We start from the raw sequence: 252487 nt of genomic DNA, 5'->3' as shown, positions 1-252487 counted from the left end.
AATAAAAGGTGCCTCGAGGTCACACAGACCTCTACTCCCACAATCCTCTGCTGCAAACAAAGGGAGGAAGAGCCGACCACCCCCCCCCCCCCCCCCCACTTCTATGACGTGTGCGACGAGGGCAACGTGACGAACAGGTGCAGCCCACGTTAGCATGACGGAGAGTAAGTGAATCTGTGAACAACTGTAGTGTCTCACCTCACGATGTCCATGGCTTGATAGATGATTTCTGATTGGTCGACTGCGATAACCTTCTTGGCCCCGGCTCTGGCAGCGAACATGGACAGTATGCCAGTCCCACAGCCCACGTCTAGCACCACCTGCAGGACGGGAGGGGGTGGGACAGTTAAGTACATGTGGTTTGTCTGTGATTGGACAGTGATGTGCTGGATGAGAGGATGGAACCAATTATGTCCAATGAAACTACAAAACTACAGAGAAGGAGCCGTCTGGAGGAAACTACTTCACTGGATTTGATTATTTACTGAATAACTTCATGGCAGGTTGTAAAGAAAGTTTGTCACTGTCTTTTCAAGTCTTTTTCATTTCTGACCACCTCTGGTTGGATGTAATCACAGGATCTTGAGTACGTCTGTACATCGCTGCACTGGTGGATTTAGATTAAAGATTAAAGGGTTGCTGGTCATATTCTTCACACGTCTTCCATATTTAGTTTTTACAAACAGGAGGGAAAGCAGATTGTCTCCTGACAGTGTGCTACCAGCAGCTTGTGCTAGAAAATGATGGGAAATTGGCTTTTGACTGAAAAGTTATTCAGATTAAACACATTAACTTTACCTTTACTACTTAAACATTAGGCTGCATTCATGCAATGTTTGGAAAGTTGTCATATGATGAAAGACTCTGACATCGGAAAATCAGTTACCTTCTGAAAATTAAAGGAACAGTGTGAGAAGAATGAAGGAGTTGATGTGCTGTCTCTTTTGAAGGATGGCACTTATACTTCAATTAACACGCAACGTCTCGCCGCTTTGGTTTCCACAAGGTCAAGACATCCACATTAATGGTGCAGTAAGTTCGCTATGCTGAGCTTCAACAAATCAAATTTCTTTGGTTCCACAGGAAACTTTTCTACTCCTGCCACTGTTGTTGACTAACTTCTGAACCACCTCTATTTCAGGTTCCCATAGGTCACAGTCAATTTGTTCATATTTGCCAGGGACTGGTGTTAAATGGCCGCTGCGCAGCTGCAGTGACTGTATTTTTATATGTTTATCTGTGTCTCTATTTAAGGAAACTTTAACTCCCCTGTAAACTTCCCGCTGCCTTTATGGGTTCACGGAGGTTTACCAACACACTGCTGACAAAACACAACACTCAACTCCTCCCTCCTCTCTCCATCCTTCCGTTCTGCTCAGACACATTTAGAACCCTCCCTCCCTCCATCCCAACAGCACCGAAACACGAATATCCCATTTTGTTCTTCATCTACCGCTTCCTGTAGGTGACACTTCCCTTCCCGCTCTGACAGGGATAATGTACGTTCCCATCAACGCAGCCTGCCTCCCTCCTCTACAGCCTCATCCCCGCACTAACCAGCAGCCGCCCATATAATGGATGGCCATGATACAGGCCACTGCTTCCTGCAACTAACGCCAATGGATAAGAGGAGGGTGGAGGATGGGTGGGTGGGGGGTGTTATGGGTTTGCTGGTGTATTGCATGCGTCCGTTATCAGTTCTCTGCAGCTGACGTTCGAGGTGCTAATAAAGTCGCACAGTGTTTTAAATCAGACACCATCACCCTCCTTATTAATGTCTTTCCTGCAAAATGCACACGGTTATTCCCGTTCGTGAGCTTTGCTGTGCGTCCCACCAGCTAACATGCAACACACACACTCACACACGTCTGTTTGCATTTGTTTAGGCATGCTCACCTTGTCTCGGAACACATCGGGGTTGCGGTACATGAAGTCTCGGTAACTCTCTGTGCGCACTGTATCCTGAGGAGGGAAAATTCAAAAATAAGAAAAGACGTTAAAAACTCCACACGACAGAAAGATCATTTGCTTTTTACAAGTGGTACAAGTGTTTATGTTGAGATATAAGCCCCCCCCCCTCAGAGAGAAGCATGCTATGTAAGGCTCTCATATGAAACGGTTCAGATAAGTGCAGATCATAACAGACTCTGTGGGGTTCTTGGACATTTAAGAGAAAATGTATCTGATAAATGCAACTGGAAGAGATTGTCCCAGAGCAGGTCAGGTCAACCCCCTGCTAATTAACCTGCCAATCAAATCTGCCCAGGAACCACGACACCGCCTCTCTGGTGGAAACGCTACATCGTCAGTCGAAATGACAGGAACATGCCTTAGTGCAGGATACAGTGGGATTGAGCAAACTATTCAATACAACAAATCTGGGCTCAGTTCATCATTTTGGTTTAGGTGCTTGTACTGACTGTGGTCGCTAGGGGACTCTCAGTAAAACAAACAAAACATCCTTCTAATAAAATTGGGGATTTCTCAGGGTTGGAAACATTTCGAATAATGTCACTACAGTGGAAACTGGATATAGTGCTCAGCTGTTTATATGGATCAAAAAGCTTGGGACAGAATCATTCCTATAGTAATACAGTACAATAATAGAATAGTGATCAGGGAGGCGGCTTACAGACTTTTCATACATGTTGGGACTGTAAAAAAATACATTTTTACAGTTTTTAACTATCGCTGTCAGTACTTCGCATACATTGTCTACATTCACAAATTCTGTTGTTTTTACCCGTGATACTGTTTGCGTGTGTGTTTGCGTGAGAGAGGAACCGAGCGAGCAGCACGGGCTGATGAATGCGTGTGCTCTAAGTGTTTCCACTGTACACACGCCAACAAAAACTAGTTGTTTTAATGAAGAATTGTTTCATATTAAATCCTTATGGACAGGGTGAGTTCTTTAAATCCTCAAATCACCCATATGTGCATTTAAAGCAGGGGTGGAGAACGTTTTCTTGACATCCTCATGGCGCCTTCATTCATACTCTCTCTCTTTCTCTCTCACTGCCTCTCAGAGTGCGTCATAGGTGATGCACTTCACGCCAAACTGTCGAGAAGTTGACCACATGTTCCTGCAGAGCCCTCCCATCACGTGTCTCTGACCCCTCCTGAGGTTATGCTGGAGACTGACGCACACACACGACGCAAAACTTAACAGCGCTTAGCACCAATCAGGATGGCCAGAGGGAATATATCTAAGCACTGCAGTAAGTAGACACACACACACACACAGACACACATCTAACACCCTGAGCTTGCTGACACTTTCAGATTTCAGGTCTTAAGCAGTGCACACATTCACTCCCACATTTGGAGAATTCCTGAGCAGCGGCGGCGGCGACGCCAGTGTCTCACATGAGAGCGCAGCACTTATTGCTGATGTGTCACTTTTGACAAAATGTCCCGTCCTCAGTATCAATGTTTGCATAAATGATGATCATTTCCCATTTAAGTGCTACATGGAAATCTTTCAGCCAAGACGACTGCTGATGAGCCCACTTTCTCTCTGCAAATCCTGCTGCGCGACAGTTAAAAGACCTGCAGGCCTGGTCGTTTGGTTTGTTTTATGTGTGTGTGTGTGTGTGTTTGCAGAACTCAGACCTTCAGCATCTCCTCGTGGATGCCGTAATGGCCGTAGGAGCTGAAGTAGGCCTCGTCCTCATCTTGTCGGAGCTCGGCCACGGTGCCCAGGTTACCAGATCTGCCCGTTTCTGCATTCAGCACCAGACCCTGAGCGAGCAGCCTGAAAGAGCCCGGCGCAGATCTGCATTCAACTTCTCGTATTGGAACGCGGCACAAAAGCACACACAACCTTCATGCAGGACGTAGCAGTAAATGGAGGAGATGGGAGGCATTCATCTTTCTAACTGCCCTCCAAACCTCCCCCCTCCCCCCCAACCTCACTCTTTCTGTAATTTTCCCTTATTGCCCCCCCTCCCTACCTCCCCTCTTCACTTTCACCTCTATGCTGCAGTGGAATTTTCCCTTCCCCCCTTTTTTCTTTTTTATCTTTCCCCTTCCTCCAAACTTCTTCCACAAGGTATTCAAGATGAGGCTTCTGCAATACTGGGTTCACTGTGGCCCCCTGCTGGTGCTCGGAGGGTGGTGCATATAGGAAGCAAGATGATAAACTAAAAGCAGAAACAGACGCAGAAACGTCCACTTACTTGAGTTTGTGTAGGTCGTCCATGGCCCGGGACAGCGCCTCCTCGGACTGACGGGCTCTCTCCTCAGCAGCCTGTGCCTTCCGCAGCAGTGCATCGTGGGAGCCAGCCCCTGACGACGGGCACGTTGACACACTTGAGCCCTGAATGCCACAGAGCTCCTCAGGATCTGGCAGAAATACAGAAAGGGGCAGACAAACAGAGATGGAAGAGTGAGCACAGACTCAGCACAATATGATTTCACAATTAACTTCCAATGATCTGTTTTCGGTTCTATTTTGAAATCGCTGCTGCACAGAAACTTTTCTTTTAAGTACCTTAAAAACTAAATGAATGATGCAAAATAAATGATTTTGTTTGGTGTCTTTGTTCTTAAAATGAAATGATGTGAGAGGTCATTGATGTCAATAGGATTAATGCTCTGGGAGCATGAATAACTCAGTCTTAGTGGAGTCACTGTACCTGTCTGCAGCAGGGGGTCGTCCTGGAGGACAGGCCGCAGGAAGTCTTCACTCTCCCAGGGTAAGGGGGCGTCTGACAGCCCCGTCAAACAGGATGCATCACATTTCTATAAATGCAGATTTTTTTTTACTTCACCATCTTTATGCTGTGATTTTCTGATCTGATAAGATGTGAAGGGTATAAATTCAAACTCTGGACTGTAGCGTTGAATGATCAGAGATCATCACTTACTTTTGATCGTATGAAGTTGATCATTTTTATGTATCCGTAGTCGTCTAAACCTAATAAGGAGAAAAAGCGTTTTAATTAAACCAAACAGTCATCTGATTCCAGAGTGAGGCTCAGAACATCAGTGTGTACTTACTGTGTTTTCTTATCACGTCCACAAGGTTGATCTGATGCTCCGCTGTGCAGTGCTGCAAGGTGGCAGGTACAGAGCTCAGAGACCTGAACGACAAAGACACAGGAGGGAAAGTGTCTGTAAAACAACGGGTCTAAAGCATTATACTCTTATTACACATTTAAAAACCAGCACATTGTATTAATAATAAAGAAGTTCCGTTATAAAAGTAGTTGAGTGATAAAAGACATAACATAAATATGCAGTAATACATTTAAATTTGTTGTTACAAGATATTCATGTAGTAATAAAATCAGAATACTCAGAATGAAGACACGGCAATAACAATTGAATATGTAAAGACATATTTAATTATAACACACTCTTCTCTTCTGCAGTTTTTAATATCGGATTTCTGTCACAGTGCAGTTTCGATTGGTTTTGCCCTGGTGATTAAATAAAAATAATATTCTCTGGAATGATTTCAAGTTTTTAAATACAAACTAAAAGAGAAACAGAAAACACTGAGTCTTTTTTTATTCGACTCGATACTTTTCTCATTTCATTTCAGAATCAATAATTCATCTTGGACGGATTGAAGTGGGATTTATAAATCTCTCTACAGGAGTTCAAACAAAGGTTGAACACAGTCGGATCCATTGAGGAGAGACTGACGAATGCAGGTGAAACAGTCTGTCACTGTGTATTCTGCAAGATACGCAACAAGCTTGAAAAACGCTTTGTGTGGATTTCTTCAGTTCAGTTTCACCTCAGGAGAGAGAATCGCTGCAGCAGGCCTGAAATTACACATTCCGTTGATTTATGAAGCCCCCCCGCCCTCTTTGCCAGCTGTTAAGCACAGGGGTGGAGATGTTAGTCTTTGGGCAGCGGGACGGGAAACGCTGCACGGACTGAGGCAGGAACAGACTCGACTTAATACCAGCAGAGTCCAAATGTCAAGAAAGGGACAAACTGGTACAGCAGGTGAAGAACTTAGAGCTTGTATGAAAGCTGCTGAACGAATACAAGTTTATAATTCTTCTTATTTTATTATTTGGGATCAGGACCACGCAGAGGATAAATCTGTTTAAGTGATGTCCTGATATTTAACTGTTTCTTCAATCTTGTTTCATCTGGACAATCTTGAGAGACACTGATCAATGAAAGAGGAATTATTATTATTATTATTATTATTTATAATGTCCGGTTAAAAACGTTTGAATACAACTGTAGCTTCTTTCTTATCGTCAGTGTGTCTCCAGATGTGCAGCATCACCTCACCTGTCACAGAACAGACAGCTGACCGCCTCCTCCTCCTCCTCCTCTTCCTCCATCCACTGTTCTTCATCCTCCTCTTCGTCACAGTCAGAGAGCTCGGGCATCTCGTCGGCGGCTCCATCACCGTCTGTGGGAATAAATCACCCGAGTCACTGCACTGGAAACTCATCTCAGGCTCTGCTGCCGCGGTTTCCTCGAGGTTATTTACATCCGAGCGAAAAGCTGCGAACGCGTCGTGCGACGCGACAAACCGCAAACACGCGTGAAGCCCTCACGCAGAAGAAACGCGTCGCTGCGCAGAAACAAACTCATTCCAAACGCGTTTTTATCTCATATTCACAACACTCACGTGCGTCTGTGGACTCCGCCATGTTGCCTCCTTGAGTTCAGTGCACTTCCTGGTGACGTCGGGTGACGTAGGGGAGTGACACGAGAAGTGGGAGTGGCTTCGTCAAAGAATCACTTCCTCATACAAACCACGAGATGTCGCCAGATTATTTTTTAAATTTTATTTATTTATTACTTATTTATTGTACTTTATTTAGTTTGAAACAAAAAATAAAGAATATAATATATATGAAATACAACGAATTAATAAAATTGAATACAAATATACACCTAAAATCTTAATTATAAACTAAAATATAATATAGCACTGAGTAGAATGAATGAGAATGTAAGTAATAATAACTTTAATGATGGTCTTTATTTTTTATAATTCTAAACATGTTTTCATGTCTTTTAGAGAGAACTATCATGTTTTAAATGACCTCAGACACAATATCACCGACCAACACAAGTGCTTTATTCTCCATTTCTATAGACTTTATTTGCAGAATTATATTTTATTTTCCATCTTGCAGCAACTCAAGTACATAGAAAATAATATTTTATTACATTCCCTAGTTTCATGCGAACTTGATTGAGAAAGAATCAATGCACAACGTGTTTTGCCACATCTAGCCACAAGGGGGGGCTGCTAGAACAAGACAATAGTTTGAATATAATTTGTCACACAAAAGCAACGTGAAGTGTTTTGAAAGGAGGAGTAGGATGCAGCAAAACACAGTAATGGGGAAATTAAATGAAATTGGAGGAATACATTCATTCAAATCTTTATTTATACTTGAGTTTAAAACTATGTTAAGTGGGAAATCAGTCTAAAATAATCCCATTTAAAAGAAATAAAAAGCAAAATGAAATATATGAAATAAAAACATTTTGAATAAAGGGAAAAAGAAAAGCTTTCTAAATTCCAAGATGATTTTATTTTAAAACAGACGAAAAAGAAAAACAGCAAAGTTTAAGGAATCCTACGTTCACAATAATTGTTGTTAACGCCATCAAAATAAAACTGGCTTCACAAACATGGAGACACAATTTAATACAAGCAAAGTTTATTCAAAATTGTTCCATTGGTGGTATCACAGAAACTCAGTGGATGGCATTTGTGTGGTAAAGATACAAAATGAACGAATATATTATCTTTAATGAAGCGTTGCAAATATATTGTTTATATACTTTACATATAATATCCACCTGCACAGTTATGATATATGTAGTCATCAGATACTAATTAAATGATATGCTGAAGCTTTTATGAAAACATTTCCCTGATGTTAATGTCTCAAATTGACTCTAGTAGTAATCTACTCTTGAAGAAACATGACGTTTATGTTAAGGCAGTGATTCAAGCTGATGTTCCAGAGCGTGAATGGAGAACATCAAGATGAAAACATTCCAGTGTTCACACAGATAAAAGCATAGAAACCCATATTTACAATCTGTCACGATGAAGTAATTTACAGGTTGTTTCCTCCATAAAGAATCTAGCACATAAATAGATAAACATCAAAATGCATTGGCAGTTTTTGTTTTTCTGAGAGCTGCAAAGCTCAAAGAGAAATCAATTAAAAACCCAATTTAACAAAAACTCCTGATGATGATTTCTGAGGATTTGTCGTCCCTCATCAACATCTGCTGCAGTTATCTGTAAAGAGAAAGTAACATTAACAGACAGAAAAAACTTTCTCTCTGAATCATTACCACAGGCTGGTGCCCAAACCTCAATGTGGCTAAAATAATAAATGAATGAATGTACTCAATGGTTACACAACAATACTTTTCCTGTTTGTGTGAAATACAAGCGGGTGTAGACGACGGCCACGTTTGCGTGATTGCACCACCTCACCGGTGTCGTGAGTCGAATGTAAACAGCTTAACAAGGATACAGAAGTCTTAAACACAGTAGAAATAAATAGTTATGAAATGTTTCTCGCCTCTGTGGTTTCCCGGCTCCTCTCCTATTTCCCTGTGCTCTTTCCCAGATCGCCGATGGCTTTGTTCTCCAGGATCTCCGTCTTCTGCTCAGGTTGACGCAGAGTGTTGGACACCATCGCTTTTGCCACCACTTGGATCGGGATGGACATGGGCGTAGAGCACACCGCAGAGACGGCACCGAAGAACTTCCTGGCCAGCCACTCGCCTGGCCGACTCTCCCGCCTGTCGACCAGCAAAACCCTTTTTGGAGGCAAAAACACAAAGGTATTGATGATTTCGAGATTCGTAGCGGGTGGTTTAACTGTAAACAACCCGTTCATAGACCAGATGTTATGTTGGAACAGGCGACTTGAGAAGAGGAGTACAATCAAGCACAATCAACACTTTGTATGATATAAAAGGGTGAGATCACATGTTTTGTATGGTCAGCACCACACTGAAAAAGTTGACTCTTGTTATCATTTTGAATTTGGTACATTAAAAATTTCATACCACACTATAATGGTCCATCAAAGATTTTAAACAAAAGTCACATGGTGTCACAAGAGGCCTGTCGACTCGTCAAAGTGCAGCAGGGGAGACGTCAAACAAACCTGATCACGGTCTCTGAGATGTGTGATCATTAACCCTGGATTTTATCTTCATGTCTTCCACTCCTCTGTGCGTTGAACGTACGCTTCCTGTCGCTGGTCGGGATTATGTTTATAAGCTTAAAAAAGAAGGGGCTGCATATATCTGCGCAAATATTTGGTATTGGTGCACAATACTTCTGTTGTGTATATTATTTAATTTTCACACGATGACAGTGAAAGTCTGTCTAATGAAAGCGATCACTCACCCTGGTCTGTAAATGGAATATCTCTCAAAATCCAGCGCCTCAATATCTGCTTCCACTTGGCCCTGAAAGAAAAATCCATTCATGTTCGTGTCTCACGCAACTGTTCATACATTCTACGAAAGACTGGCAGTGTGTTCAACGCAGGAGAGAAAAGCAATAACCTTGACTTTGAGGTAGAGGAAGTTGCTGTTTTTATCCGCTCCTCTAGAGGACTCCAGGTGGAACTGTGAGCAGCCGCCCGCCTTGGCGAGCTCGGCTGATTTTAGAACATAGTCGTGATCAACACGGAAGAATCCATCCTGAGAGAAAAGAAATAGAAAATCGTACTTTGACAGCATTTTGAAAACAGCTCACCTAGAAATTAAATCATGTTTGAGTAGGAAATGTGTTTTAATTATGGCTGGACAGTAATTCAGAATTATGATGTGTTATCTTTTTAACAAAATGATCATATAATAAACATAAGTTCAACATTTTTTCTTTGGGATTTATGAGAAAAATGAAATAACATCAGAGTAAAAACAATACTGTGATTACTGCGTCCACTGAGGAGGTTATCATTTTGTGTCCATTGGTTCATTCGCTGGTTGGTTAGTTTGTTTACCCGCAAAATTACTTAAAATCATTTCCATGAAACTTGCAAAGATGAGACAAAAATAAATCTTCACTTTCAATAATATTGTGTTTTCAAAAACTTTCCCCAGGAATAATTAATGGGTCCTGAGGGGGAAAAAATAAGGAACATTTCTGGTCAGCTTGGGTCTGACAGCTGCATACGCTTTACTGAGGATACTGAGTAAACTATGACTGGATTTCTCTGCAAAAGCAAAGTGGACAGCCAAACACTGGTACTTTTGTTTTGATTCCTGGATTGAGAATAAAATTTGCTGCTGTGGTAATTGCTGGTTCATTGCATGAAACATGAGACAATGTGCATGACTCAAAGTGAGTCATGTAAGATGCAGATTACAGCCTGACCAGTGGATTTTGGAGGGTAAAACCAATATTGATATTTAAAGGATCAGAATTTTATTTATTTTTTACATAAACACACAAGATAGATGAACTTTTCTTTTCTTTGTTTTTAAGGATTCTGAACAGAGCAGGACATTTTATAGTTGTTATTGCAAGAATCCTGTCCAGCAATTTCTTGTTACTTCCTCTACACTAATACACTTTATTGACATTTACATCGCTTGATCAATTTTTGTGCTTTTGTGGAAATATTAGTTCCTTGGAAATTTTCTTTATCATTGCTACAGATGGAATTGCTGAGTCATTCCTACTGACGGATAAATCCATCAAATTCCAAGTAATATTAAAGGTCTACTGTAAAATCTTGATGAATTCACGTGTGAAGTACTCACATTGGATTTAATGAGTTTCAATCGTCTTGACGAGAGATTAGCCTCTGGAGCAAATATTTACTGTTTACTGTCCACAACCAGTTTCTTTTTAACACGAGTCAAATGTTTCTCCACACGAGACATAAACAGTGATGCTGAAGTGGCTTCTGTCCACAAACTGTCCCTCTCCACAGATTATGTTGAATCTGTTTTTAGAGATTAGTACGGGTGTAACGATTCATCTGCTACATCGATGTATCGATTTATACTCCTATGATCCAACTACACCGATCTGTGCTCGGCAAGTTGGCCTTCCGGACGACATATATCGATCTAACATCGTTTTAAAAAGTAATCAATCGATCGTATCGATACTAGGAAATAGCGCACTGGATTTAAGCACATCAGACGTGTTTTTTTAGCACTTTTAATGATAAAGGCTTTAATCGTTACTCGATTCAGTCTGCCTGTCTGTGACCTCATCGCCACGTGCCGGCAGCAGCGCAAATATCAAAACATAGCATGATGGCGGATGGCAGAGGAGAAGTCGGCGAGCGAGAATTTATCAAGCCACCATTGCCGTCCAGTGTGTGGAAACACTTTGGCTTTTGCAAAGACGGAGATGTTCTGAATAAGTCGCTCGCTGTTTGTGGGATATGTAAAGGTCAAGTAAAGTACCACGGCAACACGTCAAGCGCCGTGGGATTTCATCACACAACAACGACGGTCCAGGCACCTCTTGCAGCATTCCCAAGGTGAAGTCAGCTCTGCAGAAGCCTCAGGCCTCGCCAGCATGTTTAGTCAGAGACTAAATATATAAATATAATGGATATAAACATGTTTATATCCATAATTTATACCTGATTCTCTTACAAGAAACTACAGGAATCTAGGAAACGTCCCCTGCACTGTCTGCACTGCACTATCCAGGTATTTATTTCAGTCACACTGGTTGAATTTTTGGCTAAAAAGTTACTGAATCGATTTCAAGTCACTGAATCGTTTCAGATCGTATCGTTCTAAATGAACCAATATCGTCCTTGAATCGTATTGATAACCATGAATCGTGATACGAATTGTTACGCCCCTAGAGATTAGTACGTTTAACTCACAGCCCCTGCTTTTGCCCGGGTTGTTCCCAGACAGCAGTAGCCGACATCATGGCCCTGGAAGGCAGCGGCGTAATCATCGAGCTTCTCAAAGTCCACCACCTCTTGTACCTGGAGACAAAGAAGCAAAATGTAACCGTCAACATGATGGATCTCAAATGATGGGGGTCTCCTAATTCAAAAGACGGGGTCAGCTGACCAGAGGAGAAGCTGACCGACCAGGTTTTCATACGCTTTGCCCTCAAAGGTGAGCCGCCTCCTGCCAATGATTGTGATCTTGGAGAAGATGTTTCGCTCCAGCAGCTCTTGAAGCAGCAAACTGCCGGTTTCCCCAGACGCACCGAGGAGGAAACAGCTTCTGTTCCGCTGCCTGAAGTTTTCCTCCAGGGTCTTCATGTCCTCGGCCATACTGTGCACGACAACAAACACGCTCCTCTGTTAGCACTATATGTAAAACTAAAATTACAGTTTATTTCCATGTAATTCATCAACATGACAAAAGACAACAATCAAGAGCAATAACAAACACAAACAAATATATAATAATACGTATTGTGTTACTTCTCTATACATTTTCACGTCTCGACCATAATATTTGATGATTTGGTGTTTAACTGAACTGAATACCTTTTGATTTAGTGCATCTGTTTTTATCCATGGACTTTGTGAAGCACTTATAAATAAATACATGTATTAATAAATGTTTTCTTATATATTTCATAAAATGTAGTTAGTTAGTGGGTATTTATGTATACTTCTTTCTAATATTTAAAATATTTTTCATGAAAAAAAAAAAAAAGCCAGTGAGAAAAAGGTTTGCAGTTTGAGACGAATTCATTAGAGGATGCAGACAAATATGAAATCGCACTTTGTTGTATTCTAAATGGCGGATCTGTTTGGCAATAAGAGAGGACGATTTCAATTGACGGAATTCTTAACGGAGTCTGGTTTGACGGAGCCACGGGGATGAAGGTTCCTTCGTAAAATCGCGTGTTCTCGTCTCGGTGGTGTTTACAGTGTCGATCGGCAGCTCTGACATCTCTCATGGCTTCACCACCTCAACTAGCAGCTTTGTTAAAGTCACATTTACCTTCCGCGTCAACCTTTCACTCGAGGGGCGCTGCCTTCGTTTACCTGGAGACCCGAACCGGATCCGGGTCGTCGAGGTAACTGAGAACCGCTGCGATGACCAGGACCGAGACAGAGACGAGGCCGGTGGCTTTCCCCAGGCCGCAGACCAGATGTTTCACAACACCCATCCCCGAGAGGAAACCGCTGGATCACTTCCTGGTTCCCTCACGTGTCTCCCTGACTCGTTGACAGACTGAAGGGAACAGAGGTCCTTCCTCGTCGCTGTCGCACGTGGGGCTCCACACACACACAACGGTGTAAACGTGTTTATGGTTCCTTTGATGTGTTTGATGTCACGTGTGTTCGGTGCCGAACCCTGAAACTCACAGAAGACCAGGAGGAAGAGACGCTTCCTCATCCTCACTTCCTGAAACTGATCGTTATCTGTGGACTGCGCATGCGCGTTTGAATGAAACCCACACTATCCTGTTGGTTTTAATTGATTTATTTATGGTTTGACTTTATTTCTTTGTTGGATCTCTGACATGTTCTTTTTTTTTTTATCTTACTTTTACTGCAACAATATTTTATGTAGTTATGGTTTTTAATTTAAAAAGGACCTAGAGTAGAGCAGTGATGTCTGATCTACTGAGCGGCCACGTCTTTCACAGTTCTTCCATACAAGCCAGTAGAATCAGATTTTCCTATCGCCTCGGCGTACCCTCAGGTTGGGCTTTCTACGTTATTGCGATTAAAAGGCGGAAACAACTGGTGACTTTTGATTAATTGATTAATTTTTTGCCAAAGCTTTTTTAAAGCCCTTTGTACACTTTTTTAGATAAGTGCCAAGCAAATAAAGTTGTCATTACTTTCCATGAAGTAATCAATTTTGACTGTTACTATGTGGTACTATGTACTATGTTTCGAGTACTTAATATGTTGTGTACTTACATGATCTGTCTACATGATATGTTTACACCGGGGATCAGAGGAAAACAGCATTTCAATTTCCTGTACATAGCAGAATTGACAATAATGTTGAATTTGAAACGTCAGTTATCACTGATAACATGATTGACTCATTCTAAATTCATAACTTTAGAACTAATATAAATGTAGAACCTCTAACCTGACTCGTTACAGAGTATGAAACCCAAAGTTCTTATAATTTTCATCGATAGCAATATGACAAAAGTCAAATATACAGCTGGAGATCTGGAGGGACCACAACAGATTAGTCTTAAATCTACGTGTATGGCCACCAATTCATTCCATTGTCTGTTGAATTTGGGAGAAATGTCAGTGGTTTAGAGGATAGAGCAGATCATTGTAAATATTAAAACCAGAGAAGCTCATAATCGTGCAGTAGTTTGTTAATCGTTTGTAGAGCTATATCAACGTATTTCTTGTGCATTGTGTCAGCAGTGAGGAGCTTCAACACATTACTCATCCACCGCAGGTTTACAAAACTGTTTTTCATTCTTTGCTCTTAAAATTTTTTAAACCAAGCCTCTGCTCAGGGGCTAGAGTCAGACTTTAATCTTTAATGGAAATAATAATGGGACATTTAGACATTTACTACTTCAATCACTTACATATTAGAGCAATTCTAAAACACTGAGTCAGATTCACCATCTGAACCCTTTCTCTATAGTTTTCATATCTCAGAGGTGACGCCTTTCACAAGGGCTCAATATTTTCTTTGTTTGGAAAATCTTCAATCAGTAGCTTCAGTCGTTTTCTGGTATATTCACACCAAAAATAATTTCTGGAGGCAGCGTCGACTCCATGCTCTTTCTTTCCAAGTAACTTTTCTGAACATTAAGAACCTCATCCTAATTAAAGAGTATGAAACCCAAAGGTCGTATTTATTTTTTGTCTTAACCAACATTTCAAGCTGCATTAACAGTCACGCTAGTGATAAAACATTTCATTTGAACAGGTTACACTGATTCAAGAGTCTTTATTTATTAAAACTACAAAATGGGAGCTTTCTTACCTTCAAAGATTGAATCAAAATGTCTTGTTCCAGCGTGTCACACTTACTGTATTTGTCTCAGTACACGTGTACCATGTAAAGTTTTGTACACATATCAACACGTAGTCAAACTCTATGTATGAGTCGATAAAAGATGATACCACAATAAGTCTACAGTTGTAAATGTTAATAAGCGCTCGGTTGTTGAGCCAGGTGCCCTGCAGCTCTTCTCTCGATGATACATGATCAGATCAAACAGTCTATTAGAAGAAATTGCCTGTTAATAATAACCCTAATAAATTGAAGCACTAAATTAAGAGATTAAAAGACTCGCAAAGCCTCATGATAGAGCTTCTTCAACCTGGCAAACCAGTTGTCATTGGTGTTAGAACGGATCCATTAAGTGTGTTATAGAAAATATATACATGTTTATAATAAAATATTATTGTCATGTGGAAAAACATTTTATTACAACATATTTTAAAAATTATAATGTGATACTTTTTTTTCCTGGTGCATCAGTAATATGCTTCTACAATAAAGTATTAATATGTGATTTAGTAATCATTAATAAAACCATACATTTGAGTTTATAACCTCAAATACTTCCTCATTAGTGTCAAGTGAACATAATTCTAATTGTGATGTACAATTTGTGAGTTTTATACCCACCATAATTATCTCATAATCTTTTAAATAGTAATTCCATTTATCTGTCACATTTAGATTAAATGTTCAATATTGTAGTTCAGCAATGTATGTATAACTTCATGCATCATTTAATACTCCTTTAAAATGTGTTTCAGATTAGAAAGACAGATTATAATAATAATAATTATTATAATAATAACTTCTTTATTTGTACGGCACTTATGTCAACAAGTTTGCAAAGTGCTTCACAGAAATCCATGGCAAAAAATGAATGAATTAAAATAAAAGGTATTCAGTTCAATTTAAAAAAAACCATAATAAGGTCGAGACCTCTACAATCATACAGTTCAATGAGAAACATTTTGGCAACCAAGAAAAACCTCATTATGTGAAATCAAAAAGTCAAAAAAGATCGTATATATCTCCATAACCATTTTTATGACCTTACAACACAGTTTTGAAGTCGCACCATTTGTATCAGCCGCATCAGACCGAGCCAAACCCAACAGACCTGTGTTTGATCCGACTTGTTTAAAATACAAACTGAGCTGTAGACTACCTGCTGTTTAGTCAGTGTAGTTACGAGCCAACAGAACAAGCCGTGCTCTACATAATAAGAAATACTAGGTCCTGTAAGAAGAGCGATATACTTTCAAAAATGTGTGTATAAAAGAAATAAAGAAGCTGAAAAGATGACGAAGAATAGAATATCGTGCTAAAGATGGCAAAGTGAAGAGCTGCACAGAAAACAGGGTGTTACAGTCATGAAGGGTAAAGAAAGGTTCTTCACATAACGTTCTTACAACCATGAAAAGTATTTGCACATCAGGCACTTTGTAAAAAACAACAATGAAAAGCTTTTAAAGTCATTTGGAAACACATAGGATCTTTTCTTTCCAAATAAGTCAAAGTTGTGCCAGCACTCGTGTGCAGTGTCGTCAAGAAATCCAGCCTGGACCTGCGCGAGCAAACCCTGAAAAATGTCATTCTCTTTTGTCAGCCCTTCAGGGGTTTTCATTAGGCAAACCCTGCACACAAAGACAGCAAGTCCAGTCACATGCAATGAATTCATCAACACCCCATGTTTTTAACACCCCTGCCACTTCCAACACAAGGCATCGACCCAATCTAATAGAATATGATGGAGCCATGGATGATCCTTTAAAGATGTCAGCAGTAAAAGACAGAAAGAAAAGAGGCTGAGGTGGAGAGAAGAGGCCTTAAACTGGCACTCTGCTGAAATGAAATGTCGCCTCTTTGTTCTGTAGCCACGGGTGCTAATTGGGCCTAGCGGCGGGGAGGAAAGCTGCTGCTGGGCTCCTGTCTGTCGCACCTGTTGAGTCATTGTCTCTCGCATTGATCAGGCAGGAAGTCGGAGTAAGAAGGCTTATGCCTCGGTGGGTGCGTGGCAGAAACGTGGTTCAATTTCCTTTTAGAGCGCCGCTGCTGGAGGTGGAAATACCAATGGTGGTCAGTGGTCAATTACGGTTGACCATTGATTACCTTGCACTAAAGGACAAATGGATCCTTAAGAGTTGGTTGGCGTGTTGGGATTCTGTATAGTTCAGTCACAGTCCTTCCTGCATTTACTCAACATTGCACAATTTGTTCGATGTCCCCGTCGCTATATTTGGACCAAACCTTACCCTGAAGTCCAGTTCTGACAAGATTAGCTGCGGATGGGAAATAATTACTCACACAGGACGAACTGGCGCGATGTAATCACCTCCACTAAGGAGGTTATATTTTCATTGCTGTTTGAAAGATTACACAAAAACTATTCAATTGATTTTCCTGAAACTTGTGGGGTACGTGTCAAGATGGAACTCATTACTTTACAAAACTGAAACTGCAATTAAACGTTGGTACTGGCTAATGACATCTCCCAGTTTGTGTATTGTGTGTTAATGGAGACACTGTCGCTGTTTGCAGATCTTCTAAATATCACAACTGTTTCATTGTGTCAAACATGTCACACGCATCTGCTGCAGTTGAGGATATTAGTATTTACACTGAATACTAAGAGGAGTCACAGCTGAACCAAGGGCGGGGTGTGTTTAAATCATTATTTGTCACAAAGGTACCAAAACGACCAAATACAAAGGTGTAAATGTTTTTGTAAAAGAAACTGATATAAGCAGCTTTTACATGAACTGAACTAAAAAACTAAAAGCTGAAGAGCAAATAACAGAACTTGGTCAAACTCATTTAATCATTTTAAACTAGATTTACTGTGCACAAAGAACATTTCACTGATCACATGGTATTTGTAATGAGTATTTATAATCTCTGATCTCTATGCTATACATTTTCATGTTGTTTGTAATTATATATCAAACCTTTTTGATAATTCTGCAAAAAACACATTATATGAATAGAATGGAAAAAAAAAAGACCTATGAATGGAAGCATATTCCATGAATGAAATACAAGCGTGTACATATATGCTTACACACATACACACATATAGGCTACACCCACACACACGAGATCTACACAAACACAGCTTAAGGTTTAGGACCCCGGTCCCACAGACCATTGAGTGTGATGCTAATGATGGTAATTAATGGAGCCTGACAGCACAATCTGCTGCCCATTGTCTCCCAATAAACAGCTTTACAGTCCACATGAGCCACAGAGGGGACGGGAGGTTTAAGCTGAGACGTTGAGAGCAGGAGACAGGCCGGGTGGAGGGTCGGACCTCGGGGGACAGCACTGATCCTGAAGTGGGGATTAGCTCAATTAGGGAGGCACTGTCTGATCAAGATGCAGGGTTCAATGGTACCTATGATGTATGTGTATTCGTGTGTGTGGTGTGTGTGTGTGTGTGTGTGTGTGTGTGTGTGTGTGTGTGTGTTATGGGAGAAGCCTTCATTAGAGTCGACTGTTGCCAGTATTTGTTGCTGTGTCTGCTGATGCAGCTGGTGTGAACAATACGTCAATGATGATGCCTTTTGCTTCTCCCTGACCTTCTGCTCAAATATCCATTTGTTGTCATACATTTCAATGGTAATTAAACTCAGATGTGTTTTATAGCTCAGATGATAACAGATCCATGAATTTTTCAGGATGTCTGAAGTCAAGATTTAATGGTAATTCATATGAGCGTGATCTCTTGATTTATTTTGCACGGCACAATACACATTTTGACCTTTTTTAGAAAGATAGTTTTCAGTATGTAGAAGACATGCATGCTTTTAGGGTTTGAGTTAAAATTCTGTGGAGGCTTGAACTTGCTTTTCAAATTCATTTTCACTCATTGAAAATGCAAAAAGACACAAATTCCTATTGAATGAATTTGGGTAAAAATATTTGCTGTTATTAGAAAATAAATAAAACAAATTCCTTTTTCTGTCTTCATATATTCAGACAATATTTCTGTTATTTAATTTTGAGCAGTTTTTTAATTGTTATCTATTTAAACACACTCTTTGTTATACAGTTGTATATAATAAAATATATTAAAGTAGTAGACTAAAGAGTACAAAATAGAAATAAAATGCATAAAATAAAATATAAAAATGTAGATATGGACACAATGTACACATTTCACTAGAGACAGATTAAATGAGTTAGAATGTACATAAATAAAGTGCAGTGGCTAAACAGCTGCCATATATATAGTATACAGTATATATACAGTATATTGCATAAAGTGGGGGTGCAGTTTTTCCCCAATTTAAATGAACCATAGAAATTCAAAGAGGAAATCAAAAGTTTTAAAGGGTTCAAAAGAACATAGCAGCTGCCAGATCCTCTTATGAGCTGTGAAAAAGCAGCAGAATAAAGTTACTCCACAGTAGGACGGAGGTTCAGAGGTTCTTCCTTGGACTCGGCTTTGTTACAGGCTCAGACTTGAGGCTCAGACTTTAAACAATATGTTGGCAGCAGAGTATCATCTGTGCTCACAGGAGCTTTCGCGCTCAAAGAGCAGCAGCTAAGCAGCTATGAGACCTGCTTCTCCTCCTCTGAGGAACAATGTGCTCATTAAAGGAGCAAACAGATTATCACTGTTTTTCAATAGAGGCTCCCAAAGAGAGTCTGGGAGACCTGGCAGCTCCCAGCAGGTACACATAAGACTGCACTTGCACATCTGGCCAACCTGCTTCTAACTATTCCTAATTTACTTTGTGCACAATTTAGTTATGTTTAATTTGTGCATTAAATAATAAACATCATAACATTTATCCCAACTTAGAAAACTCTGCAATATAGAAATAAAAAGTTTTTCAATATATAAGAAATGCCACAGATAAGAAGTGACCGAAGCTTGTGAGGTGACATGTTTTTGAAACATTATTCTCATAGTCACATCACAGATTTGTTTCACGTGATGGTTTTTCAGAAGGTACAACACTTTTTATTTTATTTTATAGGAATCAAAGCCTTCATATATGTGATGCATCTGCAGTGGCTGTGAAGAAACGAGGGAGTGTTGAATGCTGCGCTGCCTGTGGCTCAACATGTGTGCACCGTGCCAAGGCTGGAGGAGGCTTGTAAAAACAGGCTAAATGTAATTATTCTGAGGTTCTGGGGATCTTTTGATTTCTTAACCAATTAGGATGTTAAGTAACACTTTCTCCATCTGTGTTAACAAATGTATGAACGCTGCACTGTGACACCCAGCATTGATAAATCATGTGTAGATCTGTTGTCTATGCTTATATCAGTCGAAGAACATCTGACCCATAACACCCTGCTCTGAGAGATCAGCTGCACTTACGTGGTTGATTACTTTGCCAGAACCAATTAGTTAAAGTATATTAAGAATCAGTTTTTACAATACTGCAAACATTTTAATCATTCTTTGACTGTATATATATCACATTCTGGCTCCAGCTATCTGAACATAAAGAGGTTTGTAGGATTGAGTTCTCTATATTTATCACTACCTGGTTTCCGACCACCCGTTATTTCTCTTACATTTACTTTTCGTGCTTTGCACTTTGTAAACTCTTATTATTATTATTTTTACTATTATTACTGATAGTTGTGAGAGATACGGAGAGCAGAAAAGAGGGAGACACAAGAACCAGAGAAAACAACAGTTGTTTGTCCGAAGATTCCTGTAACATTATGAAAACTGACAAATGCGGCATTCACACCAACTTCACGCGTGAATGTTATCTCAGAGACACTATTAAAAGAATTGCTGCCATTGTCCCTCTATTATAAACAACACTGTCTCCCCCCCTCACTCTGACAGCCAGGTTTTCACTCCAGCAGCTATTTCCACTCCTGATTTCTACAACTGGAAGCAAAACTGTTGCCACGTTGTCAGACTACTGGTTTTTGCGTACTTACATTCTGACGTAACCTACAGAAGGAAAAACGTGAAGAAAGTAGAAATACAAACATTTTAGTGAAAAAGTTACCACCATACTTGAAACTTTGTCGTGGTAGCAACAATATTAAAACATCGGAGTAAATTCTCCTTAACGTCCAAACTACCTGAACAGGGTAAATCTCCTTTTTGCTTTCACGCACTACTTGATTGGACTTTCCCAACATTTTAAAAATATTTCAGTTTTCATAGAACAATAATCACTTTTAAAATATGCTTTTTGTTATCTATAATTGTTTTTTTGCCATTTAATCCCCATGTGTGTCTTGGGGTTAAATCTATTTATATGTTTTTTCTTATGGTGTCTGTTCCCGTTTGAATTTGTATAAGAACATTTTTGAATTTAATTTGCAACCCATCCTCGACTGGGACTCCCTGATATAAGATGTATTATATCTCAATGGGACCTTGCTGGGTAAATAAAAGATGAGTAAAGATAGAGAGTCGCTTAAAAAGTCGGAGAAAGACGGGCAAAAAAATCTGAGGTTGTGTAAGCAGTGTGTTTGATGTTGGTTCACGTAAAGGGAAAAAAACCCAACATCAAACAAGGTTGGCAAACTGAGCTTCTACACCATTCACATGTCATGAGAGTGGATTCCTGTATGGCTGCATGGAGGAGACAAAGCTCTGCATCGGCTGAAAAATATGAAACAAATTTGCGACCATCACTTCATCAGGTACTTTGACCAGCTCGTCTAGACTGAAACTAATCTCAGGCTTAATTTATTGACAAATATGTTGTTGTATCTGTTTGTCAGTGCGTCTGTATGCATCTGCTGACTCTTATTACAGACTACGCCATCATGTACTTTGATCAGCAACTCTGAAACCAAAGTCACGCTTTTTTTCTCACAAATATGTCCTTGTGTCACATCTGCTGAAAGTTGTTTTCCCGAACCAAGTGAGCCTTTGTCCCGCTGCAAGCCCGTGTCCAAACGAATGCATGTTGGCCTGTGTGTCCTTATCAACACGGCTTTGTTGTAGTCAATCAGCGAAGTGACAGGAGATTCTTTATTCTCCGAGGCTGGAAGTTATAGTTGCTAATATTATCCCGGGTTTCCAAGGCCTTTCCTCGGTTCTTAAATACATTTCACAAGTTTATTTAGTTGCTATGATCTTTGATTCCACGTAATCATCGTTATTCTGCAGAATTTAAGATATTTGTTGTTGAAGAAATACATGTGCTGTGCGCTAGTTTTTATTCTGTATGATTGTTTTTTACGCATCAACTTCTCAGCCTGAAAAGACCAAATGATCAGTGATGAGGAGATTTTCCCAGGAGAAAAAAATAAACTTGAGACAGTTAAATCTGTTTGGTCTTATACGTGGTATAATACACCAAAGCCTCTTAGTAGATATTTGTGTTTGGCTTTGAGTTTTTCTCTATCAGATCTATTTGCTGTCTTAAATCTCCTCTTTGTGGTCGGGTGGTAGAAGCTTAATGACTCCTTTGAACCGTTGTCAGAATGGCTTCGGGAATGTCAACCAACTAACCTTTAGTCTCTTTCCCACATCCAACAACGGTTAAGGGCGAGTAATACACATCTATCAATTCCTGCCCCACTTCCATTATCCATCAATCATTTCGTCCATCGCACATGCAAACAGGGAGCAGTGATCATCCCGAGCAGCAGCAGCTCCAGATGACAAATAGAGAATTTCATAATACCTACAGTTATTTCACTTTTCATGTAAGTTAAACTGATCAGTTTTCGATTTTTGTTAAAAACACCTTCAAAATGACTAAAATGCACAGTGATCGTGTTTCAAACACACTTTTGATTTTTTTTTTAAGAAAATAGTGCAGATTGCCACATCCTCCAGAAAATATGATTTTCTTGCATACAATTATATTTTCATTATTTTCTTTTTACTACTGTCATTTTCATTTGCCAGGATAACAGAAAAATTGCTTAAAAATTATCTTTATTGTCTTAGAACGACCAAAGTGTTCTTAAAGGCAAGAGTTGGGTTTAACACCTTTGCAGTACTAATAATAGAACTTAACAAGAAAATCTGAATTTTAACTGATGTAACATGAGACTTGGAAACATCATATTTATTTTCCCCAAATTGTAATTTTCCATATCTGAACACATCTATATTGAATGTTTCACTTTGCTTTGTTTTATCTTTATCTAAAACAGTGTATTCTGGTGACGTCCTCCAGGAAAAGAAATGTGTCTCAAAGAATAATTATGTTCATTACATCTTTGATTTATATAATGCATTTATGAAATTCATGTTCATTCATGTTAATCACTGAAATCTGTGAATGTGTCTGTAGCAACATGTGGAGTGAGACAGATTTTTAAAAAACCTCAAGATTAGATTAACGCATTTGGCGAAAGCAAAACAAACAGAGAAATAATCAACTAAACCTTCCACTGTAAACAAATCTCATTCCCATATTATATAAATATATACATATTACCAGCAATCAAATATTCTTGTGTAGGATTTGCTGAATATTTATTTTCATACAGTAGTTTACGTAATCTGTTGGTTGTTTTCAACGTGTTTGCTTGTCTGACTGATTGTGGTTCTTTCCCTGCTGGACGTTGCGTGGTGATGTCTACAGTTACTAACGTGTGGTCATAGGAATAATCTCCGAAACCGCAAAAATAAGATCCATATTGTAATAAACCAGAGTCGTCCTTTATCGACAACAACGGTTTTTCTGTGATCGTCTGTAATGACACACAAAATTGATCATCCCAGAGGTAGTCTGCGAGTGAAAGTTGCCTTTTGAAAGTTTTATCACATGATAATCAGATGCACGACTGTTTTATAAGTCTTGGCTTAGTGTGAGTGGAATAAACTGATAAGACTAAAGATGCATTGTCATGTACTTTATCACGCACACTCCCAGTGGAAACTGGCTGCCCTCTGTTCCTCCATCTCGGCTGTTGAGTCTCTCGGATGAGCCCTGCTGTCCAGAGCCCGACAAGGAGAGTGAAAGAAGGAGAAGGGAGATCATGTCGGATCATGACGGACCCACCACAGCACAGAGACCTCCCTGCCGATAAGCAAACACCGCTACAAATGGCAGAGCTGGCCGGACAATCACCGGGTGAATGGAAGCTAATTAGCTGGAGTCTAATGCCAGTTTACTAACACCTGTATTAGCGTGCTCGCTCTGCAGGGAATCAGGGTTGGCCAACAAGTGCTAATCCCTCATAAGCTCAAAGTACTCCTCACAAGAACTGGCATTAGCATATTCTGCTTTATCCAGCTGTTGCCTGCCTAAAACCAGAGGATACAGGATTCCACAGTGATGATGAGGAAGATTTTATTGCTCTTGTTTTGGGTCACCTGCACGTTCCTGCGTGTCTGCAAACTCCACAAAAGCTTGGGAGTTATTTCTTTAAAAGGTATTCCTCGTGTCCTTACAGAAAGACTGCAGAGAACAGGTGTGATGAAAAGACGACTGAAACCGTGCAGGGTTTGAAACCTTCCTCACAAACTGACAACACTTGTTTGACAAAATGTTTGACAACGTCCTGGAACCTTTTCGTCCTTTTCATTTTCTCACATTTTGCAAAAACCTGCATCGTCTCTCCGGGCCGTTGGGAAACCCGGTCATGTGCATGTGCTCACTTTCAGTCTCATTCCTTTGCTCTCCCATCCTCTCCCACTGCCTGGGTGGTGCAGTGATTACCCAGCAGCCGTGTGTGTATCAAGGCAAGTGCGAGGCCAGTGTGTGTGTACAAGGGATTAGCGAGCTTTAGCATTAACATTATGACTGGACTGGCTACATTCCCTCGCTCTGCTTATAATTTGAGGGGAGGAGACAGCGGCTGGTCCATTAGCTCAGTCTGTTTGCTCAGGATGGCCGACTCTGATCCCCTAATTTCTCTCACCGCTTCCAAGAGGATCTCTGGCTTTTGTGACGGAGGGATGAGAAGATAAAGGATGGGACTGAGGGGCACATTGATTCAGAGATCACCGTCCTTGGGACATTCTGTACACTTACCAAACTAATCAGCGTGTGTAAACACCGTAAGACACGTCGAGGGCTGACGGCTAAAAGGCCGGGGTCCCCGGGGTTGATTAGGAAGAGCTGCTGATGGACCACACTCGGTGTCTGCGCTCTCTGATCTGCGGACCACATGCAGACAAACTGGCAGCAGCTTGGCTCATTCGTCGCTGTGTTCCGGCTGATTGTGGGTGGTTAGAGAGGCTTTGACTGGATCTTTTGTGGTCTCTGGTGGATATAAAATGTTTTTAACAAGCGAAATCAGGTGTCTCTCTCTGTCTCAAAGGTGCCGGTTATAACATAGCAGTTATTATGAGTTGGCGTAGTAAAAAAATGCAGGAATAGAAAGAAAAACACCAGAAAATGACATTTGATCGCACTATTTTCTGCCATCAAAAACTTTAAATTCCAAATCTCTTCTGGGATAAAACTAAAAGAGATATTGAGATCTAATTGTCACTTAACAAAAGTAGTGAGCAGCTTGTCTCTTGTGTATTTCTGTTTGTGTAAAAAGAACATCACCTTTATGCTTTTTGTACAAATGACCAAGAAGTCAGCATCCTTGTTTACATCATGTCTAAAAAGTTAAGTTAATTAAGCCAATTAAGTTCCTATGATCACACACGTTTGTGCAGCAGAGTTACTGCCACATGATAGAAGCATCAACATTATGTTCTCTATTATTGTCTTTAGAGCTGATTTCAGACATGCACTGTTCTCCGGAGATCCTCCATAGTGTCTCTGGATACTGGATACTAAGTCAAATCAGAAAGTCAGATTCTCAGACCGCCGTTAAGACGAGGTGAGATGCCCCCTGGGTATTTACGCTGAGCAAAACATATCACAATTACCAGAGAAGGTGCACAACCACACAAAGATATTAAAGGTGGATGTCAGCGAACTGTTGAACAGTGTTGAGTGAAAGTAAAAAAACTGCGTCAACAGTACTTCCTTGCTGAAATGTGGTGGCTCTGCAGATCAACATCAGCAGAAACAGAACCTGACAGTGTGAGTGGGATTGTTGTATTTTTACATTTCCACCACAGGGCTTTTGTTCTGAACGTTCTGACACTGATTCGAACCAGGAACCAGATTTTTAGGTGTGAACTCGCCCTTAAAGAGATTCTTGAAGATGGAGAGCGACGCCCTTGCTCTTGTAGCATTTGGGAGCTCGACAGCCTCGACACAGTGGGCGCAATGAAGAACATGCCCGTACGATTGAGTTCAAGTAGATGGGCGAAGACTCAGAAGTCGCTGCGGAGGCAGGCGTTTGATTGAATTGATTTGATTTGATTCAGGAACCATTGTGTAGCCCTTGGAGGTCGATGAGCGCTGGAGTGACATGTGCCCTTTTAGACTGATCGAAGACGACACATGTCACCATATTCTGGACCATCTGTTGAAACTGTACGAGAGAGTTCCACTGTGCATGATGGGAGGCCTGTCAGAAGCTGTAGACAAGAGATATCATGGGATGTGTCAAGAATTAGCAGTCTGCTTTTAAAGCAAGTAACAGTGACACACATATACTGTAAAAGTATCACCTGACTGTGTTGTCTCTTCCTTTGATTTATTTGACCAGGGAAGAACAAGGCAAAAAATAAATCTGCACTAAATTGCTTAAAACTTTAGTTTACACACCTTCCTGAGGAAACTTTGATTCAGCTCCAGCAACAACGGGAGCTAGAGCAATATTTAATGAGTGCATATGGAGTAATACAAGTTTATTATACAATTTAACAGTAAAATTAGAATGTTTTTTGAAATCAGAGAAATATTCCGTTCAGTTTTTCTTATATTCACAATATTTGGAGCATGCACACTTTTATTGCAGTTCAGACTAACGCTCATTTTTTAACCCATAATTCTTCTAGATGAGCTGCAGTCAAATTTGTTGTCTCTATTGTGACAGATTACCAGAAATGCTGTCATTTTGAATCCGTCCAGATTTATTACAGTTCCCTGGCTCACTTTGAATAAGTCAGAACCAACATAAAATGTGAAAATTTCAACTTGTGCACCACAGGAAATGGGTCAAAAGTAAAATTGGTCTTGACAGAGGGATCTTGTATTATAATAACCCATCAATCATCAGATCTTAAGCCGTGTCCCAGGGGAATTCTCCTCTGTCAGCACACTATGACTCAACATCGTCTTCATCTTAAGTGGACATCAGATCAGATGTCACTACCAATTCCCTGAACAACCACCACCTCTCCTAACGCCCCTCACAGCCAATTAAGGGAAGCAATGGTCGCAAACCTTCAATGGCGGGGCACACTAGCTGCTGAGAGCTACACATGCTACCCTGCTAGCCGGTGTCAGTAGGGACGGGAGCTAATGGGCAATCACAGGGCGACTTATGCTTCAAATCAGCCTGATCCGCGGGACTCTACTGGGGATTCCTGTCCAGTGTGGACTGATTCTGCAGCTTATGATCCAGTAATAGGTGCTTTGGTGGAGATCTGAGAGGGCCCTGAGGGAATATGGTGTCAAACTGGCCCAGGCTTCCTCAGGCTAAAAGGGGCTTTGATAGGCAAAGCAGCTCTGCACAGAGAACACGGAGGAACAGGTCCTGGCTAATAGGATGTGTCACTACTAACTTGTACAGTGTTTGACCCCTTTCTTATAGAGTCTGAAAAGGCAGATCTGTACGTCAGTAAATATTTTTTTTTTATATTCATTTATCAAATACGTTGCATGAGAAGTGAATTAAATGTGCGTAACATCTACATTCACATCAGCAATGTATTGAAGCCTGTAACACTGCTGCTCAGTAGGAAACGGACACAACTCTGGGAAAAAACACAAAAATGGAATGATTAGATTTAGCTGAAATATGATGGACAGATCGTCTTTAAGTTAATTATCAGCTGATTCGATTTCGCCACAGATCTGAAATTCAGATTTCTAGCATTTTATTTAAAGATTTTTGATCTTTAGTCCAAAATCTGTGACGACCAAATCCGCTGCTAAACAGCGTTGCATCCATTATTTTCATGCACATGCAAAACAAATGAGTGATAAAAAGCACAGATGGTGCAAAATGATCAATTGTTTTTACTTTATTTATCCATTCATGAAGACTTTGCTAAAGAAATTCATTCAAGATGAAAGATTGCAAAAGTCACCTGAGCACTAATCACAGTCATCATATGGCAAATTAAAAACCATCACAAACTGGAAAGACACTCAGTAGAACACAAACCACGGCCCAATAGTCAAATTCAATCAAGCAGCACAAAATTGCACACACTCAGATATCAGTCTGATGTCTGATCTTTAAATCAAGATCAGAGACATTCTCTTGCAAATAGAAAAGAACTTCATCTGCCCCTTCGTCTAAAAGTTTCAGACCCTTCCAGCAAGTTTCACAGAAATAATTTCGAAATAGTTTGTGTCTAATTGTATCTGTGTTTAACTCCAGTTTGTACCAAGGACGTGCAGGTAACCCAAAAAAATACAAGTGTCTTATCCATCTCGATGTGGTGTCGTCGTGGTTATTAGCTTCTGTTCATATATACAGTTCATTCGACTTCAATTCATTTCAAAAAACTTTTTTCATCTGCCATGGGTCAATTCAAGGAAAGTGGGAGAGCAAACAAAAATGCACAGACAATTCATCCGCATGCATAAAAGTCACAAGTTTAGAAAATAAATGGAATGAAGTTACATGATCTTTGTTTCCCGTGATATTAAAAACACTGTGCAGCCAGCAAATAAATGATAAGGTTAAAATGCTCTCAGTTAATTAGCAGTTAGTTCTTAGAAATGAAAACTTGTACATGTGAGTTCAGTGCTCACACTTAGAATTAAAGATTATGACAAATTGTACCCTTCACTGTCTCTGTGAACCTGTTCACCACCGTCACATGTGTCTCCATCACCACTGAGCAGAGTATTGACACGAAGGAGAAATTGACCATGAAGATCTCTCATTGCTCATTATTGATCACTATAATCCCATGAAGGGAACACTGGCCCTGTCAGTGTGTAGCCTGCGTGTGTGTTTATGTGCGAGGGGCGTTTAGGCTGCGTTACAGGGGTTTATGCCGTCTGTTCGTCCTGTCAGCGGATGGGTGGGTGTGTGGTGAAGAATGGTGAAGGCAGGTGGTGTGACTAAAGCGAGGACTGGACCGAATTGGGCGGATGCAGGCTTTTGCCGAGGGAGGAGGAGATGGGACAGGGGTGTCACCAGTCGACGGGGCCTGTCCAAAACAGTGCCGCACACCACACCCACCCAACTGTTCCTTTTTCAGCACCCTTCTGCCCGTTTCTCCCTCTCTTCTCCTCTCACTCTCTCTGTCTCGCTCTATCTCTCTCCTCCTCTTTTCTTTTCTCTCCGAAATGCATTGTTAACAAAACGGTTTACAAACCCTGGCTGGTACATTATCCACGACCGCCTCCTGCGAGATTGATTTAAGCAAATGGATTCAGAAAGAGGGAGGGAGGGATGGAGAGGGGAGAGGGGGGGGGGTTGCATGGAGAGGATGGAAAAGGAGAAAGTGAAAAGGGGTGTGTTCCTGGGTGCAGCAGCTTTACAAAACAACCACATGGGCCACGTTGAATATTCCCCTTTCTCTTGCATTTTGAGAAAGCCATACATTAAACGCTAATTATACAGCCTTTATGTGCGAGAGGAGGCTCCGTCTCTGTGAGGCCACAGCGGCTGAGGACGGACTATGATCTTTCTGCATATGCATGCATGGAGCATCTTTTAGAAGCTTTCTGACATGTATAATATCATCATGACCGAAAGATCTGACTTTCATCAGGCCTGACCCAGGAGAGGGAGTGTGTGCCTGTTGCAAGGCAGATTCTCCACGGTGTGGATCAGATTGCCCTCTAACGTTTGATAAAGTGGACTTTATCGCTGCCGCTGGCGTTTCTCACATAGAAGATTTGAGAATTCTTCAAGTCTTAAATGCTAAGCTGTTAAAACTGTTACGAGAGAGAAATAATGAAAGCACGGCAGCAACTGTGACGAAAACCTTGTAAGAGAAGCTGTACCAGTTTCTATTTTTATACGTTTCACTATAAAAAACAACTGAAAAGCTGCAGATGTTGAAGTGTCTTGGTCCTCGTTGGCCTTTATCCTCACACACACTCAGAAAAGACACACTTCTCTTCAGCTACGCGTGATTTTCTTTCACTTCTACTTTTTCATTTGACTTTTTAACTATATCGTTTCACTTTCAAACCATTTTCAAAGTCTGCACGACTTTTTCCAACAATAGGTTCCTTTTCTAGAGGTGTGTGTGTATGTGTGTGTGTGTGTGTGTGTATATATGTGTGTGTGTGTGTGTATATGTGTGTGTGTATGTACGTGCTCGGAGAAGGGGGAGCAAAGGTTGAACTGGGCATCCCATCATGATAAATCACTGGTTAATGAGGAGTCCATTGTGTCCTCACACATTGTGTCCCCCCTCCTCTCCTCTTCCTCCCCCTCCTCCTCCTCCTCCTCCTTGTGTCCCTTAGACCGCTACCTTTGGGTTGTTAAGCTGACACAGATAATGAACTGGCCGCTTTGAACTGTCCCCACAATATTGACTGGTTGCACACAGCAGATGTCTCCCTGGCAGAAAGCAACTGGTAAAAGCACATTAGGTTAACAAAGAGAGCTTTGCTTTGCAGGGGTGGGGACGGGAGAGGAGGTGGCAGAGGGGTCCATGTGGGTGTGTTGTGAGGTGGGGTATTGGGGGGGCTGAGGGCCGGGACAGGAGGGGGTGCAGAGGGCAAACTTCAGAGTTGACAGATCTGGGGGATTATATCAAAACAACCCATTTGTCCATTTTTTATAAATGATGAAGAGAAGAAGTGACAAAGAGACGGCACGTTTCCAAAGAGAATATCTTCACAGGCTTGTGATGTGTTGAGAAAGTGCTGCGGAGGATAATCGCTTTTAATTTATCAATTCAATCTTGAGCATAGAAAGTAACAAAAATTACTTATTAAGCCATAAAAGCTAAAAAAAAAATCTAGCATTTGTTGCATTTGAAGGATGAGTGGAAAAACCGGTGTGTGATGTTAACTTCTGTCTGTTTTGTTTTAAATAGATGTGAAACCACTTAATATTTTTAGATTTAAATATTGACAACAATTCTAGGATGCCATTTTTATTTGTATTTGTATTAAAAACATATTAGGCAACTCTTGAAACTTGTGAAATCACTGATTGTTAAAAGAGCAAAGTGCAAATTGGTTAAAAAAGTCTGGACTGTAACGATACCTAGATTTTTATTTTAGATTGTCGCATGCTTCGTGTTCACAATGACGGTTCACATCTTGATGAATGAATAAAAGGATTTCTGCCAGGGTTAAAAAAACCCACAACCATTTAAAAATGTTTTTCAAGTGGTCGGTAACGATATATAAAATATGTAAAACCACTGGTGTGACCCTTTTAAATAATAACAAAGTGAATCCCAAATTGGCAGCAGCGAGCTGATTCATTTTCGTCTATAGATAACAAAATGATTAACTTCATTTTCAGTCTCCCCCTCGTTATTGTTGTCGAGTGAATGCAGCGTGGCCTGTGAGCCGACTGGTTTCTTTCTGGCAGTGGGACGGGTGTCTAATGGGTCAATAATAAGCCGTGACTAACCGTCTCCCTGAGGAGCAGCTTGGCCAGACACACACTCACAGAAAGCAGCAGAAAGGTATGAGCCACCAACACTGATTACCATATAATTGCAGCCATTGTATTTGACATGGAGAATTAGTAGCCCGCTAGGTGGCTAACTGGCCTTTTATTCAGCTTCGGACTGGTCAAAAAAAAAAACAACAAAAAAAACACAGGCAGACATACACAACTACCACTGGATGAAATATGCATTTATGTGCCCACAATATAAAAACAGGAGAAATCCCTGAATTGAAACTTAAAATATTTCAACTTTATACGTACAAAGACGTTAGAGTTTATCTTTTTTCCCCAGAAAATGAAGATGAGGAAACACTGAATTCCCTGATTTTCACATGACAATTGTATAACTCGAGGAAACAGTGGTTGAAAATCAACATGAAAGCGAGCGCCTCATTTAAATAAGGAAATCTGATCAATGAAATGAATACATCTCGGCTTCTTTAGAGATTAACCTCCAGCCTTTGTCGCCTCTCTCACACCTGTTTCTGCTGAGCCACCGCATGAAATCTATCTACAAACGCAGAGAAACATCCTTTCCTGTTTCGGCGGCAGCGTTTTAACCATCTGAGTTCAAGGATCAGTGTTCATACACGCTGGATAATCTGCTATGGCCCATTCAGATTCCTCCTTTCCACTTTGAAAATTACACACGCCGCCAGTTGTGAAGTCGTGAGCTTTTCCCACAAGGAACCACGTCCTCAGACTCTGAGGCACGGAACAATTTGATTTGGTTTCTGGCGTACAAGTCAAGCGGGCTAACAAGACCCACCGCCATGGAGTCCCTTCACCCCACGTGTGGCTAAACGATCACTTCCCATGCGCGGCTCACATCGCAACAAATCTCCTTTCATGATCACTTTTCACTCTTTTCTCTTTCCTGCCTGACTGGGTCTTTTTAAAACCCAGAGGGAAAGGAGAGAGAGAGAGAGAGAGAGAGAGTCATGGAGTGAATCTTTCTCCCTCTTAAAAGTTTTGTGTGGAGACGGCTGAGTGAGCGTCCATTATAGAAAAGGCCCAGACCACCACTGGATGATGACCCTGCTAGGAGCGACAAAACCCAATTGGTCACGGCCGCCAGCAGCTAATGGGCCAGAGAGGAATAGCCCTGGGTGGGTAATGACTGTATTCTCTGCCTTTCTCTGTTCACCCTTCTAGTGCCCTCGTACCCCCCACCAGCCCTGTGCCCTCCTCATACCCCTCAACCCAGCCCTGTGCACCCCGCTGCACGACTTTCCTCGTCTGGAGTCACTTACACTAACACACACACATCTGCACAATGCTGTTGGTCACAGAATCTGTCTGTGTTGTGCACTTGGCAACAGATGCTGCAGACAGATCAGGGAATCAAGGACCATATGTCTGGATGAGTCATGGTCCTCATGTCTTTCCCACACAGCGGAGCTCGATGGAGCTTTTCTGTCCGACTGAAGTCAGGACGTTCGAGCCTATATGAGCTAAATGGGGGCATTAAATGCAAAGAGAACCCAAGAATTTTTAGGGTTCATTGAATGCAACCCTCTCATTCAACGAGACGCTGTATTGACGACAGCAAGTGTCCGTACCTAAAGGATGAAATAAATTGTTCTGTCAGTGCTTTAAAGAATGATTCATTTAACTCATTTGTTAAAGTCGGATTTATTTCAGCCAACTAAAGCTGCATGAAAAATATCAGCAACATGTGTTGACAAGAAATAAAATAAGTGAAGATCTGTGGACACTAACCTGATCTCCGTGTCAGGACCTTTCCACCTCACTTACATACAGTAAACACTACTTCCTGCATTTCTCCCTGAACATCGGCAGTGAATAAAAATCTGCAGACTTGTACAACATGAATGTATTTCTTAGGAAACTAGGACTGGTGGTGCAGATGTGCCGCTACAGATATGGGAAGCAGCAAAACCCTAAACCTAAGAAATATGATATTGCACTCTGGAAGGTTTTTACAGTAATAAAAAAACAAATTTAATTTATTTCCCATAGCCACTATTTCCCAATAATGTAGAAAATATTCTCAAAATGTTAGCATTGAATATAAAAAGTTAATTTTACGATAATTGTATGAATGCTCTCACTTGTTTAAAGTTGATCCAGAAAAACACAGTTTACACTTAATCTAGGATCCTTCACTGCACACCTCAGATGGGACCTCTGAAAAAATTGGAGCCTAAAATCTGTTTATCCTTCCATGTTTTCAACTTTGATGTCTTTGAATGTGGTTGGTTCAAAATCTCAGTTTGATTTTTGGGGACGAAAAGAGCCTTGAAATGTCGAGACTGTTATTAAGTATGTGAAGTTTTTAAAATCTGTTTTATTATGGGTGTCTGTTTTTCAGAGACAGGTATTTCAGCTGTGTGATGCCTAAGTGTATTTTCAATCATCTCAATGTGCAGAACTATCTGCATTTTATATAAGTGGGGATCAAAAATCAAACCAGTTGTGATTTTAAAAAAGGGCCATTCTACTTAATTTTTCCTTGTGCAAACTATTTTTATTTTATTTCCCAGGATCGATTAAATGTTGATGTACACAAAGCTGTAAAATTAATTGGACAACATAATTATGATTAAATGATACTCCACTTATAAAACTGAGATTATTTAATTCAAATAGAAATGAACCGTAAGGGCAGCAGCTCCAGTGATGTCTTGGGAAACAAAGATATCAACAATTAGTCATTTTTTTAATGGTCCTGCTAATCGTGATTGATTTTAAAATGGCTCCAGTTTTCCAAAGTCACATTTTGATTTCTCTTTCTCAGCACACGGCTTCACTTCCTGTTTATTCTATACTGTGGTTCTTACATTTGTATATTATTGCTTTGTTGTGCACTTTTGTATATAATGCAATTGTGATTTTATTTCTAACACAAGCTGACCATAAATCTATATTATAGGTTATTATACTATCAATTTTGGCATGAAAGCATAACTCACTACAGGCGAAATACAGCTGTGATGAAAAGAGTCGGGATTTGTTTTAATGGCGTAAAAAATGAGTTTTGCGGCTGAAGCAGACGGTTGCTTGTTTGAAAGTTGAGTTGACGATGGCTCACTTTTTGGCAGGAGAGTCGGGGAGGCCGGGTGGTGGTTGGCAGCAGATAGGAGGAGTAGATGGAGGAGCGAGGAGGAGGGGGATGTGGTGGTGGTGGGCAGGTCACACTGGCTCTATTCAGGCCCTAAGACAACACCACACAGAATGATAGACTCCTCAGGATTGTTTGTCCCTCAGGGGCCATTCTCTCTCCTGTCTCCCTCAATGGCACCCTTAGTCGCACATGAGAGGCTCTCACAGGTACCAGAGAGAGGGAGAGAGAGAGTGTGCATGTGTGTGTGTGTGTGTGTGTGTATGTGTGTGTGCGTTTGAAGGGTGGAGCGGGGTGGTGGAGCCGGGGTTGTATTTTAGAGATAAAGCCTCCTAGTCCTATGGTTGATTGCCCCGCTATAGACGGTCACTCAGGGGCTCTGAAAGGCTCCCTCAGACGCCAGTGAATAAACTCTTACTCTTACGCTTCCATACATCACCCTCCACCTCCCACCCACCCACCCACCTCCTCCTCCTCCTCCTCTGGCAGATCCACCCCCTCCACTCTCTCACTTTGAATTTTCCGGGGATCTGAGCACCACCCCTCCAGCCCTCCTCCCACCTAAAATAAAAAGTGTCTCCACACTTCTCTCCCCCCCAAAAAAATTACCTCAACTCTTCCGTGCTTCCACACACTGAACAGTCATTTTGACCATTTCAGGGACGGAGCTGCTGTTATTCACAACTTAATGAGGGTTAAATGAAGGACGTCAGTATCAATAATCTCAAATTAGATCTATGGATATTGGTGTTTTCTCTGTTCATGCAATAGTAACTGATAATGCGCTTCTTAAAACCCCTGGTAAAGTCTGACGGATGAACCAAGAGCAGGAAGCAGAAGTGCTGTACTCTGTCAGTCGTCTTCCTTCCTGTTGACACTTGAAAGAGACAGATGCTGAAATGCAGATGTTAACTTGGCTAGCTAACCATTAGCCTGCATCTCTAAAGGCTGTAGTTAGCACTGTTGTGGCTCCTGTCAGCAGTTTCCCGGCTGCAGGAAGAATCCACCCGACACAACAGGATGAGCCGTCTGATCCATCCTGAGGGATCACAGGTGGGAAGTTACTAAACGGATGTACTGATACTAGCTGACAGGAGTACTGAATGAACACAGTGTTCATGTTAAGGTACTTTACTTTACATTTCAGGGGGTATTACATTTTTCTCTACTGCAAATTCAGCAAAATGATATTAAGCTTTTTACATTTTGACTTTAGCTCCTTGTCACTTTGCAGATTCAGACTTTCTAGTTAACATGATATAAACTCAAAAAACTCTTAACATTAAATAAATGACTGTCTTCACCCTTTTATCTGGTGGAAATGAGTTATAGCTGACAAATAAACCCACAAACAAACCAACAGGATGACATTCATCAGAGTGCACATTTCTTAAATTCAGTCCAGATGCCAAAATACAAACCCTCATACAAGTTGTTCTCCTAAATATTCTTTTTTTTCATCAAAATTAATGAATAATTTATTGAGAAAATCACAAAAATGTCGAAAAACTTCCTTTCAAGCAACGTTAAAGAAAGTTAGAAGAAGAAATAAAAAAGATCTGCCACCTTAAATGAATCAATTTGTAAATCGTAAATGTAACGTGTTATTTCATGGCCCATACTGCACCTTTCAGCCAAGTTTCAATAACATCGATTCAGGAGTTTTTTTTTGCTGACAGACAACAAAAAGTAAATTTACACAACCTCTGTGGTGGTAACATACAAATCCCTGTTAGAAAAATAAATCTGATTTAAGATGCAACGATACTATGGTTATGGTTTGGTTAGGTTTACGCACAGACAGGGAAACATCATTGTTTGGGTTAAAATGGCTGCTTTATTAAAGTTATGGGACCTTCGTCATCATGGTTACAGTAATAACCACAGTATTATGGTTATGGACGTTGTCGTCACAGTTTTGATTGTTCTTTTTAGGGAACATGAAGTGAATAATGATCTTCTATGTTTAAGTTGGTTGTTTTGTTGAATAACTCATCCACCCGAACCTTTCGGGTTCAGACATATATGTGTCTAGACATTCTCCAGACGGGCCTATGTGGGTGAACGTAAATGTCCGAGTGAGAGCTTCCAGACTTTCTCCGGAGTTTTTGTGGTCAGCCCACCCAGTAAGAAGTCCACAGAAAGTTCGGAGGATGTGAGAACACAGCAGGAGATCCTCCGCTGGATTCACTGCGAGCGAGCGGGTGTGGTGACATTTCTAAAGAGTGACGACACAAAACTGAAAAAGACGAAGAGAAAACCAACGTCTCAGGATGAAAAAGCGGTGCAGCACATGAAGAGGACACGGAAAGAGGACAGGAATGAATGAGTTGCTTCCCTCCTCCACTTGTTGCTCCACCCCTCACCTGAACGCTTTGAAGGTTTCTGTGGTGTGAACGCGTCTGAGCGGAGAATCTCCTGCTGCCTTGTTCAGATGTGAAAGACAAACTCAGGGGAATGGTCGTGTCTGATTGGAATCTGATACCTCCTGCTTTGACCACAGCCTCTGAGGTTTTGTTTTTTTTTACAGTATTTTTACACCAAAGGTTTTATCTCCTTCTGTAAAACAGTTAAATATGCAGAATCAATCCGTTTCACAGGGTCAAACTTTTGGGATTTGGAAAAACAACCGGTGCTGTGGATTTTGTGGAAGGACAGTCTTGAATGTACTCAACCGAACACGGGCATCGAACCCTCCACGTGTTCTGAAAATGTAATAATACTCTTAGTAGTAACATTCCTCACACTTTCCACTTTAACTTTGTTCACTCTTATTTTTCGAATTTTACTTTGCCACTGACCATCAAGGAAAAAGTCTGCAGGAATAAAACTGAGCAATAGAAAGTTTTTATTATGTTAGTCGCTGTTTTCTGCAGATTAAAACAAGAGGAAAAAGCTGAATGTATATTTTGAATGCAGCTCCGCTTCCCCTCAGACCTGTGCAGTGAAGATGAACAGAGTCTTTCTGCCCTCAAAGACCTGGGCGGTGAGGCTTTCCACACAGCGGTTTGATTGACACTGTCCATCACAGGCAATGAACTCAACTCTCTCTTCTCTCCGTTACATCGCTGGTTCCATGTGAGGGAAACTTAAGTTCCACAGTTATTCATTCATTTTCATTTGCTTAACTGTTAATTAGTCTTTTCCTTTCTCAGCAGTTACACAATCGCACATTAGCATGTTTAAACCGCTGACTTCCCAGTCACTGTCATACATTTACATTTTCTAACCTTTCTATGTAAAGCCCAGTGGCTGGAGGAGCTGAATGTTGCCTCCTTATGGTGCAGCCTGGTTTAAGCCATTCAAATTCAGCCTTGGTGTAGAGGTGCGGGGCTTTGCATATTCCTCTGTCCTCTGGGACCGCAGCGCAGGCAGGCCCACCTTTGTCTGCACCTCAGCCTGCGGACCTCTGGGAGTTCTTTGCTCTGATCAGGCCTCCGTTTTAACAAGTGAAACAAAAACAGCATTTAAACCAACCAGGTTCCCTCCATCAGAGATTTATTTCCAAGCTGTTGCCCTTCTGCTCCTGCTGCGATTGTAAATGCTAATTCCTCCGGTCTTTACATTATTTCCAAATCTGTTCTTTCGCCACACACAGAAATCCTTTTTACCTGCTTCTCAGAATTTTCTGTAAATCGGCATGTGGAGTTTTTCTGAATTTTCTAAATAGAAGGTGAAGATTTCACAAGGGAAAGAACGACGACTGATTACTTGTCTGTTATTTTCTTTCTAATGACACATTCAGACACTTCAAAATCATCCCCGACAATGGATCTAATATAGTCTGCCCTCTCCCTCACCTCTGTTTCAATCGTCTCATGCACTTGTGAGGAACTATGGCCAAATTAGTCTGCTTAGAAATGGAGAAGTGCCTTAATTAAAACTTCATCCTCTCTCTCTCCAAATCCCCCCTTCTCTTCTTTATTCTTCTCTTCTCATCCTCTTTCCTCCTCCACGGCCTCATCTCATCCAGCAGACAGAAGTGAGGGGCGGGAGGGGGGGGGGGGCATCGTTGACTTGCACTCGTATGCTTTCACTTGTTCGCCGGCCTCAATAGAGACTCGCCGTAAGATACAATGACCTTGCAAATTAAAGGAATGACTGTCCAAATTAAACCAAGCAAAGCAGCCCCATGAGGGTGGCCGGCCTCTCTCAGTCCGAGCTTAGCCTGCTCTCCGCTCGCTCCCCCCCCCGCCTCCCTCCCTCCCTCCAGCCCTTCGCCCTTTCTCATAAGCAAGAGGTAAGGGGAGAGGGTGAATGGAGGTTTTCTTCGCCTTCCTCCTCGAGATGCTACTTCTTGCTAATTAACTGGTGCTCTTTGTCATCTCCTCTGTGAGCATGAAGGACCTCGGAGGAGAGGAGGGGGTGTGCGGACTGAATAGAGCTTTCTCAACTGGCAACCCTTGCCAACTGTCTCCTGCTCTCATGCACTCTTCATTCTGATCTCTTTGTCACATGTTGCAATAGCGAATGAATTGATAGTGCTTTTATCAATTCGGTTTTTTCGGGTTACTGTTGGCGCTAACTCGTGAGTTTTAGGAGGGAAATGGCCGCTTGTGATCGACGGTTTCATCTTTAAAAATGAATTTTCACATGAAAGTGGAGAAAAAACATTAAAGACGGAGTGTTAGCATGTGTGTGTTTTCTCTTTGCATGTGAATGTAGCCATGATCCCTGGACTCAGGAGACGGTCGACCACGGCCTGTCATCTCTAATCCTTGAAATATTGTCCCAGTTCAATGAATGGTGTAGAATTGGAACATATGTGTCATTATTCCGTTAATCTTTCATTATACGGTGATGGCCTTTTTTTCTCGTTGTATCCCAGCCTCCTTTTTCTTTTTCTCGCCGTTCCTCACAAGCTGCATCCATCTCCCATATAACAATAATTATCTGTGAATAATGTCGTATTTTCCAGCAAACACACATGACACAAATGACATTTCTCAGATTGCATGAATCATCGCCGTGGATTTACTTCAAGGAGATGCAAGAGTGAAACTATGCATCTCCCCGGAACAGTGAATGGAAGTTGTAATTTCCCATCCATCTGCTGGACTCTCAGAGATTGTTGGCAGTCTGGCGAGGCCGCCCCGCTCGGACACACGTCGTAAAGCTAACATGGTTGGACTCCCCGACTGTGACACTGAGATTTGCTTCTCCCTTGATCAATTACTCTCCGCTTGTCCCACTGTATCAGTCTCAGAGGAAAGACTGCAAAGATCCATCAAACTTTAGACTCAAAGGCAAGACGATGGGAAAATATTGACATAAGAGCTGGAATCGCACACAGTCCCATGAAAAGTCAAACAACTGGAACCAAATAAATCTGTCTGTGTGTGGCAGGCAAAATATATGTCAGTCCAAGATTTTACATTCTCCCTAACACAAGACGAGGTGTAAGAGGTCGTCAGACTCCTTCCATCTTTGAACAGGCTCAGATTTGACCAAATGAAAGCATGACAAAGTTTCACCTCAAGTGATTTTTAAAGAAGGCAAGTGAAAGTTTCAAATTCCTGCTCTGCAGCTCGTTGTCTTTGGAGTGGACTCTGTCTCAGGCCTTTGTGCTCCCCTTGACCTTAAGTGTCTTATCATTTGGCCCCGCAGAGCAGAGGTCACGCTGCAATAGGCGACCTTTACCCTCTGCCCGCTCCATTACGCTTTTGTACAAGTACGAGGGGTCTCTACGAAGACTCTCCAGCCCAAGATAATATACAAAGTGCTCTGAGATGCAGCTCTGAATACACAGAGATCGAAGAGGAATAAAAAAGTGGGAGAAGATTCAGACACTTCTCAACATGATTTACAGACGTCAGCAGTTTTCTGTAAAGTGTCTGAATGCTTGTAGAAAGGAGTCTTCTCTTCTACGTTGTTTCTGGTGGACTGGCTTAACCCCACATCCTGGTCATGAGTTCCTCATAAGAGGCCAATTGCGATCCTGGTGTCTCTTTGTTCACTCAGCTGATAGCTGGGAGAAAAAAAGACATGAAAGTGCTCCTGCGTCTTACTGTGTCTCTGATCTGGATAAACTGTGTCATTTCTCGCTCATTAAGCTGAAATGCTCTCAGCTCAACATGGCTGCTAAACCTGATGAGAGAGGTGGCATGAAGAAGAAGAGGATGAAGAAAGGGGGAGACGGACAGCAGGAGCTGGTGAAAGGGAAAAGACCTGTGATGGTTTGGAGAACTGACAAGCAGAAGGGGGAGTTAAAGACCCAGTGGGGCAGAGGTCACCTCACCTAGGGCCTATTGGATCCCCCATAATGCCATGATGGGATCAGTTACAGGCCTCACTGGGACAGAGAACCAGCACAGGCCAGTGACTCCAAATGGTTGCATGTGACTTTGAGATGCTGGACTTTGACTGCCCCAGGAATCAGACCTGTGGGGTCTGCATGTGTGCAAAGTCAGACCACATTACTGCTGCCTGTATGAGTAAAGACCCTGACCGCCATCATGCCTCACAGAGTTTCAACGGGGTAAATGGACCGACTGATGGTCCACATCCGGGTTGGAGGGAACGGCCGTGGCTTTATTGGCCACTGCCGCTGGCCACCGGCAAACTGGGACCAAAGTCATGGCTCTATCATGTTTGATTTATCATTTCCAAACCAAGTATTTCATAAATTATGACTGGAAAACAGCATCAAATGAAATGCACTTTTTGAGTCTTGATGACAGAACAGGAGCTGGCAATTTGGAATTTAGTTGCCCCCGAATTACTGTTTAATTAATGAAATACAGTGTAGTCAAAGATTAGAAGTGCTACACACCTTTACTGGAGTACAGGATATAAAATGAAATGATGCCCGATGGATCCATAATTAATATTTAGCCTGTGATGCTAATTATTAATTACTCAGGCTTTTTCTGTTGATCGTCACGTTTTTGCTTTAAGTTTATTTTTAACTAAATGCCACAAATAGTACTTGGACAGCAAACAGCCCGTTAAGCTATCTATTGATGATTCTCATGATTTTGTTTTTGTTTAATCTGTTCTAGCCGTTACCATCTCCCAGCAGCTCATGGAACATTTTCAAAAGGCTTTTTTGTCCAAACAAATCCAAACTTTAAAAGTTACATCAATATGGGTCATTTTGTTGTGTTTTGCTCAACAAATAAAAATAAATTACCCACACATTTCATAAATCTCCTAAAGTTTGAGCACTCTGTTAATTGTCCTAGATTTGAGTGATCTTAAATTGAATTAAAACTAAAAGTCAGAATTGTATCCAAACTCTGTTTTAATTTCATTCCAGATTAAATGAAATGGGGAACAGGGACAAAATGAACATGTCTAAATTCAACAGTAGACCATTGCTTATTCTCTTTTTAAATTAAATCTACAGGTCAGCACAGTTTTCCGTGGTCATTTTAATTCACATCAACATAACAACAACAAACACGGAACTCTTGCTCCTCGCTTTGTTTGTTTTTCTTCTTCTTCTTTTTTTACTTCTCAACGTGAACGTAGATGAGTGGAAAGAGTCTAAGTGTTCATGTTTTGTTGTTCTTCGATTAATCATGAGAGGCCAAGTGCAAGAACCGTGTCAAGCCTTGTTTATGTGGGGCTCAGGCTACACACACACACACACGCACACACACACACACACAAACACAACCACGCGCACACACACACACACGCACACACAGTGGCACATGCAAACACACAGTTGTGCAGCAGGAGCAGCAGCAGCACTGAAAAGATCACTGGTTTCCTCCTGTTATGCAAATGCATCAAAACGCTTGAGTGAGAATTATATATGAATCCAATGAGGCTTTTTCTCTCTTTTAGAAATGCTTAGCCACAAGTACTGAGAGCCCTCAATGGCAAGCGTCCGCTTCACTCCCTGGCCATGCGTATTATTCAGCTTGACGAGACGCAAACTGACATAAGCACCCAGGCTCACTTTCACCCACTGGCAATCCGATTATATGGCCAACACGGCATCAATGCTGCAGGGCCAACAGGCAGTGAAGTCCGTCAAGCGTCCCCTCCTCCACCCAAGCCCCTTCTCTCCCCATTCATACCTTCTTCTCTCTTCTTCTTCTTCTGCCACCCCCTCCCACACACCCTCACACACACTTCTGCAAGCCTCCACTCCCAGTAAACAACAAACCTCCACTCCACAGTCCACAAACAGAAAGTTGTGGCCTGTGCAAAAACTTTTATCGAAAAGAGGGGAAGCTAATGAGTTCAACTCTGAATTGCTCTTTTTAAGGGACTTGTTTTTCACTGCACATGAATGAAACAAGCAGCAGTTGCTAGTTTCGTAATCATCAAATCCTGAAAACATGCATTATATTACATTTTTTTTATCCAAATCCATCTCCAGCTTGTCCGCGGCAGCTGTACGACTCTGCAGAGCACAAAGACGGCATTAGGCAGCTGCATGTGGTGGCCCTCTGAACTCTGTCCACAGCCTGTTCATTCCTCAATAAGCAGATACTAGCAGCTATATCTATATCAAACAAGTGCTGCAGGTCGGCCCGGACCAGGAGAGTCACCGCTAACGTCATGGGACTCCTAAGCTAAACTGGTGTTGACAACCACACAGCCCGGCCTTCTTTTCCGTGCTGCGCAGTGACGCTTGGGTCCTCAGACGGGGCACCCGTTGGAGCAGTGGGTGTTTACATGACGCTACCCGATAAGACTGCCAGGTGCTTGGGGGGGAGGTTAGAGTGAGGGCTCTGCTTGCAAATCGCCCCGCATCCGTGAAACTAATGTAGAGATGAGATTAAATTTGCAGAGAGATACATTTGCAATTGATTAACGCTGAGCCACTGTGACAAATTACACTTTTGAGGGAGTGTGTGCAAGTCTTTGTGTGTGTGTGTGTGTGTGTGTGTGTGTGTGTGTGTGTGTGTGTGTGTGTGTGTGTGCCAGATTATTGTTTAAACTAGAGAGGTTGGTTAAACAACAGTAATTTACACATGACACCTGATTCCGTGTATTTTAGGCACCAGATGTTTTTGGTTAAAAACAGAAGTATAACATTCAGATTTAAATAAATACTGATATCTTCAGGTGACGTTTAATGAGCCAGTGCAGCGTGTTCCACCTGCCTGCCTCTCCCTTCGAATACAAGGATTATAGAGGACTACTGAGCTTCCTCTGCACCCCTCTGTTTTGTCTGGTATTAATGAGCAATTAACTTTGCATACAAGGTCACGGACAATGGTATTGGTTGTCAGATTATGCTAATGCTCGTGGCTGTGGCTGCACTGAAAGAGGACAGGGAATCCCTGTGAAAAGGGAGGGTTGTGGCCTTTCTCTAAGATGAGAAAATGATATGCAAACTGTACCAACATGCGCTTTAAGAGGATTAGGACACCACTCGACATCCATACTGACAACTGCTAATAAATGAACAGCAAAAAGGGAGCGATAAGTGTCCTGCTCTGGACAAGAAAGAGCAATTCTGCTCCCAAACTTTTCATAGGTTGAAAGTGGAACTTGCACGCTACAGTTACGGACAGTTAAATGGAAATGTGAAATGCGTGATCTTAATGATGGGATTTGATGAGTTGAACGTGGGGGGTGAAGACGAGATCAAAAAACGATGACAAAAGCCCAACTGAAAGGATCCAGTGTGGGGTGAAGCAGATGAAAAAAGAGCCTGGGGTGAAACTAAGAAGTTGAACTCCCATGACCAAGTGAGGGGGAACAGGTGCAGCCAGAGTTCATATAGAGCGCTTTGTGCACTGATATGGCTTCAGTCCATTTGGGGAAGAGGGAGGGGCCCATGTTTAATACAAAGTTAATATCAATTTAATGCTTGTCACCGCTCCTCTGAATCTTGTGGCATTGCTAATTCGCTCAGTGTTGAGCAGGGCCTTGTTGCGGCGCCATGCGACAGATGCCGCAGGGACCTTTTCGGTGCCGCCGGTGAGTTGAGGTGAAGCCGCGGCCAAAACACCCCAAGTGGGAGCCACTGCTGAGGTGACGCCATGGTCACAAACGGAATCAGCTGAAATAGATGTTTGGTTAACTTCATATGGCAGGAGTGAGGATTCACTCAACAGTCACATCTAAAGGCTCAAAGAAGTTTTCAGAAAGTTTACTCAAGTACAAAACTACAGTGTTTTGCTTTTGGTCAATACTATAACCTAGATATTAGTATTTATGATTTTGTTTCATATAATCAGTCTGTTAGAAATGATGCATTAATGTACAAGCAGCATTTTAATGTAGCTTGATGAAGTGAATCCAATTTTAACAATATGTGCTAATAATAAAGTTTATGACCAGTGCTTAATAGATTTTGTTTGCAAAATCTAAATCTGTAATTCAGTAATTAAATAAGGAAAGTGAAATATTATATCATGAAATTGAAATATTCAGTCTGAAGAATCCATATAATCTTAATGTACTTTTAAACGTCTCTTCCAGCCGCTCTAATAACAATATTCACAAATGTATAAAAGTCATGCTGTTGGTTTTGTATCTGTAATATTATTGAGTTGCACTTATGAATACTCACACACGACATATTTTCACCTCATCTGAAAATGCACTGCCTGTTTATGGTGACGCCTGTGCCGCAGCAGGAGTCTGCTAAACGGTCAGGATGGATGGTGTCAGCTGAAATAAAGGCTCTCATTTACCAAACCCATGATTGGGGCTGGATGCGCGGGGCTGAAAAGGCTACGGGGCCTGAGATGGATGGACTGGTGACCGGTGTCATACACGAGGCTGCAACCAGTCAGCACAATCTGTTCATCCCGGGCCCAGTGAAAGGATGGGGAGTTCCCTGCTCCTCGGTGCGTCCACGTCACCGATAAATAATGAGGGAATAATAAACAGTTAACCACCTGTCGGACCCGCGGCACAATGGCACGGCCAATAGAGGGGCTCTCATGCATGGGTAACATATTTACTCAGCCCCTTTCACTTAACGAAGCAGAAAGAGAACCGAGACAATGGTTAAGTTCATCTATTTGGTAAAATGGCCCTGCCGGAAAAAAAACAACTTCGATCATACTCGCCTGTAATGTCCAAACTGGAAATGATAACCCTATAATCTAGTGATTAATGAGTAATCCCATTCCAGAAGCGATAAACATCAGTAGATAATCCCTGTGGGGGTATTAACCTATAAGTGAGCATACACACTATAAAAAAAGTATGAATATTATATGATAAATACTCAATTGAATATTGGAATGACAAATGCGTAAAATTGCGCATTGGAAGCAAGTGGAAAGTGGAATTGTCTATAATTTGCAGCCTGGTGGAGCTGGTGATATGAGTATAAACTATAAATGATCCTATAATGTCATGTACATTTAAACTTGAGATGTTGAATCCCTGCAGGATCCTGCAGTGATGGCACCTCAGTGGGGGGAGGATGGGAGGAGCTGGTGCTAATATTTCAGAGATGTGCTTTTAATGGCTTTAATTCAGCCGCAGCCAGCTGTTTTTACTCGGCGTGCTAAAGGAGCGGGGACGTGGCAAGCTTGCAAAGCTCGTAGAAATTAGTCTCGGTCAGCCCGAGCAGCCCATGCTTCCTGCAAACCATCTGCTTACCGCGCACAAAGGGAGGATTTCGGGCAGCCAAGTAAAGGAATACGGGCTCATAAAAACGCATTGAAGGTCTCGTTACTTATTGGAGGTGTAGCTGTGGTGCCAGGGCGCTGCGTTAACGCCTGTTTGTGCGTCCTGCGTGCGCCAATAAAGCAGACGCACCTCTGATAAGCCCCGACTGTCTCCAAAAGGATCATTTCACGGAGGCGTTCCCTTTTAATTATCGGATTGTGGCTGGTGTTGATGTTGAACCACTTCTCATTATAGAGCTGATCACTAATGATGATTACATCCTGAAAACCATATTTTAAACTGGACTTAAAATTCTATTAAAGTTTGTTTATTATTAACACTAAACATTTCTTCTTTAAATCACCGAGTCGTTTAAATTATTGGCTGGTGTGAGAGCCCTAAAAATATCATCAAATATGTCTAATCATTTAATTATGATTTGATTAAGTCTGTGCGCAAATAAAACATAATTGCGCGCAGATTCATCACATTTCTTCACTAAGGGATGTTGAAAAAAACGATAAACATGTTTCAGCTAAAGTTTGTAGGCCGCAATAAATAAATAAAAAAGTCGAGGGCAGAAAAGCTTGAATTAAAAAAAGCAACCATAAAAAATAGACTAATAAAATCAAATTATTAATAAACATTTCTGTTTTTGCGTTTCTTGTATGCTTTTAAATCTAATTCAAACTTTTCCAATTTGTTTTATTGGATTTATTTTAATTGGGTTTCAAACTGGCAACAATTAGGCCTTTTCATTTTTCCTTTTTCTTTTTTCTTTAACTCTTTGGGTCTGCGATGCATTTTTCGCCTGATCGCTTTGCTTTAACTGGTTTTCAGGGGCAAAGCTGACAGAACACGACGATCAGGCTCCAAGTCGCTTTAATAAGAGTTTTATATGGGGTCTCAGTGTCCGCTCATATGAATGCGTTTTAAATCAAATCACAGATGCACTTTTATTCAGCCGGTTAAAATAGCAGAACAAAACCGTCTTTAGAAATAAAGCTTTTTTTTATTCCACAGGGCTTTTTTCTGAAGCCGGGAGAGGGAAAGAGAGAAAGGCCGAGGGGCGCCTCCTCCGCAGCTGAGGGTGACAGTTAGTTCATGGTTAACAGGATCAGGAGCGCACGGCTCAGGCCGCACACTTCTCCTGTGCGCTCTGCGCCGCGGCTCCGCGCCCTGAATGAAGCCTGCGCAAAAAGAAAGTGATATTTAACACATCTGTTAAAGCGTTTTGATAGCAGAAATCCGTTTAAGACATTATTCCATGACGAGGGCCAGATTGAGTGTTGAGAATCCTATGAAACCCTAAAACTAATTTACATTTCAGATGCTGGCGTCTGCGGCGAATGTAGATGATGTGGATTTAACAATAAATATAATCACTTGTTCCATTAATGCTATCAGATGGTCCCAAGCCCAGTTGTGTTCACCTGTATTCACTGTTTATTTTTTCAACTCTCAAAACAGAATAAAAGAATAATTTAGCATTTTTAACGACTATATTTTGTCTCCTCTAACAGAGGCAGACTGTGAATGGAAGAGAATAAAGTATCTTTGTCAAAGTGCTGATTAAAAGTCCCCTGCAATGACTGAATCTGCAAAGATTGCTCTTTAATTAGGCCGCTTGCTTCTGCCAAACAAAACAAACTGAAAGGAAAGTGGTCAACATGCAAAATTGATGACTGAGCCTCTTTTGTGGTCCCTACATTGTGTGTTGCTTGCTTATGAAGTCTAATGCAATCATAAATTGCGTCCTCTGGCCAATCGGCGGGCCGGGGGATAGTTCATGAAAGCGACCCATGTGGAGAACTTTGTTGAGCCCCATTGTGAGGCTGTCAGTCCTGAGAGGAGGGCCGAGGGGGGGCAGGCTGCTATAAAACTCCTCTGCACACAGTGAGGGAACCAGAGGAACTACAGACATTCACACGAGTGATTCTCTCCCAGCTGACACGAGGAGTATTTCAGATTTCACACTTTTTCAAAGCCGGGACCATGATGATCCCCAGCGTCCTCGCGCCTCCTGCTTTCTACCCGGGGCTGTACCGTCCCACCGCGGCTCTGCCGCTCCACCAGACCCTGCCGTCCGCCTTCCAGACCCACTCCAGCTTCCTAGTGGAGGACCTGCTGCGTATAAGCCGACCCACCACCTTCTTTAACCGGACTGTTCCTTCAGCGAGTGCCTCCCTGCCCACTGCCACCACCACCGTGTCCTTCAGCTGCGCGCCCGCGGAACGCGCCTTGGCCACGACCGCGGTGACGCGTGAATCTTGCTCACCGAAAACGTCGCTGCCGAACAGCAAGGACCCAACTTTTCTCAAGTTTGGAGTGAGCGCCATCCTCGCACCTTCACCAAAGAGCGGTGAGTAGACGCAGTGTTTCCACCTCCACACTGAGTCTGTGTGTTCATGTTTGTTGTCTAACGCATGGAGGGTTTCTAACATGTGTGATGTTCCTCCACAGCCTCCTCACCCCCTACAATCCACAGCCTGCACTCCAAGACCTTCCCCTTCCCCTGCTTTGACGGGACCTTTCACCCCATATTCAGGACGCCTTATTTACCAGGTAGGCGCAACTGTTTCTCCTTCAGGCTGCCTTTAGAATTCTGTCTGAGCTAATTGCATTTAGATGTAAAACACTTTCAGCCCCTGTCATATATTTTACCCGAGATAGAGGCAGAGAGGGGGACAAGCAGCCAGAAAAGAAGAAATCACTGTCTTATTAAGAGGGAGCGCTGGCTCTGGCCCCGGGCCGGACCCACCCATCCACCCCCTAATTAACCAATTATCCCAAATCGTCACGGTCTAAATTTGAGGCGGGGTGGCGAGTTATAGTCCCCCCTGTTTCCCATTGGGGGCGTTTTGGCATTTTCCCGACCCACGTTTTCCCACAGCGCCCGGGGGGCCACCGGGCCGCTGTGGCGGGCAACAAAGCCCCCAGCACCGTGACCAATTTGGTCAGCTCCCACCGGGCGAACCACCCACACACCCCGGAGAGTGACTTTTACCAGGCGGGCCAAAGGCGTGAACCAGTCATGCACTAATTTCCCTATTAGGCGCTATTGAGAGTTTTCAATATTCTCACAAGACCACATAGCGCGTCGTTGTTCCTGATTCTGCTGCGGCCACAGGGCAGCTACAGTCAGGAGGGACTCCAGGCACCATTACGCACAGAGGGGACATGTCCTGCGCGGTGGGACTTTGCAGTAAAACGAGTTTTTTTAAAAGCCCAACTCCAAACCAACTCGCCCCAGCTGGGGGAAGTTTCTCTGTGCGTCCTGCAGCGCTCATAGGATAAGTTACCACTGACCCCCATTCCTCTCTCTCCCTGTGCCCTAAACGTTCCTCTATTCTCCTGCAGGGCCAATCAACGAGTTGAGATAAAGAATAATCTCTTAGAAAAGTCTATAAAGTCGCTAGTCCGTGCTTTCATTCAGACAAATCATAATAGAGATGGAGTCTTTTCATGGGCTCAGCTGAAAGCCTCAACAAAACAACTCCAGCGGCCTGAATAGCTTTTCGTGTTCATTTAATGAAAATGATTTGAGGGCATGAAGAAAAAAAAATGCGCCATTCCCCCTCCACTCTCCACTCCCCCCTCCAGGCATCAGTATTCTGGTATGCAGTTGTGTTTAGTTTGAAAGTGTAAATCTCCTTTTGTTGAGATAATATATGGCCTTCGCCGCCTGTCCAGAGTCTTTTCTGCGTTAGTTCATTACTACACAATTACCGTTCACGGTTTATTAACTCCTCTATCCGCCCTCACAGGGTTCCTTAAAGGATATGCTACCTCTTTACCATACCAATGCGGTTGGGGACCGGCCAATGTGCTAATTAGTCACCTCGTGCCATTTCACTCAAAACGGAGACGTATTGCACAGTTGCAAAGAGGGAAAACTTCCACTAAACGTTGAAAAGTGCGGCAGTATAGAGGAATCATTAGAAACAGAACATCTGAAGAAGTTTAAAGTTTAGGTTAAAAAAAAAAAAGTAAAATATCTCCCATCACCCAGTTGGTTCTTTTCTGGCTGCAGGTTCCTCCCCATGAGCAGAGCTGAGGTTTTCTGTGATGTGACAAAGTTTAAAGAAACTTACAAGTTCTAACTTCTCCTCTTGATTTTCTTTTGCAGCATCTTCATCCGTTGTTCCCATCCCCGGGACTTTTTCATGGCCCCTCGCCGCCAGAGGAAAACCCCGGAGAGGAATGCTGAGGAGGGCGGTGTTCTCCGACGTGCAGCGCAAGGCCCTGGAGAAAATGTTCCAGAAACAGAAATATATCAGCAAACCAGACAGGAAGAAGCTGGCTTCCAAATTGGGCCTAAAAGACTCACAGGTAAAAAAAAAAAAAAAAATCCTTAAAAAAAGTTCATTAGAAACGCACACGTGAATATGTCGTGCGTAATTTACGCGTTCCATCCTGAACTTTTCCACTCACCGTTTCCTCCTTGTTCACAGGTGAAAATCTGGTTCCAGAACCGGCGGATGAAGTGGAGGAACTCTAAAGAACGAGAGCTGCTGTCCTCCGGTGGCTGCCGCGAGCAGACGCTGCCCACCAAAGCCAACCCTCACCCGGACCTGAGCGACGTGGGCAAGAAATCCTCCGCCGAGGAAGAGGAGGAGATGGAGGAGGAAGAGGAGTTTGTAAGAGAGAGAGTGAGGTCGGCGGGGTCCAGCATCTCCTCTCCTTCTCTGTCCAGTAAGCACTCAGACTTCTCAGAGTCAGACGAAGAAGAAATAACAGTATCTTAATTTATTTTAAAAAAAAAGAAAAAGAAAAAGCAAATATAGAGATATAACCCGTGTTTTTGTTTTTCTATGAGACTGTGATCAGATTGGTAAAAAACAAACAAACCCATAAATGTCATTGTTCAAAACTTTCACTCGAGCTTGTTGCTTCATCAGGATTCGCTTCTGAGATACAATTTGCTGTTTTGCACAGCTTTGTTCAATTGTACAGTATTTTGTACAATTTTGTATGGAAATTTTATGCCAAGAATATTGTGTTACTTTTGCCTTGACCTTGAATAGAGTTGTTTATTGAAAAAAAATGTAGCTATTTCGTTAATAATTTATATGAATCTGTTTAATAAGTATGTTGTATTATGTGCTGTATATATGTTTATTTCACAATTTTTTGTACAAACACCAAATAAAATTGTAAAGTTGCAGGCGAAGTGTGTGTGTGTTGTGTTTATAAAAGACAGTTTCACAAAGTTAAATCATAAATAATCATTAATTTTATTGAATCACAATAACTTAAGACTAGTACAGTGATATCAGATTCAATTCTCCGAGCCCTGGCCAGACCAGTGATGACAAACGGCATCGATCTGCTCTGATGTAAAGAGACTGTACACAAAATACTTCCTTTTTCAAGTACCGTAACAAATCGTCTAGAAAAAGTCATCAAAATGCTGCGGGATAAACAACTATTTACAGAGTTATGTTACATATAAAAAAATGTACATAGCAAAGAAGGCTAAACATTCATCAGGTTTGTGAGTAATAAACAGACAGACTGGTCTGATGCTTCGGCGACGTCCGCACCTCTGGCTGAAGAGCAGACAAACAGAGTCAGTCTCTTTGTGCTTACAGGGACTGCAGCAGGAGATTCTCTATGGGTCACACACACACACACACACATGCGCACACACAAACACACAAACACACACATGGACAAAGAACATTTGCCACGAATTCCCCGAAAACAAACGTGTTTCCATGCTGTACTTCTCGGCAGTGCTGAAATCTGCTCGGGGGGGACAAATGCACGTTTTGGCTTCCATTTGGAGATAAGAATGAACTTTGCATAGCATCGGTGACAAAAACACTGAAAGTGATGGAAGCTGCCCCCGCCCCCCCCTCCCCGGCCTTAAGCGTCTGCCTGCCTGCCCGTCCCAGAAGGCAGGCTGGGAGGTTCAAAAACAAAGAAAGAGTAGGATGACTTTATTGTCTCTAAGCCGTAGAAATGATGTCAAACCGTTTTTACATACAAGTACCTTTATATCTTAAACCTCCGATTAGTTATATCACTATAAACAAAGCAGCATATACACTAGTTTTCACTTAATTAGTTTTGTTCATCACAAATCACATTAACAGACGATGAGCGTGGAGAAAGCAAAGTTAAAGGATGGGGATGAGGTATAAAATCAAGACATCTTAAACTTCCCTCATCCAATCAACCTGCTGCAACTTCTCATGTCGAGCACCAAAATCAACCCCCCCACCCCACATTTATATGTTTTTCTTTCTGCTAGTGGTCCAAGTATTTACACCAGCTTCTCAGCACCAGGTCCTACAAGCATACGACTGGACCCCGCAACCCAAAGTGCTGCTTCTCATTCACGTCTTCTCCGATCCCACGACATTGGTGTTTGATATGAAGAGAGGTCAACGCCGCTCAAGGGCAGAGTCGCCTCGGAGCCCTGTTAGTTAAAGTTTACAGCCATTCAGACGTATAAAGACTAATGCACATAGTCTGATACAAACAAAAAAAAAAGGAGTAAGGCATTGTTTGTTATAGGATTCAGTCCAGCACCAAAAAAGAGATTTGTGCTACAACAGCCTGTTTGGGCCACAAAATGTGCGCGGAGATCAGAAAGATTAAAGCAAGAAGTGGTGGAGGCGTCGTTTGTTGAAATTGCACAGAAACGAGAAGAAAATGACATTATTCCAAATACTGTTATAATTAAAAGGATAAATGAAGCCATAGTGAGTTCACAAGTCTTTGCTCTTTTGTGAGAACTAAAATGGATTTTGTAAATTAGATTCTGTTCTCGCCTCGCTCTGTAAAATTAGCCACAGATGTTGCACTGGACAAGAAAAGCCTTTTTTTAATTTCCAGTAGGTCTGAGTTGTGTTTTGGGCGAATAAAACTTATGAACTCGCCACGTTATTTTGCTCCATTTCAAAGGAACGACTTTCTGCTGGAACAATGGATTCTGAGCTACGAGGCAGGATGTGACCACTGGGGACCTTGATGGAATGCACCGTATGATGTGTGGGCAGCAGAAGAAAAAGCGTCAGCACGATTGCGGTGAGAATTTCTGGTTAAACTGACCGAGCTTGTCTCCCTAGTTCGGAGAGATTTTTTTTTCCTCCTCCACAGATTTTGACATTGTTCGGATGAAGCAATGTTGCTGCAGAGTTTGTCTTTGTCGCCGTGTTTTCATCTCAACCTTTTCTCTACTGGTCTTGAATATAACTCAAAAACACTCATTTTCTATTTGTGCTTTCTTAAAAGTTCAGTGTTTAGAATTTACCGGTGAAGTTGTTGCAGCTGTACGGTAAAGTTTGCCATACACCCATTCACACACACATTCACACAGTGCGTCTATTGGCAGAACGTTTTTCTATGAGGGGCAATCCGGGGCTCAGCATCTTGCCCAAGGACACTTCGGCATGCAGATGGGGAAGACTCGGATCGAACCGCCGACTTTCTGGTTGGAGGACAACCGCTCTACCCCTCAGCCGCAAAAAAATAACAAATCATACAATTTAGATGAAACACACTAGTGAAAACATCACTAGGATTATTTTATATTCAATTTCTGCCAATAGATCCCTTTCACCTAAATCTTACACACTGAACCTTTAATTCTTTTTTAGGGACACATGTTTATTGACCATTTCTACATTAGTTGTTTAAAATGAATGAATATTTCCAGGAGCTTTTGGAAGTGAGAGTTCCAGGACTTAACGTTCACTTTGGCTTAATTCATCCTCCAGTAGAAAGGGGCTGTTCTTCCATCCATAATTAGCAGCATCCTCATCTGTGCTTTCTGATGCAGACGAGGGCCTGTATCGCCCTCTGCAGGCAGCGCGGACACACTGCGGCTGAGCAGGACCAGTCCTCTCTCAGCCTGATGAGCTGATGCTGCGTCTCAGTGGAGGACGGAGGAGTCCTGGCTGGTGTTGACGTTTGCTGATGGCTGCATGATGAGGGTCATGATGATGCCCGTGTGCTTTTATTCTGTCTGTCTGATGTGAGGCTCCTGACGGGAGCCATGGGCCACAGCGGTGAAAAAAAAACAAAAAAACAAACAAAACAGTGCAGTGCAGTAGAAACTTTTGTTGTCCTTTTTCTGAAATGTAATCTTAACTTTATTCTTCTTTTAAATATTTGGGTTACCCGCACCCAAATTAAGGTGGCTGGATTTTGCGGCATGAAATCATGCTCTCAGCAAGACGTTCCCACAGTGAGAACATTTCCTATAAAAAAAAGTCTCTCCTGAAAACATGGTACCAGCGTTTTGATGACATCACAAGGTCGACTCCAGCGACGAGTCCAGGATGTCGTCCTGATGGCTGTTGCTGTTGGAGTCGCTGTCGTAGCTCTGCGGGCTAGACGACGTTGCCGCCTCCTTCAGACGCATCAGCATGTTCATCTGTCGGAGCAAATATAAAAATATGAACTGTGACTGCGTCCACTCCCACTTCCTCCCCACGTCAGGAAGCTAAGGAACGACCTCAAGGCCTTTATTTATTCAAACTCACTTCATTTTCACACAAACTATATATAATATAAATATATTTGTGCACGGCTGAACTGCACAATAGTTTTAAATGCTCAGTAACAGTTGTTCTTCTTCGTGTGTTTTATTGTTGCTCACCAGTGGGTCTGCGTCGCTGTCGCTCTGTGGGGGCTCCTTCCTAACTCCCTCTCTCGGGGCAGAGTAGCCATCGAACCCCACGTCCTCCGGGCGGAGCTGCAGCAGCGGAGGCCATTCCGCTGGAGTAGGCGTGGCCGACCACGGGTAGGTGTCAATCACCCAGGCGGCCGGGTCCTCCCACGCAGCCCTGCGGCCGTACAGCTACGGAGAGACGGAATGTGACACTGAAAAATACTGCTCCTCCAAACCACTCGTGCGGTGGTTGCAGCAATAGTGGTTTTGTCTGAAGTCAGAGGTTTTGTGTCGTGAGGCATCACGGACTGACAGATTTCAAAGTACTGTTCTGTCTGTATGAAAGAAAGGAGGCTCTAGGGAACAGTAACGTAAATATAAATCTCAATGGCAGCAGGCAAAACTGAAAGCTGCTTAAAATTAGAACAAACTAAAACGTAATAAATAAAAAACCATCAGTCACTTGAGCTCAGATTCAGCATCAGTGTAGACTGGACTCACTTGAGGGGACATTTATATTGTGGGTTGTATCATGTTCTCTGGAATGTTTTTATGTGAATCCAGCTGCTGAGGTTTGATTTTACTCTGTTCTCTTTTGTTGGTTTATTTGTTTGTCAGCAGGATTACACAAAATGGAACCTGGGCCAAGAATTAAACAACTTTGATTTGGATCCAAACTTTCTTTTAAATTGTGAAATGGGATGTTTTTTTGGACATTTTCAGCAATTTCCCAGAGAATAACTCATGGACCTTGATGAAAATAATGATTGTGAGTAACTTAAGTAACTTATTTAGATCATTATTCTACATTTTAAAGAACCAGATGCCAAGTGAAAAACATGTTTTCCATTTTTACATCTCTACATTTTCTCCTCAGCTGATGAGAAACAAATTCCTCTTATCACATCTCTCTTTGTGTCTCCGCTCCTCTCCCTCTCTGAGGTTCCACTCTGGTAATTAGCTGCTGCCTAATTAAATCAGATGGTAATTACACGCAGATTAAGAGTACAAATTGAATCCATTTCACTTTGATGAACATAACCCTGGTTCTCCGAGAGGGCATATCTGACTTAATACAGACTGATCCTTTAAACATGCCCTCAGGCATCAAATCAAGTCCCTCTTATTCATTACTTTTAATGTGAAAATCCCAAATGAACCACCACCAAAAAGTGAAGCAGTGGTTGTACATGTGTGTGATTGTGTTACCTGCAGTCCCTCCCGTACAGCCTCCAGCATGTAGGGGATGATGGAGTAGTTCCACAGGTCCGTGAACCAAACCCTGGACCCCTCCACGTCCATGGGACACGACAGGAAGAGACGAGGTCCTGAACGCCACAGAGCAACGAGGTGAGACATCGGTTGTTTCTGGGTCGACTGATTGATTTTCATCAATTGTGTATCGTTGCCTTACCGATGGTGACGTCAGAGGAGCTGTGCATCTCCAGGAAGCGGTTCAGGTGGTGCCAAACCCGTGGGATCCAGTCGATGATCTTCACCAGCTCCATGTTGCGCGTTCGGCTGCCGATCTCCGTCTCGATCAGCTTCCTCCTCAGGTGGCGTCCGAGGAAGCCTTTCACCGGCTCCATGTGGTTGGCACACAGCACCCACCTGTTCAGAGAGAACGTGCAGGTAAATCAGAACGATCGCACAAACAGCGAGAAGATTATAAAACCCTGTAGGTCTTTCGACATCCAGCTGCAGCAACAGTTTACCTGAAGTTGTGGTGAAGCTGCAGGTTGGGGGCGGATGATGTGGCTTGGCTCATGGTGCCGATGATGTACGGACTGAGAGGAGAGAAGAACAAGAATAAAACTTAATTCTTAATAATACGAAACCCTAATACATCTCTGGACACGTGTTCAATTATTGAGAGGGTTTTATTCTGCTTCCTGTCAGTTACTTTGAATTTACATCTATTTATATTCAAATTTAATTTGTGAACTGACCAGTGTTGGGAGTTGCAGTTGAAGAGGCCGTTGAAAATCTCTCCCAGGGAGCTGACGTGGTGCAGGTTGTCCAGAATGACCACCAGTGGGCTCTCCACCCCCGGTACTCCACTGCACTGCTCGGCCAAACCTGAGAGGTACTGACGCAGCTCCTACAGAGAGAGAGAGAGAGAGAGAGAGAGAGAGAGAGAGAGAGAGAGAGAGAGAGAGAGAGAGAGAACATTTAAAACTAGAACATTTAACCTACATGAGACAGAAAGTTCATTCAAGTGCTGTTTTTATATTTGTTCATTAATTTGTACCAAATATATTTTTGAAAACTTGCTGCACATTTCTGGTAAGTCGCTGTTGGCTAATCAACATGGAAATTAATTAATAGCTCATGATTCTTATAACATTTGACAGCCTTTAATTTAATAAACAGAGAGTCAGCAGATTTTTTATTTTAAGGGATATGACATAGAGCAAAGATCCACAGCTGGAATCGAACCGTGAAAAGTTTTTCAAGGGTAGATTAACTTTCAAATGTTATGGCATAGTATAAAAATTTGATTTCTAAGAAGGTGAAACATGAGCCCTTTAGACCCATGCACACAGAATTCTGAATGTGTGCGTTTACCTTGCTGGACTTGTGGTCAACGTTAAAAGTGACGACAGCGCGAGGGGTCAGAGGTCGTCCCTCCAGCAGCAGAAGGTGTCGAGACAGCTGATTGGCCAGGTAGGTCTTTCCTGTGCCGCTGGGGCCCGACAGGATGACTCGTCTGTGCTCCTTCAGCAGAGACACGTAGCGCTGCAGCATCGGCTTCGGGATCAGGGTGTTGAACACCAGAGAGTCCACGTTCCTACTGGTCACACCTGCACACACACGTCAGGGGATTAATGTCAATGGAGGCCGCTGCTGAGGAGAGATGATGTCCGGCATCCTCGCACCGTTAACTTTACGAGCACGAGGAGTCGGTACCTTTGAGCTGGATGCTGATGGTGTTGCTGTCTCCCACCAGGTATCCGCAGGGCAGCAGCTCGGGCGTGTGGGCGGCGCTGAGGCTGCTGGGCCGGTGGATTTCACCGATGTTGTATCCCTCCACGCTGTCCGAGCTCAGGCCCAGCTGGCTCACAGGGTCCACGTGGGTGATGTACTCCTGTCAGACACGTTTCTACATTTAGCAGCTTTTCAAAGGATTTTCTGCTGAACAGAATTAAATTTGTGTGTGTGAAAGAAGTATTAAGAACTGTGTTGTTTCTGTTTTTTCCTTTTGTAAACTTGAAACTGCACCGTGCTGAGGTACATTGTCTTTTTCTCTGATTCTGTAATGTCGTCGACCTCTGTTTACCTTGAAGAGGCGTCGGACCACTCCGTCCAGAACGTCCCACTTGGTTTTACCGCTCACGCCAATGCATCCGATCAGAAAATGGCAAGACCGACCCTCCTGCGATGAGAAAACAATAACTAGCTTTAGAACCTACAAAGATACAGAGATACAAAGATACACAGATACACAGATACACAAATCTTAGCCAATAAACAACAGTTTCAGTTCTCACCTCTCCCCACTTGCTGTCCTCATCCAGGTTGACGACGATCTTGACGTGTCTCCCCTCCTTCCTCATCCCTCCTTCTCCGCCGGTGTCGTCCAGCAGCATGTCTGACAGGAGGGAGGTACTTTAGTGCATGTGCATTCAATGGCTGACACAATCTATGTCATCAGTTTATTGTAATGTGCTCTCTCCGCTCTATCTTACCCAGGCTGGTGGACTCGCTGGTGGTGAGGTTGAGGCTGTGCTGAGACAGTCCGGGTCCTGCGGCGTGGCTGTTGGTGTGAGGGGGAGGAGAAGAGGAGATGGAGGCCTGAGAGCCCGTCCTGCTGCCCTGATTCTCCACCTTCAGACGGTCGTTCTCTGACTTCAGTTTCTCAATCTCCAGCTACACACAAAAGGAAAATTGAGGGAAAACATGTAGATCCCGTCAGCCTCTTCGAAGCAGATGTATGAATCATCGCTCAAAGTGTCACCAGTTGCGGCCTTTGTCTGAATTTGTGTGTCTCTACAGACCTGCATGCGGTTCATGGCCTCCCGGAGCTGGTCCAGCTGATGGGCGGAGCTGAGAGCTTCCAGGCGGATATCGGTCAGCTTCATCTCCTTCTCTCTGAGCTCGCTCCGCAGCTGCATCACCATCTCCGCCTCGCTGTCCAAGCACTCTGACAATCTGCGCAGGACACCACAGTTTAGTGACATGAAATACTATGTAGAGATCATTAGTTTTTCCATCCACACAGTTCAGATCTATAGGATAAACTAAGACGCTGAGCACTTACAGTGAGTTGGAGTGTGTGCTCCTGAGCATGTGTCCGGCGGCAGAGGTGCCGTTGTGGGGCAGCTTAGGGGAGGACGGTAGAGACGAGTCCGTCATCTCCTCAATGTCCGAGTGAGACGAGGCCGACTTGGGAGATTTCTTCTTGCTGAACGCTTGTTTGAAAGAACTTCGCAGCTGCACAGAAAAAACAGAAAGAAGGAGGGAGAGAGAGAGAGAGAGAGAGAGAGACGGTGAGCAGACGTGGGACACACTCAAATACACTTGGCTGAGAGGAAGAGGAGGAGTGTGCTGGGGAGAGAGGAGGACAACAGCTGTGAGAAAGTGCAAGTGAGTCAAAGGGAGAAAAGGGAAGTATGGGCGGGGCGTCTTATGACTCGAGCCACAGTTCTAAACTAGGACACAAATGATTCTGCTACGGCCGGGACATTAAAAAAAGGACTTGAGACTGAAAGGTTCAAATCACTGGGTGCAGCAACGTAGCTGCATGATAGGTTGTGTCTAAAGGCGAAATCCACCGTTAATACTTTCCATATACAAAACTTCATTATTAAGAAGTCACAGTAGTATTTTCTAAACATTGTTATTAACAGAAAGAAGCCTCGCTTGTGTGGGACATGCAGCAAAGTCCGATATCATTATTAAATGATATGATAATGTTTTGGCCAATTGGACCCACACATCGATGTTATGACACAGTTGAAGTATTTCCAGGTGGATTTTCCTTTCAAGAACTGGCTCAAGTGACATAAGGGCAGATTTCAGGAAGAAGCAGAGTAGAAGAGGAGGAGGAGGAGGAGGAGGAGGAGAGGCACTAAGGTGGCAGCAGACGAGAGGAGGAAGAGGTTAGTAAACTAGAAAAGGCTGCAGGGGTTAGGCAGCTCCTCTCCTGTCATTTGTACCATTCTTACCTCGTAGACCTGCCACATGAAGCGAAGCGGAGGAAGACAGGGAGACAAAACAGCACATGTTCATATGGGTCTGGGTGTGTTAATGTGTTATGGAGGGACAGGGATTAAACTAGAGGCCCCTACGACACCAGAGCTGGTTGTATGTGACTCTGCGGCAGCTGCAAACTAATTCTACATCACAACCACCATGAAATGTCTTTCATGATCCATTATATACACGACACACACACACACACAGCCCCTATACACTGCATATCACAGTGTGTGAGGGGCACCTGCATCCAGGAGCCCTTTGTGGGGTCTCAGCTACACAAACACTGACAGCTGGAACCACACACACACACACACACACCTAGGAGGGTCATTTATTATCACTGTGACCTAAAGCAGGAAACTCCCAGGAAACACTGCTTCTCCTAAACATTCATCTGGATCAGATAGAAACAACCAGCTAACACCTCAGTCTACAGGCTGACGGAGAGGAAACGTACGTCATCATCTCTCACTTGTCCTCCGGTGCACAAAAAAGTCTTTCAACGACAAAAAGGGAAAAGTTCACATGTTTGAAAGTTGTAAGTGTTGAAGATGTTTAGTTGTAGAGTCAAAAAAGATGACATGAGGACTACACACTTTCCAATTAACACTGATTTGGTCATTTGCAGGTTAAAAGAAGACAAAACAAACAATTCAAATCCACTTTTAACCAAAATGTAAATTTATTTTTTACCTGCAAATCACCAAATCAGTCTAAACTTGATATTCTATGGAAATCCTAAATGTATTCACCTTTTCTCCAGTGAAAGACGTCTGAAGGGAAAGAAAACCCAAACATGAAAATACACAGAGACAATAAACCAACACGAGTCCAAGCTGCGTCTTACAAACTCATCACATCTCACAGGTCGTCATTGTTCTGACGTCTTACCCAGTTCTTCTTGTTCTTCTTCTTGTTCTTTGCGTCAGCGTCCATGTTGGAGCCCACACTGGAATGACTGGTTGCGCTAGCGATGCTGCTGACGCTGTCAGACGAGTGCTGCCTCCTGATGCGCAGGTCTGGCTGCTGCTGCTGCTGCTGCTGCTGCTGCTGCTGCTGTGGACTGCCGTTGCTGCTGCCTGAGGAGAGGAAATGTGTTTGTCTATGAATTGAACTATGTCTTTAATTTAATATCAGACACTCTGGAGACACGTCGTCCATCTTTATTTACAGTCTATGGTTCATTAAAGTATACATTTTTTATGTGGGCATAAAAGTCAAATTAAAAACATCAGCTTTGACCTCACATATCTGTGCTTTGTGTGTCTGTACCTGTTCTGTCCCCTCGAGGCGTGAGTTCAGGTGTGTTGATGACTCCGTTGATGGCCGCCTGAGCAACGGCGTTCTGCTTCTTCAGCAGCTCAATGGTCTTCCTCAGCTCATTCAGCTCAGAGTCCTGCACAGCGACGAGGACAAAGAGGGTCACGTCTCAACTGCAGCGAGTTTGATTAACGTCACAGTCAGTTTATAAAACCGCAGGAGCTTTGTCTCACCTTCTGCTCTGCCGTCAAGGTGAGACTCTTCAGTCTGATGGTCATGTTGCCCAGACTCTGTTCAAACGCTGCCACCAGGTGAGCCTGCAGAAACACACAGAAGGTCAGGATGCGCAACGTAGCATAGAGCCGGGAGAACCAGATCAAATTCGGTTTTATTTGTACAGCACCATTTAACATTAACATTATCTCAAGGCACTTCACATTGTCAGGTCTTAAACTCATTTCCAACTGCACCATGAACACAAAAAATTTAATTTCTCCTAAATAAATGTAAAGATGTATTTTAGATAATAATCTTCTCCATTGCACAATAATCATCCAAATATCAAATAAACTGCATTTAGGCTCCTACAGTCGCACACGCGAGAGAAACACATCAACCTTCTGACAAAGTGAGGAACACAACATGATTTACTTCTGGTCAGGTTGATTGGATCAATAAAAATGAGCAGGTTTAAAATAAACATATCACATGTCAGAGGAATGTGTATGTGTGTGTGTGTGTGTGTGTGTGTGTATGTGTGTGTGTGTGTGTGTGTGTGTGTGTGTGTGTGTGTGTGTGTATGTGTGTGTGTGTGTGTGTGTGTGTGTATGTGTGTGTGTGTGTGTGTGTGTGTGTGTGTGTGTGTGTGTGTGCGATACACGAGGTGGTGACTGAAGTGTGTTTCAACTCGTCGAACATGTTCTTAGGTTCTCGGCCTGCGGGGCCTCGGAGGTGCGTTCAGGTAATTCATCATCTTTTCTGCGGCTTGTAATCAAATATTTAAACAAAGCCCCTCCCCCACCCACCACATCCCATCCCCTGACCTCCCACCGTCACCGCCACTGTTCTCGAAGTGCGTTTTTCTGTCAACACGAACACCGCGCCTTTCTTGTAAATCCTCAGTCCACATCTGGGACGCTGTAATCCAACACCTTCCTTCCGTATCTTTAATCCTCAGTTAAATTGACTCAGGTGGCAGATTACAAGCGGAGCGGGGAGAGACTCCAGACAAGAATCATGTCTGGAGACACTGAGAGAGATTTTCTGATGGTTCTGCCAGATGTGAAATTACACCTTCTGTGGGTGGAGTGCTCTTCCAGAGATCAGTTCAGTATCTGATGGATATTTGGGAATTTTGTTTATGTGTCTGTGAGAGACGTCAAACATCACAATGTTTTTACATCAGGTAAAAAAACTCCAACGCTTATGAAATGTTGACGTTCTCGGATTATTTTAAGGCTATCTATATTTATATATTTATAACAGCTGTACTGTTCACTTCCAGCAGAACAACATATTCTACCATTACTGTCAATAACTCCTCAGTTCATTTGTCATTGCTGCTCCCTTCATCTCCATCAGACATTTTCTTACGTATAAATACATTAAACATTCTTCTCAGTTATGTTACAAACAGTTTTTTCTAATCATTGTAGAGAATATTGTTATTTCGTTGATGTATTACACTTCTGTCCGTCCTGGGACGGGGATTCTCACGTGTGGCTCTCTGAGGTTTTTTTCCTGTTGATAAGGTTTTTTGGTAGTTTTACTGTTGTTGAGGGTTAAGAACTATGATTTGTGAATATGGGCTATACAAATAACACTTCATTGAGTGATTGGTTGAAAAAGAAAATACATTTAAGTTCCAGACAAATGTTCCTATCACAAATTGCTCACACATCATTGTGTATCACGCTGATAAAATGTCATTCAAAGTCAAATTTGTTGTTGTTAAAAACATGAAATAAGTTTTTTATTGGCTATGTAAGTGATTAAACTCGATGAACCCTGGAAGGAGACAGTATAGGCATTATAGAAGTTGAATAAGATAGCTTAGGGGTGTGTGTTTATGTGTGTTTGTGTACTTGTTCACTTACGTTGGCGCTCAGCTGTGTCGTCAGGGCGGAAACCTTCTCCTGGGAGGCATCCAGCTCTCGGCGCAGCTTGCGGATCTAAAGACGTAAAAGCAAAAAGGCATGACATCAAAAAGCACCGAGACAAAAGCAAAAAATAACTGCTCTATAAAAGCAGCCAATACCACACACACACACACAGACACACACAATGACAAAAATAGTGTAGCAACAAGCGAGGGAGGCTCCCAGATTCGAGCTGCGATACGTTCAGGGGAAGAGATGAAACACAGCAGACGCATAAAAGAGGAGGTTCAGGTGCACACAGGTGTTCAGACAGGAACCAGAGCCCGTCACAGGGTCAGTCACACAGTTACAAGTGAAACTAGATACAAGCGTGACAACAACCCGTGTTCCAACAAGCAGCCTCTGCACACAGAAAGTGAAAGAGGTGTTGACTCTTACCTCCGACTGAGACTTCTCCTCGTTCTGTAAAAACAAACGAGAGAGGGAGAGAAAATCATTAGTGACGTGTGACACGCTGCGCTGAACGTGAAGAGCAGGTCAAGCTGCTGGAGGTCAGGCCGCACATGCCCCGACTCCCGTTTGATTTATTAGCTGCAAGGAGACGAGCTTTTATAAACTGTGGAGGAGATCGTCTGGTGTAATAAGTCTGGAAAGCAGATATGTCCTCCTGAAGGCATTTCGCCGAGTGTGTGAGTCGCCATTGTCCTCGCCAACTGTGCTCGGGACAATAGCTAAAAACGACGGGCAGGACAAATACACAGAGAGAGAGAGGACGCAAAACAAACGCTCGCACGAACCCAACACGCCCTGCTGCCGCTGACCAACAAAACACAGGAACATGCAACACCCACATTTATATGTAAACAGCTTGAACAGCTTGTTTGTCTTTAGTGAGACGTCAGTCGATGATTATTAACAACAAGGCTTTTCATATCCACTTTCAAACCAAAGAGGTTATGTTTTCTGTCCTTATTTGCAGGACATCTGGAACTTGAAACAAACAAATGGGACATAAATAAATTGTGAGATAACACAATTTTTGAATATTTTAACTCTGAACATCTGCATTGTCCAGTTTCTGCAGGATTGTTGACGAGGAGGAAGTGAATTCCCGTCTGTCAATGATCAGTGGACGCGTGCACGCAGCACTTATGTTGTGACAGAAGCAACGAGGCGTGTTAATTAATGATTTTTCCTGTGGTTCCACCCGACAACCGTTAATCAAAACAAGTTTCAACACATGTAATGTTTCCGAGCGTTACAGCACATGTGCTGATGTGTCATCTGTACACACATGGTCCACTACACACCCAAACACAGCAACTGATCCAACACAAACAGAGCAGCCGGTCTGACACGCAGACAAAACACAGAGATCTGATGCAAGCGGTCCTGGAAGATTTCTAGCAGCACGTTTAGTTTTCATTGTGTTGATGTGGAATTTCCCAACATTAAGATTAAGAGGAAGTCCTTTATTAGTCCCACAATCGGAAAATGTGCAGTGTTAGAGCAGCAAGTATACAAGTAACATAGAATGATTAAGAGTAAGGAAGATAAAAAAGATACATGAAATATAGAAACATATGAAAGATGTCACCTTTCCCTCATACAAAAAGAAACGGAGACATACAAAAGTATTACACCTTTGACTTCCAGCTGAATTTCCTCAAACACAGCACAAAAGACAGAATGAGGTATTTCAGCCTCCAGTCCTCTTCTCCCCCCTCCCCACCCCCACCCCTACCGTTTGTTGCCAGGACGTGATGGTGCCTGTCAGGGATAAAGTCGCCATCATTTTGCCTCCGCTCTCTTCACCGCTCTGATTTCAAACCTCTCTGACTCTGTGCCTGAGCGGGGATCCGGTGTCTGAGAGTTTCTCAGCTTCACCTGCACAGGTGAGTGATCCAGCTCTCAGAGGGAGGAGCTACGCTGTGAGATGCGGCGCTCTGACTGGCTGCAGCTGCACGCTTGTGAGCTGCAGTCCCACCTTTTTTCTCACAAGGTGTTTGAGTCAGATCCCAGGATGGATTAGGAAGTAAATGTGCAACGCAGCGTATTTGCCAACTCAGTTACTCGATATTTCATGATTCCACAGGCTGGAGCAGAAACCGGCTCCTCTGGTGTTTACACGGATTCTGCAGCTACATGTAGGTGACCTGAACTTCTCATTCCTCAGCTAAGATGGTTTAAAATGATTTAAAAAGTGTTGCTACAGGCTGTTTCCTACACAACTTATTCTTGTGTTATTCCTCTGTTGTTTTTCACGGCCCCTTGTTGTGTTTTATATCTATTTCCTGGTTGTATATTTCTCCTGTCTCAGACAGGAAACAATGGGAGAGAAAGAAACAGCTGGAATCGAACACTGGACGCTGCGGTTCTGTTGTGGACAAACTATATAGAAACAAGGAAAACAACTTAAATTCAAAGTAAATGAACTCACCGTGGAGTAAATGGAGGAGGTGCTGGAGACCAGAGACAGAGATGATCCATGAACTGAGGAGACAAACATCACAGAGACAAGATTAGTAAGGTCATCTCCAAGTAAAACAGCCCCCCCCACGACACACACACACACACACACACACAAACCTCCCACCTCCTCCAGAACAATGGCTGCAGCTCTGCGCTCATAGAAGATAAAACTCCTACACGTTACAGTCGGATTGTGGCGCAACGACTGGCAGCCTGAGAATTACCCCCGCTAATGACTCAGCCGCTAATCACACATCAGAGGCCGGGACACAACGGCAGCTCTGTGCTCCAGCCTGGGAGCAGATCAGAGCGGATCAGGGGCGTGAAGTCATCGACCGCACCGAGGGGGCCGGGCTGATCTCAGCACATTCATTCATTCACCTCAGAGAAAACTGACCGAGCGCTGGGAGCCACATGAAAAGGAGAATTCACTGGATCTCATAAATCAGCGTGTGCAGGTCACATGTGATGCAATGACCAGACCCGGAACAATCACTCCCTTAACTGACTGAAAACCAACAGGCAACTTTCTTATCAAGCAAAAAATGACAAAGATTCTCTGGTTCCTGCTTGTTTCTGCAGCTTTTCTCTGTTATATGAACCAGTAAAGGGAATTTATTGGTTTGGAAAAAACTATTGAATCTGTAATCAAAACACTCGTTAGGAATATGATTCTGAAAGGGAGGGAATTTCTTTCTAGAGTGAATTTTAAGCTCTATAATATTTACCCCCACCCAGGAGTTTATGTTTTTATATAAATTGTTGTTAGTTAATTAGCAGCAGTTAGTTTTTTCCAGTTGTTTTAATTGATGCAACATGTGCGTTTGTGTTTCAATCCAGAATCTGTTCTTTCCTACGCTTTGTTTAACGTTTTGAAAAACAAGTTCAACACTGACAAGTTCTGCATGACAAGAACAGATTTAGATTTTTGAAAAAAAACACGTCAAAGAGATTTGGAACAAAGATGGTTTCTGTCATTTTAGTTTGTTTTTATCACACTGATGTTTGTTCAAGTCTTAACGTTTCTGATAACTTTGGTTTGAATTAGTTATTTGATGATATAAAAACAAAGTCAAACCTCATGATTGACAGCTGAGACTGATTTAGGATTGGTTAACTACTTGTGTGGGTGTGACTTCTGACCCCAAATGACGTCAGCACCAGTATCTAGGATATTTTGGCAACATTTTGTCTGCCCTCCGTCTTTAATCACCGTCTTTGTGCAGGACAAAGATCTCTGCAGACTTCCACCCTGCTGACCGTGCAGAGAACGGGAACAAGACAGTGATAGCAAATCTAAACACTGCTCATTTTGAGGTGGAGTGAATCTGTCTTTCACTTTTATTTGTCTAAATAAATCAGGAGACAGAGATTCTACAAGAGGAGGGTCTGTGGGGAGGGTATGAAGTGACAGTGTGAGGTGGTGTAGCTCTCCATCGGGACAGGTCTGACAAAGTGTCGGGTGGATGATGTGACTTTTGTCCTGTCAATCTCACAACGACCCAGTAACCCTACACTCACACACACACAGACAGAGAGAAAGTCATGTTCGGAGGTTTCTTGTGTGTCCTCCCCTCTCTCACGCCTCTCAGTGTGAGTCCTGTAATTATCTCTTCAACTGAAAGGGAAGGGGGGGCGGATATAACTGCTACTGTGGAGGGGAGAGATAGTGGAGGGGGGGGGGTGATAATGATAAGTCGGAGTCTGTTTTATTGTGCGTGTTCTGCCTGTACATCTGTTAAAACAGCTTCAAAGCTCTACAGACAAAAAGTATTTTTCCAAAATAAATATTTCAGTCATTAGTATATTTGATGGTTTTCAGAATATGAAAGTTGTTTTTAAGCCGTGACTTTAAAACACAAACCTCAAACAGTGATGTTTAGAATCACGTTCACATCTGTTCAGACTGAAGGTTGAAGAAAACGCAGATGTTCCAGGTTTCTTTCAGAACAGACCCACAGCTGATTCCCCTCAGGCTCCTTCACAGAACCAGTGTCAGTGTCACTGGATTTCATTCATTCACATTTGTTTGTCTTCAGCTCTGCAGGACAAAAACTAACTGGATCCATTTACGCTGTCCACAGCGTCTGAATTACTTTGACAATCTTGAAAGAAAACTTTTTGCATTCGTCTGTAGACTACACAGGATGAGACGTTGTGGCTGCATTATGATGTGGTTTCATGTTGATATGTTGGTTTGCTGAAATTAAACTTCACTGCCAACTTTTATATTGTTTTCATCACAAATCTTTGATGAATATTTGATATATGTCATGTTTTATTTTTCTGTGTAACTTTTCATCTGTTTTATGAACACTGCTGTTCCTGCTGTTCCTCCACCGCTAACGTTATGTTTTCATCTACACTTGTCTGTTGCAGAATTACACAAAAACTGCTTGATTACCATGAAACTTGGTGGAACGATGTGTCAGAGAAGAACGTATTAAATGTTGGTGTGGAGCCACATCAGGGACGTGTCCAGGATTTTTTTTTGCATGATGTTTTTCAACATTATCGATGATTTCTCAGATAATTATTTGTGAATCTTGAAGCATTTGTAATTTGCAATTGTAGTTTATCTCTGTTAAGAACTTTCTAACAAAGAAAAATGCTATACAGCCCCCCCACCCCCCTCTGTCTTTTAGTCGTATAAATCAAACGTTGTGTTTCTGTGACTCTGAGGATTGAGCGGTGGAGGCGATGAACTGAGCCGGGCGTCTTCCTGCTGGTGGGAAAAGCACTCCTGGGTATTTTTCCCAATAAATGAGCTTATTGAAAAAAAAAAAGCCACAGCCAAAGCTGATTATGGATTTCTAAAGGAATACGGGGCTTTTCCTAGAGGAGCAGTTGTAATCCGTCTTAATGTTCTCTAAACAAATGGAATCATAATTCCTTTAGCGTGGGGATGTGGAATAAAGGAAGGGGAGGCTTCAGAGTCAGAGAGAGAGAGACGGGGGCAGAGCAGGTCTCGGAGAAGGATTAAACCTAATTACAGATTTCACCTCATGGCTGAAGTTAACATGGATTCACAAAGAGTCACTGGATACAACTCTGAGTGTTGTGTCTCCTCTTACCTTCCTCGAAGCCGTCCCTGAAGGAGCCCGAGCGGCTCATGGTGCGAGTCTTCTCATCCAGAGACATGCAGGAGTTTCTCAGACGGTTGTCTGCGCAGGGGTCGAAGGCGACGTCCTGATTGGTCAGGCTGTTGTTGCGCAGACCGGCGATGTTGATCTGAGCTGCTGAGGTCGGGCTGGATGCTGTGATAAAGTGAAACAGGAAATTGTATTAAGGGTTATATACTAGTAGATCATGTATAAATGTGAGAAAAGAAGACATCACAAGTCTGAGGGAAAATCTTCTAAAATATCTAATGATATAAAACAGAAACAAACATCAAGTGACACAACAGCTAAAATACACTAATCGCCCCCTGGTGGCAGGGTACAGTATCAGTTATAAATCCTGCATCCTCCAGGGACATGGAACCTCAAATGTTAAATTCAATGAGTATGGTAATTGTTCATTTCAGAACCTGCCTCCTCCTCAGCTTTATGGAACTAAAACCAACAATCAGATTGATAATAATGTATTTGATTCAGTGACGTTTTGTAGAAGAAATGAATCCTGGGTAAATGATTGTGCAGTACATACCGAGCTGTCCGAAGTTGAAGCGAGTGCCGGAGGGGGAGGTGATGCTGGAGCCGGGGGAGAACGGGGAGTTACCGACTGAGTCCTGCAGCCCGCTGGTGGAGTGGGAGCGCAGCCAATCACGGGCCTCCTCGTGGCTTCGCAGCTGCGGGGTGGGGCCGTACCTGGAAGTGGTCAAAGAAGAGGTCAGAGTGGAGGCGAGGATACAAAACCAAACAGGTGCATTGTGGATTATGTGGTTTTACACAAAGCAAATTGATTCAGAATTCAGATTATTTCTCTTTTTTGACTTTTCACAATGATTGAGGTGATTTCTTTTCTGTCAAGCAGCCAGATTAGTGCCAGGATCAGATGAATCAGACGCTGGAAACAGAAACAACAACACAGACTGATTCTCAGCTGAGAGCGACAGAAACTGAGGGAAGAAGCACAAGGAAGAAGCCAAAGAATATTTGACCCCCGACATCAGGCTACAGCGTTACACAGTGACAACGTGACGTCTCCTCACAGAAGCACAACACAACACCGCAACAAAGGAAGCATGTTTAAAAAGCGTGTGACAAGAATGTAGATGCAGAAAAAGAAAAGAAAGACGACAATTTGAACCAGTGAGCAAGAGCGCAACATGTTCCAGCAGGAAGTGGAGTTTGTACCTGAGTCCCTTCTTAGGCAGAGTGTTTCTACCACAGTGTGTCCCGCTGTGGGAGAGAAACACTTCAGAGGAGGACAGAGAAGGTGGCAAGGAAACATGTGGCTGTATCTGCCAATCTTAGACTAATCATATTTCTAACCTTCGACAGTATTTTTCTTATCGACTCTAGTACATTGCAACGTATATACACTGCAAAAAAATAAAACTTTTACTTTACATTCTTTATTTAGAAAGAAGGAAAAACTGTGGAAAATAATCTTTACAATTTTTAAATTCAGAATAAATGAAAATCACGTAAAGGTCCAGTGTGTAAGATTGAGGTGAAAGGGAACTATTGTCAGAAATTTAATGTAGAATAATCCTCATGATGTTTTCACTAGTTCATTTCATCTAAATTGTATGAATTGTAGTTTTCTTTACCCCAGAAAAGGTCCTTTATACTCAAATACTTTATATTCACATCGAGGGGACCCTCTCTACGGAGGCCGCCATGTTTTTGACATTAGTCCAGACTGAACAAACTAAACATCTTTTGAGTTTTTATGACAATTAAAGACTACCACAGTTTCTTTTTCATGTTTGGAAGGAGAGGGTGAGGTGAGGGGTGTTCAGCTGCAACATGAAATTTCAACACTAGATATCACAAAATTCTACACACTGTACCTTTAACTTGAATGGAGACTTTTTTTTTTTTTTATCTCATCTTTTGATTTGCTTTACTGAAAATTGCTCAGATATGAAAACACATTCCTTAGGGTTGAGATTTTTGCAGTGTAAAGCCCTTAAATAAAAAGACATCCAACTCTCATGCTATTAGGTAAATCTGCACATATGCACTCTACCATGAGGTGGCAGTATGTCACAGTCCAAACAGACGACAGTGGAGCACCGAACAAAAGCACTGACAACAACCTCACACTTGCACCAACTCACAAAATGTCCATTCACACAGGAGCAAGAGGTCCTAAAAAATAACCACAAACTACCACACAGAGCACGGACTCACACACACAAAGACACAACGACAGCTTCTCTGTGTGGGTCTGCGTGATGCTTGTGTGTGGCAGCCGGTGGTGGTTTGGTAGGAACCTCCACAGGGAGCCTGACACTGCACACAGGTACATTTACCTGTCCTGCTTCCGAGGGAGCGTGTTTCGGCTGAATATAGGGCTAGCGGAGGGGGAGGAGAGGGGACTGATGGAGGACAGGAAGGAAAACGCACAACAGACACACAAAGAGAGAAAGTTTTAGAGAAGAGAAATCAAGTGCGAGATTCTTCACCGATGAAGTTAATAAGAAAACTTGGCGAGGAGGGTGATGTCATAACCACCGGCTATTAAGTTTCCTCAGAGACATTCCTGTCACGGTGCAGAGTCGACCTGTCACGATGGAATCTGCTGCAATGACCACAATTACTAAAACGACAAGACTGAGGACGCCAATGGATTGTGTGTCTGTGCTGGAGCGCAGACAGAACGGCGAGCAGGAAGCGATGCCTCACCCTGACGAACACTTAGTGCATCCTCTCTGTTTGGGATTCTTAAAACTAAAGTAACGTCAGCACCGAGCAGGATGGAAGGAGGATTTATAATATTAATATCAAAAAGTTAAGTTAAGTTAGATTCAGGCATTGAAATGGTTGAAATGTGCTTCAGAATAAAAAGTCTTTATGTAGAATGAGAACTTTCAAAGATTCACATTATGTTTGTTCTACTTCTGGATTATTAATGCTGAGACATGAACTCAGATGAGGTCTTATTTTTGGAAAAGGAAACATAAAAAAAAAGAGCATTTTGAGTCCTCACCTCTCAGACATGCCCGTCTTGACGCTGCCGGTGCGTCCCAGCGCGGACAGGGTGTCCTCCCTGTGGGTCCCGTGGCCGGCACCTCCTCCGGCGCTGCCCAGACTCATGTCAATGGACTCGCTGCTGGTGTGCATGCTGCTGACGGAGGGGTAGCCCATGCTGCCCGTCCCGCCGTGTCCGCCCAGCGTGCTCTCTCTGCTCTGGGCGGAGGAGCTGCTGAAGGTGGTGCCCCACGTCAGGCTGTTGGAGGGGCCGGTGGAGGAGTAGACTGAGCCGGGGCTGGAGGCCTGCGGGTGGAGAGGATGTTGATAGATATAAAATTATTTTTTTTAACCAGGTAAAGTCTCACTGAGATTAAAATCTCTTTCATGGGAGAGATGTGTATGTGTACACCTTACAATAACAAACACACAGACAGATACAGCAGCGCATACACAACACACGAACAATCTTCTAAGTGGATCTTATCCACAGTGACCGTAAGAGCTATTGTCTCGTTAAAATTCGCTGGGAAAGTCCGAGACACACAGAGACGTAACATTTGCAGCATCAAGCAACTTTGTTGTTCTCAAAATCTGGCAAAACCGACAATAGTCCTCAAAAAATGGTAAATGGTCTGAATTTATTTGGTGTTTTTCCATTCTTGAATAAATATAGTTCTGTGAAATTATAAACGGCCCTTCCGCTATTTTCTGGCTTGAAAAAAGAACCGGTGACTAATCAAAAAAACATCGAGTGATTCCTCCATAAATTTATAAAAGTTTGATTTGCTTTCAAAAACTGATTTTTCACACTTTTAAACTCGTGCGTAAAGTTTGCAAAGACACAACGGCTGCTTTAAAAAAGTCACTTCATGATTCACAACTGGTCCTTGGGAATCATGTGAGAACTTGACGGAGAGTTCATGACTGAGCATGCTCACACTCCTCTGCTCTGCTGATCTGTGTCACATTCACTTAGTCTCTACTCTGTCTACTTCCACTAAACTAAACTATCCAGTGCATTAGTATTAGTCAGGTAAGAAGACAATCATCCTCGTGTCCCTGCTAATACTCGACAGACATTCTGAACACATTGGAACTGTTCTGACTCATCGCTGAGCTCAAAGGCACAAAGACATTTTTAATCCTCAAACCAAACATCACCTGATGGTTTTACAGCTGCGGTGAGAGACAGTTGACCACAAACTGTAGAAGTGACGAGTGAAACGACAGTGGCTCTAAAGAGCAGAGGTCTGTTGTAGTAAATGTGATGTGATGACTTCAGTTATTTAGATTTAAATGAACGTCTGTGCCGAATTTCCCAGCATTCCTTTTTAATATGTGTTTAGATTTCACACACTGAACCACAAATGTTAACATCACGGTTAAATGAAATAACCAAAGTCAGCAGGGTTCATCCTCTGGGGACGACAAATGTCCGTTAAAAATAACTCAAATGTGACTCCAAAATAAATAATGGGTGGTGGGTCGCTGGAGAACATGCATAGCGAAAATAAATACGCTTCTGCTCCAGTGACACATTTGTAAAAATAAACGTAAATGCAACTTCAGTGATTGGAGAATAAATCAAATCCCGCTCACCTGCTCGCTGCCCAGGGTCCCCATCCCCGATCCCAACGCCCTGCCTCCGAACAGGGGGCTGCTGGTCTCGCTGTCGACGCCTCCCAACCCTCCATCGGGGGACTCCAGCACCGTGGCCACGTGGTTCATGGTAGCGTGGGGGTTGGAGATAACGGTGGAGTTCTTCATGTTCTCGGCCGTCGTGACCGGAGCCTGTTTACCGGGCTTCCCACCAAACAACCTGTTAAAAATGAAAGAAGAGCAGGTTTAAATTTGTCATCTCCCGTTGGTGACCAATAGAACTAATTAACAACGTCAATTAAGTCAATTAAATCAATTATTGTCAATAAACCAGGAGAAGAGGCAGAATTTTTATAGCTCGTTATTTCTGTTTTTACATTTCGTTTGAAGATTGTTTTATTGCGAGTAGGTTTTTTAAACCAAAACTAATTTTAAAAAAGGTTGGGGGGGGGTTATTAGGTCTCATCCTCCAGGGATGAAGAAAATGGTTGTTCTGCATCAAAGAACTGGATGATTGAAACAGTTTAAATTTTTTACTGTGGAACAAGAAAGACGCAGAAAAGGTAGAGTCTCACGCACACGCGCACAGACACACACACACACACACAAAGAAAACTCTCTCTTGGCTCTCTGCTAATCCTGACTTAAGAGGTAAATGACAGGCTGTGATGACTGTGGTGGGCGATAATGGCAGCACAAGGCCTCTTTGAAGAGTTATCACTCCCTCACATTAATGAGGGCAGAGCGCTGAGGTAAGACTCAGCTCCCGTTACCCTGCACCACACCCCCACCCACCCTCCCCCCCACACCGCCAACGCTCAGGCTTGGCAGCTGATCAGCCCAGCTCAAGGCCTGAATTCACAATGGCCCCATTTAACCTCACCGAGTGTGTGTGTGTGTGTGTTTAACAAGCCCACACGTGTGATCCTTACTCATCGCTACTTATTATTTACAGTGACTGCATGATTACTGTCTTTTAAAATGGTCTTCGTTGTGTGCGTGTGTGTTGCATGTGGGTAGAGTCAAGCCCGTACAGGAGAGCCCCCACTTAGTGTGGCTCATCAGTTGGCCGTCACTGTGTCTGCAGGATTACTGACGACATAAACAATGTTCTGTAAGAGTGTGTGTGTGTGCGTGTGTGTGTGTGTGTGCCCACCTGCGAAGCGTGGGTGAAGAAACCTGCTGTCTTCCAGTCAGAGGAACAGTCGCTGCTCCCCCGCTCTGCATCGCGACTCCGCTCCTCAGGTTGTCGATCTCCGAGACTCCCTTCTCCCGATCCGTCTGATTGGGCAGGAGGCCTCCCGAGCCGTTGGCCTTGGCGAGGCTGATGGAGTTTTTACCGTGTGACGTCACGGAGAGCACGGCGGCCTCGATGCTGCTGGTGGACGAGCGATTTCCGTTGCGGGCAGCGGCTCCTGAGCGGCTGGGCCTCGGCAGGCTGCGGTACTGCAGAGTGGAGCGGGCGCTCATGGAAAGGAAGCCATCGTCGTGGTGGCCCAGGGCCGAACCACCGTCCTGCCCACTGGCTTTGAGGCCTCCTGCCAGAGAGCGCGCCCCAGATTTGGGCATCTTCCCCAGGGTGGCTGAACCACTGGTGATGGTGGCCCCACTGGCTGTAACCATGGTTACCATCCCATGGCCCTGCTTCTTGAAGCCGAAGGTGCTGGTCGGGGTGCGCGAGGCAAGTGTGTGTGTCTGTGAGTGTGGCTCTGAGACGGTGTGGGTGAGGGCATTCGTTGTTGACGTGCGGCTGCTGGAGATGGAATGCTTCTTCGCCTCATCGCCGCTGCTGCGTCCTGCGTCCGAGGGCGAGCGGTGGAGGCCGTTAGGACGAGGGGCGACGCCTCCTTTCTCCGACACCTTGACGTCATCCGTCTTACCTGGGGGACACAGAAGGACATCAGCAGAGTGTGTGGGATTATTTCATACTTTTTGTTTTAAGCACCAATCATTTTAGAGTAAAGCCTCAGCTCATTAAAAATCCAGATCTCTCAGACTCTCCAACCACTCCGCCTTCAGCCGCCCCAAAGCAACAGTTCACCATTTACAATCAAAGTTGTTTTTATTCCCATTTTAGCCTTAATATTTTTTATTTAATATTATAATAATAAACTTATCTCATCAACTGGAAGTTGATTTAAGAATAAGAAAACAAAACTGTATCAGCAACAGTAAAGAAAAGCTTCTTCTCTTGACATCTGTGTTACCTGAGCTGTGGCTCTTGAGGCTGATGGAGCCCGTTGAGCCTGTGCTGCTGGTGCTCTTAGTCCGAGGGGACGTCACCCCGACCTGAGTGCTCATGCCTCTCCTCCAGGAGCCAGTGTGGGACACAGAGGGGGTCTTCCTCCCCGAGCCACCCTTGTCGGACTCGTCGGAAATGTCGGAGGGGTTCCTGCGGCTCCACTTGGAGCCCGGCTCCATCCTGACCCCACTGTCTGACCCTCCGTCTGGCCTCTTCACCTCGTCTCCTGACCAGGCCTGGTGCAGCACTGTGGAGGCCGAGTGCTTCTCTGCATCCGTCACAGGCTGGGAACACACACACACACAGTATGTCAGATTTATTACTGCTGATGAAAGCGTCTTTTATGAGACTTTGCCAAGTGGCTCTAAAAACCACTCCATTTTATGACCACAGCCATCACGCTGGGTAATCCTACCAGAAATCCTCGCCACCGTCACCTAAGCAATTTGTCGGAAAGCTGTTTGACCACATTAGTGCCTGAGCAGTGAGAGCGCTCATGGTTGCGTCTGAGAAGAATTTTCGCTGCCTCTGCGTTTGCTGAGCAGCTGAAGACTTTAACTTCATGCAAACAACAGGATTTAAGTTTTTCCTCCCAAACTTGTGTTGATCGTGTTTCTTTTACATTTCAATCTGGAAACCCTTTGAAAGCAACATGAATAATATTAAAGCATATTAAAGCGATCAATTACGTTTCAGCCCTCAGGTCTTGAAGTAGCGTCGTCTCAAATCATCTCACCTGATGCCGTCTTCTTTATTTTATATTTTCTTCTCCAGGATTTATATGCCACTTAAATATTTTCCTTTTGAGACAAGTTAATAGTCGTTCTCTCTGCAGCTGATGTGCCTCAGTTTTCAAATTCAGATCATATGTCTGTGTGTGCTGGAGCTGCAGTTTCTTTTAACTTCTTTGTGAGAATAATATATCTCATTCATGGCCTTTATTTAACTAACACAGTAAATTACAGCTGTTTAAAGGCTGACAGCGCTTTCAAGTCCATTCTGCAGTTGTCAGAGCGACGCTAAAAAAATGCATCATGGTCCAGACAGTTTGTTATTACCATAGGACAGATGAGGCAGACTTTATTAACTTGAGCCGTGTCAGAGCTGCTGTACTGAGAGAAAGACTCCTTTGTTTTCTCCATCAGCACCTTGACCTCTGCAGCAGTAATGGACACACGTCACTTGACGACTGGCTCCACATCCGCCACAATATACAGTGTGTGTGTCTGTCTGTGTGCCGTGCCTAAGTGAGTCAGCTGACAATATTATCGTCCCACCGATCACCTTCCTGAACCGCAGTGGCTCCTAATCAGTGTTTAATGGTTTGAGGCCAGAGTCAACATCAGCTTTAGCCCTGCAAGTTCACAGCTGTGCCACCCAGACGTGGTCTCACATTCTTCTCTGGACGCAGAGGAATGCTGGGACACACTGGGTTTGAGGAAAAATTAGGTCAAGTCAAGAAACGACCATGTAGATGTGTGAGAGAAGTTTAGATTTTGTTATGTGTATTTGTTCTTCTTTTATTTTAAAGTTTTATACATTAAATGTGAAACTAGAATCCATGCCTCTGCCAAGAGTCCCTTTAAATTTCATTAATCTGGATTAAATTGCACAAACTCATAGAAATCAGCCCAATTTCTCAATGTTAAATAAAGTAAAAAATGATTCTTAGATCTGCCCCTTTGTCGAGATCTGTCCAAACGTTCAACGGGTTCTTTCTTTCTCTTCCCACAGCCGGTCCTTCCAACAAGTTTTTCCGAAATCTGTTCGGCAGTTTTTGCAGAATCATGCTGACAAACAAACAAACCAACAAACAGGGGTGTAATTACAACCTCCCTGGTTTAGGTGATTAACTGTCGCTGACTCATGGTGCTTTAAAATGAAACTCATGATTATATTTTGGTTGTGTTAAGTTGTATATATCATTGATGTGAGCAGTGTCAACATGACAATGGAAAAAAAAAACAGATAAATGTGGAATACAGCGTTTTTAAAAACCTCATTGTGCATCACAACTGCTGACAACACAAGTTGCTCAAATCAAAATCATTGGTGTTTAAATGAAATAAAACCAAAGTCCCACTTGAAGGGACCGAAGTCTCGTGAGTGTCTAATAACTGACAGCAGATTGTAATTCGGTGCTGATTCACTGTTTGCAAACAGAGGGACCTGAACCCTTGGCACAGCGGTTCTGATGGAATTTCATCAAATCTGAACGCAGAATCAAATCCGCTTATTGAATCCAAATCCTTTTCAATCTTTAATTTAATCTATTAAGACTCAGCTTCCCAAACACCAATATTAGAAGAACTGAAACTCAGGTAAATTACATTGGTCTTTTATAATATAAAAGGGAAATGATCGGATTATATTTTCCATCGGATTTGAATGAATCCAGATATTTTAGCAACGTGAAGCCAAAACTTCGATATTTGCTCCTGTGTGTGTGATGGTGCGTTAAGTCATACCTGTGCGTTGAGGCCCTTGCGCTGTGCCGCTGGCGTGTTGGCGTAGGAGGAGATGGAGGAGCTGGTGTTGATGTCATCTGTGTCGATGTTGTCACTGATGCCGCTGCTCACTGAACTGCTGTCATCCCAGCTACACACACACGCAAAGAGGACAGAGAGAGACACACATTAGTTCTCGTTAAAAAAAGAATCTTCCAAAGCGAAGAAGATGAAAGACCGTATTTCCTGCAGAGACAGACGTGATATACTGAGACAGCCGTGAACTGAGAAGCTTCTTGTATCATAAAAACCCAACACTGCTCTGCATCAGTCACATGAACTCTTCACAGACACTGGTTCCTTTTTCAGTTCAACACAGAGGATATCAAATGTAAAATGATTCCTTGCAGTGTGAGAAATAAAAGACGGAAAAATGGAAATAATAGAAAACAAACACAGATCTGACTGCCTGGTGATTCTCTTCCTTTATTCCTCTGTCTCTTACACACACTCACACACTCACACACACACACACACACACAGGCTGAATGGGGTTGTCTATCACATGAACAAAGGCTCGATGGAGGGGTGACATCATGGCGTGTTTGTGTGTCTGTGAGTTGTTCAAACAGATCCAGCTGAACACAGCAAACACCCTGGGAGTTGATGCGGGACACTTGTAAATATGCGTGATTGTGTGTGTGTGCGCGCGCGTGTGTGTGTGTGTGTGTGTGTGTGTGTGCATGTGTGTATATCCGCTGGGAGTCGAGGGGGGGACAGGAAGCCAGTTGGCAAACAAAACTTTGAAAGAGGCAGAGGGAGGCTGATGGTGATGGCCAGTGTAGGGTTGGCTGCACCAGACGAGAGACACACACACACAGAGACACACACACACACAGAGACACACACACACACACAGAGACACACACACACACACACACACACACACACACACACACACACACATTTATTAAGTGGATTACATATTTTGTATTTTCTTTGCCAACAAATCACAGTTTTACACAAATATCTGAAGACAAATGTGTAAAACCAGGTGATATTCAGAGATAGAATTTCATAAAAAAGAGAAGAAGACAACATCCTCACAGATCCTCACATGTGAGCAGGGGAGAATGTGGAAAATGACATTTGGCACAAGCAGTTAATTAATTAATTGTCAAAATGATAGTGGATTAATTAAGCAATTATCTCCTCATCAACAAACACTGCAATCCATAGTGGAAATCTTTTGTCTCTCGTGCCAAGATGTGAATTAATTTATTTGATATGAATGCCAAACAAGATTAGTAGTAGTAGTGTAGATTCAGCAATGTGCAAATCTTTCTATACAAAATTTTCTAGAAATACTGAATATCATGGTAACACGAGTACAAACCCAGAAAAGACTTTGTCAACTAAAATGGTTTTAAAAAGGTCAAAGTTTCCGAATTTTTAGTTTAAGAATCCGAACAAAGATTCAACAATCAGTTCTTGACCCTTTTTGACGATTCAGAAACCGAAAAGCTCTGAAGTTCAGCTCCCATTCATCATTCATCTGTCACACAAAAGAACAAGTCAGTGCCGCTCAGTGGCCAACTTGGAAGTCCTGAATGTTTCCTACAGCAAACAAACACAACATCATAATTATGGCTTCAAAAAAACTGAACACAAAAACAAAGAATGTTCCGTGGCTGAAATCCCAGATTCAGATTACCACCAAAATCGAATCAGCTGCTGTTCGGCAGGTTTCGAGCCGCACATGTTTACAACCTGACGAACGGAGACGGAGAGGAAACGTGTTTAAAGCCTGTGAGGAGCAGACGAGCTGAGAGGTGCTGAGAGATTTAAGAGTGGCCGCAACCATCTCAACTCATCCATACACACACACAGGGGAAAGTCCAACACACACACACACACATACACATACACACACACACACACACACACACACACACACACACACACACACACACACACACACAGAAGGGAAATAAAGATATGTGGACAGCCTGGAGGAAACAGACACATACAAACCCACAAAGATCTCAACACTTCCTGATCCTTGGGCTAAATCTAAGTCATCATTACCAAGACAACGTTTCCTCTACACACTTGTTCACACACACATACACACACACACACACACACACACACATGCATGTACCTGGTCAGGGTGCCTGGGTTGCCGTGGGAACCAGGGCGCTGCGGGAAAACGCTGAGCTGTACAGAGAGCTTCATGACTCCATGCCGCTGAGAGAGTTCACTGGGCCAACTATCTCTCCCACTCCCTATCTGTCTGCCTCTCTTTCTCTATCTCTCTGAGCGTACTCAGAGTCTCTCACCCTCCCTCTCTCTCTCTCTCTCTCTCTCTCTCTCTCTCCCTCGCCCTGGCAGTCTTCCTAGTTCGAGCTCCTTTGTCACCGGTTGCACTTACGCTTCATCCCTGGGGCCCTGTTGGTCTCTCACTGGACTAACAGAGACTGAGGTGAGGGGGGGGTGAGGAGAAGGAAGGACCTGCCCTGGTGCTGGTAACATGAGCCTCCCCCGGGACTGTTAACCACTTCACTGCTGCAGCCTCGCCACTAATGGAGCACACACTGAAACGCACACTGAGACGCACACAATCACACCCTGAGCCCCAAATAAGCCACTTCAGCCTCGGAAGAATCAAACGGCAACGCAAGTCAGAGCCGCACGATCGCAGACGAAACCGATGGACGATCCTCACGCCACTGCTGCTTCACTGTGTGTTTCCCAGCTATGGTTTGTGTCTGTGTGCAGGACTACAATTTCCCAGACAGATCCACCCTGACTAGCTGACAAGCCAGTGCTAATTAGAGATCAGGCCCAGCAGCGTGGCCCAGCCCACGGCCTCCCGCTGGCAAAGCAACCCGCCGGTTCACAACCACGGAGCCCTTTATGGCCAAATCACAGGAGACGGAGACATGAACCGCGGGCTGCCCCCGGGAGGAAGCGGTGCCAAAGGCAGGCCGACGCAGACTAGTGGATCATGACACTGAGGAAAAGAGGTAGAGCTCCTTGTGCTTCCTCTTAAAGGGTCAGTCCACCCAAATCACAAAAACACATTTCCTCACTCACCTCCAACCATTATCTGGCCACAAAAGATTTGGGATGTTGAGACCTCCACCATAATGCAATGGAGCTGAAGGAGATTTTACAGATTTTAAAGTCAGTTATTCACCGTGAACTGAGCCTTTAAATCATCAGGAGTGTGGGGTACCTCACGCTCTGCAAAGAGGACGGTCGTAGAGGAGAAGTGACCCAAATCAAGACATTCCAGAGAGGAACCTCTTGCCGAGTTGCTTTTCCCAGAGGGGTCAGAGATCAGAGGCCAAACCTCCAAACTTTCCTTAAAGAGAGGAGCACTGTGGGGGGAGGCGAGGGGACCAGTGGAAGAAAAAGAGCTGCAGCCAATAAGAGTGTGTGGTAGTGTCCTGAGAAAGAGGCCGTGGTTGTGTTTGTTTAACTTCTCTTGTGTGCGTCCCCGAGGACTGTGGTCGCTCGGTCTCTCTCTCTCTCTCTCCATGCAGTACTGTAACACCCCTCCTGAAAAAACCCGTCTGTCTCTGGCACATGCTCGCAGGCACTGCGCCGCAGAATTATACACACAGACATGCGGCCATAACAGAACCATAGAGCAGAAGTAAGGGGATTTCCTGTGTTCGGGGGGCGACTACTGGTCCTCGCACCACGTCTGGATCATATAACCCTGAGTCTCTATCCACACAGACAGACAGACAGACAGACAGCCAGACGGGACCACTTACAGTCCTCAGGGCAGACGTGGGTGTGGGAGCAACATGGATAAGTTGACAGGTGAGGTCTGCGTATATTCTACACAGCATCAGAACAGAGGAACCAGTGTTGTGTCCTAATCCCAAACAGACACTTACAAAACCCTCTCTTCCTATCAGGAAACATGGTTTGCATGAAGGCACAACATGAGAAACAAGTTTCCCCTCATGCAGCTCGGACCAATAAAACACGATGGTGTATCCGTTTTCACTGGAATCATATCTGATGATTAACGCTTTATAAATGTTTGTGATAAAAGTGCGACACATTAGCTGAATGATTTTCCTTTTTTTTTTAAATTTTAAATAAGCCCAACATCTTCAATTCGAATCTTCTCTAAACACAAACAGCTGCACGAGAACTTTTCCCCTGAATGAAATCAAGTCGGAAAATTAAGTTTTGAATTAAATCATGAAACTATTTGATCAAACAATATTAAACAAGAATCTGACCAGACATGTGATGATGATATGTGACTGTTCTGATGCTCGGTGCTGCACACACACGTTAGTTTGAAGTATTGAGGTTCAATATCCAGTCAAAGTGATGATATAATGAAATGGTTTTATTATTTCATAGAACTGTTAATTTAAAAAAAAGTTTGTTTTGGTTAACATAGACTGACTCATACAGATTTTCACTGTGCCATTACATTCAAGATAAAAATGACCTCCTCATATTCTATTGTTTAACTTTCAATATATTAAATCAAATGCACTTCACAACCCTGCAAATAACCGAACCAGACAGAAATGCTGTTTAGTGTCTAAAAATGAAATGTTGAGTTTTCAGGTTGGCACAAAATTCAGAAGTGAAGAAACGCAAACTCAGTTTTAAACAAAGTTTTCTCACATCAGCGTCTTTTCGTGCAGCTGCTCTTTGCCTCAGGTTTCAGTTATTAGTTTCAGTATAGAGATGAAGCTCTTGACTGCTCACATCTGAAGTATGACACCATTACCTGCAGTGGAACATGTAAAGTTTTTTATATTAAAGAAATAAGAAAAAGTTGCACTACAGAAGCTGTTATTTCTTTCTTTTTTTTTTTTTTTTTTAAATATAGCTATAGTCTGGACAAAATGGGCACAGGGCGCATGAGGGTGACGGAGGCACAGACGGGGCCGTTGGGACGGGGCCCGGCACATTCCGGGACGGAGCACGGGAGCCCTGTGGTACAAAAATGACACAGCTGTCCCTGCTGTGACAAGAAGAGACCGAACTGAACTGGAAACACACATTGAGGAATGTCTCTCTCTCTGTCTCCCTCTTTCATTCCCTCTTTCTTTCTCCCTGTGTCTCTTTCCCGTGTCTGCTCTCATTGTCTCCTGTCTGGGGGAAAACACTTGCTATCTGCACTCTGTGAATTTATCAAAGCATTTCGATCCCTCTGGCTCTTTTCTCTCTCTCTCTCTTTCTGTCTGTGTGTGTTTGATGTGTAAACACACGCTCCCTCAGACTCGACCGACTGACCCGGATATGTGGTGAAAACATACACACTCCTCCGCACACATGACGCACATCACAGAGCACGGGCGCACATCTCCTCCGTGCTGCATCCAAAGCGAAATTTAAATCACTGCCGAGACAAATGTGGAATTTATCATGTGAGTGCAGACACGCTACTTAAACACACACTACATTCAGGCTGAGGTATTGTCACCTCGGTGCTAGAATGAAACCGAGGTGGTAACTGCCTCTAAACCTGCGGGTTCACGGGGACAAATAGAGAAAAATAAAACATGTTTTGACCAGAGTCTGTTGCTTTTCATGCTCATCTGTTTTGAAACCTTCTTTAAAAGTGTCTCCAGATGACAAACGATGATCCACTTAAAGGAAATCAAATATTTGATTCGAGCCGCTCTTCCTCCACTTTGATGTGTTTTTTTCTAAAGATGCTCTCAATTGCTTTCCCACATGAAGTTAATATTTTGTCTCACAGTGCAAGCAATGTGTTCAAATAAAAGTTTGAAACTACTGATGTAAAAAAAAAGCCTGTGATTAAAAATATGGAAATATTTAAAATATCAAGCAACAATGACAAGCTGGAATATGCTGATCCAAAATATGTTTATGATACTGTAAGTGTGGAAAATTCAGATTAAAGCTAAATAAAAAAGGAAAACAGTATATTAATGGGTTACATGAATAATAATTTAACAAAACTTCATGTGAATGATACCATGGCATGCTAATAGGATGCAATCTTAAAGCAGGATGTTGTTCTGCAGCCTGTTTCAAGTGTAATGAAACGTCTGGCATTCAGACTTCTGTCCTCGAGCTTTTCCTGCAGCTCACATGGTGAAACGTGGATAATCAGCATTATCCAGTTACTTTAAAAGCTGCAACCTGCACGAACCTGCTGAATCGCTGACGTCCCACCCGCCCCAGAACCTCAAGTCAGGGGAGGTACGGAGGATTCAAACTTACCCTGTGCTGAGAGCGTCTTAAAATCACTCACAGTGGATGAGTTAAAGTCCGAAACACGTCCTGCTCCTCTGCTCTATACCTTCCTCAGAGACACCGGACAGAACCTCTGATCTCTGATTCCCTTCAAAAGCTGCTGACTCGCTGGCTAATCCTTGTTCTCCATGTCCTTTTTCCTCTCTTTGGCATATTGCTACGTCTCACTGCTTCAAGAGGAGAAGAAGATCACAGGAGGACAACTGCGGATGCCGGAGCTGCAATGTTTGAGAACGTGTGGGACAAAAAACCCTTTTCTACCTGTGAAAGTCCCACCCTCTTTAGTGTGTGTGTGAGAGGCAGGTGTGCTTGTTAGACGCCCTGAGGGGGGGGGGGGGGTAAATGGTCTAATACGGTATCCTTGGCAACGGTAACATCAGTTCTCTCAGGACTCTTTCTCATAGTCTCCGTCTCTTCTCTCTCTCTCTCCGTAAAACAAACCTCTTATTAATTTTACCGTCTCCTTTCCTCTCCATGTAAATCAAGACCCTCCTCCCACATGCATGTGGGCAGCAGGTTTGCTCTGTGTGTGGTACACTGCAAAAAAAAAACACACATCTCCATCTTACCCACACATTTTTGCCTCTGAGCTCTGAAACAGTTGAAACCACATCTGTCTGTGCAGTAAACGATTATCCCCGAGTTGTTCATATGCAAATCAATGTTTGTTTTAAATGGAGTTAAATGGTCAGTATATCCTGGAACAAAACAGAAAAAAGGTCAGTGCCTAATTTATATGAGTAAATAGATATTGGGAGAAAGGGAAGCTTGCTAACTGTCAGTTGAGCTGTTTTCAGACGTGAACTGTGGGTAAAATCTGGAGAACTGGTGACACCTTTCACACATGCACAACACATATTGTTGATTTGTATTGGAAACAGGTTTAAATGATCCACCTTTTTAAAAAGGAAATATGAATGAAATGAGTAAGATGGAGATTTTTGCAGTGTAGGTGGAGGAGCATTGTGCAGCAGCTGGAGTATGTGGGTGTGTAGGAGCATCATTAACTAACATATTTGGCCTTTCAGCCTACAAGGAATAGCTACAGATTGTGGGTCAGACTGACTCACACACTAACACACACTCACAATAACACACACTCACACTCACACACTCACACACACGCACGCACACACACATACATACACAGAGATAGAACTTGGCTGGGAGGCATTTGCAGGGTTAAAAAAGCATTTGTTCGAATTGTGTGTGTGTGTGTGTGTCTGTGTGTGTGTCTGTGTGTGTGTGTGTGTGTGTGTAGACGTTAAGCAGAGGAGTATATCCAAATGTTCCTCTTGGTGAATATGAAGAGACATATATTTACAAAGTATTTCCCTTTCTTCTCTTTGTTAACAAGAAAAAATCTTTCAGCAGACTTCGTCAGGCATGGACTGTGCTGGGGCAGGAGAGCAGGTGGAGGTGGGGTTACAGAGGACAGACAGATGGACAGACAGACAGACAGACAGACAGACAGAGAGACAGACAGACAGGGAGACAGGTGGAGTGCCAGGTGTTGCTGGTAGCTGAGGAGTTGATGAAGGAGGGGGAACCTCTCTCTTTCTCCCTCAGGCCAATAGGGAGTCTGCTCAAGTCCTGACACAAGAGATAACATGTTGGAGCCTGGGGCTATATATATATATAAATATATATATATATATATGTGTGTGTGTGTGTGTGTGTGTGAAAGAGAGGGAGGATAGTATATTATGTTGTAAACACTATTTTTCTATTTTACAGGTGGGATTAAAAACTTCCAGAGAGGAGATGCTTGTAAACCATGCACACGCACACGCACACACACAATCACTCCACACTATGAGGGCAGACATAATAATCTTCATCATAATAATATAAACATTTAAAAGTAATTTCAAAGTCTCACTTGTCACTGTCTGTATGAGTTAAACAAACTTAGTGCAGGTGATGCACTTGTGCCTGTGCTGCTGTTTAACGGTTGTTCGGGCAGAAAACTCGCGTGTTGTTACTCGCACACGTGCACGAGAGGCGTAAGATAAAATACGATCAGTTGGGGCAAGTTTGAGAAACAGATCCATGAATCAGTCAGATTCTATACGACTGCACAATAGTTTATGATATAAGAGATTTCACAGCCCTGGTAAATTACACAATTCCCACAGCAGAGTGACCTATCAGGAATGTGGACCTGACTGTGTTTGATTGGTCGATGCAGTGAGTCACAAGATGACTTCAAGTAAAAATCACATTGCGTATGTTCTTTTACTTTCCAGTGTTTTTTTTTTGTTTTTTTTTTACCAAAGTTGAAATAAAGCAGATGACTGGGTCTTAACAACCAAACACACGATAACAGAAACTTAAAAAACAATTCCACATACTTGGTAGAACATGATTTTAGTGGAGGAAGCATCACCTTGTCCACTATCTCTCCCGTGATCAAAACATTTAAATTGTCAGTGTGCTTATTTGAATCTGGACAGACAGAAACTGAAACTTTTGAAAACTATGACCCACATTTTCTTCTTCTATCAGATGTGATTGCAAAGAGTTCCACGTCCTCGTTTGTCCCAGCGTATAGACATCCCTCGTCTTACTTTCTGCCGTCGCTGTCCCGTTTCGGTAACTAAGACACTGGAATTCAGAGTAGAAGGTTTTCACCAGCTCATGAATGATCAGTTAACCTGTGGGGTCGTGTTATTCACATGTGTTTTAAGGATGGAGATCATTTTCTGATACATCCCTTTAGTTTTTTTAAAATGCCATCTTAAACTGAAAATAACATGTAGTAGTTCTCAAGCGTTTAGAGTGGTTAGGTCTTCACTTCAGCTCAGAGGGAGCAAGTGATTCAGTCTCGTCAGCTCCACCCGTTAATCGAGAAAAATTAAAACTTTTAAATGTTTTCTTTGAAAGATTAACTTTCACTAACAAATACTTCATGTGTTTGTTCAAACACCAGCTACAACATCCATCACAGGATCCATCGCAGAAAAGTCTAAAACGGCAGAATCCTTTAACCGGCCTGTTACCTCATTATACTGATTTATATCCTTTTTCTTCTCATGTGACAGAATCAGTCATCAGGCTCGAACTGAGAGATTTATGTGGCTCTCTCTCTCTCTCTCTCTCTCTCTTTCTTTGTGTCACGTTCTCATTTGGAAAAGAGAAATGATATCTCTAACGCCTGAGCGAGGAGGGGAGGGGCTTCGGTTCCTCCGACACTCACAGCTACAGCGGTTTCACGCCACAAAGACGTTTTCTTTGTCTGCTCGAACAAAGAGAATTCAAATCAGAGACAAACCATTATAGATTGCTTCCTCTTTCTCCTGCCACGGAGATAAATGACAGGGATAAGCGTGCTCTCACACACACACACACACACACACACACACACACACACACACACACACACACACACACACACACACACACACACACACACACACACACACACACATAGTTTCTAGCCCTGCAGGTCCTGCTCTTTTGCTGCTTTACATACATTTGACAGTTAATTTGTAAAGCTACTTTTTGCATTTCCAGCAGTCGATGTAATACGATATAAACTTTCAGTGGCTTCCTGTTTCCCGAACAAGCTGCTCAGCTACACTGTTATATCCCAGCTACGTCTTTTATCCTCCTTCATTAGTGCAGAGCTGAACTGATCTGAAAGCTTTTAGCGCGAAGACTTAAAGGTGGTCGGAAAGCTCCCGGACCTTTTGAAGCTTGCGACCTCCTCGTCCAGGGGTCACAAGGGTTTTGCCCCATTGCCACGGTGACACCCAACACCTTTCCCCCACCCCCGCTTCCTCACCGGCTGTATCTTAAAAGCAGAGGACATAAAAGAAGCATTTAAACTTTAGCAGGTTTGTAGATGGGTCACACACCCAGAGAGCAAACACAGACTGCACACACCTCTGAGGAAAAAGATCTTTAGCTCCTACGCTCAAGATGAAAATATTGGAAGCGCAGGGAGAGGTGTTCACCCTCCACCACCTGCACAAATTGCACCATTAAACCGTCTGGTCGTGTATAAAATTAGCCTCATCTTTTACAACAGAGAACCTCTCACCCCTTTTTACCCTCCAGCTCCTCTACTTTGGGTTTATTATGCTAATGCATTTCATCTGCTGCTTCCCCTGCTCTCCTAATTAATCCCAAATCTAAGAGCAGTAGAAGCACGTTTACCAGGCAGGCTTCAGGAGGTGTGTTTGGGAGGAGGGGGGAGTCACCTCATCCCCTCTTCTTTTTGAAACCCCCCTCTCTCTCTCTCTAATCTTGTGAAAACGATAACAAAGCAGTCTGAAGATCAAGAAGGGAGAAATGAGAAGTTTGTGGAGAACCTGCCTGGTCGCACGATGAAACCTCACAGAGGAACATGAAAGCGCTAAAATCAAACAAGAAGAAGAAATCCCCTCAACTTTTATCAGTTAATGTGCTTCCAGTTTGTTCCACTCTCTAATCAAAACAAGGGGAATCTAAGAGGAGAGAGTCCTGCACAGGGAGGAGAGACAGAAAGGTGAGGGCAAGGACAGTTTGTGTTTAGCTGAGGGCCAGAGGGGTTTATTATGAAGGACTGAGAGTGAGTGTGTGTGTGTTAGTGCACATGCAGCGTAAAAGCCAGCAAGAGAGCAAAGGTCAAAAGTCTGAAAGGACAGGAAATTAGCCACACCTGAGGATTTAGGGAAAAACTGCTGCTCGAAGCACTTGAAACTTCCAACAGCGAAAATCTGTCCATGTAACACATTTCTTTAAAAACCTCTAAAAACGTGTGCAGAGGTAAATGTGTTTTTTCATACGGCTCAGTATTCATTCATCTCTCCACCTATATCCTCCCCCAGCCAGGAACCAAATCCATCTCCTTCTCTGTGACAGGACAAAGACTAGAGACTAAAGTCACTCACGCTGACAGAGGACGCGGCAGAAAATGTCCCACAGATACAGAAACACTCACATTACATGTTGCAGGCACATATCACCAACAGACACACACACATGCACTGTGCAATATCATTTTATATCATAAAAACAGAGGACGAGCACCAGTTTCAGGTCTCAAAAGAATCAGTATTGCAGCAAGTTGTTTTGAATGTTGATTTTTATGACAATGTTGAGCAATGCACAGGATATGAATGTGTTTCTCCTGCTGTTTTCCATGTGATCATGAATCTGAAGGAGCAGAAAACCATCGCTCTCTACACCAGCTGCTGAGCGAGCTTGCGTTTTAACTCTACATGGATAATTTCTTTCACAGTTAATTCAACCAAAGCCCACAACATTCAAAAGATACCTTCAAGTATGATGAAACTAGGAAACACAAAACCCATTGGCTAACTCTGTGTACACACAAACTCACACAACCGGCTGTGCCACAAACTAACAAACACATAAAGTTCAGCGTGTTCAATAGGAGGCTCATAAATGCAAAAGCTGGTACAAGTAGTCTAGTACATCAAAATGTAGTATATTGGATTCCCCTTGTTTACCTTGTGCTTTTAAAATGAAAAAACTTCCTTTAATATTTAAATTTTTAAACCTACCTGTCAGCATCTCCCTGCCCTGTCGACGTTTTCCGATGGAGCGTCTCTCGGACGGCGGCCATGCTGTCGGGCAGGCGGTTCAGGCGCCGTGTGTACAGACCCAAACCTCCGTCAGTCATGTAGCTGCAAAACACAACAAAACACATCACACACTGGCACCGTAAAACATGTCTCAGAGGCAGAATTAAAGGTTCTCGGACAGGATGATTTGAAGTTGGGCAGCACCACACTTTGTTTTAGGAGTTTGGCCGCAGAGTTGACACACTCTGTTCCTCAGAGCCGCCTTTTGTTGGACGCAGAACAGGAGGAGCAAGCATCCGTCTCGTTTTCAGGCAGAGCTCTCATCAATCAGGCCGGAACGTTTGGCAAAAAGCAGCCACACAAACACTGACGAAAGCAAACTGTCTGGGTGAAGACACATTTCTGTCATGTGGCCTCACAGTGGTGTTTAAGAGGAGTGGCAGGACAGAGGACAGAGGACAGAGGACGAGTCTGTTCTTTCTTCTGATATCGTCATTCATCACCGACACAGCTCATCAACCAGGCTGTGAACATCCAGAGAAGCTAAAAATACACCGTATATGAAAGTGTAGGTTAAATTGGTCTTTCCCTTAATTTCTTGCTGTAGAAGGAAATTTGCCAGGACTTGATTGACTGGTTGTTGGAGTTTGACTAATAGCAGCAGCTACAGTCTGAAGCTGAGGCCCTGAACACAAACATTCCCATTCAAACTAAAACAACCTTAACTAACTCCACAAATATTTACCCACGGAGGAGATTCCTAATGAAACTAAATATTGACTCATTTAGCTCAGGTGTAACTTAATGAAATGTTTGCTGATTCAATGTTGAGGTTTTAAACCGTGAATGCTTCCTGTGTGGGTCTGTGACGATTCCGTCTCTGCCGTTAAGTGAGTGGATGAAAAAAGTTTCACTCAAACACTGTTTTTTTAATCTCAGAGTGGATCTCAGCAAAACGGACTCCAGCGCACAAACACACATTTATACCTACATGTATATACAGTACACACACAGTACAGAGTTTATATGGACAGAGCCTCTTTGTGTGAGCTGCAGTCAAACAGAATCGACATCTGAACTGTGGCACGGAAGCTTAACAGCAACCAGACGTCAGCAGAGAGCAAACCTGTACAGCCTTTACAGCTGCATCTATGATTAGAAATGAATCGTCCTCAAACTTGCAATCGTTTTCTTTTATCGCATATTCAAACGTATAGATCCAGCAGGTCAAGAGCAACATAAGCATCAATTTGGAGTCTTTTTAGCCCTGGTTTGGTCTCCACCATCTGTCCAAGAATAAGCTGAGTTTGGTTACTTTAGGTTTAGGTTTAAAAACAAGGAGCTATATGACAATCAATGAGCTAAAGGATGCTGAAAACAACCACAGTGATGATTTGTTAAACAGAAAGAAAGCAGATCCTCACATTTGACAAACTGGAGCCAGCAACCATTTGGCATTTTTACTAGATAGATTAGCATTAGCATTAACAACTGTTTTCCTTTTACTGTTTATATTTTGACTTGTATCCTTTAGAGCAGCAAACCAGATGTATTTTCCCACCGGAACGTGAATGAATGGCTAATCTCTCAGGTCATCTGGTAGCGCTCAGCTAATCTTCCCCGAGAGTCCAAACCAAACAACGAGATTCAGCATTTCTGTTTCTTTTACCGTGCACCAAAAGAGCCAGAACAAACTTGGGGATAAAAGACGATTTGCTTTATTTTTCAATTCCAGATTAAAAAAACCTTCAAATCAAGCATTCATCAGTAATTACTACAATGGTTTGGATCATTTTAATTGTTGTTTTTACAACTGCGTTATTGTTGGTTTTCAAAGTAGTATTTCAATCATTCAGAATTGCTTTCTGGAATTCAGTGGTTATGGGAAATATAAACAAACGTTTCTTATGCTAAAACAGGAGAGACAATGGGGACAGGTGAAAATACTGGGGTCCTCTGACAGATCCACTCTGGGAGGGGGTTCGCTGTCCTCTATGGGGACCATCCATCATCCCAAAGTCACCTTGAAGATAACCGGGCAGTTTCTCCCTCTCTTTATTTATGATGACACTTGACATAATGCATTTCCTATAACCCCCTTAACATAACCTCAACCATCACAGATCAACGTCTTTCCCTGACCTGAACCCTAAAACCCTCGAACAGCCCGTCAAAGTTGTGAGGATCAGACAACATATCCTCACAATGATGGTGTCAAAACTAAATATGTCCACTCAACCACATAAAGAACCTGTACACACACATCTCTCCTTCACACTAATGACTAACTGAGCCTCCTTGTTAACCTGTAACCTTCTGCGGCAAGAGAGACGTGTCCAAACAGGAAAAGTTTACGAGCTAAAACTGAGCAGCAACGCAGAGTTTACTCAGCCAAGCAACTGACAGAGTCAGAAGTTCCACAGTGAATGAAACCGCAGAGATGTCTGACGCGCACTGTGACACATGTCAGGAGGAAGTTCACAGACGGGCACTCTCTGGAAGAGCCGCAAATAAACAATCACACTGACGTACCTTTCTGCTTTAAACATGGAAACACAGATAATCCAAAGCAAAATAAACTCGTCCAGGTGAAGGTTGATCCCTGTTGATAAAAATCTCCAAAGCTGAGGTTTTCAACCGTCTGGCTACTGTCTGTTATCACGTCTGAGCCTGTGAGTCACATCTGCTGTTGGGTGGATGGTATCAGCAGGTGAGAGCGCGCTGGAGCATGGTGATATCAGAAGGTGAGCACAGGCTGTCAGTGAACTCAGAGAGTGAGCGTCCACGTGCAGACTGAATGTGTATGTGTCGCTCTGTAGGAGCTCAGTGTTGGAATGCAGCCGCTCTCTCTATGCTCCACATGATTTGTCTGTCTGAGAGAGGTGGAGGTGGAGGAGGAGGAGGGATGGGAGGAAAGGAGAGAGAGAGAGAGGGAGGGAAGGAGGAAACATAGCCACAAGCTAAGGAGGTGAGGGAGGGGTGGTGGGGGGGGATTCCTAGTCTCTGTGGGCCAGAGAACCCAAAAGGAAAAACAGAGGAGGGGGTTGGAAACAGAATAAAACCGCTGCAGATGAATATGGTGTGAGCCCTCTCGTCTCAGTGGTGAGCTAATCAATACATTCCATGTTTAGGGGACTGACATGTATGAGTGTGTATGTGATGAGGTGCAGATCCAAATAAAAACCTGCATCTGGTGAATTTAAATCTGGTTTCATAAGGGGACTGTTGGGCCTTGGTGGCGGTATGAACTCTACTGAGCGACACTCTAGTTGGAAATATAATTTCCCAGAGGAGTAGGTGATGTCTTTAAATTGCTTCAAACCAGGAAATATTAACTTTATGGTGACATAAAACTAAGAAAAGCAGCAAACACTTACATTTAAGGCGATAAAAACATTGAATAAATAATTAATCATTCTATAGATTGTTACGGACACAGCGTATTAATCCTCATGTAACGCTGGTGGCACACAGCAGACTGGTGTTGGTGGTGCTCTTAGCATTGAAAACTATTTCACGAAGGACTATTTTTATTTACCTCTGCCAATGTTTTCATATGTCTGTTTGTTAGTTAAGAGAATTTCCAATAAATGAGGGGTGGGGCATGACCCAAGGAAATGAAACCCATTATATGTTGCAGCACATCTGGATAAATGATTGAATCCAGGACTTTTTTTCAGAGATAGATTCTGTCGCAGGGTTAGACACCAGCAGAGGGGAGGGAGATAATGTATTTTTTAATATGTCGGACTCCGAAAGAGAAACATCTGAACAGAAACAGTTAACGCCAGCGCCTCCTCTCATGGTAAACATCCCACTTCAGTGTGGAAGAACCAGTTAGTTGATGCTAACACGCCTGTGACAGAGCCGACTGCTAAATGGCCTGAGGACGTAGGGAAGAGGGGGAGGTTATCAGTCTGTGTCGGTTTTAAATGGTTAACCCACGGGGCGGCTCCACCCACCATGCACACACCCACATGCCTGTACGCACGCACACACACACACACACACACACACACACACACACATAAACACAAATACACTTCTGCAGTTTCCACCCCCTCAAACACACCAGCTTCCACTGGAATAAAAGCTCATTTCACCAGACATCCATCACTTCGTCCCCTGGGTTCATGTAGCTGAAGGCATCGAATACACACACCAAGCATGTGTCACACACACACACACACACACACACACACACACACACACACACACACACACACACACACACACACACACACACACACACACACACACATGCACAACAGATGACAATGCAGTTTCCATCTCTAGGTGTCATCCATCCTCAATTTAAACCACTCACATCCAGTGCAAAATACCAGTATCTCTTCACTCTGTGTCAGATTTGACAAAAAATACGATAGAGCGGGCAGTAGTGCCCAACAGAAAAAAATTGGTGTTCTCTAAAAACTAAGGATGATTAACGTTATGGAGGTTTGAGCTTCTCAGATTTCAGGATTTGCTCATTTTCTTTGCATCGTACCAGTGGAAAGTAAATATCCTTTGAGTTTGAAGAATTTAAAGATGTTACCTTGAGCTCTGGTAAACTGGGATTGGCATTTTCACAACTTCTTGTAAAATCTAAACTTAAAGTTGACCTTTAACAGCTGATATCTGCTGATCTGATATCAAATCATCTTGACTTCCTCCTCCTACCCAGCCTGGATATCAAGTTTTCATCTGTTCCCATCACTCACCTGTCCAGGTGTGTCTGTGGCTCTGCCTTAGAGTCAGACCCTTTGAGTGCTTCAAGAACACTTAGCTCCCCTGACTCGTACAGCCGCCTCAGGGCTGCTGAATCAGTGCGAGTGCTTCAGGGTCAGAGGAAGTAATTCTCACTCCAGAGAGAGCGAGATGTGTTTTGCTGACAACACAGAACCTTTTCTACATTTACTCGCATCTATCACCAGATCCGTGTGTCTCTGGATGTTCTATGCCATCTTAAGGCTTCATCTGATAATAACAATGACAGCAGGAGTTTAAATTGCACAGTGCTCCAGCCAAGGTATGCAGGAGGCCTGTTACAACACGGACAGTGGCTCTGAGAGCAAATACACTGGTTACCATCTGCATCTGCAAGTAAAGTATCAGGATACTTGTGGGACCTGAGCTTTACAGAGTAAAAAGTTGCCAATGCTGTTGATGCTAAACTGAGGGAGATCATCTGACACCTGATGGGAGGCCTGCGAGCAAGGCACTACTGCCCTCTTCTGGCAAGATGGCACTGATTTATTTTGCAGATTATGCATGGATATAGAATCCTGTGTGAATCATGCTGTGTGACCCTGCTAACCTAACTTTTTATTTGAATATGTTCTATAAAATAAGAAAATTGTGTAAAATGCCTGTCACATTTTCCCAACACCTCTAGCTGCCAAATGACTTTTTGATTTATTGGTTATTGTTTCAGTAGCAATTTCCTCCTAACATTAAAAATGACCATCAGTGTGATCCACTCACCCGCTGGTGACATCATCGGTGCGTGCAGCGTTCTTGCTCAGCACGTCTCCATCGCTCATGTACCCGGTGACCTCCATGGAGATGCCGTCCAGGTCCATGTCCTCCCCGGCTCTGTCTCCGAGCTCCACGCTGCAAATGGCTCCTCCTCTGCCGGCCAGCTGCCGCCGGAGGTGCCCGGGGTACAGGTAACGTCCTCCCTGGCTGCTGCTGCTGCTACTAGCCACCCGCCCACCATAGCCATTCCCCAGAGAGGGGGCATCGCCCGCCTGCAGACGAGGGCTGGACTGGCCCAGTCGCCATGACGACAGGGAGGGGCGGGTAGAGGTGAGGCTGAGGATGCTGCGACCACCGGCGCTGTTGTTGCTGCCACCGCAGCTTCCGCCGCCGCTGCTGATGTCTGTGGTGACGCTGCCATCAAAGGTGGTTTCCAAGGTGCTGAGCAGAGAGAGAGATGGACACACAGAGAGAGAGAGAGAGTCAGGATCTGTGTTTCTGTTACCACACATCAAAAGAAAAGACAGGAACCAGCTACCGTCACCGTGATTTAATCTAAAACCTCTTCAGTTGTAGTTTGAGATGAGACAAATAGATCTTCAATATATGGAGGGTTAGAGCCATCAAATCCAGATCAACTGTTTATTCTACTTTTCACAATATTGAATAAATATAGAAAAGAATATAAATAGTTCAAGCAAACAAAATACAGAGAAGGAGTATGAAATCACGGATAAGAGATTCCTTGTTCTAACATAAAACAGGATATTAGACTTTTCCACAGAGCCTCAAATGAACCCCAGCAGCTGGGTCGGCCCAGAGACGTGAGGCCAAAGCCGAGGTCAAGCGTCTGCAGGAGGGAACGTGATTGGAGCTAATACCCGAATCAAAGACGACATGAAAAGACATGCCCTGCGATCAAAGTAACAAAAGAAGGATGAGATGACATCGAGGGGTAATACCTGTAAATCTAGACGGACACAGTCTGCTGACCATGAGGCAGTTCAGTCACCGACTCAAATCCTGTCAGTTATCCTGATTTAACCTGTTTACCGCTCAGCCGTGGCAGCTATTGTGAGGCGCTGCACTTTGATGATCCCCAAACAGTAGAGGTTTGTTTTCCACAGTTTTATACAAGTCTTTATGAGAAGTGCTGACGAGGCAAAGAGAAAATACCAGTATTTTTTTAAAGCTTATTTTTACTTCACTTTATAAATGAGCAATAAGATAATATCCCTTTATTCAGTGTGTAAAAAAACATTCAATGAGAAAAATTATTCTATTTTTGGCTTCACGAGTTCAGTACAAGTTAAAACTATGATAGTATTTGTACCTGTGTGTGACCTGAGTTCCTCGCAGGCTGGACATGGTCTCCTCCAGGTTTTGCCGCAGGTCTGCAATGTTTTTGACCGTTCTCAGCCGCCTCGTCTCCGGATCTTCACCTGAGTGAGACGTTAAAAAAATCAGTCTCAGACAGTTTCACTGAAATGATAGGAATAATTGACCATTCAGATGGAGAGAGTCTATATTGCGAGCGATCACCCACCTGAAAGGTCCTCGATGGAGGGCTGGCTGGTCTTTGTGAAGGAAACGTCTCCACCTCTCCCTCCTGAGCCGCCCTCGGTGTTGGCGGTTCCCTCGTCGTCTGTTTGGGATCTGGTCGAAAGAAAATGTGCGAGGGGATCAAAGTGGTGAAATCATCGATTCTGAATTATTGTGCATTTAGCAGGAAACTAATATCCAGAAAATTGTCACGAAAGAGGGATAAACCTGATTAAGAATTAAATCTGCTGTGCTTCAGGTCTTGTGACCGTGGGCCCAAAATGAACGGCTGCTAAGCCCCAAATGCCAGTAAAGTTTATCTTTGAAGGATAAAATCAATACAGTTCGGCCGTTGCCCCGGCAGCGCTGGAAGCTTTTTGAGAGGATGACGTTTAAACGCCGAGGAAACGCAGCCTTTGGTCTTTGCCTGATCCCAGACTTTGTCCTTGCTGACGACTGAACACACAAACCACAGCCTCCTGCACCGCTACGCAATTATAAAACTAATTCTAACTTTTTTTTGAAACTGCTGGTTAACTGACATAATACTGCTTGACACTTTGAAGGTTATTTAATGTACCAACAATCCTTTTGACTTAAAATCATTATTTCTGGCACAGATTCAGACCCTTCCAGTTCTCTGGCTTTTCTAGTTCATCAGTGTTTAGAAGTTGAGAGAAAATCATTGATCACACATTCCTAATTTTACTTTCTGACAGGTGGAGGTGGTATAATCCTGCTGGTAATGGTATGTGACAGGTATACAGTTTCTGAGGCCTGACGATGGGCGGGGGTTCTGGGGGAGGGGTGGTGGTTAGCGTACGGAGGGAGAAAGGGCAGCGGTGCAGGAAGTGTCAGGAGGCTAATGAGGGGTTGTTAGAAAGGAGAGGCAGAGGAACCTCCTTCCTTATCACACTGGGACCAGGACAGAGGTCGGAGGCATCTATGTATGTTTGTCCAGATACTGTGCGCACACACAGACAATACACTACACAAACACACACACGAACAAACACAGATGTGACATTCCTGGTTAACAGTCCACAGGTGGCTACATCCAGATGTTGTACTCTCGGATGCTGTGTCAAGTTTGTAACGACAAATGCTTCCATGTACAGGTTTATACACACATTTGTATTTATTAAAAGCTTCGATGTGCTCTATGCCACAAGTGATGGTTAATTCTGTTCCATGTCCGTGCGACGAAGTGGCTTTTATGTAGAGAAAAAATAAAGTCTATTGTGTTTGACTGAACTGAAACGCTGAATGCTGGATATTACCCATGATCCCCAGCTTCCAGAACTAGAAGAGCTGCTGTAAGAAATCCACCAAACTCTATTTAGAAATCTTCTAAAGTTCTAAAAGTTTCCTGCTGAATATTGGAGATAAACTCTGGTTTTTAATGACTTCTAAGTCTTTTTAACTTTACAATTCCGTCAGTGAAACATCAAACTAACTTCTTTAAGTGAAAAAGTTTCAGTGTTGCGTGAAACTTTAAGGAGAATAGAAATGCTCAGTTAGCGTGATCTCACCTGTACATGAAAGGTGCGACGGTGGCCATGTTGGGGTGGCTGTGGTGCTGTTGAGTCTGAGGTAGCTGCACGCTGACCGTGTTGCTGGCTGTGCTCTGTGTCGTGCCTCCTCCTGCCACAGGGGCAGCGCTGCTCTTGCCCTCGGTTGAGGCCAGGCTGGAGGTAGAGCTGGAGTGTCTGCTGTCCCTGTCCCTGTCCCTTTCCAGGGGGCCCCGGTGCATGGCCAGACCCCCTCCTAACCGCATGCTCCGAGGCCTCTCTCCTGCCTCCTTTACTGAAGAGGCCTTCCCCCCGACTCCTGGGGCTTTGCCTCCTGGCTTTGGTATTCCGCTGTGTGCAGGGGTGGAACTCTCCTTTTTTGACAATTTACCCCCTTTGGGAATGAAGCTGGCAATCTTAGAGGTCCTTTTATTCGAGCTGTCTGTGTCTGCAGTGACGGGCGATACTTCCTCCTTCGTCTCCTCTCCCCTGAGCTCTGTCCTGTCGGGGACAGAGACGCGTTTCCCCACCTCCTTCCCTCTGTCCTTCTCCTTCTCTTTCTCCTTCCCCCTCTCCTTGTCCTTTTCTTTCTCTGGGCCTTTGGCAGAGCTCTTCTTGGCAGTCAAAGCTCTGCTAAAAGTGCGCTGGGCAATACCCCTCAGGGCGATTTTGGGGCTGCTGGCAGTTGTGGAGACAGTTGTTCCTGTTCCAGGAGCTGTACCATTGCTGGTTCCGTTCATTCCCGGTCTGACGTTACCGTCATCTTCTCCCAGGACGTCGGTGTTGGAGCCAGTCTCCACTCTCTCCACCTGCCCCACTCCGAGCTGTCTGGCTGGGGCAGAATTATCAGTCTGTGCCCCTACTCCATTGGAGGAGGTGGAAGATTTGGAGCCTCCTTTACTGTTGAAGAGCTTGAGCTTCTCCAGCATTGACTTCTGAGCGACGACCTTTGGAGGAGCTTCAATTGCTGCAGCAGTTTTGCAGGAGGTGTCTTTCTCCTGCTTGACGGACTGCATGGCAGATGTAGGGGCACTGGTGGACGACAGAGAGGAGGAGGACGAGTGCTTGGAGCTCATTGACTTGCTCCTCCACGGCTTGCTGTTGCTGTTCGGCTGGGGAATGGCTGTGGACGAGGAGGATGAGGACGTCGAAGATGAGGGAGGAATCAGGGTGGAGGTAGCAGCGGGGATGCTGGTGGAGGAGCTGACAGTCACCGCAGATGACGGAGCATGCTCAGTCATCACCGAAGGCTGTGAGGTCACACCCTCTGAGGAATCTGCATTGAAAAAGAAAAAGTTTATCAAACAATGAGTTGCAGAAATGCAGATTAGGAGAAACAAGTGGACGAAGAATCCAGGCGAGAGAAGAGAAGCCAGATGCTGAGGGTGAGTCTTCTTTGACCCCACACAAAGTCGCCTTATAAGGACCTGGAGGTGGCCTCTGTTGATACAGCCAAACATTACTTTGCTGCGGGCGAGCCACCAAAACTGTTAAAAACCCCTTAGCACTAACAATAAGAGGGGACCCATCACAAGCTGTTTATAAAAACAACGAGGAGCAGGCTCAAGTGCTTTAAAGTCTCGCCAAGCAGGTCAAGTCAAGAAGCAGTGCTGCTGCACTTATAAGGCCTGGACTTATATGGGCTGCTTTTGGTCAGCAGCCCTCTGCCTCACAAAGAAACACTGTCTGCTTACATCTGGTCACAAGTGCTCAGTGCCTCGTAAATCAGATGAATAAACAGGATCAAACTACAGAGTTTAACCTGGAGATGACGGAACATAAAGATGCTCAGCAGCATCTCAACGAGCAAACTTACCGAGGATGGAAGGAGCAGGACAGCAGCAGCTGAAAGTCTCGGAGTGAGTCACTGCTCCTACTATGAAAACTAAGAGCTGCTGGAAGTCGTGCTCGAGCTTCAGACCAGTAACATTTGAATATTTAAACACCAACGGCCAGTGAGAGAGGAGAGGGCCTGTGCAGGGAGCACTGGGTGGAATGAATCACAACAGTTCTGCTGCAACTCACCACTCTTAGTGAAAACACACACACACACACACGTGCACACGCACACACACACACACACTTATTCTAAGTCACTGCGGCTGCTCTGTTACAACCGTTGTAAGCTTATAAGTTCCTCAAGACGTCACTTGTGTTAACCGGTGAGTCCTTCAAGTTATTTTTTTCTCAAAACAAGTTACAAAACAGCTGTTTTTCTAACATGTCAGTAACATGTCAGTAACATGACTATGACCAAAGTGTTGTTCGTCTCCTACTTCGTTAAGTTTTACCGGATGAGGGTCAAGTGCTCAACAGTGTGCATGGGATATTTTTATTTTCTTCGTCTTTTGAACACGAGGGTGCAACAGATATAAATATATATATATTTATATTTACAAGTACAATTATTCAGCTTGTATATCGTATTGTCTTATGAGTTTTTAAATGTTTCTTTGACAAATTTACACAAAAAAGTGTACTCTTTTAATTAGTATCAGCTACTAATTTCCTTATACTCTATCCATCCATCCATAAATTTGGCTGGAATAAGAATTCATTATCTCAGCCCATTCTGACCCCATTCTCTGTGATTTATCCAATGGTTCTTTATTTGATGCCAGCTCCATTTAATCCATATTTATATATAAAATCCCTATTTAATTAAGCCAAAATTTAAATGGGATATTAAACCCTCAACCCGCCTGTTTACCACTTTCTCCACTAACCCTCAATTTTATTTTATTCTTATAGCGCCTTTCATGCTCTAATTGGAAATAGGCACCCGCTCACCGCCTCTTTTCCCCCTCTCTGGTTAGCATTTAGTGAGAGCAGCCTGAAACAATGCAGCCATTAGGAAGTGATTAGGGCCCAATTAGCCGTGCTAGCAGTTAGCAATCGGAAAAGTGGGTCAGGTTGCTAATAACCGGCTTCCTATTGGATGCGGCTGAATGAGAGAGGGACCTGCTGTGATTATGGAGCAGGCAGAGAGAGAATAAGGCCCCGCAGGTTGGGGATGATTGAAGCTTTGATGTTGGCCAGCAGAGGACGGGCTGTGCTGACCGTGAATGGGGTCAGCTCGGATCTCTGGTCAGAAAGGAACAGAGGAAGAAAGGCAGGGACACGGAGAGGCCCCGGACACTCAGACAGCTGGACACTGGACCCAGTGACTGGTCCTGACACGCTCCAGTTAAGTTGAGGGAAGGTGGTCAATCTTCAACATGTCGGGTCAGAAGTGCTTGAACCTCAGCATTCAAACAGACAAGGGTCAATCCTTTACAACAAATGATGTAAAATCAAAAGTGTGTGCATGGTTGACAACAACAACAATAAATGGACAAGAAACTTAATATTCGTCTGGCAGCACTTTGAGAAACCAGATTAGATTAGCAGCACAACGAGCCCTCGCCGACGCACTTCTCCTTCGAAAATAAACAAATAATTGTCTGAACATGTCCTGACAACGGGTCACTGACCTAATGACCCCCGTGCAGCCTTGGGCCAAAAATCCTGGCATTAAACTGCTCACTGCTGCTCGTTCACTGCGCTGGTTCCTCAATCTGCTTGAGGAAACATGTTGAAAGAATTTCCGTATTTACAACTAAACTACTTAATTGCTTCAGTCATTAGAGGTTAAGATAAAGAGCAGAAAATGACAGTGGAGGAAAAACCCAAGTCCTTCACGTCTGAATTCACATTGCACCTTTATCCCGCCTTGTTGTTCTGTGAAAAACGCACGAACATGGATGGAGGGGGAACAGAGGGACAGGACGCTGTCGTTGCCTCTGATTCTGGAGCGCCGTCATGCATCTTAAGTCACACAGTAATATGTCGGCCTGTTTGGTTCAGTGTAAACAAGTAAAGTGTCGTAATGAGGGATCTGCTAAATGACAATGTAACGGCGTCTCTGTATAAAAGGGGCTTTTGTCTCAGGGTCTGTCAAACAATTTCTGTCCAGATAACATCAAGGCTTTTTAGGAGGAGGCCTCGAAGCTGCGTTCACGGATTGTCACGTTTCTGTGCGTTAATGCCTGACAACCTGACAACCATGTAATTTCAAAGTGTCAAGGCTCTGACATGTGCGTGCATGTCAAATGTCAAAGTTTGTTCTGCTCTGCAACTTCAAAGACTGAAAACACTTTATGTTTGTCGGACCTGGATGAGGAGCGAAGCCGCTCTGCAGAGCAGCATAAACACACTTCACACACAGAAAAACGAGCGTTAAATGCATTAGAGGTAGCGTCGGCTGACACTGTTTAGACATCACAAGCTCTCCAAACCCTTCAAACTCATGGTAGCACCGGTCACAAGACATGGAGCTAAACCTTCTCAGCACTGACCTGAGAGTGCCCTGCTTACATAGAAGTCACACATTACATATAGCGGGAATGAAAAACATGTTTGTGCTTTAAAACCCGTGGTGTTTTGGCATGTGAGAGCCACTTCTCCCTGATTTGTCAGCTTGATTTCATTTACAGGAACCTTCATGGAAATTAAATTTGTAATCCGTGCAAATTATGTGGCACAGAGTTCGAGTCGGCAGGTCTTTGCTTACTCATCATGTTGGGGTTTCAGAGGCCTGCGCTCTCTCTCTCTCTCGCTCTCGCCTCAGTCATTGTGCTCCAAAAAGTGAGAGGGACAGCCGGCCTTTGTGCGGAGACTGAAACTTTTAAAAGTTTCTCCACATGAATACACTCAAACAGTGACGCTACAGCTCATCAGAAGGCTATTCATTCAGCGAGGGCACTGGCACACAAACACACACAGAAACACATGGAGACGTGCCCATACACAACACACACACAACCGCAGAGCGCTCCCTCCATCTCTCTGCTCTGTCACTTGGTGGACACCCAGCCGCTGTCGCCTTATGTTAACACAGAGCACAGGAGAAGACTCAGGTCGACTGTGCAGCCGTGCAGAGACGTGACTCCATTCTGGTGTCACTGCCATTGACACACAGCAGCTCTGGCCTCACAATAGAAGCTGCAGGTGTCTCTGCAACCATCCGAACCTGCAGCAGCACTGTCTCACAACATGCATGTGCAACACAACTTGCAGCAAATAAGTCCCAACATGCATTTCTGACTTTTAATCACAAACCTCAGTGTCACTTTCAGAGCTTTTTGGTTAAAAATTTAAATTCTTCACAAAGATAGACTGAGGTGAGATATCTCACAGGAAAGACACATCTGCTGTCTATTCTACAAAAACATGATTAAATACTCTTCAACAACAGCATCCAACAAGTAACACTGACTAAATCAGCTCTCTACTTCCCATAATGTTCAATGCAAACCTCAAGTTATAATTTTCATTCTGTAAAACTACGACCCTCAGGCCTATAGCTCAAGGTGATCAACAAGTGCAAGCTGACAAACCTCATGGGTGCTGCAGATGTCCAGCAGGAGCAGAGACAGAGGGAGAGGAGAGGAGGAGGTGGACATGAGAGGAGGGGACAGTCCCACACCATGTCCAGCCATCCAGAGAGTGCATAAGGAGGAGGAGGAGGAGGAGGAGGAGGAGGAGGAGGAGGAGTGTGGTGCAGCACTATGGCAAGCGGGGAGGGGCTTGGCCATGTGTCAGGGCAAGGTTGACCAGTGATTCTAATTCTACCTGCTGCTGCTCATGTGACCGGCTCCTCCTAAACACAAACACACTTGAATGCCAAGATGGTAAATCAACTTATATAAAGTTTTACAGTTGATTGCAGATCCCACTCATACATATATTACACAGATGAGTATTAATACTGCAAACTAGAAACCAGCACTTGGTAAAAAACACAGCTACCTTTCCTTAATGTCCCAGGTTGTAAAGTTGCTGTTCCTACTGTGCTTTGAAGAAGAAAAACACATGGACGCTAAAACAGTGCATATATTTTTTCAAGTGTCTGATGCTTTATAACTTCAGCTTCATGTTCCGAAACGACCTTGAGAGGATGATTACATGGCAGCAGGCAAAGATTATTCTTATAACCACTCGTAAAATCACAGCTTGTCTATTTCTTTTTCTTTTTGTTTGCACTAAACAAACTAACATTTAGCTTGGTCACATAACTTGTTGATTATCCAGGCTGAGAGGTATTTTGTTATCTTTGAACTGAGCTCGGTTCCCTTTGTTTGTTTTTATGAGGAGCTCAGCATCCAGATAGGAGACTGGTCATCTCCGTGCAAAAAAAGGTTCAACTCTTCCTTTCTCTCCTACAACCTGCAAACACTTCCGCAACTAATACTGAACACGATGAAAAGCATTTTATCAGCATTTATAGAAATTTAATTTCAAGTGAATATCTCTCCATGAAACCTGTAACTTTCTTTCTCACACGTCCACAAACTGTCCACTCATCTCCAGTGGAGCTGCACATCAGAATAAATGCCCCACAGAGCAGCTTACAGTGGTGGTCCCAGTTAATTTGTCACCGTTTAAACAGAGACAACAGTCTCTCTCTCTCTCTCTCTCTTTCACTCACACACTCACACACTCACACACACACACACACACACACACACACACACACACACACACACACACACACACACACACACACACTTTCGGTCCGTCTCTCTCTGGGCGGTCGGAATTCTCTGTCTAATGCAGGGTAATGAGTTTAGGCTGTGAACACTAACACAGCCTATATAAAGCCTTGGCTCGCTGAGTGGTGACAGAGGCTATTTCAACACAGGTCCAACTAAACACGCTGCCAAACACGCTCAGCTTGTGTGCTGCAGAAAACGCTGGTTAGGACGAGTTAAACTGGGTCAGAGCAGTTTGGAATAAACATGTGAAAGTGCACAGGTCTATTCTTGAATGTGGTGTAGACCTCCAATAAATCTGTATTATATTATCTTCAGATAAAGTTTCTGCATTTAGAAGTTTAACACTATAAGACCTGTTCCTTTTCTGCAGACGTGAGGTCAGGGTCATTGACTTTAATGGGGATTAACCTCTTTATCAGTGGAAAATAATTTGTACATTCATTTGTCATTAGTACTAATGAGCCTCATCATTAGTACAAAACACAAGCAACTGTGTTTGACTGGTGTTAAAATCAAAAGTTGGAAACCAGTGGGCAGAAAATCGTACGCAGAGAAATTAATTATGAATCCCAAGGAGCTTTCAGGTAAAAAACAACATTTGATAATATTCAATAATGATGATTAAAACTCTGCTGCGTGCCCCAGCTACAACCTCTCCACCTGTGGGGATGAACACAATCATCACACCAGAGGACCAGAGGTCACGATCACAACTTACTGTGTCGACAAGGAATTTCTCAGTTGAAAGCATTTTGAGTTTATGCTGATGTACTTTTCATCTTTTCAGGATAGCTGAAGGGTATGCATTCATTTCTGGCTCAGGATTTAATACTTTCTCTTGGTCCCAAAGCAACACAGCTAACTTGCATTTTAAAGTACGATAACAAAAAGCACCCGGAGGATTCAGAATTCAAATCAGAAACAAAGCAGACATGAATGTTTCTAGCTGGAGAGTTTTTTTTTAAATTTAACTTGCTCTTAAAAACACATATAAGATATTTCAGTGGAAAGGTTTGACCATACCTTCATCGCACAGAGAGTTGACCGTTCCATTCATACTGAAATGTGTGTGCTTTGGATTGTGCAACACGAGGCCTACCTTTGTTCAGGTGTGCGTTGGCTTTGGTCTTGTCACTGAAGCCCTGGCTGCGTCTGTTCCCAGCAGCACTGACCGAGCCTCGGGGAGGGATGTCACCGCCGGCAGTGGACGCCCTCGTTGAGGGGCCGGGAAGTCTGATGGAGACAGACAGACAGCGAGAGAGAGAGAGAGAGAGAGAGAGAGAGAAAAGGGACATAAACAGGCCACAAAATTTAGTTTGTTTATCTCAACAGGTTCCTCCAGGTTTATGACACCCTCTCTAAGGACAAACATCTTGTCTACAGCTTGTAAACTCAAACAGGAGGATACCACTTACGTTTAGGGCTGAGAGCACAGGGGTCACTGCAGACTGCGCTTGCAGGTTTATTACACATTTATTGAACACACTGCAAAGGTAAGTGGAGCGTCGGGTGCAAAGTACAACACAATTGTAGCATCTACATCACGTTTCAGGTAGAGGCAGCAACTAATAAAGATTTCACTGTAAAAACAAATCTTCATTTCACATCCTTTTATTGTTATTTGTCTAAGATCTGATGTCAAGAAAAGTGCAGCACAAATAAAGTAATTAATATTTATAAGCTGTTTAAAGAGCAGCTGCTAAAATATCTGACCATCGACTTTGTTTTCCACAGTTTCAGTTTGTGACCTCAACATCCTGAATGTTAATGAACTCATTGAATAAACTTGACTTTGAAGGTTTTCTTCTTTGGCTGCGGGGTCGAACCTACCTCAGATCTGTGATTACACTCACCTCGCAGTCACAAAGTTGCTCTTATGTCCTGACTGACGTTAGTCTATTTGCAGGATTACGCAAAAAGTACTGAACTGAGTTTCTTGAAACGTGATGGATGGGTGGGCTCGAAGCCAGGGACGATCTCATTATTATTTTATTTATTATCACTTTATTTCATGAAAATGTCACAAAAGTAGAAACTTGGTGGTCATCCCTTCTGTAGTTTGTATGTGTTCCCTCTGACTAACAGACAGAGAACATTATGATATAGGTGATAATGCAGATATATTGATGAAAAATAATCCGGCTGATATCTTTCAGTGCATAAAATTTGATGTGGCTTGATTGAATTTCAGTGGACTGTTAGACCTTGGTGATAAATTAGTGCCATTCAACTATTAAATGCTATTTTATAATCTTTTATTGACACTGAATGCTCCTGAGACAAATGCATACATATACATCGGAGATAACACATCCTGCTCCTTTTATTTCTCCACATGGACAAACCCCGGTGGATAAACCTTGGTGGAATTTATGACACTTTTCTTCCATGTTGTAAAACGATCTGTTGCCATTGGTGACATCTATGTAATCTAACCAGGCCGTGGCACATGGGCTGCTAATAAAATGCTAATTTACCAGCGCTGGCGTCGTCGTCATCATCATCCTGGGACTGAGGCGGATGCTGATAAGCAGATTACAGCTCTCTGTCAGCTCTTGTGTACATTATAGAAACTGTCATTTCCGGCATGCCACTCAATCTGACCGACCGTTATTTATCTAACCATTGCAAGGTAATAGGTTTCACCATATTATTTAGTCAGGAGCTGTCTGAGCTCATTTGACTTGCAATTATGGCAGAAACAGTCAGAGCACACTATGAGCTGTTTAGCTGGGGGGGGGGGGGTCCCCTATTGGCTTTTATCAGTAGTATTAATGCCACACACACACACACACACACACACACAGAAAAGCCTTGATCAGCTCGCAGGTTCGAACCCAGAACCTTCTTGTTATTTGAAATACCAGATTCAAAGAATGTAAGTAAGTCTGTATGATATTAGATATCTTTATGTAATTTCTCAGAAGAGACCACAACTTGTCTCTGGATCAACTTAAAGCTAAAGTGGAATCAGGCTTGATTGTTTCACATATAAAATGTGAAATTAGTTGCTCACTCTTTTCACTTAGAGAAAAGGATTAAATAAATGCCAAAAGGTGTTGCTCTGGTCCAAATATATGGAAATGAACTAAAGTATTTTTTTATTTGTTGAGAAAACAATAAGACTGATTGGTGATTATTACAATAATCTCACAGCTTTTCATTTAGAATCTTTTATGTCTCAAAGTTAACTATATACACACACATATATATATATATATATATATAGTGTTAAGCACATTTAAAATGCAGCTCATTTTGAGGATGCTCATATAAATCTAGAAGGCAAAGGTCCATTAAAAGGGAGCACACAATATTCTGAGTGGAGAGGGACTCCCAGTGCTTCATGTTGCAGTTACAAACATTGGCCTCAGGGTGGCGTCATTGTACTGCTTTAGAGAGCAGCTGGTGTGGGGCAGGTGCAGTGCAAACGGAGTGCGGGATGGGCAGCATGCAAAACCACATCCTTACTCCAATTTCAAGGTGCATTATCACATAATATGATGCCACATGCTAAAACTGAGGCAGGGACGTGAACGCAAACAGACGTAAAGGCATCACTCCAAAAAAACGCAAAAACCGAAGCTACATTTGAACGACACTGTAAACACACATTCCAGCCACAGAATCCTCCCGTGTTAATTATTAACGTCACGTTATATGGCCGATGTGCTTGTCAAGCGGACGCACACGCACAAGTGTGCACACGCTTGCTTAAAGGTTATCTAAAGGTCTCTCACAGCCCATTTAGCAGACTTGCCAAATGAGGCGCGGTGCGAGACAGACAGGGCCGTCCAAAAACTGAGCCTGGGGCTTTAGTCGCTATCTGCTCAATACTACCACTCATGCATATTAGATGGTGCTCGGGGTAGAGATTGCCCTTAACCACAGACAAAGAAACAACATTAGAGTACAAAAGAAATGTTATCCTTGATTAGGGGCAATTTCTACCTTCCTATTTCCTGGAAAGGGACGAGACACGGGGTGAGGTGGTGGAAAGAGGGGGAGGAGCAAGAAAACAAACGCAGGAGAATCTGACCTAGAGGTCTTTTTCTGACCGAGGGAAAACTTGAGTAGTTTACTCTGAGATCCATCCCTAGAGGAGAGGGGAAGAGAGATGTGGAAGAGGACAGAGACAGAGAGGTCAGGGTTATAGTTATAAATGACAGGAAGTGTGAACAGGAAGACAGAGGTGACAATATTATGGATTAGAAGAAGAGGAGAAACAGAAAGAAAGCAAAGAATCCAGAGACAGAGCCATTCATCCAAGGTTACGTAGGCCGCTCGTCTCACCTGGACTGCATCTCGGCCTGCGCTGCTCTCTGGGCTGTAAGGGCAGGAGTCCCATGCGGAGAGTGGCCGAGCTGGGCCGGGGCGCTGCTCTGCTGGCTCAGGGGCGGGTGTGCGCTCTGGGACGGGAGGGACGGCTGCCGCTGGGCCTGCTGCTGCTGCTGTTTGTAGCGGGACAAGCTGAAGAAGAGGCCGAGGATGGCTTTCAGATTACCATTCCGAATCTCTGTGGGTCAAAGAGAAGGACAACGTGAAGTATTAGGACATTGATGAGAAGAAGGACAATCTTGTATTGACTTCACTCAGTTATTTGGTATCACAGGAAAATATCAGTACGAGTATGAAATGTATATATTCATGTATAATTAAGCCGAGGTTTGGGTTCTACTGCTCATTGCAGAAGTGCAGGGGTCCAGCCTACCTTCTGCAGACAGACCCTGAATGTTGACTCCTTTGGCTGCCAGGAAACTGAGGCAGGCGTCGATGTTCTCAATCTGCAGAGACAGACATAGAAGCAGCTGTGAGACACTGCATCTCCAAGCAAATGTGCATAATCTCATAATGTGAGAAGAAGCCTGTGGAGCCTAACGGCAAAACTGAAAGTAGGAAGGCATAAAATCTATTAGCCTTTTAGAATGATCAGAAAAGAGACCTGACTGTTAATCAAGCTGCAACAAATTTCACAAACTCTATACATATATATGATATAAGATTTTTTTAACTCTAACCCTAAGTAAAATTATCAAACATTCCCACAATGTCAAAGAAAAAAAAGGAAAATCCTAGATCCACCCCCTGATCTGAATCCACACCAAAATGTAAAGGGTTCTTCCCCGACACATTCTGAATCTTTTAACGAAGTTTTCTGATAATCTGTCAAATAGTTTTTGTGTAATCTTGATTATAAAAAACAAAATTACCCAGCAAACAAAGGGACAGAGGCGAAAACCTCCTAAATATGCAAGAATGATTTGTATTAAGATTAAAGTGAATCCGACATATGAATTCTCTATATTAGTTATCAAGGTTTCAACCCTGAAGTCCAGGCAGAACCAGAATTATTATTATTTCCTGAGGTCACATTAAACACACTGGTATTGTCATATAGCTGCATATGATTCAACCAAGCAGACGTTCATCAGCGGAGCTACGGTAACCATCTATACCGCCTCAGTTGCCATGACAGCGGCCCTGGCAACCTGAGCAGACTGCTGAGCTGTCACTGGACTGCGAGAGGCTTTGATAGGCAGACGGGCTTTGTTTAGAGCCCATGTGAGCCATTATGCCTGCTGGCTGAACCACATAATCACAAAGTAAACCACATAAAACAAGTCAACAAGCAAGAGTCACTGCAGATGAGTGACTGTGCCATCACAGTTTACCAACTGTTGTTTTTAATGAGCAGACACACCAGGTACAACATGGAAATACGTCAACGTGGCTCAGTCGTCTCTCTGCCACGTTACATAGTGTTCGACTATAAGTGACAATTAACTAAAGCACTGACATTTACACACATTTACAGTAAGCACTGAGGTTAAAGAGGTGCTATATCTTCTTGAGACTGACATTTAATTCATGTGAGGGTAGTTTTACAACACAATGAGGTGCATCTGCAACACTACGCTCAGGACAAAGCTATTTTTAAAGTGTAACGGGCTAAATTTGATTTTACAGGCGAGGGAGGAAAGATGTAGAGTGGAGATACGACAGGTGTGTGTGTGTGGTTTCTAAACTAAAACACATATGAACCACGTCCTTTGTGAAAGAGGCTGGGTGTGGGCTGCCCCACTCTCTAAAGATTAATGACATGATTACACTTAATGTGCGGTGACTAAATTTAGCTTGACCCAGAGCTCCCTCTGTGTTTCTCCTGTTAGGAAGTACCCGACTGTGAGGTGAGGAGCTGAGGTGAAAAATTGTATTAAACCATGCTGACGTCCGTTGACTGCAGATACTGGTGGAAAATACACTAATGATCTGCAACTGTGCCGCTGATAGTTACAACCGTTACTACATGTATGTTACACGTATGTTGCTTCTATTCACTAGTATAATGCATTTGTTAGAACATTTTGGAAACAGGAAGTTCAAGGTTTGATTTTGAATTCATAAAATCAAACTTAAAACAAGTGGAGGGAAATTTACTTTTCAAGTTAAATATCATTTGCAACGTCATTTCAAAGTCTGATGCTTCTGATAATGTGCCAAAAGATTATTTCCACCTAATATTCCTTTGTAACAAACCAGACACTACACCTGCAATAACGAATCCACAGCATGAAGTAGTCATATTCACCCCTCTCCTATTCACATTCATACACTGAATCTTAAATCCTACTCGTGCACACTTGCAGCACAGTGGTTACTGGAGGACCGGAGGAGCCAGGGAAGGAGCCACTGACCTTCAGGTAGGTGGACGACCGTCCTCTATGTCCCTTCTGAGCCACGGCCACCCGAACAATAACGCGTGTTAAAGAAAAGGCCAACTGACTTCCGGTCACTGATTGAGTTGAAACTGCAGTACTGCCTCATGCTGTCATTTCTGTGACCTCTGACCCCAGAAACAGCTGTTAGAGGGGCTGACATATGTCGTCCTCTGAGGTGATACAGCAGAAAACTCTGGAACAGGAGGAATGCAGACTGTGTCCTTCTCTGAATACCAACAGTGCCTTAAAAATAAACCTCTCTCTGAAACACCCCTCTGACCTCCACTGAAATACCCACAGACTTTCTTTAATACCCCAGGGCCTAAACTTCACATGAGGGACTGAACCACTCCCCTACTGCTCCAAATTCCCATGGTATGGTTGTTACTTAAATAGCAGCAGCCTACAGAAAATATGTTTCATTAGGACCCGTCCTGCTGAGACGAACCCGAGCTCCGCCTCTCAGGGGGTATAAATACTGAAACTTGTCACTGACAGACAGGACCGGAGCGACATAACGCCATCGATAGAAGAACAACTTCTGCACAGAGCATCCAGGATTAATTGTATCCTTGAAAATGAACTGAAAGAACCTGCCTGTGTTTCTCTTTAATTGTAAATCTTCAATCTGCCTGTGATAATCGATATATTCCATGAGTTAAGATCATTTTGTTTTTCTACAGGGCGTCCACACGGCCGAGAAGTTTGAGATGCTGTTTGTTTAATCTTCGGTTTGTCATTCCTCTCTGTGGAGGCAAAAATCAATAAAAAGTAAACATCCATTAGTGATGATTTACTGAGACATTACATTGTCTTGACATGTTTGTACAATTTACCAACAGAAACTGTATTTTAATTTAGCTGCACCAAATTCCATACACTCAAATCAATTTTCTTTTTCATCAAGATCCATGAATCATTCCCCAGAAAGTCAGTGAAAATGTTGACAAACTCACAATGTCGAAGAAAGTGATCAAGACATGTGGATCAGCCCCCACTCCACCAGAAGTTCTTTGCTGTCCTGTTCTGCATCTGTCCACCAAGTTTGATGATAATCCGTAATGTATTTTTAGAGGAATCTTGCTTAAGAACAACAGGAATGTAGAAATGCGAAGTATGTCTCTATTTTTGGAAGTAAAAGACATTTAAGACTAAATTTATTGGGTTTAATCTTTGGTTCCTTTCTCTTCTGTTCTCTAAAGATTGAGACAACTGGCTGATAAATGATTGAAAACATGAAAAGAATTCAAACAGCAGCAACAAGTGAGCAAATGACAACAACAACAAAATAAATTCAAGCTCAGGCAGAAATCCACACAGTCAAAGTGTCGCCTCCAGCTCTGTGCGGACTGGGTGGACTCAGTATGGAAGCTCGTACCTGCCTGGAGGAAAGATCTGCTCTCTCAGGCTTCACGCCTCCTTCCACACCACCGTCACCTCCTGCTCTGCTCCGGCTCCTGGCAGCAGCGTGAGGCCGGGCAGCCAACAACCCTCTGAACAAACACCACCTCCCATCACAGAGATGTGTGTGTGTGTGTGTGTGTGTGTGTGTGTGTGTGTGTGTGAGAGAGAGAGGAAAAACAGAGCTGGAGGGAGGGAGTGTGACCGTGAGTCTGAAGCAGAAAATGACAGAACACTGAAACTGAGGCTGATATTTTTAAATCAAAGTTGCTGACAGAAAATCTTATGCAACAACTTTTTGTATTTGACTGTTTTCATGTCAGAATACTTCAGGAAGCCGTTAGTGATTTCAATGAAAACGAGGGGAAGATGCTTCGCGGCCTAACCTATCCCAGAATTCATTGCACTTCTGTGAAAAGATGCTTGAACATCATGTGTTAACTCAACAGAGCAGTTCATGTTAGAAAACCAAGGGGCATTCAAACTTTACTGTCACGTTCCACTGCAGCTCAACGAGGACGATGTGTGCTGGGGACACAGATCACAGAGATTCTCTGTAGACCAGGATGCATCATTTCAGTTCAGCCTTTGCCGTCTATGTGGACCACAAAGACCGCCTCCTTCATGGGCCATGTGGACCGCATCCTCCAAAGTAGGTGACCTACAGTCTCTGCCTTTGTTTTCTTACACAGCCTGTTTGGCTAAACGTGTCAGCTCCGCCAGGGCCGAACAATCCTACACGTGATTGTCTGGTTCTCATGGAAATACAAGAGAAAGAAGGAAGTGGCCTGATAACACAAATTATACATTTGTCATAGAACACAGCAAAATGTAATGGGTCCTTTCCAGGCCTCTTACAAGTTTGGTGGAAATTGATTTAGTAGAATCCTTCAAATAAATAAACCCAGTACCATCAGACACTGTAGGTACTGTAGTATAACTGACTGTAGGTACTGTAGTATAACTGACTGTAGGTGCTGTAGTATAACTGACTGTAGGTGCTGTAGTATAACTGACTGTAGTTGCTGTAGTATAACTGTGTCACATCTCCTATGGGTGAATCGACTGTTTATCAAAACAGATGTCTTGAAATGAGCATGGTACAGACAGTCAGTGTTTATGTACAAGGGGTGGACAAAATAAAATGAACATCATGTGATCACCTCTCTGGCTCAGTCTGCGTCAGAGGTCGCACGGCTAATTAGCGTTTCTCTTATTTAGTTCACCAGCACTGTTTGTTCACAGCAGGAGTCACGAAAACATATGGATGTAGCCACAGAGCGAGAGAGTGAGAATATGGTAAAGTGTGGCAAAGGTGGGATAACAAGGAAATACAGCAGCATCTGAATAAAGGAAGCTTTTGTTGACTGTGGTTCAGCAGCTTTCTGTGTCTGAGAAATAAAGATTTGGACTTGTGTTTGGTTGCTTAGTAACAGTAACCGTGATCGCTCGGTTGTTTTCAGTCCCTCATGTGATGGACCGAGTTTTGACCAGCTGACAGAACCGGGGATTTCTCTCTCTTCTCCTCCTCCACCTCACACACACGGACGTAAACACAGAAAGTACCTCTCCCTTTGATCAAACACTAACCAACCTGTGGATTCTTACCTGCATAAAGCTTCAACATGTACAAGACGACGACAACAGAATCTACATCCATCAACACGCCAGTCTGAATCTGTGATCCTCACTGCGCACGCTCCCGACAGACTAAAACTACACAGACACACGTGACTGTGAGCTCTCTGGTGAAGTGGTGGGTGTGTGGAAGTTTTAAATGACGCTGCTGCACCAGAGGGTGAATCGGGGTAATTGCGTAATCCTGCAAACTATGCAGAGGCAAATAAACACAAGAATCTGTCCAAGAGAGTCTGACTTAAATGAGACAAAACCAGAATTAAAAAACTTTTCGCAAATCCAAACCCTTTGAGTCAAGAATAAAATGTCAAGGAAATTCAAATAAAAATGTCAAGAAGAAATAGATTAATGATTTAATACGATGTTTAATGTCAGTGAATAAATCTCTTATTAGTCCTTGTTGAAGATTCCCCGACAGGTGAAGTCCTGTTAATTTCAGAAGCTGCTGCCTCAACATGTACGAGACCCCGTGTGTGTTTGTTTGTGTGTCTCCCTGTGTGTGTTTGGTCTCCTGTGTGGTTTCAACAGCTAAGTGTCACATCAACGCCCGGCGCTCTGGACTGACTGGGTGGTAGAGGAATGACCCGACGATGGGGGTCGGTTTCACGAGGATGTGACAGTTGTAAAAACAGCCGCTCTCTTTGGGCCTGGCTACCCATAATGCTCCTTGGCTGACGTCAGTGTGAGAGGAGGGTGTGACAGTTTATTCCACTGATGGAGCTTATTTCCATGTTTACTCGTTTAGAGACAGAGGTTGAGTTAAACGCTGGTAATTGGCAGCAGCTTCACTGAGGTTTTAAAGCAATGAAATCAAGTGGAGTAAAGTGGGCTCACGTACTCGTCCACCTCAGCTGCCCACTGCACTCTCAGGACCCCCGTGTGTTTGTCTGTGTGTGTGTGTTTGTGTGTCTGTGTGTTTGTTTTGACAGTAAGACAAAACACAAAGCAGACATTTGCATAATGACTGCGGCTGCACCTGCCCTTTGCGCTGCCTGACTGCCTCTGATTCTGCTTTTAAGCTGACAGACTTACTGAGATTGTGCACAGCGGCCCACACACACTCTGTCACAGACACACACACAGCAACATCGGAGTAGAGTCGTTGATTTTGATTTCCATTATCCATAAAGAATATGACACCGCTTTAATCCACGTTATAAAAATACATTTCTGTTGCCAGACAACATCATGTCTTATCATGATCACAGATGCTATATTTTTTGAAGCACTTGGTTTGTCTCTGCAGAGTTTTGCAGACGACAGCGGAGCTGGATGGAAGAGAGGTCACACAAGACAACACACTGATAACAGCACAACAAAAACCACAGAGAGAGACGCCCGCACCACCGAGACCAGAGAGCTCAACATACTCAATTACAGGCAGAGCAGTGAGGGGGGGGTCCTCCGCTGAGGGAAAGGCCTGGTGGATGATGAGTGGGACGGAGAGGGGAGACATTCTGAACTGAGACTTAGTGTAAACAGTCAAAAGAGGAAAATATATAGCAAATTAACAAAGTAAACATATATCTGATATGTTTCTCCTCAGTAGCTGCTACGTGAAGGGAGAGAGGGGGGGTCGGAGGGGATATACACACACAATGCGTGAGGTATTTTTGTACAATGTTGATCAACTGCAAAATCTAAAGAATGTATTTTTAAAAAGTGATCAATCATCACAAGAAAGAGATTCAGCGTCACTACAGGATCCTGACAATAGTACTCACTTTACAATAAAGAGCTGATTATTCTATAATTCAGTAGAATCGTGTTATAGGTTTGTCTCTGCTTCCGCTTTCACATTATTATTCCATCAGTGCAGCTCAGTAGAAGATGAGGCAGCTCGGTGGTGATAACTCAATTGTCTTTTAATAGAAAAATAACCCACAGGCTGTAAAATTAGCTCCCAGTAAATTAGAAATACAGTAAATTCAAACAGATAAACCTGCACAGGCATTAACTGCTCGTCTCCTGCTCTTTGCTCTGGCAGCAGAAACAATTCCACATTTATTTTGTTTTTTTAATGTACTTCACATTTTCAAAATGCTCACTCAACGTTCTGAGTGTTTTTCTTACCTATTGGAGTTATGCTGCATGTATTTACACCTCTCTGAATATAACTTTTTGCTGTTGCTATTTTAAGATTTTCCCATGGGTCCCTGGTACTTTGTTCTGATTGTCCTGATGATGTCACGTGTAATTAAAATCTGTGCGTCTTTTTCGGACAGGAAAGCCAAGTAAAGAAGAGTTCTTATCCAGGACGATGCTGAACGTGATTCATGGTGCAGGCTGCAGCTCTGTGCTGCTAACAGTTGTGGTAAACTGAGAACAAATCCTGACTCTGAGGTTTTTGTTATTTACAAGAGAGGAGAATTCTCTGAAGTATGATTAAATCAGCAAAACGTAAAAACTAAAACATGATAACAGAGCACAATAAAAAAACTAAAAACGTGGATGAGGGTTCAGGGATCAGCTGTGCTTCAGTTGTTAGCCATTGGGGTGTGTGTCCCTCTCTGTGCTGTGAGAGGCCTCAATAGTCTGGTAGGTGGCCAGAAATAGCCCCTCAGCTGGCACACTGGCCCAATTTATGACCCTTCACATTCAGCGGAGGGCAGCCCTGTCTCGGGGCCAACTCCCAATGAGAACACAAAACTGCGAGAGCACCTGAGATCCCACCAGCTTCACCGGGAAGGAAATCCCACTTACATACCTGCTAAATGTCACCGAACACAAAAACACATCCCGACTCACTGTAAACATTTTCTTTGTCATCGGAGCTGAAGCTCCCTGCCCGCTTTCACTCACTTTCCTTCTGCAAGTGAAATAAGATGAGGCCCTAAAAACCAAAGTCTGTGGTGCTTTCAACTGAGCGCCAACTGCCAGAAGTCTGAGCCAGAGGTTTCACTAACGGCAGCCCGCAAACCACAAAAGTAAAAATAAATGGACTAACCATCCCCATCTACAACTATCACCAGTGACTTCTGCACCGCAGCTCCGAGAGAGGGGGCCGGGGGGGGCGGCATGAGACGCTGAGATGTCACACGAGGAAGTGTTTTACTTCACACAGGCGTAAACTTCACGACGTTCTGCCAAAACAAGCTCAGGAGCTCACTTACCATCTGAGAGCGGCTCTTGGGGCAGCCATTGATGTCATCAATCTTCTCATTGGCTGAGGAGAAACAAAAAGCGGAGGCAGAGACAGAGGTGAAAGAAGAGAGACAGAAAACTCTCGTCAGCTGTGTTTGGTTAGGTTAATCCTCTCTTTTATTTCCAGTGGAGATCCCAGTGAGTGAGTGTGTGTGTGTGTGTGTGAGTGTCCAGACAGTTTCTGGCGGAGTGAGGAGAGCAGAGGTGTTCATGCCGGTGACTCTGACCCCCCCACTTTCCTCCCACTGAGACATGAAACACTATCTAGTCACAGCAAATGGGAACGGGGCCGCTGGGGGCCTGAGCGGTATGGGAGGGTCGTGCTGCTTCTTTACAAAGGGGGTGTGTGTGTGTGTGTGTGTGTGTGTGTGTGTGGTGGCAGGGATTCCTCCCGTCCATTAGAGGCCCGGCCCACAGCAGCTGAGACACTGCCGCCGGCTCACAGCTGACAACTGTGCCAAACACAGCCTCCTGCATCAGGAGGCACGGTGGGCCCCACAGCGCAGCTCCACCTCAGGACCACACTTCATCTACAGCCCTGCATCCTGTGCTGAATCAAATAACGGCACAAAAACTGACTCTGACCCTCATCACACATCCACATGTGACACCTGCTGATATAATCATATTCATCCAAGTTTAATGATTCTTAAAATGGAGAAAAGCTTCCTCGTCCTCTGTTAAATCTTGTTTTTAAAATATTGATTTTAACTAGATTTGTGTTTGTGTACGTAATTTATGTGTTTCTATGTTTGTGAGGCTATTTGCAGATCTGTTTTTTGAAAAGTGCTATATATGAATAAAGTTATTTTATTATTATTATCATTATTATTACATTTTCAATTTAAACAGAAGGACAAACTTTGTGCAGAAAAACAACTGTTGGAAGATATATCTAACTATATCTAACGTACCTCATCTGGATTTATATTTTAATAATTGGTTTCTCATAATGAAAACTCAAATCTGAGATGTCAGTGACAAAAAAGTTGAAGGATCTACGAAAGGCTTCTTGCGTTTAAATCTAATCCTCGTCTACTTACCTAAACCTAATAATGATATCTTAAAGGATATAATGATTGCATTGTTTTTAAAAAAGATCATCAGTATCATCATGACTGAATATATTTGACAAACTTAGCAAATAGAATTCCACGTCTGTATAAATAGCCGAAACAAACATAATTAAATCATGAAGGATATAACACCACTACTGTTGGCTGTGATTTGTGTGCTTCCTGACATAAAATACACACTGTGGTGAGTGACACCCACAAGAGACAGCCACTCTGTAATTGTGAGACACACAATTAAAACATCCACACTGAATAAATGTTCCCAAAATAAAAATAAACAATGACCAGACATAATTTGTCTGGTTACAACCCGGCAGTCAGACTGGATGAAGACCGGACTCAAGTGTCATGAGACAAAACAAGCTACAGATTTTTCTGAAATGTGCAGGAAAGTTTATCCTCAGCGATTGAGCCCAATCTGGAGGTTTTCCTTTTCCTGACCTTCGGTGGTCAAATTGATAAACAGGTGCCGTATCCGATCTGGTGTTTGTCCCAGTGAGGCTGTTCTGACGCCAGCAGGCTGCTGCTCCGGTTTCACCAGCAAAATGTGAAATGTGTGGTGAGAGGTTTCTCTATTTGGACGAGACGCAGCAGAACGGAACAGGTGAACAGACGGTTCTGTTTGCGTTGTTTGAATGAGAGTCGTCAGCTGTCAGAGTGGATGTACTGTGTAAATACTGTGTGTGGACTAGATACTGGGTGTTATAGAAGGAGCTGGGTGATGCTGTGGACATTTTCAAGAAATTCAAGCACCTCAGCCCTGTATTTCAGTTCTGGAGTATTCTGCGGGCGGCCCCTAACTGGACTGACGCAATCATTAAATCTAATCTAGAATAGAAACTGTTATCGTTAGAACATTCATTCTTCTTGTCGCAGACAGCAAAGGTCTCTGTCCTCGAAATGTTATTGGTAACGCAGAAAAAAATAGGAGACGACTAAAAAGTAGTTCCAATAACTTATACGTCCATGTCTCTGTGTTCAGAAACCTTTTGGATCAATATATTGTATGTGTTTATTTAGCGTCTGTGTGAGAATCACAGGGGAAGAGAGCGAGAGCATCGAGAGTCAGCAACATGCTGAGTCACTGGTCAGCTGGTGTCGGCCTGCTTCAGCCTCCAGGCTGAAGAAATGACAGACTGCGGAAGACGAGACAAGATGACAAGAGCGATGACGATACAGACGAGGGTCAAAAGAACAGAGGGACCGCTCACAGCTTGCACTCGCCTCACTGTCCTCATTCATCTGCTGTCATGTGAAAACATTGAACTGCGGAGCTGAAGAATTAAAAAATGCCAAATTTAATCTAGAGTCATGAGACACAAAACATTTCGAACTGCATGATGGTCAAAGTGAAAATGAGACACTGATTAAAAGAGGGTCTGAAATGAATGTAAAGTAGAAACACTATAATGGATTAGTTTGTTTTCTCATGAGCTCTGTTTTAAGTTGTTTCTATAATTGGTTATTTGGTGTTCTGTCTTCACTTTGTTTGAGGAACATATTCCTGCTGGGAAATAACTTTCAGTGAAAATCACTCAAGTGATACTAAAGAATATGAATTAAAGCTACATACATGTAAGTTTTTCATTGTGTCTGAATGAGGTAATAACACTTTATCCTCACACTTCACTCATAAACAAAGATCCAACCTGGAGAAGAAGTTTTTTGTCCTGTGTCCCACATCCTAAAATCTGGCAGAAATCATTTCATCTAGAAATAAACTCTTGGCAGGACTGATATTGAAATTGTTCAATCAAATCAAAAGGTTGTATTATGTTGTTTTATGACGTGCTTCACATATTTCTTTCAGCCCTCACATGATAAGATCGAGCTTCCAGAATTTAAAATCAAAAGTGTGATTTCCTTACCTACGACCTGAATGATCTCGGCCAGCAGCACTCCGTCTGTGACGTCTGTTTGCAGGTCCTTGATCAGGCGCTTGTGTCCTGACTTGGCGAGGTAATGGTTGGCCCAGTCCGTGTAGATCTGCGGTCAGACACAAACACAACCGAGGCAATCAGTTACGAGCCAACAAAATCCAGTCCAGGATACAGGGGGTAGGGGTGGGGGGGAAACCCCGTCAGGTCGTCCACGTGTTTCAAACTCCATAAACACTCGAAAACTACAAAAGGTATAAATGGTTGAAGCAAATTTACGACTCTAATAAAATAACAACATGGTTGAATGGGAGCAGAGTAGCCCTCCTTCTTTTGTTGGGGCTCCGATCTGGCACATATCCGCGTGGTATTCAAATTGGGGCCATTGTGTTGAGCCGGGGCATTCATCTCGCAGCGCACGGCGGCTGTTTTCAATGGGCCATGCTGACATCACTCTCTGGGGACAGAAAAGACCCTTCACTGCCTGGGGGGAGGAGAGGAGCGAGGCAGAGCAAGCATCTGAATAATCTGAATAGCTTCCTTCATAATTAGTTGCCAAACTCTCTCTCTTTTACTGCCTCTCCAGAGAAGTGAGTTTCCATTTTCTTGGAGGAGATTTTTTTTTTACGAACAGGACACAGAGGTCGAAGAGAAGCTGCACAGAACTTTTTCTCCTGCTGAAGAATGTGTCATATTTGAGAAATTGATACCTCGTGAATCTGCAGCTTTGTGAGGATTTTTGCACAAACTGCTGAGAGTGTTTGAAAAGTGCAACTTCAGAAAAGAACCCCCCGCAGAGACACGGAACATGTGCGACAGCTCAGCTAAATAAAGACACTGCTCCCTCCGTGCCTCACTCTCGCTGTCACACAAACACAGGAGCTGTTACTGTACGACCGTCTGGTGAAGAGATGACAGGGAAGAGAGAATCAGGACGTTTAAGTAACTGGGTTACTGACGGCTTTCTGCTGTAATGTCATTTTCCAAATGTTGCTTCAGTAATCGGATAAAGGACGAGATAAACCTGAGATAAACCTGATTTCCCTGCAAGATTTCTCCTGAAAACAGCAGATTACTGCACATGTTACCATGCTGCTGATGGCTTACCTACATGTGCAAGAAGACAAAGAGCAGCTGTGACAGCAGGATAAAACAAATACTCATTCCTTAAAGCTGAAACCATCGATCGTAGATACAGCTACCAAAACTAAGCGAAGCTATTCGGATATCTTCACTTTAGGGGGAAAAACTGTAACGTCAATAGATGCAAGTCAGTCAGAAAACAGGACATGACACACCAGCGTTGGCCCTCATCACCGAAAGCTCATGAATCTTGTTCCTCTTTATTAGTTTTCTTCCATTTCCCTGCTCTACTCTCACATGGACTCATTCAGATATTTTCAAGACATTATAGGGCTGCAGCTCCAGAAAACGTCTGGAGCAACTGACTCGGACATTCGTGTTCTCACATTCAGCCTCTCTGGAAGATTTTAGGAAAATGTCCAAACCTTAGTGCATGTTCAAAAGCAGCTTTACTTACAAATTCGATCTCTCCCAGTAACCTGGTTTCTCACGTGCATGTAAACTTCCTCAGTTCTCCGAGTGGAAACTAGAATATTTGCCTCTCTGTCTCATTACAGTGAAATTCAAGTGCATCCATGAAGTCGAGCCTGAGCTGAAAACCCGACACACAACATACAAGGGTGTGTGACACGAATGTGACCCTTGTTTCTTTGTGTGTTTGCACTGTAAACAGACCTTGAGCTTTTCTGAAACGCCACTCATCGGATGAATCACCGCTCTCGTGACGACTTACAACAGGTGTGAGCGAGTCAAAGACGCGCACTCGTCTTCACGCACACGCTCGAATTCAACGAGGTGTACGTGAGTACACGACCACACACTGAACACAAAGAGCCTCGGAGCTGCGTACCCAAACACAAATGCACAGTTGAAAACTGAGTCTTGAGTGACACACAGAGCTTAAGAAACCCTTTCAGCAGCAGGATTAGACCCCGAGCTTTCAGTTCACACACTCAGCTGCTCATGCAGAACAGGAAGTGCAGTGCTGCGGAGCTTTGGTGTGCGTGGAGGGTTCCTTTGATGTAGTTTCGGGGCAGGTAAATTGAGGGGTTGGAGTGTAATTAAAAACGAGGTGAAATGGGTGGCTGTCAATCACGGAGGTGGAGGGGAGGGGGGGTCTAACAGCCTGAGGGGGTTGTGAGGGGAAAGACAAGGAGGTTAAGGTAATTCTAAAACCTGAGAATTTAACTTTTCAAAACTTTGTTCAGAAACATAACAGAAAATAGGAATACGCATTTACATACTCGATATATATACTATACTCAATAGAAATACTCATTTAAAACTGCTTTCAGACATGCACGGACGTTTCAGGGGCATATGTGAGAACGTCCAGAGTCAACTTTGACGAAGACGTCAACTTGGAAAGATGAGCGTTGAGAGCTTCTGGAGGTGAGAGGCAGAGGAACAGCAGAATGCTTAACATGTGGATGCAAAATGAATAAGTAAAAGAATGAATTACTTGTAACCACAATGATAAATAACTAGAAGCACGATATATCTCACCACAGACCAAATGTTGCATCAGTCACATGCACAGGCCTTGAAACATTAACGACATTAATCTGGATCAAGGATTTAACCACTGATTTATTGGAGCTTCTTTGATCCGAAAAATGACTTGAAGAAAAAAAGAAGATCAAGTGGGTGATGATGAGAAGTAACTGATGTGAACTGAGAGACGTTTTAATAAGCTGCACGGTCACTGAAGAAGAGTAGTGACTCCGTATTGACTCTGTGTGTTATCAACCCGCAGCTCAGAGGAAACCACAAATCTCCCGCGGGTTTTAAACTACTGATGAATTAATGTTCTCGCTAAACAAAAGATTTAACCACATTGAATGAATAAGAGGGAGACATTGTTATTAGTAACATGCTCCTCCGACTGTCTGAATACATGCAGCTATACTGTATAAACCCTCTGTTATAACCCTACAGCCTTTTTAAAGTGTTTCCCTGTATTTGGCTCAGAATGCATGATGGGATAGCCAGCAATGAAACAAGCAATGCCCGTGGCTCTGTGATTCTGGACACTAACAGCATTTGAGTTGGATAAATATGCACTAAACACAATATACGCCCAAACGTCTTGCTGGTACACCAGAAATTGGACATATACGCAGACCTACTACTGTGAAGTTAAGGGATCAAACTCTTCTGTGTTCAGCCTCTGAATCCATGTAAATATCAACCAGCTGCTGCCACGAGATGAATAGAAGTCAGGGGATATCCACAGACTTAGAGGGATTTATTCCGGACACCAAGACATTTGGAACAAATCCCATTATAATAATATCTTATGTATAATATCCGTCAGAAAGAATGTGACTGGGAGTAAAATGTTGTGTTTTCTAAACAAGTTATCTTGAGATCATGATGGATTTTTACATGATGAAAAGGTCCTTATTAATATTCCTCCACATCACGGTGCCTTGGCATATTATTACTCACTCTCCACGTGTTAACACAGAGAGTCGTAGATCTGTTAACAGTCCGAGGCACAGATAAATTTTTCAAGAGGGAAAATCCCTTCGTTGTCAGTAACCTCTGACTCTGTCGTGTTGGGAACAGGGGTCTTTTTTAAGGATCTGTAAATTGGTTGTGGAGTCAGGGACATTCCCGTCACCACAGAGAGCAACGTGACACTGAGTCATTCACGGTGTCAGGGCCTTATGGAAAATGTCATATGGGGCCTGTCGAGTCTTTTGACTTCCTGCTTTGGGACTTTGTCACCTTCATGAAAAAAATCCTCTTGTGTGGACCACAAGGACACAAAGAAATTTGGTTGAACTTCATTCATCTACAATCTCAAGGCCTAACAGTCCCTTTGATTCCAATCAAGCTGCGGCAGATCTCACACACACACAAAAAAATCCAAATCCGTGAATTATTCCCTGAGAAAAAGGTGAAAATGTTGAAAAATGCCTTATCTCACAGTGTCAGACAGGTTTGAGTTCTTCCCTAAACTCAAACAACATCCTTCCAACAAGTTTCCCAGAAATATTAAAAAACAAAACCAATCAACAAACCATCAAACAGGGTGAAACATCTATCAGTACAATTTCACCATCTTTTATGTGTAACCCTTTTTACAATGTATATACATATAAAATGGCGAATTTCCCCTTAATAGCGCTTATAAATTATTCTCATATCTTATGGAGGCTAATATGGATCCAAATACATAAAGGTCAGGAGCCCACTCACTCAAACACTTTACACAGATAAATAAATCTGTGTAAATCTTGACCTTTAATCAAACACTATACGCTCTGTCAATTCACAAGCTGCGTGACAGCCTGCACCCACATGCATGTTCATAGCATTAATGAAAGAGAATCAGTTCTTCAAAGCTTGTGACGAGCAGCGTTGAGTCACTCATTCAAACAGCTGCATCTTTTTTTTTTTTTTCTCCTCCTCCTCTTCACACAAACACACAAATCTGCCTCACATCCATCCTGCTGCCTCGGACTGCTGAGTCACCAGGCTGCTGTGCGATGCCTCCAGAAAGGGCATGACGCACAAGGGCCATCCCCACAGCGCCGGGTCAGCCTGGGCGGGGAGAAGGACAAGGGCAGCCAGGATATCACATCGGGAGCCTTGAGTCTAAGGGGGTGTTTTCTGTTTTTTGGCTGAGCTGCAAATGTCACCACAAGTCATGACAGAGGCTGATGATACAGGAGGAGGAGCCGAGCAGATGTGCTTTTTATTTGTTGCGGTTGTGCGTTCCTGTTTTGAAGCGTCTCAGCTTCGTTTTACTTTGCTCTTTCATCTCTGCTGCTGTCTGCAACGTCACGGGCTTGTCGAGTGTGAACCTGCTCACTAAGCAAACGCTGCAGTGATGCTGACAAACACGCCGGCATCACCGCTTACTCTAAAAGAAAAAACTGTTTTAAGGTTAATGTGTGTGATGGTTTTTTTTCATCCTGTGGGTTTTTGAATAAGTTTACTTTGCAAATCTTCTTGCAAAATTTAAACTGGAAAAAAACACAAGTCCCAAATTCCAAAATAAGGCTACTCCACACAACCTTTCTAATCTCGTCCTTCAGTGTTTCAGGAGCTTGTTGGCTCCACACACGGATGCACAGCATAGTGGAATAAACTAATATTAGATACAAACGTTATAATCAGCTCTACATGCTAACAGCTACAAAACCCTGAACTCAACAGTCTCATTATTTACTTGTCTGTTTGTTTTTTTTATGTGTTTGTTAGCAGGATTACGCGAAAACTACTGGAGCCTTTTTCTTGAAAGTGGAAGTAATTACCCTTCTAGACTCACATTACAACAAATATCAGAATTTATAATAAGTGTCAAGTTTTGGCAAAATGTTACCTGTTGTTCAGCAATAATCAAAAAAACAACTAAACCTATTTGCTCCAACCACTGCCTGCTTGAGCTCTTTATTTGAATTAAATCACAACTAACATTTTCCACATTACAGCAGAAAAATCCCAACTAAACAGTTTCATAGCTGAACTAAGGGCTGTGAATTTTCTAAACCTGTTGAGGACCATTTAGTCTTTCCACTGAAGTTTAAGCATGAAGATCACAAATCAGAAAATAAATTTTTCACATTTCCACGACATTTCCCTGACATCAGGAACACCTCAGCTCTGCCCATCAAAGCAGGGTTCTCACATGCACGGCTTTCCAGAAACAATTACGTTGATAACTTCAGGACTATTAGCCTTATTACATTCAGGGTTCAGTTAGCAACCTAAAACGCTGCTGCGCGTTACACGCCATTATGAACTAATCTACCGACATGAGCGAGAACTATAAAGAGAACACAGCAGGACCAAAGCTGCTATAAAGTGCTATCTCTCACGAGAAGCTTTCATACGGAGCCAGGACGTAAAACAGCTCTCGTTATAATAACTCGTAATTGAACTGAACCCAGTGCTGAGTCTATGAAAGACAGACGCTGATAACGGAGCTTTCTTCTCCCTTTTCAAAGAAGATCTACATTTGAACGATGAAGATGAAGGCGTCTTCCACTGGCCATGTTCAGGGACATACAGGGGTTCAAGAGGAAGATCTGAACAGTAACAGTAACCGGAGACAAGCGCTCCGGAGGATGTCCGCACAATTGGTTGTGGACATTTTCCTTAACGTGCCTTTCACATATGAAGAATGCAGCAGGAAATGATGTATTAATTCCTCTGCAGTATTTTTTTTGTTAGCACTGGCATCAACAAAAACTCTCGAATCTCGTCTTTCCAGGTTGACTTGATTCTTTGGCATCTTCTACGTATGACACCTCTCGTTCACGAGAATCTTGGAGAAAATTCCAAAGAATTTCTGCAGCAACTGGCACGGAAATTTATATTTGCACATGCAAAGCCTCTGGATCATTTCAGGCGAACATCCAGAGTTCAATGAATCTGAAAGCACTGGTTCAACTGGTCAGATCCACCGGCGCGACTCTGTGTCTGTTACCTGCTTCTCTCCGGGAGCTTCTAAAATAATTCCTGGCTGCTCCTGGAGATGTGACTCTACGCCTGACATTTCTATTTCAGGCTGACCTTTCCTCTTACAACTCTTCACAACCAACTCAGTCCACTGAGCTAATGGTTTCCCTCCAGGTTACTCTCTGTCCACGTCAAAGTCGTAGTCATGTTTCAAAAGCTTTGAAACATGACTACGAAGTAAATATCGTCTTGTTTCCTCTCACCATTTTGAAGTTTTTGCAGGAGAAGCGGCTGTAGCTCCGGGCCGGCACCCTGAGGCCGCCGTGCTCCGACATGTCACCTTGATAGAAACAACTAACAGGTCCGTCAAATGCCTAGAAATCCAGAAGATTATCGCTCTCTGTCATAAAGGTGAAGACGAGCTGTCTGATAACTGTCCCCCGCTCATCTCTGTAACAGCTCAGCGTGTCCGTCTGGCTCCTGGTTTCTGTGGACAGGTCGTGGTTTACTCCTCTTTTGCCTCTCTCTCTCTCTCTTCAGACTCTTCTTAGTGAAGCCTCAGACATTCTCACACTGTTTTAACCCCCCCCCCCCCCTCACTCTCTCACTCTCTCACTCTGTCTCTCTCTGGGTGTCATTCAGTCTGTCTTGTCTGACTCAGTTCCTTGTTCTGCTGCTGGTAGACAGACGGTCGAGCAACGTGAAACCCAGAAACAGCAAGTTTGATTAAATCTCAAGCGATTTATTATTTTACAAGACTTCTCAGCCACCAGCAAAGTGCTCTATCTAGCTTCACAGAAGACGATGACCCTCTCTGTCATCTGGCTTTTGTCTGCAATGTGAAAGGATAGAGTCGTCATTCACACCCAGGTCAGTGGACACAGGTCTTTATCGGCTCCAGCTCTGATCAGCAGTGTTGGAAAGGAGACATCCAGGTGACAACCGAGTTTACCAACATTTTCAATTCATCATCCATAGCCTGCTGGTTATACTGTGAGGGTGGTAGGGGGGCTGAAGCCATGATGCTGAACTCCCTCAACCAAACTGTGTCTTGTACTTATTTTGTTCCGCATGGTATGTGGCTACAACGCAGCTTGAAAGAGAGAGAGTGCAAAGTTTTCTCGTACACGTACAGTCAGCCCCTGTTTCCGACATGATGGATGTCTCTCCTGTGTGGGACGGACTTCCTGTTGTTGACTGACTGAACACTTTGCAACACACCTGGTGCTGCACATTGTAGCAGCAGACGCCCACACACACACACACATAAACATGACGCATAAGGTTGACAGTGGAGGTCTCAGATCTCGCTCTCTGAGTTCATTTTAAATGGAGACGTCCTCTTATGTCGTCAGGTGATTTAACTTTACTTTACTGCTCCATATTTAAACACAGATGAAACCTCACACATGCAGGAGCTGCCCAGAACAAGCCCACACTTCAAATGATCAAATTAATTCAACACTTTTATACAGACCGTGTTTGAAGCTTCCTAATGTGAAGTTTAACCTTCTTAACAACTGGCATTGGGAGCAGGATACAGAATAAGGCTTCGTAAAAAACATTCTATAAAAAATATTCTGGTTGTTGACCTCCACACTGAGTCTCATCGATAAGAGACCCTGCAGCGCTCTATGCTGCTGCAGGCTGAGGGTGACATGTGTGGCAACACACCCCCTCTGATCCAGTCTGGGCCGGCAGCAGATGGCTGGTGGGAGAATGATGGATGGACTGCTGGACACACATATGCACAGTAATCTAACAGAAGGATGCAGGGAGGGGTGCATAGGTGAGACGGGTGAAAAAGAGAAAGCAGGAACGCCCATCAGATGAATAAATGAAGGAGGGTAATCGTTGTGTGCACAGCTCGTCGTCAGACACAGATGGTTTCTGAGGAATCAGTGTCTCCGGTCAGTGTGATATGAGGACAGGGGACGGCTCTGCCAGCTGCTGTGCTGCTGTGAAGCTCTGGACACAAAGACTCCGGCCCTGTGCACCAACTCTGAGATTTTCAGGGCCTGACCACAAACTGAGGGATCCCGGTGGTTGAGTCGATTGTTATCCAGCCTGTCCGATAATCTAACATTGATCTTGTGCCTTAATTAACTAAATTAAGGTTCAGGCAATTTTATCCAGAGTGTTCCAGGTTTTTTAAGACATTAAAAAACAGACATTAGTGGAGGAGTGAGGGGTGGAGCCTGACTGAGAGCTCAAGGTCACTGCACGCCCACCTACACCTGCCACTTGCACCCGTTGTGCGGCACTAGCCGTCAATCTCACAGCAACCACGTCCCAATGGTGCTTTGTCGTCTATTTGACTCTAAATGGATCATAATTTATTCAATGAACATCATGCTGTGTTGAAGAAGACTTACTAGAGACTGAGATAAACTCCTGACGTAATAAATCAAGTGAGAAGCAGAGTCATTGTCTCATAGACTTCTATTGAAACGGAAATTTTTTGAGAGAATGCATGATTCAGACATTTCCACAGGCTGTCAAACAACTTCGTTTTTTAGTTTGTTTCCCTGCTTCCATTGTGATCTTTGTTTTTTGCAAACAATTTTTTCTAGCTGTTGTGTTTGTTAAAGTTAGTCTCGTTCCATTTGCAAGTCCGATCACTGCCGACAACCACATTACCAGGAGCTCACATTTACCTCACCTCCTGAGTATAGTCTACAAGTTGCATGTTCCTCATATAGTAACCATGTGGAGCCACAAACAAACATTTGCCTACTCCCTAATCTCCATTCTCCATCACCACTGCAGCTGGAGCTGCTGCTGTGTCTTCATGTCGGCCCCCAGCAAAATGCACCAGGATGGTTTTTGGTCTGTGGGGGCCCCTGGAAGCTACTTTCCCACCCTCTGTTCTCTGTAGTACACACACAAGCCTCTCAAGTGGCTTTAACCCGCAGAGAGCTGAAACAGGCCAGCTCTAAATGAGCCCTCATGTCTCTGCTTGCTCTCTGTTTGGCACATGAAAGACGTGCGGCTTCGTGAGGCACAGAGGCCATAACAGGCACATGGTCGACAAAACGACTTGGCCAGAGCCCTGCAGTTTAGAGCATGGGAAACAGAGCCATCCATTAGGAGGAGGCCGTCTGCATGCATGTGTAGTCATCAGTGCATGTGAAATATCTTTAAAATTCAAAGCTCACAACCAGTAGTGGTGGTTTTGTTAATACTTGAAAGCACAACATTTATCCTGAATATCTGAAAATACCCGACTCGTGGATACATAACTTCTAAATCCCCTAAATTGATGCATCTGATCAGGACAAACACTGAGAACTTGCGGCCTGATGCACATGAGAGCACATCTATGTTATTAGAGAGGTTTTAGCTCGTTAGCAGTGCTGTATGAGTGAAGAAGCCACATGCAATAAGAGAAGTGATTTCCCTGCAGGGAAAAAAGCTCGGGCAGCTGTTCCTGAAAAACCAGCTCCTCACACACCAGGAGCAGAACCAGTTATAGTCTGCACACAGTAACGTCACCTGAAGATAAAGTCGGTTATAAGCTCTGACCTCCAATCCTCTACAATATTATTGCTTTTTAATGTCATTGTTCAATTTCTTTAAAGTGCATTCTGCAAGGAGGAACTGCCTGTCACTGTCACAATCTCTATTTGGCCTAAGTTTTGCGAGCACACAATCAAAACATGTTTTGTTAATCTACAAAGACAGAAAGTAAGATGTTGTCTGAAGACATTCGTATCTAACTCACTAGTGAGGACATTTTCCTGCAAATTTCCTGGAGGGGTCATATGTGAAAACGCAAATGTCCAAGTCGGTTGCTGCGGACATTTTCCAGAAGCTTTCCTGCCTCTTCCCCCTGGTAAAACAGAACGAATGGACATGTTGATGATGTTTATATCACACAACACACGCTAATCTTGAAGAATATAAATATCTCTATGAGAAAGGGATGTCCTACACGTGGAGGATGCCAACGAAAATGTCAACTTGGAAAGACAACGAGATGTAAGAGCTTTTGGCAATAAGAACAAACTCATGCGTTCTTCATCTGTGAAGGAAACACTGCAGAAAATGTCCTTTTCCAGAGTTAATATGCAAAGTAACACAAACAATATAACCTTTAAATTTAATATAAGCCTTAAACGATTACAGTTCCATTCATTCCTCTTTCTGCTCTGTGTGTTGTGGCATGTCTCCGAACAGGATTAACCACATGAATCAAAAGTTTTGATTTATGCTGCACAGGTCATGTGTTGACATAAGGACCATGACAATCACAGAATCAATAGACCTGTATTAGAAGAGAGAGGACATCGACATCACGTCATAATAAAAAGGAAGGTCATTTTAATTTCTGGGAGTGTGTTCGAGTGTGCATGCCTGCAATCCCTTTGTGATTCTTTCTCTCTCTCTCTCACACACACACACACACACACACACACACACACACACACACACACACACACACACTGACCCTGTGGCCCAGCGGTCTCCTGTCAGTCACGCTGTGTGGAGGTTAGCGGTGTGTAATTAAACTAGCCTTCTTATCGGCTCATCTCTAGACTGGTAATAACCTCCTCTGCTTCCATCTCCCCTTCCTCTCTGGGCTCATAGCAGATCCTGATAAGAACTACGACTGAAAGAAAAAGAGAGAGACACAGAAAAGAAAGGAAGAAAAGAAAGAGAGAGAGAGTGTGTGTCCCATCCGCCCGTGTTATGTGTAAACTCAGCAGGATGCTAATTATACAAATTACTTTTATTAAATCTATTGCTTCATACTTTTATCGTATAAATCTTCTACTACAAAGACCTGTTTTCTCATTTGTTTGCACCACATGACCTCTCTGCACCTGACCAGCACCGTTTTATCACAGTGTCCCAGGTCCTGTTGGATATTTACCATCTGTGCAGCACAACATCAAAGCAAAATGTCCTTTTCTTGTAAATGTTTGAAAGGAGAACAGACAGACACACACACATACACACACACACACGCACACACACAGACACACGCACACAGACACACTAATTGTTGTCCTTGCTCAGCCTCTCTTAACTCTCCATGCAGACATGAAAGTAAAGCTCAGGTGAGGGGAAAACCAGGATGCAAGTCTTCAGCACTGATTGTAAAAGAAGCCACTAATCCATTGCGTGCGTGGAATCCAACACCACAGCTACTGTGAGGCTTTGAGCTGATGAGACAAGCATTTCCACTGATACATAAACACACAGAGGGAAAAATTATATAAGGGAGTCCTGTCCTGAAACTGCAGCGTCAGCAGAGATAAGCAGGATGAAGATGTAAACATTGTACTGACGAAACGAAAAGATGTGAAATGCAATAAAAACATTTGAACAGCCCCCTGATGTTTGGCCTCTATGACGACCCGGAAGTTTTTAACCTACCAGTTTCATGCTGAAATTGTTCTGCTCCCAGCGGCACAGCATCAAGCTCATGTTACTTCTTGCAGCTTCCTTCCTCCGAGACACCTGCCTCACATTGAGGAGGACAACCAGCCATCAGAACCAAGTCTACACCAAACTGGACCCAACAGAGCTGCAACCAAAATCCAAATATTCGCGGAAAAAAAGGAGAATTCAAGGAGGCAGCAGCAGGTTTGGAGAAATGTGTCCTGGATGAGTGCACCATGCAGATCCAGAGCTGCTGCTTGCTTGAGCCCCAGCAGGTCTGTGAGTGACTGAGGGGGGGTGATGGGAGAGCTCAGTGTCTCCAGCTTCTCTCCACCCACTCTGGACCACGGAGGAGGGAGAAATAAACGGAGGCGAGAGGCATGAGGAGCTCCGCCACCTCTGCTGCAGCTCGGAGAGGCAGCCAAACCAAACCCCTGAGAGGAGGAGAAGGAGAAGTGCCCCCGCCGACTTCCCCTCCCTCCCTCACCCACGGCTACACATTATGCTATTACTCTTCAATGGGTCATGTGGGGAGGAGACAGAAAGAGAAAAGGACAGACCTCTTCACCTCTTGCCACCCCTCCCCCGATGGTTTAACCCCCTTCATGAGGAAAAAGTGAGGAAAAAGGACAAGAAAGGGACGATAAGTGCACCCTTGATAACAGTGGAGCAGACGTGCAGCGCTCGGACGCCAAAACCACAGAGAACTCAGCACTAACCATCTCTTTTCTATTTATTATTTCTTTAACCAACTCCTCTGCTGCCTGTTAAAAAAAGCCTTGTTTTATTTCCCCCCAACCAGAGCCCGACAGTCCGGCCTCTGATCAGCCGTCACCCACATCACACTGCAGCAGCTGCACATCTGTATTTATGTGTGTGTGTGTGTGTGCAGTGGGTTCATAACCTAAGCATTTATATATGTGTGAGTGTGTGTAGGAGAGTCCAGTGCACAGGATGTCCTCCGTTTGAGCTCGTTCCAACCCCCTGTGCACACACACACACACACAGACACACAAAGACACACACGCACACACACCACCAATGACCACAAATTACAAGCTGAATTTGAATTTTGGGAAAAGCCCAAGATTTACAGAAAGTTCCCACAAAGAAGGGGGGGGTGGGGGGGGTGTGGGGTGGCTGATCGCATCCAGGAGGTTGAGCAAAAAATGCTTGAAGCTTCACGAAACAACAATATTACTGAGAACATGTCGACAGTATAAAGTAACAACCTGGGAGAAATAAAGGTCTGTTTTGCTTTTCTGCTGCCAAATTCTAAAATACTACAGAGATGTAGCTTGCAGCTGCTCTGTGGCAGCTTTATTATGCATTTTATGTTTCCAGTTTGTGTAAAACAGAAATAACTGACATTTGCAGAGTGAGACATGTGTTCGGCTGCAGAGCAATGATTTGTTGCAATGCTCAAAGAGCGCAACCAAAAAATACACAATTCTCTCATCACAAGTAATTCGAATCGAAGCAGCTGAGATATCTCACGAAGACAGAATTTTAAACATGTCGACGGTCACCATGACAGTTTAGCGTGTTTGCATGCTAACATTTGCTTATTAGCACTGAGGCTGATGGGAAAATCACTGGTCGGTGGTTTTTGGGTCATAAAGCAGTTTTCTGGGCAAAAATGACCAAGATCTGATTAAAGAATTGTGTTTTTGCTGGTTACGATTAAAAAGTTGGAAACTAATCTATAATTTTTTACTACAATAACATCTAATAAACGAAAAAAAATAAGCTTTCCAATATAAAATGTTATAAAATAGAAGTGTTTTAGAGTAAATGAAAAGAAACAAAGGATGATACTTATCTGATTTAAATAGTAATTGATTATTATTACTGATTAACAACTAGTCCACAGTTCTGGCTCTGACAGAAAAGGCCTGGTTAACTTTACACCAGCTGAGATCTGGGAATAACCAGCAGCGTTCTGTATTAGTGGGTGAAGGGAGCTCCGACTGATGCCAGATTCAAATTGAACTACTATACTGTAAAACACACCTCTTCCTCTACTGTATTTATATCCAGGCCTGAGCTAACAATCTGAATCCCTGCCACACCAGTGAAGCCTCAGTTCCCCATTGCTCCTAACCAGCATTGATTTAATGACACTCTGGCTTCAGAGGAGAGAATGTGTCAGCATTTAGAGCTGGTGTTTAACAGTTTTAGAACCGGCTCGTTTAGTGCAGTCGCAGTGAATGGGCTGAGTGAGGCTCCTTTCACAGCCCCAGATAAACCTCAGTGTGTCGGGGACAATAGGGGGGATAACCCCAGTCTGGAGGGGTCTTTGTTTTGGGGGACCCACACCTCCAAGCTCTGGAGGGTGGGGAGGAAGATTGGGGGCGATGGTGTGTGGGGGTGTGGGGTTGCTCTGCCGCCTGGCTGTTGCATTCTGGGTGAAGGTGATTTGGGAGGGGCGAGGGACATATGGACTCTCACAAAAGGAATTGGACAGGGGTCTGCAGTATACGGTGGGTAATGGGGAAGTGATGTCTCTTTTTATTTACTTCTTCTCTTTTATATCACACACTTACATTCATTTAAAATAATAGGGAAGAATAACTTACTTATTAAGAGACACATAAATTATTCAGGATAAAGTTGTGATGTGTAAATTTCAGGACTATCAAAGGACAATATGACGAATGAGAGTTTTAGTGAAACGTTTAATTCTGTGATAAGATAACATGAAAGTTAATATATTTCAAGTATTTGACATCTGGACGATTTAATCTTCAGCAGCAGAGAATGGAAAACGTGTCTAACCACAGTCCATATGCAGTTTTTCATGGTTCACCACACAGATGGATGCAGCAATGAAAGATGTCAGCTAATTTATGAATAAACTTTGTCTGGGGCCAAACATCACATGTGGACAGAGGAAAGAAACCAAGACAGTGTGATATGTGTGATGTCGCTAATCTCCATTTTACTCTATAGCAAGCAATTTAAATATTCAAATTTTTTTGTTAATCATAATTTCATTAAGTTAAAGGGTTATAGGTACATTTCATCTAAATGTGTGAAATCTGAGACACATTTTCTTGTGGTCTCTGTTATTTGTTCTCAACCTAATGTTGAACTCAACCTGCAGTTTATCCGGCAGAGCAAAGGAAACGTCATTAGCGTTATCTGGTATCTAATTAGAAAACTGATTAGAACACTTTAGGTCCAGGATGCCATCTGGGCCTGGTTACCACAGCTACCAGCTGAGACCACAACGCTGAGGAAACCAGTCAACACAAAGAGCACGCTCCCAGTCTGGAATATGTCGTCCTGTCTGTGGATACTGCAGAGATGGAACACATGCTGTATGTACCTTTGTGCTTTGGAAAGTAAAACTAAACCTTGGAAATCAAGTTGATTCATATAGTGAGAACAGAATCTGTAAAACTATAACTTTTTGCATCGATATATTGTTTGATTAAGGATAAATTGGTATAATAATAATAATAAATAAATAAATTGGTGAAATATGAGTTGAGGAGATGAAATGTGAGGGTAATGCTTCGTGTGTGTGTTGTGCGATGATCCCTGTGGGAGATGAAGAGTCTTTGGTGTGAGAAGCGTCTTGAAATTATTACCCATTTGAGGATTCAACATTTATCAGGGAAGCTTAGAGAACATGTGTGTCAACTGAGCGAGAGCAGGCACGCAGACACACAACACACACACACACAAATTCTAGCCAGGTTGAAATCAGACGACTGTAATAAGCTTGGGAAACTCCCGGAAACAGCAGGAGAGCACAGCTGAATGAAGAAATCACAGAAAACCCATCAAAAATCTTCTAAATCACCCGAGTCTCACAATGATTCACTGATCAAAACAGCTTCACGGCTTTTCTTTTAGTGTTTTATGATTTTTAAAAACATCTGATCTGAAAAAAACGCAGGTTTCTTGGTGCAAACTTGGGAAAATATAAGTATTGTTCTGTATTGTTGACCTGCGAACATTCAACTTGTCAGTTCCCTGATCTTCATTTTAAAACACTATTTTTTCTGACTCAAATCTTTTTTAACATACTTTGAAAAAGTTAAAATCGCCCTCGACAGTTAAGAATGAAATCAATGACTTAAAGAAAACACATACAAACACTCTTCCAGAAGTAAATCTGAAATGTAAATGAAAAGTATCTGCTCCAGTCTGTGCCCTCAGAGTTCGTCTGTGCTGAAAAGCTGCTCGTGGTGTTGAGGGAGAACCTGCCTCCGATAAAAGCAGCCTGACTCTATCTCCACATCTGAAAGCAGTCTGTGTGTGAAGCTCAGCTCGTGTGTCAGCCGGCTCCTCCAGCCTGGATCTGCAGGACGACCATCTTTGTTCTCTGAGAGGAGGAATCAGAGATGTGTTGTCTCTCTTATCAACAGCAGCATGGGCTCCCTCCTGCCCGATGCTGATAGGAGCACATGTGCGGTCACTGCCGGGTGAAAGTGTCTTATCTCCAAACCGGCAGGGACTCAGGGAAAACACTGACTTGTGGACACTTTCTGACGACTTTTCCGATTTGAAGATGATCAATAAAACCACAAAGTGATAAAGCACGTGAGGTGAACCCTTCACAGACCCGACAGGACCCGAGCTTTTATCCTGCGCTCTTTGTCCGAACTCTGGCAGTCTGTTAAAACCTTCATCCTTCCACCTCACAATGAACTCTCCGACAATGAATCTGTGAAACATCCATTAAATCTGGCTTTAACTTGCAGCACCTCCTGAGGAGACATATGTCTCTGTGTGGTCCTTTGTCATGGTAATTTTAAAAAAGAGAAGCAATATAGTCCCGCAGACCCCCACCCAATCTGTGCTGCTGCGGGTGGGCAGGAGCACATTAGCAACCCAATGCAGCACGACGGTGCTCAGCCTTTCACTCTCACCTGCTGGGCCGGGTCTTCACCAGACTCGGGCTGAATGGAGGAGCCATAAAAAATGTCATTATTGTCTTTCACAGGAAGCTGAGGAGGAGGTGAGAGGCTCAGGACATTCGAGGAAACCTCTCATTTTAAATCTGTTTGTAAGTTGGATGCTGACATTTTCAGACTCAGGAGGCCAATATTTGTTTTTTTGCATTATTACTAATTGTATATAGGCTTGAGAGATCCTTCAAGATCATCGTGGGACAGCATGAGGCCTGAAAACTTATTTTCATTATCAACCCACTGCAGGACCCAGGCTCCAAGATGACAACTTCAAATTGCTAGCTTTATTCAAGTAAGGCTGCATCCTTCAGATTCGCCTGGTGTCCACACTGTTCTGAAGTTATACAGCCAAAAAAGCAGAAAAGTTTGGAAAAGCTGAAGGTCCTGTTTAGGTTTGAAACCTTCAGGGCTGCGTTTTAGTCTGGACGAGCAGAAACTGAGATGTCGACTTTCACAACATAGCCTCAACTGATTCGTCAGACTCCAACCACATGATCCAATTCCTGAAGGAAACAACCGGCACAGCATAGAACACAAGTATAATCAATGAATTAAATTATAAAAAAGATTTAACATAACGATATGATATAAAAACTATAATAATATAATAATAAAACATACATTTTAAATGATTTGTCATTTATCAGGCCAACTGATCCAATCAACTAATTAAATGTTCATATATATTTAATATTAGAAGAAATTTGTGAATAAATTAAGAGTTTCAATTGTACATCAATTAATGAATAGATTTCGTTCACAAATTTCCTGCCTGGCAACTTGTTTGTCAGTCTGAGTCTCATCTCTCACCTCCATCCATCAATGCTTTACATTTAATTAGCTCTGAATCCATAATAATAAAAAAAGTTCACACTCGTATAGTTCTCGGTCAAACCAATTCACAGGATAAAATTAAATTATTCAAATGAGGGAAATCATAATCTTGGGCAATTACACATCTTTGAGAATTAATGGAGCTCAACATCACTGATGCGTCTCTCACACACTGATAATGTGACAGCGACGTTTTAATATCCAGACTGAGCTCCTCTGTCCTGGATGCAGGAGGAGGGATTGGTGGTTTATTTAATTCATCTTAGTAAATATTACCCGCGGAGGCCGAAGACCCTCATCACCGCTCCCAATATATTTGTATATAAGATTGTGATTGAGCTGCAGGCGGAGATGAGTTTTCATAATGAGTATAATAAAGTGAGTCTTTACACCGAGTCTGACTTAAGCCTTTATCAAGAAAGATACTTATTAAGATAAGAGCTGCTTATCTCACCGACACACGGACAAATCTCTCCCTGTGGCTCTGCATCCACTTGTGAGTGAGTGTGTGTGTGTGTGTGTGAGAGTGAGTGTGTGTGTTCTACGCGATGACTAATAACGGTACATGCACAAAGCATCAGAATTTATATTTCAAGGCCTCCTGCTGTGAACGTGGCAGAATCAGAGGTTTTTGACTGTGAACGCATTCTGTTTCAAAGCTTTGGCTGCGGAAATAATGAGCTGGCAACCCTGAGCACTTGGATGGGGAAGAGAGAGCAAGAGAGAGAGAGAGAGAGAGAGAGAAAGAGATAGAGAGAGAGAGAGAAAGAGATAGAGAGAGAGAGAGCAAGAGAGAGAGGTTGGTCATAACAGAGAGGTATTAAAGATGAATAGAGCAACAGCAGCCTTGAATGACTTGTTCACACACACACACACACACACACACACACACACACACACACACAGTCTGAGTAGTGTTTGGGAATGGAATCAGATGTAGGGCAAGAATCAGCCACGAGAGGGCAGCAAAGTACGTGTGCAGAGCGTCACTATCTGTAGGAGGCAAAAGAGACACACACACACACACACACACACACAAACTCTCACACACAAACACACACTATCTCTCACTCTGTCTCTCTCTCTCTCTCACACACACACACACACAGAAGACAGCATCAAATACCATTCACACATTTCCAGCCGCCCGCACCTTCACGTCAGAATCTGGAGATTGTGCCAGACCTGTCACTCACACTCTAACACACACACACACACACACACACACACACACACACACACACACACACACACACACACACACAGCCTGAACATCTCTCTCTGCCTCCTGCTGCTCTCGTTGCATTATGGATTAACTTAATTTTACAGGTGTACACAACATGTTTGTGTGTTCACTGCCAACTGGACCATCCAGCTGGACGTCTGAGGAGCGAGAGCCTCGGCTGCACTCGGCTGTGACTCCTCTAATCCTCAGGAACATGTGCTCTTAAAGCAAAAACAACGCCTGGCGGTGGCAGAAATAGCAAAAGCAGGAGGTTACGTTATTCTCGTTGATAAATGACTCAGTTCTCAGCCCACTCCTGACGTGACTGAACAGGATTGAGATCTATTTGCTGCTACTGCGGTGGGAGGTGAGATCTGCACCTCGGCTATGATGGAGTTTTCTCTCTGTGAGATTGTTGAAAGTCTAATTCATTGACGTTGGTTGTTTTGGGTGAAAGGACTTTTTACAGGAAAGATTTTCTGAAACAGTGTCTCCTAAATTTGTCTGCCCTCTGTTAAGAAGCCACCACTAACACCAGAAGGAGAAAACCCCATCAGTCTCCAGGGAGTCTCCCCTCATCTCACGCTGCCCTCAGAGCTGATTGGGTTCATGCTGAGTGCCACTGGTGCTTGTGCATAAAATCCACAGAGACTTGGACCGACAGCGATGCAGCGTCGAGTCCACGCCAGCGATTCTGCTCCTCAGCCACAATTCCTCCGGCTCTGTCAGTCCCTGCGGCGAAGCCCAGCAGAGACGACAGAGAAATGAGGACGATAAAACTGAGCCGACACCCCTGCCCTGTTTTAAAGACATATATCTATTCCTGGTTCCTTGTTTTCCAATATGAAGAAATGAATTATGTTTTCATATTCTAATGGTCATATCTTCACTTCCCTCTATTCTTGTCAGGGAGGTTTACTTGTTGGTTCATTTGTTTTGAGCCAGATTACATAAAATCAACAGAACAGATTTCCATGAAACTTGGTGGAAGGATGTGGTTTGGGTCAGGGAAGAGCAAATTCAATTTTGGTGTGGATCCAGATCAGGGGTTGGAGACAGAGCATTTATGTGGACGTAGACTTTCCAGGGAATAATGAATGGATCTTGACGAATCGGCCATTTTTAGAGGACTGTCAACTATGAGTGTGTGATATTTGTTCTTGCATAAAATGTGACAAATATGAGCTAAACACTGTGATTCTGATGCAGATGATTCAACTGTTTGATGTTTTTATATTTTATATTTTTTATACTAAGATTTGAAATAAATAAAAATGATCTGACTGACATACTGAAGACTGAAAAAACGTTCTGTGCTGATGCACTTCAGCACCAGACTGTAATGTCCACATCGCTGCGTCTGCCCAGGAAGGTCAGAGGTCAACCCAGCTGAGGGTGATGGCGGCTGCTTCATCAGCACCACAGGGATGTAGAGGGGGAGAGAAAAGGGGGGACAGAGAGAGAAAGTCACGGAAAGTAGGTCAGTGAGAAAACGTGATTAGCCACTAAAACAAACGACACCAGCAGTGGACTCGTGCCTCGACCGACGCCGCCGGCCTCCCTTATCTCCTCCTCACGCGATCACCACAGTGCCGCATTCGCATTCATCGTCCAAATAACAGTGTGCTGGACGCCTCTATGGCTCTGAGTCACGCTTACTGTAAAGACAGACTGCCAAGCGTGCACTTGCTGGCTCGCTGACACACACACACACACACACACACACACACACACACACACACACAGGCACCTCCTTCACCTCGCTGCCTTACATGGCGTTAAAACGATCCCTCTTGCCGTTGCAGCCGTTTGCATGGGGTTGCTAAGCGCAGCCAATATTTCACAAACACAGCAAAACAGGCACCGTGATATCCTGCTCCGCTGCCATCCTGGACAGGAGAGACACAGCCGGCTCCTTCCAGGAATTCGCTGAATGTTGGCGTCGTGTTTCTGTTATGATAAACTGAGCCAGAGAGAGTGATACTGAAACTCTGTGTATTGATTTAAAAAAACAAAACATCCTTCAAGGAGCCACGACGGCAGCTGACGAGGGACAGACACCCTGACAACGCAATGTGAAAAGATAACGTGACTTTTCAAACATCGTTTTCTCTACTTGGTCTCATTCTCGTCCATCAGGAAGTTATTCAAACATCACCTGGACCACATGAGATAAAAACCTGAGCAATGAATGATCTATAAATCTGAAATGTGTCCTCACAAAGAATACAAATTGTACACTGTTACCCAGCTGCTGTTCTCACTGAACCAGACCACATATTAAACCTCACCCTCGTTCTCTCACAGACACTTGTATCCATGGTATCTATACTGCTTATTAAGGGGCAGCGCAGCGTAAGCACCCACAGCACTGATCTCACTAAATACAGCCGAACTGTGTACCTGAGTGTTTTCTCCAGCCTCTGACCCTGCAGCCTTGCTTCTCGCGGGTCCCGAGCCCACCTGCTGACCCACCGAAGGGATGTGGCTCTTGACGGGTGCCTGAGGCAGAGTAAGAGCCGACGGCCTGCTGGGGGTCTGCTGGGGAATGGGCAGGGCACTGTGCACCGGTTTGGGTTTGGGGAGTCCTGACTTCATCTTTGAGGCCACCAGGATGGCTGGCATCTTCTCCGCAGCTGCCTGGTGACCGCACGCTCCCCTCCCCGTCACGCTGAGGTGGAAATCCTGCTACTGGTTAACGAGACTCCTCCTCAACTCTCATGTGGTCCTGGTGCTTCTGTGGGTGAAGAGGTGTGACCAGATTCACACATGCACCTGATCTGGCACTTGATTGAAGTCAGTGTGAGTAATCTGTGGGTGCTGGATCTCAGCAGGGGTGTGAGCTGAGCTCCCCCACTGGGATTGAAAATCCACCAGTCCCACCTGCTTCCTGGTTCCAAGTAGTTTCAGACACCAAATGTTTTTGTTTTTTTATGTCCAAATGGAAATGAGGAAAATCCACTCTGCAAAGTCCAGGAGAGAAAATCAGAAATCCCACTTCACACTCTGAGGAATCCCCAGTTGCCTCACGGCAGAGCGAGCGTTTCCTTCATCATATTTCCAGCACTGAGTGAGTGTCAGCGATTGGCCAAAGGATCCTATAGGAAGCAGCGCGACTTCACTCCCACTGAGCCCTGTTAATTACACCATCGCTTCAGGAGGATGGGAGGAGAGACCAAGAGAGGAGAGGAGAGGAGAGGGGGGGAGCTGAGACGCAAGGAATGGAGAGAAAAATCAAAATGCAGCAGCGACACAGCGACCGTTCGCTTCGTCGACTGCTCAGCCTGTGACTGTGGAGCCAGAGACGCTGCACTCTGCTGCCTCTCTCTCTCTCTAAGTCGTGGTTAGCAGCAGGTGTGGCTTAGATCAGGGCTGACATATGTGGAGGAGAAGCTGAACACATCTACTCAGTATGCTCCTCCAGCCTGCCTCTCCCCCTCTATCCATGAATTCATCCAAACATACTCATCAGTGGAAGGTATTTTATCTCATGCACCATTTAAAAAAAAACATTGCTTGTTAATTTGAATCTCATGATGGTAGAATGCTCAGATTACTCACAGTCAGTGATCAAAGTAAAGGACACAGAGACCAGAGAAAAAGGCAATTTTAAAATATGTCAACCTGCTGATTGAAAAATATTTTACCCTTCTGTTAAATAATGGGACTGAACCAGTGCGTCAGTCTTAAATCCTGCAGGAAACACATTATAACAGGTACTGACACTGGAAATGTTGTATTAATAGACTTTCTTCTCTACATTCTCTCCCTCCTCTGACTTACGAAGGTTCACCCTTTTTATACACGAGCACGGCCAATTAGTGGACTCGTGTCAGATCAGCCCGAGTCCCAGCAGGCGTCGTGAACGCTGCCAAGGCACCGGCTCAAATTATGCTGCAGAACCCAAAAAAAAGAGGGGAGAGCAGGATTTTAAATTTACTCCTCTTCTCTTCCATCACAAGTTAACAGAGGAATTCAAATTCCCATTGGTACATAAATCAAGATTTGTCCACAGTTAACTCTCTGTTATAAGACAGATTTCAAACCTCAAGACAAATTTGCACAAGGCAGCGTTCGCATGGAGCGAATCTAACGAATCTCAGGAGTTCGAACTTCTTTAGCTCGTTTGGGCCGACACCATTGACACCACACGCTCAGTGTAGTTCTACTTTAAAGGTCACATTTAACTAACTGAAATTATCATTTACAATTAATCTATTGATAAAAATCATAATAAGTTGATTCATATGTGATAATTGTTTATTTTAAGCAACACTAGATATGTTTTTCTAAGCAACAGCGCCCCCTGCAGCCACTCGTGGTGATAAATCCTGCCAGGCTCCATATCAGAGTGATAAATAGATTTTCATGTCGAGAAAAACAAAGTCTGTCAGTGTGTTTAGCTCTGACTGTGTCGTCCCACTTGCTAAACTGAAACACAACTGAGTGGTGGATATTACCCAACATCCCCGGCCTCCTGAAGCAGAAGAGCTGCCTCTGTAACAAAAAACTTAATTCATAATTTAAATGCAGAAGAAAGCGATGACCCAGGACGTCTGTGGACTTTCAAAGTCTGTAAAAACCTCCAGAAACACCAGAGACGTTAAAACATTACATTAGAGCCCAGTTTCTCTGCTTCAAATTGAAAAGATCATCTCAGTTCATACTGCAGCTAATCAGAGATTAAAGTAAGTAGAGACCGATGTGACACACACACAAACACACACACACAAACACACACAAACACACACTTTATAAGAGCAATGAATTAATCCAGGAGTGGTTGTGTTTAGTATGTTAATCTTAATCCTGTTACATTAATCCTAAATTATGCAAATACTCATATCTGATTATGATTTAGTGTGTGTGTGTTTGTGGGAATATAATTGGGGGGGTATCTCCAGGTATCTCATGCTGCTGTCTCATTTGGATATTTCCTCTACAGAGGATAAATAAAGGTACATCTTACCTTATGTTATCTGATTTTTATCTTATCTTATCTGATTTTTATCTTATCTTATCTACAGCACATGCAGGTCATGCATCACCCCTCTGATTCTTGTAATTTACCGTTGTGGATATTGATGATAACTACAGGTCCCAGACTTTCCACCGTGTCATAAACGACTGAGTGAGAGAAAAGCTCGACAAAAAAACCCACACACCAGGACGTAGGAAAAACACATAAACTCCTGTCTGCTGACCCCATGTGTCATTCTGTTATTTAGAAAATGGGAAGAAAAAAAAAAACCAGGAAAACATACAGAGCTTAGCATAACAAGGGAAACTTTCATTATTTTCCTCACTCCCCTCTGTGATGGCAAACGTGTCCCAGACAGATCACAACGCAGCACTTCACAGAGCCGGAGGAAAAAAAAAAAAATACTGTCATATGTGATTTATGCAGCAGCGTTTGAAGACACCTGATGACAGTCCAGAGCAGTCTAATAATAGAGCCGGTTTGGCTGTAAATGGGCGGTATTGACAGTAATAAGTAGGACACCTACTGTTGTACTCCGCTGTGTATTTATACTGTATTTCATCTTCGGATAACAAACAATCGTGTGGGGTGTGTGTGTGTGTGTGTGTGTGTGTGTGTGTGTGTGTGTGTGTGGAGCTGTGGAGGGAGATTAATGTCAACATATTATATGAAGCAGCAGAGATGCTGACGTACCAATTTATCAATATATATACGAGTGGGTAGTTGTGCGACTGTGAATTCACAGCGTGGTCAGAACTGAACAATTCCTTTTAGTTCAGACCAGAACATCAGAGTGACGGATCAGTGAAGCCCACGACACATAAACACTGCACAGAGGTTTACAAAACCACAAACAAAATCATCACGGCAGCAATTACTGCATTTTGTGTCTTGAAAATCAAAAACACAAGTTTGCAGATTGGCAAAGACGGTGCTTATAGCCGAATGACACTGGGCTGTATTGTGGCAGAAGTTGAATCCAGGTTTGTCTTGTTGTGCTCTAAGACCTGAATTTACAAAACCTTATTAGATCAGAGAAAAGTATATATTCATTTATTTAGCCTATTATTTGTGATTTAATATGAGCGTTCGATATGTATTAAAACAGTTGATCCACCTCCTCCCAACAGCTTTACTACTATTTCAGTATATTTGCATCGCAAATGGAATTAAAGTGCACACACACACACACACACACACACACACACAACCACACACACTTAATTCCTTTGCTGATGGTTTTCATTAGCAGAGTTAGCGGAGCAGAACAAGTGGGCGCTCACTGACAAGAGCTGTGCAAACCGGAGCAATGGCCTGACATTTCCACCATGACAGAACAGGATCTACAACTTGACCTATACACATTTCCTAGCAAACACACAGACGCACACAGACACACACGCATGTACGAGGCAGGTACAATGATGAGCAGTGGCAGTGTTTTGAGGCCGGTTCACAGGAGGAGAGGAGCCGAGTTCATGAGCTCTGGCTCCGTTTAAGTGACGCTGGGTGACACAACACACACTGTCAGGACCAACACACATAATAAATAACAACAACAACAACAATAACAACAACACACCTTCTACATATTCAACACAAATCAGCCTCGGCGAGTGAGTGGGAGGAGGGGACACGAGGTCTGTTTGCTCAGGAAACATGAAGAGAGAGTGTGTGTGTGTGTGTGTTTGTGTGTAGGTGTGTGTGTGTTGGTTTGGATCCCGCTGTGTGTGTTTGTGCTCATGCACAGCTCCAGCTGTGGCACATGTGTGTGGGTGTATGTGTGTGAGTGATCTAAATGGGTCTCTGGGGCAGCGGGGGGGCATCCTGTCACTTTGCTATCATCAAAAGTCCTTTACACTGGTCATCACTGTGCACACCACCCACACACACATGCACCCACACACACACACACACACACACACAGCTTTAACATTCAGCTATCGAGTCATCAGAAGAAGAAAAAGTGGCATAAAAAAAACCACAAAATTACTTCATAGACCTTTTCTCAGGGTTAAAAACTCAATGTGGTCTTTGCAAAAACAGAGCACCTGCAGATCATGCACAAAAAAACAACACAACCCGTGAGGCGTGGACATTAGAACATACACAAGAGGAAAGTCAAACACACAACACAACACAACACTACACACACACACACAAAGTCAGACATAGAGTAAAAGCGAGACAGAGGAGACAGCAGCACCCAAACAACCGTCTCGCTGCAGTAAACTGAGGTGACAGATAAGGAAACTGGGGAGAGGTCAGTGCGACCACATGCCTGCAGAGTGTGTGTGTGTGTGTGTGTGTGTGTGTGTGTGTGTGTGTGTGTGTGTGTGTGTGTGTGTGTGTGTGTGTGTGTGTGTGGGCATTCTCTGACACTGTGAATAAAGCAAAGCAGAAACTAAATAGATTGCCCCCCCCCTCACTCTTTTCTAACACAAGTCTGCATAATTAACCAGCACTAATCAAGATTTAACAGCTCATCTAATACCCATTAACTGAAGGTAGAATCAAGTTACGTTGGACATTTCTCATCTCCTGGTAATTAACTCCACAACATCTATGACTTCTAGAATTTTTTTTCTATTTAATGTAACATTTTCAGACATGAAGCAGTGTTTTTAGCTCCTCTTACTCAACAAAGGAGACGGCAGTGAATATTTTATGAATGAATGAGGGTGAAGGAGAGGACACTAAATGTCTGAGAGCAAAAAAAAAAATTGAGCCTCGGAGCCTCAGTGACGTTAGAAAATGCTCCAAATGATATATTTTTACGAGGATGGGTCAATATTAGCTGATATGACCTCCTTTACGCCTCCAGTGCTCAGACAACATCCCACTAGAAAACTGTGACTGACCTAAATATTCAAAACACCAGCCCCCACCGAGCAGAAAGTGGAAATACAACCATACCTGATTCTATTCCTTAACAGAGGAAAATCAATATGGGTGAGATTAAAAAATTGCATCACGTACAAGAGCGGCAATAAACCAGCCGGTGTAATGTGAGCCCGGAGGCTTAAATAGCAATTACCCCCCCAACTGCTGTGACAAAAAAGCACTTAGTGATTTTTTTTTTTGGCCTTTTCAAAATAGGACAGAACAGGGAGACAGTCGAGGGCAGATACGGGTTAAGAGAGAGAGAAGAAGTGAGAGGGAGAAGAAATAGAGATGTGGATGGATTCAGGAGGGGTCGAAAAAGACTGAAGGGAAGGAGAGAATAGAACAGATGGAGAAGGAGAAATATTTCCGTTCTGTAACTGACCTGGATTGAAAAACCACTACACAACATCACTTTCATTAAAAATTTAATGGGTCGATTTTATTCGGAGGTGTGGACACGATGACGAGACGGATCAGGGACATCAAGTTTTGACATGGATGTGCAATGGACCTAGTGTTTAGATTTAGATTTAGCAACTGTACGTGCACAGCAGAGTCAGCAGAGTCTCTATGTTTTATCTCGGCAGGTTGATGTAAATGTACTTTTACTCAGAAAACGGCAATAAAAAACTAAACTAAAACAGGGTTTGACCTACTGACAGGCACTAATGATTGTTCTTAAAGCAAAATGCAAGGTGAAATGAAAACTTTATCAGATTAAAGTCGTACAAAGTTTAAAATCAACTTTTCAGCATCCAACTTCAGTCTGAAGCTGAAGCAGGGTCACCTGCACCTTGAGCATCTGCACCACATGAGACAGGACTTGAAAAATCTGATAAAAGGTTCGAGTCAAACTTAACATTTCTTAGTTAAAGGTTCTCTGGCATCAGGCGCAGACAGGATGGTGATTAGAAGGCTCCCAGGATGGAATTTCATGTCTAAAACAAAATACAGATTTTTGTTCTGACATATTTCTCCTTGAACTTCCCACGAGAAAACAAAGCTCATTATCGAGTCTATACGTCCGCTCTGAGCTGCATATACAACAACACCGTTCAGCTCATTTACACAATTAAAGGCTCATTAGTGCAGCAGTTTGGACGCAGGAATGAAGAATATGAAGCTAGAGAAAATAAAGCAGACGAGCATTTGATCCAAACGCAGCCTGGCCGTGCAGCATGTACAGGAAGGATACAGCATATCCAACAGATTATTATTAACGAGAGTGTTTGTTGCTGCAAGCGAGCGAAACGCATTTTAACTGCCAGATAAAATAGACGACAGAAAGAAAATATTTTATCTATACTAAGAAATAAACAGAGATTTCAATGTACTTCAGAGACCTAAACATTTTTTTTTTCTCCTCAGAGCAAACGGAGGTCGGGTCGGCTGCAGGAAGCTGCACTGTCGGCATCTAACGAGAGCAGAGATCACGGATTAGCGGATTTCAGAGATAAAAAATGGTAAATGGATTCACCAGCAACAAAGTTTTGGAGGTGAATGTTTGCAGTAATGCATTATTCATCTGAAACGGCTCAACACTTATTATTTACATGTGGTATCGTTCCTCAACCCTGCAGGAGGAAGAACGCTCTGTGGTTGCGCTACGAGAAAAGTGAAAGTTCAATGAGGCTGAATAAACTCAGATACTTGATGCTCATGGTGCTTTGGTCAATTTGTAAGTATTAGAAGAAACATAAATCTGTCTTTAAAGAAACTGAATGACACTGACAATCATTTTCAACAATCAGCATTAGAAACTTATATCAGATTTTGCTCCACCCAAAATCGGTGGTTTAGTTTTCCATAAGTAATCTCGCTCTACGTTCGTTCCCCCTGTAGTCAGGTATTTCTGATCTGTTCCAGGTGACTTGGCCGCTCATAAAAGCATCAGATTCAGTTGCTGGTGAATAAAATTAAACTCAGGACAGCGGACACGGAGCCAACACATAATGTGAGCTGAGCTGGTTTAAAGGGCAGTAAAGTTTCCAGTGATACTCCACCCACAATCTCTCTAATATCAAACACTTGTCGCCTGTAGGCTTGAACGGAGACGGTGAAACAGTTTGCTCTATGGAGATCAGCAGCACAAAGATTTCACTTTCCTTCTGCATCATCAGCAAGTTACTGCATAATAATTCATAAAAGCACATAAAGACTTAAAACTGACTCTGCGTGATAAGAGCATCACAGATCGAAGGCCATCCATCCATTATCTCCAGTATTTATCCTTTGAGGCTGGAGTTAAACCCAGCTGACAGGGGGCAAGAGGCAGGTACAGATCAACCACATTTGGTGGTAGGAAGCCGAGGTGTGTAAAACCAGCTCAGACACGGAGAGAACGTGCAAACACAGTAAGATTCTTGCTGTGAGTGCAAACCGCTGCACCACCAGACCAGAGGCCTCACCAGCTAAACTTCAAATGAACAAAAAACAATTCAACGTTCAAGCTTCGGAGCGTCGTCCCAAGAGGAACGACAGGTACAGACATTTTTTTCACGTCTTAAAAACAACTCGGTTCTTGCAGCTGTGTAAATCACGGACCATTAACTGAATTACTTTAAAATTGTCTTCAACTGTCAGCAAAGTATTTATGTTCCAATTCACGCCATGCTTGCATTACCTGCATCTACAATATACAAATGATCTTTTTAAAGTAGATGTCAGTTCTCAAACTCTGCACTAAAACATGGTGTAGTTTCCCTCTTTATAAAATACACTGAGGAGGTTTTACTCACTTTTCCTTCTCACTTTCTAATGACTTTGCTCTACTTCCACACACATGCTGACAAACACAGATGGGTGCATCATTGTGTGTATGCACTAACACAAACACACATTTTAAGATTCATCTCGCTGTGCTCAAATCTACATCTGGCATGCACGTGTGAGCTTCTGTCGAGAGACCCAGTGTTTGGCAGAAACTCACACTCAGCTGAATCTAAAACCAGCGCAGCGCTGGAGAAACAACATGGGACACGGAAACAGGCACAAAAATACAAAAAAAAGCAACTCTTACCTGTGACGGGAAGGTCACAGCATCGCACACAGAGAGGACGAACGGACGCAGGAGAGAAGAGGAAAAAGAAAATGATTAATGCGGAGAAATAAAGAAAAATATTCCATCTTATCAGCATATCATTTCCAAAAAGTCTGAAATATAGACACACGTTATATCTTCCATCACGAGATATCACATACATTTAAAACCCTGAGACACTTTTATCGACTTGTGTTCTCATACCTCTGTTAAAGCTCTAATGCTTTTAATGATGTAGGTAATAAAACCACTGAAACACGTAAAAAGACCTGCAAAACTATGAGGAATGCCTGATGCTGCAGATTCACACACTTAACAGCTTTGTGGCATAATTTTCTTTCAACTAGCAGCAAAGAAAGAGGACAGGATGTTGTCGCTCTTCTGTTTGTATCATTGTCCATCGTTCGAACAGGAAAGAGGCAAAACCTGAGAAGCTGTATCAGTGTGTTTGGCCCTCGACCAGCTGAAATCGTTGGGGGAACCACTCGTCATGTTTACAGCCAGCTTGTGCCTGCAGGGGGCCTGAAATCTGCTGCCAAGTGCTGCCCACCCAGCTCAGCCCCACTTACTCCCAGCTTCCATTCGATAAGTAACGCCGTTTGCACGATGATGTAAAGCCAATAAAAGCTGTTTTACTGCCGGCAAATCCAAACTCAATGTGAAGTGCTCACACACCTGTTTTAACAAGGACAAACTTGAGATTGACATCAGGTTCTCCCGGACAGACCCTCACAGGAAATTTACACCAACACAAACAACAAATACGAGTCGCCGTGTAAACATATTGGTTACAGACAGAGGAAATCAAGCCCGAGGCCTCGTATCCTGCCCGAGAGACTTTGAAGAAAACTCAAGGGTTCCACAGTGAACTTTAACAAAACGCTGTAAAAAAAGAAAACCTTAAAAGTTTGAAAGCAAGACCTGTAAATGTTCAAAGCCAGAACAGCTTGGGAAAAGGAAACACACTGACTCCAAGCCACAAAATGGAATCGCAATTAAAGGTTCTAATTTGGCGGAGGTTGGCAGGGGATGTTTCTAATAGGCGGGCTACACCTCGAGCTGGTGAATTAAACAAAGAGCAGCAGCGTGAAAGCAGAGCGTCGTTTATGGACAGAATTAAAAATGTGTGCGTGTGTGAAGTGCATGCACATGTTGCTTTGTGTGTTTGGGTGGAGTTTGTGGAGGCCTCAGATGGAAACTGATGAACACACACAGCAGCCTTTGGCTCAACTATGACTCTACCGGTGGAGTGGAGCGGAAATCCCCCACAATAAAACCAAAAATAGGTCCACGCCGTCCTCGCCACACCTCAACATGATCCAATTTAGCCGTGATGACTCTGACACACAGACGCAAACGGCCACAACAACTTGAACGAGAGAGAAATTGTGGGCAAAGTTCACTGTTTTTACTCTGGTGCACATCAGAGGAGGCTGCAACAGATGCAACAAGAAACATATACTTGTTTTTTAACCATATCCCTAAAGAAATATACATTTTACTGTCTCTCCTTATTGTTCAGGATTTATTTTCTCGGGATGAACAGATAGATGGAAGGAAGAAATGAAAAATAGAAACACTCCTACGCTCCTTTGCTGCTACTTGTGAAAGTGTTTTTTACCCTGAGGAGGATGAGATGCACTTACAATTAATTTATGTTTATAGCTTTGTATCGGTATGTGCACATTTACTGAATGCATTTGACAACATAGTGGGTGTGGGAGTGGGATGGTTCATCTCTAGGGTCATATATCTGATATATATATATAACCCTTAAATAAAAATACAAATTTGCATGAGGAAAGCATTGTAATTGATGAAAAATTATTAAAAATCAACTTTTGCTAACGTTCACTTTGAGTTTTTCAACTTTAAATCCAGTCGTGCAGACAAAGTAAAAAGAGTTTGAAATACAGGAGATCCATGTTTCAAGGTTAAAGAAAGTGACAAAAGAAATCCTTGATCGTATCCACTTAGCCCAGACCCCGCCCTCCCAACAACTTAATGAAAATCTGCTCCGTAGTTTTTGCGTAATCCTGCTAACGGGGGGATAAACAGTTAAACAGAGAAACGGCAGTAAAAACAACCTCCTGCAGAGGTAATAATAAATTATTCTACATAAATATGCACTGGATATCTACCGTTATTTGTTTGTCTGCATGTGTCAGCTTAAAATATGAATTTATTAAATGTGTTTAGCAGCAGAAATCTCCAAACGTCCGCCCACTATTCAATTCAATTCAAATACACTTTTATTAATTTGCAAAACAAGATTATGAAAATGTCATTTAAACCTGAATAATTTAAAATCAAACCCTGCGTCATTCACATTCAAATCCTACTGACATTGTCCTTGACTCCATTCAACCGAAAGTAGCAACAACTCCTTCACTGTTGCGTCTGCCGGTGGCATCCTGCAGCAGATGCCACTTTAAATGCACCTCTACTGTTTCTGACAGTAGCAATCTGGAGATCAGATTAGAAGGTGCGCTCTCTTTATCAGCGAGCAATCCTTTAAAGAGCTTAGCGAGTGGGCCCGGTCTGCCTCCGACAGCGTGCTGGGTCAGGAGGCCACCCGCGCCACGTCGCCCACTCTCCGCTCTGAGTTAATCCTGTTTTGTGCCGAGTGTTCCTGCCAACCCGGAGCCAAACGTGCAGCCGCAGATACGGTAGCGAATGCACGGGGAAAGAAAAACACAAAGGATCAGCGTGTTTATCCTTGTGATGACAACAAGGGGCAAGAGACTGAACAGGCCTGCGAGACGTGCTGAAGGTTGCGGAGCGGCAAAGACTATTCCTCTCATTCTGACGCTATAAATATTCAACCGTAGAAAGTGAATGTCAAACATTCAGGGAATGCAGAAGGTTGAAACGTGTGTTCAAGGTTTTATCACACAGGCCTGAATAAAACCTCACAGAGTGAATTCAGCTTGTTCTCAAGCTTGTTTCATGTTTCAGTTAATCACAAGCAAAGTCAAAGCAGGATGGACAGCCGATATGTTTATTTATAACGTAATATATTCATTATGTGTAAGGTATTTTTCTACCAGCTGCTGTAAGGATGATCCCTCACCTCTGAGCTGATCTATTGTTCATATGTTTGGTTTATTGAAACGATCCTGTGTGTTTATCTGAAACATGCAGAAGGGTGAACGGCTGCTGCAACATTTCAGCCTTGCAGCTACTTGAGGAATCCAAAAGGTATTATTTACAAAACAAAAGATCAAAATCAGTGCAGCAAAGGTGGATTAGTTGTGACTTTATGTTGCTTATCCAGTCCAAATATTCAGGATCCTCTGATTCACAATTTCAACTATGATAAACAGCCTCGACCTTGTGCTGCAGATGAAAAGAGTTTTGGTTCACTTTGGTTGATGTCTCATAATCACAAGTTTCCAACTTTTAAATACGAGTCCTATCAAGTCACACTTGCGGAATTACAGAACTGGAATGTTCCTGAAAGCTCCAATACTTGACGTGGCACTTTATAATATGGGAGAGGCCCAAAAACTAAACACAGAAGAAGCCTTACACCAGACGAAGACCCAAACTAAGTACAATTATACAGTTAAACTTCGAACCATCACTCCACCACCTCTGTCGCCATCTTGATCTCACATACCTTCATTCTATTCTTCTGTCGTGAAAACAGCATAAAAGTGACAGTAAAACCTGGGCTGGTTTAAGGGAGGTGGACATGTGACTGGGCTTTATCAGAAGGACGGTCTTTAAGAGACAGGAGCTAAAACCAAGTGTTTGAGACAGAGACTGAAAAGAGGAGCTGCAGCAACAGTATGAGGGAAATGATGTTTTCTGAACATTCTAAACCATTTCATGTAATAACACGAATTAAAATGATGAACTTGATTATGAGCAGAAATATTTTACATTAAATTTACTGCCAATAGATCATTTTCATCTAAATCTTACACACTGGATCTTTAAATCTTCTCCAGAACCACAGTTGATATCATACAAACACACTCCCCCTATAATGATTTGTGTTAAATCACTGAACTGCCCCTTGACAGCAAATCCTCAGTGGCTTGTGTCAGTTCAATTGTTGTATACAAGGATTAAAAAGAGGCTTTGTCAAATGTCTGTGCAGCCGTTTCACTATCTGATGCTAGACATCCTTGCTTCGCCTTTACCGTTGGCGGATTTACTCAACGGTGAAGTGACTGTGACAGATAAAGAGGCCGAGCCTGCACCTTCTCATCACCCCACAGCGGTCGCACCAACTGACAGCGGGTGATCATTGCAACAGGAAGAGACGTGGAGAGTCGGTGGTAGATAGGAGGGAGGGAGGGAGGGAGGGAGAAAGAGAGAGAGAGAGAATGGAGAATTAGAGAGAAAAACACACACAGATGCCTGACCCGATGAAGACACCCGTCCTAAATAGTCATGAAATGATCCCGCAAGACAGTTGAGAGGCGAAATGCCTAAACAAACAGAGGGAGAGAGGATAGAGCAGGACAGAGGGATGCTGCAGGGAGAAGGAAGAGAGGACAGAGAAGTGGAGGGAGGGAGGGAGGAGAGGAAACAAGGAGGAGGAGAAGGAGGAGGGGGATGGATCTGCACGGCACTAGAAGCCACAGAGGCCCCGTTACAAGCCTCCACCATGTCAGATCACATCAGTGTCGCTGGCAGCTCCTTCCCCGGCCAACACACACTCACATGCACCAATACAACAACACAAGCACGCAAACACACACACACACACACACACACACACACACACACACACACACACACACACACACACACACACACACACACACACACACACACACACACACACACACACAAACCTTGTAAAATGCCTTCATGAGATTCTTTCTTTGAACTCTTCTCCTACTTTATCCCATAACCTCTGCAGCCCAATTTCACAGCAACAGCTTAGAGAACACACACACACACACACACACACACACACACACACACACACACACACACACACACACACACACACACACACACACACACACACACACACACAAACAGTCCCACCCTGTGTTGTGTTAAACATGGATACGAGGAGGTAAGCATGTTTGGTGGCTGAATCGTTCAAGTGATGCTGAGAATGACAGACAGTCCATCCACCGAGCCCCCCCGAGGATTCCACCACAAATACCCTCCGTTAACATATTCCTACTCCTCTCTGTGCTGCTCCCTCCATCGGCCTCATGTGTGACCCACTTCAGCTCTTTTTCTTTCTAGTCCTCCCTCTTTCTGCAACAAAACGGACTGAGGTTTCCAGAGAATGAGCACATTAGAGGAGCAGCAGCCTGGTAATGACCACAGCACAATACTGCTAATAAGATAATCTGCCGTCTTGACCCTTCAAACATGCCCCGAGGATTTGGAATCGAGTCGCAATCTCTGACTCTTTCAGGGCCGTAAAAAAGGCCAACGATTAACCGGGAGCAAAAAACTTGTTCACCTCATGTCAGGGATTCAGTTTCAAACACATCAGCAATTTCACAAATGGGTTTTGTTGAAACATTTCTGTTCTATTTTGGTTATTTAAATATTGAACATGTGAAAACAACCCTATACTGCAAGTGTGGAAACAGAAGACGAAATATAAACACATGATGTACAGTGATAAAAGTAAAAGATGAAAGTGAAACAATCAAAAGAATAATACATAAATAGAAATGATATTAAATTCAAACTCTAGACAATTTGTTTTTGTCTTGTTTTTTAAACGAGATTTATTATGTGCAACGTGCTCTTTTTGACTTTATTTATTTATCATTAAAACGTCCTGCTCCCACCAGAAGTAACATTTGGATTTTTGTTGTATTTTGACCAATACAACCACAATTAATGCTTTTTATTCAATTCTATTCTTTTCTATTCTCACTCCTGAGGTAAATAGTTTTTAAGGACTGTGATCTGGCTCGTCTTTTCCTGACAAATCTGCACTGCATTTTGTTTTAGGAAAAAGCAATTACTGCCTTGATTGTGTTCACTGGTGATTTATTTTTTAATCTAAGAAACTCAACATCCCAGTACAAACAAAGAGCTTTGAAATCGGAGGTCGTGATTCAGGTCCAGCTCTAAAATACCTGATCTAAGTCAGTGAATAGTGGAGGTTTCAAACTTTGTAAAAAAGGAACAGACCACAATCTTTCCCTATTTGTACTCAGAGTAGAGTTTGGTGGTTAGTTCTTTATAGGAATGTATATTGTACAGGGAAAACAAATTAAAGGTTAACATGCACACTATGCAACGTAAACATTCTGCATCGGCACTGAACAGTTTGCTGATGTGCTTGATATAAACATCAGTTCATCATGTTGATAAAAAGAAAATCAAGGCAGCGTTACCTTTCCTAACAAATGCAGCCCGTTGGATTCTGTTGTATGTGACTGTAAATGCACAGAAATGTCTTTTAGCGTTCAGAGCAAAGTTCGTTAAATCCAAACCAGCTGCAATGAGGCGAAACTTTTGACGAGCACTACAACGGCTGAAACAGCGGAGGAGCTGATCTGAGGTCTGGGACCGTTCGCCATCCGCTGCTAGTGGCCCCGAGGCAGCTCTTCAGAAAGCACTCAGCTGGCCTCTGTTGGCAGCGGCAGCAGCAGCAGAGGAGCGTGCAGCGATTTTAAATGAAGCCTTCGAGGAGCCAGTTGCTTCTGTGCAGCCTGAATGAATTTATTTGGACAATAACATTTCCCTATCTCAAGACTCGGGTAAATCACATGGCTCACTAATAGATTGGTTCATTCATCGGAGGGGAAGCCGGGGGCACGCTCTCTCTCTCTCTCTCTCTCTCTCTCTCTCTCTCTCCCTCCTGCCCTGGCTCACGCTCTTTTCCTTGTTGAGTAGCGCTGTCGAGAATAATTGGTTTCACTGGAGAGGAGGAAAGTATTCCTACAGGGCTCAATGGGAGAGAAGGAAGGAACTCCGCCTTCAGCTTTTCCCGATAGATGACTCATCATCTTCACTGCTCTACATGTCAAGATCTGGAAAGTTGAGATTATTACAAGAGAAAAGCAGATTTTTCAACAAATGTGGGGGGAGTTCTCCTTATAAGCTGCTTTCAGACAAGCATTGAACTCTGGACATTTACCTGGAATTTTCCAGAGGGGCTGTGACCGAGGACACAGAGTAGTTGCTTTGTTCCTTTTCTCGAGGTTTTCCTGTCAGCCTCGTAGTAAAATGTCCCAAAAGCAAGTGGTTGTGTAGTTGACGTTTCTAATACCTCTTCTTACTCTAACGTTAGCGGGGATACAGGTTTTTAAAAGAGTGCAATAAATAGGAGTTTGCCTTTCAGTTTTCTTCCCCACGATGCACCCTGTCTTGCCAAATTAGCGTGTTCACCCGGGTGTCATATTTCCATCAGTGCCAGAGTCGATTAAAACCCGCGTCTACTATGAAGTCATTTGACCCGGGAGTGTACGCCATTTAAATCCTTTCCCAGCGCAGACAAAAGCCACATGTCAGCGGTTTTTAGACCATGGAAACAGGGCTTGGACATGATGGATGCAAATATACAGAATACAAATATCTTGGAGGAAAAGAGGAACCATACACGTAGCGGACACCGAACAAGACGTTAACTTAGAGATTCAAACGTTTTTGGTGATAAGCGCTGACACCTTTGATCAAAACGTGATTTCTGCAGTGGGATTTATTTATCACGTCCTGCCTCCTGCTCTATTGACGCCATCCCTCGCCATTGCATTCTGGACATGTTCCTGTTATAAAAGCGTCTGACCTGTACCTGCTGTAACTTAATTGTGTTGTCAGGACCCAAGTTTCCAGACATTTTCCAGAGTTCGTGTCTGAAAACGGCTTGAAGGACACAGTGGAATCATCTTGTCAGCTCTGTATTCCAACCTGGAAACTGTGGGTTTGGGAAAAGCCACACTGGTTTCATATTGGGCCTCCCGTGTCAACTTGAGGCCATGAGATGGACTGGCAACCTGTTCGGGGTTGTTTCTCTGCCCTTCACCCAGTGCATTCTGGGACGGGCTCCAGCCCCACCTTCCGTGACCCCAAATGGGATTAAGCATGAGGAGAAAGCGGAAGAATGAATGTCAGCTCCAATGTGGTCAAACTGTACTTTGCAATTAACTGGCCTGGTCGGCCCGGTTGCACAACTGAGCCGGCTCAACAGAAACCACACTCAGCCGTTGACTGTGTTTATGTGAGGCTCCACTGGAGCACAGTGGTTATGAGAGTTAGTATTTACACGGCCCTCGGGGCAGCGGCGACCCGCTCACGGGAAATACAAAGTGACAGGAGATAATCTCGGTTCACTCTGGCATCTATGGGAACTGGCCATCACAGGTATATACTGTATATTGCCTCATAAAGTAAAGATGGTTCCACTTAGATGCTGTTCAGTCATTGGTCCGTACCAACCCCTGGAAACCCCAGGATATTACTGCACGCCTGGAGAAGGGTCATCTCTCTGCTTTTGCCCTGAAGCCAAGTGAGAGTGACTTCACCGTGACCCCCTGCTACTGCTGAGCCCTGGATTTTATACGACCCCGAGGAGGAAGGTGGAACGACCTCAGACGTGCACAGAGAAGTTGAATTAGAGTTTCAATCTGCACCTCAATGCTCTGTCACCTCTATCGACGGCTCCGTGGACGACGCTTTATTGGAGAGAACATTAACCTAAAGTAGTTATCTGACGCATCGGTGGTAAATGTCCCGTTCCGGCGTCAGTTCCTCAGAATCAAAGATCATCAGTTTCTCTTTACTGCTCACATTTTATGATACAACAGACACTTGAGGAGTGGAATGGAGACCTCTGCCATTATTAGATATTGTTTAGTAAGAACTTAATATCATCATCATCATGACACAAACTCCAACATTATTGAATCAATCCATCTTCTAAATTTGTCAACAATTATTGTTTAAAACCTGCAGACTCTTTAAAATGAGTTATATCTGTTGCTCTGCTTTAATAAAAAATCACATACTGTGTAAAAATCACACCCCTGCTGACTGTTTTTGAGATTTCAGACACTTCTCTTATGTGTGAAGTCACACAATGTTCACATCTTTGAAATGCGACATATTGCATTGAGCGATTGTTTGCAGGAAGTAGTGTACGATTACTGGAGTACTACTTTTTTATTTAATATACAGGAAAAGGTTAAGAGAACAATAATGCACTGTACATTAAAAGTGACGTATTGCGGACATAACTATATCTGCTTCTTGGGGATTTTTTGAAAGGCATTCTGGGATATGCAGTAAATTGAATAACTAAAAGGAAGCGAGTATACCAAAACAGAAGGGGGGTATAAATCCTCTTCAGTAGTTAAGTGGAGGCCGAAGCTCAGCAGCAGGTTTCCATATAGACTGAAGCAGGTTTGACGGCTGCCTCTGGAGCCGGTTCCAGACTGTCGCTGGCTGCAGCCCAGCACCACCTCTGCTCAGCTGGCACAGCTCCACTGGACTCTCCAGCCTCTGAGAGCCACGCAGGAGACGCTAAGAGCTGACAGAGAGAGATGCAAACCAGAGGAGGCTAACTAAATGCTCTCCGCTGCTTTCATAGCTGCCTTCAATTCATTCTATCCCTGAGAGAGGACCGGTTGTTGGAGAGAAATCCAACTTGGCACCTTCAACATCCTTGAAATCCTCAGACGAGTAAAAGTCAGAGTTAACCGCTGCTCATAGCACGTTTAGCTCCATTCCTTGTTGAGTGGTTTTACTATAGCTGCTGTGTGAAACTCTCACAGGATCAGATCAGATCATCGTTTTTCTAACACGCTTGGAATGGGCTGTTTGTTTGGCCTGTGGTGACGCTGCTTTCTGTCTTTCATTAAAAGTTCCTCGAACCTCGACTCACAACGCAGAGCAAAGAACTGGAGAATCAGTTGAGGTTGGCGTTGTGGTGAACATGCTGTTGTCACGACTGTTGTCACGATTGTTGTCATCAGTGTCTTCTACGTGTACGACATCACTTTTTCACCAGGAGATACTTGTTTTAGAATCGTCATCAACCAGAGCAAGTCAGACTTTGAATAGATATGAGGTGAGATACAGTGAATTTTCTGGTGCAGACTTCAGGGGAATCCTCCTGACACACGCTGTAATGTCCTTGAAAAGTTCTCCCATTGGCCGCTTATTACCGTTCATTTACAATCTGCTCCCATGACTACAAACACGAAATTAAATTAAACCGGAATCTCTGATTGAAAAATGTCTGGAAAATTGAATTAGACTGAACCCGTTTGAAACGAGCTAATCAAATTGGCGGCGCTCTTTGATAAAGACGTCGCCGTGTTTCCACGCGGGTTCACGCTCATGACAGCTGAGAGGCGTGACTCAAATCAAATCTGATCAGCGAGGCCCCGCTCCTCCTGAGATCTCCTTCTCCAGCCGGGTCTCGTGGAGACATAACGGTGTAATTATTGTGATCAACATGGAGACTGGTTAACATAATGCAGTTCATTTGTATGCATCTCCATCACACTCTGCATTCTGTCAGCAGGAGGCTCTGGGGGGATGAGCGAGGTGACGGTGATGTGGTCGACAGTTCAGGTGGTGAAAGAGTCACATGCTCGTCTTTCCAATCAGGCAACGAATTCACACAAGAGATGAGACATGACCAGCGACGCTCTCACCTCCTGCAGTCTCTCTTTCTTTCTTCTTGTAATTTCTTTTTGCCAGTGTGTGATGAGGACGTTCCTCTTACTCTCTGTGGGCTCTGTGCTGATAAATGTCAGGGATGAGGGTCATTGTAGCCTCAGGCTGATTGGACTTTCCCTCAGAGAGACTGTTGAACCAGAAGAGGGAACCAATCAAAGTAAGAACACCACCAGTCTTGAATGTGCACCCACACCAGAGGAATATAATCAACAGTGTCCTTATAATACAAGAGCCTTTCCATGTTCATCTCTTCGTACATAAACTTTTACTCAACCGGTTTCGACGCAATTCATTCATTCTGCAGAGTGTGATGAGTGATTAATTTGCGCTGCACAAGGAGAAGAGCGCCTACATGCTGTTTTCTGCAGAGGATACTTATGGAGAGTAATGAGGGTAAAAGCATGAGCAGTGATTGGAATAATAATAATCTAGAAATGTGCATGGAATGATTTTTGTCAAGTCGTCCCTGTCAAGGAGGAGTGTGCGCTTACAGCTGCAAGAGTGAACTAATGACTGTAAATTCATTGATGACGTGTTTACATCATATCTTCATATTAACAGTGGGTATAAAACCTGCCTTCTAAAAAAACTGATGACTTGAGATCTGTCTCTAAACATCGTCAGCTGTGTGAAGACGATGCAGGGTCTCCAGCGCCCTTTGAAAACGTCCCACCAGGAAAATAAAGCTGACTGATGACTTCTCCTGTGATAAACACCACTGCTGAGTATCTCCTCCATGTTGATAGCATCACCCAATAAAAACCCAAGGCCAGAGCCCATGCATGTGCACGTGTCACACCGAAAGGGACAATGGCTCCTGAAATATAGAGCTCAGGATCCATAATGCAAACATGCACACGCAAACACACATACCGCTACTCAAGGGAGCCCTCTCTCCTCCACGCACACACCCTCGCTCATCGCCTTTGTCTGCTGTTTCCATGGCGACACGCCGCCGCAGCATATCGATGAAACGGGGTGAAAAGCATAGAAAATAGCAGGCAGAGCTATTTGTGCTCATTAAGGCGCTCAGTGTGGCAGCAGCACACAGGAACTGTTCGGAGTCTTAATAGTCTTTTTTACAAAACCGCAACATGCATCGTCCTACAAGCAGCGGTGAGATTACTACAGTAAAACATGTTTAAACTTCCTGTAATCAAACTTCAAATATATCTGCACAGATGGTTCTGCACTGTAACGACAGCAGTGGAAATATACACCAACAAATATAAATAAGCTGTATAACAAGTCTCCTCCTCTCTTTCCACTGCACCTGCAGATTTCCATATTAACTACGCTCATATTTCTAAATGTACGGGGAAGTAGCCGTAATGAGGTGAGATGTAAAATAAAATTGTCCTTTGCAATGACTAGTGGCAGCAGTAAACGTCGCCCTGTGGGGGTAATTGGGCGTCTTAATGAAACTGTAATTCTTCTGAAGCCTTTTATGGAAAATCAAGGTCTCAACTGGATCATATGTAATCGTGAGAAATCTCCTAACACACTGTTTCCACAAGTCTGTTTTATTCTTCGTTAATTCATAGGAACACTTCTTCTGCAACTGCACTAAATATTAAATATAAAGTTTATTGCAGTGACATATACGCAAGTGGATCACACATAAAAAAAGGAAAAATATGCATCTTTTTCATTACGGCATTGAGAAACATAAACTATAGGAATAGATTTATGTTTTACCCCCAGTGTGAGAATTTAAACACCTTAAAGCACAGACAGGGTTTGGACTCTCATTAAGTTTTATTCTCTTCACAAACACGGAAAGCACTGACACACACACACAAATGGCAGCGAGAAGAGAAACGAGTGGGTGTCGTGTTTTTATTAGAGGCTGAGTGACGCACGTGGCGGTCGTGTTGCGGCTGGAGGTGCTGCAGCAGCTGCCAAACTGAGGGCTCAGGGACCACCGAGGATCCCAGAGTGGGGTCCTGAACAAAATTAAGGATAATATTATTTGACTATTACATTACGTGAGTGTGTTCTGAGCACCGCAAAGAGGAAAACGCTAAAATGTAAACATCAGATTCTATTTTTGTTCCCCACCTTTTACAAGACGTAAGGAAACTGAAGTCACTAAATGGTTGAGTTGATTTAACGCAGCAACAGAACAGTCGTGTTCCACTCACATAAAAGACGGGAGACTTGATATTAAAATAAAATATAATATTCAATGTCAGTTTTTAGATTGTAATTGCTTACGATAACTACAGGGACCCACGTGTAGGAGTTTTTTTGGTGTGTGTTTCTAACAGGTCTTAATATTGAAAGCAGTTGTGAAGGATTCCTCCTCGTACAGTACTCACAAATGTATTCATGTACCATAAAGTTATCAATAGGGGAAATATTCTGTATGAGGATCTTTCACCATTACAAAGAAAATACTGCAAAAACACGCATCTGATCCGTCACCTCTGTGGCGTAAGTTAGGAAATAAGAATCGTCATCTTTGTCTCAACCCAGCCTGTAGCAATCATTAGGATGTGTTTACCATATTTAGGTATTCTTCTCGTTACACTGGTGCTGTCTTAAATCAGATACCTCAGTCCGTATATTGCCATGTAGTACATGTTGTACACAGTGTAGTGCATGAATTTCGGCAGGGTGGTGTTGTTCCCCCGTCAAAATATCTGCCAGCTGCTTTGCTCGCTTGACTTGAAAATTACCATTTTCCTTTCTTGAATGTGCCTCCTGAGTCCTGCGTCTTGTGTCATGGAAATTAAACGGTGCAGACGCAACATCCGCTTCACCCAGAGTTGTGTCTCCTCCCATCGGAGATGAGGACAAATCGGTAACCGATACTTAAGTTCATTCTTCTCATCAGGGACTGGGTTTTAAATAAGCTGTAGATCGACGAGTTATATTATATTTTAATGAGGACGAGCCACTCAATGCACTTAAATATCTTCATACATTTGTCCTGTGCTCATCATTTGTCATATTTATCGTCTGTAAATATTTATTGTCTTCAGAATAATAAAGGTAATCTATCATTTACGTCGACTCCTTCCTCAACCACAAATGTAAAAACACATCGGTCCATTCACCTTTGCAGGTATAACCGCTGCACATCCGGGTATACAACACACTATACATTGCCATCATGCACGTATAATAGCAAGTTTGATGTGTAGAACTAGAGACACAGATAACACCTGAGCATCATATAAGACCTGAGCCAACAAACAAATCACCTGGAGAAGAGCCACAAGCTGCTCAGAGGTGGTTATCATATTTTGTTTTATTGAGAGTCGATTACAACTTCATCAACACTGAGCTTTTTTCCTCCTCCACTGGGAATCATTTCTCTACAGCGGCTGCTCCGTGCATCGGACACAGTGATTGTTGTGTGCGCACACACAAAGTGTAAAGTCTCACACAAACAAAGTTAAAGTCCACATATGCTGTAAGAGCAGAGACACAGTTACTTAGTTATATTAAGCCCATGACGCAAAATAGAGTCCTAATTTCCAGGCGACATCTCCCCGAAACCTCTAATGGAAGGCTGTGAGGTGGGAGGGAGGGAAGCCACATAAAGGGAATCAACCAGCGTCACAACTTCAGTTCCACTTGGGATATTTTCCATTTGAACCATGTAGCAAAACATCTGCTGTCCAACACCCTTGTCCTCCTTTGCCTGCTTCTCCTCCAATTAGCCTGCCTCTCTCTCCAGCGTGTCGTTGACAGCATCGCTTCTCTTAGCCCGACCGGCTTACGGAGTTTCAGCTGGGAAACTTCAGGGGAAGTCTTAACCCACTTCTCCTCTAAGTAGGTTTCCATCAGTGTGGGTTCTTCTCCTCAGAGTGAATGAGCCACTGTGAATGTACCATAGCCTTTAGACACATTTCTACTTTCTCCAAAAAATCTCGGCTACGGACGCTGCCATCTACCGAGTCAATCAATTCCAATTCAGTCTCAGTTTTATATCATCAGATGACACAAAAAGCAGTAGCTTCATGCCACTGGTATTTTTGATTTAATTATGTCCTTCCAGCTGAGATTTTTTTGATAAACGTTGATTAATTCTCCACCAACTGATTAATATTATTTCAGCAATAAATAGGACATTCTCTGAGGTTACCAGCTGAGGGTCAATAACTGATTTACTCAGAATGTTCTTCAACTCGAAAATAATAATCCCATTTTACAGACTGGTTTTCAGCAGCTGTTCAAAATTAAAGTTTTAATATCACGTTGTGCTCCAAACAACTTTATACTGGTAATTAAAAGCTCTCTTCAATGCTGTGTCAGTTGCGGACAAATCACATCGACCAAGTCTCATCAACTTTCTCTTATACTCTCATGTAAAAGAAGAACACTTCTAGTTCAATTGTTGCTCATATAGTGTCAGCCCGAGTAACTCAGCCGCATAGCTACGGACGACCGAGTGACATTGAGCGATTCTTCCAGGGGCCGGGGCCGTGTCGTCTGCAGAGGCCCAGGACGGGCATTCTTTCCTGGGCTGGCACCACTCAGCAACTCCTGCCAGGAAAGCTCCGCTCACGGATAACAAGGTGTATAAATAGACCTGAGGGTAACGAGGCATCAGGGGTACGAGGCACAGAAGAGACAAGACAGGCATGGCAGGAGGACACCGAGTGTCATGTGTTCGGTCGAGCTGAATAAACTGAGGCACTCAACACTCTCCTGAAGAAGAAAAAATATAATCAAGTAAAGTGAGTTTAGTGAACTGTCTCTGTTCTAAATGACTTAGTCCTGCTATAAAACACAGGGCAGTGCTTTGCTTGGCCTGGCCTCCACCGCACTGCACACAGATCTGCAGCGAATGACGGACTCATATTCTGCTACCAGACGTAGTTGCCAACAAAAGCAAGAAGCCAACACAAGGAGTTAACGCTCCTGAATAATGTCGCAGCCGGAGCGGCAGAGTGCAAATAAATCATAGCAGTGAGAAGGAGAGAAAGAGTGGACGCGACCTTTCATCGCGTTACCTGTTGATTTAAAGGCAACGCGGCAGTGTTTGGGAGAGAGTGGGCTGCTGGGTAAACAGACAGGCATGTGGGGTGGACCCCCGGGGTTTGAGGGACCACCAGCAAAGACAAACACACACACACACAGAGGAAAGAGTGTCGATGAGAGGAAGATGGAGCAGCTAAAGAATGAGAAATCAAGATGTGACAGAGATTGTGTGCAGACTGTAATGTTTAGAAAGAGATAAAATAATAAAGAGTGAGTCAAACATTAGTTTAAACTAAGACAGAAGCACTGAAACACTAGTGGAGTGAATCTGGACAAAGTTAGGAGACACGCGGAATCCTAATTTAAAGTCATGAAACAAGGTGAACACCACATTTAAAGAGAAAAATGGAAAATATATCATCCTGTGCATCCATTTCTAATCACCATAAACCCTGCATGACATCTAGCAGCTCATCTTATCCTCCCGTGACCAGTATTTCAACAGCTAACTGACTTTCATTTCCAGTCTCTGACATGTTGAGCTGCCTCCACAGAAGAGGCAACACGGGGTCTCAGGGCGTCTCACACCAAACAGGACTTGGCATCGGCGACACACCAGAGCTGTCCCACACTGAGTTAAAAGACTGAGTTTTTTATTAGAGGCTGCAGCAGTTTCTCTCCCACACAGCACATCTGTTCTTCAGCCTCTGTGACGCAAACGCCTTTGACTTTGAGGCCACAGAGCAACTACAGCGTCGGTGTCGATGAGAGTGACATTAAACAGACTGGTGCAAGTGATGCTCCACCAAAAAACACAGGGTCACCTGATGTGACCCTTTCATATTTGGGGGGAATCTGGATATGGTTGTTAAATGGACTTATTTGAAGTTGAATCACATTATTAATCTTTACCTTAGTGACCAGTGCATGATCAGACACATGCTAAATACCAGTCTGGACAAATTTAATTGATATTTGTGACGACAATAAAATGCTGATTTCATTATTTCCCTGATCGAATAGAATGTTTTGCAGTATTGTCGTTGGTGTGATTTGGATTTCTGCCCCGATGAGACAGAGGAGAGTTCTTCTTATCAGTCCAACAAGGAACGGTCGACAGAAAGCAGCCTTATCAGTAGGAACAGGGTGGAGATACCAGTAAGCCACTTACTGGCAATTACAGAGATGGTTACACACACACAGACACACACACACACACAAGCACACACACATCCTCTCTCTCTCTACTTGAAAACTATCCTGACCTCGATCACCCCTCAAACAAAACAGAAACAATTTGAACAGTCGCTGGGTAAAAAGAGATTTTCTCCTGAGAGACATCACCTGAGATTAAACTGATTCAGCGAATATGTGTGATGGTAGCCAGGACACACACACACACACACACACACACCTAACTCCTTATCCTTGCCTTATGCGTTCTGGACACCAACCTGCTCTCAGTGACAACCAACATTAAACGTGACGCCTTGGCTTCTAATCTAAAATCTGTGAAGTGAGTCACAACTGAATGTAGGACAGTCACGTTAAAGTAAAATCCTCGAGTTCTATGTTTCTACGTTCACCCTCTCACAACTGCAGCTCTGTGGGGCCTTGCCTCCCATAATCCTGCAGGTGGGGAGGACATGAGACAGGCCAGGACAGCTCCAAATCCAAAGTACACAAAATAAAAAGTCACAGGATTAGACTCACAGAGTCTGGATGTCTTACCCTGTAAGAAGAGGATTTATGTCCCCAGAGAGAGGACAAGAACCTCTCACGAGAAGACGAAAACAAAGGTGATTTTACAGACTGGACTTAAAATAAAGATAAAAACATCTCTCTAAGCTGAAAGTGAGGGATTCTGCTTCTAAAATGCAAAGATTATGGATCATTTTAAACATAATTTATTCTCTCTTTTCAGCTTTCTTTTCTTAAAAGAAGAAAGAAAAAAATGTGTGCTTTTAGAAAGTGAGAGAAGTCACTGCTCAAACAGCGAGAGGTTAACAGAGCAACAGAAATGGATTGCAGTGGCCTCTGGTGGTCCATTAAAAAAGGTGCACATGTCTGTCAGCAGTCTTGAATGTTGTAACTGGACATGGGAAATACTTTCATTGTGCTGCAAGAATTAATAACGTAGGAGGAAAAATGTGAAAGTTGTGGAGAAACTTAAATCTTGTCCAAAAACAGCGGAATCTCTTTCCAGGAACATGAATGGAGCTCTTCCTTTATCTCCGGCTGTTTTACTTGACTTCTGCTGGTGTGACTGGGAGAGGAGTCTGTGAACTGTGGGCCAAAACAAACGGGCCCCCTGCAGACAGTCAATATTGAAGTCTGCTCCGAACAGTGTGCGTTGTGTGAGAGTCTGCAGCGCTGAAACATTAGAGTGTGTGTTCACCTCCAGACTGGAGTCATTCAAACAGCCAGCAGCTCCTAAAACAACACGGTGTGTGAGAAAAGGTAGAAAATGGATAAGAAAAGATCTGAAGTCAGTTTCACAAAGACGTCTCTGTGCAGCTCGTGAAAGCAGCGGATGTTTCAGTCAAAATAAATGGAGATGAATAAGTGCGATCTACCCTGACGACTCAGTGTGAGAAGAAATGGTGGAAAGTGCTGCAACGTATGATTTGGATGTTCGAATGACTGATATGGATTTTTCAACCTTTACTTGAATTACTACATTTCCCAGAACGCCTCTCCACAACACCTGAAAGCAGGCTGAAAACAAGTTCTCCATTCAAGTTTAACACAAAGCAAAAGAAGGACTATCAGCATAACAAAAGCAGAAATGTCTCCTCGGTGGAATAAAGGTATAAAAATGTGAAATGAGGAAGCTGACGGCACTAACAGTGAATTTAGTCGCACAAAGCACGTTATCATATCGAAGCAGATTTTGCCCAGGGTGCCACTTTAATTCAATTAACTCTTAGCAAGTTCAGAATAATTTATCCTTATCCCTGGGAAACGCCCTGAAATCTCTCTGCACATCCCTAGAATGGATAAAAAAAAACAGCCTGACAGGGAAATGGAATAGAATTCCCTCATTTACATAAATCCCCCTTAATTAAGACATTAAATATGATCTTCTGCCATAGTCACACACGCTGTAGCACACACACACACACACATTCAAATCCTCCTGTGAGCATGTGGGTCTATAACGCGATTCAAGTCTGCCTGAAGACATCCTTCCACGGTGTGATTTCACACTCATTGTTTTTGCCGACAAAAAGGATTAAGCTCACTGAGTCGCGGCTCCTCTCATTCATATTCTCAGCAGAAACAGAAATTTTAAACGGCTCAGAGCTCAGAGTCAGACAGGGACCGAGGGGAACCGCCTGGTGTGACACATGCACGGATCCCACACAGGAAACAGTTTTAACTATGGTGTTAAATCCTTCTGTAAACAGAAATCTCAAGCAGAAATATTGTCAAGCTGCAGTTAAATGCATCCCAGGAGTTATTTATAAAAAACATGCTTCATTCAAGCTGGAGGTGAACAGAGAAAAAACCAAAGTCAGAAATGCATCTTCCAGAATAAAATTTCAAAAAATGTTTCCACCTTAATGAAGTAAAAAAAACACAAGATACTGATTGATAGAAAGTCCAGGGTAGTATTACTCAGTACACTGGCATTTTCTGATTTTCTCAGAGTTTTTCATACAGTCAAACAAACCTAACCAGAGATTCACCATCTCATTGAAAAGCCTTGAGACCACCTCAGTGGTTTTAAACTCTTAAACCAGAAGAAGCTTCACCTTAATCAAACTTGAGTGTACTGAACATGAACAACCACTAGGTGGGAGCAAATAGTCTGCTAACTAACTGGATATGAAGTGAACCACAGTTTGTGCTGCAGTTTGTGTTGAATGTTGGAAACTCAAAGAAACAGTTTCAGCCCAGTTAATTAATTCATTCAATTGAGAGAACAACGACCAAACAAAGACATAAAAAAAGAGACGCTGATGCTGATTTGCTGGAATAATGAGACCCGTTGATTGACAGACAGAAAAGAAGGTCTCCTCAGTGAAGGATATTTTTGTCTTCGCTCTGCACAGCGTCGCTGCTGGAGGAAACGTCACATGGAGTAAAGGTTGGTAGTAAAAACAGGATGAATAATGCAGCAAGCAGAGAGGGTCGCTACACCCACAACCACTCCCAAGACAACTCAAAGCATCTCTGCTTCGACAGCAGAACACACACAGACACACAATCACAACAGGACACACAGACCCCTGCACAGCCTGAAGTGTCCTCTGTGCTGTGGAGTGGGGCGACAGAGAGGCAGGTCACTCCACACAACACAGGATAACAGTGCTGCATCCATTAGGAGGTCTGTGGGAAATACAACAAATGAAAAGGGTTTTCACAGGAGAGTTCTTCAAGCAGCCCATTACCTCATTGAAACACACACACACACAGAGAGAGAGAGAGAGAGAGAGACACACACAGACACACACACACACAGAGAGAGAGAGAGACACACACACACAGACACACACACACACACACACACACACACAGACACACACACACCAACCCTCTGACTCTCATGTCAGTGTTCACAGACAGACAGGTTTTCTTCTTCTGGAGGACGGAGCCAATTAAAGAGCCACGGTGATGTTTTAGTACCAGTACGCTCGGATAAGCAAGTGACAGAGAGGAAGAGGGAGAGAAAGAGCGAGCGAGAGAGAGAGAGAGAGAGAGAGAGAGGGTTCGAAAGCAAGGCAGAGAGGGGTAAATCAAGGTAGTCTTGGAAACCTGAGGGGAGGGCAGAGGGGTTTCTGGGAGCTCTAACCCTCAAGTGACTGTATGCTCCCTTGTTAGCCTCACTTTTTCGTGGGTAAGAGCGACGGGGTTGAAGTTGAAGCTCAGCCGTGTTTTTGTACTTTTGTTGTGTATTTCTAATTTAAATGTCCTTCAAGTTATAATGCTGATGACGCTTGTGGTCCTTGGGATAATAATTAATTAGTGTTTTAAAAAAATCACAAATGTATTGACCACTAGGGGCAGTGACAAGAGCAAAGCAGCTACTCTGTAGTAAGCATTAAGAACTACTTAACATGTCAGTATTTCACGTGGATTTTGACCTTTGAGTTTGGACTTTATTTTATCCACTAACATGGAGGACGCAGGATTTATGACTCATACTACAGCCATCCACCAGGTGGCAATCTAGACGCTTTGGCTTCATTATATGAAGACAGAAAAGACCTTTGCACCCTTTGAGATTCCACTGAGCGTTTATACATCCAATGTAAATCAAGAAGTAAAGACTTGTCCATAATGGATGCTGTTCTAGCGACACTGCGCTGGTCAATAAATACAAAAACTGCAAAGGATTGAATCGAACATGGCATATTTGATAAATGTAATCTCAGGGACATAAAATCTTATTTTATAGATGGTGATTTTAAACGCCGACCTGCTGTCTTCCTGGGTTTTACCGGTGCTAACTCCTTGGCGGTGGATTTGAGGGACGACGGTAAGAGGGGGTTAACGTTGGGGCTGTTTCAAACACTGTGCAGATCTAGAGCCGACCACTGCTTCCTCCTCTCTGAGAATAAAAAGGCACATGAGGTTTGATCTATTGGGGCCATTACTGGGCTCCCGGCGCCTCGGGGAAGTGGAGCAACACAAGTACACAGGCACATACACACAGATAATTAAGTTTTATTGCACCTCAGAATCATGGGGCAAACTGCTGGATAAGGAGTGGCTAAATTATTGTTTAATGATTGAACATTTTAGTGCCCTTTTTTGTCCTCCATTCACCATCCCCTCCTCTCCTATATTGTTCTTCTCTTTCCGTTCATCACATCTCTCTTGTTTTCTGTTCTCTATGCTTTATCCCTCCCCTCGTCCATGCATCTCCTGCTTCTCTCCTCGCCTCCGTAGGGAATTAGCAGACCTATGCTTGAGTTAATATATGTTTTTGTTATGTACCTTTTTCTAATGATCCCAAGTGCAGACAGCTCTATGCACTGACGTATTAGTACTATCGTTACTCAACTGCGTGAGAGAGTGTATTAAGCAAACAAAACATTCATCCTTTTCCTGGTCCAACCATGGCAGCTATCCCACAATATTATCTTAGTTTCTGATTATCTGTTAGCTGTGTCTCGAAAATGAAAGATATGGTAAAGTTAAAGTTAACAGGAGAGAATTAGGTTGTGTCTTTATAATGGGAGGTTCCATCATTACAACACGGTCGCGTAACGACGAAGGATGCAAATACAGATACATCCCCAAAAACACAAATATCTAACTATTTAATGTATGATTGGCATTTAAACATCCAAACCAACTTTGAGAAAAGAGTTCTGCTCTGTTTAGAAGTGAAACCAAGAAAGGTAAAATCAAAGGTCAACTGACAAAAAAACCATCTGAGCCAGGTTTTGATTCATGCGAGCTGTGAAGTTTTATCCATCTCATCTGGATCCACAGACACAGAATATATATCTGAACATCCAGGGCCACAGCCCGGCTGTATGGTGTGTTTGGTTGTTTTTTTGTTTTTTTGGCCGTGTCAGATGCCAGGATTGTTTATCTCCCTGTTCGTGACAACAGAGTCTCCCCCCGATATAAAGCACCTGAGCATCTAATAGGAATCTGCCGGCTGGTGATGTTGACATGCTCTCTGCAGACGGAGGCTCCCTCCTTCCACATCTGTCTGCTGTCTGTAGCTGCTCAGTAACAGCTCCATACCATGGTGAACGAACACACACACACACACACACACACACACACACCTAATATTTAAATAACTAAACCTGTCAGCTGTAACAACTTCATGAGCAGAGCCGCACGAATGCATCATCTACACAACGACAATAATGATTGTTTAAGTGACTTGTTGTCTAACACGTCAAGTCAAACCAAACCTTCCCCTTGAATAGTCTCTCCCTGGATCTGTTGGATCCATCGTTATCATAAAATTGTGTTTGGAATGATTGTCAAAGAGGAAACCTCTGAATCTGAAACCACAAGTCGAGCACATGTTAACCAGCTGATATAAACCCATTCTGGCTTCGTGCAGCCGTTCACCTTTGAGCTCAGGAGTGGTTCATTGGACAGAAATCAGAGTCTGATTCTCTGAGCCAAGAACCAGAGCACTCGCTCTCTCTCTCTCTCCTTCATCTCATCTCAGAGGCCCTCTCATCTTCCTCGTCTCCTCCTCTTCCTTAACCTCTACCAATCCTTTCACTCCTTCCCTCATCTTCTCCCTTTCTCCTCTCGTGTTCCCCGGAGTAAAGCTGCTGTTCTGGCCGCTCTTTCTGTTCCTATACTGTATGTGACTTTGACACTTGCTGGCCTTCATGAATAATTCATCAGGCAGACAGGAAGAGAAGAAGGCGCCGATAACAAAGGATCCAACTGAAGGACCCTGTGAATTACAACACCTTAAACGCACCAACCCCATTTAAAGATATCTACATACCTCAGAGTAGGAGCACATTAAACATGCATTAAATCATTATTCCTGTGTTTGCACCTGAGGTTACATTTAGCTCATAAAAATGATAACATGAATTCTTCAGTTTCTCAGCTTTCCACTTATTTTTCCTCCATAATATTATTATTATTTTGTTGTGAAGCAGTTTGTTTTCTCAACATTTCCCTGCGTCATTCTGAATGTTTACTCTTTGATTCCTTATTCCCTGCCGCCGTCTCCCCGTTCGTACCAGCGAGGATTTCCCTGGGAGCATTCCCTCAATCCCAAATGGGATTACATGAAATTCCCACTGCCAATCCCTCTCCTCCCCATCCTCCTCTCCCACCCGCAGGGAAATACCTAAAAGAATATAAAGAAAGAAAACAAATCCAGTTACTGGAGTAAGAACATAATCACATTTTACCAAAACACGACTTCTTTTCACGCTCAAATGGAGCTGGGATTCCTTTTTGCTTCCTTACAGCGAACACAAAGGCAAACGCCGCCTTCCTGGCTTTCCCCATTGATTCTATCTGGCTGCTTTTTGTCATTAATTCTACGAGTGTCGACACTGGATCCTATTCTTCCCATTCTTGTTGAACGGTGCGGCAATTTATCCAGATAAAATTCTATTTCTCCAGCTGACAGGGCAGCCCTCTCCGACTCCTCATCCTCCTGCTTGCTCGCAGCCTGTCGACAGCCAGCCGGGCCTTTGATGCACACAATTGATTCTGTGGCCTTTCTGAGCCATAACAACATGAGGAGCTAATAAATGGGGGAGCCTCCGCACTGCGTCTGTGACCCCTGATGGATGACCCTGACCGGCCAGGAAACTGGCAGCAGAGGGAGGGACGGTGGGGCGGAGAGCGGCAGCAGTAGGAGCAGGTTTTCAGAGGTTAGAGACACAAGTGCAGGAATAAAGTACAGAAAGTGACTTAAGCTTAAAGATTTCTCCTCCTCGAGCAAAAACCTTGGAGATACTCTGGCCTAGTTTACTATTTTTACATGTGCAGACTATGTATGTGTGCAACTACATGCGTGTGAAATGATGTAGACATAATGAGGACGGATGAGGTCATTCCAGCAGTTGAGGGGGTACACCTGTAGGGGCTGTGTGCACCATGAGAGGAATGATGTATGGGAGGTGGGAGAGATATTTAAAAAAAAAAAAAAAGTCACCATCATCACCATTATCCCAGTCGTCCACCACTCCATCATCACCAGCGTCGGCCTCGCAATCATCATTATCCATCATCCATGTCAGCAGGACGTGAAAGTGAATCAGTGATGTCCTTTCTCTCAAACACATTTACCACATCATACCCACACGTCTCTTTGTTGCTCGCAAATTAAAACTGTGCTATTTTTGTAATGCATTTCTCAGGATAGCATGGTGTTAAAGAGGTGTAACGTCCTGGTTGGGATCGGCTCCAGTCCACAACCCTTAAAGGATAAGTGGTACAGAGGAAGCATAAAGGATGGGTTTCTTATGTAAAGTACGAGAGATATGAAGGAATATCACAGAATTACTGACACTTCCTAATAATCGACGATGAGGTGAAGTGGCCAAGTAGAAAATAACCCATGTTATAGTACATGGATTTGAAAATATAAAGTCTTTAATGTCAAACTTAACTTAACTTAACGTGCCATCCACAGGAATAATCTACATCTGAGTCACTGAGTGCACATCAGCGCGAGCAGACAGCCTCTGACCTTAAGCAACCTGGACGTCACTGTGGCATTCAGAGCAGAACCATCCCCTGGGGCTGAGCCCATCACTGCGGACAAACCCTGCTGATGCGTCAGCGGGGAAACAAGCCAAACGCACCAGCAGGGAGGGGTCAACCCAACAGGTATAAGGATAAAATATATTTTACAAGGTCAAGCCACTGTGCACAGTGCTGGAAACGTGCTGGCTCATCCCTGATGATATCTGCACTGTCACGGTGACGGCCAAACAAACAACCTCTGATTTTTGTTATCCTCAGCCGCCCCCTCTAAGGAGGTGAAAGCGATGATGTAAGCTGTCGTCAAAATCAGACCTTTCACTCACGAGCCTCCTTTGGCGCAGTGACAAACGCTGTTCGATAGCGTCACTTGTCGTTTCGTGTTAGGAGTTGTAAAAATCCATGAAAAGCAGCGTTGGATAATCCGCAGCGATGCAGAATCACAGGCGATACGTTGAGCTCAGTCACAGCAGGAGGGTTCATCAAAAGGGACATGAAGGAGTGAGTTGGTCTCAGAGGAAATCAAATGGGTTATGACAACAGATTCAGGTGGTTATTCCGTCTGACTTCCCTGGACAGTTAGAATCCAATAGATTTGACTAAGATGTAAGTGGGAGAGTTTGAAGTGTGTTGGAGGATGCAGGGCTGTCTGGCTCTCTGTCTGATGTATGTTATTCTACAGCCTAAAACACGATACTGCTGTGATTGGTTGGTGCCTTTATTTGTGGTGCAAACAACAAAATATACTGACGTGCAAGTTAATCTTACAAAAGTATAAAAGGCCCCCGGTGAGTAAAGACTGACACATTTTTAGTGCATATTATAATCCCTTCTCACACCGGTGCACTGACAACATGAAATATCAAGTTTACCTGATAAATACATTTCCGCTTCACATAATAGCATCAATTTCCCATCAGACATTTAAAGTTAAGCTGCTCAAAGACACTGGAGAAGTTGCAGGAAGTTCCTGAGGACATGTTAATACCAATCCTGCCATTGTTAGAACCCACTGTCAATGACTCTGAGTCTGCAGGTTCTCAACAGCCAACTCTCAGGCCCACAGGCAGTGAGATCAGTGGCACCTTCAGGTGTCAAACCTAGTTTAAAATTAACTGCTGTCTCCACTATCAGTGACTGTGAAGCTGTGAAATAATGGAGCGATGACAAAACGTGAAAGGAGGAAAATGATTCCTGATGAGTTAACGTGTTCTGACTGAAGACATGCGCAGCATGAAGAATACAGAACTGAGGCGCAGAGGTGGGATTTAAGTTTTTTTTCAGACAAACTGTCTGAGAAGAACACATAAGTGAAATAAAATGGGCTGTAAAAATGCAGACAGGCAGGCAGCCCGACGAGAGGACGGCCCATCTGCCCTGATGGAGCTTTTATGGAGCAGGGGCCACAGTGACGACAGCACTAACAGCCTCATAATGCAGCTATTAGCCGCAGAGGGGATGAGATGTGGTGGCACTCGTGCTCTCTGGGGAGCAGGGAGCCATCCGGAGAGGACAGAGGAGCCTCCGTCAATGCTGCTGCAGCTTTTGAGGGCCAAACTGGTGGGGGCCTCCAGGCCAAAGACATCCCACCCCCCCTCCCTGGAGGAGTGATAAATCATCAGGCTCCTGACAGCAGCAGCGTGGAGAGGAGTCACCTTGGGTGGAGCCGGTGGATTCTGCACTGGAAGATGTTCACTTACTAATGATTCTCTTTTTCCTCTTGCATCACTATTTATCCTCACACACACACACACACACACACACAGGTGGGGCAGTGGGATGTCCTCTGTGATTACAGCAGCGTGTCACTATATTTAAGCGGCTCTCTGACCTGAGAAGAAAAACATTACTGCTGCTGCTGCTCAGCCTCTCGAGCCGCACCGAGACGCCGCAGAGCAAATGAGAGATAATGGAGCTGAAAGGCCAAAGAAAGAAAAAGTATAAAAATCATGTGTGTTTGCGTGTGAGGAGAGAGAGTGTGCAGGGCTCTCATCCCTATCTGACATGTTGTGTACAGTCTGTCTGTCATGACACCACATGTCACACACCAGTGAGGAAATCATGGATTCAGAGACTCTGTTGCTGTACTCACAACCCACCCCCCCCCATCGGTTAGGACACACGCATATTCCAGTTTGCAGGATTGGAGGAACCCAGCATGTCATGTGATGTGTTTTTCTGATCATGGTTCACTGGTTGTGTTTCTATCAAGGCAGAAACAGACGACCTGCTCATACTGGTGCACCAGTGGAACCAGTGAAGTCTGGAGCTTGTTCGTAGAGCTCTGAATAAATTAGTTGCTTCGCCATTGGTTGAGTTCAGAAGAAAATGGATATGGTAATAGTTATAGGCAGCCTATAGGCCCATATTGATGTTCCTTATGTAGTAGAATCGCAGTAAATACAATATTCTCACATCACCTGTGCAGTTCTTATGTGAAAAATTGGGTTTCCAACACTAACTGGTGAATAAAAACTACAATTCTTCCTCATTTTGTTCCATGTTCCATCCACTAACATGGAGGAGGCTTGGTTTATGACCTATAGCTGTCATGTTGTTCGTCTTTATATAAAGTCTGCAGTGCAAACTTTCACTGCATGTTGTGTTTTCCATTCAACAGTCATTCCTTTCAACCAGGAGGACGGCAGAAATGGATTTTCATTAATTATCAAGTCAATGAATAATCTGTAGAAAGGTTCAAAAGCAAAGCAGCTACTTTAATTGTAAAAGGCCCCTTCATTCTTTATTTACAGGTTTTCTCTGAACTCTGAAGGCAAAATTTCCTCTGAGTGTACATTCATTTATTAATTTCGGCTGTTCGATGACTTGACACAACCATACAGATCAGTTTTTATGTCCCTGACGAACAGCACACTCTCGTCTGGCTGATTCCTGAAATGCTTCCTCACTAATTCACGCTCCATGAGTTTTTGAACAAAGGTTCAACGTTGTTAGTGCAGAAAACAAAGCAAACACAAAATCCTTCCACCTATTTCTTGACATATTTTGAAAAAAGCTGTCACAACAGCAGACAGGTCTGGTCTTTTATTATGCTGACTGTCAAGTTTTCATTTTTTTGTGTTGTTTTTTCTTGACACGGAGACGGAGCTGAGATTTTTTTACTCAGAATACTTGAGTTTTGATAAAACTCGGGCGGCAAACAACAAAATAACTGATAGTGTTTTGCATATATACATATATAGATATTTATATACTGTATATATGTATGTACGTGCGTATTATGAATGTTTCAATACAATACACTTTTTACACCCTTGTTTTTAATTACATAAATTCAAGGCACTAAAGTTGGAGGTCAAATTCTGCAAATCTAGTAACAACACAACAAAAGATAGATCTGAAAAAAGATAACAATCATTATCTAGTGTAAAATAACTCATGATTATTGATCTCAGACTCTTTTGTCTCGTTCTATAAGAAGTGTAAAAAAGAAGCTTGTTTCTGGAGCCAGTCTTTTAGTGTTTCCTGTGACAGACTTTATGTGAAATCATGATTGATCCCTTTATTTCACAGTGTGCACAGTTTGCACTGTTTCTGAGCTGCAATAAAACTTTATTGTTCCCTGTGTGTGTCTGCATCTCTGTGAATATGTTCATATGCATCTGTTTGTATTTCTGTGTGTGTGTGTTTGTTTGTGTGTGTGTCTCACATGCTCTTTCTCACCGTACATGCTAATTACTTTACATTAAACTGCAATGTCTTCCTCATCAGAACTTAATGGGCTTCTAATGACTTCATCACCTCCTCTGGATTATAGCGTTGTTCATGAGAGGGGCATCTTTCTGTGGTAAGACGTATGTATTTCCATGGTAACTTGACTTGTGTCTGTAGAAGCAAACAATGGACTATATCTGTGGTCAAGAACTTAACTCGTAACTGCTGCTGAGTATTATTTCATATTCTATCAGGGTTGTACATTTATAAGCATCCTGAAAGGTATTTTTGAATCATAAAAATTTAATGCATGTTGAGTTTATTTTTTATTTTTTGCTCAACACACTGTGTATTTCAGCAACTGGTGAAATCCATAGTTACATGTTTTTACACATTTTTTGTTACTGTCCAACAAATACAATCGTAGTTTTAAATCTACTCTTCTTCGCTACTGCTGCTGTACAATAAAATTATGTTTTATTTTTCACCTTGTTCTGCAGAACTGAGGGAACTTCTCAAAGTGTCTTCAAGAAATCCAAACACCACAGGAGACACCATAACCTGAAAGACTTAGAATCTTTCCAGACATCTAGGAGCATTTGACTTGAATCCAAAAGCTACAACAGCTCTTACTCTACTGTTCCCGTTGAATGGAAAACAATGTTTACGGCACAGAAGCAATGACACCTCTGCATTCACAAACGCAGACTCACTGCACGCTGGGTGACACGACATTAGAGGCATGGCAGTATTAACTCTGCCCTTGGCTATGACTCTGTGAGCAGTTTTTCAGTTCACAACAGTAACAAGGCTGAGCTGATACAACGATCTGTTTTCCCACGTATGTTCATCCCAATTTCACACTTCCATGATGAGGCGTGCTGTGACATGCAAACGCAGCCTCACACGCAGCGTCAGATCACTTTGTGTGATAAACACCACGATTAGCCTTTGTGCTACTTCCTAGGGCAAGAAAACATATTTAACTCAATGGTATTTAACTGGGAGACCTGGCTGCAATGAAAACATTGAAAAAGTAATAAAAAGGCACAACATTTTGTGTATTTTGTTGTCGTATGAGGGGGAATTATTGAAAATTATCAGGTCGGTCATTCCGATTTTCAATACAACACAAATATCTTCTGATACAGTGAGAAGTACACACATTCAATTTACAGAATGTACACAAGTAAAGGGCTTCACACAAAACCCCTCAAACACAAGACTCTAAGGAAAATACGCACTGAACACAAAGCATACTTTCACCACACACACACACAAATACACAATGTAAGCCTCAGTTACCATAGAGACAGGGCACTCTGGACATATTGAGCATTTATTAAAAAAGCCTCCCTGGCAGCATTATTCCCTCGGCACCCTCAGAGCAGACATACAAACTGTCACTACACTGTAGGAGCAGGAGACACTGCAGGAGCAGGAGACACTGTAGGAGCAGGAGACACTGCAGGAGCACGACGTCTAACGACTGTTAGCAGAGCTAATGTTCAATATCACACCAACCTGCCCTTTATGGCTTCACACTCGTCGAGACACTAATGATCAACTTAAACCAAACACTCATCTTCTATTGCGATGATTTCATTACAGGGTAACAGAGGCTGTTAGTGAAGCCGTTAGTAACCACAGCCCTGACAGGGAGATTCAAGGAGTTCCAGGTCTGTGAGGGTTTCAGAGTCCGAGCTGTAGTGGCAGACATGTCTTGGTCCTGTAATTGGACGGAGGACTGGGTAAACACCAGAGCCGAGCTACTGCAGCTGCTAAAGGTTCTGCTGCTGTACAGTCAACAGGCACTCGCAGTCTGACAGGCAGTGACACACGGCTACTTTCCTCCCAAACCAAGTCTGAGTTTCATTGTTTTTTGGCCAACGCTCCTCGGCTCAATGTACCTGACTCTTTCTCTCCGCCACAACAAAAGTGAGGAAACTTTAACCAACCTGAAAAATGGAACTAGAACTTGAGATAAATGCTAATGTTGCAACTTGACTTCTGTAAAGATGTGGCCCCAATTTAAAAAAAACAAGAAAATCATTATCTGGATGTAATGACCTAACATCATTTTGGTCAAATGGCACAGCCCTGAAGTAACGTAGTCCAAAATGACTGAATTTTTTTACACCTTTTTCAAAAAAGTGTCTGAAATCTACATTGATTTTCATTCATACAGTTACAAAGAATGTTAGTTTGGTGAGTGTGAGACTTGGTTTGACTTTGACTTGGAAATTGTGTTGAGAAATATGTAAAAACCTTGTGAATAATTCTGAAAAACTGAGAAAATTGGTTGAATATGAATCAGATTTTGCAATAACAAGACCACAGCAGCCTGGAGGAACAGGGGGATCATCGAAATGGCTCATTTGAAAGTAAAAATGATCACTGTGTTCAGAGGCCCGAGACAGAAGGAAATGAACTACGAGAGACACGAGGAGAAATTAAGCAGAGGTGATGGATGGTGGGTGGACGGAGGGAGCAGCAATGTCGAGACTCCTCATTCCAGGAAGTGAAATCAAGTTTCCTCCTGGTTGCCCTGAGGCTGTTCCACATGAGAGCTCCAGCTCCCCATAGCCTGCATCCACAAAGCACAGGACGGCCAAGTCGGCACGCCTGTGACATTTGACAGCGAGAGAGTGCGTGTGTGTGTGTGAAAGACTATATAGAGACAGCAAGGAAAGACATGCTCGTCCATTATTTCATCAGCACAGTACAAAGGACGTCTTCCCTCCCAGCAAGGAAAGACGTCAGGGCTACAACAGTAAGGAAGCAGGAGGATGCCTGAATGTCAGGAAGAGGAACGCAATGGGAAGTGGAAACAGGGTAAGATAAAAGACTGTCATTCCCTTTACTGAAAAGATCAAATGTGACGTGAAGAGGACATGAGAGCGATGATGAAATGGGGCAATGAAAAGAAATCTGAAGACACATGAGAGACAAAGCGAAAGCAGACAGAATTAATGTGACTGCCGGATGCCATTTGTAAAGTCCTCAAGTCACCGGAGAATTACCTTGCGACGCCCCCCCCGCCCTCCAATTTCACTTTATCAAGTAACCCCTCCGACCCGTCTGTCCTCACATACACTCATCACTTTCACCTTTGAAGTTCCCTTAGCGTGCTGAATCTTTTTCATGCATTGCCAGGGGTCCCGGCCATGCAGCCAGAACGTGGAGAATGGGACAGGGTAGAGGCATCTGGGATGGGAGGTGGGAGGTGGGAGGTGGGAGGTGGGGGGGGGGACTGATTTATATTCAAGATCACACAGACGCTGCAGCGCAAGCAAAGCTGCAATGAAGCGAAATCCCCCCCCCCCCCAAAAAAAAGCAATCACGAGGACTGGCACAGTGGGAGAACCGAACAGCCCGCTGGTTTTGGACAACATGGGACATTGTGTGCACATGCGCACTTGAGTCAGTATATGCAGAAATGTAAAATGAAACAAACACATGCCCTCTGGCCTGTGTGTGTGTGTGTGTGTGTGTGTGTGTGTGTGTGTGTGTGTGTGTGTGTGGGTGAGTAACACCGGGGAGAGATCACACCCCCTCCAGGCACAGGTATCTCTCTAATAAAATTAGCTTTGGCGTTCAGGCAGCTTCGTCTGCAGAAATGAGAACATAGAGGTCCCTCGTTCCCCCGACTGATGGGAAGAAATGTCCAAAGGTTCCAGTTGCATTCAGTGGAATATCAACAGAGGAGCGGTGTGAGTGTCTGCAGCCACATTGGACAGGGACATGGACAAATGCAGCTTGAATTGCTAAAAAAAAAAACCAAGACTGTCTCTCATCGCAGCTGGAATTCAAAAAGTCATTTCCAGCAGCAGCACTTGAGGCGTGGTCAACATTTGAAACATCGCAGTGATGAAGATTAAACGGTCAAATGTTTTAAATAGAGCGGAAACGTTTAGTCAATCGATCAATTATTCAAGAAATAGAAATGTATTCAAACGTTTTGATGATCGATTCAATGTTTCAGGGTTTTTTTTCAAGCAATTAGTGTTAAACATGTAATGTAATTGTATTTTTAAATTATTTTTCAACATTTTAAATATTAAATATTAGATTAAAATAATATCTGGGGCACTTGTTTTATAAACTCCCCTGACAACTTGATGAGCAGTTGTGATGTGGGAAACTATAGTTAAAATCATCCTTAAATGGCTCCATAACTGTTAAGAAAAGATTTGTATTAAACGTGTTTGTCTCTCTTTTTCCGTTTTCTTGATTTGAAATGTGCTTTATAACAAAAGTTGCATCACCTTGCCACTCCTGCGTCTCTCTTGTTATTGGATGTGACGGTACAGTGAAGGCGTCAGCGTCACATTAAAAGGCGCAGTGAGGTGGGGAGATCAAGGCGATCCCTCTACCTCGCTTTCTTCCTCCTCTTCTCTGAATTATGCATTTATTCAATTCCCACTTCCTCAGTCTTTCATTTGCTTTCCTCTTTCCTCCCCTTCTCTTCATCAGCGTTCATGGGGGGGATAAAATCAGCTCGTTACAACGCCCAGATGATGTCCAGACACGGCCATTAAGATCGTGCACAAAAGAATACTCGTTTTTGCTTTCTCTTTCTGACTGTCCTGAGTCTCTGTGCTGCTCGCAAAGAAAAAAAAAAAAAAAATGACAAAGCCTTCAAAGACTGTCCATCCTTTAGCTTCTCACTTGCTCTTTTCACATGACAGTGACCCTCCCACCCCTGGGACTCCCTCTTTTCCCACGGGTGATGGTGCTTCCCTGGGACACACAATCAAGTCAGTGTGGGGTACATCCACTGGAGCAATGCCACTGTGTACATTAGTGTCACGGCTGGGAGAAAGAAAAAAAACAAGTCAAGAAACACACTGTCTCTTTTAAAATCCCCAAAAGACGGCGCAAATTAGCTCTTGTAAAATCACACCGAGGTGGCCAAATTCTTAAATCCCATCAAAAAAACACAGAGGCTGTCAGTTATACTCAGGAGACAAAAGCTTCCCTGGAGTGAAACGAATCCCTTTGAGCTCATACAGTAGCTTCAGAGACGCAGCGGCCACAAAAAGAAAAACAGCAGAGATCAGGAGAAAAATGCAAACTACCACTTACCGAACTGAGCCTCGGTCTTTGAGAGAGTAACACACTGTGAACCAAGTCTGACCATCAGAAGAAGTGTGAGCAGTGCGGCAGCTCCAAGGTCTGATGACAGTTAAGATTCAAAACTTTCCAACCAGCCAATCACGAGGAAACGTTGATTTGAACTCGGACCTTTTTTCTGGTTAGACTCTCAACTTGCAGCGTGAGAGTGGGTTGAATATTAACAGAAATGATGGCATCATGCAATAAATAACAATTCTTTCATGGCAGGAGAAGGAAAAGAAAGTGAAATGAAACACGACGCTGCTGTCTGATAAATCTGCACATTGACCTCCACTATCACAAAGCCTTCAAGGAAGTTTTCAAACAGAAAAAAACACAGTTGTGTTCAGCGAAACATTTCTTTAAAGAGTTAGTCACTCTCATTCACTCAGTCGGGGCTTCAGACAAGTGTAGAAATATTATATCAGGTGAAGAAAAAAGTGAGATTAAGTTTTGTTTTGAACTTTGGTCTTAATCACGAGCACAGACACGATCCAACATGTCTTGTGGCTTCATCGCATTCTGGTTCATTTCCTGCTCCCCTCAAATGTTTCTCTGGGCCTCCACAATTTCCACAAGTTCCTCTTCCACGTTTTGATGTTTTCATGATCCAAACGAGGGTATACACGAGGTTTGCCCTGACGTACGAGCTAATCCGCCGACAGCTGTTTATCACCACTGTTTATGTTTGACTGCAGCTTCAAAACTAAATAAAATCTCTAAAACTGATGAAGCATCTGGGGACAGAGCGATCTGGGTTTTTTTAGACTCAGCAGCCTGCAGATCCTCAGAGGACTGGACTAATCAGAGCAGAGACAGGGTAAAAGACAAGCCGTTAACCTGAGGTGCATCAAACACCCGATAATTACAGACATGATTAGTCTTATTTAATATTGATGTCTGGTAATTCAGGGATGGCAGGATTAAGAGGATACTGCCTCTCTGCCTTATTCTCTCCACCAGTGCTGTCATCTTTTAACTTCTCTCTCACATGTACACACACCTGAACACACACACCAACACACACACACACACACTCCAAATGAGGTCTTTAGTGTTTAATGAGGACTCTGGTGCATTCGCTGTATGTGCTGTAATATGGCGTTTGGGTGGGGTTGGGGGGGCAAAGGAGCTCACTGGAGACTTAATTAACAACTAATTGATTTCATTTGCGGTATTCTGAGAGCGACGGCTTACAAATTTGTTCCAAATAAGCCTGGACTGAGCCATTTATATCAGTCTGCAGATTACTGATGGGAAATAAATGGCATATTTTACAGCAAGGGTGTGGGAATAATAGATATGGATATGATGGTGTTTGACAAAGGAAGAGACAGTGACTGCTCTTTCTCCTCCCTCTCTCTCAATTTCAGGATAATTGAATTAGAGCAGCGTGATTAGAGTCTGTGCGGCGACAGTCTCTCGTTTTCATTAAGTGTGACACTGGGTCGGTTAGAGGTATAAGTAGGTGCTTAATAAAACTACCGTCAAGATTGGAATAATTGTCTCGCAAGGACAAGACAGTCTTCTGACCTCAACCCAAGTGACGTCTCCACGGAGTGAAGAATGAAAACAGAGGAAACAACTGTTCTATCATGCAGCTCAACAACGGCTGTAAGATGCTGCATGTTCCGCTCATTTCGTGTAAGATCTCTGAGTGGGCCCGTGGCCGTAACGACCGGCGCTGTGATTTATTAGCCTGTTAGGATCTATCATAAAGCAGTCCAGGCGGATGAACGGGAGCTGTAGATACGCTGGGGGCCCGGTGGCCTCAGTGTGAATAGAAAAACGACCTTGGACACGTAAATCTCTGGGGAACCTTCATTAGCCCACGACAGAGCCACAAAGAGCCATCACACGGCCTCTAAATGCTTTGCAGTTGGCTGCTGGCCTTCAGACAGCGCCGCTGCTGATGTGTGGTCATTCACACATCCAAGTGCCCTGACGGTGGGGGGGGGGGGGGGGTCCACTCCCTGCAGTTCAGCCTCACTCTTCAGAAAACGACCAGCACGCTAACAGCCTGGCCTCTTCCAGTTAGTGCTAATTATCCAGGATCCAATCACAACAACGGCTGCCAATAACACGCTCCCTATTTCAACCGCACCCTCTCACAGCTCAGCGGCGACGGGAGCCCAAAGTAATATCAGCTGTCAAATGTACGTTACCCCGGCAACCATCTCTCTGGCAACAAGAGAAGCAGCCATCCTGACGTGGTTTACTGTGCTGCACAAAAAACACTAAACGGTTCAAGAGCGAAAAGAAGAAAACTCAAGGGTGAGAAGTTCAGAGTGAGAATGCAAATATAAAAAGAATAGAGAGTTTTCTAAGGAGAGGGTGCTGTCGTAGATTTGCTGCAACTGTACCCCCAAAATAGTGAAAGGAGAACATCACACTTAAAAAGTAAAAGAGCGTCAAGAGACAAAAATAAAGATTTTGTCTCTGATGACGCCAAAAATATCTTGAAAAGGCTGAAAACGAACACGCAAAGGAATTTTTCTTTTCAGATGCTGTGGCAGCGTATGTGGAACACGAAAGGCTGACTTGTTCTAGTTCTTCTGGGATCTAAAGTCACACAGCAGGAAACAATATGGACCAAGCAGACCAATGACCAGCTATCAACTATTATCATGACATTTACTTGAAAGTTTGAAATGCAAATAGAAACAAATATATTTTTATTACATGACCATCAAATATTCAAGAACAGTGATATTGACAATTGTTGTGACCAATCATGAAGAAAGAAGAAATACAGATTGCCTTTGTCCAGACAAGGTGTACTTCCCCTTTTTTAATTTTAAATTCCTGTATCCATAAAGCTATTTTTAAGAAAAGAACATTTTTTGTTTTTTGTTATATGCTTTGTATTCCAATGTAAAAGAACTTAAGTCATCTTTAAAAACATTTCCTGTAATGTGGAAGGATAAGAATCAATTAAAAAGATGCCAACCCCAGCAGAGACAATATGAGCTGAAACACATCCAGTGTTTGGCTGAACCATGATTCGGTTGGGCTGGCAGAACATCTTCCTGTTCACTGCCAATCCTTCCCACACTCTTCATCGAGCTCCTCATCCCAGTCTGGGGTTGTTAAAGGGGCAAACCCAGGCCTACCTTGTCTCCAGCCTCGAGCTGTCACCCCCGTCTAATAACCCCTCCACTAACAGGCGGGGTAATGACAGCGCTGCTCCAGCTGAGAGGCCAGTCGCCATTATAGCACTACAGACCACTGCTTCACCATTAGCTCACAGATGGCAGCTCGGCCCCTCTCAACCATTCTGCAGTTTCACACAAATACTGCTCTCAAATTTAAAAACTGCACCACGAATCAGAACCAAACTCCCTGAAGACGACCTCGGGGTTGACAGGGGAGCGACTCAAACCTGCAACTCTCGCTAACTGAGTGCTCCTCAAATTGTGATGAATGTTTGAGGGTTTACACAAAGCAAAGAGGAGCACTGGTGGAGGTGAAGTCCAACTGCACTGCAGGACTTCAGCAGGGAAACAGGAGAGGACAGCTTTAAAAGAAATATATGGACACAGGATTCACAAGGTAATGTCTAGTGTGCTCAAGAACAACTTTATCATATATAAATATTTAATTTAGTTAAGAAATATCTGATTTACCTGCATGTCTGGAACATACAGAGTTAGGATGCAGGGCTTTTCAAAAACCAATAAACCTTCCTTAAATAAATCAGGAGATTAATTGATAGTAGACCTCTGGGAAAAAAAATGGACAGGAAGTTGTAAAACCTGCCAAATCAGTGTGTCCATGTCTAAACTGGACATGTTTAATTTACAACCCATCAGTCGCTCAGTAACAACATTAGCTTCTTCACCAGCCATTAACTCATCAGTCTGACTGACGCCTCAGTGTCCCAGCTGCTTCCCCGTCAGCTACAAACGTCTCTGCAATAACTGTAGCAGCAAATGTCCCAGACGCTGAGCAAACAAACACAGCTTCAGCCAAATCGCAAACTTCTGCCAAGTCACGTTACTGAGCTCATCGTGACACTTTCTTGTATTTGTGTGTGCCATAGTAGAAAAGATTAAACTTAGAGGTTTGAAAATACCAATGGCTAATGCTACCCACAGTTCACTGCAGGGCAGTCAGAGATCATGGCTGCATCACTGTGCCTTCGTCAGCAAATGTCGAGTCGCCCCCCCGTTTGAATATCATCTCTGCTCATCAGTCACAGCTCCACGGGAGACAACAAACCTAATCATGTCTCTGTCTCTTCCAACGTGTCTCCAAGCCGTCGAGCTACGATTCCTGCAGGGATTTCTGTCTGTCGTCTTAAGGGAGGTGAAAAAAAAAAAAACACTTTTTAACCCAAGAAATCTATCAGGACCTGCACTGTTCCATTAAAACCTGAATTAAAAACTAAACAACCATCAATGAGAGAGCATCTCACCCGCCATTTTTCACAGAGACACTTAGAAACAAAGGTGCAGAGTTTTCTGGAATTGACTCACGGCTTAGAGCCTGAAGACGACCTTCCAAAACTTCTGTCTGAAATGAATGTGACCATCCATTGGCCAGTGTGAAGTATCTGATATCTCCTCACTATCGCCTGTGAGAAGCAAATGTCATTGAAGAACAGAGAAACCTGAGCAGTGGCATCTCTGAAGTCCACAGCACAACCACTGAGCATTAGACCCAGACAAGGAAGTCTACTGCTGATTATCATAAATTCAGTTTTCAAATATATTAAAAATACAAATATCATTATATATTTGGATTAAAAGAAAAAAATGAGAACTCCATGTGGGGAGTAGAAATCTTATTTATATGTTTTTAATGTATTTGCACTTAAGATGTGATTTAAACATGATTATGCATCTGGGATTTAAAGCGTTACGATAATGGTCTGCATGCAGGACATTATCCCAGTCACGAACACAAAATTAGCACAAGCACAAATGTCAGTGACACATGGTCTCAGCTTTCCAGCTCGTTATCTCCATGCCAGGGTAAATGGAAAACCTGCCATTGGAAATGTATGAACGCATTACGCAACACACACGTCTCCCACCTCCTGGCGTATCGACCCCTGGGGCACAGTGATTGGCATTGACAGCCAAAGTTATGGCCGTGCACTCAATTACCAGTCTCATTACAGGACGCCAGGTCAGAGGTGGCAGCAGGGGCCTGTATCTTCTATGTGTGAACCCAGGCAGGTGCGGAGAGTCTCAGTTTCAGGCTCAGGCCAAGGAGGCCGAGATTACAGCGCTAATCCAATGTTTGTCTGACACCAGCACTGATCCCTTAATCCAGACTGATGCATGCCATCTCCAGCCAGCCTCGACTGGCAGCAACCCCCAGTAACACACTCACACACCGACACACACACACACCGGGATATAGACACCAGCTGTTGGACCCAGCTGTATCATAATGCCAGACTGTGTGTGTGTGTGTGTGTGTGTGTGTGTGTGTGTGTGTGTGTGTGTGTGTGTAAACATTTTGTCCAGATCTCAACATCAATGGCTTTTTAAAAGTCAAGGTTTGGTTTTAGGATTAGGAAGCAGGGTAATGTTTGGCATTTAGTTGTGATAGTTAAAGCAGGCATGCATTTTGTCAATGGGGGTCCTCATAACTATAGAAAGACGTGTGTGTGTAGTGTGGGGGTTGGTAATTGAGACATACCTGTATATTCATGCATACTCAGATGACCTGTGTGTGAGCAGCAGCAGAAAACACATTAACATAACACAACCACCCCTGAGCTGAGCTTTCCTGAGTATCACAATACGACACAATTAAAATGCAGCAGCGATTACGTACCGCACGCTGAACACACAAAGGAAAAGAGAAACCGAGAGACGAACCTCAGCATCTCCAGAACAACGACAGCACAGAGCTCTGACTGTACATTAGAGAAAGGGACTAATGAAGATCTACTGAGGGAACTACATGAAGACTGCGACATATGGTTGAAAGTTCCAGAAAACTTGCATCATCTGAGCTTAGATGAAGACACAGTTTGTTTCCTCATCTTGGGCAAACAGGAAATACACCTGTTGGATAATAGTGAATGAAAATAAAAATAACATTTTGGGCAGAAATCTTTCTCACAAACAAACAAATTAATTCTCTACAAGTAATTTAGGAGGTAAATGAGTCTGTTGTTTCTCATTATTGCAAAAACTGCCCCTCCTTTCCCCCTTTATCTCACAAACTCATTGACGGCAGCCTTCCCTGAAATAGTCGGACTGTCCATCAGGGGCACCAGGAGAATCCATGGGCATCAAAAATAAATTAAAAAATCGATAAAGCTTTTACCATCCTCCTCAGCAGGCAGACACAAATAGGTATAACACTGGACTGGAGCTGGACTCACTGGCCAATAAAACAATCAAACCTCCCCGACACTGACAGAGACAGAGACAGAGACAGAGAGAGAGAGAGAGAGAGAGAGAGAGAGAGAGAGAGAGAGAGATCACAAGACCTGGCTGCAGAACAACAGCCGAGTCACAATACATGCAATCTGCTTGAAAACCACGTCAGCATTAAATATGAATATAAAAATATATAGCAGCATATGATTCCAGATATATTTACAATCAAGTTGTGTCCCTACGACTCGGAGGAGCTCACATCTCTCTCCTGTCTGCCTCTCCGTTACCAGACTGGTAATCCACATGGTGAGAAATCCCAACATCAACACTTTCTTAGCTGTCTCCCCAAACAGGTAATTAAAAACCACCACGGGATGAAGATACAGGACGTTCCACATTATGTAGAGGGAGGAGGTCTGTTTTCTGACAACGCCTGGTAGGGTTTAAAATCTGCACTTGGTTACAGTTCCTATAGATTCTTGTGTAATTCCATTTTAATGCTTTATATCTAGACTCCACCACATTATATATGAAAATTTGATGAGCTTCAAACACATTTTTATATAGATTAAATTTGGCAACATTATAAAGGCGCCTGTAATTAAAACCGGCTCCATTAAAAAGCTGCTTCCACCTTAAGGCAACAGCAGTAATAATTCAAAAGTGCAATACAACACCCTGAGAGGGGGAATTCTGCTGCATACTAAGTACTTTCACTTTTGATATTTACATGAATTTTGCTCCTTATACTTATGAAGACAAGTTTTGTAACATGAATATTTGAGGGCTGCCTTATCCAACAGTTATTGTTTTATACAGAAACATGTTTGCAGAAACATTAATCTCTTGATTAACTTCTCAAATAACAAAGTGATTACAGACGAACATACTGATCACTTCCTTGTCCGTCACTTTATATACCAGGGTAAAAATATCCACGCAGACTTTTCCAAGTTGTTTGTTTTACACAGCCAACAGTTACAAACCCAAAGATAACCAGCTCACTATCAGGATTTAAATAAATCATTAATAAATGAGAAGCTGGGAAGTAGTACTCCAAAATCTAAACGAATGATTAAGTAAATAACTAAATGCAGATAAATGATTTATGTCCAGCCACTGTCGACTGCACAGAAGCCTGTAAAACCATCCACCTAATGTACATGTAGAAGAACATTTAGACTTTTATGGCATTAGGCGAATTAACGCAGCACAGAAGATGCTGTGAAACCTTTATAGCTTCAGGAAGGTAACTGTGGGATCCGTGAGGTATGCAGAACAACATGGGAGTTTGCCCGGTGAGGCTGGCGGCAGAGTGCGGGCGGTAAACTGGCTCTGCTGACTCTTGTGGCTCAGCCAGCAGCCGCTGCAGGAGGAGGAAGCCTTTGTACTTCCCCCCAGGTAGGAAAAGAACTCGTCTCTAATTCCAGTGGATCGCGCTGAGCAGCTTCCAGCATCTGGGCGGCATGTGTGAGCATCCTGGTGGATCTGTCTGAGCACAGAGACGACTTCCCAGCTCTCACCAGCTCCATCACATTATACAGCCATCCTTCCTCTCCAAAAGCTCACATATAGATCTCCACATGTACAGTTTCATGCAACAAATTAGGCACTGCAGGTCACATGTGGGCCACTGCAGTATCAAGTGAAAGATGAAAGGAAATTGAATTTGAGGTGGCAGTTGGTGGAGGTAAGTGCGTGCTCTACCATGTGTTGTAGTTGGGGAGGTCAACGGAGAACAATGTGTCAATGTTTGCGAGAGTAAACCAAGAAGAATCAAAAGAAATGATTGGAAAATCTGTCCACAAAATCTGTTCCTAATTCCATGCAGAGTTAAAAATAGCAGCATTTTACTCCAGATACAAAAAACATGTGACTCGTCAACCCAGAGAACCTCTCATCTCTCCCCTGCCTGCCTCCATCTCCAGACTGGCGGTCCACATGGTGAGAAATACCAACTCCGACACTTTCCGTGCAGTCTCATCAAACAGGTAATTATAAACAGCCACTACTGGTTGGGGATTTGAGCTGATGGTAGGTGAATACTATGTAGGTGGCCACCAAAGCGTGTGAGCTTTCCATTTGGTGTAAGCCAACACAGACGACAGGCTTTGAAGCGAAAAAATAAAGTCAGTGGAGGTGACATATTTCCAGTGTGGAGTTACCAGTCAGACCAGTGGGCTGAGGAAACCACTGTTTTTCTTTTGTGGTGCAAAGCAAACACTTGCAGAAAGTCTGAGCAGCAAGTAAAACAACGCTCCATTATAGTGAAGGGCGTTTTCATGATTAGAAGAACCTTTCACATTGAAATGTTTTACCATGGAACACAACATTGCTTTTAGTTTTGGAGCAAGAGCCTCCATGCTAAGTGGATGGAAATTTGAATTAGTTGTCTGACTCTTTCTGCACACGTTCAGATCCATGTTTCCACCCAGCAGCGATCCAGGGAACGTGTTGACAGCGAGGTGAAATTAATACAAACAAGCTGCTAAAAATGAAACTGGAAATGTGCTGGAACTTTTCTTTTCTTTTTTTTTTTTTGCCCAGAAGAGAGCGTCAGCAGCAGGCTAAAATTAACCCAAGGTGCTGTGTGTCAATCTGTGTCTCAGTCATGTTTCCAGATGCTTCCCCCGTCCTTACACCCTCGCCTCCCCCCTCCTGCGGAGAGGAGGTCATCTGCAGCCTCTGATCTGCTCACGCTGGCCCTGCAGCAGAACACTGAGCCAAAGATCTGATCAGCGCTGCAGAAGTCTGCGATGGTGCACGTGAGCTGGTTTGTGCAGTAAACACCTCCAGCTTTGTGTCTGTTGTTACGCTTGGTGCCTGTTAAAGACATCATGTTTACATGCATGGACGGAGTCCGTGGGGAGGAACGTGTGTTGAGGATTTATCAGTATCATAAAGTGTGTTTGTGACATTGATCTGAAAATCACTTTTCCTCCTCATCTGTAATTTCCACTTTGCTTTTTTATTCGCTTGAAATTGATGTTGCCTCTAAACTTGAACCGATCCTCAGCTATGGAAATGCGCTAATTTTTTCTTGCACTTTGACACTTGCGGGTGTCGACGCATAAAAAGCACGAATGTTTTAGTACTCATTGTTTCTTTGAATCTTGGAAAAAACGTGCAAATGTGCACAATGTTTTTTTTCCTATAGCAACACTGGCAGGACAGCGACGGTTCTAATGTGTTAATGACGTCGAACACGATTCATCGAGTGGAAAAAACAGGAAGTCAAACTCCTCTACTTGCAATGAGAAAGCACTCAAATGTGCTGCCTTTTTTTGGAAGGTTTACCAGCTAATACTGGTGTAAAAGAACTATATGATAACTCCGAACCACTCAGAAATGGTTTTAACTCCAAGCGTGTGGTCGTGCGTTTCGAGTGATCGTCTAAAGTGTGCATTTTCATTATTAAAAGATTAAGAACCGGTTACATCTGTTGTTATGTCTGTGGTCTCCCATGTATTTAAAATCTGTTAAGATTTGAAAATCCTCTCGTGTGCAGCAGGCGGCGAGTGTGTGATTTCAAATCAAACATGCAAACGCTAACTGCTGCTCTATAAGGCTGTCAGAGCCCTCCCCCTATCCCATCCCACCTTCTGTTCATCCCAGCTCCCTCCACCCTCTCTAAACCATAATGGCCCCCCACCAGGGACAGTTTATTTTGCACCCGACACAGGATCATACAGTTCGGATCCTCCCTGCGTTTATCTCCCAAATGCCTCCATCGACATCCTCATCCACCCCTCTGGCCTGACTGGTGCCGTCCCTCTGGGGGATGCTCACCTGTCACCATTAATGAGGGCTCCCGCACTCTGGAAGGGGGAGGCACGGAGAGGGGGAGGTAAAGGCGAGGAGGTAGTGGTGGGATCCACAGCCCTGACAGCCCTTTCCCCGTGATGGATGACAGATGGGAGATTAAGAAAGCCAGAAGCAGAGTGATTTCTGCTGGGAATAGTGCATCGTCGGGCCCTTTTAAAGACGTGAGAGTCTTTGATAGAGCACGGCGATGCGCTCTTAAGTATAAAATCTTCTCCACTATAAAGAGCTTCTCTGAGGAGAGCTTCAGGTGTAAAATGACACAGCGCCTATACACACCCAGTGGTTTCTGTGGGTTTAAATCAGAAACACACGCTGTGCACAGTCAGTGCAGACGCAGGCACATCCTTAAATATTCAGATCACACAGTTATCGTCAAACGTTTGAAAGCTGGTATCTAAACATGTGTTCCCTTGATTGTATTTGTATTGCACAGTATTTACTCATTTCAAAGTTATTTTATATTTCATGTTTTTTTTTTGCTTCTTTATGACACATGATGGCAAAACATGAATAAATATTCTTTGAGCATCAGTTCATTCCTCTAGAGACAGTTTTGCCTTCATAAGCTACACCCACTTTAAAGTAACTGTAGTGGGTTGTAATTAGAGCTGGGCAATAAAACAATAATTCAATCATCAATAATTATCACAATATAATCTTCCTTAATAGCAACATAACAAAAGTCCAATATATATATATCGATTGTAGAGTTCTTCATTGTGCAAGCACAGCAAGGAGCGATAACACATGATTGATCTTGTCCGCAGCAACTGACTAAGACACTTGCATTTGCACATACAGCAGCTATGATTATATTTTGCTCATATTGCTCAGACCTAGATTTAATTATGATGTCTTCTTGTGTAGTTTGGTGTTCCCTCAGCTCCACCAGAACTGGAAATGAACAATAATACAATGCAGGCAGCGTGAGTCCCACCTTCCAAATTATTGCAGATGTGCAGTGCCAGACCCTGAGGTGCACCACCTGCTCGCAGACCCCCCACCGCCGGCCGGCCACCCACCTCACACAGACACACCCAGACCTTGGCTCCAGGGCAGAAAACGAGAACTAAATACACGAGACACAGTTTGACATCAAGACGGGTCACACACAGCGAAGCCCGGAGGACAGCTTCAACAGCACATCACGACAATAAGATACACATGCACGCACTGACAACAGCTCACGCATGGATCTCCCCGCTGAGCGAGCTGAGCACAGCTGGAGCTGATGTGTGTCTACATGTCAGGGAGGAAAATCAACAATTAACATGACAACAGGAGAGGACGTCAAACGAAGGGCAAAGAGACACAGAGACGACTGAGAGACGGACCGAAGAGACAGATAAATCTATCCAATCATATCTATGCTTTTTAAAATCTCTCAGGCAGCAAACCTGAGAAATGCATCATGGGTGATTAGAGTTGGTTTGTGTGATGACACAAATGGATTGAGACTTTCACAGACATACCAGTACCTTTATTTAGGTTTTGATGTGACAGTTCTTTCATTCTGAGGGATTGACCCCAAAGCCTGAACATTATGTCAAACTGCAGTTTACCACCGTGACAGAGGGCTCAACTGTTTGTTGGATTTTTGAGGGTGGGAAGCCAGTGAAGGGTTCAATCAGTGTCACTGCACCACTAAACCCTTGTGATTGGGTGAGAGCGCCTGGGATAACAACATGAACCTCGCTCGTGTCTGTCTGCAGATCTGCACAGAAGAGGAGTAGTGATTGACAGGGGATGTTATCATTTAAAGCCCAACTTTTCAAATCTTCCATTTAATTCACCCTGATTCAGTTTTATGATTCTGTTATTATTTCATCTTATCGTCTTCATCTTTTATTTTTATTTTGAATTTGTACTTTCTTGATATCCACACTCGTGTTGTTTTCACTTCGCCATGATTGTGAAGCATTTTGACTCAACTCCTGCTGTTTTAAATGAGCGATATAGAGAAATCTGACTTGACTTTATTTACATCATCCATATTTAACCTGTTATCCTCAGGTTGTTTTTCATCACTGTTAAATGGTGAATGATCCGTCCAGGTGGCCTTCAGCGTTCACACGGTGAATCGGACATTTTATCGTCTCTCTGTGTTATCCGCACACTTTATCAAGACACTGCTGAAAGCCTGTAAAAGGAAAAGGAGAGTGATCCTCTCTCCTACTTTCTAAAGACACCCCCCATTATCCTCCAACAACGTCTTTGCTCTGAAAGGTCAGGTCGGCTGAATAAGGTGATCTCTCTCTTTGTGTCTTTGTCTCCTCTCCTCACCGCTGGGCAGCCTGAACCACAGACCAACACAACACACCAACAAATCTGTGGGATATTAAGCTGCGACTTTAGCAAGAAAAGAATCTTAGTTACATTAAGTTACTTACATTTTCTGTGTGCTGCAGGAAATGTATTAAAAGCCGAGCGTTAAACAAGGCTTGTCTTAATGAGTTCTAGCAGCAGCAGCAGGAGCGAAGCATTGCAGAAGAAACAAGCCTCCTCTGCTTTATTCAGATTATTCTTTATCTTTAACACACAGGTTTGACTGCACCTTGCCTGCACCTGCACAAGCTCATTGGGTTTGCAGATGGAGCAAAAAGGTGGAAAAACATGGGAAACATAATTCAATTGTGTCACACTCCTGCACCGCTGCATTCTAGCCTGATACAAAGACACGGCCTCGGTAGTGGGACAGTGGAATCATCTGCCCTCTGTCGACACACACACACATAAAGAGATCATATAATAAATATATAATGGAGTCAGTGCAGCCAGGCAGGTTGGCAGAACGTGAGGCTGAGGTTTTTTTTTTTTCTTTTACGATGGTTGTTTTATTATTCATAAAGAGGATGCGGTTTCCAGGATGCCGAGCTCGTTGTTGGCTGGAGTCCCGTTCTCTCCATTCATTCACACACACACGCACAGTGAAAGTGTTTCTGCTGGGATATATCTGAACAGAAGCTCTAGTTTCCAACAGGAGTTTCCTGAGGAACAACTGCTGCAGATGACTCAACGCTGTGAGGCTTAAAAAGACTTTTGCCTAAAGTGCCAAAGTGTATCTGTGATAAAAAAATAGAAACTCCGAACCATTCTTCTTCCGTAGTGGTGATAAAATCCCAGATTCAATAGCTCATGTCACCACGTTATTGAGCCCAACACAGATGTCGGCTTCTGCGTTTTAATATTTTATTAGTCTCATCCGCTTTCTCCCACCAATCCGTTGATATCCTGACAGAGAGAGAGCAGAGACAGTGACGGCGTCAATCATTTTTACAGTCTGGGTCAGGAAGGAGCTCTGTCAGCGCTCCAGCTCTGAGCTTTGCTTTTCAGGTGTGAGGTAAGAAAGGAAAAATGAGAGAGGTGACAGGAAGTGTCACAAGAAAGAGAGAAATCCCTGAGATAAGGCCGGGGTCAGACTGGTCATGGAGTGTACAGGAACACATCCCTACAGGTCACTGGACCGTCTCATCCGACAAATCCAAATAGGATTTTTCAGCCATGTCTGAATAATTGAGGTAATTCTCACCGAAGAATCGAAGCCACAAATATGGGATTGAGGACAGCACCTGCTGATGGACACCAGTCATCCTGGAGCTCCGTTTGCAAAAAATCTTCGGATTGAAATTTAGCACAATCTTGATTAGAAGTTTATTTTTTTAATTAATCGCCATAACCACTTTTCTACAGGGCACTCGTAGAGCTATACCTCCACCAAAGCTACCGTCTTCTATCACCAGGTTAAAGAAGTGAAAAAAAGACCCTGTATCTGCTTGTTTATTCCGGTTTACTTCAGTATTTAACAGGTTCTTGTTTGGGTCACACTTCCACAAAAATAGGTTGAATACACTTTGTGAGTAATCCTCTTGGGACAGAAAGTAACAAACAAACGGTGATGAAAACAGTAATAAACTAACATCCTAAATGAGCAGGATAATGATGAGACAAGCAACAGACGGGAGTGTTTGCATTCAGAGCAGAAGGGGAATGAAAAGATGGGAAATTCATTTTGCTCTCTTGGTCTCTCCACAGATTGCAGAGATGCAGCCCGTACCAGCTTCCGTGTGCAGAATATTGATCACATTTACCCCAACTCACCTCATCTCATTACCTAAGCTGCAGAGATGTAAAAGTCGCTCTAATACGATACCATGTGCACCGTGGTCTTGTTATCCATGCGGTGAGAAGGAGGTTGTGTGACAAACGACATGTCACGAGCACATCGATAAATAAAAGTTAACTAGAGACAACCTGCTCCTATCGTGGCGACAGCTCGGGAGGAGGAAACCATCTGATGAGACCTGGATGAGCACCAGGTACCCGATGGATTAAATTACACATAGAATAAAATAAGAAAAAATAAGAACAGAGAAAACTTTTCTATGCAACATCACAGAAAGGTTTCACAAATGTCACTTCGTTCATCTTCTCTGCACACATTCTCTCTCCTAACTGGATGGAGCTGAATTAAATATTAAATGTTCTTTGAAACTAGAAGTTAATCATAAACTTAAGGGATTCTCTGACCTTCGAATAAATTTGACCTGGTCCTGAGTGTTTGTGTTGCAGGTTTGGTTTCATAACTGACCTCCATCGGTAGGGACAATTAAGTCACAAGTATTTGGACCAAAGGCAAAGCTAAGTTAATTTTAATATTGTCTACCATGCAAACCAGATATAGTTTATTACCCTTCTGAAAATGACAGACCTTGGCAGCTCACAATTCATATTTTTGTGTTTTTCTGTTGTATTTTTGCAAAAAAATCTAAATAAATAATTAATTAATTAAAAACATAAATTAAAGCAACTAGAGAAAATAAAAGGAGGCAACTTTAACAAGCTCCAACATTTAGATGGTTATTTCACTAGAGTTGAGCATCAAATCTATTAATTATTCCCTAAGAAATTGGTGAAAATGTCCAAAACATCTATCTGACAATGTTAAAGAAACAAAAGAAACTCCTGGATTTGCTCCTTTGTCAAAATCCATGCCAAAACTAAAAGGGTTCTTTCTTTAGTTTCATGGAAATCCTTTCAGTAGTTTTTGCGTAATCCTGATGAAGAATAAATGTACAGGGGCGGAAACATAACCTCCTTAGAGGGGATAACAACGGTCTTTAGATTTCACTTCTGTGAATTACAAAGACAGAGCATTAGAGACACTGGTGACGACAAAGGGATTTTGAAAAAAGAAAAAACTGATCTGTTCAAATCCTGTTGCTCCATGACATCCCAAGCAAAGAGAATAAACTGCCTGATTTTCATGACGTCATCCTCCCTGAATTCTATGATTCTCTACAAACAGCATATGCCGTTTGAGCTGCCTCCTGTTCAGCGTCTTCAAAGCAACAAAAGAATACAAAATTAAAGATAAACATGAATTTCCATGATGGCCACAATGCTGCGCACATACTGTACACACAAGCAGGCTCTCACTCATTTCCCCTGCCAATGCTATCAAGATCTGCCTTCAGCTTCCGTCTCCCCTCCACAGTCTTCTCCTTTCACCAGCCCTCTGGAGAGTCAGAGGGAGATGACGGTAAGACTGAGTAGATAGGGGGGGAGAAAGGTAAGAAGAGGAGGGAGGGAGGGAGGAAGGGGGGGACGTGTAGCGAGAGTTTGCTCAGCGAGTCCAATGTGTATTCAGCAGTGTGACTGCTTCATTTTCTGAGCTCTCTGGTGAATTTTCTCTTACACAGAAAGGTGAAGCGGTTCTATAGAGAGAGGAAGGTCCTGCAGTTTATCTAGTCACTGATGGCTGAGGATGAATGGACCTCGGCTGAGGTTAGACTTCCTGTACTCTCCATTCAAACCAATATGTTTTTATCCTAAAACAGTGTTTTTTAAATGGAAATCTGTGTTCATATCACATCACAGTCACGTACTGAAGAAGATTATCTATGGTTTGTCGCCTAGTTCGCTTGCGAACGAGGAGGGGAATGGCAAAATGTAACAGCAGGGAACGTATTTGCTTGAAGCGACCAAAGGTAGAGTCAGATGATAAGAGAGGGATGAATCAGGGAAGGACAGATGATGAATGGTTATCCAAAAATTATTAAAAAATATATACGATTATGTACCTTTATCAATCTATGTTTATGAACCTCTATCCTACATCTGGACAACATGATTCATTAAACCAGGTAGAGTGAAGTCCCCCACATTCATGTTTCATATTTTTCCAAGGTCAATGGCTTCATTTGAATTTCCTCTGTGGAGGTTGGAGTTACATTGAATGAGAATGACTACCTGCAAATTCACACATACATAATACTAACATGGTCTCTTGCCCTTCTGTCAAGCTTGTATGCTCAGCACTGATTGGTGATTCTCAATTCCCAGTTGTAATGCGACATGTTGTCACTTTACACCTTTGCATCTCTGATTCAGAAGAATAATTGTGTTGCAATGTTCCATTTAAAATAAGGGACAACCTGGTGCTTCTGTTTCTACTTGTAACAATAGAAAACACAGCGAGGCGAAAGTTATCTAATTAAATGTCCTCACAAGCATTGAATGCTGTGTTTCAGGGGAGTCAGATCACGCCTGGTTCATCGTGATGTTGGGAGTGAGTGTGTGAAAGAAGGGGTGTGTCTCCAAAACATGAATGTGCAAGTGCAAAAAAAAAAAAGGAAAGAAAAAGAAAGAAATGGGAACATGAGCACAAGTGAACGCCTGTGGAAGAGAAGTGATGGCGAGAGGAGGGTGGAGATATTTTCCACAGGGAAGACAGTAATGTCATGATGGATGGGGCTGGTTAGAGAAAGACGTATAAATATAAATACACACACATGAAGCAAATATAAACACTGCCGGTGCTCAAGTACAAAGCCCTGCCATCGGACAAACCCGTGACCCAGATGAGTTCACGTGGAACATCATTCATTCTTCCCATTTTTTGACACTTATCCAGGTCGAGGTCTTAGTGGCAGCTGGAGAAGCAAAGCAGCCCTGACATTCTTCTCCCTCACCACATCCCCGAGCTCTTCCTCAGGGATCCTGGGGTGTCACCAGACCAGATGCGTGTTCTGGATTTGCCCCGGGGTCTTCTCCCAGTCGGAGGTATAAACAATACCTCCACAGGAAGCCCCTTGTGCTGCCTGGGCTGCTCATTCTGTACGACTACTCGTTTCGAGTTGTGATGTGGCTGTGGTGGGGAAATGAAAATGGTAGCACACCTGAGATCTATAGAAGATTACTTATATGAACAAGTACGTGCTCGTTAAATGTTAATGTTTGAGAACTATAACCAAAGTCAGACAACAAGTCCTGATTTATTCTGCAGCTTCCGTTAGTGAAGAGCAGATCCAGAAATAAGGAGAAAGAAATGAACACAGGTGACACAGATGTGCTCTGTGCTGCTTTATTAGCAGCCGCATATCTGCAATCCGTCTCAGCCCTGCAGCACACACACACACACACACACACACACACACACACACACACACACACACACACACACACACAGGAGCATTTCCATTCATTAGCATATATTCACTCTGTAACTGGCTCGCAGCGAACAGCCAGAGAAAATAAATGGTGAGAGGAGAAAGCTACGAGTCACATCAAAAGCACAGACCTTGTCAATCAGCAGCAGGGTGTTCCCCCCCTCTGCTGGATGCTGCCTCTTCAAAAATCACTCGCACACACACACCCTAACCCCCAATTACCAGGAGGCAGCACAGTGAGCGGTCCGTCTCAACACACCTGCTTGCCCACAGTGGGACAAGAGAAGACATGATTCTCAGGAAGAAGAAAGAAATGTGTGAAATGAGCAAGAAGAAAAAACTGCAGATGCAACTCTGATGTAATCGTACTGACTTTGTTAAACCCACTTACACTAGCCATTAAAACATCCCTGGAGAATTGGAAGTAATTTTCTAACTGTTGCAGTGATGCATAAAAACTTTAGATATTTGGCTTCATGATAACCCAAAGATCTGATGTGAAAACTTTATTTTTTAGAATAAACTACAGAAAAGATTTTACGTTTATTGTTCTTATTCTCAATTTTCTATATATTTGGTTGTATTTGTGTTTTCTTTTTTATTTAAAGTTATTTTATTATAAGTTAATTATAAAATATAACGCCTCGATTTCTTTGTCACAAGGGTTTGATGACCACATCTTGGGAATTATTGTCTTATATAATAAATTGGTATGAGAGATCTTTTACTCTCTAATATCAGTATCAGACTCTAATTACGACCTAAGCTTAACACAGTGTTTTGTATCTGATAAAACTGACAAATCATTGACAGGGACAAGAACCTGACCTCTCTGCTGTACTTGTTCCACACGATGCATTTCTTTTCACCTCTTCTTCTCACAGCTGCTTATGAGGAAGCCTGAGGTTTTCTGTATTTTTGCAAACTAAGATAACAAATACATGGTGCACATCTGCATCAAGAATGCAAAATGTCAAGACCATATCAAGACCACCTGTGCTTATATAAAAACCTCCTGAGCAGCTGGAGCAGGTATAAAACTTCAAGATGAAAGCTGTGATTCTTTATTGATTTCATCTGTTGGACGTTTCTTCGACCATAAAACGAGGAGGAAAAGGAGAGAATGAAAGAGGAGATGGTTATAAAGAAAAGGAGAGATATGAAAAATCTGAAAAAGAACTGTCACACAGGAACATGTTCTTAATGTTCTGTATCATAGTAAGTGAGCAGGACATATTTCAATAATACTCACTGACATGTTTTAATTAATAAAGTGTAAAAATCAGATTATGTTGACAAAAACCAAAGTACGCGTCAAATAAATGTTTCAAAAAGATGGTTTCCGTCATTTTCATGTTCAAGTTTCCATTTGACATATAAAAACGCTATAACTGACTCGTGATCGGTCGAGAGTGTGTATCAGTGGGACGTCAATCTCCTGGTTTCACTGCAAGAGCTCTACTGCACAGACTCAATAATATATTAGCTTCATTTCTGTACAAGGGGTTGAGGTGGTGATGTGTCGTCCATCTTTATATTGAGGTTTTTTAATGCATATGAAGAAAAGTGAAATATATATCAAAAGGCCCTGAAGCATGAGAAAGAAAGAAAAAAAAAGTGCACCATCAAACTAAATCTTCTACAAAAGACAAAGAGAGAGAGAGATTATCAAAGGTTCATGAGCTCTTCCCTGAGCTGAGTAAATGATGTAAAGCACGGGGAAGCAGAAATCAATTTGGAACGTTCACAGTTCCTGCCTCTCCCTTCTCTGACTCCATTTACCTCACATCCATTTATTTACATATCCATTTATTCATTCATCGCTGCTGAGGTGCAGAAGGTGGCTGGAGTTGATATATGGAATAACAAAATGCTCATTAATATTCAAATATGCTGGTGTTATATGGTCAGACAATGTCCCTGTGTTAATACTGAGCGTGTGTGTTGAGAAAGGCTACGTCTGTCTGAGGAAGAATAATTACATGAGGGCTGAGAGGGTTTTATTCCATCCACAATCTGTGCCTGCTGATTTTAACGATTAGTTCCTTCTCACTGGCCAAAGGTGAAATCAGCTGCTTTTGTGTTCGGCGAAAGAGGAAACTCTCAACCCTCCATCCTTCATCCCTTCATCTTAAACTCCTCAGTGGCAAATCTTTTTTTTTTTTTGTGCTGCTGCTGCTGTCCAGTTCAGTGAAAATGAGGTTTCCTGTTTGATGCCAAATTAAATTTAACTTAGAGGCCTGTGTCTTGTTTTAAAGACCATATAGTGTAAACATTTTACAATGTTGTCTGCAGTCAATCAATTACATTTTATTTAAACAGCCCATATTCAAAAATCACAATGTGCCTCATAGGGACTAACAAGGTCTGTGAAGAGTATCAGGTGATTGGTACCATTAAAAAAACAAGTCCTGAACTGAATACCCCCCCATGAACCTCAAATTAAACCTGGAGTTTTCTATTGATACTGATTCCTCTGGGAGCCTCTGTCACTGCTCACACAGACACTTCACAGGGAAACTCCACTCACAGACACTAAAGACACTTCATCAGGCTGCTGCTCTGTGTCGTGCGAGAGTTATTTCAAGAGCTGTAATTTATTTTTGGGGTCCTTCACTCCCTCTCTTATCTAACCCTACTTCAATTAGCTGTTTTCTTAATTTCTAAAAAAGGCATCAAAGGTTTAAATATTAATTCTGGATATAATAACGAAGGGAAAAGTAGATAAAGGGCAGTGGGGGGAATGACAGCATCAGTTATGAGTTGTAATCGGACTAGAATTTCAATTCCTATTTAATCAAGCTTTAAACGTATTGTAATCTACTTCACACATGAATTCTACAGGTTTTGATGTCACCGCTGGACGAGGAGCAGCAGCACCAACCAAACACCGGATTCAAAGTCTATAACTTTAGTTCTCCTGCTTTGAAATTCTAACGTTATCTTTGCTGGTTTCAAAGTTTCTCTGTATTTTCTGACTGAGAGAATGAGTCAAGGTCTCAGGGTTGAATTGAGGTCTTCTTGCCACTGCTTGGCCTCTGATTGCATCATCAGCTGTAGGATTTGCGGTGAGCGAAGCTGCCCCCTAAAGCCGTGATTCCCATGATTAGTGACAAGTGTAATGGAGCACACTGCAGGAATGTCATGCTCTAAACTTTAAATCAGGAATTGGGTATTGGGCCTTTAAAGAGAGTTGAGGATTATATGTCGACAGCCATTACCCTCAGGGAACCAGATGACAGAAACGCTGATGTGGGTGGCTTCCGTGTAAAGTGTCCCTCTCTCTGTGAATAACGTGTACATGCGTGTGCAGCTTCTCTGTAGAACGTCAAGAGGAAGAGACGAGATCAGGATTTTGTCCGGAAGTACGAGAGTTATGTGGTTTAATGTTTCTGTTACACCAGCTGCTGGTGAAATATTATGAACCTTCTTCGTTGTTCGATGTCACTCTGATGGATTGGGATCTGAAGATTTCAGTGTGGACGGACACAACTAAAATATTAGGTTCTACAGAGAATAAACCTAAGACTGATATCTAGTGAGACACTAGTCAATGTTTGACAGGACAAAGAGGATCCTGTCGACCTTGTTCAATAAAAAATAAACATTCAAATCTACAGTTGGAAGAACTGATAATTTGTGTATTATAAATATATATTATAATATATTTTGTAATTATTATTATCATTATTAGTTTATTACAGAAAAATATGATCAGAGAAGCCCCCACCCCCAACCAATCAGCCCTTGAAAAACCTACCAGAGCATTGTTTTTAATGGTTAACTTCAGGGGTTAACTAAGTTCACCAACTGCTTCTGTAACCTCTCTCTCCGAACCTGCCTCATCTGGTTTGTGTCTGATCATAAAGAACAGGGTGATTCAACACCAGCCATCAATCTCTCCTCCACTCGTTGTTTGATGTCAGCATGACGTGAGAACGCCCTGAAGAGCCTCATCGGAAAAAGAAGGATAATTTTATCTCAACATCACAAAATGCTCTGTTGTGGAGAATTGTGGGTGGGCGGGCCACTGGTGGGACTATATGATGCCACCCCCGTCCCATACTATCTACATGGCTGTACATGTATGTGTTAGGGAATTAGTTTGAATAAGATCTGTTCTCCTGGTGACACTTCAATTTCATGGTGTGTTTGATTGATGGTCAGGGGGCAGAGATATGTGACCCCTATAAACAGTATTGTACATGAGTGCCTTCTTGTGTGTGTATATAGATATACATATATATAAAAATGGACTTAATAGAAACAAAACATTTCTGTGAGGAGACACCGTGATAGGCAGAGGTAGAGTGATGGATCCTCACTTGGGGAGGTGAGAGAGAGAGAGAGGTGTCTCAGGATGGAGGAGTAATCTGTGCGCTCGCTGATGAACGCTTCTCTTCACCTCATCCATCATCAACAGGCGACAGCACCTCTGGTCTTTGATCGATATCATCAGAGTTCAATGCACTTTTTCTCTCCTCCAGAATCTCATATTACAAAACTGATCCAGTGACAGGAGAGGCGACTGTTCGACAACTACAGCATGAAGGAATTTGTTTTAATTTCTAACCAAGTCAAAGAGACAACACAGTCTCTGAGTTTTAGTTAATAACATCAGACTGGGGGAGATTGTTGTACTCTATCAGCACAGGCATAAACTGTTTATGAAGTGAACCGTGTTTGGACCTTTGCACTTTTCAGTTTAGTCCGAATCAAGATAACAGGTGAGAAATGTGCATCAGGTCACTGCCTGACCAAAATATTTTCTAACCTCTGGTCAGATCAGACAAAGAATCCTTTATTGGGCTCGTTCAGACTTTCTGACCGATGCTACTTCTACAACTGGAGAGCGTCTCATGCCCGGCAAATAGAAGTACAAGTACAAGACAAGCATCATCAGCACACATCATGCTGAGAGGGAAGCGTCCCTAAGTGATACTTAAATGTATTTGTCCTATCAGCTGTTGGGTTTTTAAACAAGCTGTAGGTCACATTGTTTATATATTTCACGACTCCCACTGAATATCTGTGTATTTGTGTCCTATATTTATCATTCTTACTTATTTATTTACTACTTTATACTTACTATCGTGAGACAAATTGCCCCTCAGAGACAATTAAAAATGCATGGACAGGGTCACAGTTTGGAAAACAATCTGTCAGCTGGTTCAGTCCTATTTTAATAAGCAGCATCCAGATTTAGAAAATGATAAATGTTCTGTTCACCTGCTCTCTCTAATACGACGACTGCTTCACCAGCTCTGCAATGTTCTGATGAACTGATAAAATACCAGGGGATTAGGTTGGACTAACTTCAGCAAACACAAGTGTGTGACTCATTCATTAAAATCAGTGACTTATTACAGAACATAAAACCAAGACTACCAAAAATAAATCCGACCACAGAGACTGTTCATCTCAGGCTCATTTGTAAAGCCTGTAAACCCCTCGTTGTGAAAGCTCTTGTAAAATGAGGCCAAGTTTCTGTGAGGAAACAATTAGTGGAGTTTGCTCCCCTGACATACTTTTACTGCAAGTCAACAACACCTAAATCCTTGAGAAGTTATTTTCTGTTACCGACATCTTTATCCAGACAAACGGCGAGTTGATAAAACAGGAATGATAAGAGATGCAATGGTCCAATAATCTTTGGTCAAGGCCCCAAAACCAGCAGCCATCAATCATGTCAAAGAAACCGCTGTGATGTGAAGTCAGTGAAAACAAATCAACCGGGATCCTTGTAATTTAAGGAGGGTGCATTTATATTCATTTTGTTATGCTCAGAGCATGAAGAACAGATGTCAAGATCACACTCTCTGTACATACATAAATCTTCCAGCTTTTTTTTAAAGTCGTGTTTATCTAGATCAACACTTAAGTGTAGGGTTTACAATCTTTATAACATTAAACTCCCTCCAACAGGAGACCACAGATTCTCATAAGAGAAAGAAACAATAAAAACAGGGAAAAATCAAAAGGATCACTCATCCAGGATTTTAATCAGGTGATTTGGCTTCACTTTCGGGAAGCTGCCATATTATCCATCTTTATTTACAGTCTATGGTAAAGACGCAGACATTTGTCATACGGATGTTCATATCTCGCGTTGATAATTCAAAATGGAGAGTCTCACGAGTCTTAAACCTTACACGATAAAAAGTGTTTACAGGAGAGATAAAGCACCAAACCAAGAACTGCAAAGTAAAAGCAGCAGATTTAAATTATCCTTCAGTTACCCAGTTGTTTTAAAACACCATAGTGTGGATCTTCCCTCAGGATGAACCATGGAGCCGCACTGTAATCTGTGTTCTGCTAATATCGACAGCAGAGGTCCTGGTGTGTATCTACCTGCACTGAAATGATTTCATTAATCGTCTGAGCTGCTCCTTGTTCACCCTGTTAGAGAATATTCAGTAACAAGAGGTAATACCATAGACAGGTTATATATATTATATATCATAATATGTATATATTTTCATTGCTCTGAATGTAGAGCTCTGGAGTCGCACTGCATTTCAATGGGCTATTTTCCATCCTCCACTATAACACTGTTATCACACATCGCCCAACGGTGAGATATGGTTCAGGCTTTATTGCATTTCCACCGAGCTGAGTGTTCCTCAGCGCCGGCGTAGTGATATCTCCGGCAGCTTGCGGCGATCCTTCACCGGGACTTACTCCTCTCATCAATTCTGCCTGTCGCTCGGCTGAACCTCACACGTTCGATTGGCTGGCAGTTGGGGCCACCTCATTGGAGGCGAGCCCTGATTGGCTCAGCTGCGTTCTTCATTAGAGAAGACTTGGACAGCGAGCTGACCCCTGGAAGGTTCCGGAGCATGTTGTGATAAATGAGCTTTTTCTTCCTCTTCACACCACCACATTTATATACACACATACAGACACACATTTATGCGAGCACACAACTGTACACAAATACACTAACAGGGAGGATACAATACTCCCATCCTCTCCGGTGAATATTGCATCAGTCCAAAACAGCTGAAACTCAGCTGCCTGCAGGCTTGGCATCCAAATCTATGTTAACCTTCAGTCAAAAGTGCTTATGGTCGTCTAAATTAAGATGTGCAAACACACAAACAGCCTAATTTGCATTCTGGATGAGGCAAAGTCTTCACTTTTTGACAGGTGCTTTTCAGCCCGAAATGACCTCAATGCAGTGCTCCAACACAGAAACAGACAAATCAGTGCTTTCTCCATGAGGCTTTGCAGCACTTAGTTACAGGGAAACAAATACTCTCTACTTTTGTGGTTTAACAGAGCTCACGTGCTGTATGGAAAATAGGCTCAGCCTGATTGGCACAATTACAAACGATCCGCACCTTCACAGCAACAAATGCAATTGTCAGGCTGTGACAACGGGAAATTACCCTGACGGAGTAAAGCAGAATGTAATAATAGAGAAGAGAGTAATACAATAGAATAATAGAATCTGGCAGGGGAACATAATGAACTTTAACTAATAAAAACATGAGTGTCCTGTCATATCATAGTTTCTACAGAGTACAATGAAAATCCTCATTACGTCATTAATGGCAATAGAGCATCAGTATCCCAACATATGATCGTGGATATTTTGTTTTTTGGGTGACATAATTTTCCATCTTCTACATACAACATATCATCACTTATAGATTTAGATTTTGTTTGTTCTGAGATCATCTCTGCCTTTATGGCCTTCGACAACAACTTGATTCAACTGGAAATACAAATGTTAGTCCCCATCATAAACATGATGTCACTGATCTCAGTGTGACCCTCCACTTCACTCCGAAAGATTTCCAGAGAGAGACAGAGATAGAGGAGGGGGGAACAGACAGAAAGGGGGATTTTAAAGGAGTTACCAGCAGGATTCACAGCTCTGCAGTTAAAACCACTAAGGCAAAGAGGATGACACGGAGGGGAGAAAAAAGCAGGTGAAGGAAGGAGGTCAAGAGGCGGAAAGAGGAAGAGTTCGAGACTGAGAAGAAAGACAAACAACCACATCAGACACAAATCCACTGTGATGGTTCACAACACAATTCTTAAAAACATTTTCCTGTTAAGACAGAAATATCACAGAGAACATATGAGGCCAGACCTGTATCCATGAGCTCAAGCTTATTTAAAAAGAGATTGGCCAATGTTTATTTTTAAGATAATCACGTTACATAAAAGAATATAGATTTTAAAACGTTTCTCAAACTAGATTATTTTTACAATTATTATGTTTCACTGTTCAGCCTCTTTTCCACTGGTCATAAAACCCAATAATACCCAATACAGTTTGATATTGTGATCTTGATATATAACCACATACAAGAAATATGCAGCAAGCCATTAAAGATCAATAATACCAGAGCAGGAATCATCTGTTGGGCTCTTAACATATGTTTTCTGCATTTTTAATGTTACCTTCATTAAGATGGAGGACATTAATTTGCATCACGTAGGAAAAGAAAGAAAAGAGTAGACAAAGAAAATGGAAAAAATTGGTGGAGCTGCTGGATTTTTTTGCTTTGTCTGTTCTGTACTGTTACTGAGGTTTGAAAACGCACACACATGCACATTGGCCCAAACACACACATAAAATGACCAGCTGCTTTCGTACACATTCCAAGTCTGTATGTTCTGCACCACTCAACCACTTCAAATACACACCTCTCCAAACATGCTGCTTTTATTTGTCTTATCTGCTGCTCCACACTGCACCGAGGTACCCTGCTCCTCTGCCTCTCAGTCACATACTATCATCGTGTTATCACTGCAGCTACAGGGGGTCTTCTTTACAGGAAAAAAAAAAAAAACCCTCAGCCGCCCGGCACCACCTCCTGCAGCACCTCCTCCCCTCACCGTTCGCTTTTGCCAGCTCCACAGTTCAGCGAGCCAGCGAGGGCTGATGTAAGAGTTTTAGGAGCCGCCTGCCAATAGCCGAAACAGCTGGAAGGAGACGCTCAATGGGAGAGAAAACACAAGCGGCGAATTAACCCCCTGAACCTGACAACTCAAATGGCATTAAACCTGCTGGAGATGTAGAAGGGTGGGCAGAAGAACACGATAAACACGCACCGTTACCACAAGCAGGATAACAGAGTCGCCCTGTAATACCTTGTCCAACGTTCCCATCCTCAGATGTTGGAGTAATCCTTTTCCCCCTGGTGACGGAGACGAGGTACACAAGCCTCCCAACAGACAATAAATTAACATGTTTTTACATGGTTATATCATGAGCTGTTTGGATGGATCTTGTTTGCGGAGGAGCTGCTAATGTGTTTGTCTCCGCCTGACAAAACAGAGCAGTCGACGGCTGAGCGACGAAGCTTTAAATAAGAATGTAGATAATACAAATGAATTAGACCAAAGGTGAAGAAATACACGTTGGATCGATATGTGACAGTGAGTCATCCACTACATTAAAGGTTTTTAAAGAACTAAATAATGGTCATCATGTGAGATTAAAGAAGAAAAGATTTAAAAGAGAAGGTATAAAATGATGATTAACCTACAGGTTAAAGGGTTTGGAAAGTCACATATTCATACATGACTTATTACTAAGCATGTCTCTACCAATTCAGACAGAAGAGAAGACACAGAGAAGGAAATTGACGGAGACAAAGAGGGAGACGGGACGTGCGAGCGACCACAATGAAATCGAAGACAGCAGAACAGATTGTTTTTCCAGAAGCTCTTGTCACTCATTGGTCATCACTTTGGCAGGAAATTGAAGATGCATCTTCTAAAAACAAATGACTATTTTCAACTTCTTTAACGTTGCTCTCACACTTCTTCCTCACGTCACCTCCACACAACAAGTCACAGTCGCCGATCCAAGATAGAGAAAGTTGAAAACAACTTTTCCTTTTCAGCATCTGTGTCAACAGAGACACTGAGGTTGACTCCTGTTACAGAGACAGTGAAGCCTGGAGCGTGCAGACAGACCTGCAACAGAAAAGCAGGGAGACAGACAGGGAGTCTATTCTCCTCTCTCTTCCTGGATAAATATTTGATCAGCGGAACTCTGATGGGTATTGATTAGAGCCCTTATCCGCTCTTCATTGATCCCCACTGACTGTGATCACTGTATACATGAACACACACACATGCTTCTGTAACCTCTGAATGTCAAATCAGAATGAAAGGTTAAAGGCTTAGAGCATTTAGCTTCACTTAAAGTGTTTCCTAATGAGACGACGGTGTTGAGAGAACACAACCGTACAGCACAGATGCTACAGATAAAGGCAAAATATGTGTATTTGTGTCTTTCTGTGTGTGTTTGTGTTTGTGTGTGTGTGTTTGTGTGTGTGCACATGCCCTGTGGTGCATATAAGTGGCCATTATCAGGTTACAGTGCTTTCCCACTCTTAGCCTATCATTCCCTCCCTATGAGTCCTATTAACAGCTGAGATTACCGTTACGTCCTTGAGTCCCACGTTGGGTGACCCCTGCTGAAGTGCTTACACAAGCACCTCTGCCTTCAGATGTGATGGGAACTACCACCTCAGCACAGGTGTGTATGGGGTTGGGAAAGGAGAAGAGTCTTATTAGCCACTTTAATCTGATCGTGGCTCCACAGCAACATTGTGAGGTGAGGTGAAACACATAATCCTGACCTTACACAAAAATCCAATAAAGCCAGCGCAGGGGAGCAAAGTGTCTAAACTCTTGAGGATGAGGTACAGCTACACAACCAATCCAGCCAGTCTAACTAATACAGTGACTAAAGACAATACTTAAAACCATTCATGTGAAAATATGCTGGGATGCTTCCTGCCACATGTATGATGGCCAACGCAACATGTTGCTTCATGATGTTAAATTGTGTTGCAACAGAAGCCAAGTCTGATTCGAAAATAATCCCTTTTATTTAGAGGAGGCTGTGTAGATTTGATCCAATTGTTGGTATGAATGCAGCCAAATTCCTCATCAGCTTCAATAAAACAACTGTATTTTATTAAGGAATGAAATAAAACAAGGCAGGAAAGGTAAGACCTGGAAACTGTCACTGTCTCTGACTTGAAGGGCACACAGAGCATCTGTAAGATCCGGTTTGACCAGGAGTCTGTGTAAGTTTATCTGGATCTACTGTAAAATTGAATGAGTTTTTCGTTGACTCACGCCCTAAACCTGCTCAGTAGTTTCAGTAATACTGCGAAGAGATTGACAGAAAAAGTGACGACAATGAAAACATAACCTCCTTAGTGGAGGCATAAATGAGACGTCCTGAAAAAAGCCTTGGAAAGCAAAGAGCCTTGAAAACATTTTTCTCTGAAAGCATCCTTCAGAAAAAAAGGGACAATGTATTCAAACTTGTTAATTTAATTTGCTGGGAGTATTTTCCACTCATCCTTGAATTTACTGCATGTGGTTGCCTTTCAGTCAGAATAATTTTATTTCTAAGGTGAATAATCGCCCTCAGACTTATTCTACTTCCTCCTTAATCATTAACAAGAGAAACCAAAGTCATGAGAGATGAGAGAGCGGGGGAACAGAAAAGAAAAGTGCTGATGTAGGGGCTGAGCTCCAGTCTTTGGGGGTCACGCTGTGTGGTTGGAAGACGGTGATCTTTTTTTCCTGCACCAATTTAAATCCAATCGTCAAGACAAGAATACAGCCACCATTAAAAGCCCTACAAGACCTACTGATTTTCTCTAATCCTGGAGTCAGTTTTGATCTATAAGAATGACATACTGTCAATACCACACCTGAAAAACATATGATGCTTTCATCAATTTCATTACGCTGAGGAAAGTCAGGTCAATCTATGCACGAATCATTCAGAGGAAACGGCATCATATTTGATTTCATTTTATTAAAGTGATTGGCTCTGACAGAGGGTAATATGTCCAAGTGGGGAAGGTAAAATTAAAGGTAATTGAATTCTATGGATGCAGTTACAGTCTGTTGTCATTATAGGCAAAGATCTCCAGGCAATATTCACTCCAATCACCAAGCTCCACAAAAGCCTCCAGGCAATCAGCCACAGAGTGAGCAACAATCACATCAACAGTTTCATTTATTTAGACCAAAACACATTAGAGGGGGAAGCAACAGCTTTCTTTGCAAAGAATAAACATCTGCATTTTCTAGAGTAGAGCCCTCTCTAAACCTGCCTGTTTGGGATGGCTGGTGTCCTTGGCCTGAGTCAATGCTGCTTTTTTTCTGGAACTGCTACTGCAGAGCACATGTTGCCTGTTAAGATGAACAGATATGCAAGCTACAGACAAACTGATATTTCTGAAATCATGAGATAAATTTGTTTTTTGTTGCCATCCAATTTAAAGCAGATGGTTTTCAACCGCAGATCAATCAATTAACTTCACTATTACCAAATAGTTAGCCATTAATCCTCCTTTCATTGCTTGATGGATGTCCATGCAGCCACTATCAAGTGAGAAAGGCACTTGCATTCAAACAAACAACATTAATTTTTATGTTATCTAATCAAAAAGTCAATAATCATCAGTCTCTGTATAGACTTCCAGTTACAATTCAAGAGTACACTTCATTGCGTGGTGAAAGAGAGTCATTGACCTGCGACAAATAGATTCTCCGACAATACTGATCAATGTTCCGTGTATAAAGTAAGAGTCTTTGATGTGTGTATTCTGCTTTCATCTGCCTGAGCTCGATGCATCACGGAGAGGACTGAGGAGAACCAGGTGCAGGTGATCAAGTGTCTTATTCTGGCTTCTTGATTCCAGGCAGGAGGCCACAGTCTGGGCTCAGCAGCTGTGTATACACAGTACACGGATCAATAACAGGAGAGAGCCTGTATTGATTATGTGTGTAAGTGATACTAGAATGGGGGTTGTTTTTGGAGAGGAGGAGGTGGGAGGGAGGTGGCCTGGATTAAGGTAACAGGGATACAGCCTTGTGGTGACCCTAGTGAGCTGCGTGTGCATGTGGCTATTTGGTTTCCCTATTCTCTCACATAGGGGGCAGCGTTTGCAGAATGTCATATCATTTAATACACGTTGAATTCCAAGGCTTCCATACCCCCCCCCCACATCATGTCCTGGTCTGATTCTTGACAAAATATACATTTTTGTTCTCATTTATATATGAGGATGGCACGATCTCTTAGGACCAACTGCTGTTGACATGACCTCCACCCCCAACCCTCATAGGATATAGAGTATAGATAATGGATAGTTTAATATATGAATTAAAGCATTTGAAGTCAGTTCTTGAATAACTTAGCCGAAAAATATCTATCATTCTTCTGTTAATCCACATTTTTGGAGGTAGCAAAGTGTGAAACTATTTTCCTTTAAGCTTCCCGGCAGGTGTTAATTATACACATAGGGTTATTTTGGTAGTGTTACTCCCAATATCTCACACATGGAACTACAGACTGCAGACATGTGCAACACTGCTGGTAAAAAATGTCCAAAACCTATTTGGAATTCAAACAGTTCAACCTACTAAAGAGAAACCAACGTGATAAAAGCCAAGACAGATAGTCCTTCGTTAATTGGGGCAGGCTAATAGATAAATGGTCTGTTTATGCCTCATTTGTATTCAGTGCATCAAACTTCACACAAATCTCTAAACCTCTAAAAGCACAAATCATGAACACAGCCTGAGGATTAAACAGCTTAAGAAAATTCACCTGCAGCACTACTGGTTTTCTGAAGACAGAACAAAGGAATTTCAATTCAAGACCTTCTGACCCATTTGAATACTTCGTTTTTTTCCAATGTAACACACATAACAGAACGAATATTGGACAACTCAAGACCATAAAAAGATTTATTGCTCATAATCATTTCTTCACGAGCTTCCTCTTTTAACCAAAATAGAAACCCTGACCCACCTGTCATCCCAGCTGCCCTTTATTAATATTGATTCTGCTTTTGCTATAGACAGAGCCACATGAAAAACATCTGTTCCAACACGAAGCTTAGTGCTCTCAGAGGAATTGAAAGGCTCAGTTACAGCTGCATGTCTGCAGCAGCACCACCCTCCAAAACAGTGCTGAGGCAGCACCCGACACGACCCCCAGGGATCTGAGACCCCAGATCCTGAATATATCCAGGAACACTGTGATAAAAATATCAAATATCCCAGTGGTATAATGAGCCATTACTATCACATGTGAAACACAGATACTGTCAGAGCGCAGGGACATTTTAATCAACTGTAATTTGTAGTAGGAACAAGAGTTCACGTCTGCAAGCTGTGTGCAAAACAGTTCAATTCTGAGCAAGGCCTCATTAAATTGGCTGCAGAGACAGATCAGAAGCCTATAATTAAAAAAGATCGTCACTATCTTGATTTTTTTGCAATAGGAGTTAAACATTAACTAAATGTACTAAGTGATTTTACTGCCAAAATCAATGCAATGTAGGCCCCATTTCCTTTAAGATACACATTCACCTATTTCATTGATCTAAACCACAAAGAGCATCTGATTCCTTCTAGTTCAACAGAGGGGGTGAATTAGTGCAGCATTCCCTTATTTGCCAACAGTAATCACACCAAAGAGTAAAGACCATAGACTGTAAAGATGGACGACGTCGAGAGGTGTTGGAAAGGTGGGGAATGGTCATAAATAGCTCCATCTCACAGTTCGACACCACATTGAGTCTCTTGCAGCGCACTGACATCGACATGCAGATAAAACCCACAGCGGTGTCTGGGAAAGTGGAGAAAGACTGGGGGAAGGTGCAGGAGACAGGAAATCTTTGTTTGATTTATCATTTTGTGTTCAGCAGATTAAACACGGAGGAGACACCGGTGGAAAAATCTGTACTATTAATAAAAGAGAATTATTTATTCAGGAGGATAAAAGAAGCGTGAAGGTCTAATCCCTCCATAGAATCATAAAGTATCTCAACAATGATCTCATGGACCTGCAGTGATAACAAAGGTGCGACAACGGTTGAGCATGGATTTCATAAAGATTCAATTATCACTCATACACACGTGCTGTTACCTGGGTTTATATGAACCCATTGTGCCATGGTTCTTGATTCTTTTACCAAAAAAAATGTCACATTTTGAGCAACAGCTAAAAGAAAAATATAATTTTCCTTCAGTAGAAAAAGGCAACAAAGAAAAGGCCTCCTATCCCCTCAGCCCCACTGTTCATCATCCCGGTGCCAATTGTGTTTTCTCCAGCCCTAAAGGCAAAAAGTGTCCAGCAATATTTCACTGAACAAAACACGGTGGAAATGTCTTTTTCTTGCAACAAAGGAGGCTGATGTAGAGAAAGTTTGTCCCCCCTCCCTCTGCTCCCCTTCACCATTCGAGTTCCTCTCTAGATGTGGCGGATTTACACCAAGATGGAGACGGGGTTAAGGTTAAGAGGCTGTGTAGTGTGTGTCTATGTGGGAGTGGAATTGGCTGAAGAACCTCCAGCTCCGCTTTCGAGGCTACAGATGAAAAAACAGCACCTTTTCTTAACCCTCATCCTTTGCCATCGGTTGGAAAATCCCTGGTGTGTAAAATTGAATTCTGACCATATTTTCCAGGATCAAGATAAAGGGAAGGGATTGACGAAATCATAATGTGCAGAAGCTGCAACAAATGGTCTTTAACACAATCCCTCTATTGCACCCACACACGTACATTAACTGCAGACACAAGATAAAGTCTCTGTCGTCCTGGAACAAAGTAAGTGAACTCATATTAAGTCAAGACGTTGCATGTGTTCACAGCAGCAAACGACTATAAAGACTAATATATATTTGTTTTTAAAACACATCAACTCTGCCACGTCGACTCCTGGTGTCCACGAGTTTATGACGCCGGGGATTAAAACTGATCTGAAACCAAAATTGCTCATGTGGACACATTTTCAAGTGAAAATGTAGTGTCGATGCAGCCTGAGACCCTTTGCTGTTTTTTAATCTAGAGACTTCTCCTTTCTATCTATTCCAGTCACATACAAACTGAGCCTGCAGCTATACTAACAGGTGCTGCACATTGATGTGATTTAATTTTTTTATGAGATTCAAATGAAAAAGTAAAAGAATGCCTCATAATATAAAAAATATATCCACTGGCAAGAACCTATTACAATAACAGTGAAAATGGGTGCAGCACTGACGTCTGATAGGAGTTAGGCATGCAGTTTTAAAATAAGCTCTCCCCTGATATGACAAACGCTGCTTCTCAGCTTTAATTATAACCTCATTATTCAGTGAAATGACACCGAAAAGATAAAAGAGTGTTTAATTTATTAAGACTGTTTCCAATTCACAGCCACCTGCTCAAATTATTAAAACGTCTTGTTCTCGATGTGCATGTTTGTGTATTGATGCAATGAGCGCAGCGCAGAGGAAATCCCATCGCCACAGGAGCGAGCTGAAGCACCTGTTCACCGGCCGAGCACCTCCCCTGCCCACTGACCCCCAGACAGGCTTTATCACGTTGTGTGAGTCAGAACAGCCGGACCATCTCACACCCTGCTGAGCGTGTTACTGACAACACAATTTCTCCAGCCATATAGACGTGTCACACACATATAGTGCAAAACTTGACCTCTGCTGATGTACAGTTCAAATTCAGCTGTGTATCGTGATATGAGTAGAAAACTCCTGAACGCCTGCTCATGCAATTTAAAAATATATTTTATTTTGTTACACTACACTTTCAATCTTTATGAATGTCATGTACTGATGTCTCGTTTAAATGCCATTTCATTTTGGCCACTAGGTGGAAATGATTCTTCAAAGTGTGTTCTTGCTAAGCAATTATTAAATAAACAAAACATGAGTCCTATTATTTAACTATTCTATAGTTGATATAGTTGATGATTTAATTAGAAATGATCTTTGTCGAACAAATTTGTCAAACTGAAAATGAACAGCAGATGCGTTATCCTGTAGATGGTCTGAAAATGAGAGATTTCTATCCAGGGTCATGGAGGATGTCCTTCCTGACAGGAAGCTGAGCAGGCCTCCGTTATCTGATGGGTCAATGTTTCAGTCGACCCAACTGGCCAATCGTGTGCCCCCGTAGCTGAAGTCCAGGCCATCCCACCAGCCCCTGCCACCTGTCCTTCACCCTCCCTCAGGGTGCGGGGAGAGGGTGACGGCCAGATGGCTTTTGAGGGCCAAGCAGCATCCTGAGTGCAGCATCTCTCCCCACCCCCAGCCTCCGAGCTCCATGCCTGGTCCCACCTCCACCCTCTGACCCATCCTCCCCTTCCCCAATCCAAACCCCTGAGCCCCAGCGCTCGTCAGTGCTGCATGACTGAGCAAACACAGTCCTTCACCAAAATAAATCCCCGTCTCTCCTACGCAGCTGCCTGGTTTGCAAGAAAAGCTTAGCCGGCGCCTTCATCTCTGCTGGCAAAACAGCGTTCGTGACATTAAGATTTCCACTATCACTGAGTGCCAGAACCTGCTCCTGGTGCTGGAAATAAATCTTTCCAAGGGAAATGGTCTATGTCTGTTCCAGCTACAGAGCACCTTAGCTAAATAAGATAATGAGTGCTGGCCATTGTGATCTATAAAGATAGTAATCATTTCTCCGAGCCGGCCGTTCAGAGGCAGGCTGGGAAAGAGCAACTGTTAAAGAGGGATAATGTGTACAATAGGTTTTAAACAATCTCACAAGGCTGCTCGTTTGTCATCACCCTCTCCTATCTCCCTGATATTACATTCAATTAGTTTCAGATACCAGCCCTGCGCGGCTGCTGGCATACGCAATCAATCAAACCCTGTCAATGACAAATTGTCACCTCTGCAGTCGCTCTCCATAACTCGGCTGCAGGCCAACGTACCAGTGGAGACATGAGAGGTGATCGCCAAGTCTCAACCTGGGATTCTGAATCCAGCAAAAAGATCTTTCAGATCTGTTCAGGTATGAGAAAGAGATGATCGCAACTGGTTGAGAATGTGCACACAGTTTGTTTGTTTGATTAAGAGAACAATGCACGAGGGTGATGACTGCACTTCTGTGAGTGGTAGTTGGCACAGATGTTGCCGTCCTAATGAACAGGTTGGCAGCTCATGGGAGGGTACGGCTGCGGTGACCTTGCCCATATGTCTGGCTAACTGTCCACTGCTGGAGGAAACACTGTGGAGGAAACAGCAAATAACTCCTCTGTTGATTATCTTTACGAGCAGATTAATTTGACAAAACTGAGGCGTATGCTGTAATCAAAAGCATGAACATCAATTGTTACAGTGTGAATTGATTCTGAGCAAGAAGATCAACATTTCTGATCAATTTAGCCATTTTGTCAATTGACCAGTTTGTTCAATAAATCCTGTCAAGTATCATCAGATACACTAACCTGGATTTACCAAAGCAAACAGCGCACAGGTTGTTTAAAGATCTGATTTATTGATTTTTCTATCTAGACTATCTGAAGTAGTGCTTATCAGTAAAGTAAGCCTGTAATACATACATCTGAATACAAATTGTGTGTTATTCCTTCGAACATCACTTTTGGTAAATTGATAATGATAATTTTCTATTTGGTTTTTGTTCGAGCCAGGTTTTTTATTGCTTCAAGAACTAATTAACCAATTATAATTGTCCCATACATAACAAAGTCCTTGTCAGTTTGACTATTAATAAGCCAATGTCTCATCATCACGTCCCACATCACAGAAGCCATGGAAAGACACTGTGAAGCTCACTAACCAGAGTAAGACCTGTATCCTGAGCCTCAGGACTAAGTCCATCTTGAGCCATGTAGGTTTTCCCACTCATCTGTGTCTCTTAACTAATTATGAGGCTGTAACAGAATTACTGCAGCAGAACAGTCGGCAGCAGACACATCCGCTGTAAATACCTCATTATCCTACAGGACCCCATCCAACCGTATCAAACGCCTCTTAATGAGCAGTCACAAACTAGACTGGTGGAAATAAATACATAATATGCAATGGCTCTGTTTGCACAATTAGTGTCACATTCCCTTTCATTCTCATTGAGCTGAATCAAAGATGGATTCCATTACAGAGCACTCTCCTTCACCTCCTCAGTGCCCTCTGTCATCTGTATCACTCTGGATAGGGATTTGATCTTTACTTTAAAAACATACATTTTTTGTTCTTGCACAATTAGTGTCCTGCCAAGCAGCCTGTTTAAAAAATAGAGATGTTCCCATACCAACATCAGAAATGCCTCCCATATATTGCAGAAAATCCCGGGTCAGGCAAGTACGCATATATCTAAGTACCCATCATCTTTAAAGTATACGTTTTACCCAGATAAAACTGCAATTTTCTTTTAGGGGAAATCACCTCTTCTTCTTCTTCTTCTTCAAACAGCTCTTGCCAGAGTAAAACGGCAAAACGTGTACTACATGCGAACCATCACACAAAAGAGCACAAAGGGGAAAAGGTACAAACTGCAACTACAAACTTTGGAAACCAAATTCAAATGAAGCAATGAATTCGATAAAAACAACCCAAACCAAGAAAGATAACCGAGAAACTTAGTGAGCTGATTGTTGTGTGTTCCTAGATTTGATGATTTGTGCAGTTATGACTAAGAGAATAAAACTAGAGACTAAAAGAAGTTCTATGGTATTCAGGGTTTAACCTCAGCCAGGCCAAACAATAAGGCCATCAGCATTTCAACACAGGGTTAGCAGCATACAGCTTTCACAACACGTTATATCCTTTATTTTTTTTAAATGCACTGGTATCAGAACGGTACTTGGAATCTGCAGATACGCAAAAGTCCAGGTATCGCAAACTGTATCTGTATTTAAAGAACTTGCAATATCTCAACTTCACAAAGCTTGGCCGTGGATGATATTCAGTATTAGCGCTGTAAATCTGCAACTCGGTGAGGTCAGGATATAAATCAAAGATCAGTTCATTAATTCCGAGTTCAGAGCGCTTTCTGCTGAACCAGGCTGAATGAGAGGAGGGGATATGCCAGCTGTCCAATTCACTGCACAGTCATTGCTAATCAAAGATCAGCTCAGTGCTCCTTTTCTTTGACTGTGCTCCAATAAATGAAACGTGCCTGCTAGACCTGGAGTTCACCGGCATCTCAGTCTTTCTCAGTCTTAATTTCACGCTGGCTCTCACAAGTCTGCGATAGACGGGAGGCGCAATGCAGGAATCAGAAATGATGAATATGTAGTGTATGGTGCGACTGTCACATTAAAAGCAACTTAACGAAGAAAGGTGGTGGCTTTTCCTTAGATTTACAACATGACATTCTTCAGGTTATCTAATTACCTGATGATAACTTTGGAAAGAGTTCAAAACCTTATATCTTGAACCTTGTCTCTTTGTACTTCTGTGAGATTTCTCAGATTTGGCCCAGAGTGGTTGCACTGGTCCTCCTCTGCCAAAATATCATCTGCTGAAATAATAAATTCCCATTTAGGACCTCTTGGTCAGCAGCAATAAAACCCAGCATTCACCTGCTTTTAACTGGATAATCATGAGAAACACAAAAAAGATTCAAGCTTTTAAGGAAAAAACAAGAACTAACCAGATCAAATGGAAAGAAACAAAGACGTAAAACAGGAAGATCACAAAAACTAATCTTTCTGATCGTCCGTAGTTCTGCTCTATCAAACCCTGAGCCCGGTGTCACATCATCATAATACATCTCTGATTCTCCTCTAACGCTCTCCATGATTGCTACTCAATGAACATTTATATATGGAGCAGGGGACATGCGAGAGAGTAAATCCACAACGAGAACAAAATCCAATTACCTCCTACTGGGGCGAGTATCACATATAGGATCTTGAAATCACACGGCCGAGGTAATTGTCGAGGGACATTGAATCTTGCTGCATGGGAGTCTGGGGTAATTCTCCAACAATGAGCGCCCGTGTGTCCACATTACTACCTCAGTGCTTTCAATTTATTTAAGTCGGCTGATGTCCATTAAGAGGGAAGGTGAGTATTGGCTCAGTCTGGCGCAGCCTCTCTTCCCTGGAGAGCGGCGGGCCCCGTCTGGACTGATGATGCCGCCACATGTGAGGCTACTGAAGAAATCTAGACATGTCGCTGCTGATAACTCTCTGAGCAACAAAACTTTATGAATCATATCAGGGTGTTGTAGAGCCTGAGGGATTTACAGATTCCGATATTCGGGAGTAAAATTTAAAATACCGACATATATGTTAAATAATATATGTCTTTAAAAAACATTGGTATTGATACCTGTCATCAAACCCCTTTGAAAAAAATAAGTAATTTAGGCTCGATATATCGATTTATGAACTTTATTATAAATAAAAAGAAAACACAATAAAAAAAACAAATATATAGAAGCTGAAATAAGAAACTAAAGTAAAAGCAGTTTCTCAATATCTGATATCGGCAGATTATGTTGGCTAAGTGATAAATCGGACAGGCCACAAAACAAAAAAATAAAAATTGGACGAGAGTTTGTAAATAGTGTCACACTGCATCCAAACACTTGACAGAGACGCTAAAGTCTTTCTGCGGCTCAGCGTGTCACTTAGCTTCCAGAGAGAAGCTCGACAGTCTGGAAAATTGGAAAACAGCAGCTGGGACTTTGGTCGATCAATTAATATTCATGTTGTACATAATCCCGAGTGACTAATTTAACACACCTGATCAAATCAATAATTCACAAGGGGAGGGGGAGGTGAGAGAAGATGGGGAAGAAATGAGAAAAAGGACTGTAACCCCTGACAGCACCTTTAGCAGACAAGAACATATCTCCACACAGTTTGAAAAAAAAGAAGCAGACTCAGCAGTGACCAAACTCCACCATCCATGCTGTCTAATCCTCACCTGCCCCGAGAGGTGGACCCCATACAGATGAGGTCTCCCCCCCTCAGAGGACTTGGGGATCCCTCCTGTTTTGCTGCCTGAGCTGTAAACACACTGTAAACAGAGCGATGACTAAAAAAGCTTTGCTGCAGGAAAAGCATTGAGAGGGTTCACACACCTAAGGAACCGTCAGGTTTCTCAAAATCTCTATATAAAGTCAAACCATGAAGAGCAGAGCGCTGTGGGGTTTGCGTACAACAACGGCACTACATCAACATCATGTGGAAAATGCAGAGCGAAGCTGAAACCGGGAAAATGAGCAGCGGTATTAAGTCGTCCATCAATCTTAGTGCAGGCTGCTGAAGTAATTCTACAAAACCACAAAGCATCAAAGAAGACTTAACAAGATGCCTCAGCGCTTCACACACGCTTCGGCTTTTAATCAGCACGGTTCTGCTTTCTGTGGTGAAAGTGATGAAGGTCAGACGAGGTCAGGATGCAGATATTGAAAAGTCATCCCTGACCCAGCAAAGGGTTATTTTGTATTTTTGCAACTAAACAACCTGGTTTAAATCTGTTTTGTTTAAAAGCTGATTATGTAAATTTAGAATTTCAAAGAAGCTGGGAGGTCAGGAGACGCTTTAAAAACATTTGTTTTAGCACGAAGTCGTCATGGAAACTGATTTAGATGAACCAGAAAATGTTTCTTAAAATATCCTCTCAGGAAGCAGTACCTGTGTTGTTCACGCTGCCTGTGCATCAACCAATCCAGATTTAACTGTCAACACTCAAACCCAACTTTCAAAGCCCTGACTCAGCCTCATCGTGCGTCACACAGCACAGTGCAGATGCAAACATCTGGAGGATAACGAGGATCATTCCTCGACTCACCCTTTTCTGGTCCTCCAAGCCGTGCAGCACAGCTTTCCTCCTCTGGTGCTGCTGTGGACTCGCCTCTGCTCCTGCCTCCATCTTCCCATAAGTGAGTGAGTTCTCGGACTCTTCCACGGCGAAAAATATCCTTTCTGGGATTGAAGGGAAATACCTGCTCAGAGTATTTCAGTCCCCTTCCCGCGTGGATCCCAGTTGTGGTGCATGAATGTCTATCCCAAAAAAACACAAAAGCAATAATGGTCTGTCCATCAACTTTGCTTCATGAAAAAAACGGCACCCAATCTCCAGGGGGATCCGAGCTCGGCAACATGCCGCGTCTCAGTCATATCCTTCCTCGATGCTCTTTCTTCACAGCTATTGGACACGAGAGGCTGCAGCATCAGGGCAGAAAACAGGAACTGAAGACAAACAGGATGGTTTTCTCTGCCTGAAACATCATGGGATCCTAAAGGAGGGTGTGATCATCGTGATCCGTCTGACGCTGGGAAGAAGACGAGGGCAGGATTCTGTGTCTGTGCAGCAAAATGGGTAGACTTCAGTTTTCCAGGAAGCATCCACAAGTGTAAATAAAAGAAAGGCAATAAAAAAATAAAAAAAGATGTGCAGCAAAGGCAGATGTGTGAAAGCTGGTGTTGCGAGTGTTGCGTCCTGACAGGGAACAAGTGCTTGAGAAAAACAGAGTCAAATAGAAATGTTATTGAAAAAGCTGTGTTGTCAAAGGTCTTAGAGTAAACTGAAATTATTTCATAGTTTAGGACTCATGAAATTCAATATTTTTATTAATGTCAACAAATCCAATGAAAAGACCAAAAAAAAAACACAATTGAATTAGTCCATCTCTCAATACTTTACAAATTCCCCTACTTGTCTTTAGGAAGCAGCACAGGCATCATGAAAAATACTGATGGAATGGGAATCTTTATAAATCTATTTTATGGTATTTCATTTACAGAAAGTCTAAATATTTTATCTTATTCTTACTTCTTGCTTTACAAGAAACAGTTTGATTGAAGGGTACGTTTCTAAAACAGCTGGACACTGTAGTTTTTTAACAAATGTGACTAAAACACGGGAATTTGTGAATTTTCAGGACAAAAAACCGCTAAGATCTATGTGGCACAGAAGAATGAATGTTTTAGTTTTAATGTGGGATTTGCAGCCAATAAAACACCGCAGTGTGCATTGAAAGTTGAGAGTTGTCTTCACCATCCACTGCCTTCAGGACATAGTTCAGTCTACAGCTAGTTCCTGCAGGTGTGGAGCTTTTCACAAACACAACTTTCTCACTTTTCATCGTTTGCAAACTTTCCATCGTGCGACGCAGTTCCTGCAAATGGAAGCAAACACGTTTCCCCTCCTCGGTTTGACGACGGACAAAACACTAAGTGAAGAGTTGAGACGTGGAACCAGTCGCTCGCAGAAGCTCGGAGCTGCTGCAGCATCTCTGCAGGAGAATGTGCGAGAACTCAGTGAGCTGCAGCCGCGAGCTTCTCCGGGAACTGTGCGTAAAGGTCTGGATCCACGGACACAAAACGCACCGGGAGGATGAAAACAACACAAGTTTCTGCAGAAAGAAAAGATGCTCACCCCGCACCGCTCCGTCTCTGTCTGTGGAGATGATGCTCCCTGTCTCTCTGTCCTCTCCTCCTGTCTGTCTCTGTCCTCTCCTCCTGTCCCTCTCTCTGTCCCTCTCTCTCTCTCTCTCTCTCTCTCTCCTCTCCTCCGGCTGCTGAGCCGAGCGGCCAGCTGCTGAGCCGAGCGGCCAGCTGCTGCCTTCACGGACTGTCGGAAAGAAGCACATTTTAAAAACACTGGCGCATCACGTTTTCTTTTGCAGCACAAACTATTTCCTCTTTTAATTGTTTCAAATGTTCTTTCAAACTCATTTGTTTTCCATAATGCTTACATCCCAGATGGCTGATATGGAGCATGGACACTTGAGCCACACAAAACGAAAAAACTAAAACATGTCATCAATGACATAAATAACAAATTAACTTAGCACAGATACAAACCTACATGTCAAAAAGTTATAGGAAAACTTATTTCTTATGCTGAACTGATTTTGTATTAATCAACAGACTGGTGCTGCAACAGTGTGGATCTGGTTTCAGTAATTGATGGTTGTTTTGGTAATGTTTTGATTAAAACAGAATTTGTGTCATCACTTTGAAAAACTTTGTGAGTGAGGGACATTTTTCTCCATCGAAAAAAGTATTAATGTTCAGTATTCTCAGACATATTCACCACTGTTACTCATTGTTTCTTCATGTGCAGACAAACTCATCAAAGCCCTGCAAGGTGCTGTACTCACCCAGTTGGAGAGGCTAGGTCAAATTGACGAGCAGTACGTGAAGGCAGCATCAGGGTCCTCGTTCTCACACCGGTAACATTACGTCACTGGATGCTTCGAGCTCGAAAGTGTTTTCTCCCAACATCCTTGAAGGTCCCCGTCGGTTTCCATGGTGATGTACCAGTGAGGAGGGCTGTAGCGCCACCTAGCGTCAAGACAGAGACACGTCAGCGACTACTTGGATAAAATATGTTACGCATGTTTTCTTGAGGAAAACCTGCAACAAGAGACATTTTGACTTGTTATAGTTCTGCATGTAATACGTTTTCTCTTTTTCTTCCTTGTTTTTATTTTACCAGAAGATGGTGTGATGCATGTTTTTCAAAATCATGGGTGTCTTGTAATCCCAAACAGGAATGGGCCACGTATTTAACTGGACTTTATTCACATGCAAGAACATGGTCTGATTTATTTAAATGACAAGTGCAATAATGAAGTCATGCGCTGTGGTCTATTGGAAACAGTCTTTCTCCGCAACTCAGTAGTCGACATTTAAAAATGAGACTGGGCCTGAATTTACGACACTGTGGGCAGCTTGAGCAGATCAGGGGGGTTTAGGGTAAACATTAGCTGCTGCACCTCCACCTCACACACCGACAGCTCCCTGTGAATTATTTATGTGCCCTGTCACCGGTAAACACAAAAGGCTATTTGTACACGGCAGCTACATTATTTACCCAGAAACCTTTTCTGTACTGGAATAATAGCTCAGTCTACATGGCCCCGGCACCAAGCTAGATTTTGACACAGGCTCCATCTACAGAGCAGGACAAAATATAATTAATAATGCAAGACCTGACTTGTTTGATATTTCAGAGGTGCAAATTCCCAATTCATCAAGTTACCAAAGTCCAGTGACGTTCTGATAACCAGGGGCTTTTAGGGACCGTGAGGTAAATGATCATATTACCTGGACAGTTGCTAAAATGTTTCCTGTGGGCAGCCAAACATCTTTGCCTGTTAATTAAATCACGTAAACCTAAGTTTACTGCAAACCGTGCGAATGCTTCCATCAAACAACTATGTTAATTCGGTTATTTACTGTCGTGTGGTTACCTTGTGCATCTGTGCACGTGAATGTGATGCACGATTCACAGCTGTTTTAAACCAAACAGCCACATATTTGTTTCCAGGCACGTTTTCCACTGCTGCTAAAAGAGCGCAGAGCATGTTTCACTCTGTTTTACTGCAAATAGACACAGAGGCTTGTAAAAATCCAACAGGCCTGAATCGTCTTCACATTTCCTATAAATCCTTAGAGTACTTTGAAAAAAAGGTCATAGCAAGTAAATGAAGTTCGATACATTAAAACATCTGGTTGCAATGCACAGCAAATATAATATAAAAATCTGATGATGACAAATAATCAAATTAATTTAGACACACGCCACAGTGAAGCCCTTTCTCAAAACAATTAACAAAGTGCATGCGCAATCTATTGTAAATATAATTGCCTCACTGACTCTGGACTACAAACATGGAGGAGGAGGAGGAGGAGGAGGAGGAGGAGGAGGAGGAGGAGGAGGAGGAGGAGGAGGAGGAGGAGGAGGAGGAGGAGGAGGAGGAGGAGGAGGAGGAGGAGGAGGAGGAGGAGGAGGACATGGCGGAAGTGCAGGGGCTGGTGTTTGGTGACGTTGGCAGCATGTATACACTGGGCGGGGCCAAACGCTGCTGGACACACACACACACACACACACACGGGACTGAACTTTTCTCCTCGGCTGTAAAAGTTTGACCAACACTGGGATGAAAACACAGAAAGCTCAGAGCCTCGAACACATTTCACTGTTTCACGTTGGAGTTCTGCGCTTATTTCTAAAAACCCAGAAGTTTGAGATCTCGTGTTTTAAAGCTCACATCTGGACACTGTGACGCACAAACTGAGACGATGAGAGGATTCTTCTGAGCACATGATCGTTCCGTGGATTGAAGGTAAGTCTGGAAACATCTGAGCGTCGTTTCTTGGCTTTCGAGAAATAAAAGAAAGTTTGGCTCGGTTGAATCTGTGGTTTTTGGTGTCGCTGTGGTTACCGACTGCTGGATTCACGCACAGGCTGCGTAAGCTTAACGTAATTCTCCGTCGCGTTTTTGAATCTGTCGAATTAAACTGTGTCTGTTTGTGAAGTAACCGGATCGTCCGGTTTTTTTTTTCTTTCTTTTCTTCTGATTTAACGTGTTTTCCCCTCTGAACCAAACCGGACGTCGGGCGCTCGTCTCCGGCTCCGCGACCACAAACACGAACCCGAACCATTCCCGTCAAACCGACGCACTTCTCCAACTTTGTCCCTTTCGCCGTCACGTTAACGTCAAACCAGACATTGACGCGTTAAAAGGTTTAAAGCGGATCCGCCGGTGTTTCCCGTACACACGTTCCGCGCCAAGGATTTTTCAAAAACACTTCACCTGCGCGGGACAGCCTTCACTTCCGGTACGCCGCCTCTTGCCGAGCTCCCATTGGCCGCCTTTAACAGAAAAAGGGCGGGACCGCTGCGGGGATTCGACGGATGGCACGTCAGTTACCGCCAAACACGGATGAGACGTACGAGTGAGATTTAAACTGGTTTTATTTTATTTATCTCTCGTCGTTTACCCTCCACAGCAGGAAGATCGTTCAATCACTCGCTTTTATCTCGCTCGACGTCGTCGCGCTGCCGCGAAGAAGTTGATAACAGACGAACACGTTGCGTCGTGAAAGCGGTAAAACTGAAATAATCATGTTTATTCACTTAAAGTCTCGTTTCAATTAAAAAAACAAAACCCAGTTGAGTTTGTTTTAACGTCTGTAGAGTGGAGCTCACGTTAGTTAGTGTAAACTAAGTTATTATCATTATTGTGATATCGATGAGTTTGTTCTTAAGTTTGTAAAGTCAATATAAGCTGGTGTAAAGATATTATTATTGTTGTGAGATTATATTCACTGGAAATATATTGATTATTAGATAGTAATTGTCTTACTCGTTAATAATGATATTTATTTTATTCCCTAGTGTACAGTCCCATTATACATGATTGATGCTTTTATTTATCCTCTTTGTGAAGCACTTTAATAACATCTAATATGAAAGTTTATATTTAAACTAAGTTATTATTATTTTATTCACTGAAAAAAGATTATTAGAGAGTAATTGTCATAGGTAGTAATTAAAATCTATTCCATTCCTTTCTGTATGAGTTTTAAAGGGTTCAGTAAAGTTATAGCAGCTTATTATAAGGCACTTTATAAGGTTAGACTGTCATTGAAAAACTAAAATGTTTATTTTCACAATTAGAATATTTCATACACTGGAATCACTTGATTATTAAAGATAATAATTCATCAAATTATGTCCCAACCTTTAGCTGAATGTATCTCTACATTAATGCCTAGCTAAAACATTGGAAAATGTCAAATACAGCAATACATTTCGAAATCTAATCTAAAATTGTGTTTAAAGGTCAGAAAGTGCAGAGGAATCAAAGTGGAAAAACAACCACGTTGGAATGATTTAAATCATATCTCACTCATTCATTCCTTGTTTTTGATTTCTTTCTCCTGACCAGAGTGATGACCTTATAAAACCTCAGGTTCCTGTAAATACCTCAAAGAGATCATTTGACACGTGTGCAGTGTCGGAGGAGAACCAGCGAACCATGGGTCCCCTCGCTACGCCTAAAAAAGGAAGAGAGGGAGGTTCTGTTGACCCCTGGACACCGACCTCCAACCTTAAAATGCTCATCAGTGCTGCTAGTCCTGACATCAGGAACCGGGAGAAGGAGCTGTGCATGGACCCTGAGGGACGGGAAGGTCTCGACTCTGCACAGGTATTAAAACAACTCCGAGCATTAACACATGACAGATTCTCTCTGTTGAGTCAAGCTGTTAAATTATATATTTCCTGCTCTTGTTTGTGTTATTTTTTTTAGGACGCTGAAAACGCAGAAGAGTCTGAGAGAATGATCAGCAGAAAAGAAAAGAGTTTGGGTTTGCTTTGTCACAAGTTCCTCGCCCGCTACCCAAATTACCCAAACCCCGCCCTCAACAATGACATCTGTCTGGACGACGTGGCCACTGAGCTCAGTACGTCCTCTCTGTCGTTGTCATCCTTTCTTTTTCACCAGTAACTTATGTTGTGCTACTTTGTTCTGAGAGTTGCTTCAGCGTCTTTTCCCCTTTTTTGTCTGTACAGATGTGGAGCGCCGGCGCATCTACGACATCATGAACGTGTTGGAGAGCCTGCACATGGTGAGCCGCTCGGCCAAGAACCGCTACACGTGGCACGGCCGCTCCAAGCTGGCTCAGACCCTGGCCATTCTGAAGCGGGTGGGCGAGGAGCAGCAGTACGGTCAGCAGATGCAGCAGATCCGGCAGCGTCTCCTGGAAGAGAAGGAGAACGAGGAGGTGGTGGAGTTGGAGAGCACCGAGCAGGGACAGAAGGAGCTCTTCTTCGTGGAGCTTCCGGGAGTAGAGTTCAAAGCAGGTGAGAAGCTGGAGAGTCTTCATCATTTCTTAATTGTCTTAAAGTTTGGAAAATTGGATTTGGAGTTTTCCCAGAGTTTTCCCTTCACAAATGCACAACACAGCAGGTTTTCTGCAAAGACGCGTTCACAACAGCATCAAACCCCTGTGTGCAGCAGACAGAGACAGGAAGTGACATATTAACTCTGCTGCGGAGATCACGTGATCATGTTTACATCACCCTGACACCATTATCAGCTCTAACCACCACAAACTCTCCAGACCTCTTCGAATGTTTCTGAAACTGTGGATACACCACACACACAACGTTTGTCTTAGAATTAAACATCCGAGAGAAAATGACAAGAACCTGCTATTAGAGTGATTCATATTTATACAAAATGTCCTCTTCCTGACTCGCTGTTTGTCCCGTCCAGCCTCTGTCAACAGCCGGAAGGACAAATCTCTGCGGGTGATGAGCCAGAAGTTTGTCATGCTCTTCCTGGTGTCTTATCCTCGTGTGGTCAGTCTGGACGTGGCTGCGAAGATCCTGATCGGAGAGGACCAAGGCGCAGATCAAGACAAGAACAAGTTCAAGAGTGAGCACAGAGTCTGACGGATAAAGGGTTTATTACTCTCTGTCTCTGCGTGACCATAAATAATTTCACTGTTTGCTTATGTGTTTGCAGCCAAAGTGCGGCGGCTCTATGATATAGCTAATGTGCTGCGTAGCCTGAAGCTCATCGAGAAGGTCCACGTGACAGAAGAGCGGGGGAGGAAACCTGCCTTCGAATGGGTCGGCCCCGTAGAATTCCCACAAGTCAAAGGTATCGCAAGACCTCGGTTCTTATTTGCTATTTTTTAATTATGGCTCCACATTTAAAGTATGTTGTGGTATGTAAACACATATTCTATAGGCAACAAACTCTAAACTCTTGTTTCAGACTTGGAGAGCTCTGCGACTGAATGTCCAGCCAAGAAGAAAAATGTTCTGGAATCACGTGCGTCTGTGGACAACTGTGCCAAAAAACTCTTTTCGTCACCCGGGGCTAAACGCAGTTTCACCCGGCACCCCTCCCTCATAAAGCTGGTAAAGAGCATCCAGGACGACCGACGCAAGATCAACTCGGCCCCCACCAGTCCCGTCAAGACCAGTGAGTAGAGTTCAGATGTTTCTGCAGGTTTTCTGTGTTTGGTAATGGTGTGATGACACATGTATCTGCTCTTGTCTTAAGGTGATTCATCAAACACAGACATCCCGAACAAAATGGCCCAACTTGCTGCGATCTGTAAGATCCAGCTCGACCAGGAGTCTGTGTAAGTTTGGTCCCTTATTCGATTTTTTCCAGGTTGAGTCCTTCCAATCGAATTTGGAGCAGTTATCTGTTTGGAATCTAAACTACCAACCCGGTGCCAATGCTCGATCTCACCATGTTAAAGGAAGTGAAATCCTCTGGATTGTTGAATGAGTTTTGCTTCTGTTCCAGGTCTGGAGGTAAAAACCTCAAACCTGCTGCTGCTCAGGCAGACGCAGCCGCCGCGAGGCTCGAGCCAGCCTCGTCTCATTCAATGGAACCGCCTCAAGCACAGTTACAAACGTCAACCCAGGAGCCTGGAGTCAACACTACAGTCCACCTAACCCCCCATCACCCACTGGCATTACAGTCCGCAGGCTCCTTCTCCTACATCCCCACACAGTGCTCGCCCCTGATCCCGGTCCTGTTTCCTCAGCAGCGGGGGAGCGGGCCCTACGCTGTGTATCTCCAACCGTCTTCCCTCAGGTCAAACCCTCTGGCCAGGCCGCAGCCGACCAGCCTCGCCGTGCGCTCCATGACCTTTGAGGAAAAAAGCGGACAGAGCCCACATGCGCCGCCTGCCAGCATGGCATCAGACTCCAGCCCCGTGGCGCTCAAACGGCTGCATCCAGATCCAGCTTTGGAGAGCAGCCCGTCCAAAGTCAAGAGGACCGACCCAAACTTTAAGGTGAGAAAATGCCCACAGCCTTTTTGCTATGTTAACTTTTAAATGACAAATTTACACAATGTATGACACAGCAACAGGGCAACACAAAATGCATTCTGGGACATTTACGTCCAACAAAATCACCCCCTGAATTCTGCCCCCTGTAGGACACCTCTCCGAAGCTGTGTGAGATCCTGCAGGCCCGTCTGAAAGCCCGTCGTGGCGACCAGCTCTCCAGCCGGCCCTCGCCCCGCGTCCTCCACCTGGACCCTGAGTTTGTCAACACCCCCACTGGTGCTGTGGCCAATCAGACGCTAGAACAGAGTTTGGAGACTCTCCTGGACACAGAGGACAAGACTGTCAACTCTGACAGTGAGGCGGGATTGACTCCGGTCAGAGCTGTGCCCCTCACACCCGGACAACTCCACACAGAGGTAAATAATGAGCAACGCTTTCTGTGCTTCCTGTTTTTCAAGGAAGGATTTTGAAAGTTTCTTGTTTTTTTAGCTGCATACGTGACATTTATTTTTCTGCCCGTCCAGACTTTAGTACCGGCCGGATACCTGATCCCAATCTCCCAGCAGTCCCTCATCAGCTACAGGGAAAATAAAGCTTCAGGCGGAGAAAGCAACAAGACCTCAACCCCCACGTACATTTACCAAACACCAACCGCAGGTAAAGACCACAGAGAATGTGACGTTTGCTAATGTTTCACTACACTGTACTGGGATTTAACTATTTAAATTAATCACTTTTCAGCTGATGATAATCAGATAATCAATAATCGATTTGTTTGATCAATGGTAGAATATCAAAAATATTACATTTACAGAAATATACCAGAGACCAGAGTCTGTTTTTAAAAGTCTTGAACAGCTAATTTATCTTCTACTTGATGAATGGACTAATACGTATCATAGATCATGAGAGGAGATCAGACAGTTTTATTATTTCCTCGTCGACAGGCTCCAGACCTGCCCTGGCCCAGGAGATCACACCCACCAGCCTTCGCCTCCACAGACCCACTGCTGCAGACTCTCCGCGCCCCTCGCAGCAGGCTCACCACCTCCACAACCCCAGTCCGGCCATCCTCAACTTCACCCTGCAGAACCTGGGCCTGATCTCCAGCCCAGGAAACGCCTTCGCTACCCCTCAGACCCCAGAGCGCACCAACACCCTGTCCAGCCCACTGCCGGCCCCGCTGTCTCTGCAGCAGAGAGGCATGGTCTTCATCAAACCCGTGTCCCCTGTGCCTGTTCACCAGTCTGTTCCTGCACACCCAGTGACGCTGATCAGTGTACAACAGGTGAAAATACAAAAACACACACACACACACAAACACAACCTGACTCTGGACCTGCTGATTAACAAATTAAGATGTTAATACATCACAGACTTTGATTCTCACAAAAACTCAATAACATCCATTTGATCTTATCACTGGTACTGACAATTAAATACAAAAACAATGTTCCGATAAAATCTTTAGGTTTGTAGATTTTGTAAAGACGCAGAAACTGCTCTTCGTTCTGTGAAACATGATCCGTCTCACTAACTGAACTCTGTCCGTTGTCCAGCCTCTGATGACCACCCCCAAAGGGACCGTGCTCCCCCAGCACAGCTTCTTCCACACGCCCGGCCCCCTGTCGCCTCTGGCCGCCATGGTAACCACGGGCGGACACGCGGCCTCCCAAACAGTTTACATCCCTCAGAGGAAGCTGGACGTGGCCTCCGAGGAGTCGTGAAGGGAAACCCTCTGGTGTCTGTGTTGATTATGTGTGTGAGTGCTGCGTCTGTGTGGTGGTCAGTTGCTCGGGTTGGTGTTTTTTGTTTCATTTGGTCTGTTTAGCATGTTACAGTATTCATTACCTCGGAGTATTTCACAACAGCGTCGGTTCTCATCCCAGTCGGTTCTAAAAATAAACTGCCAGACTGGGACTGTGGCCCAGTGGACACACGGAACGGAGATTTCAAACCAACTTCACCGGCAACACTGTTGTCATTGTGATGCCAGGGTGAAATTTACATAAACTAAAGGAACAGAATTATAATTTTTGTTTATTTTTGTTGTATCAAATCTTTTTCTTCTAATTACCACGAGTAGTAAAAGTAAAATCTATAAATAGCGCCACACGCAGCTCGGACGGATGTTTTGAACTGAAGAGACGAGTTTGATTGGAAACATTGTTGACTGATAATTTTAATAAGATGAATTTACTTTTGCACATATGTACATGTTAACTGTCGCCCCCTTTTTAAAAAATGGAATTGTCAAGAATATGTGAATACTTGAGACTAATCAAAAGTTTTGATGAGTTTAATTTATAAGCAAATGACAAATTGTTTTTGATGTCCTGCGAAATGTAAAATGCTAAATAAATTTTAATCTGTTTTTTCTAAGAACAGCACGTCATGTCTGTTTTTTCTTTTCTTCTCCAGAGGAATATCTCCATATGCTGCATGTCCATTGAGCTTGATTGAATTATTTTAGTTCAATCTAGTTTGATTCATATATATTTGCCTTCTTCCTCATTAAACTTCATTTTTAAATTTGTTAGCTCCTCAATTCTCCGTTATAATTAAAACGATTTCTCATTTTCTTTCACCTCATTCTTCCTCTTTGAATAAATCAGAAATCTGCTTCCTGGATCAGACATCTGAATTCAGTTGTGTCCATCGTTTAACTGCAAATTAACCATTTCTATGATTTAACTCGAACATGTCTGAACCCTTTAGAGTCCTCGGCCAGTTTTAAAATCCACATTAAATACAGTTTCACCTTGCTGATGTTTGGCATCTTTTGTTTTAGCACAACATCATCTATCGGACCAGAAATTGAATTTTTCAACATATTGGAACCAAAAACACGGAAGACACATCACGTATAGACTCCAGAGGTTTAAAAATCACCTCAATACAGATGATAAATACATTTTATAAAGTCAAAAAACACAACCTCTTCATTGTAGCTACCTTCAGACCAAACATCTCAATAAATTCTCTGCATTCTCCGTCTGTCCACCCAGCTGTTTGGTTTCCCGGTGTGTCCCGAGCAGCACCACGTCACTGGTGCGTCTGCAGTTGTCATTTACATGCTTTGAGTTCCCGTCGTTTATGTTGATAATCCTGCATCGATGCCTCCATGTGTGCAGCTGTCACGGTTTCCTGTGTGTGTGGACCCAGGAACAAACGTCTGTGACATTCAGGCGTCTCTGGGGCCGTGACGAAGGGTCAGAGGCCTCCGCTCTGTCACAGGTTATTTTGGGAGGATGCTTTCACTCCAGTGTCACCGGTGGACTGTGGCGATGGAGGATATATAAACCACCCGGGTTTGTTCCCTGCCACAGGACTGAAGCATTCAGACTTTGATTCAAGGTAAGGTCTCATTTCCAGAGTTTGTGTTTTATTATCACGAGGCTGATGTTTGATAAATGATGAGGTAATTTAGTTCATTTTAGTTGGGTGGAATTAAATTAACCTTATTAGACTCTTTTCTTCAGTTCCACATGAGATTTTATTCATATTCAGAAGTTTGCGTCAGCGTTTTGATTTCAGACAGTTTGACTTTTGTGTGTGTGACGTCTCAGTGAAGCCTCTATTCCTGGAATATCACAGACCAGTGCTGTGAGGTGATGGGCAGCGTCTGATATGAGAGGGAGCTGGAACGTCAAAGACAAAAACCAGGAGGATTTATTTTACTGAAGCTGAAGTGGTTGATTGACTTGATTCAATTTAATTTGCAGCACAAAAACTTTTTTCGCCCCAAAATGTTTTTTGTAGCTACTTTGACTTTGACGTATAGACAGTGATAATTTCCAAGGTAAATCAAACAATAATTAATTGGTAAGAAATTTCAAAATGATCCAGAGTATTTGATGATGTCATTTGAGCGAGAGTGAGTTGATTCATTTGTTAAAAAGAAAAATATTTCAATAAATGGTTTGGTTTTGTCTTCATTAACTCTCAAGCTTAAATGGGAGGGAGTTCCTCTCTCATCTTCACTTTATATCATAATAACTGAATATTTGATCAGTTTTAAGTTATCAGCAGAATCACTGGTTGATTCATTAAATCAGTTTATCAACTAATTAGAAATTTAATTGGAAGTAGTTTGGATGATGGAATTGTCAAACACAGTTCTGCGTCTCAGCTGAGAAGCTAAAAATAATCTGTTTCTGTTTTATAACTTTATAAATGTGATTTATTTATATGAGGAATAGTTTAAATGTCACATTACATCATGGGAGATGATAAATCTATAAATCTTTCAAATTATAATTTTTTTAATGTTATTATTCTATTCAGTAGCATTAATTGTTGGTTTTGTTTCTCTAAGATGCCAAACTGGGGAGGAGGAGCAAAGTGTGCAGCCTGCGAGAAGACGGTGTATCACGCAGAGGAGATCCAGTGTAATGGGAGGAGCTTCCATAAAACCTGCTTCATCTGCAGTGAGTTCACTTCTTCTTCCTCTTCTTCCTCTTCTTCCTCTTCTTCTTCTTCTTCGTCTTCTTCGTCTTCTTGTCCAACAGAACCAGTTTCATGGTGGATCAGCAGAAGAGTTCAGGCGTTTTCCTTTCATTTCTTCATCTTTGTCTTGTGGCATTTTCTTTTCCCCATTTCTCATCTTAGTTCTTGTCAGTTTGTTCTTTTCTTTCTCTCCTCCATAATCTTTTCTGTTTTGTCCTCGTTCTCCATCCAACATTTCCCTCTTTCTTGCAAGTTTACAATCTGTTGTGTTTCTTTTGGTTCCTCCTCTTCCTCTGTGACCTGGATTTCAGTTGTGTTGTTGTTGTGTTGCAGTCAAAACGTCCTAGGCAACAATCAGCCTCTCTTAGTTCTGATCCACGGCCTTGGGCAGCGGCCATGTTGTTTAGGTTTTCTGTTCTCTGCCGTCTGTCATGAGCTGGAGCTGTGGAGGCCTCATCCATCTGATGAGAGTTCATCTTTTCTCCAACACTCTCCTCTCGTCCCACAAATAGAAACATGTGTACACGTGTAAATGCCACTGTTGACTGATAAACCCAGCGATGTGCAGGAGCTTTATTTAAACTCCGTGACTCCTCCATGACAGAGTCTTAATGGTAACAGGTTCAAGTGTGTGTAGCTGAGTCGTGTCTGTCTGTCACACAGTGAGCTGCAGAAAAGGGCTGGACAGCACCACGATGGCAGCGCACGAGTCCGAGATCTACTGCAAGTCCTGCTACGGCAAGAAATATGGGCCCAAAGGCTACGGATACGGGCAGGGAGCTGGAGCTCTGAGCTCGGATCCCCCCGGACACAGCCTCGACCTGCGGCCTCACGAGTAACAACAATTATAACGAATGCATACATTAGCATTTCAACACGCTCAGAGACACTTCACATGACACAATGCATTGTCATAAAAACACAGAACAAACCAATAAGAAACACCAAGTTCACCCAAATCACAAGGGAACAAGGCATATTATTATTTAGGTTTTGAGAAATCCACTTGGGAAATCTCCTTTCAAAGTTCTCATCAGAATCTTTTAATTATCTTCTGTTTTTTTAGATCTAAACCCAAACCTGCCACAACAAACTCAAATCCCAGTAAATCTCAGCAGAGGTTCGGAGGGTCGGACCGCTGCTCTCGCTGCTCTAAAGCCGTGTACGCAGCGGAGAGGGTGATGGGAGCAGGAAAGGTGAGGAGGGCATCTGTCACTTAAATATCTTATTCATGTATTGTGTTTATTGCAATTTCTAAACAAGTCCACCTTTTTTTTAAATACACATTTACAGTTACATTTAAAGTTGGCACCTTTTGCTGTTGCTCCAGCAGACTGCTCCTATTAGTGCTAAATTATATTCATTAAAAAATATTTCTGTGTAATCTGATAATGTTAAATTCACAATATATCATATGTTAAAAAAATAGATAAGGGGGGGTTAAGCTTTAGACAGTTTTTTATCTTATCTTTACTCTGTTTGTGTGTGTGTGTGTGTGTGTAGCCCTGGCATAAAACCTGTTTTCGCTGTGCACTGTGTGGTAAAAGCCTCGAGTCGACCACAGTGACGGACAAGGATGGAGAGCTGTACTGTAAAGGTACACACACACACACACGTCTCCATGACATCACATAACATTGATTTCCTGAAGACTTACTCGGCCTGAACCACAGTTATTTACCCTTAAACTGACCTTAACCCTAATGACAAACCTTAAAACACGTCTTCACCTTCAAATGTAATGATTTATGTTATGGGGACTAGATTTTTGTCTCCATCAGGAAGATTGGAAACAGATTTAGGGCCCCACAACATGAGTGATACCTTGACCACACAACACACACACACACACACACACTAGTGAAAATCAAAGCTGAAGAGTTTGTCTTTAACATTGTTTTCTTTTCATCTCTTCAGTTTGCTACGCTAAAAACTTTGGCCCGAAAGGCTTCGGTCTGGGGAACGAGGCCATGCTGGAGTAACGACAGTGAATGTTATCGTCTGTTACTCTGTTATTTACAGTCAGTGATACTTTGTGATGAGAATTTAAGATTCTGTGCAACTGTGAAACATGATCTTACTTTCACAGCAGAACGATTGGATCAATGTCAGATGATGATTGATTCCAAAATAAACACATTTTGATATTTTAAAATGCATCTTGATGACTGACGTTATTTCTAAATAATAAACGTCATTTCATTTCACTTACTGTTTTCAAAAATAATAAATATCGTCACATCATCTTCTATATCTCACTCAGCTGAAATTCTCATGCTTAGAATAAATTATCGCTTTTATATAATCATTTTGTTTGCAACACAACCGCAAAAACGACTCCTGACCCCGTTTATAAGTCAACGAGTTTCTACCACTGTTACCTCCAGCTGTGAAAAGGCAATAGGCAGAGCCTCCTCTTGTCAAAGTTAATTATTTATAACCTCATTTACATTCATACATAATTCAGTGCAATATTTAATTAGAATAATTACGGCAACAAGTGATTAACAAGGGGAAAGTGGAGCTTCTGTCCCCAACAATAAAGCGTGAGCAGCCGAGCAGAGCAGCACCAGATTACACGTGTGACTAAAATTAGAGCTGTTATCTCGTCTTATTAAATTAGAGCTGATAAAACACAGGAGAGTCAGAACTATTTTCATTTCATTCTTTGTCTGAAGCAGTTTGGATGAGAAGCATCCAACCATGACACTGTGACCTAATTGAACCTGATTGAACACGACTTCCTGTGGTGAACAATGGTTTGATGTCTCAACCGGGGGACGTGACACAATGAACAAACTGAGCCGATGGGCCCACCAACCGGTGCTCTATCAACTAAATGAAATTCCCTTAAGGCAGATTTGAGATATGTTTCAAAATCATGTTTTGTAAACTGTGATCATTAAAATCGAATCAATTAATCTGCGAGTTGATGTAAACACACGTGTCAAAATTAAAAAGATTCTCTGACAGCGTTCTTACGATAACACGCTCACAAGGCAAAAAGAGTTTTGTGAGGTCACCATGATCTTCGACTTCTAAATTCAAATCACTTGGTCCTTGAGTCTCAGTGAGTGTTTGTGTCCGATGTATTGAAATTCCCTCAAGTTGTCACTGATACATCACATTCACACGAACATGAATTCACAGTAACCTTAACGTTCGACCACCAAAATCTAATCAGTTCATCTTTGACTCCAAGTGAACGTTTGTACCCAATTTAAAGAAACGTCCTCAAGGCGTTCCTGAGATGTTGAGTTCACAAGAACAAAAACATGTTTTTGAAGGTAACAGCAAACTTTGACGTCCGACCACCTTCATCTCATCAGATTATCTGTCGGTCCGAATGAAAGTTTGTACATTTGTAGAAATTCCCACAAAGCGTTCATGAAGTATTGTGTTTACAAGAATGGGACGAACAGACAAACTGAAAACATGTCTCCACTGGCTGCCATAAAAATAGCTGCAAGAGACAATCAACAGAAAAATAATGTGTTATGTCAATGAGCAGAAAGAATGTTTGTATATTTAACCACACATTTTAAGACGTCACCTTGAACTAGTATAACTGATCAATTAATGGAGAAAATGATATATAATCATTTCTTCCCATATTTAAATCAAAACACATCGTACTCATGTGTTCACCTCCTCATATTTCAGTCCACATGAGAAGAGACAGGCACAGCTTTTCTTTATTGAAGTGATATAGTGGTCATTCATTATTAAACACATGCAACTCTTACAAAATTCAGAAACCGTTTACATGTACAAAGAGTTTTTTTTTTTTTTTCATTTAACAGATGATAAAAAATAGACCCAACGTGTTTATAAAAAAACTTCAATTACAATTTAGGCCTTTAAAGGTTCAGTTCAACCAAATGAAAATGTCACGTACACTGGTCGGGTATAAGGCAGCAGCAGTCTGTACAAAGAGCAACTGAATCCCTATCTGCATGTTGCTTTTGCCATCGTTCCCTTTCTTTACAAAGAGCTCACACATAAAAAAATAAATAAATAGAATCTGTGCTTTTGGTCCATAACCACTGTAGAAGTTCGACCCTTGACCCTGAGCGAGTGGCAGCGGGGAGGTCAGACCATGTCGGCCTGTCCGAACACGTGCTGCTCACGGCCAGGCAGGAACTGCTGCGTCCAGTCGACCACGGCCGGTTTGAAGAGGCCGCAGCAACGCAGCTGGAAAAAGGAGGCGAGGTTCCGCACCACTCCCAAACTGCAGGAGGACAAGAGGAGAAGATTCAGGACCGATTAATTATGTTCACAGATTAGATCACATATGGAACTTTTATTCACGGAACGCAGGAAACGGGAATTTATTGTGATCCGTACGTCACAGCGCTGCACTGAAACTCACTTGTATGGATTCTGTCTCAGGGAGACCGGCTGCCGCTGCTTCATCTGGTTAAGTGACAGAGTTGTCCGCTCGCTTGTGGTCAGTCCAAGAAAGGCAATCTGCTCCCACACAAACAGAAACATCAATCACCCCAAGAGCAGAGGAGACGCATGTGTAAACACAGCAGGTCATTAGACTGTAACAGAGACTTCGTGCGTCAGGTTTGGCTTCTTCACCACGTCCAACCTGAACCTAATTCTCCAAGACTTTGTCAAAACCTTCCACAGATGCAGTAAAATATATTATAATGACTATAAAAGGGATAAGGAGCCAGTTCTCAGCTACGAGAAAAACAACAAACACAATGTCGAAGGTTTCAAGCAAATATGAGTCCAATTAAGTGAAAATACTATTTTACATTTGATTAAAAAACACTGATCATCTGCAACTTGTTGAAGATTCTGCAGCTAGAACCAAAGCCAGAGAAAAAGAACACATCACACCAGCATGAGCATCACTTCGCTGTTTGCCAGTGTCCACTAAAATGTCCCGTCACCATCTTATCTTTTAGACTGTGATTATGTTCCCATCTGCTCGCTGACGTCACTCAGTACTGGCTCACTGGACGTGACACAGTCAAACAACACGGCGGAGCTACTTTCTTTCACGATGCAGCAAAGATGAGGAACGAACTCCCACAACAACGTTACAAATCCTTTGACGACTCTTAGTATTTTTATGTTCCTCATTTTTCTAGTATGAAATAAAACATATCAAAAGTTTTTTATAATTATTGTTCATTTTAGTTTAATTTTTTTTTTATTACAGTTCTGATTTCATTGCTATGCTCTAATGGAAACATTAAGTTATTATATTAAATTCTCTACACGATGAGTCAAATTCAAAGATTCACACATATTCAAACAGTGCCTCTATAATTCTATTTATAAACAACTCATACGTCACATTCACACACTGACAGCACAGCATTCACAGGTTCAGTGTTCTGCCAAAGGAAACTTTAGCATGTGGATTAAAGTAGTTGGCAATCAAACCAACCACCTCCTCTTATTAGGGGAGGAACACACACCCACCTCGTTATTTTACACGAGAGGAAATGTTATAACAGTTAATTCACCTTATTAAAACAAGTAATTCAGAGGAGGGTTTTTGAGACAGAGAGGATGACTCATAAGAAGTTTGGGAGCCTCGGACGCTCTGTAACACACTTCACAGCCAGTTACCTGGTAGAGCTGCAGCAGCAGGATCAGGCTGGACCAGCAGGTGTGGTAGAAGGCCAGCAGGAAGATGCTGAGCACCCAGGGAGAGCAGCCGACCAGGGCAGAGACCACGCCCCACAGGCCCTGCTCCTCGTAATGCAGCACACAGTGAATGGACCAGTCTGAAATAACAAACACAGCACGCAGGATGAGTCTCTCCAGAGTCGACGCAAAAACCGGGTCAGACGCCTCGATCACACTGTACGTCGAGTCACTCACACACAAGAGAACCGTAGAACATCCAGGCTCCCATCAGCACCAGGGAAAACAGGAAGAGGATGAAGTAGTGATGGTTCCTCGCACCTGGAAAAGAAGAAGACGTGTGGAATGTGACACGTTGTCTTCAACTTACTACAAAGTCTTAGAGGTTAGTGACAGACGGTCAATGAATTACTGAACTTATCTCTCTATCTATCTATCTTTCTATCTCTCTTTCTATCTATCTATCCATCCGTCCATCCATCCATCCATCCATCATTCAATTCTAATATGACCACAGGTTTTTAAAACATTGTTAAATAGATATGTAAATGTAAAAGAAAATTACTTAGAAGTTTTGTTTGTTAATGAATCTAACTTATCGGCGGAATGTAACCTACACCTCACGCAAGTTGTACATACCATCCTATATATACACGATATATTCTATATTCGTTCCACCACTGGTTCGTAATATGAATTTTAACAACATACCATATAAAGAGTTAGTGTTTTGTGATGTTACTGTGTGAGCTGTGTGTAATTTAAATTATCCATTAAGTTTTTACGATCCTCGGAGCCCACGTCCTACAACAAATCAGCTCCAAAGGTGAATAATCTGGAAATACCCTCCCAGGTAATATTCCCATGAAGTTTGGTTAAAATTTGAGTTTTAATGTAAATATCTTCAGATTGTTCAGTGGAGGTTTTGTCATGATGTTCGCACCGATGCAGCTGTTGGTCCAGACGGAGTGGTGGTCCTGCTTCGCCACACAGGCGTCACAGCTGTAGCAATGCTGCGCTCTCACTGGTTTCTTTATCTGCAGACAAAGCAACGTAGAACAGAAGGGGTTGTCGTGTCGCTGTGTTAATGACAGTATTGTAAAAAAAAAGTGAAGGGTTTGTGCTCAGAGCTTCACCATGCAGGAGGTGCAGAGTATCCTGGGGTCCAGACAGCCGGCTTCAGCCAACACCAACACATTCTGACAACACCAGAAGAAAAACTTAGCTCAGCTTGGCAGAGACATTAACATGTAAGACATCCTTTTAACATCCATCCCACCATTTTCTTCTCCTCCTCGGTTGCCCTGACGAAGCCAGGGTCGGTCCTGCAGGTGCGGAGGTAGTAGTAGAGCAGAGCAGTGGCATTCAGGGTGAACAGAACCTGAACTGTGGCGCTCGGTCCATGTGGGGTTTAATGTTAAGAAACTCTTTGTTCATTTGTTTCATCAAAAGGCTAAAATATTAAAACAGGAATTCAAAATCAAGCGAATGCATCTGCAGAGTTTACTGCTCACGTGTCTCAGGGATCAAACCCTGATTTGCAGAGACACAAATAATGGTCACTTAATTGGTTAACTGATGTTTTTCTTCACATACAGGATATCTGGCAGGAACCAGAGGAACCAGGTGACGAGCATCCAGAAGAACGAAGCCATGAGAGACGCAGCCGGGAGGAGAGACTGAAAGGATGAACTCGGGAAATTCCTGTTAAGACGCAAATATATATTCATTATAAAATTAAATAAACCAGTTGTGTTAAATATGCAAACAGTGTAAATTACTTTCAGTTTTAAAACTCCTCACCTTGAGAACAGATTGACCCCACCTATCACACAGACCAGCAGGATCCCTTTGAGCAACCAGGAGTCTGAGTTCATATCAACTATTGCACCCACACACCCGAACACGGACGTGCAGAGCAGAAACTGCAGAATCACCTGCAATACGTGCAGACAGGAGGATGTTAGAGGAAGGGAAAATGTTTACAATCGGAGTGTGTGTGTGTGTGTGTGCGTGTGTGCGTGTACCCTGTATCTGTTGACAATCCGCAGGCAGCGTGAGTTGGAGCGAATCCTTTCCTGTTTGACGTGGTTGAGCATGTGAATGAGCAGCGGGCTGTGCACCTGGTGCGCCAAGTCAATGGGCGTGTGACCCTGAAGAAGACGCAGTGATAACACAAACATGAAGAAGGACATCAATAAAATTAATAACGTTTTTAAGCTCAGCTCAGTGCTGTTTAGCCACAAGCTGCTAATTGAAGATTTGTTTTAAACCATAAAATTTCAATTATAATTTCATGTGATTTGTTGTTTTTTCAACAAGAAAAAGTAATCAGAAGTAATAATACTCCCTCTCCGAAAAATCCAGACTTTTGTAATATATTTAAATTTTTAATTTCAAAAAATACTACAAGACGTCTCCTTATGTGCACAGGATCAAAGTTTCCACGTCGCACTAAGTGAAGTTGTAGTTAGTCTGAGCCACGACTGTCTTTGGGAAACAGATTTGCTCACACACTGAAACATTCACCACAAAGATTTTTTTATAAATTCTGGTATGAAATTTTGTGAAGCTCACATTGATATTGTCTGCGTCCACACTGGCCCCAGCCTCCAGCAGTATGTGGGCAGCGTCTACATTTCCTGCGAGCACGGCGCAGTGCAACGGAGTGTTCCTGTTCACTTTGTCCACGGCGCTCACAGACGCATTATTCTTGATTAAGAAGTTAGTGGGTTCAGGCCTGGGACAGAACAACGTGTTTTGGAATTAACAGCAGAACAAGAAGAAATCAAACAATCTATCTCAGGAGAAGCAAAATCTGAACATCTGAAAAAATGAATCACAGACATGGTCTCATTTAGAGTCGGTATTAAGTCTTATTTAGCCATTTACACAATTACTTAACACTAGAGGGGTTTAAAGTGTATTTGTGAAGGAGCAGCGAGCTTACCCAATAATCTTCTGAGCTGCCAACATCAGTGGCGTCTGTCCGTTGCAGTCAGGCCCATCGACTTCCTGCAGATCAAGAGGCAAAGATGGATTAACAGCCGGGAAAATAAAGGAAAAGAAACAATAAACTGTCTTGAGGGTGCCGACCTGTCCTTTAGCCATTAGATAAGCCGCTATAGCCATGTGCTGGAAGAGGATGGCGAGGTGGAGAGCGCGGTAACCTTCTCCGTCAGCGATGGAGGGATCTGCTCCGTATCTCATCAGCTGGATCACCATGGGGAGGTGGCCCTGCCTGTTCGGGGGGGGGGGGTTTCAAAATAAATGAATTTTGTAACTTTGTAAAAAGGTTATTTTACATTTATAAAAGCTGAGGTCCTTTAGAAATGTACTATTTTAATCTATTTATTAATTCCTGAAGAACATTCACGAATCATTATCATATCATAATATCCATGATCAGTGTGATTAAATTTTTTAACCAAACAAAACAAATTAAAATTAAGAAAGACAAATGAAACAACTTTAGACACATGATTCCAGTGTTTTTAATCTGCTGACCATAGCTACCAAAACATTCAAGGTCAAACGGTCACCTGATGGCCCAGTGAAGAGGAGTGGAGTTCAGGTCTCCTCCGAGCTGGTCGACTATCGCCCCATTAGAAATGAAATACCTGTGAGAAAACGTCAGAACAGTTCAGAACATTTCGTGTTGGAATTTCTTTCTATTTCAGAACAGTTGTCTCTGGACGTTTTTGAGAAACTCTTAATTATTGCAATTAAGCAAGATGACTCAGCAGATTCTTCTGATCGTGAAATACCCTGAGGTAACACCGGCTTCTTTATGTGATATTTAAAAGACCACAGCAACACCGAGCTATTTATGGTTAGCTTTATTTTAAATTATTCTAAATTAAATTCATGATAAACTTAAGGACAGAAAATATCTTGTTTACCCGAGAATAATGTTTATACTTCAACATTTTGCATGATTTCCCTGAAATTAAGGAACAAAAACCAAAGAATGATTGTAGATAAGAGTGAAACTTCATGAGCCTGTGAATAATCTCCTGAAATGCTAACACAGCTCTCAATTCTTCCTGCAGCAGTCTCGAGTATCCTTAACCCAGTGAAGTGTGTGCGAAAGGTCCAGAGGAAAATAACTGAGCTACTGATTGACATGTCGGGTGAGGTGGTAACCTGCAGTGGACTGTTTCTCAATCTAAACAACAGGTTCCTCTTGTCTCTCTTTGGGAAGATGTCTTACTTGACCAGCTCGGAGCGGTTGTTGATGGCTGCCCAGTGCAGCAGAGTCACGTTCTCTTTGTCCGGCTGCCTGACGTCGTATCCGGCCTCCACCAGCTCTTTACAGCGCTCCAGGATTCCGAACCTGAGAGGATCACACAAAGCAAAACACACCAATAAGTAGACTGTCACTCAGTAGAGCTCAACGCTCTATCTCACACAGTTGTAGAAAGTAAACCTGGATCCGTCCCTTTGTCTGATTCCAAGCTAAAATTTAATGAGTTCCTTCTCGGCCCGTGTCTCATCCTTCCACCAAGTTTCTTTTTGCATAATCCAGCTGACAAACAAACAAATGAACAGGGATGAAAACACAACCTCCTTGACAGAGGTAACATCCAGACTAACGTTTAAAGTTGCACTTTATATAATTATTTATATTTAAACACAACAAGTAAATTAAATACAAAATGTATATTACATTTTCAATGTGACAATATAATAAATTGTCAACTCTGCCTGAAAGTAGAGAAACAGGTTCAGTTGATCAGTTTCAGTCTATTTGAAATACATTTGCACATAGTTTCCACTAAGCTAACAGATAATGAGATAAAAAGAAGGAGTGGCTCTTTTCTTTTTCTTACAAGCAGTGACCTTTGATCTTCTGCATCTCAGCTCACTGATCAGTTAGAAAGTTTTAATCTCAACTCAATCCCACGTGGTTTGTGAAGCCTTTATTTCTTTGGGCGGGGTTTTCTTTCTAGATAACTTTCAATCCCGCCAAAAAAATGAATCATCCCCTTCTGACTGCTAATTAAACACAGAGCTCTACGTTCCTTCAGTTTAGTTGTAAAACTCCTGGGAAATCCACTGATTAAATATTTGTTCATCAATGAGACAAGGTGTGTTTACCTCAGTGCTACAGGTTTGACATACTCGAATCTTGGATCTGTTGTGAAATCACTCTGAGGACTCATGCATAGGTGTTCAGGCTCTTTTTTTTGTTTTTGATGTTCATCTGACAAAACATCTGAGGAAAAACTCTCAAAAGAAAAACAGAAAAGAGCCTGAACACTTATGCATAAGTATGCAGGCTCTTATTTGTTTTTGTTGAATCACTTCGGACCGCCTTGCACCTTTTGATGTGTGTTTAGTTTTTTCCCTCCCAAAAATGAACATGTTGACATGTTTTTAAACTCGGGAACTACAGCAAAAAAATTCAAGGTTTGTCACAAACCTTCCTGTGTGTGATTAAAACAAATTGTTTGTACACATCCTGCAGAAAATCCAAAGGAATATTTGATCCTGAAAAAAAAAAATATTATGTGAAGGTTTTATTGGTGCAACAGCAAACCTATAAAGAGAAGAAACATGCTGGACAAAGCAGTTGCCGAACTTAAATGTAATAGAGCACTAAGTAATGATGTAATCAAACATGAACGGAAGAGGCTTTGATGCTAATGAATATAAAAATTATTAAAACATCATTAATGATCACCCATTAAAAACAACGTGTGTGGTTTGGTCCATCCTTTCAATCTGGAACTTTAGGTGATTTAATGTCATACATAAGTAATATTTTCTCAAGCGATGTTGACATGAAATGGAAAAGACAGATTTGTCATAATCCACCACTTACTGCGTTGCCTTAATGATGTCCCAGCTGCTGCTGTCGTCCATGTGTGAGCGTTTCTTTGGCTGCTGAGTGAGGTCCATCATCTGATCTGCGCTTTTGCCAAACGGCCCGTGAAAAGCCGGCGCAAAGGGATGAGCCATGCTGCCGAACGCTGCCGCTCTCGGCCCGTGGCTGTGAGAATGACCTGCATGTCCGTGGTGACAGCCGTCATGCATCTGGCTGTGATCCTGTCACAATAACACACAAGGAAAAAACACGGGTTTGGTCCAGAATGGTTCATGTGGAAACATCAGCCTGGCAGATTACAGTAGTATGACTCATTAGGCTCAGTCACAGTGTGCACACGTAAACACAGAACAGGCAAAACACACCGAACAGGCAGAACACAAATGTATGATCATCTGTAATTTGACAGACGATGGGTTTTAGGGGCTGATGCCAATATGAGGAAGTAAGAAATTCCAAATACTGGCATATCAGCCAATGTATAATGATAAAAAATAGAGAGAAATTGGTAATGATCCCTAAGATGTCATTATTAAACCCTTTATAAGTAAAATGGAAACTAGAATTATTATCTAATTTTTGTGAAAGGCTCATATTGACTGATTTTCATCAGCAAACAAATAAAATGGTCATAGTTCATATACGGTAGTTTTGTCAGGTTCCAGCCTCAAATGTTAGGTCAACCTGCTTCTATCAAGTTGGACAAAACAAGCAGTGAGAAGACAAAACAAGCAGTGAGAAGACATCATGATATTGTTCATGCTGCTTAGAAAAGTTAACTACACACAGCGACAGAGAATCTGATCCTTTTCACCCACACTGATGATGAGCTGCATGACTGTGATAAACCACAAGGTGGAAATGATGTGTTTGATGGTTCTGCAAACTTCATTAGATTGTGAAAAAGATTTGTGTCCTGTGGCGTGAACAACAGCTTCACCACATCTGCACCGGTTTATTTATATCCTGTGACGGAGCAGCTGGTTGCTCTTTCAGTCCGCCCAGATGTTGAAGTTGATGGTCACACACGCTTGCTGCCATGATCCACACAAATGTTGATCTAAAACAATATTTGGCAGAAGATAAACTGCCTGGCTGTGAAACACACAGATACGTGGATTTGGATGAAAACATGCAGCAGGAGTGGAAATTAACTAAGTACTTTTACTCAAGCTGGAGTAATTTAGTACAATAATGAGGTTCTTGTACTTTAACTAGTTAAGTCCTAAGTTGTATTTACTTACTACACTTCTGACGCTGGACTTAACACTCCTACTATTTTCTATAATTGAATTCAATATTGTTTAAATCTCCCAGTTTTTATTTAAGTATTTTCACAAGTGATATTTTACAAGTTAAATTATTTTATACATCATCTCTTGTGTTGCAAGCTGCTTTAATCTTCTTTCATATCCAAGATTTCTAGAGGATTTTAGATGAAGGATGAATTTAAAGACCTCATCGTGAAGTGGGTCTGTCTTCCTGCTGCAGCTCAACAGGAAACACGATGTGGTGAAACAGGAAATTGAAACCGACGTTGGAAGATCAGTGGATCTAATAAACTCGGTGTATTTGAATATATATGAGTAGTATATCAGTATTTGTACATAATCAGAGTTAGTTTTGCATTGCTTTTATTACCACTATGGTAAAAGTACATGTTGTAGTGGTCTGTAAAAACAGGAAGAACCTGTTATCACGTCTGCACGAGAACCTCAGACTTTCAAACTTGAATGAATCCTTTAATGGAGGAAACGTTTTCATCATCGTGACGAATCTTCCCAGAACGTGGACGATGCTTCTACACGAGAGGAGTTAGCTTGTGAGCTAGTTAATCAGGACTGAGTTAACCCAAGTCAGTTGTTAGTTAGTAAGTTAGTTCACGCTGGTTAACCACAGGTAACTAGCGAGCACGTTAGCAACACCTACATCCGCCAGAGACGAGCTGACAGCTGGGGCGACTCCGCAGGTTAGTTCCGCGTTTTCAGCAATTTACCGTCGAGATTGACCGCGAGTTAGCAGGTTAATGCTTAAACCCGGGTTTTAACTCAGCGTCTGAACCGGGTTAAGTAGTCAACGCCGCTAACCAGACATCAGCAGCTGCTAGTAAACAAGAGGAGACTCACGGTGCTGCTCCCGGGCCAGTCCATCTTCATGAGGAGGAACCAAAGTCTAAAGTTCCTGCTGCCACACGGGCCACAATCAACGTGCAACTTCCGCTGCTTGCTTTTCAAAACAAAAACTACTAATACAATAACTACTGCTACTACTACTACTACTAATTATTATTACTTATATTAGCAATTACAATACTACTACGACTACTACTAACAACACTATCTCTACCATTGATAGTAATAATAATAATAATAATAATAATAATAATAATAATATGAACATGAAACACATTAAAAACACAATATAATATATTGATATATAACATTTAGCTCTAAAATTTTCTAAATTATCTTTGTGATCAATGGATTAGAGAAAGATTAATGCCACTGGTTTCAAAATGAGATTTCATGTGGTAAGTGAAGTTGGGACGATACAAGTTGAACTGAATGTCTTCCCATTTCGTTGCATTACCCTGGTTGCTGTAGAATTATTTAATTTATCCAGTGCACCTATTTGTGTTCTATCAAAACATTTATATTCTATTTTAATTCCTAAAGATTCTAACAGGAAACATTCTTTCTGGTTATTCCTTTTACCTTGACTCATTTTCCTTCCGCTTCGTCCTTTAGATTCATCTGTGATTGGACAGTTTTGTTTTCCTCCCGCCCACAGGTCTGCAGTTTGATGAGTTGAATCTAAAACTCAATACATAATTTATAATTTAGTTTATACATTTAAAAGGGATAATGCACAATCAATTAACATATAAATGTTTCAGATTTATCAATGCAGACTAGTTTTCACCTGCAGTCCCTGAGACACAGACCTTAAAAAACATAAATAGCATAGAGACACATGATAAAACACACTGCAGCACATCTCAAAATGAGATGAGATGTGAGATATTAAACAAAGACGCCTGATGAGTGAAGCAAACTCTACATGTAATCCCTCTGAGGTATTCAGGCCCGAGAGAAATGTTGAAAAACAGGCAATGCAACAACTGGAGAAAACTCCCCGCGGTCGTCTGAGCTCCAGTTTAGAGCTGAGAAACTCAAACTGTGAAGGGAACACAAATAATATTCGTGGTTATGAAGACGACTGAAACTGACATGATACTGGATTTTCTGCCTCTCAAACTCGAAAAACAATCCACATAACTCACATACTTAACGTGACACAGTCCTACAGTAATAGACTGGAATATTTAACACAGCACTGAACCATGTACCATGAGTCAAATGTGTAAAACCAAAACTTAAAAAAAGAGTTTTATGCCAACCACTTCTTTTTTGATCAGTTCAGATACAAAGTCTGAAGAAGAGTTAACACAGAAA

At 42.9% G+C, this 252487-nt stretch overlaps 7 protein-coding genes and 1 long non-coding RNA gene across 24 annotated transcripts in view; 4 read left to right on the top strand and 4 right to left on the bottom strand.

Annotated features, from left to right (window-relative positions):
• The window catches only part of prmt3 (protein arginine methyltransferase 3), a 45673-nt gene extending 38967 nt beyond the window's left edge, over nt 1-6706 (bottom strand). Inside the window, exons 1-9 of the mRNA XM_020099411.2 lie at nt 6605-6706; nt 6259-6382; nt 5002-5084; nt 4869-4918; nt 4638-4743; nt 4179-4344; nt 3613-3754; nt 1897-1962; nt 199-320 (exon numbers count right to left, since the gene is read on the bottom strand). Coding sequence (XP_019954970.2) covers nt 199-320; nt 1897-1962; nt 3613-3754; nt 4179-4344; nt 4638-4743; nt 4869-4918; nt 5002-5084; nt 6259-6382; nt 6605-6626 — 881 coding nt within the window. The 5' untranslated portion in view covers nt 6627-6706. The remainder of the gene's footprint in view (nt 1-198; nt 321-1896; nt 1963-3612; nt 3755-4178; nt 4345-4637; nt 4744-4868; nt 4919-5001; nt 5085-6258; nt 6383-6604) is intronic.
• A 929-nt stretch (nt 6707-7635) lies between these two features.
• htatip2 (HIV-1 Tat interactive protein 2) lies at nt 7636-13379 on the bottom strand. Of its 2 annotated transcripts, none has more exons than XM_020099400.2 (7): nt 12919-13379; nt 12048-12237; nt 11832-11939; nt 9535-9672; nt 9374-9435; nt 8535-8775; nt 7636-8245 (listed from the first exon to the last, which is right to left on the bottom strand). In XM_020099400.2, the coding sequence occupies exons 2-6, from the start codon at nt 12234-12236 to the stop codon at nt 8559-8561; spliced, it is 714 nt and encodes a 237-aa protein (XP_019954959.2). In that variant the 5' UTR covers nt 12237; nt 12919-13379; the 3' UTR covers nt 7636-8245; nt 8535-8558. The 2 variants fall into 2 exon arrangements, with proteins under 2 accessions (XP_019954959.2, XP_019954957.2); XM_020099398.2 differs by having other exon boundaries at nt 12963-13379.
• A 34626-nt stretch (nt 13380-48005) lies between these two features.
• dbx1a (developing brain homeobox 1a) lies at nt 48006-51287 on the top strand. Its single transcript, XM_069526718.1, has 4 exons — nt 48006-48482; nt 48584-48685; nt 50250-50452; nt 50575-51287. Exons 1-4 carry the CDS (start codon nt 48116-48118, stop codon nt 50866-50868), a joined length of 966 nt encoding a protein of 321 aa, XP_069382819.1. The 5' UTR covers nt 48006-48115; the 3' UTR covers nt 50869-51287.
• Nucleotides 51288-51333: 46 nt separating this feature from the next.
• On the bottom strand, nt 51334-226814 carry nav2a (neuron navigator 2a). 14 transcript variants are annotated; one of them, XM_069526662.1, is made up of 43 exons: nt 226687-226814; nt 225960-226154; nt 224370-225037; nt 120877-120994; nt 117902-117954; nt 109742-109814; nt 109324-109546; nt 109070-109126; nt 106130-106263; nt 98516-99770; nt 96988-97097; nt 96775-96883; nt 95448-95882; nt 89943-90065; nt 78178-78307; nt 75675-75993; nt 74624-75347; nt 73468-73687; nt 71885-72171; nt 71208-71273; nt 70081-70125; nt 69431-69591; nt 68854-69036; nt 65748-65800; nt 63746-63769; nt 63305-63379; nt 61442-61525; nt 61221-61344; nt 60840-61027; nt 60701-60721; nt 59008-59180; nt 58745-58898; nt 58436-58616; nt 58238-58338; nt 58027-58122; nt 57657-57834; nt 57315-57550; nt 56696-56847; nt 56462-56533; nt 56161-56357; nt 55956-56074; nt 54735-54935; nt 51334-54509 (listed from the first exon to the last, which is right to left on the bottom strand). In XM_069526662.1, exons 3-43 carry the CDS (start codon nt 224448-224450, stop codon nt 54384-54386), a joined length of 7461 nt encoding a protein of 2486 aa, XP_069382763.1. In that variant the 5' UTR covers nt 224451-225037; nt 225960-226154; nt 226687-226814; the 3' UTR covers nt 51334-54383. The 14 variants fall into 14 exon arrangements, with proteins under 14 accessions (XP_069382763.1, XP_069382770.1, XP_069382798.1 ...); XM_069526669.1 differs by having other exon boundaries at nt 224370-224884; XM_069526697.1 differs by lacking the exon at nt 60701-60721 and having other exon boundaries at nt 226687-226813.
• On the top strand, nt 211998-219542 carry LOC138410479 (uncharacterized). The gene is made up of 3 exons (XR_011243186.1): nt 211998-214584; nt 218078-218179; nt 218664-219542. It is a non-coding gene; the product is annotated as an uncharacterized lncRNA (long non-coding RNA).
• Nucleotides 226815-228382: 1568 nt separating the features above from the next.
• Nucleotides 228383-235525, top strand: e2f8 (E2F transcription factor 8). 2 transcript variants are annotated; one of them, XM_069526625.1, is made up of 13 exons: nt 228383-228657; nt 230266-230526; nt 230629-230782; nt 230892-231182; nt 231598-231759; nt 231850-231987; nt 232105-232314; nt 232396-232477; nt 232648-233143; nt 233290-233556; nt 233665-233797; nt 234088-234428; nt 234700-235525. In XM_069526625.1, exons 2-13 carry the CDS (start codon nt 230356-230358, stop codon nt 234865-234867), a joined length of 2613 nt encoding a protein of 870 aa, XP_069382726.1. In that variant the 5' UTR covers nt 228383-228657; nt 230266-230355; the 3' UTR covers nt 234868-235525. The 2 variants fall into 2 exon arrangements, with proteins under 2 accessions (XP_069382726.1, XP_069382731.1); XM_069526630.1 differs by lacking the exon at nt 228383-228657 and adding an exon at nt 229292-229422.
• An 833-nt stretch (nt 235526-236358) lies between these two features.
• csrp3 (cysteine and glycine-rich protein 3 (cardiac LIM protein)) lies at nt 236359-239744 on the top strand. Its single transcript, XM_020106865.2, has 6 exons — nt 236359-236497; nt 237459-237570; nt 238253-238424; nt 238656-238785; nt 239093-239186; nt 239507-239744. The coding sequence occupies exons 2-6, from the start codon at nt 237459-237461 to the stop codon at nt 239569-239571; spliced, it is 573 nt and encodes a 190-aa protein (XP_019962424.1). The 5' UTR covers nt 236359-236497; the 3' UTR covers nt 239572-239744.
• A 1522-nt stretch (nt 239745-241266) lies between these two features.
• Nucleotides 241267-251284, bottom strand: zdhhc13 (zinc finger DHHC-type palmitoyltransferase 13). Of its 2 annotated transcripts, none has more exons than XM_069526607.1 (17): nt 251159-251284; nt 249030-249253; nt 247416-247538; nt 246745-246822; nt 246299-246443; nt 246153-246217; nt 245780-245942; nt 245230-245355; nt 245006-245139; nt 244806-244906; nt 244482-244606; nt 244339-244401; nt 244146-244239; nt 243440-243523; nt 243185-243342; nt 241962-242059; nt 241267-241820 (listed from the first exon to the last, which is right to left on the bottom strand). In XM_069526607.1, exons 1-17 carry the CDS (start codon nt 251186-251188, stop codon nt 241682-241684), a joined length of 1950 nt encoding a protein of 649 aa, XP_069382708.1. In that variant the 5' UTR covers nt 251189-251284; the 3' UTR covers nt 241267-241681. The 2 variants fall into 2 exon arrangements, with proteins under 2 accessions (XP_069382708.1, XP_069382712.1); XM_069526611.1 differs by having other exon boundaries at nt 250962-251206.
• Between the last annotated feature and the right edge of the window lie 1203 nt (nt 251285-252487).

Source organism: Paralichthys olivaceus, chromosome 1, assembly GCF_024713975.1.
Source record: "Paralichthys olivaceus isolate ysfri-2021 chromosome 1, ASM2471397v2, whole genome shotgun sequence".
Classification (NCBI taxonomy): Eukaryota; Metazoa; Chordata; class Actinopteri; order Pleuronectiformes; family Paralichthyidae; genus Paralichthys; species Paralichthys olivaceus.
Note: the sequence above shows the minus strand (reverse complement) of the source record. Positions and strands in the feature narration are given on the sequence as shown.

Coding starts and splice junctions, on each gene's coding strand:
- csrp3 (XM_020106865.2), top strand. CDS start 237,459: ATGCCAAACTGGGGAGGAGGAGCAAAGTGTGCAGCCTGCGAGAAGACG. Junction 238,786..239,092: donor GGGTGATGGGAGCAGGAAAG/GTGAGGAGGGCA, acceptor GTGTGTGTGTAG/CCCTGGCATAAAACCTGTTT. Junction 239,187..239,506: donor TGGAGAGCTGTACTGTAAAG/GTACACACACAC, acceptor TCATCTCTTCAG/TTTGCTACGCTAAAAACTTT.
- dbx1a (XM_069526718.1), top strand. CDS start 48,116: ATGATGATCCCCAGCGTCCTCGCGCCTCCTGCTTTCTACCCGGGGCTG. Junction 48,686..50,249: donor CAGGACGCCTTATTTACCAG/GTAGGCGCAACT, acceptor TTTCTTTTGCAG/CATCTTCATCCGTTGTTCCC. Junction 50,453..50,574: donor TGGGCCTAAAAGACTCACAG/GTAAAAAAAAAA, acceptor CCTTGTTCACAG/GTGAAAATCTGGTTCCAGAA.
- zdhhc13 (XM_069526607.1), bottom strand. CDS start 251,188: ATGAAGATGGACTGGCCCGGGAGCAGCACC. Junction 244,907..245,005: donor GGGGTCAATCTGTTCTCAAG/GTGAGGAGTTTT, acceptor GCGTCTTAACAG/GAATTTCCCGAGTTCATCCT. Junction 243,343..243,439: donor GTTCTACGGTTCTCTTGTGT/GTGAGTGACTCG, acceptor TTGTTATTTCAG/ACTGGTCCATTCACTGTGTG.
- htatip2 (XM_020099398.2), bottom strand. CDS start 13,087: ATGGGTGTTGTGAAACATCTGGTCTGCGGCCTGGGGAAAGCCACCGGC. Junction 12,238..12,962: donor GATCCGGTTCGGGTCTCCAG/GTAAACGAAGGC, acceptor TGTCGTGCACAG/TATGGCCGAGGACATGAAGA. Junction 9,436..9,534: donor TCCTCTACCTCAAAGTCAAG/GTTATTGCTTTT, acceptor TTTTTCTTTCAG/GGCCAAGTGGAAGCAGATAT.
- nav2a (XM_069526642.1), bottom strand. CDS start 142,380: ATGCCAGCCATCCTGGTGGCCTCAAAGATGAAGTCAGGACTCCCCAAA. Junction 99,771..106,129: donor CAACGCACACCTGAACAAAG/GTAGGCCTCGTG, acceptor TTTTCAATGCAG/ATTCCTCAGAGGGTGTGACC. Junction 58,899..59,007: donor AGCACACACTCCAACTCACT/GTAAGTGCTCAG, acceptor TGTCCTGCGCAG/ATTGTCAGAGTGCTTGGACA.
- e2f8 (XM_069526625.1), top strand. CDS start 230,356: ATGGGTCCCCTCGCTACGCCTAAAAAAGGAAGAGAGGGAGGTTCTGTT. Junction 230,783..230,891: donor CGACGTGGCCACTGAGCTCA/GTACGTCCTCTC, acceptor TTGTCTGTACAG/ATGTGGAGCGCCGGCGCATC. Junction 232,315..232,395: donor CACCAGTCCCGTCAAGACCA/GTGAGTAGAGTT, acceptor TCTTGTCTTAAG/GTGATTCATCAAACACAGAC.